Below are 217,222 nucleotides of genomic sequence, written 5' to 3' on the forward strand. Positions count from 1 at the left end.
GCGCCGTACAAGACACACTCCCACCGCTGCAACTACTCACACGGTACGAGAAGGGGTTTGGTTACACATGACGCGTACGTACATCAGAACCACCGAACACGGTATATTTCTGGTCACGCCACGGGGCGATTGGGCGCAGCTCGGGCCGGCAAGCTCGTCTTCGGTGCCGGGACGCAGACCCTCAGAACAAGCGGGGACGCTCGGATGTCTCGGTTAAAAGTGCGGAACACGAGGCGTCAGGGTTTTCAGATTACTCTGACGGCGGCGGGTTTTAATGTCACGCGGACGCCATGTAGCATCGGATGGAACATTTTAGCCATCACCCTCCGACATCCAACATGTCTTGTGTTGCGTGTAAATTGCGTTTAAATTATGTGTATCAGCGGTAAATATGCATTAAACTGGCATCAATATCCATATTTTACCAAAAATTGACAAACATCAAAATTGCTAGCATGCTACATTTACAAACCTTATGGTCATGGCTTTTATTTTTCTGGAAAAGCTTGAATTGACAGGTGAGCCTTAAATGTTTTCATTTATGTATACATTCACGCTAAGCCCTCTTGGCCCTCAAACACACACACACACACACACACACACACACGCACACACACACACGGACGACGCATTTAGCTAACAGCCTGCTTTCTGGCAGAGGGTTACACATGTAACATTCAGCAATTGCTGCACAAAACACTTGATTTCCTCTCCTGTCAGACCTCCCGCAGCATCCGGCGGTACCGAAATCACATTGCTACAATGCACTTAATTCTGTGTCCATGGTTTTATTCCAACATGAAATAAAGCAAACCTGTGTTCGGCTAATAATCTCCGGCATCGTCTTGACGAGTGACGCTGCGGTGCTTTTGCTTGTCGCTGCGCTCGGCATCCACCCCGAATGCGACAGCGTTTTTTTTTCCCAGCCATTGAAAACCCACAGGAGCCTTTTTCTTCCTCTACTACTTCTCTTTGATTAAACCGTCTTCACCGTTTCACCGTTTGCAGATATCGGGATAATCTTCTTTTTTTTTTTCACGCGCTCCGGTGGCCCACGTGCCAAACGCACTTGTGGCTTTTCAGCTCGAAGAAACGACGTCACCCCCCGCGTGATTTACTTGAAGACAATAACCGCCCCCTCTTGTTCATTTCTACGAAAGCCTCCGAGTTCTGCAGGAAACGAGCGCGAAGCGGCGTCTTCATCGGGCGGCTCATTTGAAAAGAGAGCTTGCGGCCGTCGTAAATGTGAATACATTAACTATTACAACAACATGCGGTGTGAAAACTTGTTTACGTCCTGCAGCCGGAGGCCGCTCGGTAAAACGGTGTGCGCTGGGTGACTGCGTGTAAAAACACCGACATCCTGTAAACATGTCGTACGTAGGAAGACGGCAGTCGTCGGAGGGACGGAGAATATGGGGTTTTCAAGGCCGGGATGGGGTGAAAATACCACAACAGGGCGCTACGACGCTAGGAGGTGTCTTGACTGTCTTGACGTCGGTTTGTGCGTTTGTGCTGGAGGTGCTCTGTTGGTGTTTGCCTGTTTGTGCACGAGGCCAGTCCGGACCAATAAGACTATAACAACAGATCATAAAAGGTGGTCACGCCGCCTGGTGGCTGATGAAATGACTAGAATAGCTAAGTGTAGCCTCCTGCGTTTTTGTTTTGTTTTGTTTTGTTTTCCCCCTCCCATCTCCAGGTCGAAGTATTTGACACGAGTGTTTGAATAGAGATTTTGCCGTCCGGAAACTGAGAGAGACACGCGGGAAGTGAATATTTAGCATCGATCTGCAGGGGTCGGTTTCACCGCACCGGGCCGAGATCGAATCGAAACGCCGAATCTATGCGCTGGAAAGACAGCGGAGCATCAGTGGTTTCCATAGCTACCAATTTAGCATTTAAAATCAGCACGGTTAAAGTCAAGTTGGGGGAAATAGTATTGCTAGGGTGAACGGGGCATCGCGCTTTCATCAACCCGCCGTTCGGAAGCGCTTTACGCCGGATTACATTCACCCGTTCACACTCCGAAAGATCTCGAGTTGAGGTGGCTTATCGGACAAATCTCCCTTCGCGGTTTTATCTCTGAAATGTAATCGTAATAAATCCGAGCGATTCATTTATTTAATCCCGAAAAAGCCCGCATTTAGTAAACTGTGTGTTTTCTGGAGGTGCCCCGCGTCTGATAACAGCCCTCCCGGTTTGTTTTGTGTAATTAATTAATTCAGGTTGTCGGTCAAAAAGCACCCCGGAGCACCGCTTAATTAAAATTCTAAATAAATAAATAAATAAATAAATAAATAAATCTAAAAAAAAAAAAAAAAAAAAAAAAAGCCCTACTCTTAACCATTTAAATTACCGAAAAGGAAACCTTGACATTTTCTACCGATGCTCACACTGTTCCACGTTTCTGTTGTCATGGAGAGTCTCGGAGGACACCGGATGGCGGCAAATGGTTGGCGCCGCTTCGCCGGCGTCCCCCTCCCTTGAGTCCTTCGTTCACATCCTCCTCCTCATCGACGCCCGCCATGTTTATGTCCACGTCTGAATCCAGATCGGCGCTTTTGAGGACGGGGCAATCCGCCATAAATTCAATTTCCTCTGCGCACGGAGGCTCGTCGTCCTCGAAGCAGCTGCGTGACGGCAAAGAAAGACACAAAAAGTGAGGATCTGTCATGAACACGCCGGCTGGAAAATACGTGCGGAGCCGATTCGCTTCGGTGACACAAGAACGGAAGAGCAAGGAGGTTCTAGGTTTTTTGCCGGTGACGTGACGACTAACGTGTCCGGGAGTCCCTTAATAAGTAAAATGATGTGGACGTGACCCAGGACAACTCCCTGAGGGATTCCCATTTTAATGAAAAAAAAAAAAAAATGGTCACCAACTTCTTTTAATTTTCAATATTATATTATATTGTATCATATTATATTATATTATATTATATTATAAATCATAATACATATTTAAGGGTATCTTACCAAAAGAAGCAAAAAAAAAAATAGAAATAATTGAAGAGACACAGTGGTAAAACTGAAAAAAGGCAGACAGAGCAGCTGGAGTAAGATTGAATATATTATATTATATTATATTATATTATATTATATGATGTTATATTATATTACTTTATATCATGTTATATTATATTATATTATATTATATTATATTATATTATATTATAAATCATAATACATATTTAAGGGTATCTTACTAAAAGAAGCAAAAAAAAAATAGAAATAATTGAAGAGACACAGTGGTAAAACTAAAAAAAGGCAGACAGAGCAGCTGGAGTAAGATTGAATATATTATATTATATTATATTATATTATATTATATTATATTATATTATATTATATTACATTATGTTATATTATATTACTTTATATCATGTTATATTATATTATATTATATTATATTATATATAATATTCTTATTTTCTTTTTGACTACTCCCATTCGGGTCACCACGGTGAATCAAGCTCCTCCATTTAAGTCTATGTGTCTAATCCTGTAAACTATTTATTATAATTAATTAAATTAGATTTGTATTTGTTTAATTTATTTAAAAAGACCGAGACAACAAATCTGTTTACATTGTTAAGATTTTTTTTATGAATCTAAATAAATGTATAAATTATTCTCTTAAGTATTTCACAGAATCCACACTGATATACACTTTGCTGGATGCTCCGGCCCAAATAAATCAAAGGGTCTAAAACAAGAGTATAGAGGACTTTTCTGAAACGGGTCGATGGAAAACACCCGTCGGAACAAAAAACCCGAATATCTCACCCGCTTTTCTTCCCCCGACAATGAAACCCCAAAAAAAACATTTGAGTCGCTGCGGCGGGACGCGGGTCGATCATCCCGAGAGCGAAAACGCCCGAAAAAATTAACACCTCGCGTCTTTTCTCCCACATTTCATGTCATCGTTGACCTTGGGGCTGCTTCCGCCAAGACTTACCGACAAAAAGTGTGTGTGCGCGCACGCAAAGAGAGAGCATGTAGAGACACCCTGGGACTCTGTTGGGGCTGAGCAGATGTGACATGCATGCTGATCTTCATCTTACTATGGCAGAGCGAGCGACGGAGGGAGGCGAGGGGGGGCAGAGTGGAACCAGAGAGGGATGGAGGGAGATTGGAGTGATAGGGGAAGGTAGGGGGAAGCAGAACGAGGAGGCAGAAGGGAAAGTGAGTCTAGCATACTGATGACAGCGACTCATTTTCCTTTTGCGCTTGTGCGTCGCCTGTGTGCTGTGAATTGCAATGAAACGGGACAGTCGATACCCGGCCGCCGCTCCGGCGACGGCCCGCTTTGTAATTGCTTCACGCCGCCCGCTGTATATTTGTATACTCGCTGATTTATCGGCCCCCGATTGACGTTTCGTTTCTGTGAGATGTGCCGTATAGGCTCGGATCACCGGGCCGAGTGGGCGGAGAAGAAAAAAATCCGACCCCCCGAAACCCCCCTCGCGAGGTGGAAGTATAAAGTGAGCCTCTGCCTCGCAGCCGACGGATGCCGGGTTCGATTCCTCGGCGTTCTCCCTGAGATTTACTCGCGGTCCGAAGACATAAAGGAGGTTCCCAGATGTGCGAATGAGAGGGAGAAGGGTTGCGGGTCACAATGTGCAAGTAAATGAGAGAGTGAATGGATGTTAAATGATCTGTGAACGGGAAGAGACGCTTTATACGGAGTTTATACGTGAAAGGGTGAATGTTTTTTGGCTGTACGTTGTAGGTCTCGATATGACATGTGAGAGGATGAAAGTGCGTGTGGATGAGAGGGTGAATGATTGTAGGTTTATGAATGACTTGTGAGTAAAAGGGCGAATGTTTGTTTGTCTGTGAATGAAAGAGTGAATGGATGTCAGACTTATATATGACGCTTATATAGAGTTTATATATGACGTGCAAGTGAAAGGATGAATGTTTTTTGTCTCTGTATGATGTGTAAATGAGGGTCTCTAAATGATGTGTGAATGACAGAGTGAATGGATGATGCTCATATAAAGTTTATATATGATGTTTAAGTGAGAGGGTGAATGGATGCATCTCTATATATCACATGTGAGTGAGAGGGTGAACGGTGACGGGTCACTAAATGCAAGTGAAGGAGAAGGTGAACCGTATGACTCGTAAATGAGGCTGAATAATTGTAGGTTTATAAATGGAGTGTGAATGACGGGGTGAAGGTTTTTCGTCTCTATATAACGTGTGAATGATGTCAGAGACATAGATGACACTTATAAATAGTATAGATATGATATGAGTGAGAGGGTTGTAAGTTTGTATATGATTTGTGAGCGAGAGGGTGAACGCTGGTACGTTTACGGGACTGTCTCGGAAAATAAGAATATTGTGATAAAGTTCTTTATCTTCTGTAATGCAATAAGAAACAAAACAAAAATTAATTTTTTCATGATATTCTAATATTTTGAGATTTTTGAGTTTTTTTAAGATGTAAGCTATAATCAGCAATATTAAAATAATAAAAGGCTTGCAATATTTTAGTTGATTTGTAATGAATCCAGAATGTATGATGTTTTTGTAATGCAATTAATTTTTTTTTTTTTTCATGATATTCTAATATTTTGAGCCAGGATTTTTGAGTTTTCTTAAGATGTAAGCCATAATCAGATATATTAGAATATTAAAACATTAAAAGGCTTGCAATATTTCAGTTTATTTGTAATGAATCCAGAATGTGGGATGTTTTTGTTTTTCTAATGGCATTACAGAAAATGCAGAACTTTATCACAATATTCTAATTTTCTGAGACATTCCTGTGTATTTGTGGCGTCGCCATGGATCCAGGATGAGCCCCCACCTCTCGCCCGACGACAGCTTCAAGGCTCCTGAGTGCAGGATCAGGGGTTTAGATAACGAACGGTAAAATGAATGAGTGAATATTTCCCGCTGTAATTTGAATCAGGGTCCCGAAGCAAAGTGCTCCAGTAAACAAGCGAGGGGAGGCTCGTAAAGAAGCGCCGTTATTGCTCCGACATGTTTGGCATTCACTCGGTCACCCGGCCTCGCTCCGAATGTCACCTCCAATCAGCAGCGCTAGAAATCTCATCCTTCAGCCACTTATATCCTTAGAAAATGTCACACGAGGCTCGGTTTTACCGCCGAGCACATCTTTGTGTAGAATTCTGCATCCGTCTGATGGCTAAAGCCCTTTTTAGGTATTTTTCCCCAAATAAGAAAATACTTGCTGTCTATCATCTTGCTGTATTAACAATATTACCACAGATCTCTGCATAGTTTGTGTGTCAAACCGTCACCAAAAACCAAACTTGCTGAGTCTCTGATGTGAACAAGTATGCAGCAAAGGTAAACACACAAAATCAAATAAAGCACTCAGAAATAAGTCGGTTGCTCTCTAATGAAAGCAAACAAATAGCGGCGAAGAGACAAACGTACGAGCCCAGGGGTCGGTAACCCGCCGCTCCCTGCGGCTCTTGAAAATAATGAACGTGTATTTCATTAAAATGTATTTTATTTGAGTTTGTTCATTTTTTATGTGCCATTTTAGATTTGAGGATTATGGCGATCTTGTTACGATCTAAATAAAAGGTGTTAAAATGTTTTTGTCGCTGTGTCATCCTTTCAGTAAAAGAATGACAGAGGACGACAGACATTTTTAGTTTTACTGCCGTGGAAAATTGAAGTTCGGCTTTTTTTTTTTCATAAATACAAGAAGTTCTCAAAAAGACATTGAGAACTTTGCGTAAAAATAACCTTCCCCCCATTTTTCTTTTTTTTTTTTGTTTCAGAGTTAAAACTGTTTTGTTGCTTGCAGAAAATTGATATTTTGTCTCCGCAGTTGTTCATTGATTTGAAAAAATTCAACACATATTTTGTTTCTACGCAGCATAAAGGCAAAAAAAAAAAAATGTTTATATGCCATGTTAATTCACTTTCAATTTCAAGAAACAAGAAACACAAACAAAGAAATACAATTATTCTCCTTTTTCATTTCCCTTCAGGGTCTCCACAACATTTTAACCTCCTCTCTCACACCAACTAACTTCATATCCTCTCTCATTACATCCGTAAATCTTTGGTTTTCCTCTGGACCTCCGATTCCAGCAGCCGTCGACCGATATTGCATTTTTGCGATAGTGCATTCACTGACCTTCTCTCCAAAACGTCTAACATGTGATGGACTCATTCCCGATCCTATCCAACCTCAGAGGCTCGACATCTTCACGCGCGTGACCTCCAGCTCTGCCTCCCGTCTTTTCGTCAATGTCACGGTTTCGAGGCTTTACAGCGTCGCTTGTCTCACCCCCGTCTTCTTTTCATTCTGGCCGATAGTCTTCTATGGCACTGATGCTTTTCTCCACCCATTCCAACCCGCTTGAACCCTTATCTTTCCCTCAACGACATAAAAGTCTATGAAGTATTAAATGTACGAGTTAAACAGCAGCCTGCCACCGAGGATATTAAAATGTAACACATTTCAGTGACGTATAAAGGAATTGAACGGGTTAGCTTGATCGGGAGCGTCTGCGTCGTCCCCACGACACGTTGGACCGGCCCAATTAAGGCAACAAACACTCGCTTTTCGCCCGTTGGCGGCAAGGAACTTTACAAAGAGCCGAATGCTCCATCACTGGATGCTTACTTACTTAATCCTCTTCGTTCCAGGTGGAACTTAAGGCCTGGACTATCTGCCTCCATCTGGTCCTGTCCTGTGCAGCATGCTGCTCTTCGCCCCGTGAATTCTGTACAAGTCCTCATTGGAGATCTTTTCGGGCAAAAATTAATGCGGCGAGTCCCCCATGTGTTGCTACCTTGTCGTGGTTTGGGTGGGCTTGCGTGCCTCCGTGACTCTGATGACTCAAACCCCCAGCAGGTTCAACCAAGGTTTTAGAGGAGAGGCCGGACGAAAAGCAGCACCCGGCCCTCCAGGTTGGGGGTTTGGTGCAGGGCTAACAACCCCACCCCATAAAAAACAAAACCTGCTACAGAAACTACGACAACTGCTCCAAACGCAGGGCTACAGCAGACTCTAGCAACCCGGCAGAATGACCACCTCCGATGAAAACCCTCTACAGCCCTCTTGAAGATGCATTGAGATGTTTTCTCACAGGGTTTGCAGATGTCAAAGGCCGAAACAAACAAAACGTCTCCTTTTCCTTTCTCTCTCACCACATCCTCTTCCACACTTCCCATCCCTCCAGACCTCCAACCTTCTCCCCAGATCTTCCCCATCCTCCTTCTTCTTGTCATCCAAACCACCTCCAATGGTTTAAAACGTCCATCTCTTGTGAGACGATGGGCTACGCTGGGAAACGGCGTGACTCGCACGCTGTATGGTGGTGGGATCCATGAAACAACGAATAAATACAGAAATAAAAGCTAAACAAATGAACAAATCACTGGATAAATGAATAGATGAATAAACGTGTGCATGTATTACTTAGTCGAATAAAATGTATTATATAGTTGAAGGAATAAGTAAATAAATGAATGAATGAAAAAATATATGAATAAATAAATAACATAATTAACTAAGAAATAAAATAAGAAAATAACAAGAAAAAAATGGAGCGAATAAATCAATAAATAGATATTTGAATGCATACATATAGACGTTCTTAATAAAGAAATAGCTAAAAAAATAATTTAAAAAGAAAAAGTAATTGAATCAATAACTAATTAATTTAACGACATTATTCATTGAAATAAGTAGAAATAAATAAAAGAGCAAGTACATAATGAATTAATGAATACAGTAATTATAATAAAAAAGAAGACCCTCCACATCTTCATCTCCTCCAGACAAACGTAACATCTCCCTCGCTATCTCCGCACGCTTCGCCCCAAATGTATGCAAATAAAATTCACGTCGGAAAACCAGCAATCGACACGCGGCTCCGATAAAGCGACAAGGTTGACGTTGTTGTTTTTTCGTGTTTTTTTTTTTTTCCAAGCGGCCATTTTTCTTTTCCCTCCGCGAAGGAAAAAATCGTAATCAGCCGTCTTTCAAATCCAGATCAATCGCTTTTATTTCTCCCGATTTCTCCCTTTTGCTCTCGCTCACGCGGCGGCGGCGGTGAATCCTCTTAACTGAATTAAATGAAATGAAATGCAATTGGATTGTTTACCGAGAGCAAATGTGTAGCGGGATTATATCTGACAGTCAAAGCGCTGTGGGCGAGACTCGCTACCGAGCCACATAATAGCATGAGAAATATCTGCCAGCGCACACACCCCGTCATGACTCACACCTCCATTAGTAAAATGTGTGTGTCATAAAAATGAAGCCGTAGCGTGGCGGATGAATAGGAAAGAACACCGGCACGGACAGGTACTGTCAGACGGTGTACGAAGCCATGACATGAATCCATTTTTTCCCGCGCTTCCCTTTTGTGCCGCGGGAGTGATCCGCTGGCGCTCGCTCAAACACCCCGGGGCTCGTCGGAGCGGCCCCGACATCAATGCAAATCTGACATAAAAAGGCCTGCTGTTTTGTTTCGTTTTGTTTTTTTTTTTTCCTATTAACTTGTAAATCATTGCAGCGCGGTTCAGTTTGAAAAAAAAAAAAAAAAACAACATTTGTTCATTTTGTTCGGCCCAAGCTAACAAGCTAATAAATGTTTCGAAACGTCCATCTCTTGTGCGACGATTGGGCTACGCTGGGAAACCGTGTGACTCACACGCTGTATGGTGGTGGGATCCATGAAACAACGAATAAATACAGAAATAAAAGCTAAACAAATTAATGGATAAATGAATAAACATGTGCATGTGTTACTTAGCAAAAAATATATAAATATATTTTAATCAATAAGTAAATAAATGAATGAATGAATAAATATATAAACAAGTAAATAACATTATTAACTAAGAATAAAAATAAGAAAATACCTAGAAAAAAATGAGCGAATAAATCAATATATAGATATTTAAATGCATACATATGGACGTTCTTAATAAAGAAATAGCTAAAAAATGAATTTAAAAAGAAAAAGGAATTTAATCGATTACTAATTCATTAATCACATCATTCATTGAAATAAAATAAAAATACATAAAAGAACAAGTACATGATGAATGAATGAATACAATAATTATAATGATAATTATAATTAATAAATATTTAACAAATAATTTAGAATTTGATTAATTAAAAATATATACATGTTTCAGTCAATGAACGGATGAATGGATGGAAAATAATAATAATAACTGTAATTGTTATTATTTTATTATTATTATTATTATTATTATATTAAATATGTCCCTTTATAGAACAGAGACGGGAGCATCATTGTGGCTCATTTTTCATTTTCTAAAATGTTTTGATGTTTAGCTCACTCTGTAAATAAACAGAGATGGATGAAGCACCAATTCCTCTCATTTAAATCAATCTATTATGCCGTAAAGGATGTTGCACGACGCCGACTTCGGAATTACATCCAACAGGGTTGCACGAGGCATCCTCACTGGTTTCAAGGTATATTAAAAGCATTAAAAGTTTTAGCATTCAACTTTAGCCTTGTTTTGGTAGCTAAACCGCCGGGCCCTTTGCACCCCCCCCCGGCTCCCCTCTGCATGCCCCTGTAATCCACGGGAGTTGGCTGCATGCTAAACAGCCGCGTTCGAGTCACCTGAGAACAACTCTGTCTGAGCCGGAGTTGAGTCCCGACAAGCCAACCTGGAAGTATATCCAAAGCCGGATTTTCACCCTGGGTTAAATACGCCGGTGCTCCTGGAGGGCAATTCAAATTCCCGGGGACTGCAGGCGGACTGCTTGTGGAACAAGAACGCTTGAAGTAATAAAGATGTCATCCCCGGCTTGCGGAAGCCACGAAGGATTCACAGGGTTGGAAGTCTGAGACAGACGGCTGAGGAGCTGCGTTTCAGCGAAGGAAGATATATTTTCAGGTGGATTATTAGCTTTTAGAATCTGGATTAGTGAAGCGGCGGTTAGCGATTCCACCCCACGACCAGAAAGTCCCCGCTTGGGTTCCTTTCTATGCGGAGTCTCCATGTTCTCCACACGTCTATGTGGGGTTCCTCAGGGTTCTCCGGGTTCCTCCCGCAGTCCAAACACATGAAGACGTGTGAATGAGAGAGTGAACAGTCGTATGTTTCCGTACATGCCAGGATGGCAGCGACCCTGAGCGCAGAGTGAAGATATAGATAATGAATGGATGAATGAAAAATTGATCGGTCGCTTGTTATCTTGTAAAACAAAAGGCGTCGCTTTGCGTTACGGAGGCTCCTCGACCACGGCGGTCGGGTCAGGGCGTTACGAAGCTACGGACACGGTGTTCAAACGGCGGCAACAGCGGCTTTGGGGTACGGTTTGGGATTTAGCCGAGCCCGAGTCAATTATCTGAAGAAAGAAGCGCCGCATGGAAAAGGTAGCCCGGCGACCACTCGGGGAATAATGGAAAATGTCAGTAAAAGACAACAAACAGCTTTAATTAATCCGGCTTGATGTTCACAGAATGTTGATGCGGCGAAATGCGATTTATTTATCTACTTATGTGTGGATCCCGGAGAGGAGGGGGAGGGGGCAATAAGCAAACTTTACAGGATTTTATGTGCAAGCAATTAAAATGATCCCAGAAATCAGTGCGAGACGTTGCTTTCTCCAGGGTCCAGAGGCTCCACATCATTACTTGCTCTTAGCAGTTTAATCAAAAGTATCGAGTGAATGCATACGGCGAGGCTGTTTGAGGCTACAAACTTTTGGATAAATGAGCAATTTCCAGCCGGAGTCGGGCAAAATGAAAACTCACGCCCGTCCTGAGGGGGGAAATATACGATTAAAAAAACCGCGGGGTTTCCTAAATCCGGCGCATGGACCGTAGATACATTTTGTGACGGTCACACTCACCAAAAGGGTTTGCAGATCTCGCGTCGGATCACTCACAGCTGGACGGCACCCCGGATGACAAGGCGAATTGCGGAGTGAATGTTTTCTCTATATAATGGATGATTCATGCCTCTATGTAAAGAGCAAATTGTTGTATGTCACCATATGATGTGCAAATGAGAGGGTGAATGGTTTAATGCATATAAGCGTAGTTTTAATGAGAGAGCGAATGAAAGAGTGAAGGGTTGTTGGTTTTTATATAACATGAAAATTAGAACGTCTATAGTTGAATGTAACTATATGACGTGTAAATGAATGGTTGAGTCTATGTTTATTATCAGTGAGAGGGTGAATGATTTATGCCACTATATGATGTGTGAATGAGAGGGTGAACGGTTTAATGCATACAATCGCAGTTTTAATGAGACAGCGAATGAAAGAGTGACGGGTTGTTTGTTTTTATATAACATGAAAATGAGAACGTCTATTGTTGAATGTCAGACTGAACGGTCAGATGCCACTTTCTGACATGTCAATGAGAGGGTGAATGGTGGTTCGTCTCTCTGTGGTGTGTGAATGAAAGGTTGGATGGTTGTTCATCTTTATATCCCATGAATGACAGGGTGAACAGTCGTGTGTCTCAATTTGACATGTGAATGAGAGGGTGAATGGTTGTGCGCCTCGATACGCGGCCTCAGGGTGAACCCCGAGACCGTGAACGAATGATTGAACCGTCAAAAGAGTCCCCCCGGATCGGGTACCTTCAAACCCAGCAGTGGTTTCACAAATTCATCCGCCCCAAAATGTACCCTTTATTCATACAAATCCAAGACTTACAGAGAAGCTAAATTTAGCTTTGTGTTTTGAGAACACTCCCGATCCGCGTCCACGTGAGACCGGCACCACCTGAGAGGAGCCGTCTGGGCGGCTGGGACTGATCCCCGAGCCGCGATACATCTTTTATCTGAAGCGGCTGTCGGCGGGAAAATTGATAAATGGGATGGAGTTTGGGTTTTTTCTTTCTCCCCCAATTTTCTGTGAGGGCACATCCACGCCCCGGGGCGACCCTGAGGTGACTCCACACCTGCTGCTGCTGCTGCTGCTCGCCTCGGTCACCAGATCTTTACGTTGCAGCGTGCACGCTGACAAATACGACCAGGCCTTCTGTGTGGAGTTTCTATGTTCTCCCCACATCTGAGTGGGGTTCCTCAGGGATCTACAGGTTCCTCCCGCAGTCTAAACACAAGCAGGAGGTTCACTGGAGATCCTACATTGTCCAGATGAGCTTGAATGGTTCTCCTTTTCCTTTTTCTAGTCCACCTTTCCTTTCCTTCTAGCTGATATTCTTCCATCACACATCACCTCAACCCTTTTCTCCAACTGTTCCAACCTGCTTGAACCTGTTCCTCCACCTCTTCTCCTCCCTCTCAATTGTTCTGGACTGTTGACCCTAAGTACTTCAAATACGTCACCTTCTTGATCTCCACTCCCTGTAGCCTCACCAATTCCACTTGGGTTCCTCTCATGCACACATGTATTCTATCTTGCCGCTTGCCTTCTATATCTCCAGAATGAGAAGATGAATTGTTTCATGTCTCAGTACGTGGATCTCCTACTGACTGGTCCGGGATGAAACCCGTTTTGGCGAACATGAACCTCATGGAACATCTTTGCAGCCCAGCCTTTCCCTTGCATGTCACATCACACAGCAGCACCTTCGTCCCCCTCAGAGGACGAGGATGAGGGTTTCTTACGTGTGGGACTTGTGGTCCAGGCTGTTGTGATCCAGGTTGATGCTGCTGATGAGCTTCTGGCTAGAAAAGGCCCTCGCATCTTTGGTGACGGACAGAAGGCTTTGACAGAATTTCACACCCATCTCCTGCAGCTCCCTGGTTCCTGTCTGCAAGCCCTGTACACACACACACACACACACACACACGCACACACACACAGTGTTTTTAAATACTGCATCTGCTGCCCGAGAGGACATTCAACCCCCTCCAGCTGCTCAAGATGAACTGCCCAGCACCTAGCATGGCAGCTATAAGCGCTATATGAGCAGAGACCGTTTACCAATTCCGTTGAGATCGTGATGTTTGCTAATTAATGATCCATTTATCCTCAGCAAAAGAGTTAGTTCATGTTCTCAAACCCCAAACTGGCTTACTATAAGCAAATTTAGCTTCCATCTTTACATACATATACATATATATATTGGTTAATGCTGCAGTCACAGCTAAATGTCTGCAACTTGCGTAGGCTAATTATACAAAAATGTCCTCTAGCTGCTCTGAAGGCCACGATAACGACAAGAGCTTTCCTTCTGCCCTCTCCGTCACGCTCTCGCTCACGTTATAGATCCCCTGGTTGCAGCCGTTGTAAGTGCTCTCCATGGTGTAGCTTCTCAGGACACCCATCTCCCTCCAGACCACCACCCGGGCGGTGGCGGAGCGTGACTTCTCCACCTGCCAAAAAAAAAAAAAGAAATAAGCAAGCACATCGGGAGGACGAACTAAGATGCCTCGAGAGTTGTTCTTGTTTCCGCTGCCGTGCCGTGTCAAGAAACCCCACGTGGTGTTGTTCAGATGCAGCCGCCGAAACGGCATCCATCCAAGCTTTTATTTGGGCTTTTATTCGGTTAAGAAAAGGCAACTTGTTTCCGAGGCCAAGCTGCGTCCTGCAAGTTGCTCCTCAACTGCGCAGGTACGATAGCAGTGTAGCAGTTTAGCACACTGTGCTAAAACTACAAACCCTGTGGCAAGCGATAGAAATAAGACATGAGAATACCATCCATCCATCCATCCATCTTCCCTCGCTCATCTGGAGTCGGGTCGCAGGGGCAGCAGCCAGAGCAGTGAGGCTGAGACTTCCCTCTCCCACGCAACATGGTCCAGCTCCTCTGGGGGAACCCAAAGGCGAGCCAAGAAACATGGTCTATCCAACGTGTCCTGGGTCTTCCCCATGATGGACATGCCCAGAATACCTACTGGGAGGCATCCAGGGGGCGTCCTGACCAGATGCCAGAAACACTCCATCTGACTTCCTCCTCCGAGCTCCTCCCAGATGTCCGAACTTCTCACCCTCGTGACTCAGCTCCCTCTTCACCCGACAGACCGGTACAGAGTTGGCATCACTGTAGACGCTGCGCCGATCCACCGGTCAATCTCCCGCGCCATCCTCCCCTCATTTGTGAACAAGACCAAGAGATACTTGAACTCCTCCGCTTGGGGCAGGAACTCTTCCTTGACCCGGAGTGAGCATTCTAACCATTTCTGGTTGAGCCCTATGGTCTTTTATTTGGAGGTGATGATCCTCATGATCGGTTGACAGCTCCGCCCTCTCTTCACCCTCGTGCCGAGGACACGACCACAAGGCCGAACAAAGAACTGTAGCCTAAGGTGCGTAGGTGGCAAATGCATATGGACACCTTTATGCCAAACCGTTTTCTATAAATACCTTTATGAATAGATTTACAAAAAAGGAAAAGCAGTCCTGAGGATACGAACACCTCGATTCATACCTCACGGTTACGTCATCCATTTCTTCACGTGTAAAAGCTCAGAGCTATCAGGCTATCAGATGCTCCAACGTTTAACTTCAGCTTCTTGACGTATTCCCGCTCTCGCCGGGCCTGAACACGGACCAGCGGCGCCGTTAGCAACAGCAACAAGTGGCCATGATGAGGTTAAATTAGATACCTGGCCTTTCCAGGTGAAGCCCGCTGACCAAAGCAGAACACCCGTTCCAACCCACCATTAAGATGCAATCACGGTATCAAGAGGTAGCTCACACGCCCCCCCCTGCCCAAGAAGGTAGACGGAGCATACTTTGGGAAAGGATGGATGAATAAAGGGTAAAAGTCGGCTCGTTATCTTCCTCCAACCATCATTCCGATTGGGGGAGCAACAGCTGTCTGAGCTGTGGCTTCACTTATTCCCAACCCCTGTCTCCTGGCTTTGCATCAAGTGTCAATGTGCAAAGAACTCCTGCAAGAGGCCCACTTAAAGCATGCAATTAAAGTGAGGGCGGGCATTTTCATCAGCAAAGACCTTCTTACCAAATAATTACAGCTGTTGAAGGAAAAGGCGGGCGCAAGGCGATCCAGAGTCTTGGCCAGAGTCTAAAGAAACAAAAAAAAAAAATGGAAATGTAGAGCATACAAGTTCTCCCGCTTGTCTCTCGGCCTCTGCTACAGCAAATGATGTGTGTGATTTCTTTGCAATTTTGATGTGTGCGTGTTTACTCTGTATCCCGGGTCCTCTTTCAATCCCACAGTGTCAACAGCTGAGCCAGACTGCCAGAGTGTCTCCTTCACACTGCAGCCGTAGAGAAACACATTCTTCTTTCGCGAGTGTCCGTGGTAGTCGCAGAAAACCTGAGGGACGAGCGCAAAGGGGGGGGGGGGGGGGGGGGGGGGGGGGGTGAGGGGGGTCACGTTACATATCCTCAATGCCCAAAGCCTCAAAAATCAGCTTTCCACTTTTGACAGCATCTTTATCTGTGACATATTTTAAGAAACATCTCAAATGTTACATTTGTCAAAAGCTCAACAGCAAGACCGAAGTATCACCGTTGAGGATACTCTTGCCATGTTGCGCAGAAGTCGGACGTGAACATCCAAGCTGTGTTTAGCACGGTTCTGCGGGTGCATATCAAAAACCAAAGGAGTCCTCCTGCAGTTTCATCAGGACATATCCTTTTGGTCGCTCCCTTCTGGGGGTCACCTGGCTCCATCTCACTCCCTGTCCTCTTCCCCTTCATCCGTTCACCTTCCTCCTTCCTCTAAACATCCTCCTCTCTACATGTCCAAGCCATGGACATGCTGTCCCTCTGATAGCCTCCTGATCCTAGCCGTCCTCCTCGCTCCCAAAGAGAACGTCCTACATTTTCATATCTGCATCCAGTCCAGGGTGAAACTCTGGAATGAAGTTTAAATTTTGCACCGGCGCGTTCAAATAAACCAGTCACGGCGTCAGTGCTGATCTCCTACAGTTTGCAGCTGATGCTAAGCAATCCTTCTGCATTGACCTGCTCCAAACCCTTTGTTTCCCGAGGAAAACAGACATCATTTTTTTTAGCCGCCGGCGCCTCCTTCGCTTTCAGCCGTTCACTCCTGAGCTCAGAAATGCAAATCCCCGCGGTGCGAAAAGGTTAACAAATCCAATTCAAACGGGTACATGCTTTTCTCCGTGTGTCGGCTGAACCGACAGTTGGCAGGCAATTGTGCGCATTAGCCTGAGAAACAACCCCGGCGCTCTCAATTCTAACAATTAAATAAGCTAATTAAAGTCGATTTATGATAGGTCTTTATCAATTAGGCCTCATTTCATCATCTTCTCTGTCTCACAGACACTCGGGAACATTCCTGCCAACAATGCTCGGGCACGTGCTCGCGCCGGCCGCGTCAACGCTCCACCTGGTTCGTGAAGAAAAAAAAAGAAAACAAAATGAAGTAATCAGGTATTCATTTGTTGTTGATTACGGTTCTTATCGATTTAAAAATACACCATTGTTCGTCGCTGCAGCTGGGGCCCATTCACTCCACCACTTAAAAACGAATCAGTAAGAACAGCGCCGCGGTGACGAGACCCAAGGTGAGCGAGGCGGCGAGATTCGCCGCTTTGTCACGGAGTTTAGACGGAGCTGAAAATGTAATTGCGCTGGAAATTGACACCATTGAAATGATTTGTGTGATGTTTGACAAGATGCTTTGAGGTCCCTGCATGAGCAACCACCTTTTGAAAAACGCTCGTTTTCTCAATGTTTTTTTCGGTGGCCGTCTCAAGAGGGTTCCACTCACCAGCGGCGCCCTTCCGATGCTGGTGAGGTAGTAGAGAAAGCCCTTGGCGTGGTAGATAGTCGGGCAGAGGACGGGGTCTGGTTTGCACCACTGGCGGTTCAAATCCTCGCCATTCAGATCGCAGCGATTCCTGACGGGAGACACACAGAGAACATTCACAACCTGTCCAAAGTTCCCAGCACGGCTTTCTCCGGTCGCTAAGGTGGAGCGGTTGCAAGCCCACGTGTCCTCTGGAAAGACGCCGAACCCCCCCCCCCGGTTTCTCTGGACGGTCTGGTTAGCGCCTTCCCTTGAGTGCTCGTGTGAACGGGTGATCCGGGACCGTTTGCCATTCTATGCGTTTGATTCCATGTATGACGACCACGTATGTGATGCTAACATTTGGCATCTTCCCTTCGCAGATAGTCGTCAGGCTACGATGCCGTCTCCCATAAATTAGCTAAGACGGTCGCGTTCCACTGTTCTGACATACACCGTTTGCGACATTAAAACAAATTTACCAAGAAGACGGCTTTGTTTATATCCACCGGTTGTGCGCCATATTGGATCGTGCTACTTAGCTTTCTTTCGTCCGCCCGGATGCGAGTTCCCACTTGAAAAATCAGGTTGGGTTGGAATGGAATTCTGACGTGAGGAACCCCGGGGTGACAGCTGTCATTGGCCTGGACCGGCCGCCAGTCGAACGCAAGGTCACATATGAAGACATACGACCACTGACACATCTTATAATGGCTGAACAACTGGCGCAAACAGGCAAACCGGTAAGAAACTCCTCACAGAATTACCTTCTTGCTGTGAGTCAGAAGCGTTAACCATTGCTTGAAACGTCCTTTGGAAAAGACTATTGAAAAATCCACAAACCGAGTTGTCATTCTTGCGTGTTTAATGTACTCCACCTGCTTACAGTAGCTCTTTTTCATAATGAATTCTTGTCTTTCTTCACACCAGAGAACAATATTGAGCATTTTACCCCTGAAAAACACATTTTTCAGTGGATTAGTACCCTATTTATTTGGGGAAATGTCAGACTCAGAGTTGAGCGGGGTCATATTTCAAGAGAGGCACTGTAGGGGGATTAGAGTGACCTTCCTCTGGTTTGCTAGACTCCTCTTATCTTGGCAGACTTTTGCAAGTTCAATTGTTTTGATACAACTTGTAGTATTGGGCTAACTGGCGTTCTGCTGGCAGAGGGTCGGGGAAAGATCCCGTTTGAGTCACGTCGTGAGCACACACAAACACGCACACACACAAACCGCAACCCAGTGCTCGCTTGCTCACAGCCAGTGGCACCTCAAAGTTCTCAAGATAAATCGCAGTGCAGATAAACACACGTATCGCGGCGACGGTGTCACGTCGAGGTATGCATCATCTCAGAAATACGAGTTATCTTCAAAGTCCAGGATTTGGCGACAAAGCGAGTGGGCGAGCCGGGGATTGCAGCTCATTTACAGCTTCATCAATCAGCTGCCCTGTGGTAGGATCAACGGGGCGAAGAACCCACGACGGAGTTTTACCAGTAACTCAGATCCAGATGATCGGGCCGAACGGAGCTGAGTTGTGTGTGAATGAGAAGTGATGTCATTCACTCATTCAATCATTCATTCATGATCTATACTGATGATCCTACAGTCAGGGTTGCAAGCTGGGCCGCATACAGGCATACAACTTCAGCCCCCTACTTTCAAGAGCATACCTCCACCTATCTAGACATTCCTCCGCCTGCTCCCCGCTCTCGCTACAGATCACAATGTCATCTGCAAACATCAGAGTCCATAAAGATTCCCATCTGACCTCCTCCGTCGGCCTGTCCGTCACCATCGCAAACCAGAAATTGCTCTGAGTAGATCCCTGATGTACTCCCACCTCCACTTGACTTCCCGTCATGCATGTCCTGCACCACTCCAACATACTCCTCCGCCTGCCGGGATCGAGGCAAGCCGAGAAAACACAACATGAGGATTTCTCAATCGTCGTTTTAGTTTAGGTAGTTGTATTTCCATCTTGGCAATGGTTCGCAGTTTCCGAGTCACTACCGAGATTGTTAACCTTTGCCGCGAGACTGTTTGTGACGCAAACTTCACCTGTAGCTACTCTTTTCATGGATAATTAGTCCGGTGAGGAAACGTCTGCCAGACGCGGCGTGTTCCTCTATTGATTTATCCCGACATCGAGTTGAAAGACGTTTGTGTTGCCGCGCAGCGCTTGCAGCCTCTGCCTTCACATGTTGTCTTCCTGCTACCTTTTTGCAAAAACCCTGCCCGTCTGCCTCCAACTGAGTCCTTCACAGTGTGCTGGGACCCCCCTCCTACAGAAAAATAAAATAAAATCTCTGAGACTTAAAACTCATGGAAAACAGTTCCTACATTTCCAGGACTGACCGCGCCGTTGTAAATGACCGCATCAGTACCGAGGGCCAAGGGGGGCCAATCTGCCGGATGGTAAATAAAAAAAAAAAAAAACTTTTCTTCTCCTTTTTTTTTTTTTTATATAAATTCAGCCTTCGTGCAGCACAATGCCGGTATTATTTGGTAATTTGAGTGTGAACAGATGGCATTTAAAAATGAACCACTTGAGTGTGTGAGTGGTTGTTTGTGTTGCACTGTGACATTTAAATCTTGAATTTCTTGCTTGCGCAGAGAATATAAATCCTTATAGAAACATGAGGCATAACAAAAGCTTTGGAGGAGCCGAATCCATTCACTTTTCCAAATATGCTGTATATATCTATATATACAGATATATCTATATATATCCACCTTCTTAAAATAATTGCCTCGGTCATTATCGACAAATTGTTTTCTTTGTGCCTAAACCAACTCAACATATCGCTCTTTTTTGGGTGTTTTTTTTTTGCAAATAACTTGATAAAATGACTTCTAAGAAGGCAATTATTTTAAGAAACCGACGACGTAGATATACATGTGGTAAGACAGCCTCTGCTTACACTGTGGTTTCACACCTTGCACCCTCTAGACCTCCTGGCAGCTCCAAACTCAGCATCCTTCCACCCAGATCTCCATGATCCCTCCTCTGTCACGTCCAAAGCATCTCCAGAACATCTAACATGTGCCGTTCCTCTCATTCCCGATCCTCTACTTCCTCCTCACTCGCAAAGAGGAACCTCCGACATCTTGATTTCTGCCACCTCCAGCTCTTACCTCCAGTCTTCTCCGTAGTGTCTCTAAACCAGAAAACGTGTCTGCACTAACCTCATCTTCTCCATCTGGTCCTAGTAGTGAAGGTCACTTCTTGACCGTTAGATAAAGGGGTAGTCTTGTATTTTGAATCTCCGATGGATGCATTTATCAGCACTGGGTTGGACAACCGCTTCCTTAAACATCTCACGTCCCTCCGAGGACCTGAAATGCGCGGTAAATACCCGGGAGAGGGTATTTGAGGTAAGAACCCGCGTGGACACCTCGACGCAACTGTTTCAAAGTCATTTCAGATCCAGACCAAAGGAGTCGGTGGAGAAAGGGAAGATGGAGGAGGCCCGACAGCAGCACGGGTAAATCCCTGCAGTGTCCAACTTAATTCCTGTGAAATGTCAGCACCGTGTTGAAAGACTTGCATCACACACACACGCACACACGCACACACACAGGTGTGGAAACTGTGACACAACTTCCAGAGAGTGGAGGAACGCCGTATTGGGGCCGCATGTGATGTGGACACAGGATTTTCCAGATAGGCTCCTCACATATTTACATATCTTGGCTCGCGTATCGGGAAGTGGAGATGGATTTGACACGTCAACATTTGGGGGTCACATGTTTGGGAAGTTTTGGATTCATGGATTCACCTGTTTTCTTAGAATTGAGGCGAAGCGGGTCAGACTGGTGGCGGTCCGATATGCAGGATACAATTATCGGCTCAGTAGTCGAGTGTATGTTTGCAGCGATGTTTGAATGAGAGGTCGCATGGCTTCGAGTCCGTGGAGGTTCTCAATCATCCGGTTCATGGTAGATTATTGTCGAAATCTTCTTGTCATGGCAACTGGACTTGATTTTCTTTATTTGAAGATGTTTGGCGCGTCATCCCAGAGGCTTGGTCAGCTCTAATGGCCAGTGGGGAGTTTCCAAATACACCCGCCAGGGTTGGGGACTGGTTTACGTTACAGTGGCTTGTTATGCAAATGGAAGAGTTGGTTGGCGGAAACTAGGTAGCGATGTCCGTATTCTGGCCGGAGAAAACAGATGGTTCGTGAGAGGAGTCAAAGAGGCCATCTTTGTCAAAATGGAAAAAAACCTCTCTGAACAGAGGAGTGGGCTTTAGACACAAGCTTTTGACAACATCAAACGCCACTGCGGGATCAATAGCAAAATGGATAAGCGCCCTCCGAACCAACACCAGAACCAGCTGGTAACTTCCACGTGAGCCACAGTCCATGATATCCAACAGATTTCACACTCTGAGATGTTTGGCTTCACCTTTTCACACTCTTATCCAGGTCATCCCCAAAAGTTCTCTTATTGTCCCCGCCGAACGACAACCCCATTAGCATAACAACCCCCTTCCGCCAAGTTTCTGTCAATCAACTCTGCCATTTGAGTAAGAAGCCATTTCAACCTGGACGCACCCACAACCCCGGCAGATACATTTGGAAACTCCCCACAGGCCATTAGGACTGAAAAGCCTCTAGGATGAGGTTGCCATGACAATGTATATATCTGGCTGTGACCCTGGTTTGACCGGCAACCAGTTGAGGGTGAACCTCCCCTGTTGCCTCTTGTCTCCAGCCCCATCGGCTCGGTTCCGAAATATTTCGGGCAAAGCTCGGCAATCCACGCGACACAAGCCGACGTCATCGGAACATCGCCGATGTCCGAATCTCTGTCGGTGCTTTCGCGAATACCGCGGCTGACTTCTCGCGCATCAGCGACATGCATCAGATGGGAAATGCCGATGTTCACCCCACTCACGTGCCGTTGATGACTCCATCTGGGTTGAGCATCGGGATGATCTTGAAGATGAATGCCTCCCTCAGGCTCTGGGCCAGCGGGTCGGCGCTGCACAGGAACTCCAGGGTGCCCTTCATTACCCAGCTGGCGTTGGACTCACCGGGGTGGACGCGGCACGTCAGAACAATATATGGGCGATTACCTGAAACGAGTCAATACGGAACCTCAGCTTGCCGCGCCCGTCCGACTCCTCCCCTGTCATTCTTCATCGCTCGCGAATCCCGCCACCGTATGGATTCCGAGAGCCCTCTGACATCCGAGATGCTGCTCAATTGCCAAGACGCGGGCTTTAATTGAAGCCTTGCCCATGTGTGTCGCGAACACTCATCACAACAGTCCCCGAGCAGTTGTACCCAAAATGATTATCCGCGCAACGGCCGTGATTGAGATTTCTATATCAGCGATCACAATGATGCGGTACGGGCGGGCTGACGACAGACAGCGCCGTCATTAGTCGGGCCGGTTTGAACCCGATGAACTCCTCCGCTTCACGGATGGTTGAGGACAGTTAGCGGATGACAGCAAGTATTGGCTGTCACATGAGGGCCATTTGCAATTATTAAGATATAGTTGCGCTCATTGTTGGTTATTCACATTCATGACATCGGGCATTTTGGAGCTGTTTGTGAATGCGATCGGTTGATTTTGCGCTGACTGTCCTTGACGTCGATTTTTTTAAAAAGTGTACCTTCAAAGGTAAGACGGGAGAAGGCATAGCAAGGTGTATAAATCAAGGGGCGATTCAAAGGGCTGGATCTCTGGATCAGGAAACAAATCATACAGCTCATGTTTCTTCTTACTCGTGCTGAATGTGAGTTTGCAGCGGTTTGACCATACAATGATAAAATATCACATATATCATATTTACTGTCGGGGAGGCAATCGGCCAATATGGATTTCAAGTCTGCTATATACTTGTACTGATATAGCGTTTATCAGCAGAGGAGCATGAACCTCTGCATCATGGAAAAAAAATCACCCATTAACCCAGACTTGTATTCTTGTTGTTCACTCATTCATTCATTCATTCATTTATTCTTTATCTATATTGCTTATCCTGCGCTAAAGGCTACAAGCGGGTTCAGAGCCAACAGGCGAGACACCGGGTTCACCCTGCACCCGTCAGTCAGGTTACCGATTGGCTGTATGAGCGTCACGGCTGAAACTTTGTTTGTTTAGCACCAACAAAACGCTCTTCGTAAACATCTACAGACCTCGGGGTCAGGAGAATGACGCGTGAATGAGAGGGTGAATGGCTGTAGGCTCCATAGATCATATAGAGATGTAGAACCAGTCACTCTCTACTAAGACTACTACAAACTGCTACTACTACCAATAATAATAATAATAATAATAATACTAATGATAATATTAGGGAAGCATTGTGGCGCAGTCGGCCTCACGGCACGAAGGACCCTGGTTCGATTCCGACAAGTTCTCCCCATGTTTCGTCCCACGGTTCAAAAACACGCAGCAGGGTTCATTTGAAATAAATGGAAAAAAAAAAATTGCCCCGAATGAGTGAGTGAATGGTTGTCTGTCTGTATATGTGGCTCTGCGATTGACTGGCGTCAGGCCGTCCAGCAAATCCAGATTATGCTTGATAATTAACAGCTTTCAGAGATGAGCGCCGATTGTTCCCAAAGCCTTTTTTAATTAGAGGCGAGAGGAGCGTGGCTGCTCCGTCTAATCCGGCCTGACTGAAGGGAAGCCGCTATCTCCCGGGAACAAAGCCGGGGATGAAGAGAAGGGCTCAAATTCACGCATCATCGCAAAGTATTTCAAACACCGGAGGTGCATGATTTCCCTATTTTCCTCCTTTTTCTTTTTTTTTTTTTTTTTCTTTTTCTCTCACGGCAGTTCGAGGAGACGAGGACATCGAATCTGCTTTTGCGATTTTAACACGCTCCCCGCCGGAATCCGAGGAGTTACAAGCTCTTCATCTTTGGAGACGTCACGGTTTTGCCTCCAAACCAGGTGACACCACTGCCGGTAATTCGGCCCGATAAGCGCGCTCGTTTGCATAGACGAGAGGGAAGCGGTAACCGATTGGCTGTAAGAGCTTCACGCCCGCTAACAAGCACGAAATGCTCCCCACAAACATCTACGGCCCTCGGGATCAGGAGAACAAGCCCACCTCTGAGTTCAGACTTAAAAAGCACCGGCGGACGATCGTTCGAGTTCAACGTTTAAACGGGAATCCCGATGATGAAATGACTCCTTCGTTTCTCAGTTTTCAATTGGGGTTTTTTGTTTGTTTTGTTCTGCTTCACCGAGGTCACGCGACAGGTATGGGTTGACATAGTGGTTTCGGGGAGTTTTGCTGGACTTTGGTGGGAAAACATCCGGTGGTTGGCATCTTATTGAAATTAGTAAAAAAAAAAAAAAAAAAGGAAAAAGAAATAACTCGAAAACCACTTTGATTGAGATTCAACATTAAACTAAAAGATTTTTTTTTTCATATGAAATTATTACAGCAGATATTGCCTTATTTTTTGCACCATGTAGGACGTATCTAAATCACCAACAGACAAAATAAAGCCATACAACACGCATGACGACATCGTGTTAGGTTTAAAATTCATAATATCCATTCATCCTTTCATGGTCAACACGACTTATCCTGCCGTCAGGGTCGCTGGAGGGGCGGAGCCAATCCTGTCATTGGGTGAAAGCCCAGGTACACCCTGGATCGACCAATCACAGCGTCACATTTAGAGACGTACGGCAATTCACCCGATCACTCGCACATCCGGAAAACGTGCGGTCTCCAATAAACCTCCTACATGTGCTGGGCCTCTGGGAGGAACCCGGGGAGAACATGGAGACCCCGCACAGAAAAAGCCCCCCCTGTGGGCGCTAACTGCTGCGCCGCCTGTCATAATATTCCATAGCAATAAATTTAGCATCCGCTAACGTGGTCTATGACTTCTAAAATGGGAAAATAACTTATTCGGAACCCCTACTAGGCTGACTGTGTTCCAGCATTTGCAATCAAAAGACAGAATAAAATGACATAATTGCTTTGTGCTATTGCCCGGTTTGTAATAAAAACTACATTATGCTAATATGGACATGCCATGATGAACCTCAGATAGGCTCCTCCTAAACAAATTATTTCTTCATATTTCCGAATGCGAGGGATCACTGAGTTTCAATTAAGCACTGAAAAATAAACAAAGAATGGGATATCGGTCTCTGTCAGGGGAGGAGGGGCTACAGTGTGTCTCTTTCAGTCTGCTAGGACACACACACACACACACACACACACACACACACACACACACACACACACACAAACACACAGGTAAGTGCATATACATGTTACGTGGATGCATGATGCACTTCCTGCAGAGTTTTGGCCTCAAAGGCTGCTGGTGCTGCTTCGCCCTCTCTCTGTGGAGGTTCTCAGTCATCCAGGTCAAGGTGAATTCTTGATGACATCTTCTTGTCGTGGCAACTGGACTTGAAACGTCTTCAAGTCCAGTTGCCAGGACGAAGATTTCGACAGAATTCACCCTCTGTCCAACAAGACTGCGGACATTTGTATTGCCGAGATGAATGAATTTCCGTATATTGCGTGTAAATGAGAGGGTGAAAAGTTGTTTGACTCTTCGCTCGGCCCTGAGAAGAACCCGGTCCAAGATGATCTTCACCCCAAGCCTGTATCTTATCTCCAACATCCACAACGGCGATCCGTCCGCTTTCTTTTTTTACGTGTCATAAAGTCCAACTTGGAGCTGTAAAAATCAGAGATCGAAAAATGTGAACTTTCTCCGCCGGTTGTTCTGTCTTGGATATTTTCATTTGCTTCCCAAGTTTCCCTTCAAACTACCCGTGTCGGCTCCGCAGAAATTACCATTTCTGTGCCGCCTCATAAGCTTCTTGCATCTCCCTTCTAATTCTTCATTAACCAACAGTGGCTTTGCAATGTCGTGATTCATATCAGGGAAGCCATCATTAAATCTGATTGGAAACAAAATTGGACGCTGCCCTCAGGAGCCCCGGTGTCTACCTGACGTCCATGAGACGTCCCCGTCCTGATTATGGACAAATAATGATTTATCCTGACAACAAGTCTTTGAATAAGAATGTTTTAATCCGGCGATGCGCTCCCCCCCCCCGACCTTCTTAAAGGTTGTGCGACACTCCCTTCGAAGAAAGCGATGTCCACGTCCTGGCGGTTTGAGAGAGATGGAGGAGAAGGCCATATTTCACAAGCGGAGGCCGCCACGGAAACACCCTTTCAGCCACGCTCGCTTTGGTTGGTGGATAAATCTCAAGACGGATTAACGCCTTCTCGCCATGGGCGGGTTCAGCTGATTCTCAAAGGGGAGATGAACCCCCTCTGAGCCGGAGCGCCGGCCGGGTCCAAGTCCATCCCCTGCATGATGGGCGGGTGACAGGGTCGAGCGGCGAGCGGCCCGTGGTGAACCCAACCTTTCGCTCGATGACAGTCGGCATAAGCAGGATAGATAGACCAGTATAGATAATAAAAGAATGTTTGTAACGTATTTTTTGGACTATCGAGCGCTCATGACTATGAGCCGCACCCACTACATTTGAAAAGAAATAAAAAGTTATATAGGTCTATGAGCTGCAAGGGTAACTTGCATTTGTAACATAAGCTATTTACACAGAAAGATTTTTTCAAAATCGCTTAATTAAATAAGTACCGTAAATGCTTTTTTTCCGAGCGGCGCTCGTAACAAGTCTGGTTGAAAAAAATTAAAAATACAGTACGGTTCCCACCGGGAAAAAGCACTGATGACTATCTTCATCTTCCGCTCGCTCACTAAAACCACTAAAGTCGGAATTAAACAGCCTCAGAATTCCTTCGTCACACACTCGCTCTCTTTCGTTATCGCTGTCTACGTCGCTTGTGTAAATCACACGCTTATGTTCTGCGCCTTCTGTGTGTAATTTCATTGGTCCGATGTGACGACGCTAACTATTTTGGCGACAGGAAGCTTGTTAGCCTGAAAAAAAAATCCATAAATTCACCCACTTCGTTGTTTAAGCTGCATTGTTCAAAGCACGGGAAAATTACTAGTCCGGAAATGACGGTACACACATGAATTTGCTCGAGTAATTCACCTGATTTCTCCATTTCTTTTATTTTTTTCTTGCAAATCAGATTTTTCTTACTGTTTTGTTCTCACGGGTCTGTGGGCGCAGTCTCATTGTTGTTTTTCTAGTATTTTTATGATATTATAAAAGCACTGATATACACTGCTCAAAAAAATAAAGGGAACACTTAAAAAACACATCCTAGATCTAAATGAATGAAATATTCTTATGAAATACTTTGCTCTTTACACAGTTGAATGTGCTGACAACAAAATCACACAAAAATGATCAATGGAAATCAAATGTATCAACCCATGAAGGTCTGGATTAGGAATCACACTCAAAATTAAAGTGTAAAAACAAACTCCAGGCTGATCCAACTTTGATGTAATGTCCTTAAAACAAGTCAAAATGAATCTGTGTTGCTTCCTGAGTGGACACTATGATTTCACCGAAGTGTGATTGACTTGGAGTTACATTGTGTTGTTCAAGTGTTCCCTTTATTTTTTGGAGCAGTATATTATCGTTGGGGTTATTATCAAGATTGCCGGGGCCGTGGAGTCACTTTGACCAAAACACCGTTGTAAATACGCAAACTGGCACTCACGCAGCTGGTGCATATCCTTCCAGCCCCGGCTGGCGGGGCAGGCCGTAATGGTCACAAGCGGCGTGCTATTTCCGGCCAAAGAAGCGGAAAGAATCTGCTGCCGGAAAAACACCTTGGTGTGGTCCACCGACGCGTTCAGCACGTTCAGATGAGCCTGTGAGAAAGACATTCAATAGCGCGGTGAAGTTCAACGCAGTGAGGAAATTGTCCTCGACCTACATGCGAGGCGCCGCGATATGAGCTCGCCTGCAATCTTGTTCTGATATTTCTAAGGAATTTGTCAAATCTGAGTGTGTGAGACGCGGATTAAGTGCCTGCAGATAATATCGGCAGACAGGTGATTGCGGCCATACCTTCAGAGCGGAGAATGTGTACGGGTAATGGTAGGCCAAATAGCACACGTCCTCATTGTGCTTGAAGGTAACGGTGAAAGTCAGGGTATAGAAGGTTGTTTTCGATCTCCCGCCGGCAGGATAGAAGTGGTTTCTTGGGAGGAAGAGAGAGAAGAAAGTACATATCTTACAGATAAAGTGTTAAACTCCTGTGCTTCTGTGCGCAAGACAGGAAAGTAAGCCTGTTTTCGCTCTCCGCCATTAGTGGACCGTGTCAGTACCCGTCCATTGAACTCATGATTTAGCCTCTCGGACATGCGATATTTCACTCCTGACTGATTAGACCCGTTCTGGTTGACTGTTTTATGTGTCTATTGCTGTTGCTTTAGGCCTTTGGTTTCACCCAGTTGGGTGTTCCTTGCGGTTCAGCTTTGGTTTCCCCTGCTGTGTGATTAGCTTGCCTCCACTAATGTGTTTCATCAGCCGGGTTCTTCACGTTGAAGTGCAATCAGTTCCCTCGACCCTACCCTCCCCTTTACCTGCCACTCGACGCATAATAAGCTGCGTTTGCATTTCGGCTCGGTCTACTTCCGTGTCTCGGTCTGTTCCTTCCCGCGCTAGTGATTCCTCACTACCAGAAGATGTAGCTTTAGCCGTGAACTCACTCGACCACAACGCTGACCTTCTCCTCTCTGCAAAGTCCCTTGATTGTAATCAACGCACAAAAGCCGCCGTGAGGAAATGTAAGAAACGCTCTCGCTATCTCAGAGCTTGAGAGCGCGAAGAACCCCCTGGTCTTTTGCGAACGATACGACCAAGCAGGGAGCGGAGCAACAAAAAAAAAACGCCCGGAGCCAAGGAGAATAAATGTGTTTCATTTTGAGTTAGTTGTTAGTGCTTCCCCACATAAACACATGGCTGCTCACACGTTGTTAGGATGAGGTCAGTCTAATTCAGGGGTTTGATGGATGAAGCATCGAGAATATGAATTTTCCAATGGCTTCCCTTCATCCATCCATTCAGTCTTGGGTATCGTCAAAGATCGCACATCCACTGAGCCCATGTCCCATTTAGTGCATACTCTATCAAAGTATTTGGCGTGGCATTCATACCTGTAATAACAAATTTCGGATCCGGTCCTGACCCAGTGCGGCCGTCCGTCTAGAGCTTCCCGGACTGAATACAGCACTGGCTGCATTCCTGAATTATATACAGACATTTGAACACTTGGTCATATATCTTTGCTAGGAGGGGGAATATCACAAAAGCAAACAATATGAAATATACTGCCATACTTGAGGATACAAAACTGGAGTGCTGACACTTGATGGTTGTTTTCCGTCCTTTTGTCGCTAATCTTGCCATCTCCCTGAAAAACCCCTTCTGTTAGCATGCATCGTTGTATATTCGGGGTGGAACCCTGTCAGACAAATTCTCCTTTTATGGTTAAAAGGTTGTGCTGATGGAATAGTTCTTGTTGTTAATCCGGTCATTTCGTTGTGAGACAACTGCACGTATGCTGGAAAGTGTATCCGGAAGTGCTGCGATAAATGTTTTCCTGTTTTGACCATGCATACAAGTCCAGGCTCGGTGTCGCCGTTAGCGGTAATCACAGATAATTGTGCCTCCCAGCCCTTGCGGCCTCCCTGTCTCTATCACACTCTCGCTTCGTATCTCCCTGTCCTTCGGTCGAGGCAGAAGGCCGCCCGTATTTAACCTCGTCCAAAGTTTCTGCACCGTTAAAAGGCGTGTTTTTCTTGCCAAATGCTTGCTCCTGGGGAATGCTAGCTGTCCGTAGATCATTTGAAAGACCGCGGCCCAGATCTGCTCTACATTGGAAGCGTCGTCAGAAAACGGTGTCGCGATTCCGCGCCATGTAAGGAAAATCTCCGACGTGCCGATAGACACATCAACGGGTTGGAAAAGCGGGGCGTTCTATACCTGACTGGTTGAGAGGCTGTTTCAGCATTTGTTGTTCCATCGATAGCGGCTAAAGAGCACAGGAAATGAGATGCTTACAGATAACTCGGCAAGAAAAAGAGCGCAGGGGTGTAATATTACTTTGCACCAATATCGTTTTGCATTTATTCCAATCTGCACCCGTGTAGGACTCGCACACTTGTCTGCAAGGGGAAGTGGCTCGCCGAGCTACCATCGCAACTTTCCGGTCTTCGGGGACCCTTTCCCCCGCAGCTAGCATTAGCAAACTGTACCACAGTGCTGACAGACTCTATACCGACATCAAGAAAAAGGAATCACAAAATCTGGGGCAGGCGCTTTCGTCCCGCGGAGGTGGGGAAGGGTCGGGAGTTTCCCGATGATTGTTGTCCTTTTCGCTGGCGTGCAGAGGAAAATATCAGTCGTCAAGGAACTGGAAACAAGCTTGTTAAGTCTTTATTCAAAAGATGCTATTTAGAAATTAGGGGGCCCTGCATTACTTCAGGTGCTCTGCTGTTATTTTGTCTGGGCCCGGGATTGCCCCCTCTGACAACTGCAAACTTTAAATCTCGGTAACCACAGTCTCTTTCCACATCGTATTTACTCGTGGGAGAAAGAAAAGTACGGCGATTTGCCGGCGTTCTTGTTGAATCAATCCCCAAAGGCTAAAAATAGAGAGCTCTGCCAATTCTCCGCCAGTCAGCATGTTGCAATTTTTTTTTTTTTTTTTTTTTCCGAAGACAAGCCATTTCCTCTACAATGGGGTGACGGCTATTTGTGAAGCCTTTCTTCTTATGTTCAATCATCACTGAGATGAAAAAGATTTCTGGTTTTAAGGACTATTCTCCAGCACAAAGGGCGTTGTGTGAATCCCTGTGAGTTTTGTGTTCACGCGGAACTGTGTGTTTGGCAAAGGCTGGAGAGGGTCGGATTACGGCGGATTGTTCATTGACCTCTGTCTTGCAGCACGGTTGCCTTCTGTTCAAGACCTCTGATGGGGCGGACCTCGAGTTTTCACTTCCGCGCTTACTGACGTGATGCGGTGTGAGTCCAAACTTTGTGCATTTTGTGCGTTCCTAAAGATCCCTTCAGCGTCACAATGCTCACGTTTCCGTGTTAAAGGGCTATGACGGGGTCGGCAACCCTTAGCACCCAAAGAGCCATTTGGACCCGGTTTCCTTGGAAAAGAAAACGCTGGGAGCCGCAATTACTTTTTGACGTCTAAAATAAAGGCACCACTGTATATATTGCTTTTTATTACCTTTACACTTTGTATAAACAAGTGTGAAGTGTGTTGCTTCTGAAATTCACAAAGTATTACGGAGAAAATTAAACTCATTTTGAGCTTTTGGCTTTCAGAGCGTGTAGCGGAGCCTTGACCTGAATTTCAAAAATAAATCGGGAAAAAATCGCCGCGTCAGTAAACAATGAAAAATAAATATTTGCAAAATATCTTCATAAATATTTATTTTACCTGGTTTACAGGAACTTCTGAACTTCTGCGCACAGCATCTGCAAATCGGGACTTTACTGGCTGGCGGGTATAAAGGCTTCCGCGAGTGTGACGTTATTTTGAGCGGCGAAAAAAAATAAACATAATTTTATATAATATTTCAAGATCACAATAATCTTCTAAGTTAGAACTTAAAGTTAAAAAAAAGAATTAACACAAATGAAATACGCTTCAATTAAATATTTATCATTTATTTTCCCAAGCCACTCGGAGCCGCAGTGTAAAGATGAAAGAGCCGCGGGTTGCCGACCCCTGGGCTAAGGAGGACGGAAAAAGGTGTTGTGTTCACTTTCGCCGCAGATCTTCTAACTGTCGGCTTGAGACAAAAGGGAAGTGGTGTAGGACGGACAGGTTTCGTTGGCGGTGAGCAGTAGCTGTTTAAATGGATGCATCACACATAGCTGAACATGGAGTATTCCGACAATGCTCAGCAATGTGCAAGTACTTTATTAGTTTCAATAGAGTATAGTTATCAGAGGATCTCCATGGGAAAACTGGTGTTGAAGAAAAAAAAATTGATAAATGTCGAATAATTCAACCACTATCTACATCTGTACCACTTATCCTGCACTCAGGGTTGCCGTGGTGGAAGAGCCGTCGGTCAGTTGTACATTTGGCAAACTCTGAGGCTAGCTATCGGTAATAACAACAATGTTTCCTCCAAAGGACAGTGTGAATAGTTATATGTCTCCACATGTGATTGGTCGGTTTGAGCCCCACCTGTCATCCAATCACAGCTGGTATAGGCCCCGGCCTCCCTGCGACCCTTAGTTCAGGACAAGCGGTATAGATAATGAACAAGTGAATATTTACAGCGTGAAATGTTTCACCCCGTCTCACTTGTCTACATTGGTGTTGTTTTCACCGAGTGTTTATCGCTTAATCAAACAAACAGCTTTTACGAGAGAATTGAGATGAAGTCTTGTAAACCTAGAGCCGGTTGGCTTTGTGCTTTAAATGCTGAAGAAAACCTATTGAATGCCAAAGTGTTCTGTATAAAACGGGGATAAAAGAGTTGCAAGGCAGCGACATGAACCGACTCCTCACCGTAGTTGAACTGACTGTTGCTCTTCTCACAGTTTATGATGTTGAAACGGTAGGGGACGTCGGCCACCACGCCGCTGATCTCGAAGTAAAACCACTGGAAGTGCTGGGAACAGTTGACGTCAGCGTTCAGTATGAGGTCATATTCGTACCTAAGGAACAGAAAAGAGGATTTAACAACAAAAACAGGTCGGATAAGTTTGTGGAAGAAGCTCTCAGAAACTACACAGGACTGCATACCTGCGCACACGAAGAACCTTCCTCAGGTTACCGGATTCGAACTTGGAGAAAAACCTCAGGGAGTCCGGACAGTCAGGGGGACACTGGAGACTGAACCACAAGAGACGGCTGCGGTTTAAAATAGTTGCTTTCGTCCCTTCGGGTTTCCCTGAGGAACCGAAGTTCGGTGGTTCATGTTGGGTATCGTTTGTCAAAGCATACATCAGACCCTCCTTTCCATAGGGAGGGAGATAATGGCTTCTTTCTCACTGTAGGACCCTTTTGAAGATCCTAAGAGGGTATTTTGGTGCAGCAGAGGAACCAGAGACCATGGAACCCCTGGTTTCTGGAACAATTGTAGCTCCTGCCCCGGAGCAGGATCTGTTTTAGCTTCCACAGGAACTCACATGACGTAGACTATTGGTGGAACTCATAAGCTGTGCCAATTTCCAGGTAAATCTTGCAGACTGCGGAGCGCCATGTTTAAAAGCGATCGTGGTCACTGGTCGGATGTTTTCTGCAGTAACAAAGAGGTCCAAGCTCTTCTGGCCTGCTACGTCTTAGATGGGTTTCCAGGGCTCACAGAGGAACATCAATACTTTGGACCAAAATAAGTCTAAAGTTAGCTAACGGCTAACAGGGTTCTTCACACGGTGAAGCAGTGCAGAGAGGAGATAGAGACACTCCAACCATCTGATAGCCCATGGTTAGTATTCCATGAAGCTGTGGCAGCCTCCACCGTCATTCTGTCCATGTCGTCATCTTCTTCTTTTTCAGTGGTTTGTTTTGGAGTGTGGAGCTTAGGGTGGACATGGCACTGACCCCCTACTGCCTTTGGGAATGCAAAACGAGGCTACTTCCTGGAACGGATTTTAAGCTCGACAGTTCTCTGGAACTGCTCTGTCCAAAAGCGGCGAGTGACACCCATCTAACCATCGGAGTACAGGAACTCCGCCCCGCTGAACCCTATGCAAAGTACTGTGGCTTTGCAAGCGTATTCCACTGCGTGCTAAAACTAGCAAACAGGCTTATTCATTGCAGGCCTCTGGGAATCACATCATAAGTCTTAAATAGCTTGACTTTATCCACAGCGCCATTATTTGTCACCAGAGCAGAAATTGCATTCTTATGATTATCGAATCACAATTTCTTTTCATTTTAGTTCCGTTTTGTGTCGCCAGACTTTCGAAATATCACATTTTGTGTCAGATGGAGATGGATGCTGGTGTTAGCAGCGACTCTGACTGTGACATGCTTTGGCCGCAGAATTCCTGGCTACGAGCCCAGACAAGCCGTATCGTCTGAGAAACTTTGTAAAGGGGTGAATTTTCCAACGATGTTGTCCATATAGAGGCCCGGACAACACTTCAAAATCACACCTAAGAAACCAAACTTGTTTTTTTGCAGATGGCTGTAAGCACAATTTCAGCTCTTACTCCACAATTGGTGCACATTGATGCGTCATGAGTTGCTTAGAGTGTAAACGGTAGTCTTGGTCTTCTCCATCCCCTTGAGTTCAAACTTGAGGAACAGATAGTGATTTAAATCTGCAATCCATCTTCGATGCATCACTTGAAACATGTCTGTGTTTCCCTTCGCCGCTCACCTGCTGTCCTCCAGGTCGAAGACCACCTGGTTGATGATGTCATCCGCGTCCACAAAACGTCGGATATCTTCTAGCACTTTCTGCCTGGTGGAAAAAAAAAAAAGCAAATACTATTATCTTCATTAATTAATTCCCTGGCTCAGGGGGCCTTTTCTGTGTGGAGTCTCAATGTTCTCCCTGTGGTTCTCTGGTTTCCAGCCACAGTCCAAACACATGCCGAAGGTTCACCGCAGACCCCAGATTGGTTGTATGTCTCCATATTCAGCCCTGTGATTGACTGGCTACCGGTCCCGGGTGAACCCGTCATCTCGCCCACCGACAGCTGTGATGAGCTCCAGACTCTCTGCAACCCCGAGTGCAGGCTCAGCGGGCTAGATAATGAAAGCATGGATGAAGGGATTTGTCAATTCATCGAGTTTCTCCTCGACACGTGACACAGCGTACAGTGGACCTGCAGGGGCCACTCAGTTGCAAGAGGCCACAGCGAGACGATATGTAAGAATAAGAAATCACCGCTCGCGCCAATGACCCCATGCGGTCGTGGGCAATAGACGCCCAAAGAGGCCTCTCCGTGTGGCATCGGCATATTCTAAACCTTCTTGTCACGGTGCACAAACATGCAGTCGGTAAAATGAAGACTAAATGTTGCATGGCAGTGAGTTAGCTGTTAGTTTCTCACCCCACAGCTGCTAAAATAAATACATAAAAATAATGGATCTACGCCGGCAGCCATTTCTCGTCCCCCCCGCGATGCGATGTATGCGGGGGTCGGATTTTCGGGACTATTAAAACGATCACGTCAGCATCAATCCTGCCGGTTCGACGAGAGCGTGTTTCCTTCTCCACTGACTGTAAAGAAACATTTAATAAAACCAAATCAGTCCCAGACCGGGCAGAGTTCACGGGGACGGGGACATTTGTATTTAAAGTAAGGCCGGGTTTGAAAGGTTCCTTGCATTACCCTCGGTCGTATTCAACATTTAAAGCAATTTACCGACAGAGCCGCCCCCAAACAAAATGGCCATTAGTTGGTTTGAGGGATTGCACTTTCAGAAATTGTTCTATCTCCATATGACCAGTGGCGTAAATAGATTAAGTTGAGGTGGAAATGACATCTTCACCATTCCGTAAATGTCAACATCTGTGGGGAAATTTCGAGCGGCGCCGTCTCGCTCGACAGACCTCCTCGGTCTCAAACAGAGGCTCGGGACGGCACGTGTGGATTAGCATATGTTTTAAATATTTTAAGAAGCGTGGAGTTTATAAAATGGGGGCAGAGGGTGATTTAGGTCCAGTGGAGAAACGAATGGGACCTCGCTTCCCAAGGAGAATTGCTATTATTATTATACATCTCCAAGACCAAGGAGGTGGTTGTGGACTTCTGGAAGGTTTAGTTTGGGTTGTTTATTTTTCACCCTTACACTTCCATCCTGTTGTCCATTCTTATCCCTGATGTTGTTGCTGTCTCTCTTGCTGTCCCTGTTGCTGTCTATTTATTCGTGGATGTCTTTGCGATTTTCTATCTTCCAACTGTCCCTCTATTAATATTTATGTTCATATTTATTTTTGACACCATAACCATTACGCTGCCGTGACAAAGAATTTCCCCCATGGGGATCAATAAATTTTATCTTATCTTATTTTGTCATTATTATTATTATTATTATTATTATTATGAATAATACATTATTATTATTATTATTATTAATAATAATAATAATAATAGTAATAATAATAATCATATATAATATTATAGTAGTATAGTATAGTAATAGTAATAATATATGATATTACATATAATAATATTATATATAATAATATATATTATGATTATGTATGATAATATTATATATTATTATATATAATAATAATAATAATAATGATAATGATGATGATGTTGATTATTATTATTATTATTATTAGTAGTAGTAGTAGTAGTAGTAGTAGTACGATTATCGGTTCCTATCGGATGTTTAGAATTGTCATGACAGTGGTTTGGGCTTCTGCTTTGCACCAAGAAGGTCCCTGGTTGGATTCCAGCGGGGATGTCTTCTGTTTGGAGTTTTCTTCATGTTCTCCTAATGTCTGCACGGGTTCCTCCAGGTTCTCCGGGTTCCTCCCACAGTCCAAACACATGCAGGAGGTTCATCAGCGGCCCCGAGTTGTCCAGATGTCTAAATAAGAGCCTGAATGGTTGTGTCTCTATTGGTAGCCATGTGAGAGCTGGAATGAATGAATGAATGAATGAATGAATGAATGAATGAATGAATGAATGAATGAATGAATGAATATTCCCCACCTACAGAATCAAAAAATGCCACAGATATCAAGGCATTTATGTGCAGGTTCCCGGAATCGAATCCAAATGTTCCAGCCCGCCTACTTGTACTGTCTTTCTAAATGTCCTTCTTATTATTGGAATACATTTAGTCTCCATGGTAGCATGATGTGATGTGCAAATCGGCGCATTGACAAATATGATGAAAGAATGCACTATTTAGTTTCTCCAAAACCAAATAGTTTGATTGAATTCCTGCCTGAGAGCGGTCTGTCTGCGCGCCGCGCTGCCCTCCTCGCCGAAAAGCACGGACTTTAAATTGAATTTGGCTTCTTGTAGCAAAATAATACCGGGCGACACAAAGAAGGTGTTTAATAATTTAATTTCATCTGGGCTTTGTGAATGATGTGATTCAGGCGCCGGCCGCGGGGAACCAACGCCACATTAACATTTGAAAAATACCGGAATCACACGCGAGAGATTCCTCGGCAGAGACCCACAGCCTGCGGCTATTAGGACACAGAAACTGGCGGCGGGCAGATTGTATGTACAATACAGGAACACGGCTTCTGACATGACGCCGTGTGCATGCGTGTGTGTGTGTGTGTGTGTGTGTGTAAGCTGTAAATGCACATTGTTATTTGTGAGCCATTGTGGAAATACAATAAACAAGGACTGCAGGGAAACCCAAACAATTCAGTAGGTTAATTGGAGACCTGAAGATTCCCGGAGCCGTGAATGAGCGAGTGAATGGTCGGGCGTCTCCGTGTGACCCGTGAATGACCGGGTGAATGGTTGAATGTCTCTGATTAATTTTCCCCCAAGCCGGGCTGAACCCCATCTCTCCAAGATAGGGGTCCGACTGAATGAATGAATAAATGTATGAATGACACCCTATGTTTCCATTTGTATGCGTTGCATATCATTAATAACGTGATTAGCTTATCAAACCCGCTTTAATCAAATTCAGCCGTCCCTTATATCGCAGTCTACAGATCACGGTTTGAAATGTTAATATATAAACATTGTTGCATAAGCAGCCTCAATTTAACCCTAGAGTAAGTAACGCCATCACTAACGTTGGGTATATTTTACCCGATACGATATCCTGGATAAAATACAGTTTTCATCAATTTATAGATGGGCTGATGGGAGGAGGGAAACAAACATACAATTAATAACATCAGTGAGCAGCCTGAAGTTACACAAGGACTCAGACAATGGCGACACAATGAAAATCACATGACCAGAATTGTGTGGGTGAAAATCACCCGACGTTAGTGTTCTAGGGTTAAGGAATAAAGATTTGTTTTTACCATTTAGGTCATTTCTGGCTGAATGTAGAGAACACAATGAATCGGGTAATTCAACCGATCTGACGGGACTGGAAAGAGATACATCTTTTAAGGAAACATTTATCATGCATCAAATCACTGTTGGTTTTCCAACCTGCTGCATTTCTGGAGATAACTAAGATGTTTTCTCCACCCGTTTCGCCTCTACCGGCCTTAAAGTCTGCTAGGACTCGGTTTTCATCTCCCGCGGGTTCACGGCAAAATGAACCTCGTCCAAGTCTCCTCGTTCTCGACCGCGGATTTCTATCAGCTCGGTTCCAAAGGGAGGGGATGAATCGGCCTTGGCTTTCACAAACACGAGAGACTCAGAAGACTTCGACTTGAAATGGCCGTGTGAGGACCAAACATCGGGACCGGTAGCTTTTTGGTGCGTTTTGCTTTGATTGCGGTCTCTTCAGCTGTCTGTTCCCTGCATTTCACCTTTAAGCTAGTTTTGCATTCAAGTCCAGGATAAAAGCCCAGATTTTAGAAAGCATATAACATTCCCTTAATTGCACACACACACACACACACACACACAACCTTGACACCACTTCCTGCGCAAACACAAGAGCGCCAATTATACTTTGAAAGGCCTCCTAGGAGGGTTCGTTTCGTGCACCTTCAAAACTGGCTCGATTGTGCAGCAGCCGGCAACGAGACCACGGGAAAACGGGAGGCGGGAACGCGCAAAGTGAACATCGGTGCTTCCCGTTGGTCGGAAGGCCGTCGATCGTTATTATCATACAAAACGGCGTTCAAGAGAGGATGAACCGAATCAGAAAGCAGATACCCCTGATGGATCTTTGTGTTTTTTCGGGACCCGGACTCCCCCGTCGAAAAGCCGCCGCAAAACTTCGACGCCCGTCCTCGGGAAAGGGTTAAAGATGTATTGGGGGTGTCGAGAAATTATTCACCTGTTTCATGCGGAGTCTGTCAGATCTTATTACCATGAGGAAGCCGTACGCACACAACAAGACATCACAAGAGAAGACGGGATGAGTCACACGGATTGAGGGGAATAAATAAAGGAAGAAATGAAGTCAGCGAGACCAATTTGAGCAAGACAGGGCTTCAGAATAAGGCTATCATGGCTGTCACATCTGCTCGAGAAGGGGGAGGATGGCATTCAAAAAGAACAGATGGGGAAATAATGGAAAGAGGCAGGAAGAGATTGTGAGAGACACCGCGGGAGTGTGGGAACATAGTAATGAGTGAGATTGTTATTTCAAGGGGAAAAAAAAAAAAAGAAAAAGGATGACGGCAGGAAGAGGAGTAAAGCGAAAGAAGGGACGCCCAGGCAGAGATCAAATGTGAGAATGGCGGTTGTTTCCACCCTCCGTGGATTTCTTGACCCGACGGCGCTGTTGCATCGCTGCAGTCAATAATCACAGCAAATGACTATTTCTCAGCTAATGATGCACCTCTGCAGGGAACACACACACACACACCGACTACCAGAATAATGATAATTACAACATCTACTATTGTTGATGTTCATCTCGTACAAGACCCCGCATTTCGAAAAAGGCGTATTGGAGTCAATGGTTGGTTGCGGATATGAGTTTCGAATGTTAGATCGAATGTTCTCGTGTTTTCATACCACCTACGATCGACCCGCGCCTTCATTTTGTGAGTTCCACAACCACAGCTGGGCTCAGCTTAGATGTGCACATCTAACAATACTGTACATTGTCTCATATTCCCTGCACTATAAGTCAGGTCACCACTGTGCGGACTGCGGACGGCAAAGTATATGACGTTTTGTGAGTGGGTAAAAATCCTGCAGGTTGAGTGATTTCCCAACCTCAGGAAGAAAACCTGAGGAAACACCTACAAACGCGCAGCCATACGTCAGCAGGACGTGTGCCGCCTCCAACCCCCGTTTCATCCCAGCCGTCCAAACACCTTCTCCCACATCGCTCTTGCTGTAAATGAGCCGAAATGGACGACCGCGTGCAGATGGTGCACGTCCAAACCACATCAGTCTCGGACCCAATACGATACATTATACCGTTAATGTGCGTCACACACTTGAGCTCCACCAATTACTATAATATATGATGGGATCTTCTTCTTCTTCTCCTTTGGGCTGCTCCGCTTCAGTGGCCTCCACAGCCAATCACCTGCCTCCATCTACTGGTCTTCCTCAGGACCTCCAACCTCAGTATTCTTCACCATCCCTTCCCTATAAGAAGTTCTAACGCATCGAATCTGAAGATGCTCCAGTTCCGCTGATTTCTACCTTCTTCCGTAGTTCCTCCTTCTCCACGCTCATGTTTAATTCACCCGTTTGCATAGTCGGCGTGTGTTAGCAGACTCCACAGACAAACGCGACAATAGGTGTCAGTTTAATAACAAGAAAAACATCTCTCCCCTCCCGAACGTTCTGCTTTGCCGGAGAAGTTTCCCCGCAGTCGGTCGGATAATCACAAAGTGTGGATCTCCTACCTCTGTATGTGGGGCTCGCGTGGCGCCATGGGTTCGTGACCCGGCGGTGGTAGGTGACCCCAGAAATCCGGAAAGGCCAGGATGTTGAAGCCGGGAACGGATTGGACTCTGGCGGCCGCCGCGCGATACAGCTTGGGCTCGTGGTTGGGTATGCAGGCGCCGTGTTTCTCCAGCAGCCTATCTATCATGGCGTCGCGGCGGGAGGTTTCCTGTCCCTCCTTATCTTCCTCCCGTTCATCTATCTTCTGACCCGGCCCGGCTTCTACCCTACGAGCAGGAGACAAGGCCAGACAACTGAGTGTACTGTCCGCTGTGAACGGAGATATTATATTTTCTTATCAACCTCATGGCACGTCTGACTTTTCCAAAGAAGTTCATCCGCTTTGCAACATCGAGAATAATGGTACAGACCGAAAACATTGTCTTACGTGGCAGTTCCTATGGTGAAGAGCAGCACATGGTGGTCCCATGAAGGAGGAGGGGTGGACTGCTGGAAGGCCAGTCCCTCCCCTCCATCTTCACCTTCATAAACCGAATCGTGTTAACGTATCATTCATTCGTTATCGACGCTAATAGTCAGGGTCACGGGGGGGCGGAGCCTATCGTATATAGACATACAACCATTCACCCTCTCATTTATACGTCTGGACAATTCAGGCTCTCCAATGAACCTTCTTGCAGAGAGGCCAAACATGTATGCTTTGAAGGCTAAATGCAATGCTATCAGGGGAAGTGGAACCTTGACTCCCAAGTGCATCAATTTGGGACTTTCCCGAGATATGAGCCGCCGCTCAGTGGATTTCTGTGCTTTGTGATCTGAGTTAGAAACGAGTAGGAGGAGCGTTTGATACCCATTGGCCACCACTGTCTGTGGAGTGGCGTGTAAAAAGAGCGGGAAATGCCGCCCACGACTAGCTAACTAGAAAAACCTAAGCAAGGTGTGCTTTTTGTGGACGGGAGAAGTTGTTGTCGATGAGATTCGGTGACGGAGAGCATCGTCTGGAAGACGGCTGGAGACATTTGCGTGGACTTCCATTGCGGTGGACGGCGGGAACGTCAATGGATGAGGCGTCGCAAGAATGATTCAAAATCAGTCCGGGACATTTTGACGGTTTCAAAAAGAGGAGCGGCTTCACTCCGTCCATAAATGCAGTTTAGACAAATGTAGCTAAGTGTGCATTAGCCAGTGTAGCCAGTAAGCTAGGTTAAAGATAGAGCACCAATAAAAAACTCCCCCTACCTCCAAAAGCACTTTATAAAAAAACTAATGTTTTATAAAACTATAATAATACTTGATAAAAGAGAATGTAAAGAAATGAAGTGGTTTTATTAAATGCATTTTTCATATTAAAAAATACCTAACGATACCGGGGAGCTGCAGCAGATGGAGAGCATTTGAATCGATTTAATTTTGATATGCGAGCAAACGGAGCTACGAGCTCAGTCGCAGAACTGAATCAAGTCAAGGTTCCAAGGTACATTATTACATCGTCAGTATAAAAACCGGGGGTCAGAGTAACGGGGTGCTCAACTTGTCAGCCTTACTTTAATTTTTCGATATTTGAAATACTGAATATGGTTGATGATATGATAAAGATTCAAATATCCAAGTATCTCCAACGTTGTTTAAGGAATAGTTTTTACCGACGTCACGTTACCTCGCCGTCCTGAAGTCAGCGTTGGTGCTGAGCACGCCGCCGTGGCCGTGGAAATCTCGAGGTTCCAAATGGACGCCGGCTGACAGACAAAACACAGAATGGGAAGTTCAAATACCCGAACGCACAAACCGCCGTGGTGCCAAATGACTCCCGGAGTCCACGTGCGATCAGATTAATAAGGGAAGGCGATGAAAAATCCATTACGTGGAATCAGCGTACGAAGCGCAGTCAAATTGAAAACAGTCCATAAGCCTGGGAACATTATTACCAGACTCAGGTGATAAGCCGCCGACTGCCGGGTTTTGCTCCAATAAACACGGCCGTAAATATATTTTAAAGCAAAAGCACATGCAACAAGTGAACTATATAACATTCAACATTGCCGTTGCTAGGATATTACCGTGGGCAATAAAGGTTGCCGGAGTCGTAAGCCAGATTTTATTACACAGGAAGGCGTATTGTTTTGTTTCTCGTTCCGGCGTCTGGACTTTTGCGCATAATACGTCACAAACATCTAAATAAGGTTATTTTTATTTTTATTTGTTTTCCAGGTCTGACTCAGATCAATCTTAGTCCCGCGGAAATGAAGACGGCGTCGTTGCATGGCGACGATAATAGCATTGTCTTGAACAGGAGGACCAAAAGGTGTTGGAGACGGACGTGAGATGTGGAGGTTCTCTGTGGGAAGGAAGGAGTCCATCAGATGGACAACACGTTCTCGATGTTCTGGAGATAAAGTCAGACTGAGATGCTTTGGATGTGGACAGAGGAGGGACGGTGAAGATCTGGGTAGAAGGATGCTGAGGTTGGAGCTGCCAACGTGAGGAGGTTTATGGATGGAGGGAAGGAGGACAGTAAGTTGGAGAAGGTTGGATAGAGGGAGATGATTGGCTGCGGTGACCGCCGACGTGGGCGACCCAAAGGAGAAGACAACTATTTATTCGGTCACACCACCAGCGTCTGACGTTCTACACTCTAAAATGTCTTCTTACCTGGTTTGTTCTGATCCGGCGTGAGTTTCTTTGCCGTTGTCTCCGTCTCCGATCGCGAGGCGGACAAATCCAGGCTCAGCGCCCGGCCGCTCCCGAAGGAGCGCCGGGAGAGTCCGCTGAGCTCCGCGGCATCTTCGTCTGAAGAAGACGATGATGATGACGGGGAACTTTCCTCCGGCTCAGAGCTCAAGTCCAGCTCCTGGGAGAAACAGGAGCCGGTTTCAGGACACTTGTGACGACAAACAGCGCCTGAATGCAACGCGAACTCTAAAAGCAGGTCCGTGATGTCCTTCGTATCCCCATCGCGTCGCCGACTCCGATGCGTCACCTCGGCCGAACCGGGCCGTTGTTGTTTTCTTCAGGCGGTCCACTGTGAAGTCCCCTTCCAAATCTGATAACGCTCCCATTCCGAGCTAAACAAATATTTCCTTATCGCGAGGTCTTCCGCCACGGACATATTGCAAGGCTTTTATCTTGGAGTCTGGGAGTTTAAAAAGGAAAAATGTCAAGGAAAATCTGGCGACCGACGAAGACGTCTCGGGACCGTCGTATGACCGGTATCGTCGAAAATAATCAAGACCATCAATCATTTACCGGCGTGAAAATTTCATTCGACCCCTGATTCTGAGGGGTTCTCAAACTAATCCTTCTCAACGTTTACATCTCCTGCCTCAGAGGTCCACCCTCTTTGTGCCCCCACGGCGAAGAACCATAACCGTTTATGGTTTACCTCCAGGGGAGTATCCAAAAAAAATGCATTTGCGAGCATTTGTTGCTTACTAAAATCTCGCCAACCCCTGAACCTTTATTCTGGGCTTGAATTAAAATCACGTATTAGCATAGCTCTTCGGCTCCACCGGCTATTAGTCAGACATTAGCACATTCATCAGGAGTCACATCAGGCAGGATCCTGTGCCTTCTGACATGAAACATTATCACGGCCGGAGATGTTCATTCATTATCGCCCATCCGTCTCTGACCAAATCTATTTCTGTGTCTCTCCTGGTCCCGCCGCTGCCCCCACCTCCATCACAGCCTCTCTCTTATTCATATTCGCTATGCAAGGAAATTAAGACCGCTGAGGGAAAATACACTATTCTGGGAAAAGGGGAGGATACAGATAGATAGACGGGTCGGGAGGAGGGTGCGGAGATGGGTTGGTTGATTGATCGGTCGGTTGGTCAGTAGGTTAGTAGGTACATGCAGGTATGTCGGTAGGTTGATTGATTGATTGGTAGGTAGTATTGTTGGTTGGTATGTAGGTAGGTAGGTGGGTAGGTAGGTAAGTGGGTGATTGGGTGGATAAGTAAGTCTATTTGTTTATTTTTAGGTAGGTAGGTTGATTGGTTGGTTGGTAGGTAGTTTTGTTGGTTGGTATGTAGGTAGGTAGGAGTGTAGGTAGGGTGATTGGTTGCTCAGTTGGTTGGTAGGTAAGTAGGTGATTGGGTGCATGGGTAGGTTTGTTTGTTTGATTGGTTAGTTGGTTGGTTAGTAGGAAGGAGGGTAGGTTGGTTGGTCTCCTGGGTAGGTAGGTAGGTTGTGAGGTTGGTTGGTAGGTAGGTAAGTGGGTGATTGGGTGAATAAGTAGGTCTATTTGTTTATTTGTAGGTAGGTTGATAGGTTGGTTGGTCAATCAATTGGTCAGTGAGTCGGTCTGTAGGGAGGTAGGTACTTAGGTTGGTTGGTAGAAAGGAGGGTAGGTTGGTGGTTGGCTGAGTGGGTGGGTGGGTAGGCAGGTAGGTATGTAGGGTAGGTAGTGTAGGTGGATTGTCAGGCTGATTGGTTGGTAGATAAGTAGGTATGTAGGTAGGATGATTGGTTGGTTGGTTGGTAAGTAGGTAGGTGGGTGATTGGGTGGATAGGTAGGTTTATTTGTTTGTTTGTAGGCAGGTATGTTGATTGGTTGGTTGGTCGGTCGGTTGGTCGGTCGGTCCGTAGGGAGGTAGGTAGGTAGTTAGCTTGATTGGTTGATTGGTTGGTTGGTAGGTAGGTAGACTGACTGACTACATGCCGGTGTCCTTGAGCAAGAGGCTGAACCCTCAGTTGCTCCAGATGTTCTGCTCAGCACCTTGCAAGGCAGCTCTGCCACCATCGGTGCAGCAAAGCACTGTGAAACTGCAAGCAGGGAACGCTTTCAAAGAACTGATACCATGGACAGAGAACCTAAATTGGTGCGCTTACTTGGTGTCATGTAATTTAATCTTTTCCATTCACATCTTCTGAGGTATTCTGACAGTTAGGTACGCCAGGTGGAGGTTCTCTACAAGGAAGCAATTAGCACTGGAGGAGGTGTGGTGATGAATTGCGTGGCAGCAGTTTCAAAGTACTCAACAGCGGATCGCATTCACCCAGTCACACTCACACACACACACCGATGTGCGGCGCTAACCAGACCACAGGGAGACACTGGAGGTTCAGCGACGAGAAGACCAAAGTTATCTACATATTGGCTCTCATGTAGATCCTTCAGTCCATCCATCCATCTCTGGGTTGTGAGTACTCGTTTAAGACCAACAGGAAACATTCAGCATTTCCAACCGTCTCTGGAGGAGCGGCTGGTTCTGAATTCAGTTCCCTGTCTGTCTTCCGCGGTCAGCTTAGTGGGTGAATTCAAACGTTAAGGCATTTTGGAGGAAAGCGGTCCCTCCGCTGTCAAGTGTCAGACCACTTACAGCCATAGAGTGCAGAGGCTCTTTGCACCCGAATCGGTAACGGTTGCCGAATGGATGCAGCATTTTATGATCTTAGCGGAGTACGGCTCTCTTCGGCTAACATCGGTCGCTGGCATTTGCCGTACCTGAAAGTCATGTGACAGTTCAGGGCAGAGGCGGCTGTACTGAAGCAGCCGCTCTTTGGGCCGGTCTGGACTCGGACACAGGCGAAGTTTGTTCAAGTCCGTCTCCAGGTCATCGTCCTGCGAGGGACAAAACAAACCCGGGTCACACACGGATTCGACGCAAATCAAACATATTTCACAGATCTCGTCCGCTTCGGAGAGTTCGCTAAACCCGAAAACACGCAGGCGAGGAGATTCATCAGGAACGAGTGAGTGTACGGTCCATTCTTCCTGTAGAATGCTTGTATGCCTCGATATGGCGTGAGAGCGAGAGGGCGAATGGTGGTTGTGAGAGCACGAATCAACGTGACAAAGAAAAGTTGGATGTTTCGATGTGACGTTTGAATGAGTGGGCGAATGGTTGCATTTCTCTCTATGTGGCCCTGTGATCAACCAGACCTGGTTATGGATGATGACTAATACAAACACAAACTGGAAGCAACTGGTACTATGAATCATTTGTAACGGAAGATGAGGCTTTCTCTGAGGTCAAGGTGTTGTTCACAGTATTTGTTCGGATTCCTGTGAATGAGAATCTCCTCAAGGACGTTCCTTAACGCCTCTGTGTTGTGATGGCGTTGTCATCTCCGACTGCGGCTTCGGCCCGAAACGTGAACGGTCGGTATCGCGTTTGCAGTTGCCGCTGGCTGCGCCTCTGGACACTTGTAATGTGCGGGAGCGGCTCATCAGATAAGGGCGAAGCCGAGGCCCTTCCGCCGCGTCCTCAAATCCTCCCTATTGTAGCTCGTCCTTTGTGTATCCGCTCGGCTCGCTCCATTTCGCGCCGCCGATCCCCGTCCCCATTCTTGTATTTGTGAGAGCGGGACCTCAATCTCGGAGCCGGGTCTTTGTCTTTGGGGCCATTTTCATAATGTAGGTTCAACTGGAAGAATCATCACATATTGAATCGGGGGGAGTGATTATGCTAGTTTATCATTTTCAGGAGCGCATACAAACACCTATATGCGAGGGGAATAATCTGAGGAGGCGCGTCCATGAACAAACCAACGTCAGAGGAAAGGGTTTCTTATTTTTTGGCGACTTTCAGTCTAAAAGCTGTGCAGGAAGTGGCCTCCTCCTGGAGAAACCTTCAGTTCTGCGTTCCCTCAGGCAGTGAGGGACCAGGGTCGGGTCACCTTAAGCTCCACCTTCCAGCACAAACCGGTGAAAAAGAAGAAGACAAAGATGACATGGACGACATGGAGGTGGCGCTCATGGAATAGTAGCCATTGGATGGTTGGAGTGTTTTTATCTTCTCCCCGCACTGCTTACGCAGATGAAGAAACCCATTAGCCGTCAGCTAACTAGCTAACTCCACTTTTATTCTGGCCTAAATGTAAATGAAACTCCTCTGTGATGTGGCAGGCCAGCTACGTCACATGGTTCCCGTGGAAGCCCCTACCTCAGCGTAGGAACTAAAGTGGTTCCAGGACCTGAACTCCATGAACCCTGGTTCCTTTGCTGTCCCCTCGCTCCAATCTGCTAGTTCCTGAAAGGGTTCTCAGAACAGCTAACTACTGTAAGAAAGCAGCTACTGACGGTTGGATTCACGGCAAGGAGCTCTCGCCTTCTCTGGAGTCTTAATTCCCAGTCGGCTATTTCTCCAGAACACAAGGAGAGGTTGAAACCCGTGCTGTTCTCCGGCTAAATGTTCTTCCTGCCACCTTGGACCGGTTCTTCTCTTTCTCCAAGACCTCTTCTTCTTCTTTTTCTTCTCCTTTCAGCTTTTCCCTTCAGGGTCGCCACGGCAAATCAACCTTCTCCATCTGAACCCTACACCCAACTACCTTCATATCCTCTCTCACTACGTCCATAAAGCTGGTCTTCTTCTAGTCCTCCTGCCTTCCAGCATCCGTCTACCAATATATATTCACTATCCCTCCTCCGTACATGACTCAACCATCCCAGTCTGGCTTCTCTGACCTTCTCACCAAAACATCTAACATGAGACTCATTCCTGATCCTATCCACCCTGGTCACTCCCAAGGAGAACCTTAGCATCATCATCTCTGCGACCTCTAGCTCTGCCTCCTGTCTTTCTGTCATTGGAACTGTTTCCAGGCCACACAGCATCGCTGCTCTTGTACACCTTTCCTTTCACAGCCTCTGACTTTCAAAAGCATCGCAACCTCCGCCGCCTCTCCACAGCCGCCCGCGTCCGAGAATCCCAAACACTGGCTTTGCAGTCGAGCAGGGACATCCAGGCGGATGAGAGTCACCGCCGCGGTTGCTTGGCAACCCCAGCACACAGATATGCCAGAGCCGCAGCGAGGGCGACCTAGTGGATCTCAGGCTGGGCTAGTAGAGGAGAAGCTATTAGGACGGCGCCGTCTGCTCCTCTTCTCCCATTCCGGATCGTCATTTGGAATTGTCCTCATCGCCTCGCCTCTTGATCTGCATCCGCCTCTCCCCTCGCCATTCGCCCTTTCACTCTCACCGTGATCGTTCCTTTATTTTCTCCCTCGGGGTTTCCGGGTCCACCGGTTGAATAGAATGTGATGGATTTGAGAGGCTGCATTTGCAGACACCTCCCTAATGTTCTGTCAGCGTTCGAGGGGTAACAAGAGACCAACCCGACACCGCCAACCCCCCCTTTCCTCCTCCATAGTTAGTCTGGACTCTGTGATCCTTTTAAACACCGCTGATACACATCGCTGCAACTTTATATCCGTTTAACTGCCGTCTCTGTAAAATGTGCATTGGCGCTGCATTTTCCCAGCAAAATATTACACGTGCTACAACTCCTACTACTAATAATAATGATGATAAGAGTAATAATAGTGATAATAATAACAACAACAATCTACCAGCTAAGCCACTGCCACTCCATCAATGACAATAATAGTCATCTTACAATATATTGACCACAATAACAACAATAATGATTTACCAGCTGAGCCAGACACCCTATTTGTAACACAACTATAATAATAATTATTATCATTATTGTTATTATTATTATTATTATTATTATTCTGACAATGTCCATAACAATAATTAACCACAACCACTGCATCTATAATAATAATAATGATAATAATTATAACAACAACAATAATCTATCAGTCACAGCCACCCCATTATTATTATTATCAACAACAACAATAATAATGCTAATAATAATGCTAATAATAATGATAAAATAAGAGGTTTTGCAAATAGTAGTAGTGGTCACATTGATGATGCCTTGAGTCTTCATAAATATTTAATTTCTAAATAGCTTCTTTAAAAAAAACACACAGACACAAAGGCTCTTGTATGTTTCAGGTGACAGCATGTAATCTAAACATCACCGTATTGATTTTTCTTTTTCAAAATATGACCTGTGGCCCCGAACAGCTGTGTCTTGGCGGGCCCTGGCATCGCTTTCACCGGCCCTGCGCAGATGGACGCGTCTTAAATGACTCTGTTCAACAAACAGCTTTAGGACCATCTGGAAATTTGTTTCCCTGCCAACGGTTTCCGGATTATTCCAAAGAACATCAGCTTCGACCAACTTGAGTTAAACAGACAGTTTGGTTCACCTCCGCGGGAAAAATTGAGTTTTAAGTATTGTTGCGATTAAGCCCGCTTATAAGTCATATAAAAAGGAGGAAGCGAGCGGCGGCCGTGGATGACTTTCCAGCTGTAAATATTAGTATTTGACATTTCATCTAATCTCCTGAGGGGAGAGCAAGATGATAAACTAAAAGCATATTAATTGTATTCTCCCGTCCTTATTGGATCAGTCTGCCTGGATGCGTCGTTGTTTGTCGGGATCCTCAGCCTCGGGCCGCGGATACGACATGTGGAGCCGGGCAAACGCATAAACGACAATGTGGCGTCTCGACACACGGGCAGATGTTTGACCACCGCGTCCGACCGGACCTTCTGGCGGGGTTACAGCGAGATGGAGTAAAGCACGCAGCTGATACCTGGCATTATTCTGGATGCTTTTCGTATTTAGACGGAAGAAAAATCCCGTCTTGCAACAAAGGTGCAACATTTTGTGACCTTTCAATAGCGACTGGATATGCAGACAATTATGAATGCATATGAAAATATAGATGTATGTGTTTGTGGATCTATACAGATAAAACAATTTAGGGTCTCCAATGAACCCCTTGCATGTGACGCTATCACTTTTGTTTTATATTTAACCCCAAATTATGACATTATATATACATTATACCACACACACGGACTATATCTTAAGTAACACTTAGAAGTTCTTTCTGAAGTTGGCAGTGCAGGAAAATACAATTTAAAGTCCACACAGAAAGGCCTCCTGTGGGAATCCAACCAGGGGAACTTCTCGCTATGAGGCGGAAGCGCTAACCGCTGTGAAAATACAGTTCAACCATGATCTGCTTATCCATTTTAGAACTTCCACGAAATGGCGTCATCCAACGGTGAGGTGCATTTAAAAAGCTTAAATAATATTCTGCAGTGTTTCTGCAAGTGAGAACACAAAAAGACTAAGTGACTTACGAGTCCCCAGAAACAGAGCACACCCAGATCACCCAGATGACTCTACCCTCTGAACGTACGTAGTCTTTGTCGTCTGCTTCTTCCCGATTTACGGATTCCTCCTCCTCCTCCTCCTCCTCGTCGCTCTCCTCGTCGCTCTCGGCTTCGTCAGACGTACAAAGGAGGAGATATCAGTGTGAGTGTGTGAATGTCTGTGAGGTGGGCGAGATACAGGTGCTGCTTTCAGACCCGCCATGGAAGAGATGTTGGTATTCATTCATTCATTCATTCATTCTTTCCTTACACCGTTACCGCGGTGTCACAGCGGGACTGAAGCCGAACCAAGCTGTCATTGGACGAGAGGAGGGGTTCATTTTAGACCAGGGGTGGGCAAACTACGTGCTGCGGGCCACATCTGGCCCGTTGGTCTTTTTAATCCGGCCCGCCAAAGATTGGTACAGAATTTACGTGAGAATTTATGTGAGAGCAGAAACAGGAGATTATTTCATTTTTGGAGCTACTTGAGACTTTTCCTGAGCTGAATGACACTGATTGGCTTTGTGATTTAGCCTTTACTGTGGACAAACTGACACACATGAATGAGCTGGACGTGAAGCTACGAGGGAAAAAACGGTTTGTGCATGAAATGCAGAGCCTTCGAAACCAAGCTGGTTTTATTTTCAAAGCAAATGTCAGACGAGTCTTATGTGTACTGTTAAGAAATGCGTTTTGTTTTTGTTTTTTTGTATATGAATCGTATCTTGTGCTGACCCGGCCCGTCTGTCAAATTCTAAAAGTCAATGCGGCGCCAGAGCCAAAAAGTTTGCCCAATCCCTGATCCAGACCATCATCGGGCCGCACACATGTGCAACCATTCACCCTCTCATTCCCATGCCATGTATAGACAAACTTCACCCTCTCATTCATGGATCATGGAGATGAACAACTATTCACCCTGTCATTCACATGCCATAAAAAGCCATGCAACCATTCACTCCTTTACATGTCATGTGGAGACAAACAACCATTCACCCTCTCATTTACACATCATAAATAGACATTCACCCTCTCATTCACAAGTCATAAAGACAAACAACCATTCAGTCACACATTCATATTAAATATAACTTAAGTTAAGTACTAAGTAAAGGTCTCCAATGAACCTCCTGCATGTTTAAAGCTATTTTCTTAGAAGGTGTGTGTGTGTGTGTGTGTGTGCATGCTACCTGCTGGTAGATCCCTGTCGGAGACAGCGCAGGGTCTCCTGGGCAGCGGGAAGCAGTACGCCGAGTGCTCCGACCTCAGCGGCAGGACGGTCGGAGGAGCACATCTCCTCATGAGCTGGACAGAAGCCTCCACCAGCAGCTCCAGGCACTTGGCCTTCAAGCAGGCCTTTGGAAATACAGAGAAACGCGGGTTATTGTTACGAATCCGGCGCGATACTCCGAACCCCGAAGCCCAATTACACTTGTTTGACACCAAAAAGAGCAACTTTGGCTTCGTTTTCGAGACATTTGTTGTCTCCGTGAGCGGTAAAACACGACCACGCGGTTTCCGTTAGGACTTTAAAAATGTTTTAATTAATAAAAAGCTGCAGATCCTGGTTGGTAATGCGTCTGGCAGCGTGGCCTCGTGGGCAGATGGGCCGGCTCCTCACTCCGTGTCTCATCTCTGTTTGAGGAACAGCGAAAACCCCCCCCAAAACCCCGTTATCTGCATGCACAATCTCACTAATAGGGCGGCGCACAAATATTTGAGTCTCTACTCCACCCGTGATTTGAGAAGCCTTCCCTTCTCGTCTTGAGTGGCTGCACCAAATGTCAACTCAGCCAGGAAGCACGAACGCAGATGCTACCAATGCAAATATTTGATGGAGATATTAACGCTTGAAGAGGCGGCCTGGAATGAATCCTACTCAACGCCGGTAACAAGACCACGAGCGCGTGAGTTCGGAATTGACCGAGACCCCGCCAACTACCACATTCGACCCGTAATTGCTTTATAGAGTTTTAGAAAGTAGGAGTAAGACTGAATACTGAATGTGGCAAAATAATTTTTTTTATTCCATATTTAACAGATGAATAACTGCAATCTAATATTGTTGATGGATAACACCATTCACCCTCTCATCCACGTCATATACATAAAACCATTCAATCTGTCAGTCATATATAATGACAACCATTCACACATTTTACTTATATCGCATAATGTTCAAGGTGCATACACACACACACACACAGGTATATATCTATGGATATATACGGTCACATTTATCTGTAAACGTATAAGATAAAAAACGACCGGATCCCTCCTGGTTCGAGCTGCTGAAAAGATTTAATTAATATCATCTCGTGTTTCTCTTCAGGAATTAATTACAGCGCATAATTAAAATATGATGAGGCTTTTTTTTTTTTTTTTATTATTTATTATCGCCATTTCCCGGTTAAAATCCCTGAGGAGCACCGTGTAACAAGCACCGAACTCGGTATTTTGTGAAATTGCCCGGAAAGCCGAAGTCACGGCCGTGCCGTCGTCTCTGAGTTTTAACAATTTTATCAATTTTTTTTAAATTCCAAAATTGCTTTGGGTTATAATAGAAAAAAAATAAGAGAAGAAGAAAGAGGAGACCGGAAAAAAGAACGGGCTAACATATTTACCTGCGTGGTGCGATAGAGGAGCGCGAGGCCTCCGTGGGACTGGAGAGCTCGTCTGCCCGCGGATCTGCGAGCGATCCGATGGAGGCACCGCAGCAGCGCCAGGCGGATCTCCATCGCGCCGTGCTGGGCGTCCTCGCCGTGCCAGTCCTCGTAAAGACGCAAGAGGCCGGACACGTAACCCTTGGATACCACTGAGTGCACATTAGCTTCTGCGGGAGACACAAAATCCACTTAGCGTGTTTCACGGTGGCCACGAAAACACCAGAGATGGATGTTTTCCGCGTTAGCTCGGTGACGAAAGCAAATGTTGAACGTCCGCAACCTTTGAGATGCAATTGAAGTCCAGCGAGGAAGAGGGAACAACCCAGACAAATGTTCATTTTGGAAACCAAACACAGAAACGCTGTCAGCCGAGGCCGCGCCGCTCTAACCGTTGCTTCAGGGAACCTCAAACCCTGGTTGGATTCCCACAGGAGGCTTTTCTGTGCGGAGTCTCCATGTTCTCCTCGTGTCTGCGTGGGGTTCCTCAGGGTTCTCCGGGTTCCTCCCACAGTCCGAACATATGCATCATTGGAGACCCTGAGTTGTCCAGATGCGGTGTTTGTCTCTATATGTGAATGAAGCAGGTATTCAATCTGAATCCTCTTCTCCTTTCGGTTCGTCCTTGTAGGGGTCGTCGCAATCTCGCTCCAACTTTAGCGTCCTTCTACCCAGATCTCGATCCCTCCTCTGCCCACATTTAAACTCAGACTGACCTTATCTCCAATCCAATCCAGTTTATTTACTTATCTACTTCAAGGTGTGGCCAGCAGATTTACTCTCAAGCTTAAAAAACAACTTGAAAAAACGCCAGAGCAATAAAAAAAAAACGGGACATTCGCATATTTCCCCTGCACCGCGCGCTTTAACGTGACGTCCCTTAAAGTTAAATAAATGGCAGTGAAAGCAGCATCCTGAATGATTCTGTATTGACTTTTTATTTTATTATCGTTGTCCATTTCTTTGTCCCCCTGGGCCGAAACCCCCAGCTCACCTCCAGGCCTGCGGTTTGAGGATAAAAAAAAAGGCCAATCGGGAGCAATTTGGGCTTTTCTTCTTCTGGTCCTTCGGGTTGCTCCATCCATCCTTCTCCTCTCACACCAACTAACTTCTTGTCCTCTTTCTTCCATCCATAAACTTCTTCCCTGGTCTTCCTCTCGACCTCCTGCTTGAAAGCTCCATCCTCTGGCTTGGACAATTTAGGGTCAATTTATGGAGACTCCACCCAGAAACGCCCCCCTTTCGATTTCCGCCGTCACGTTTCTGATGTTTGTTCCCAGACGAACAGGTTGTTTTCCGTGTTTCCAAACACGCCGATTCGATTGATTCGTTCAAAAAAAAAAAAAAAACACAGATGTCCTCTCAGACGTAGTAAAATATAATTTATTCGGTGCTAATTAACCAGATGTAGGTTTAAATTCATCAGGTTTTTTTCATCGGGGAATTACATCGTAGTTGGATTAAATTCATAATTTCAAACGCTTTTAAAACAGCTTAATAAACGTCGACGGGTTGATAACAAACAGACGAATCGTTCTGAGAGGTCTCTTTGAACTGAGCTTTCAGAACAATCAATTCCCCCAACACACACACACACACACACACACACACGATTCGCCCTCCCCTTTCAAAAACATATTGAAAGCCTACAAATTTGACTTGATATTGTTGTAATAGCCGTCTGTATTTTCACTCCAATCACTGCATTATAGATCAAAGTAAAACACTGAGAGCAGGTTGATTCTGATGTTCTGCTTTATGAAAAACGCCGCCCCTCCACCCTCCGCCCCCGAAACCCCCCGGCCCCTTGATGCTCCGTGCAAATAGGCACTTTGACATGAAACGGTGCACAATATTGCATAAATCATGAAAAAGCTCCGGGCCCCTCCAAATCTCTCGCTGCCTCCGAAGTAATGAGTCTCTAAATAAACTGTCACCGCGTGAGACGTGTCCATGAGGTGTGCAAATAAAATGTTTTTTTTTTTTAAAAAACACGCAAGAAAGATGATCTGTTCGACTGTACGGCACTTCGCAGGCGGATTTTAGGTGCTTTGCAACCCCGCGAGAGTTATGAACACGTGAGGAGGAAACGGAGAAGCCCTTTGCCGCTGTTGCTGCCGGGCATCCGATGGCACAGGAGAGGGTTTACTGTCAGTGAAAAAACATGGAAATTCCTGAGAGGACCTACGCCAGGGGTGTCAAACTCAAATACACAGTGGGCAAAAAATTCAAAACTGGGACAAAGTCGCGAGCCAACATTGGTATTTATTGAGAAAAATCTTCCTCCAATGAACCCAAACAAGTTTTGCTTAAAAACAAAATATGGAACAAGCACTGCTTTATACTATACAATATATAACTTAATATTGCACACATGCAAAATACTGTTTGCTGCCTAAGTAACAGGGTGACAGTATTAGCATAAGGTCGCTATGACTACTGTACACAGAGGAGTTTATGGGTCCTGTTGTGATTTTCGTGCGAAAACACCAGCAGAAAATTCTGGGATTTGTAGAATTAGCGGTACACTGTAGACTATACCGGCGGGCCAGATCTAATATTTATTTGGTATGGCTTTGCGCCAAATATAATTACAGTATGGGCCAAATTTGGCCCGCGGGCCAGAGTTTGACATCTATGACCTATGCTGTCTATACCTGTGATTGAGAGGGTGCGTGGTTGCAGGTCTATTCCCTGGAAACTGTGAACCGTCCAGGTTTGGGAATGAAAGGGTGAATTGTTGCATGTCTCTATATGACATTTGAATTATCAAGTGACTCTATATGATATGTGAGCGAATGAGTGAATGGTTGTATGTCTCTCATCATTGCAGACCCTAAATTAGGGGTGTCATTCTCATTTTACTCAAATGGGCCACATGGAAGGAAATCTATTCTCAGGTGGGTCCGACAGGTAAAATCATGACAATTTAACTACTGTTAATGTACCCGCTGCTCAATCCAGCCCTGAAACCTGGCATCTTTTAGCTTAGCAGGCCGGATGAAACTCCCTTCATGATCCGGCCCGCAGGGTTGAGTTTGACAGGCCTGTCCGAAATTGTCCCGATGCGGGAATGGGAGGGTGAATGGTCCTATTATGTCCCTATATGAGTCAGTGAGTCTCTGCAAATTCTTATTTAATTTTTTATTACATTTTATTTTAATTTCTTCTTATTTTTTTTATTACATTTTATTTTAATTTCTTAATTCATTCTTTTAATACATTTTATTTTAATTTCCTATTTATTTTTTATGCAGAGGCCAACTAGGTGAACAAAATGAAAAATTGAAATTTAAATATTTCAATTTTGATCATATAAATGTAGTGACCCACATTATTTTGTATATAATCCTCCATACAAAATTAAACCAAAGGAAAGGATCAGTTTCTAAAGTCAGTATTGATTAAAAATACTTGTCAAAATATTCAAAGAAAATAGGATAAAACGGTTGTATGTCTCTTATCGTTGTCCTGACGTGAATCTGCGTGAGTAACTGACTCTGAATGGTTGCGAGTCCCTCTAGACGGCCCTGTGATAAACTGGCGACCGGTAATGAGAGACATAGATAATGAACGAATAAATGAGTATATTTCTTGCCTTCTCGGTCACTTGAATAAATAAAGCGGTCTGAGGTGAGATGGAAGGAAGGGAGATGGTTTCTGAACCGCGTGAATTATTTACATCAAGCTCATCAATCAAGCGACTGATTCCTTCTTTTAAAATCCCCGTCTGATTCTTCCGCCGCACCGGAAGTTGCCCTGCGCGAGGTGGGATGAGCCACAAGGTGCGCTCTTCTTCGGAGGAGCGGAGGACCAAACAGGAAGTAGCGAGAATATTCTAACGCGATGCAACCACAGTGACCCGCACGTTAACAAACGCAGCACTGAGAGCAAGCAGCGAGGCGGGAGGAGATTATTAATGAGTCCGACACTGTAGGAAGATCAGGATCCAACAAGCTGCATCCAGGACGTCTGACGGACGGACAATCAGAGCGGAGGAACGACCGTCGAACGGAGATCAACCGAAGTACAACACCAGCCCCTGCAGGAGAGACGCCTCAACTGCACGGCGGGAGGTGAGATCCGTCGGCGGCGTTCTGCAACAACAAGGACTTTTTTTTTTTTTTTTTTTTTTTTTTTTTCGCAATCCACGCTGGAAGAGGCGCAACACATTAGCTCTGTCAGTTGTTTGGCTCACCTAGCCGTCTGCTTCATATGCAAAGTAATGCGGGGCATTCAATTTCCTTTATGGCCGTCCCCGTCACGCCTCACCTCGGCAAAGTACACCGACGCCGCGCGAACAAAACCGTTGCCCTACCCTCCCACGGCGGAATCGCTGGCATACGGTGACCTGTTCAGAGCCTGTGACAGAAACACTGCTGCCTCAGCTTTTTTGTCCACAAGCAAAGTCTTCTTCTCCTTTGTGCCGCTCCCTTCAGAGATCTCCTCTCACACCGACTTCCTGTCTTCTATCCCTCCATCCATACATCTCCACTCTGGTCAAGACCTCCAACCTCAGCATCCTTCTCCCCAGAGCTTCACTCTGAACCACCCCGCTGTGAGTTTCCCCTCCTGAACATCTCCTTGCTGATGCTCTCCGTCCTCCTCGCTCCCAAAGAGGACCTCCACATCCTCATCTCTACTGCCTCCAGCTCTGCTTATGCCTTTTCCTAAGTGCTAGATATCTATTCCAATATCTACCAAGTCATTCGAAGTTGGTATCGGTGCAGTTTTCCGCGCTTCCAGTGTATTTACCCTTCATTCGCAGGGAATGTTCAAATCAAATCAAATCAAATTTATATTTCATTGTATTTCTTATTCTTCCTCCTTCCTACTATTTCTATTACTGTTATGTTTTTGCTTGAAACTCTGGCACAACAAGTTCCTTCGGGATAAATAAGGTTGTTCTCATCTCATCTCATCTCATCTCATTTTGAATCATACATCTTACTGCGAAGTACTCCTTTGGGTGAACAGGTTTGAGATGGCCCACACACCCTGCCAGATGGATAAATACAATGTCTTTTCACGTCCCCGTCCCATCTGAACATGTTCTGGCTAGAGAGAGATAGAAGGTCTGTGGTTTGGAGGCGATCAGCGAGCTGGCATGGTATTGGGTAAAATAATAATAATGAAATTCGTTCTCTGCAATTAACCCATCATGGATGAACTATGAGCAGTAGGCTGCTGTTCACCAGCGCCAGGGAGGAGTTTGGGGTTCAGTGTCTTGCTCAACAACATTTCGACCCAGTAAGAGGAGCCTAGATTGCTCTGCCGCCTGCGCCATGCGAACACACAAAAAAAAAAAAAAACACGTGAACGCGTAAACGGGCGACTTGTCCACGAACAACCCGGCAGTTTGGGGAACTTACTTGTGCGAAGCAGAGCAGCAAAGGCATTGATGGAAGCCCTGCAAAACAGAGAGGAGAAGACGCTGAGGAGTTGGTTCAAAACTCCACCATCAGTTGTTTGGGCATATATGGCTCTTCCGGTGACGGCGTGTGGCTCCCGGACAATTTTGAGTTGAAAAAGAAAAAAATCAGTTTGGAGGGGATTTTAAAATACTTGTGATATTTCTTCATAATACTGTGTAATTGTAAAGTAAACAGAAATTAGTCTTGAAGATAAATTTCACGGTCGGCTCGGGAACCATTGGCTTCTGAGCACGTCCAGGTCATTAAAAGGTGAAGAAATTAATTTCATCACATGGCCAACTAGTTTATCCGCGTCAACCCTCGTAACGGAAAAGATGGCGAAAAGAAAAAAAGACGATGATTACCGTGCATTCCAGGCGGAGGAATTTGGATCTGCGGTATGACTGATATGCTATGATAAAATTGCATCGACGAAACGGTCAAATAAAAAGCGACGCTTCGAAAAAAATCCGTGCAGCACCAGAGGTCGCGTTAAAATCGAGACATATTTCATTTATTTTACGTTAAAAATACTAAATGGCTCTCGATGAAATATGTTTAGAAATATTTAGCTTTTATGGCTCTCCCGGTCAAAAAGGCTCCCGACCCCTGCCTTAGAGCAATCGTAGAACACCAACATCGCAAAAGAGAGAACTTGATGACAATAAAAAGAAAAACACCTGTGTGCAATGCGATGAATCCCCATGACCTTGACCAATGATGAAGCACTTTGTCGTAAGTTTACCGTTTCCTCACTTGCGTTCGACAAGTCAAGGCCTTCGGTGAGGCTTTCCTGTCCATCTTGTCGGCATTTATGCGCGTTTTAGTTCCCCGTCAATGGACTCCGTCGCATATATCTGGCGAAATCGATGCGTTTGCACCCAACGGAAGGAGTATAGATGTTAACTGCGGTGACAGTCCAGAGCGGCCGGAGAGGTTCGGCCTGACTGGCTGTCTTTACTGCTTTGAAAGTGCGGACAGCAGCCAACTTGCATATCAAGCAGCTGTGGTATCATAGTTATAATTGGGTAAATCAGTGTGACAGACAAGTCTAACTGCCTCGCACTTTAGGGAAACGACATATCTCCTGCCCGGTCGCTCCCGTTACATCACGGGAATTCACAGCTGCAAATTCTAACAATTTAGCAGCAGCTGTCGATGAAATGAGGAATTCCAAAATCTCCTTTTCCATGTTGGAACAATTAACAACTTTTATGTTTTGTGACGTGTTTGCGTGGCGGGAAACGCACCCCCCCCTCTCGGGAGAGCTATGAATGTGTGACGTCGGAGCATCTGATCCTACTGGCCAGTATGCTCGGCACCGAGTCACGCAGCGCGTCCAGTGTTCCCGGTATGCTCTTCCTGGGATGGCGAATTATGCTGGTCATTCGAGCCAAATACCAGGCGGAGACAAAACAAGGAGGATGATATACAATCGCCGCTCTTTGGTTTGCGTGTGATGACGAGACAACATAAACTCTACCTCGATATAATCACGGTTCCGATGGCTACATTTTAAGCGCCCGGAAGCGTTGAAGGCCAACGGGACTCCAATAAACCCCAGAGCGCCTCGTGCGTAAAACTCCACGGCGACATCGTTCAAAAGTTTATTCCCATCCCAGGTGATTTTGCATCAATAATCCTTCGCGTCGTGATACAGGAGCTAAAAACCGCATCATTAGAACCATCGTAAAAGCAGGGATAAAACCGCGGTCTGAATTTTGGGATACGGGTCAGTTCCATTGCACATTGACTTCTTGTCGTGGCAACTGGGCTTGAATTTCTTCACTTGAAGACGTTTCAGCCCACATCTTCTTCTTCACTGGGGAGTTTCTGAATATAACTGGCAGGGTTTTGCAAATATAACAGTTATACTCAGGAACTCCCCACACACCATCAGAAGTGAAGAAGCCTCTGGGATGTGGGCTGAGACGTCTTTAAGTGAAGAAATTCAAGCCCAGTTGCCACGACAAGATGATTTCAACAAGAATTCACTGTCACCTGGATGACCCAGAACCTCCAGACATTGCAAATTGACGTTCTGCAGGATTCTGTCGTACTTTTCCCCGAACTGGTTCTACTATCCAGAGTGAGGCTGTGAGAAATACAAATGTGGACGGCAGCATCGGGAAAATGGTCTTTCTTCCTACGTACTTGATAGTATGCGTATGCTTGGTGGAGTACCGAGGGATGAGGTGGTAGATGACATCCAGCCCCTGGTTCACCCCAATCAGGTTGGCTGCAGAAGCTGTAAAGGGGGAGAGAGAGAGGAACACACAACCTGCAGTCGCAGAGAGGAAGGTACAACTTGGATCAGAAGTCCGAAGGTCATCCATGTAACCTGGAACCGGAGGAATTGGAAAGTCCTTTCTAACAGGTGGCGGAGAAGGTCGTTTGTCAGAGGAGCTCTTGAAGGAGTTGAACTCTCGCTCTTTTTGTCACCTGTGAGTTTATTTTCCGCCGACCACGTCGGTGAACAATGAGTTGTCCGGCTGGCTCTCGTAATGAAAATTGTGATGGCAAAAGTTAAATTGTTGTGTTTTTCTCTCGAAGACGTCCCTCCTCTCGTTCCAGACCCCGGGAAGTTTCCGGTATATTCTGTAACCGGTGGGGTTGTTGCTGGGCATTGGGTCCAAGTTGAGACGGTTCATCGTTGTTAACGAGTTGTTTTTCAGAAACCGGGTTGAACGGGGTTGTCGTGTCAATGTGTGCTTCGTTCGGGGAACGATGGTACGAAATCCAGGGACTCGCTTGACTTGGGACGTGAACAGGTAGCTGTGATGCTAACACGAATACAAAAGAAACCAATCAGATACGGCGTAAGTCGTCACGGCCTGGTTTGGGTTGTCGGTGTTTTGCAGGGTGTAGATGGTTCTGGTCCGGATGTGTTGATCTACATTGGGACAGATCTCAGCAGAGGTTATGCTGAGATCCCTGTTACCTAAAACGAAACGACTCGCTCATTAGCATCAGGAATCATCTAAACCACCAAACCCCAGCAGTCGTACACCAGAAACTCCCAAAGAAGCCTCTCAGATGAGAGGAGCAACGTCTTCAAGAGAAAAAAAACGTTCAACCGGGACCCGGATGACTGAGAACCTTCACCGACCCGATGCCAAACGTTTATTGACATCCGGAAACAACTAGCGGAAAGTGAACGAATGAGCGGCGAGCGCCGAACGAGATCCAATTTGTTTGGTTATCACTACGTTGATATGTTTGATGTCTGGAGATGAAACACTTTGAGTCATTTGAGTCCCTCAGAAAAGCGTTCAAAACCGAATCCAATACATTTTCCAGCGTTAAGATGCAGAGGGTGTGCAGAACTTCCATTTTCCAGATGTCCCCTAACACCACACGCATTCGCTGGATGCTTTTTTTTTATTTCGTTTTTTATCATTCTCCTGCGCACCCAAAGGTGACGTGACACCGACAAAGACGTCGGCGCGGTATCGCACCTCGACGTTCTGTTACCGGGGTTGGAAATGCGACCGGCCTCTGAGGCGTGAAGTCGGCGGAAATGGAGAATAAGAATTGAACAGAGTCAGAAAGTGTGTTGATCCTCGGAGAGAGCTCCTCCTGCCGGCACTTTGAGAAGCAAATGAGACGTCTGATTTAAGCTCAGGCTTGTATGTGGGGACTGATGAAAAAGAGGGTTTTTGCAAGGGTAATCTTTAAAACTTTTTTTTTTTTTTTTTTTGTCAGAGAGCTAAGTGGAAAAAGAAGTTTTCAAAATTTCTTTTTCCTTATTACCTGATTTAGCAAAGACCTGGATGACCAGCAGGCAGGCGGCTGCTCTCCTGGCACGTTTGATGTTGCGTTTGAGCAAAGCGAGAGTCAGCAGCACGGCTCCGGCCTCCTCCGCCTTCAGCCCTATACGATCATCTAGAGAAAACAGGCAACGATTAAACACACACTCACACACACATACACTACTTGACTACATACTCTTCTGCAGAAAACACAAATGATTCAGGGACATAAATGCGGCATGGCATCTGATATGTTAGCATGTAAATGCTAAGGCAAAGGAGCTTACATTGGCGCCACATGACCAAACACCAACACCGAGTGGTTATGTGAAGCTTTTCTACTTGATTTATCCTTGAGAAGCAACAAGCTAAGCTAATGTAAGCAGGTCTAAGAATAAGAATAAGAATAAGAATAAGAATAAGAATAAGAATAAGAATAAGAATAAGAATAAGAATAAGAATAAGAATAAGACTATGAATAAGAACAAGAATAAGAATAAGAAAAAGAATAAGAGTAAGATTAAGAGTAAGATTATGAATAAGAATAAGAATAAGAATAAGAATAAGAATAAGAATAAGAATAAGAATAAGAATAAGAATGAGAATAAGAATAAGAAAAAGAATAAGATTAAGAATTAGAATAGGAACTTTATCTCGAAGGAAATTGTGCCAGAGTTTCAAGTAAAACATAACAATAATAAGTAATAGTAGGAAATTGTATAAACAGTATAAAAAAGGGGGGAGAATAAGAAATACAAATAAAAATATAAAGTGTCAAAGTAACAAGTCAGGCTATAAAGTGTCTTAAGGTCTTAAGTACAAAGATTTGGTCTGAAGGTAAAGATCCCAGGATACATCGATACCAGACGTGGAGATTCGTGTCTCCGGACCTGGATAACGGAAATTCTTCTTGATTTATCCCTGCGGGGTCGTCGAATGTCAGAACGTATATTGTTTTGGGGTTTCTCGTCAAGGATTCCGTATCTCTTTCAAACAACACGGATCTGTGCTGCTCTCAGGCGAGTGCGATTTGCATTTTACCTCGGCGTCCAACTTTGGCCAGCAAGTGCAGCAGTGGCAGCAGGACATTGTAGTTGGGGGTTTGGCTGCTGCCTGCGTGGACCAGCGCCCTCAGGAGCGCTTCACTCCCACCTCTGCTGATCATGTAGTGGACGCGACGATCCGATCCTGTGAATTGTTGCGTTTAGTTGGGGAGTTTCCTTAATGCGGGGGTGTCAAACTCGTTTCTCATAGCGGGCCACATAAAGCATAGGTAGATGTCAAGTGGGCCGGGCCATTAAAATAATAGCATACTCAACTATAAATAACCAAAATATCATGTCTTTCCTCTGTTTTGGTGTCAAGAAGTACAAGGACATTAGGAAAATCTTGGAACGTTTACGAAACATTTCACGAAAGACCTCATATTTCCTTAGGCTAACGTGTAATTTACTTTTATCATTCACACGTATGCATTGCAACTGATCCCACTGATCGTACAAAGGCACAAAACTTTAACAGGTAATTGGTATTGAAAAATATAGTAATTCACTTTAAGATAAAATAAGACTTAGAAAGAAAGGCATTTTTAAACCATCTCTACATGTGCATATAAAATCTGAATTGAATCCCTGCCTACACCCTACAAACTAAAAAGAGTGCCATTAAATGTGTAAGGAAGAAAGTATTCACCTGCCCTGTAAATGTGTAAACTTCATACATGAAACATGCATACACATGCAATACATACTGAAAATGTATGGAGTTGCATGAACAGTAGAATTCCACCATACTATTTTTTTTTTTTAGTGAAGCTGATGACCTAACAGAAAATTGTACATTTTCACTCGCAATTAGCAAGGTGGCTTTTACCGCTGCTTCACTGATTTCTTGGCTATTGGTGAAAGTGGGCAGCTGTTTCCTCAAACCCGCCAGCAATTTCTTCATCTTCTCTGTTATCCTTGCAAGCTGTCATATTTTTCGCTGTGATGAGTCTCATAGTGGCGCCGAGTATTATATTCCTTAAATACTGAAACTTGCAAACATGCCAAGCACAAAGGTTTCCCATGCGTCTCCGTAAATAGATAAGACGTAGTCCATTTTTCTTTGAAAATTCTACACTCTTTAACTACTTTTGTCTGTTTTGATAATGACATTTAGCTAATGAGGGAGTGGCGGGAAGGTAGAGAACAGGGTAGAAACGACGTCATAACAAGCAGCAGACGGCGCATTGATAACATCTGCTGATTGGTCTGTCTCAGTGATGCGGCTTGTCTTCTATTCTGACCAAAATAGTGCGCCTCTCGGCGGAAAATTCTTGAATTGTATTTAATTAAAACATTAACATTACATTACATTACAGTCATTTAGCAGACGCTTTTATCCAAAGCGACTTACAAAAATCCTTGTCTTTTATGCATTTTTTTCACTTTCAAATTATCCTGCTGGCCCGATCGAACCTCTTTGTGGGCCGGTTTCGGCCCGCGGGCCGTATGTTTGACACCCCTGCCTAAAGGGAAGAGAAATGAAAAGCAACTTGCTGAGCCTTTGTAGGCAAGTCTAAAGGTACAGATGCTAGGATACGTCGATGCAAGATATTGAGATACATGTTTCCAGACGTGGATTTTAAAATGATACTTGTGTTTCAAGAAATGAGCGACAAGTTGAAACTAAGAGGACACTTTTTTGAACGGTTTCCATTTATATAGCGCTTTCATTGAGATGTCAAAGTGCCTGACACTGGATCGCATTCATCCATTCGCATTCGAGCTGCCATGCCAGGTGCTAAGCATACCATCTGGAACAACTCAGTGTCTTGCCCAGACGCACTTTGGCCTGCAAACAGGAGGAGCCGGGGTTTGAACCGCCAACCTTCACACTGGATTTACGCCTGCTCATCGGACACACTACTGATAGGCGTCCATTATTAAACCCCGCCGGAGATGGCGTGTTCCACTCACGCAGTACGCATCACTACCAGGGTGCTTGTTTTGCTCTTACCGGCCGAGAGGAGTTCGTCCAGAATGCTGAGGTTGTTCAGGGTAGTCTCCACGTCATCCGTGTTCTGTGGAGACAGAATGCAAGTGTTTAATTCATTCAAGACATTTATATATGGAAATAAAGTATCTATGCACAAGAGGAGGCCCCAGGGAAAGACCATGGACACCCTGGAGGGAGTGTGTCCCTCTCAGAAGCTCAGAAGACCTCATTCATCAACTTATTCACCTACTTATTCACTCGAAACGCCCATGCTCGTGCATATTTAGCCTTGTTTGCATTCAGATACACCCCCACGGACCGTATATGGAATCGGAAGGCGTGAATTGACTTTTTTCATCTCCGACATCATGGCAAAAAGGGCGAAGAAGAACGATTTCTCCAACAAGGAGACTGATTTTCTCACAGGGGAAGTTGAAACGAACCCCAGAATACTGTTTGGACGATTTAATACGACGAGCAAAAGAAAGAACTGAGTGTGGGAGAAGGAGACGCCGGAGATGATTCTGCTGGATCAGAAGAGCGAGCTGTGTCAGAAATAAAAAAAAAAAACGAAATGGTATGAATTAAATGTCTGCCAACAGCGAGTCACGGCCCACAGACACAAATTATCTGCGACCGGAGGAGGAAGAGCAACGACTCAGCTTTCACCCGTGGATAACGAACGAGCGGCGCGTTCCTCCGGGCCACCGGGCAACAACGTTGTGGCTCGCAGATTGTTTGCGCGTCGATCGAATCCAAACCTTTCCTGCTCACAAAGCTGCATCGATTGCGTGATGGTGCTTTTATCGTGGTTGCCATCTATGCTTGGGAATCCGGCCACGGCGTGAAATCCTCATTTGACATCAGCTTGTTGCTGACTGCTGCCTGATGTAAGCTGTGGCCGGAGAAATGATTGCATCCGACACTAATTCCGTTTGCTGTCGGACGCATATGTTTTAATCTCCCGCTGAAATGTTCAGGTGGCCAAAAAAATCCCAGGGTGGACGGGAGCCGGAGGAACGTCGGGACGGCTCGGGTGCGATTTGGCTCAAACATGGGTTGAAAAAATCGGCGTAAATCAGTCGATACATTTTCCTCTCGCTCCAAATACCCCAGTGGCGCAACATAAGCCGTGTCTGTGGAGGTTCTCAGTCATCCAGATCATGGTCAATTCTTGTCAGCATCTTCTTGCAGTGGCAACTAAACTCACTGAAGGAGCCTCTGGGATGAAACATCTTCAAGTGAAGAAATTCAAGAGCAGTTGCCACAACAAGAAGATTTCGACGACAATATAAGCCGTGCTACGAGCATTTCTTCCATAATCTGCTACACCAATTATTCAAATTGTCTAATAAATTAGTCATTGAGAATCTTATTTGTTAGAGGGAGCAAGAAACCTGTGTGAGGTTTAAGATCACCGACCACCGTGACTCTGAGTGTGTCTGTTGTTCTACCGTTAGGTTTTGTGCAAATGTTTACGCACAAGTACGTTTATGAATCCTCCACTTTGCATGGAAATGTTTGTACGCAATCTACACACACTTTTTTGCAAAATAAGGCCCCTGGACCAGGTGGCCGGGGAGAGGGAAGCGCATGCGTTCTTGTTTAACGTTACATCTACAAAGAAATCAGGATGCCGACGCGGTGAGCGCAATGTCGGGACAGCTCCGGTCGACTTGTTCGGAAAACAAAAGTTTCGTTTCGTCCGACCCCGCCGTTTGAAGAGGCCTGACGGACAGCCGGCGAAGAGGGTTCGCCTGATTAAATTCTGCAGTTTCGACAGAAAGCCGTCTGAGTATCTAAACATGTCCTTCATTCAAGATGCGTTGTATAAAGAGAGCTCATCCAGGGGCCAACTATCTGCCCGATATAAATAGCTTGATGGGTTGCATGCTGACAGCCTGTTTAGGTGGCCAACAATCTGCCTGTTTGAAGAGAGACAAACAGTGCGAAGTTGTGTTTAGTTTCTGTAATGAGAGACACCTCCGATTATAGATATAACTATGTAAAACTTACCTATTAGCCAACTGTAGCATTTTGCCACTTACTTGTACAGCTGAATAAAATGCAGAGCAGTTTGGCTTGGATACATGAATTCAGCGACTTGGCGCTCGGCTTAATGCAAAGTCAAATCATCTTCTGGAGGACGAAGTCACCATATAAAATTTTCCCAAGGATAATCCTTCTATACATTCATTCACTCATTATCTTTATCACGGCTGGAGCCGAGAGGCGGTGTCCACCCTGGATCCATAACAGGGCCACATATACCAGCATTCACCAACCATCCACATGCCCAGGGACCTTCTTGCTGTGGGGTGCGAGCGCTAACCACTGCACTGCTGGGGCCCACCAATGGAAATTTCGTTGAATGTCAAAGATATAGACCTTTTTGAGGCCACCATTGGAAAAAAAAAAAAAAATCTCTTTCCTAATGTACATTGCTTCCATCGAGACCCATTTCAAAATCGGGCATTCATTCCTGCTCACTAGCATTTTGCATCTCTTTGCCAAAGGTACTGTAAATTATGCAATTTGTAAGTCATCCCAGAAAGCACCAAAAATGATCCACGGGACACAATCTGAAACTTTGCTGGTGCTCTCACGCAGCTGCCGGACTTCTTCTGTTTTCCCCGGCCAGCTGCCCATTGTAGAAAATAAAAGGCTTCTCGTTTTTTTTTTTTTTTTGTTTTTTTTTTGCAGGTGTCACGTATCAATTTCTTTTCCCAGCAACGCACTCCTAAAGTACTCCCTCATCAGAAGCATGTTATCCCTTCAGCACGTTCTCAGCTGACCGCGGGGGCCTCCCTGCAATGTGACATGCCACTGTCCGTCTTCTTCACCCACCCAAGCCGACCCGTTCGGGACCCTTCGACGCAAACGTCCGGCGGTTTTCACTGCAAACGCACTCGGAACTCATGCCCCAAAGTCAGATCACTTAGTTTACTCCTTTGGGTTGATGGCGCCGTCCACCCAAGCTGTTCAGTATTATCTCACCAATGACTGAGGGTGCTTGTGTGAATCCACGGCAGAGGAAGGGGTTGCACGACTGGTCCTCTGTTGAAATGGTTATAAACTGCTGAAAAAGCCTGTAAAAATCTCAAAGAACGTGCACGTCTTTCAGAGCATCTGTGCCCTTTCTGCGCCGTTTGTTTTAGCTCTGATTCATTCATCATCTTAATCATAATTTCTAGCGTTCCACATGTGGCCTGAATATGCACATGTATAATGTGTATGTCTATGCTGATGATACTGTGATGTACTGCACAGTGTCAGAGGAACCTTCAGCATTTAAATCTGGTGTTAAATACTCAGGGGTTACATCCTGCCTTTCTTTTTGGTCCAAAAAGAGTTTGGTTGCTGCTATTTTGGAGATGCTTTGAACGTGCTCGCCTCGTCTCGACAGTGTGTTCGGTCTACGTCCACACGTAGACCGAAGCGTAGCTGAATATATCTGAATAAAGGGATTGTCGGTCATCTTTTCGCCTGCCATCTGACCTTCGTCAGGGAGAGGAGCTTCGGATCTCCCTTCCCTAGATGTTCCCTTGAGAGTCCGAACTCAACAAGGGGGAAATCCCGATCCCTTCCCTTCATGTCTGCATGTAGATCTGTAGATCTACGTCTGTAGATGTTCGCCAGGGAATCGAGATCAATAAATCTAGGTATCCAATTATTCTGTATTTCCATAGTATAAACTGTGTCTTTGCTGTGCCAAATGAATGTGCTACTGTCTGAAATATGCAGTAAAAACAACACCGAGGCCAAACGAGGTCTTGGTTGTAAGAGGGAGAGACCGTCGGGTGGTTTTCCCTCCGGGAGATGACAACCGCGACAGCTGGAGGCGCCGCCGGCACCCGCAGAGGCCGCGGAGATCTGGTTCTGACAACGGCTCAAGTGTCACGATTTACAAGTCGCGGACGGTTATAAAGCATCCGGCAGTTTTCGCAAAACAAAAGAGGCTCCCGGCGCCGAGCCATCGGACATTTAAAAAAGAAAAGGTTTTGAACTCAGTGTTTATCCGTCCAGAAGGTGTCCTTTCTGGTTCCACGATGCAGCCGCTGCGTTTGTCCCAGCAACATGAGAAGATCTTTAAACAGGTCCTTTAAGGACAAAGCAGGGACGCATCCAAAAGAGGTTTATTATCAAACAAAATAAAGACATTTAATGTTTTATATTAGATTTATATATGATCGCATTAGTACAATTATGGTTTCATGGAGGTTCTGGACACAAATGGTTCTCCTCCTGGATAAAGAGTTTTACATCCCAATCTGTTATTCGCAATACATTACATTAAAAAGCAATTCAAATGATAATAATAGTTTTTTAGTTACTGTATGATGCTGGGTAAATGGTGTCGGGGACACTGTGTTTTCCTGCATGCACACCTCATTTAACATCATCACACCAGTATTTTTATTGTGTTTTTACCGTCCTACTACTTCTTAGAAGTTGATGAAATTACTCTCTTAAAGTAAAGTAAAAAATATTTATTATTTATAAACCGCCAGGTTTCGGGGAAGATAACGCTGCTGACAGAATAAGACCCTTCATCTTTTTGGGAGATGTAACCGAATCTGTCAAAGAAAAACTCTCTGAGCTCCCCTTCAGCTTCATGTCGATGACAGACTTTGGAATATGTGTGGCGTTAAAGCCCCGGCTGAACCACAACCCAAACCAGGAGAACTCCATCTATGTGGATCAGGTTTGATGTGCACTGGATACATGTTTGATACAGCAGTAATCCAAAGTGGGCCTGCAAACCAAAGCGCGACTGTGTGTCCGCACAGATTCCCAGTCAGCCAGGTCATGGCATATCTGGAGGTCATTTCTGAGGAACCGAAGAAGCCGTCTGGCAGGAGGACAAAACGCCGCTTATTACGAGCTGGATAAAAAGTCCCCCTCCCCTCCGACCCCGAGCAAACCTGGTCGGATTTTAATCATAAATGATCATCTGAAGTCTGTGATTCCTTTCTTTAGACGAGCAAATAGAGGTTTAATGGGATGCGTCAAAATTTGCTGAAAAATTCTTGATATCTAGTTCTGCAAGCTCCTATGTTTGATATATATATATGTGTGTGTGTGTGTGTGTGTGTGTGTGTGTGTGTGTGTGTATACACATACACAATACACATACATACACGTACACATACATATACATATGTGCATATACAAAAATAGATATGTTACTGTGTTTTTGTGTGAAGTGTACACAGAATGTATATACACTGTATATATGTGTGTGTATATATATATCTTATTTTTTATATATGTGCTTTTTAACTGTGCGAAATAACCATACATACACACATATAGAGAGCTTATCTATCTATCTATCTATCTATCTATCTACACACAGATATATGTATATACATATATATATATATATATATATATATATATGCTGCAACATATATGTAAGAACATACAGTGAGGAGAATAAGTATTTGATACACTGCTGATTTTTCAGCAGATTTTTCCCACTTGCAAAGCATGTAGAGGTCTACAATTTTTATCATAGGTGCTGTTCAACTGTCAGTGACGGAATCTAAAATGAAAATACAGAAAAACATATTATGATTTTTAAGTGATTCATTTGCTTTTTTGCCAGTATTTGATACATCAGAAAAACAGAATTAATATTTGGTACATGTATTTCTCGACCATGTCTGCACAAACTGCAGCAGGAATTTTGGCTCTCCTCCATGCAGATCTTCTCCAGATCCTTCATGTTTTCCGGGCAGTCGCTGGGCAATATGGACTTTCAGCTCCATCCAAAGATTTTCTATCGGGTTCAGGTCTGGAGACTGGCTAGGCCACTCCAGGACCTTGAGATGCTTCTGACGGAGCCACTCCTGAGTTGCCCAGGCTGGGTGTTTTGGGTCGTTATGCCGGAAGACCGGCAAGGATCTTCAAGGATTTTACTGCGGGAAGGAGATTGTTGGCCAAGATCTTGCGCTACATGGCCTCATCCATCCTCCCCTCGATGCGCCGCGGTCTCGGAAAAGCATCTCCAAACAACGATGTTTCCACCTTGGGATGGGTTTCTTGGGGTCGTGCTCATCCTGCTTCTTCCTCCAAACACGCCGAGTGGAGTTTGGACAAAAAAGCTCTATTTTTGTCTCATCAGACCAGGTGACCTTCTTCCATTCCTCCTCTGGATCATCCAGACGGTCATCGGCAAGCTTCAGACGAGCCCGAACATGTGCTGGCTTGAGCGGGGGGGGACCTCACGTGCACTGCGGGATTTTAATCCATGACGGCGGAGTGTGTTACTTTTCTTTATGTCTGCGGTCCCAGCGCTCTTCAGGTCATTGACCAGGTCCATCTGTGTAGATTTTGGGTCGATCCCTCATCTTCCTTATGATCATTGATGCCCCGCGAGGTGAGATCTTCTTGAACATTTTGTAAAAATTGCGTAATCCAGCCTTGTGCAGGATTACAATTTTATCTGTAATGTCTTTACACAGCTCTCTGGTCTTGGCCATTGCGGAGAGGTTGGAGTTTGTTTGATCGAGTGTGTGGACACGTGTCCTTCATACGGGTCACCAGTTCAAACCGGTGCAGTTTAAACTGGTAATGAGCGAAGAGGAGGAGGTCTGTGAGAGCCACGATTATAACTGGTTGGTCAGCGATCAAATACTGATGCTGTGCAATAGAATGTAAATGAAATACTAAAAAAAATCATGCGATGTGTTTTTCTGTATTTTTGTTTTAGATTCTGTCACTCACAGTTGAAGAGCACCTATGATGAAAAATCTACATGCTTTGCAAGTGTGAAAAGCTGAAAAATTAGCAGTGTATCAAATACTTATTCTCCCCCACTTACTTACAGGACAGTCTCAGAAAATTAGAATATTGTGTTAAAGTTCTTTATCTTCTGTAAAGCAATTACAAAAACAATACTGTCATACATTCTGAATTCATTACAAATCAACTGAAATATTGCAAGTCTTGTATTATTTTAATATTGCTAATTATGGCTTACATCTTAAGAAAACTCAAATATCCTATCTAAAATATTAGAATATCAATGAAAAAGAAATTTTTGTTTTTTTAATTGCATCACAGAAGATATAGAACTTTATCACAATATTCTAATTTTCTGAGACAGTCCTGTATGCACTTATGTACTGTTTATTTCCTCCCTTATATGATATATTATATTGTTATATATAAGATAAAATGAGATAGGATATTCCTTTATTAATCCAGCAATGGGATTAATCCAGCAATCGTATCCGTATCCTTGCGGTGTGTTTCTGCAGCGGTCGGGTGAAATGCCAGGATTCCATCAACTATAAGCTACGTTTCAATTATCTCCGCCACTCTGCAGAACAACGCTCAACCGCTGGTTCGTGAGCCGTTCTGCTCATTCGCCGGTTCCAAACACTTGATGCCAGTCAAAGCGTTATTTATCTGAAAAAGGCAGTGTCTCATCTTTGAAAACAGCAGGTCAGTAGTTAGTTTATTTAGTGAAGCGTGTTTTTTCTCGGGGGTCGGTTTGGGCCCTTTGAAGGCCCAATCTCAAGCTGATTTGCTTAGTCTGGTGTGAAATCAATAATGAAGTTTGAGGTGTTGTGTATAATTGCGTGCGTGTGTTTGTATGTATGTGTGTGTAGATAAATTCATGCTGAGTGTTTTAACTTGTGCTGCTCCGGATTGAACCCTTGAGCAGAAAGAAAGTAACTGAACTGAAATGAACTGGATTTTACTCAACTGAACTAAACTGGATTGAACATAATTGAACTGACCTGACCTGATTTGAATTGAATTGAATTGAATTGAATTGAATTGACAACTGATTCAAATCCAATTGAATTGAACCGTATTATTAAGAAGCTCCGCTGCCATTCTGTGCGTGACCAGTCGACGGTTTTTGGTCTTGATCAATCTTCCCCTGCTCCTCACATCACATCATGGTTAATATTCTGGCTGCTTTCCCAGCAAAAGCACTCAGACTGTGTTTTTACAAAGCACCTTCTCGTGTCTTCACCGCTCTGCTACCCTCGTGTCCTCAGAGTTACTTTGATTCCCTCCGTCTCCCTGCATGTCATGTCGGATTTAAGGTACGCCTGGAGGTGTGAATTGGTTCGCTGCTTCTAAAACGCCTGTCTGATCCGACCTGTACGTAGCGCTGGAAATCATCTAATACCCCAACGTGTCCCTCGACCCTTTGGCCTCTCTTTGCTTCTCACGTATGCCGACTCTTGTTTCTCGTTTCCGACTCTCGGACTGCCACGGCAGCATCTTCGGGTGGCGCCGGCCGTCAGACGGGGTTTGCATCAACCCGTACAAGACAGAGAGCGTTTGTTGATCCGTGCAGCAACAAACAGTTTGGGAGATTCTCTCATTGAATCCCGAGTTGCGGTGCGATTTTTCCCCGTCACATCCCGTGGACACTCTCTAAATAATGTAACAATTAAATGAGTGCATGATTAGAAACCTGCGCTTTGTCTGTTTGGAACAGCGAACTCCTTCATAATGATTTATTTCTCCTGGTTGCTTTGCAGGGTTCTAGAGACTTGTGAAGCGTTCTGCAGAAATGAGCGTCCTCTTTCTTCCTTCCTTTTATTCTTATTTTCCTTCAGCTTTGGCTACGCAAGCCAGTTTGAGACGAGCAAATTAAATCTTCAAGTTTCCAGCTTGTGCTTTGAAGGAACCGAACGCAATTTTGCAACGAGCACCCGGAATGATTGCCAGGAAAAATTACCAGCAATAAGGTGTATTTCTAGACAAACATGTAAATATAACAAGCATTTGTTTGTCACTTTATTTTGAAGAACTGCCCCCCCCCCCCCCCACCCCCGCCACCTGCCCCGGCACAAGCACCTCCAGCACCACAGTCAGTGATCTTTCTCAAATGTCCAAGAGCAAACAGCTATCTTTATAAGTATTACGACGCTGGAGACATAATAAACCGAGCAGACTTCAACGCGAGTGCCTGCAGGTGCCGTGACGGGAGCAGCTGTATCTCCGAGCTTCTCCAGAACCTCCCGATATTTTGTCGGCTGCTTGCGATCGATCGGTTTTACTGGTATCGCGTCCATCTGAACGTTCCCGGCAGCCGAATCCCCCGAGTGGCACCAACAAACGACAGCGTTTAAACTGGACTTAAATCAACATAATGCCTTTAAAAAGCTAATGATGACGTCATACACACGTGTTCCCTGGATCCTTGGCAGAACGCCGCAGTCAAGTTGTCCCAGGCGCTGCCAGATTTCACTCCACAATATCAATACCGGGGATGCTTTCCAGCGGCTGCATGCTCTCCAATTCTAGCGGAAATAGCGTACGTGCTGCATGCTAAAACGTCGGCCATGCTAAAAAGTCACGCACACCGTCCGTACGGCTTGTTAGCGAAGAATTTCGGATGCACCGAGCAACTTGTCCGGAATCGGATATCCCTCCTTGTCGTTGGGGCGGGGGTTGATCTGTTGTACCGAATGCTGATTTCAAGCGCGTCGCGTTTGTCATCCGCTATGTCAACGCAGGAGAAGTTTGAAACGGATAAACATGCCGATGTTGCAATTGGGAAAAGTGCAAGGCTTTTCCCAAGGTTTTTCCCGTCAACTGGCAGACGAGCGCTCCGAACCGTCCGGCCCACAACCGTTCACGCCACCGCAGCAGCGCTTTACTTTTCCTCCGGCTATCACTGGCATTTATTGCATTTAAATGCTTGACTTACAGGTATAATTTATATACCTCCTTCAGAAGCGTGCCAACGTTTCATTGCTTCTCACCACTAACTCTAATTACGACCTGTCGTCGTAGGAATAAGTCACTCCACGCAGACTCGGACTCGCAACCACATGCCCTCTGATTTTGCATGATAATCAAAACAAACTCCAGACTTGAGGAGAGTGTTTGCGGCGCTCCCTTCGAGAGCAAGCCCAGGTCCACCGGCGGCGGTGGATACCTGTCGTATCTAAGCGTCCGCCATCTCATCTCCTCGTGCTTTTGCACGTGCTGTTCTCTGAACGGTCCAGTTTGTGCAGAATCACAACCCTTTGATTTAATAGAGGATAACCACTAAAAGAAAATATGCTAATATTTACTGATATAGATAAATACATGAATAAATGTATCATTAATTGCATAAATAATGGCATTAATTACCAGCTAAAAAAAGTTCTAAAAATATTTTCCTTTTTTTAATACATTTTTTTTGCAACCAGGACCTGTCGGGGATCTTCCTTAAAAAAATGATTTTTTTTGTGATGGGGAATATTTTTATGTATATTTATCGTTATAGCTACAAATAGCTTATCTTGTTAAAAAAAGACACAAAAACATGAATGCTGTGGGTCCCTACCTGCAGAGTAGAGAAGAGGACCTCCAAGCCGCTGGAGGAGGTCGGGGAGGCTGTCATGCTGGGTCTATTCCGCCCTGCGCCGGTCGTCGGTTGGAATCGGCAAAACACACAAGCAGACGGGAGACAGACGAATGGTTAGACGACTTGAACGGCGATTCGAATAAAGGAAGGAGAGGAGAGCCCCCGTGGATAGAGATCAGAGGATGCAGACGGCAGGGGGGGGGCGTGGGGTGAGGTGTGTCCTCCACGCATAAAAATAAAGCATCCATCTGTCTTTCGCTCACTGCAAGCACACACACACACACACACACACACACTCTCGCACTCGGTGTGCGAGGAGAGCCGACAGAGAGACTCCCCTGGACTTATCTTCCCCGGGAAACACCGGGACCCGGGGAGGGGTTGGTCTGCGTTAGCGCGTCTCCTGCAGACTCAGCTTCGTCCTGGAGAGGAAAAATTTCCTTCCCTGGGACGTGGTGGTGGTGCAGGGGTGGACAAAATCCATTGAAATAGAGCATTGTTGTGTCCGAGTGTGTGTGTGTGTGTGTGTGTGTCTGTGTGGTGTGTGTGTCCATGTGCCTTTGCATGTGTAACCCTATCCTCTCGGGATAAAGCGCTCCAGAAAACATTTGTGCCGGGGTGTTGAGAACGCTGTCACTATAAAAAGGTTTTGACAAGACCGGCCGGGCAGCTGCAGTGCAAACTATACAGCGGAGGCTTCAGCAGAAAGAAGGAACGATTTCTTTTTTTAGTGTAAATTAACCTTTTCCTCCGTCACACACACCTCAAGTAATCTATTACAAAGGAATTCTGGGGAAAGGTCAAGCCCTTTGTCAAACTCCACCCGCCTGCCCGATGATTTGGTCCAAATCTAGACGTTACACATGACGAGCGGGGCCAAATGAGGGCGGCGATCAGAGCCTCGAAAAAGGAGTTGTGGAATTGTAAAACCGAAGTGAGACCGCGACGCTGTGCGCTTTTGTGCGTTTACATCTATGTTGTTTATGTCACCAGCATTTCAGCAAGTCGCTCCGCTTCCATCCTTTTAGCACCTCGTGCACACAGTGGACGGGGAGGAAATAAAAACTATGAGGTGCTGAATGCTATCTACAGACACTTTTGGAAATATCCACAGCCAAGATTCCCATTTTTATTAAGTATACTTTCAAATTCTTCATATTGTTAGCTAAGAAGATCAGACTAGCAATGACTGTGACAAGGCGTACAACATACACCCAAAATTTGGAGCATGAAAGTATTAATAGCACTAATGGTTCCCATTCCTTTCCACAACATCAAGAACACATTAACGAAGACGCAAATATTCTGAAAACATCTTGAGGTTTGATTCTTGAATTGCATTATGGGCACATGATGAAAGAATGATCTCTTTTTTAACGTCGAATAAATCGTACCGCAATTAGTAAGAACTCCAATGGACCGGTCGTTGCCCGGTGATGACCGTCTCACAAATAACGGAGAGGGTAGCAGCCTTGCTGGAGTTATGTCACTTATACAAATGCCGTGCCCTGTACATCGAACAAACCATACTTTCCTTACTAGCTGTAAGTTGCTAATGCTAGCATGGCTAATAGCCAGCATCTAACATCAGGCCGCTCCACCATACAGGCCACGCTGGTTGATCTGATGTTCAGCCGCTTCACTGCTACTTCGGTGTTCCAGATTTCCCGCTCAAATGGCACTTCCTTATGCACTTTTGCCTCGAGTCCAAACTGTTAGCTCTTGTAACGACGAAGTGGTGAGGAGATGCGTTTGGTCGGAGGATGCTGCCGGCTTCGAAACTGAGTAATACCTGTCGTGTCCGACGTCCATCTTAGCATCCTCGGGTGTCTGTGTGTAGCAGGACACTTGGGAATAGCGTGATCTGAGCGGTTCAACTGGGACCAGCAGCACACGAGTGATCTGTGCAAGACGCCGTAGACGTTCTTGACAGACCGATCACAGCCTGAGACGCCGTTTGCTCCGCAGCCCGTCGAGCGCTGCAGAGGTAAAACATCCAGTTTCTCCACTGACCTGCTGAGAGCTCCAAAAGATTCCCTTCGACACCGACCGGTATCTCCTGTCCCGACGGATAAGCTGTCAAGAACCGTTGCCCATAGTGGCCGTGGTGTATTATTTTGGTTTCCCAGGGTTTCCTGCAGTTACATGTTGAACGCAAATGTGCATGATACGTGTAATTGTTGTTTTTTTTTTTCAATGATTGGATCTTTTCCATATTGAACTTCGGCTTTATTTTAGCTCGACCTGTGAATGCCGGAGAAGGGTGGCCCGTGCGTGTCAGTGCACGTATGACTAATAGAGACAGCCGAGGGTGTTTTTGAAGGACGCGCTGATAGAGAATACCCTTCCTTAATCCAAACTTTCAGCCGGTGAGCTCACGGCCAGCTTTACAGTCCTCGGTGAACTTTAAGAAATGAATTCACAAAGTCACACACCCATGGAACATCCCATTGGGGAATAGAATGTTAAACCGTGGGTGATATCATCACCACACTTATGTCCCAGACAGGATTCCCAATGCTCCTCTAACACACTTACACACACACACACACACACACACATGGATGCACCCACTCCTCTTGACAATAATGTTAGGAAACCCAGTGTGTTGCTTCAGCTGTCTTGTTATCGACATCATTTATGGCAGGTAACAACAGGCGACCCATGCTGAAATGCACCTTTGGACTTTCCATCTATAACTCATCTAAAAGGACAACTTTTTAATTCTTCTCCCTTCAGCCGCAGGGAATCTCAAAATATTAAACCATTAAATAAATAAATAAATAAATAGATAGATAGATAAATAAATAAATAAATAAAATAAAAAAATGTAAAAAAAATTAAAAAAAATCACACCAACTTACTGTAAATCGTAATCATTTATCTGTATATATGTTCATAACTGTGCAATATTTCATTTCATAACAGCTGCATGTGCAGTATTTTTTCATACTCTTGTGCACTCCTTATCTTTCGCCTGGTACTTAAGACCTTAAGACACGTTATAGCCTTGACTTGTTACTTAGACACGTTATAGTTTTATTTGTATTTCTTATCCCCCCCCCTTTTTTTTTTCTTTTAGTGTTTATACAATTTTCTACTATTATTTATTACTATTATGTTTTACTTGAAACTCTGGCACAACAATTTCCTTCAGGATAAATAAAGTTGTTCTTATTCTTATGCTTATTCTTAGAAATGAGATGAATTCAGCATCTCCACCTTGACATGATGTGAGATGTACTTCTGATATACTTTCTTAATATCATACGATTTAAAAAAGCGGCTATTCCTCTAAAGTCAGTCACTCATCTGCTTGTCTCCTCTCTGGTCTTTCCGCCTACGTACAAGCCTCCGTGCATCTAACAGAAAGAGGAGGAGGGAAAGGTGAGGTGGCATGAAGTGGAGCTGAACGTCTGAGTGAGGAAGCACAAGTATTCTTTGTGGCGGAGGAAACTACACGATGTTGTGTATAATTTAGGTATACTGCGCGTGTGTGAGTGTGTGTGTGTGTGTGTGTGTGTGTGTGTGTGTGTGTGTGTATATCTTAGCCAATGACAGGTGGGACAGACACCAGCCCTCTTTTGGGGATAAGGAGATAATGAATGAATGAATGAATGAATGAATGAATGAATGAATGAATGAATGAATGAATGAATGAATACATATGGATATACATATATGGGGGCGGTTATGGCTTAGTTGGTGGAGCAGGCGCCCTTCCAGTCATAAAATTGAAGGTTCGAATCCCCCCCCCCCAAGTTCCTCCCAATGGTCTTGTTAACACCTTGCATAGTAGCTCTACCGCCATCAGCGTGTGACTTTGTGAATGTGAGCCACTGTAAAGCATTGGAAGCCACAAAGAGACCATATTGTTGCATAGTTGATGTAAACCTTCAACCTTGGTACCTCTGGAGTGAATAGGCTACCTTGAAGATGACTCTTGGAATAATGTTCTCGCTGAAGACGCTGAAGGTCCAGCATTATTGGCAGAAAAAGAAGTAGAAATATACGCGTGCACAAATAGCCAGCTCATGGCGCATCGAAACAATCGGACACGGTGGCAATACTTGTGTTACGCCTGCATGACGTTGCCTCAGCAACAGAGGTATGCATGATCAGCAGCGCCACGGAAGGAACCATTGGGGTTAAACCACTTTACATTCCAGGGGAGCCAAGGAATGCTTCAGATCAAAAATCACTGTCGCACCTATTAGCCCTTTTGCTATTTCTGTGACTGCGAATCACTCGTTCACTCGCCTCAATCATAAACAGTTCCCTCCCAAATATAGGGGTTCGCCTCTACATCTCGCAACCATGCCGCTTTCAGGAGCTTGGACATGAATTTATAAATCTCTGATTGGCAGAAACAAATAGAATGGCATCTTAAATAATGCGTGTTCATCCATCCATCCATTGATGGGGTGCAACAGTTCTATTCTTGGCTTTCGAGGGGTGTTAAGGCCACTGGCCACCACCAGCACCACTTCCAAGGCAAAGACGTGCTACTCTAGAGTTGAAAGCTATCGTCAGCTACTTGTTTCAGTGACCTCGGCCTTATGGGTCGCCACCGGAGCCTTTGCCCGGGAATGAAAAGACAAACATAAAAGACTGATACGCTGGCTGCTTGGCTTTTACAGCTAAGCTCCTTTAAACATGGAGTATCCGTACAGAAATAACAGTATGCTTTCGCCTCATCGATCTACCTGTGAGACTGTCTGAATCCCATGTGTGAGTAAGACTCCAGAGTCCTTCTCCAGAGGCCCCTGAGCTCCTCTGATGTGGGGTTTTTCTCCAACCACACCCAAGGCCACTACCCTACAGTATTTGTCTACGGTTTCAGCCAAAGTTTAGCCAATCGTACCTCAAACACCTCCTTCTTCTTCTTGCCAAATCTTCTCGTCGTGTCAACTGGGCTTGAATTTCTTCTCTTGAAAATGTTCCAAGTGAAGAAATTCAAGAATTTTCGACAAGAATTCACCATGACCTGGGTGACTGAGAACCTCCGCAGACACCTCCTTATAACGTAAAACAGTCTCTTCAACGGCAGATGTCCATCGGCAGGTTCTCAGGGTGATGCCACCCCAAGCACAAATGACCTTCTGACTTCAGCTCCAGGACACCACTTCTAAAATGGAGACCTTGACCATTGGATCGAACTCCAAATACCCAAACTCCACTGGAACACAGGAGAAAATGCAGATGGACACCAAGCGGACATTTCCATACGGTACATTTACATCGGTCTCTGAGAGGCCCTTCGACTGCTGGATCCAGCCACCAGATGGTGATCAGTTATCAACTCGGCTCCTCTCTTCATGCGAGCCTCTTAAATAAGCTTTGTTGGACCTGCTCCCAATACCAACGCCAAATTAGATTCAGGTTTCCTTGCCGTTGAAGACGCTGAGCAGGCCAGAGTGAGCAACTTGGGGTTCATCGTCCTGCACAAGGACATTTTGGCACGGGGGGCGGTTGAACCACCAACCTTCCGATTGGAGGGATGTGCCCATTTGTGATTGAACAATGTTGTGTGTTTTCAAATATTAGTCAAAGTTGATCGTTTCCGGTTCGGATATGTAAGTACGGCAGGAAACGGTACTCTGCGAAAGAAAGTGCAACTAACGTTAGAGCTGGATTATCTTCTCCATGAACCGATACCCGTCGGTTGACAACAAGCAGAGTAAAATGTCATTTTTATGGTCCGGACTACCATTGCGAAGGACAGAAGCTTGCAAAACGATAAACTAGAGTGTGAAACTGCGTCCCAGTCCTATCGTGCATCTAATTCTGGCTTTTAGTACCCACAGTCGCAGTCACCTGGTTCCCTTCACCCCGCTTGAGCCTAATCATGTTTGGACACTGTTTTTATTGGTTGCCACTTTGCTCCTCTCCGCTATCCCTCTGATCTGACATCCAATCACGCGGGGGAGCAGAAGACAGAATGCACACTCGCATTCAGTACATAGCAGCCGCAAGGCGGTCCGGCCCGCCGCTACCGCTTTCTAAGACAGAGCGAAGTGTGTCTGGGTGGAGGATTTGCAAGTCTTCAAAACTCTCCAGTATAGTGACGGAGAAAGGAAACACTCCTGTACCAGAGTGATGGCCTACCTGTGCAGGACGCCGGGCAGCTCCTCTCCAGCTCCTTCAGCGTTCCATTCCAGGTGAAATGAGCAGAGCCAAACATAATGACCACCGTGCGTTCCCTGTGTCGATCACTGCCTCTCGGCTCCCGCTGCAAAACGGAGAATGGCTTGTCGTCGTCTCGGCAGGCCCGGACGGGGTGTGCAGATTGAGCAAGGGCACAAGTACTGCTCACCAGCACCTGCCCGGGTTTTTAAAATGCCCTTGCGCCTTCTGCCCATTGGTTCAATAGTCAAATGTCAAACATCACTAATAAGTGTGTATGTGTGTGTGTGTGTGTGTGTGTGTGCATGGGGGGGGGGGGGGGCATAGCACGTTTGTGGTATAGGGTGAGCCGGGAGCTTCATGTGCATCTAAATCATCACTGTCAATAGCGCAAGGAGCTGAACTGTTTCCGACTGAAGCAGCTTTGAAAGACAAGCTCCCTTTAAGTGTGTGTGTGTGTGCGTGTGTGAGTGTGTGTGTGTGTGTACACGCACAGAATGGCAGGGAGAGGTCAGCAGAGAGTGGAGGGAATGCATCTGTGGTGTTCATTTGTCTTTGAAGGGATTCCAGCGGTCTAATGTTGCACCTCACTCGTTGCTCCTCAAGTGCTACAGAAATAGTCTGAAATTCGGAATAGGTATAAACGGCCTGACGCGCGGGCGTGAAGTCACATAAAAATCCCACATAGATTCCCGGCTTTGAACGCATCAGTTGTAAAATCAAGCTGAGGCCAATGCGAGGTTGTCATTTTGTGGGTGTTTAGTTGAAATAATGTTTTTTTAAGGCATTGTTGCGCCATTTAAAACACATTTGATAAATGGGGACTCTCTCTCATCCGGCCTGTTTGTTGCAGTTAGTGCACAGAGATGTTTGAATTGTGTCATTTTCCCAATCCCCTTGTTTTTGCATCATCGTGTGGACTTTGTGTGTGATCGTAAACACATCTGGATCTGTTTGTCTCGAGGACCAGAACCTCCCAAGCTTTCTGTTTTTTAAATATGGACACCAGAATTTCCACTTTGAGTGTTGCTGTGTTATATTTCCTGCTTGATGGCGGTTATTTAGCATTGCACCTCTTTTTTGTTCCGTTATAGGCTGATATTTGGAGAAGTGTCCGGATCTCTTTAATTGTCCAACCCTAACCCTTGAAATCGATGAACGAATGAATCCGACCAATCAGCATCGCAGATATTGGGACACCTTTCTTGCAGAATGTCTGGAGTTTGTTGATTTTCTCTTTCCCCCGGTTCAGTCAAGTCAGGGTGTTTGCTCTCAGTTTCGTTTGTTGAAGTAGATTCATTCATTCATTCATTCGCTTGCTATGCCACTTATTCTACATACAGGGTAGCTTTGTCATTGGGCGAGAGGCGGGGTTCACTCATTCACCCATCACATACAGTTATGCAACAGTTCACCCTCTCATTCAAACATAATTTCGAGACCAACAACGATTCAGTTGTTGGTCACTAAAACAAATCAATTTGGCACTGCAATGAAAGCAGCTAGCCGGCTAGTTAGCGACTCCCAGCGTCAGGTCTGCTTCGTCCGTGCTCTGCCGGCAGGCACAGGTCATTCACTCATCACACATAAACATGCAACCGTCCACTGACTCATTCATTCATACATCATATAGAGATACACAACGGTTCACTCATACGTCATATAGAGGCAGAACGGTTCACTCATTCATTCACATGTTGTATGGAGACAAACAACCAGTCGCTCAGTCATTCACACACGTCTCGTGGAAACATAAAACCATTCATTCACACATCCTCTAGAGACCTACTACCATTCGGTCCCTCGATTTCAGACGCCTCTGCTTGTGTTTTTGCTTTCCGTGCGTTCCAACGTCAGACGCTCGCTCCTCTTCCCGGGAGAGACCAGACACAGCGAATGAGGTCAGAAAGATTAAAACAAGAGTCCATAAAATTTGAAATAGCCACGGATTCATTATCGCTATTTCTTGTTGGGGAGATTGTGAGAAGGTGTATTCGGGGAAACGACAAATATCGAAAAAGTTAATTGCTGCCGGTCTGAATACCACAGTTTATTAATAATAAATAAAGTGAGTAAGGGAGTGTGATCTTTCCGGTTAGCGGTTCTGTTGTATCTTGCGGTGTGTGTGTCCAACGTCCTACCGAATCATCTTTGGCACAGGGTACCCGCTATTCCTCTTGAGTTCACGCAAACGCCATTTTATCCGATGCCGGGGTGTTTTCGCTCAGGACTCGGTTTTCACCGCAGGCTATTTCAAGCGGTATCAACTTTATACTGCTGGCAGGGGACGGCGCAAAAGACGGGGGGCAAGGAGATCCCTGAGATCTGATGAGCGAACGGGATATTTAATCATTTCTGCACCCCATACTGTTGAAAATAACAGCTCTTAAAAGGCGGGGCGAGAGGAGTCGAGGCGAACGCCAGTCTTCACAAAATAAATAAAAGCTGGAAGGATAACTGATCCCGCCATCTTGGAGCTGAAGATCTGATCCCCTCTCTGGGTCTCCTGGGCCCCGATGCCAGGTGGGATGAACACGGTCAATCCTTTTAATCCCCCTCTGATGATCTCGAGACTTATTTTCAGATTTACCCCCGGTTAATCTTAATTTAAGCTTGAAACGTGAGCCGTGCGTCTGTGCAACCTGAGCCGGGACCAAAGCGTTTAGATGCACTGATGATGTTCTGCTAAGACACAAATATGTCTTCCACGCCTTTCCATCATGCAGGGCAACCAGATTACTTTCTTCTCGAAGATGTCAAACAACCTGAATTTATTTTAAATATCGACGTCAACGGGGCAGCAATTAAATGAGTGAGTGTTTGATGGTGTTGCTGGGCTGTCCAAATGTTAATTCCAAAAATTCTTGCTCCTTTGACCGGGCGGATGTATCTATTTGATGCTCCAGAGATGGTGTTCCTGTTTACGCCAGCTCATATTTACTTCCCGCGGAGAGAAATCAATTACAGTTTTAATATTTGGAAACGCACCAGACTTTTTATGTGTGTAATTTTGTCAGGGACAATCAAGGGAGTAGGCTGCAGCTGGCCACGGAGCAGCCGCCACATCAAATGTCCAATTATCTTTGAGGCTCAGAGAATGAGGAATAACACACACACACACTCATGCACACACACCTTCAATGCTTCGTTTAAATCCACTGAGGTGGTGTAGCCTAACCTAACTGATTAACTTATTAACCAAAGTTACCTGACTCATGGTGTTTCATTGAATTTGTAAACTAGCTGTGTGTGTGTGTGTGTGTGTGTGTGTGTGTGTGTGTGTGTGTGTAGTGGGATGGTTTTACCTCCCCACACAGCCCCCCACAGCAGCTCTGCAATGACATTGTATGTAGATGGAGACCATATACACTGCTCAAAAAAATAAAGGGAACACTTAAAAAACACATCCTAGATCTAAATGAATGAAATATTCTTATGAAATACTTTGCTCTTTACAAAGTTGAATGTGCTGACAACAAAATCACACAAAAAATGATCAATGAAAATCAATTGTATCAACCCATGAAGGTCTGGATTAGGAATCACACTCAAAATTAAAGTGTAAAAACAAACTCCAGGCTGATCCAACTTTGATGTAATGTCCTTAAAACAAGTCAAAATGAATCTGTGTTGCTTCCTGAGTGGACACTATGATTTCACAGAAGTGTGATTGACTTGGAGTTACATTGTGTTGTTCAAGTGTTCCCTTTATTATTTTGAGCAGTACATATATATATATACATATATATAAATGGGTAATACTATTTTGTTTTGTATAACTTTTAGAAAATTCCGTGGAAGACGTGCCTGTATTTAGTAAGGTAACGAGGCAGCCTCCCTTTTCCTGAAAGCATGGAGGTACTTCACGGCGCAAAATATGTCAAATGGCCACATACATAAATTGGTATATAAATGAGTGAAAACAGGGAGGTGGATCAGCGTTTGTTGGTTTCTGGCTTTGTGTGGGTCATTAAGCGGGAGCAGGTTGAGGAGATGAAATTGCCCCCGTGCTTTGAATTCTAACCACCCCTTAAAAGCAATAAACACTTATCACAGGGTTTACGCAAGTTCATCTCTTTATGTGCTTCTCTGTGCTGAATAAAAACCTATCAGGTAGAAATTCTCCACTGAGTGGCTCAAGACTATAAAATCAGCTTGATGCTCAAAATGTGCAAACTATTTTGAATTTCCCGAGTCCGCCGCCTTAACTGGCAAAACATTGTGAGGGTGAGGCCGAAAACCTCTGAAAACGGGGGTCCGTCCCTGGGCTGAAAGCTAGGCCTGTCCCGACATTGGCCGTAGAGCAGCTCCTTTGACGTGTCCGGCTATCCATCACGGCAGAATGTGTAACCCGAGCTGCCATTGACAGCCTCTGCGCTTGTCATGTCGTACGTAGCTGAAATAGCATTTTCCGAAAGACCTGAAACCCAAGCCGCCGGATGGGCATGCAGCCCGTCTCCAACACAGACACCGGCTAACTATCGGCGGTTCTCTGGGGAACGTTATGGAACGGACAATGACTCAGAGAAGCCCATCCAGGGACTGGCATGGAGTTGTATGCCAAAATATACCGATATTTGGCTTTTCGGAAACATTCTCGCCACTCCCTGATGAACCTTAAGTAACTGACTCGAGGACCTGGCGGGGTGTACCGGGACTCTACCCGGAAGAACCTATCTTGCGAATATCGGGAATGAATTATTCGCACAGCGTTCCAAGTCATTCATCCCCATTGTTACACAACGGGGTTTCTGGAGTTGCCCGACTGTATGTTTGTATCCCCTGGAGTCCTGAGCACATTGTTCCATCCACTGACTCCCGCATTATTCCACAGCTGCCCTCGGCCTTCAGCGGCTCACCTGGTTCTCGCCAGCTGTCAGCGGCGACAGCGCCAGTCTTTGGGCTCCTGCCATCGCTCTGATTTCAGCCTCCGCAAATCCTCTCCCTTCACGCTTTGCCTGTGACCCGAAAATCGATCGCAGCACATTGCGAAAGGCCGCCACAGTCCCTTGGATCCTTCCGGGGCAGAGAGGAACAAGGAAAGAGGAGGGTTGTTGGAGGACCTATGTGTAAGTGCCCGTTGCAGAAGGGGTTTTGGCGTAGTATAAAACATACAAGTTCAGTCGGTGGACCTCAAGTTCACAGCCTGGATAGTAGAAGAGACAAAAATTTGGTGTTTGTTCAAAAACTGCGTGCCAACGCTGGATCTCCCATTTACCCGACAACTGGCGAAAACAAACAGAGGGGGCAAGTGAATATACTGCTCAGAAACAACGTTCCGGCCAGGTGAGACCAGTGCAATCAGCTGCACAGCCAGGATCCTTTGGATGCCTCTGAGTGCCGGCGTGAGTTTTAATCATTTCGGCGTCAGTCAGCCGACTGTAACGGTACCATAGAACTTGCAGATGTTCAAGCAGGCCGGCAAACCGATGTGTCCCAGAAATGATTGGACTCCCTCTCAGAGCCCCGCCTTACAAGATCGAGATGGTTCCCTACACGGCTCGTTCCCTAGTGACTCCTCCACTGCGCCGACTCCAGTCGGACTTTGCCGTAAGGCCACAAATTTTCTACGGGTTCCCTGCGGTTGTAGTCCTCACTGGGATGTGGCGATGTCTGGTGTGGTGTGTCCATCTAACAACTGAAATTGTCACAGGCTATTGCACTGAATAGTTTTATTGTCACCATATAGTAATAAGGAAACAAACTGATACAGTGTCAGTTAAATGAAAGTACAAAACCAAGCAAGTCAACCAAAGGGCGTGTATGGAAACGCCCTCGGTAGCCTAAGTTCAGTGCTTGTGTCTGACACACCCGCCATCTTCGTCCTCGTCCGTGCTCTGCCGGCAGACTGTGAAGGGCCGGGTCCTCATTTGTGAGCTTCGGTATCATTCTCACACCTTCCGTCCAGAAGTCTTCTCTGACCCACATGGGAGTTCCGCGGTGATGGTCTCAACTGTCGCCTTGCTGTGATAGGTCACAAAGTCCACGTGCTGATGTGTGATGTTCACACACACACAAACACAAAGTGCATGTGCGGATGAAACTGCTTTGCCCAATCTGGGTTATGTGGGTGACAGATGCTAGATCCAATGGAATGACTGAGTGCAAGGGGTGGCGAGGGGGTTGACAAGAAGGCCAGCAGGTCAGGAGTTGGGAGCGGCTCTGGTGACAAAGCTTTTCTTTGCTGTTGTAGAAGGAAGCTCCCATCCATCAGTGGCTCCACAGGACATTAGGATCAGCCAGGGAACCATGTATGCATATGGCAAGAACTATGAGAGGATAGGAAGGCCTCTTCCGTAGCATCTCACTCGTGCACTTAAAATACACTGCAGCTGCTGGTTTGTAGCCCCTTCTGCTGGAGGAGATGATGGATAAGCAATAACTCCTTTGATTTGGGGAATTTTGGGCATTGTTTTCTAAATGCTCCTGCATCGTCACCTCAGGTGCAGCTCTGAAAATCCAGGGGGTAACTCAAAGACTGGAACTAGAAAAGGACGGATCTGTGGGTGTCGCTGGGTCTTCCGGGCGTCACGACGGGACGGAAGTCTTTATTGAAATTGTAGTTTGGATGTTTCATTTTAGCTTATGACAGAACGCATGCATGTGAGTAAGCGAGATCTTCAAGGATCTCGTATCCATATATTAATTGTCTAGAGTGCAAAACAAAAATTGAAGTGACGAATTTCGTGGCGCATCCGAGCAAAGTCTGAAAACTGATACAAGCTTTTTTTCTCTCCCTTGCAAAGAGCTAGCTTGGACATGCAAATTTTTGAAAATAGGTAAAGGAAAAGCAGCGAATCCAAAGCAGTGATTGGTCTTTTAACGTTCGGGAATTATCAAACTATCTGAAGAAGTTGTCCCAGATAGCAAAGCGGCTTTGCTGCTTGTGGACCATCACGGTGGCGACCCCCTTGACGTCCTTCAAGCGGTCGGCGTCAAAGTCCACCAGCAGCTTCCTGGTGCCCGAGCGTAAGGGCACGAAGGAGTGCCTGATGGTGGCGGTCCGACCAGGGGGGATCTCCTCCCTGAGGGAAGACGGGGAAAAGAAGATGGTGGTCAGACATAAACGGAACATAAACCACAAGAGTCAAAACGCTGAGATGCGCGGATCTTGAATCTGAAGTTTGTCTCATATTTTTACGAATCTCAAGTTTCCTCTGTAACCGCATAGCCTTAATACAGCAAGCGAGACACTCACTTTATACTGAGGACAGTCACGGGCAGCAGGCCGGCTCCCTCCAGGGTGAAAACCCCCCGTCTGAGCGGCACCGGCAGAGGGTTGAAGACGGTGATCTGGGCCGTAATTTGGTTGCTCAAATAGGCGCCCCCTGATACCTGCAGAGAGGAGATCCGCTACTGAGGGTGGACGGGAGCTTCCCAGCATCAACCGATCAGGAGCTCAGAGGACGCAAGGAGTGAGAGGGTGAACACCTGAATTATGGATGGTTGAGTCTCTGACAGGTGGACCCTGAGAGCAGGGCCAGTGGGATGAATGAATGAATGAATGAATGGATGGATGGATGGATGGATGAATGAATGAATGAATTGATGAATTGATGGATGGATGGATGGATGGATGGATGGATGGATGGATGGATGGATGGATGGATCTAACAGGAGAGTGGAGAGTCAGGCCCTGGGGACAGGGAATCCCTGTGACTGATTTTACCGTCATTGATTTTTTAAATCAAACAAAAGATTTTGGTTGAGCTGAGCTCAACGCAAGAGAGGATCTGCAACAAGGTGTGTGTGTGTGTGTGTGTTTGTGTTTTTGTGTGCGTATGGGCCCACCTTGACGACAAGCTCGGGCATGTTCATCGGTATGTTGGTTATATTCATGAGCGGCTGGTTCTCTCCCATCACCTCCAAGAAGGCTTTCATTCTGATCAGGTGGTGGTCAGAGACGCACTTGGAGTACTCCTCGTAGTGAAGGCGCATGATTTCCTTGTGGACTGAACACACACACACACACATTCGCACGTGCTACATTATGAATGCACTGAAGTGACATCAAGTGACAGCAGAGATGGAGATGTCTAAGAGGTTTAGGATCAGGGCTGAGTTCACCAGAGATGTCCTGGAGATTAAGCTATACTGAGATGGTTTGGACACGGGCAGAAGAGAGATGGTGAACATCTGGTCTAGAAAGATGCCAGGCAGGAGGTCTGGAGCGAAACCAAAGAGGAGGTTTGTGGATGGAAAGAGGAAAGGGTTAGACGGAGGCAGATGATTGGCTGTGGGGACCCCTGAAGAGAAGAGCCCAAAGGAAATGAAGAAGAAGCAAAAGAAGAAGAGGAAGACCCGTCTTGTACACCTCCCGTACCTCTACGAGCCGGCATTTTGATATTGACGGTGTGTCTCTTGAATTCCGTCTGGTGGAGAGAATTGTACATTACAGCAAGACCCATGATGGTCAGCTGCCCCTGCAGATCTCTGGTTCCACTGTTTGCCACCTGGGGACGGAATCAAATCGTCCAAAAGTGAACATGATGTTTCCTCTGCAGCCTCGGGTGAACATCTACATCCAGAAGGGCCGGATACCTCGATGATCACGTCGAAGTCTGTCCCGAACACGGCCTTGGAGTGCTTTATCTTCACCGACAGCTGTGTTTGTTCTCGTTCTTGTTCTCGTTCCCGTTCTCGATCTGGTTCAGGGGCCGATGGATCCCTGTTCTTCCGCATTGCCTTCTTGTACACCTCCCTCTCCTCCCTGGAACCTGGGCAGGAAAAGATCCCTCAAGCCGACGGCCGAAAGTCGTCCGTTTTACCGAAAACTAGGCTAGAACAGATTCCGACTCCCGCGCGTTCACCCCTCAAACCTTCACACACCTTCAGGATACTTGTAGGTCAGAGTGACGTCTTCTCTACCGTCGCCGTAGCAGCTCTTGGTGCTGATACACTTCCCTACTCTGGATTGATCAACGCTGACCTGCCGCCGCAAAGGAAGCTGTTACTGCCGGGATTACCGGGAAAGACAAGCGGACCGGTCGACACTCACCTTCTCCCGTTTACCATCCTTGCAGATACGCCAGTACTGCACATCAGCATTCACCTCGGCAAATACAAACGAGGCGTCGTACTTAATATCCAGGTTTCCCTCTTTGACGGCCTTGACCGGACACGGGCCGCAGCGTAGCCCACCTGAGGACACAGAGCGGCTGCTTCATTTTGAAAGCCAGCTGTCATTGGATGAGAGAGGAGGGTCACCCTGGACCAATCACAGGGCCACATGTGCAGACGTGCAACCATTCACCCTCTCATTCACACATAACTTAGAGACATACAACCATCCCCCATTTACAGGACGTAAAAACCAGTGCCTGCTAGCTGCTCCTATCAGTAAGTCACTGTAGCTCTCTAAATATGTCACGAATACATGTCTGCAATTCATTCGTTCACTCATTCATTCATTCTTTATACCAGTTATCCTGCACAAGTGTCACGGTGGGGGCTGTAGCCTATCCCAGCACTGATTCGGCACTAGCAGTTATTTACCCTGGGTCAGTTACAGGTTACATAGAAAGACATACAACCATTCACTCTTTCATTCATATGTCACATGGAGACGGTTCACTCACTCACTCACTCGCTCACAGGTCATATGGACAACCATCCATCCTCCCATTCACACATCAGGACAATGTAGGGTCTCCAGTGAATCTCATGTGTTTGAACTGTGGTAGGAGCCCGGAGAACCCTGAGGAACCCCACACAGACATGGGGAGAACGTGGACATTCCACACACCCCTGTGAGAATCCAACCAGGGGCCTTCCGGTGGTGAGACGGAAGCGCAGAAGCGCAATGTCACGGCCACAGAATCAGCAAACTCGCGGGTTTCAGTTTTCTAAAGACATCAGACGACAGAGCTCACATGTTCCGGGCTTCCACTTGTTTAGAATGGAAACCTTCTCACATGTTGCGAGCAGACACATGAGAGCTGAGGAGGATACCTCCATCGGTGCTTGGTTCTTGAGGGGTCGGGTCCAAAACCTGCCAGCCATCGTTCCCACTGGGGAGATCGATCCTCTTCATCCAAGACTCAATCCAACAGTGGAAGTTCCTGATGTTCAAACAAGCACAGATGGTTACATTCGAGAAGATACATTTCCCCCATCTGAATTTTGTTCACGGTAAGGTTTTTCCTACCAAATACTGTCTGAATGTTGTCCGGCTGCGTCGATGAATTCTTCGATGATGAGGTTTCCATCACTGTCGTGGGCCGACTGAAAGTTGGTGATGAGACGTGTTGCGATGCCCAGGCAGCGCATCACTGTGGAAAGGACATGCAGGATGGGACCCTCGCTTCTTCTGACTTTGCAGTTTAAATCATAAATATATATAAATATACAGGGGGGGAGTTCCCGGTGGAGCTGGGAGAGCATCAGGGATCTGCTCTGAGCCTCTGAGGGGTGTGGAGATGAAGAAGGTGGAGGACCTTGAGCGCAGAGGGTCAAGAGTCCAGAGCAACGGAGGGCAGAGAAGAGGTGGTGACACATGTGAAAGCGGGTTGGAATCGACGGAGAAAAGTGTCTGGTTTGATAAAAGACTATGAAAGGAAAGGTGGAGAAGGCGGAGGTGAGAGCGGGGATGGTGTTTGCTTTGGACACACCGGGGAGAAGACAGTTGGAAGAGTTGGAGGCAGCAGGGGTGAAGATGTGAAAGTTCCTCCAGGGAAGTGAGGAGGCTCAGGAATGAGTTAAGAAGAGTTAGATGTTCTGGAGATAAATGTCAGACTGAGATGGTTTGGAGGAGGGATGGTGTAGATCTGGGCAGAAGGATGCTGAGGTTTGGACTACCGGGCAGGAGGTCTGGATTAAGACCAGAGATGGGGTTTTTCGGATGGAGGGAAGGGGGAAAGGAAGTTAATGGTATTCGAGAAGACGGTGGACAAGAAGACATACGATCCTCTCACCTGTCACGCCGATAGCGGCGAACACCCAGCACTGGCCGTATTTGACCGGCCTGGCCTTGGACCTGCTCCACTGCCGGAGGATCTCCACGCTGCCGCACCATTTGCTCGGTGGAGTCCCACTGTCGACCTCCTTATCCCAGCATCCGGTTATCACACCCCGGTCCCCATTAGAGTTCACCTGATCGAGGCAGACGTTTAAACCAAAGTTAATACAGCGATCCCTCGCTAGAACGCGGTTTACTTTTCACGGTTTCGCTACTTCACGGATTTGCATCGTGCATCGTGTTCTGCATTCTGATTGCTTAAAAAGTCACTCCGCTTCTTCTCTACCTGTGCGTCAATAACGTTGCAGTTTAATATGTAAACGTACGTAAAACAGCTTGCCAAATTTACATCACGTACGTGCAAATTCTCTTGCAATTTCGAGTTTCTCTAAAACCCGTAATGTTGACAAAACGCTCCGGACCGACAAAAGCACCTGTGGCAGGGCCCAAAAGGCAGCGGAAGATGCTATCCATCGCAGATAAAGTTAAACTTCTGGACATGCTAAGGGAAGGTAAAAGCTATGCGGCTGTAGGTCGGCATTACGGAATTAATGAATCTTCCGTTCGTTCCATAAAGAAGGAAGATAAAAACATAAGGACGACAGCAGCAAGAAGTTTTAATAAGGATGTGTAATGATTGTAAAAAAAGTTAAGGTTTCTACTTCACAGATTTTGCCTATCGCGGCTTCTTTTTGGAACTTAACCCCCGCGAAAAACAAGGATATACTGTACTGCGACGTAAGAGCGAAAAAAAACTGCTCGGGCCGACAAGGAAGTGAAACGATCACCATCGCCGAGACGATCCTGCTGATGTAGACTGGGTCGCCTCTTTGCGCAAGGTCCCTCTGCGGGTCACTCAGGGCCTCGTTGGAATTGTCCAAGATTTCGAAGCAGATGTCCATCACGTCGTCCTCAAACTGGGGGAGTCATTCGGACAAGGGTTAACAACGAAGAAGTTAAAGACCAGCCAGCCAGCCTCTCTTCCTCTTCGCCCTCCCGGCCAGCTGTGAAGAGTTCGAGCCCTTGTTTGCGCGGTTTGCTAACATTCTGACACCTCCCGTCCACAAGCCGTGAGCAGATTTTCAGACTCGGCCGACAATCCCCGCTGTCGCGCCGCTGTGCAACTTCGCACACACACAAAGACATACCTGTCCAAAATTCCATTGTCGGGCCCCCATGACGTTCCAGGAGCCATTGAAGATGATGCCATCTTCATTCAGAATATACTCCCTCAGCTGATTCTCATTGGGGAAGTACGCAGTATCGTCTGCAATTACATGCACACACAACAACAAAAATAAGCAGCCGAATCAGCAGAGGAGAGTCGCGGTCCACAACCATCTCAGAGCCACTTTCATCATGTTGCGATTAGCTTCTTTTATGTTGTGATTAGCCTGAGGTTTAAGTATTTTTCTCTTAAATGCAGCGCTTCTTACAGTCACTCCCACTCCTGCTCCTGCTCTTGAACAGTGACATCTGTTCGCGGGCCATTTTAGCCAGGGTTAGCTTGCCGACTCACTCGCAGAAAATCCCTTTGACAGGATGTCAGACTTTCCCTGATGTCGCGTGAGTCTCCTATGCTAGCAACATCGAGGTTCGACCATCTATCACAAGTTGCTTTTAAACTTCCAGCTAGCGTGGAGCTAATATCAGAAAGATGCATCCTGGTTGACGGTCCGGCCTACATTCCCTGCAAACGGCAAACGGTAAGGATGCTTCCTCTCACCCTTGCACCACGGATTGAAAAGCAGGTGGAAGTCGTGCTTGTCGCTCTTCTGCAGAACCCGCCCATCAGGTGACATAAACAGGACAGTCAGCTTGTAATGGCCGATGATGGCGTCCGCCGGACTCTGCACAGTCAGCAGCGTCTGTCTATAGCCTCCCTGTCGGGTGAGGGACCACCTATGTCGCTCCCCGCCGTCCTTATGGGGCTTGATGATTATCTCTTCCTTTTTGCCTGACGAGACGAGAAACATCATCTATTTCTGATATCTATTTGGTCATCGTGTTACTCGGTATGCTTTTCTACTCACCCAGCTGCAGGGCGAGAGCCAGACCGTGCGAAGAAGACTCAGAGCATTGCAAGCCTATGGAGAACGGCTGACCACGACGAACTATCAGGCGCCTCTGGTCGATCTCAATGGTGCGGTGAGCCTGGTTGTTCTCGGGGCTCCTCAGATCTACATCAGTGATGTACCCTGGGATGGAGATGAGGGCCGTGAAGCTTGCCGTCCACACCTCGCGCTCGCACGGAAGTCAGCGTTTGCGTTCATTTATCGTCAAGGTAAGCGGAAGTCCATCGTGGACCTGGTTCAGATGACTGTTTGGCATCTCCGCAAATGTCCGATTGAGTTTTTTCAACACGTCGCGGTCTTGATGCGCTCCACATCGGGCCGAAAAGGCCACGTCGAGTCATTCGTGTCTGGATGTGTATCCAGAAGCCGTGAGAAATTAAGAAGTTGTACGGGAAATAGATTTCAAGATGGGCTTCACACCTCACAATTGGAATTTCAGCCGGGGCTAGCTCAGCACGCTAATTGGATTGATGAGCGTTAGCCTGCTATAAAATCTGCTATAGTTAAAAGTCTTCAGTTCTGGGTTCACCTCATATGGAGCAACAGCAGTTTCGATAAAAAAGGGAATCTGATAAACGCAAGCATACAAGGGCTCCCTCAGAGGCCATGATATGATGTAAAAACACAACCAAGTTCACCGTTGAGTCAAAAACGAGTCACATAACAAAAACGATGAGGACCAGATGACCTTGAGCCCAGCACTTTGACCAGTTTACTCCAGATCACCTGGATAAGTGTTGAAATAGAGTTTTATTTCTCATCATTTTAAACTAATTAAGGTTTTGGGTTAAAAATTAGCTTTGAATCAAAAAAAGAAACGGAATCGCTTTTGCTGAAATCCTACCCATTCAAGCTATTTTTTCAAAAATTAAGAAATTTTAGAAAAATACTGCCGTGACATCTGAAATTTAAATTCAAATTAGATAGATAGATAGATAGATAGATAGATAGATAGATAGATAGATAGATAGATAGATAGATAGATAGATAGATAGATAGATAGATAGATAGATAGATAGATAGATAGATAGATAGATAGATAGATAGATAGGACTCACCACCTTGCTCCATTGCACTCTTCTTTTGCTCCCTCGTTCAGTTCCTCCTGAAGAATTGCTCGTCGGTCTCCTCACCCGTCTTTTTCGCACCGCATTTTCAGGAAGACGTCGTCCTTATGAAGCCCCGGGCCGACCCTCTGACCCTCCCACCTCGGCCACTCGCCAGAAACACTTACTCACACCCAGCGTGACCTTTAACACCACTTCCCAAAAAGCGTCCGTCATCCATCAAGACGTGCCTACGTGTCTCCCGTAGTTTTATGTGCGACGTGCAGCCTCATCCAGTCCGGGCCCCCCTGGTCTTTGTCCCCCCCCCCCCGTGTCCATCTTCATGTTAATGATGTTTACATGTCCACGGCTGTCTGAAGGCGACAGTCCATATCTGCATGGCATTCTCCTTATCAGCTTCTTTGGAAAAGATGATGTTTAGCTAAGGGTTGTGTCATCAGCATAGACAGATTAGCAGGAGTGGGAGTGGGCCTGTGGTGTTAGAAGGAAAAATACCAAAGGGGATGTTGGAGTATTTGTGTAAATATAAAGAATTCATTGCATTAACATTGCATTAATTTGGGCTTTGTAAAAAACAAAGTAGTATCTCATCTTCTCGATTTAACGGGAAAGATCTGCAAATTTTTTCTTCATGTATAATGACATATATATATATATATATATATATATACTGCTCAAAAAAATAAAGGGAACACTTAAAAAACACATCCTAGATCTAAATGAATGAAATATTCTTATGAAATACTTTGCTCTTTACACAGTTGAATGTGCTGACAACAAAATCACACAAAAATGATCAATGGAAATCAATTGTATCAACCCATGGAGGTCTGATTAGGAATCACACTCAAAATTAAAGTGTAAAAACAAACTCCAGGCTGATCCAACTTTGATGTAATGTCCTTAAAACAAGTCAAAATGAATCTGTGTTGCTTCCTGAGTGGACACTATGATTTCACACAAGTGGGATTGACTTGGAGTTACATTGTGTTGTTCAAGTGTTCCCTTTATTTTTTTGAGCAGCATATATGTATATATATATATATATATATATATATATATGTTTTGGGTTTTTTTTTTATTTATTTTTTTCAATTTAGCACTGTGACACAGGAGTTGTACCGAACATCACAAGCTCAAAGGTGAAACATCACATCCGGGAGGGCGGTCGCACGGCCGTCCTTCCCGTCACCGCCCGCAAGCCGTGGAATGCTGCGATGGTCAGGTTTCACGGAAGGGCTGTGAACGCCCTTAACCTTGACGAATGATGCAAACATATCAACCAAGTGAGACCAGACCTGCCTCTCTCTTTGTCCCTAACTTCCTCACACACTTATTTTGTAGAGGGCTAGAAGGTCGCTGCACAGCGGATGGAACATGGAGACGTTAGACATCTCGACGGAACAGTCGGGTTTGGGTTAAAAAGGTAGGAAATGACCGAAATGACCAAAAGGGTAAAAACCAGAGGGAGGCTGAGACGACTGCAGGCCTCTGGGGAAACATCAGGTCGGGGCAGATGATTGAAGAAGTGAGGAGCTGGAAATGGACAGGAAGAAATGTTGAGAGCAGGGGTGTCAAACTCATTTTGGTCAGGGGGCCACATACGGCCTAATTTGATGTCAAGGGGGCCGGACCAGTAAAATCATTACCTAGAAGTAACACTTTGAGTCCTTTTTTTTTTCTTTTTTTTTTACTGAAAAGGAGGTAAACGGGTACATCATAAAAATCTTTATATGTAATGAACTGTTCCTCCAAAAAGTACATGACGAATTAATATTAAAGATGAATATTAAAAAAGGAATTGATGAAATTACACCCTAAAAATATTGTTGAGTTAAAAGAGAAAATCTTGTCACTGTAGTAAAATTTCCCACTATAATTTATTAGAAAATATATTGGTAGCATCCATAAGATGATGTATAATGTTTACAAGGCTAATGGTAGGTATTCTGGTTAGTAAATCAATCGTTTTAATTTTTCCCGTTTTTTTTTTTTGTTATCGTTTTTCTCGTTTTTATAGAAATAAGACAAGAAAAGATTGTTTCATCAATGTTGCTGGATGTTTTTTTTCATCAAAAAATCATTTTGTTTTCGAATTTTGAAGCAAAAAATACTTTGCAAAGTTACTTTTTCATATTTTCCTTGCCCATATTTTTTAAACCCACTGTATAAAATCCCCAGATGCATATGAGAAAAAAACCCGCGGGCCACATTAACACAAAGATTCAATTTAAGGCGGGGGGGCCACAAAATATTGTTCCGAGGGCCGCTTGTCCAGATTTGGGCTTTTACATGAACGCTACGAGAACAAGGTTAGCGCTGGTTCCCTGGTTGGATTCCCACCAGTGGGAATTTCTGTGCAGAGTCTCCATGCGTCTGCATGGGGTTCCTCAAGGCTCTCCAGGTTCCTCCCACAGTCCATAAACTCCACATTGTCCGTTGTCCATCCACATGTGAATGAGCGGGTGAAGGGTCGTATGTCTCCACATGACGTGAATGAATGAATGGATTTAAAACGACTCAAAAAAATGAAAATGATTAACATGTTACAAATACACTAAAACTACAGTATGTGAAAATAATACGAACAATATAATATTTAACGCCCTACTCGTCCAGTGTTAGCTCTTAACGGATCCGGCTTCGTTTTTCTTTTAGTATGCACTTCATTTTTGTTATAAACAGTTTAAAATCGGGAATTGATTTCATCTCAGTTGTTGGCCCTTGATAGAGAAAGCAGACAGTCCGGACAAAGACGTCATGGTATTTTAGCGTTCCCACTGGCATCGCCCCAGGTTACTGTTTATGTCGTATATTTGAATGTGACTAGAAAGAGGCTGTGTAGAAATTCTAATCTGATGAATGTGGGCTAATGTTTCAGTTTACTCCGTAGTCATATAATTTCCATGTAAATGAAACAATTTGATTACATTAAACTAATTCAAAGTAGCGGTAAGTAAAATAAATGTACTTTTTTTCTAAAAAAGGGAGCTCACTTTGGTTAACAACAGTTGGAATAAAACAAAATATAGGGCTTTTGCATTAGAAAAATATTTTGCATTCCTAATAGAGTCAAAGTTGACTTCATAATAATTTTTCTACAATCCAATGGTGAAATTTTCGAGTTCATGGATATTTTACAAAAATTGATTTTGCAACAGTGCTGGCGAAACACACGATCAGGAGTTGTTTATTATGAAAAGAGAAAGTAAACCTCACAACTCTGTGTCTATCTCTCTTAGTTTCTTTCTTCACTTGTTCTGTCTCAACTGACGTGAAGCTCCGGCCAAGTTCCTTTTGCTTGGGATTGTGTTACTTTGACCGTGTTTAGAGGCAAATAAAAATGTTAAAGCATAAAGGAATGTGGTTGTATATTTAATTGTTAAACTTGGCCATGTTTTCAAAATACTCTGCATGCACAAGATTTTGTGTTTTGACATTCAAAGCCTAAATTGTTTCTAAATACAGATCATACTATGCTTGCATCATTGAGTTATGCCCTTATGTAACCAGCAGACGGCAGGATTCACCCTGCTCTGGGCTGGAATCCTACCATGGTGATGCTTATTTTGTCTCAGTTTACCTCGATGGCATTTATTAAATAAAAAACTCACATTAGCCCCTATAAAGATGCTCCTTTTTTATATTTCTGTTTTGAATTTTACCATTTTTCACTATGTTTGCCCCCCTAGAGATGTATTGTTGTTACTGGTATTCAGAATCAGAACATATAAACATCAATATAAAAAAGGATAAAAGTATGTACAAGTAATATATACAGATGAATATATAGTTCCTGGTTATTGCACTATTCATTAGCATTGAATATGGATATGGGTTATTGTATGAAGAAATTATTGCACAAGAAAAGAAATATAAATAAATATATATGACAGTGGCATTGAGAAAGAGACAGGAAAATGAAGATGTTGAGGTTCTCTTTGGGAGTGAAGAGGATGGACGTCTATCAGAGGGACAACACATGTTGGATGTTTTGGAGAGAAGGTCATGAAGAGAGGAGGGATGGTGAATATTTGGGCAGAAGGATGCCAGCGTTGGCATTGAGCGATACCAAAGAAAAGATTTATGCATGTAGTGAAAGAGGACATGAAGTTAGTTGATGTGAGAGAAGAGGATAGAGAGTGAATCGAGAAGAAATGTTTTATATTTAAGCAGTAATTTTTAGAAGAAAGAAGAAGTAAAGAAGTAATATTTAACAGATATTTATACTTTTATATATAAGAAGAAATATTTCATTATGTCTCTCTCTCTATATATATGTGTGTATTTTTTAATTATTATTTTTCTATTATTAAATACGTTTAGTAGTAATATTAATATTGGTATCATTAAATACATTCAATATTATTGTTATTGTTATTATTGCTTTTATTATTATTAAATACATTTAATATTAATATAAATACTAATAGGATATGAAGGTAGTTGGTGTGAGAGAGGAGGATACAGAGAATAAGGTTACATCAGGAGTGGGCAATTATTTTGGCTGGCGGGACACATTTCTTTTTCAGTTTTTATTCGTGGTATCATGGAAATTGAACAAAATAAAAAATGAAGTCTAATTATTTACATTTTTGGCATTTTATTTCAACTTTAAAATCATTAAATGATCATATAAATGCCATTAAATGTTATATAAATGATCATATAAATGTAATATAAATATAAATGTATGTTATCATCCATACAAAATAAAGCAAAAATAAGGAGTTTCTAAATTCAATATGGATTGAAAATATTGTAGCGAGTCACGATTGACGGGGTTTATGTTGATGCTTGTTTTCTGTTTGATTTTGGGGTTGCTGGGAATTTTGTGGGTATGGTTTGGGATGCAAGAAATTCTGGGATTTTTACCTGGAATTGTGTATTGTGTATTTCAGGCTTGTGCCGCGTAACTGTGGCCAACAACAGCTGTTACTTATTAAACTGACATTTTACTGTCAATCATGTGCTTTTCCTGATTAAAACGCTATAATCATGCATGAAAATATTCAAAGAAAATAGTTTGGCTGGCCAGATAAAAACAAAAACGGGCCTGATATAGCCCGCGGGGCACAAAATGGAAGGGGCGAGCCGAAAGGATAATAAAAATAATAATAATAAAAGTGGAGATTTTAATAATTGATAAGCGGAACTATGTCTCTGTTGTCCGTGTTTCCGGGGGGACTATTTCCGGGGGAACTACTTCCCAGCCGGAAATCACATGTTCCGCTCCCTCCGCGCCAGATGCCACTAGCATCATGCCGGTCGATACCAAGCGAATACGCGGTCCGGATGTTTCCCAAAGCCCGTCGCTTTTTTCTCACAAGCCGGCGAGTGTGCTGCCCTTGCAGGGAGGCAGAGGTGACGGGCGGCTTCGGGACCAGGTGGACGTCCGGCCCGTCTTCGTCCGCTGCGGCCTGGTGAGCCAGGCCAAAGGGTCCGCTTACATCGAGGCCGGGAACACCAAGATGATGTGCTGCGTTTATGGTCCCAGAGAAACCGATCGAAAAGATGAAACCGACATGAAATGTGGAAGGTGTGCTGATCTTTTCTTTTTAATAATTGAAATTAAACGATATAGGCACTGGTATATACACTGATTAAGAGTCACATCAGCAGGCGTCAATAACCATGCTCTACCTGATTGTTCACTGCATTTTACATCCTGTTTATTTAACTGTCCGCATGCAAGCTGCCAGTTTGTGCAGTTCAACTTTCAAGATGTCAATCTGCATTTTCTCAACCTCGACATTGTGCAAACAGAAGTGTTCAAATTTTAATTTGCACTGTTTCTTTCAACTTGCACATCCCGCTAATACTGTTTACATTTCTCTGCACTGTTTGCAACGGTTTGCAACGGTATGCCAATTAGTTATTAATCGCTATCTATCTGGTTTCACTATGGGCGGTAAATAAGAATATAATTGTACCAGGAAACACGCTTCCACACACACACACGCACACATAAATATACACAGGAGATTGAAGAGCCTTCTTGTGTTGCATAAGTAGTATGTATAAGAGTAAGAATAAGAACAACTTTATGCATCCTGAAGGAAATTGTTGTGCCAGAGTTTCAAGTAAAACATAACAATAATAGACAATAGTAGGAAGGAGGGAGAATAAGAAATACAAATAAAATATATAGTGTCAAAGTTAATCATCCAGGTCATGCTAATTGTTTATTTGTTGTTGAAATCTTGTTGTCAGCAAGTGGAGAAATTCAAGTCCAGATGGCACGACCAGAATAAACCCTATCCTTCACTTATTAATTAATCATAATGTGTTTAAAATAAACTAGGGGTGTATGTGACACAAAGCCAAAGTGCTGCTACCCCATTTTAATATTGACCAAAACATCTAACCCGTTCTTGCTGCATCCAGGTTGACCACCGACATGCGTTTCGCTCCGTTCTCCTGCCCAGAGAGGGGCTCGTGGATCCAAGGCAATCTGGAAAAGGACTTCTCCCTAATGTTGCACGAGAGTCTGCATCCAGCGCTGTGCCTCCACAAGTATCCACGCTCTCAAATAGAGGTCAACGTGATGGTTCTTGAGAACAGCGGCTCAGTCCTGGCCCACGCCGTCACCTGCGCCTCCCTCGCTCTGGCGGACGCCGGCATCGAAATGTACGACCTGGTGCTCGGCTGCACCGTCTGCCAGACCGGCGCTTCCTACGTGGTGGATCCAACGTACACCGAGGAGAACGGCGGCGGCAAAAGTCACGGCTTGGTGACCGTCGCGTTTCTCCCCAGCCTCAACCAAATTTCCGGGCTGCAGTCGGAAGGAGAAATGGCCGAGGAGACGATGACAGCCGGGGTGCGGACCTGCATCGAGGGCTGCTATAAAATCTATCCAGTCATTCAGCAAGCTCTGATCAAGGCGGTGCGCAGAGTCGCCCCCCCTCCCTCAGAGAGCTGAAATACTTTTTAAAAAAAAACTCTTTTTGAATTTGTTTATTTTAACAACATGACACATTGTACTTTCTTTTCTATTAAAAAAGGTATTTCTGTAGGCTGGTTTCATGGTGTATTCTTTTACATCTATAACCTTGATATATGTCAGTGAGTGGGAAAAAGGATGAAAGGAAAAGAAAGCTGATACTGTTTATCTACCCACTGGCACATATTCATTTTAGAGTAAGCACAGAGGCCACCGGCTGCATTTGGAGAATCCTCAATTCTCTTGCAGTGAATCCATCTCCTCAACGGTGATATTCCTGGTTTTTAGAAACCGTGCTGCATATGTGCATGACAGATTTAATTTGTCTTTGCCTGTGTTGAAAATGACATCTACAGTCTGTTTACAAGTATTAAAGGAATGAAAATTACATACCTGAAAACCGAACCTCCCAGCTCCACCCTTGTTCCACATGTTGCATTTATTATCATTGCTAGATGACTTACGTTGCTCGAAGCAATCACCTTGCAAGCTCGATGTAGTCGTTTGTTCGCTCCCTTTCTTTTTGCATCTTTAGGCTGAAAACACCAGTTTTGGTTCCATCAGAGCTCCATGTCAACCTGTTTTATCAGAAGGTTAGAGGTCATGCAGCCATGAGATGCTTAGGAAGCAATGCATTTTGTGCATTACTAATTCACAGGAAATACTCGGTCTGGTAAGATGAAGGCCAGTGAGTCCCATGATGGGTCACTTTCTATTATTTGTGTTTCAGTTTCCCACACACGGGATCATAAAATACATCTGAACACTTGCTGAACACACTCACTGGTACTAGCTCATATTTTCATGTGATTATTTTGGAATGAGAATGAACTTTGAATTTATTTATTTATTTATTCATTTGCCCTATCACTGTCAACTCAGATTGAAAATGTGTCCAAACAAGTTGAAGGTTCCCGCTCTTTCTATTCTCTCTGCCCTCAGGCTCTTCTGTTATGGTGAGGAATCCAGAAAGGCAGGTGAGGGCTTTTTTAGCTCTCCACGCTTGGGTATGATAATTTCTTATCCAAAGCTGCTTGAACTTTTTTTGTCGCCCGTCTATTTGCTCCAGTCATTCAAAATCCCAAATACATTCCCCCTCAGGATGCATGGTAGTTGCTTAAAGGCATGTAGGGCTGCAGAGCAATTGCAATGCGACAAAAACTATAAACTCGGTAGGTCTGTGCGTGTTGCATCAGCTTATGCAACCTCCCTGCGCCACTTCGAGGCGGTGACCTGTCGTGGAAAACTGCTTTCCCGGGAGACTGGATGATGTTTTATGACTCAAAAGTTATTTGTAATTAATGGTCCAACATGAATGAGACAGTACTCTAGCGTGATAGTCGTGCGTTTGATGAATGTAATAATGTTCGTGTTCATGTGTCACCAGCTTGCGCACCTGTGAATAGACGTTGAAAGATAAAATAATCAGTTTGAGTGAGAAATGTAAGCATTCCTCTGTGCAGAGCAAACATCACAATGCACAGCAGTGACTTTCAAGTTGCATCAGCCAGCCGGTGCAATTTGTGTCAACGATGTGGCGGGTTTGGCTAAGATTGACAGTAGAGATATCCAATAGGATCATATTCTTGTTGACGCATCGGTACGTCTCAACCAATTAGCAACGACAGTGGGCGTGTCCAGAGCTCTCCACTGTCTTTCTGGTTGTGCGGCGTGGGTTAAGCTGGGTGTTTTGGACCGGTGACCAGTTCGCTCTTAAGAGATTAGCCTCCTCTGTGAGTATTTGTGTTTTGGCTGTCGGATATCTTATTTTTTAGAACATAGAAATATGTTTTCATTTAGCTTTTTACCTTTCTCTCTCTCATCGTCGGATATATTGTTAGCCGACTCTGCTAACGTTTAGCTAGCTAACGTCAGTGGAAACAAGCTAGCGCCTCTATTCAGCAAACTGTCAGCTGACGATGCTAAAAACCGGTTTGAGGCTCTACTTTTATCGCTTTGTTTATTTATTGGCGCAAAAATGTGGCACAGACGACACTAATCTGTGAAATGGGAGGGTTAAATCACATGACAGATGTGTTTTGATTCAATAAAAATAGTCCTAATTTGATGAAAACCGGTTAAAATAGCAAGGTTTTTGGTGATGTTGGGTGTCAAATCGTAGAGCTGCTGCTTTTCACTGCAGACTGGGGTGGTGGTTTCATCAGCTTCCAGCTCCTCTGGTCCTTAGTGAGGAGAGAGGAAACTAAGGGCCAACAAGACCATTCCCTTTGCATGATCTAAATTTTCTCAAAGGCATTATCTTCTGCAAGGACACATTCTTCTCACCGGGTGAAATTTCCATCCCATCACCTCCACTGGTTTTCCTCTCTGTGGTTACCAACAATGACTTGTCGTCGTCAGGACAGGGACGGCTGTTTACCTTTTCTTTTGGGCCCCGGAGATCTGAAGGTCCCATCGGGGTGATTCGGTTTCCTTCGCTCGCTGGTGAATGAATGAGTAACATCGATGGGGAATTCAGCATCCAGTGTCTTTTAATTATAGTCGGACGGTACACTGTTTATTGGTTGTTATGGTGTCTCGGCATCTACGAGTCCAAAAATAATGTGAAACTAGTTGTTTCACTTTCATGGATAGAAAATATTAGGAGAAAACCAGTTGGTGCAGCTGAATATGTTAAGGTGTGGAATGTTGCATCAGATAGAAAACACCAAGCAGCCGCGCTGATCATCCTCCTGTCCGCCTGCTGCGGTCAAACTCCTCCCCCTGTCAGGCCGTGGCAGGTGGAGAAGGTCCATGCTTAGAGGTGCCCAACACTCCGGGTCATCAGATGCACCGGTCTGAAGTTTGAATTAAATGGATGTCACACCCACTCTTGCTCAGTGCAGTTCATCTTCAAAAAGTTGTAATGTGAGCAGCAGAATTTGTTTGGAGAAACAAGCAATGCTGTTACTGAACGTTTATGGTGATCGGCTGGTATTCAAAGGGTCCATGTGCAGAGACTGTCCTATTCCAGTGTTTTAGGAAGTAGTCCGTTGTCAAAAGTGTAATCGTGTAAAGATCCACTTTGTTGTGATTTTTCAACAATCCGACAGCGACGTATATATATATACACAGTATATACTTTAACATTGAACATGTTACAAAACTGTTTACATTTTGCAACAATCTCATATTATCCGATCTCATAACCTTTATTCCGTGATATCACAATTTCTTCTTTGTGTTCTATACATTCCTGAAAATAGAATACATCACTTTAGAAAAATTGAAAGTTGCAATACTGCAGAAATAATACCACATCTATTTGAGGAAATGAAAATCACTGATGTGAAGTGGAGTTGCCAGAATCTTAACAGCCTTTGGTTCGTCCCGTTCTCCACTGTCACATCTGGAGAGTCAGAGCCTCCCGGAGCTCCACCCAGATAGACACGTCCTAACCATATTCTACTCCTCCTCCTTTTATGTGTCTTTTTTTGGGGCGGGGTGGTTATATAGTTATATGGTTACACAGAAGAACATAGTGTCAAGACTTTGTTTTCAGAATGCATGACACAAGTGAAATATTGATACGTTCGGCAGGGTCCTGTGTTTGAATCACTGTTCTGAAGCATCCTGCTCACATCTTTCAACTGCTAATCCTCTACTTACTATGTCTGACCAGTAGCATTTCCAACAATCCAATCCTACCTGCGTCTGCTTCTAAATACAGAAGAGCCTGACCACATTCTCCATCAGATCTACCAAGCAGCCAGCGGAGCAGTTGGGAGGAGTTTTGTTTAGTTGTTTACAAGTCCTTTGGCATTTGAGTTTGCTTTACGGAAGATCCTGCAGCCTACAAAACCTCAACTGGTTGTCAAGATTTCTCAAGGGCCTGAGGCTAAATTGCATGAGAGTATCTCTGTTGATGACTTGTTAAAACCCCCCCTAGAGACTGGCTGCCCTGCATTGGTTGTTTTTAATAAAAAAAAATAAAAAAAGTAAATAACAGACTTCAAATTCAAACGATGTGTTTTTGAGAATCCATTAAGGATCCAGTTATCTATACCGGCTCGCCACCGGCTGATTCTCTCCAGCATGGAGGAAAAGCAGAGGTTTGCTTCACAGGACACGTCTTCAATGTTCTCCATTCCAGAACTATTTCAGGATGGACACCTCCCTGACAGCCGCAGAAATCCGCAAGAAATTCATCGACTTCTTCCGTCGCAATGAGCACAACTACGTCCACTCCTCGTCCACCATCCCCCTGGACGACCCCACGCTGCTCTTCGCCAATGCCGGCATGAACCAGGTAAAGATTTGTTTGTTTTCAGCCAATGGAGAGACCGTGGTGCTGCCGCGAGACAAGGAAACATAATCTGTGTTAGGCCAACGCACAAAATAACCGTCTTCTCCTTACAGTTCAAGCCGATCTTCCTCAACACCATCGATCCATCCCACCCCATGGCCAGACTGCATCGTGCCGCCAACACCCAAAAGTGCATCCGCGCAGGCGGCAAGCACAACGACCTGGACGATGTCGGAAAAGATGTCTACCACCACACCTTCTTCGAGATGCTCGGGTCCTGGTCCTTCGGGGATTACTTTAAGGTATCATGTGGTCGCAGTGTGAGCGTAATCCTGTTCCCCGGTGTGTGTGTGTTTGTGTACCTACGGACCCGTCACGTATACCAGAACTTTCCGGGCGATGGTGGAAAATGTCCAGCAATTAGAAAATACAGTGGACTTCCGAGTCCATCAACTTACAATGTTGTCCGAGATCCGAGCCGTGGATTTTTGGCTTTGTGATCGGAGCCCAGATCTGCGTCAGGAGCAGCAGGATGAGTGTTTGATGTCCACGTGGCCACCGCCACCGCCAGAGTGGATCATCAGGATATAATTATCCACTCGCACTAATTAGTTCATTGCAGTCGTGCTTGTGAGGATTAGTTTAGGCCCAACGAATATAACAATTACTTTGGCCACAAAAACACACAACTTTGCATGTATGCCTTAAGTTCCAATAGATGTGGCGGCAAGTTACACGAAGCTTGACCAAGCTGGAGATCGAAAGGGATGGAAAAATATCTTTGAATTTATTTAAAATCACTAAAAACAGCAGTCTCAAGTGAATTAGCCTTGCACCTTTCCCTAGATGTTTGTTGTGAAGAGCTCTCTTTCTCACGCTTCTCCCTTTTTCGTGGTGCTGCAGCAACTCGCCTGTAAGATGGCCCTGGAGCTGCTAGTCGAGGAGTTCGGCATTCCTATTGACCGCCTCTACGTCACCTACTTTGGTGGAAATGCTGATGCGGGCCTGGAGGCAGATCTGGAGTGCAAGCAAATCTGGATGGACCTTGGGTGAGCCCGGCTACAACATTTGATTGACGCGTCAATGCTTTTGCCATTTCCAACTTTTCCATGAAAACTGCTAAAAATGCTCTTAATCATCTCCAAATAACATTTAATACCATATTTGCACTTCAATGCTGCGTCCGTTTGAGGCTTGCACAGCCTCTCACCCCCATAACCCTGCTTTACAGTATTGGAGGTTTTCTTGGACGGCCTGAAGAATTTTGAACTTTAGATTATAACCCGAATGTCCTCACGTCAATTTTTAAAGGAAGGCGTCTCGTTCACGAATTGAACAGATGTGAAGTCGTGCACCTGCAGGCAGCATGAAGGGGTTGACTTTACCCCGAAATTGAAGCGGTGATGGTGCAAAGTTGTCTGGTTAGCAGACTTACTACCCTGCTTTGGGCGAGAGCAGTGTGTTTGCCTTTGCCAGTGTAACAAGCCAGTTAGAAAATCCAGTGTTTTATCAGATACGATTGATTTGGCCGTTCTCTCTCAGGGTGGCGGAGGCCCGAATCCTGCCCGGCAGTATGAAGGATAACTTTTGGGAGATGGGGGACACCGGCCCCTGCGGCCCCTGCAGCGAGATTCACTTTGACCGGATCGGGGGGAGAGATGCTTCTCACCTGGTCAACATGGACGATCCCAACGTGCTGGAGATCTGGAACCTGGTGTTCATTCAGTTCAACAGGTAAGAAACCCGTCACAGCTCGGTGCATGACCGAAGCACCGGGGTGCCTGACGGAAACAAAATCGGCGATATCCCCGTTCTTCGCTCCCCAGAGAGTCCGAGACCATCCTGAAGCCGCTGCCCAAGAAGAGCATCGACACCGGGATGGGTCTTGAGCGCCTGGTGTCTGTGCTGCAAAATAAGATGTCCAACTACGACACCGACCTCTTCATCCCGTACTTTGAAGCCATTCAGAAGGTAGTTTCTTGCTCCACACCAGTGAACACACTCATACACACACACAAGGACATCAAGCGACTGCATTTTTTCTATATCTAGCTTTGTTTCAAATACATCATGTGTTTGTCTCAGGGCACCGGAGCCCGACCGTACTCGGGGAAAGTCGGGGCGGAGGATGCCGATGGAATCGACATGGCTTACCGTGTCCTCGCCGACCACGCTCGCACCATCACCATCGCCCTTTCAGACGGAGGCCGGCCTGACAACACGGGGAGAGGGTGAGCAGCCTAGAGGAATGAGGAAGTAGGAGGAAACAAACAGAAAAGCATCTCATGCATACTGGTTGGAAGTCAAAGTCCCTGCAGCAGAACTGTGTGAGCGTATCCGTTAGCAGTTTTCCGAAGCCCGAGACGTTTTGCTTCGTGATTAGAGACCAGGTCTGCGTTAGGAGGGAGGGGGATGAGGGTTTGGCACCCGTGTGGCCACCACTGTCCGTGAAGCAGAACAGTGGAACGCGCTGCCCGCAGCTAGGTAGCCCAGAGAAAGTCAGTGAAAAAACACGTGCGAGGTGAGCGTGTTATGGACTCGTCCGTGAAGAGATGGAGAAGTTGTTGTTGGTGAGATTCGGTGACGGAGAGTATTGTCTGTGAGAAGGTGGGGGCTTGGTGTGGGGACGCCAGCGGACGAGATGTCTGAAGAGTTGTTCAAAGAGCCGGTTGGGGACAGTTTGATGGTTTTATAAGGAGGAGCGTCTTCACCCCGTCCATAAATGAAGTATAGACATAAAGTGTGTATGTTACATTTAGTAGCATTAAGTGTGTATACAGTAAGTTAAGGATAGAGCACCCATGGAAAAACTCCACTGCCACCTCAGGTATCTTCGGCCCATCTTCAAGGTAAATACGCTGAATAAAACCATTGTACTTCTTTACGTTCTCTTAAATTATGTATATTATTTTTCATATATTATTTGTTTTTTATAAAGCGCTTTTTATTTAAAAAAAAAAAACATAACAAAACCGGGGGTCCGGAACAGTTTACAGTGATAGTGAGTGAAAATAGCAATTGATATCAGAGCAACCACAGTTAAGGGCCCGATCAATGAACCAGTTAAACTCAATGTTCCACTGCACTGGCAAATCCTCTCTATATTACTTCTAACTGCAAGGTAGCAGTTAGAAATGTGGATCATCAGTATATAATTATCTACTAGCGCTAATTGTATATTAACATTGGTTATTTATAACATACATTTTTATTATTTAAAAACAATAACCGGGGGCCTCGAACCAATTAATCGCATTTCATTTCAATTCTCAAACTTGAAATGAAATTTAACTTGATATACGAACAAACTGAGCCACGGTCTCGTTCACAGGGCCTATTAAACTCCTAAGTCAGTGTTCCACTGTGCTGTATATTCTAGTTGTTTGACAGTTTTTGTGTCCTGTGTGACGTAGCTATGTGCTGCGGAGGATCCTGCGCCGCGCCGTCCGTTACTCCCATGAGAAGCTGGGCGCGCAGAGGGGGTTCTTCGCCTCCCTGGTCGACGTGGTCGTCGAGTCCCTGGTGAGATTTGTTGGCACGTCATCCCGCGAAAGACCTCTATGGTGGCCCGCCGTCCCTCGTGCAATTGTTTGGTTCCCATACCACTATAGAGAATGTTTTGGTGTGACAGTTCCCCACAGGTTATTATTTATTAAATCTCCAAAGCACGTGGATGTATCTCTTATGTATATATACGCCACTTCTGACCTCCTTGTATCCAGTATTTGTTACGAGGAGCAAACTTTTTCATGCACGTTTTTATTTTACGGATTAAAGAGGAAGCAGATTGGAAAAGATGGACCATTTGTCTTTGCGTTAACCATGAAGACGTTCTCCTGCTTCCTGCCTTCTCTGCTTATCATCCCTCAATCCTGACTTTCAGCTTCTCCCTCTCCTCTTTTATTCAGTTTGATTAATCTCTTCTGGTCATTGTCTAGGGCGACGCCTTCCCCGAGCTGAGGAAAGACCCAGATATGGTGAAGGACATCGTCAACGAAGAGGAGGCGCAGTTCCTCAAGACCCTCAGCAGAGGGCGGCGTATCCTGGACAGGAAGATCATGAGCATGGGCACCTGCACCACCATACCAGGTGAGACCGTTGGGACGAGGAGCTTCTGGCTCTGGCGTTCATCTTGTGCACGAGTCAAAGTGCATGTTATGTGGCGACACTAGATGGTGACAAAGGAGGAACAACACAAAGGCAGTAAACAACAAAACGACAAAAGCTGCTGCTGTTAAAAAGAAGTGGACGCTTATTGGTTCCTTAGATACCATTGTTTTGCTAGAGAGGCAAGTTTGTGTTGGTTGCCGTGGAAACATTTCTCATATTTGCATGTGAATTACTTAACTCCATCGTTTGGTTTCCTTTTTCTCCTAAACTGGGTCTGCTGGTGCTCCGAAGGTTGTTGTTTTTTTTAACTTAAAAAAATAAAAAGCAGAGTTTAGTTTCCTCTTTTATTCAATACCTGGTTATTATTATTATTCACAACATTGCTTTCATATTGCAGTATTTTGATCTGAATGAAGGCTTAGCGTCCATTTGTGAAAGTTAATATTCAAGCACCAGTTTGGAATTAAGTTATAGAGTCTTTATATCCACTCTGACTGTTTAATAAAATCAGACTTCTACCTCAACCGCCTGAAATAGTTGCTGTCATACTTTGACGTTGCATTTTTCCCTCCGTCCGTGCTCTCAGGCGACACGGCTTGGCTGCTGTACGACACATACGGCTTCCCCCTGGACCTGACCTCCCTGATCGCTGAGGAGAAAGGCATGAATGTAGACATGGCCGCCTTTGAGGAGGAGAAGAAGGCGGCGCAGGTGAGGGAACAGAAAGGGAATTGTTGTTTCCTACCACCCTGGTATTACTTGTCGATATTTAGAACGTGTTGTTTGCTGTTCAATTCTATTGTGTTACTTTATATTACCAGAAACTCAGAGTGCAGAAGAGGTCTCCTTAAATGTTGTAAAATAACTGGTTTAGGGTGAATTAATCTATGGATAAATACAAATACTCTCAAGCAAGTTGTCATATTAATCATGATTATGTAAAATAATGACGGTTAAGTATTTGATCATTGAGTTGGAGTCAGACCAAGACCGCCATCCATTGACTGCAGTGTTTTTGTGCAAACCTGCTCCAGCATCAGTGCTTTAACCCGATCTTTGTGCGCATGTTCAGTTAAAGTCCCAGGGCAAAGGTGCAGGAGACGAGGACCACATCATGCTGGACATTTACGCCATCGACGAGCTGAGGAACAAGCAGGTCCCCGCCACGGATGATTCCCCCAAATACAAATATACCTCGGATGAAAAGGGCAACTACGGTACGGATCCCCCCTGAAACACATGAGGGTTTTTTTTTTTTGTTTTTTTTTTTGTGTCCTGATGTTTAACCCTCCGTCCCTCAGAGTTCCAGCAAGCCTCTGCAACCGTCCTAGCCCTGCGCCGCGACCGCGCCTTCTGCGAGGAGGTGACCACGGGCCAGGAGTGCGGCGTGCTGCTGGACCAGACATCCTTCTACGCTGAGCAGGGAGGGCAGACGTTCGATGAGGGCTACATGCTCCGAGAGGACGACACCATGGAGGACGTAAGTGTGCGGGAGGAGGATCTCGGCGAGATCCCTTCATGTCAGAGGGGCTGAGGGTGAGATGAGGGCCAAGCTGCGGGCTCAGATGCCCCGTTGGTGTTTGTTTTTCCTTAAAAATACAAAGTGCACTGGGAGAATTAAACCTCCAGCTCTCTATACTCAAATTAAAGGAAATAAACACTTGAAATAATTGAAATTCATATTGAAGATGTAAAAAGCCACCGGGGTGCTCTTGAACTTGTTAAGGGGGATTTAATCTCAACTGAGAAATCGAACCCTTGGCTTCCCCGCAAAAGCCAAGGTGATTCAGCGCGACGGTAGGACTTTAACTCACAGCTCATGCAATTTTCTCTCCTCGTGCTTTTTAATTCTTTTCCAATTACATTCGGAGATCGTTCGTCTCGAGCAGCGGGCCTCAGCGGGCTTCCACGAAATTGTCTCCAAAGCCCCATCACATGAGCTCCAGAATACTTCTCTCAGTCTACAATCAGAACACTCAAGATAATACAAACATTAACACACTGATGGTGATGCTTGTAAATACGCGGGGCGGGCGGTGAAAATGATCAGTTCATAATGCGTGCACAGGGAGAAGGGGATTTCAAGGGAAGTAGTTTTAACAGAGACCTGAAGTGAGAGGTGTGCGCTAGCACGAACCCCAAGCCCACAAGTTGTTTTTTTTTGTTTTTTTTAAGTGCATGTGGTGTTGAAGTGGCTGCCCGTGCCCTTTTTTTCGGGACAAAGAAGTAATCTGCTGAATCGTTGCTAATGCTGTTGCAAGCTTGCAAGTTAAGTATTATGCAGGTGTGTGAGGGAACTGGACAGAGGCTGGAGACAAAGGTCACAGTCAGATTTATCCTGGTAGAACCCGAGTCAATGGATTATGTGGGGTATCTAATGCGGCCATGGAATCTGACAAGAAAACGAAGATGTGAAAAACACTTTCCCCCTCGAGGATCAACAAAGTAATTTTCATAAGGATGTTCAATTAGATGCTTTGCTGATCTCTTGCTGCCGTTTAACACGACTGGGTAGGTAATAGTCCCTTTAACCAGAGGGGGCCAAGTTAGACGATGGAGGTGTCCTGGTGTCCTGTCAGCACAGGACAGGGAAACGTCTTAACCGGGAGGAGTGAAAATAGGGTGCCGAACGGTGATGTGCAAGTTGTGAATAAACCATTCGAAACTCGTGAGTCATTTCACTGAGTCATGAGTCATGATTCATAGTCTATATTAACTCAGTCATCCCCTCTGCACATGGAGGGGCTTGTGGAGTAGCCTTCCCCACTGGCGAAAAGAGCACCTTAGAGGAGAGCCCTCCCATTTCAGAGAAAAAACGAATCACTCGCCAAAGGATTCACTCTGTGAATGGTTCTTTCTACTCTCTTGGCAGCGGGAGAGCCCCTCCTTTAGCTGTGGCAAGAGTCCACTGCTGTGGTCCGGTCTCCAAATGTAAAAATTCACCATAAACATAATGTTTGTCCCAAAGAGATAACTTTTAAATATATAAATAAATAACGTTTTGTTGCTGGGATTGTATTTTTGCACCGTTGGCTGGTTAAATTTGCACAATTGCATTCCATACATTGTTGTTGAATTCAAAAGTCCTGCCGTTAGTGCCTGGTTAATTGCATTTTTGCACAGTCGCATTGTATTCACTTTTGATTTTGGAGATAAAAAAAAGACTCAGATGACTCAAAAACCCAATTCTCTTTGGTGAGTGACTCACAAAAACTCATATTTGGCTCCGTATCGGTCCTCAGCAGGGGGTTTGTGAAGTCAGAGATCAGATGGAGAAAAAAAGAGGTGTTGCTGGTGCCATTGCTTTGCTGGAGCATATTGATGTTGCTACTGATGGATGGAAGGGAATTTAGTATGAGGAACATCCCATAAAGTTACAGGAGAGCCCAGCCAGGGTGGTTGGCTATGGGAAGAAGCTCAGCAGCAGTCAGGGTGAGTGGTAGCTGTCCTCGTCCCACCGCAGATGCTTCTGACGCGGACTTCGCAGACGGTTACCTCCACAGTTCGGCCAATTTCCTTGCTATCACGTAAATGTTGGCCTCATTTCATACACCTTCACGGTAAACCTCGAGCTGTAAGGCCTAAGATACCGTGCCTGGTGTGAGTGTTGCGGTACACGGTTCAGTGTATCTGAGAGCCATTACTTGATGAGGTTCTGAAGCCGCAGCAGAGCTGGGGAAGCGTAGATGAATGCCAATGAAAAGGGAAATGATGAAGATAGAGTTAAATCAAGCTTTGACAGCGGCTGGCAGAGAGCCCGGATGTTCTCCTCCATTACCGTGATTCAGCCACATCTCTGAGGCGGTGGACTTCAGGCTGTAGGTGGCACTGCTGGAAACAATACTGAGTGCCATGTCCTTCGGCACGACCTCGGAGGAGATGCCCATAACCGCAACCCCTCCGCCTTATCCGACCAAACGCATTTCTCCCTCTGTCCCCTGCAGCGGATGGAGTTCACCGTGAAGAACACCCAGGTCCGAGGAGGTTACATTCTGCATGTGGGCACCGTCTATGGCTCGCTGAAGGTCGGGGACCGTGTCACTCTCCACGTAGACGAGGTGAGATCACGTAGGATAAGATGGACAGAAGAAAGGACTTGCTCAGCGGGGGACTTTGGGAAGATTCCTCCGGTTCGGAGCCCGATGTTCTAAACGGACGAATTCTTGCAGGCCCGCCGTCGACCCATCATGAGCAACCACACGGCCACTCACATCCTCAACTTTGCCCTGCGCGGCGTTCTGGGAGAGGCTGATCAGAGGGGCTCGCTGGTGGCCTCCGACCGCCTGCGCTTCGACTTCACCGCCAAGGGCGCCCTCAGCACGGGAGAGGTCCGCCGGACAGAGGAGATCGCCTGCGCCATGATACGAGACGCTAAGGTTGGCTGATCTCAATGTCTTCACAATAACCATCCCGCTAGCTAATTCGCTGGAGTCGCAGCTCCACAGGCACACTCACATCTTCTCTCCACACACACACACACATGCACAGCGCTATTTTCCACTCAGCTGAAAACTAGGAGGTGGCAAAACTACTGAATTAAGAGCCTTGAGCTCTGAAACACACACCGCCAGCAGAAACTGCTGGATGCTAAATGCTGGATCAAATGTAGAGCGGCGGTTACACAGCTATGCATGTCTCTATATGTGGCCTTGTGATGGGAGTGTTTCCATTTCCTTCCCGCTGAGTCAAAGTGCCCCCCTGTGCTTCGCCTCAGCCAATCTATGCCATGGAAGCCCCCCTGGCGGCAGCCAAGGCCATCCAGGGTCTGCGCGCCGTGTTTGACGAGACCTACCCCGACCCCGTCCGAGTCGTGTCGGTCGGCATCCCCGTTCAGGACCTGCTCAACGACCCCAGCAGCGCCGCCGGGTCCCTCACCTCCATCGAGTTCTGCGGAGGAACGTAAGTGTGGCGTCATCACAGAAGACGCTGCTCTGGAGCTTCTGAAATTTTAGAGCCTCCAGCCTCCAGCTGGACTCCTTCAGTGGAATTCTGGTGTTGAAGAACAGAACTGCTTGTATCCTACATGAAGATGCCGCTCTGGCTCTCCTCTGCTTTGGTACCCTGATACTTTCTTTCCCGCTGTTTCATCTGGTTCTTAGATCCCCTCATTCCCACTGCTGCCCTTTTCCTTTTTTTTTTCCCCCCCCGCCTTCCTCAGCTGTTCTCTCCCGCCCCGATGCTTCTCAACATCGTCTGTAAATTGCTGTTTTTGCTATCCGCAGCCATCTGCAGAACTCGGGTCACGCCGCGCCGTTTGTCATTGTCTCGGAGGAGGCCATCGCTAAGGGCATCCGCCGCATTGTCGCTGTGACTGGAGCCGAGGCCCAGAAGGTTAACACCCACACACACACCAACACACACATTTGCAGCCTCATCTCCCATCTTAACTTGTGTCTCCTTCTAAAATCACAAAGTTACCGTTTGCAGTTTGCGTTCAAATGGTCACGACGGTTTTCTGGCTGTTTGTGACGGACGGGATTTATTGAATGCAAACCGTAACAGACTGTGTGTGCAGCTGCACGCAGGATGAAACTTCAACATGCAGCCTTTTTCACTCTCACGGATGAATCCGTGCTTTAGAGCATATCGCTTTTTCACTTCCCCTCCCACCGATAGTCTTCCCCTGCTCTTGCGAATGTTACCGTCTCACTCATACCCATCTGTGTGATGCCTCTCAGGCCCAGAGGAAGGCGGACTCCGTGCTCCAGGCTCTGTCTGCCCTGGGAGACAAGGTGAAGCTGCAGACAGCCCCAAACAAAGACGTTCAGAAGGAGATCGCTGACATGACGGAGGTACGTAGATGTGTGTGTGCGCAACAGATGTGTGTGATGATACTTTCCGCGTAGAGCAGATCTGGATCACAGTCTTTAAAAGGATCTACAAAAACCCAACAGGCACCCACGTGGCAAGAAAAGGCTGCCTTTCACAGTAGACGCATCGGACACCCCGGCTCATAGTGGGCGACCTTCTGCCTCGACCAGGACAGAACGATAGAGATAGAAAGCAAGAGCGTGATAGAGACGGGGGGGTTACGAAGATCGGAAGGGACAGGAACAAATGATCCATTACTACTTATACCAGTAGTGCAAGTAGCTACATGCTAATGGCTGATATGATGCAATAATAGCTTTAATATTAATAGAAGAAATGATGATGATGGTGGAGGAGATGGAGGTTATTATCACACATAGATGAAGGGATGTCAGTGCATTCAGGAGAGGAGGTGTGGGAGGAATGAGAGAAGTGTTGGTACTTGCATGGACCTTCGCTGTCATTTGCAAATGTCATAACATCAAACAGAAGGTCCTGTTCTGCTGGACCTGCTCCGACTCCAGATCTTTGCTGTTTGCAACGGATACTTATCGGAGCACGGCAACCTGATGCCATTCAGCTGTCAGTCATCTCATCTTACCCTCTTCCTATTGTGTTTTCCTGCGAAAAAAAACAAGATTTTACCATAAATATGAGATCAGTGACCTTTTGGCGACATTACAAAGTTAAACCGAGGCATATTTCTGTCCTTAATGAAATAATATGACTCGGGAACAGAAGGGTTCTGATAAATGTCCCAGGAGTAATGTATACAAAGTCAATGCTGCATTCATTACAAAGGAGCTGTAGAATCTGCTGTGTCTCCTGTGCAGTCCATCGGCACTGCAGTCATTTCCCAGTGGCAGAAGGACGAAATGAGGGAAACCTTGAAGGGCCTGAAGAAGACCATGGACGACTTGGACCGCAGCTACAAGGCCGACATCCAGAAGAGGGTCCTGGAGAAGACCAAGGAGGTGATTGCAAGCTGCCCCAACCAGCCTCTGCTGGTGATGGAGATGGAAACCGGAGCTTCAGCAAAGGTGAGCAAAAATCGATGACGTTTGAAGAAGAGCAACCTACTTTTATCTACAGCGAATGCAGAGAGACTCTGAAGCTGATGAGTTTTGATCGTGCGACACATAAAGATCTTTCTCTTCCCTCTTTTTTTTCGCTTTCCTCCTGGTCTCCTGCAGGCTCTGAACGATTCTTTGAAGCTGCTGAAGTCCAGCTCTCCCCAGACCGCCACCATGCTCTTCACGGTGGACCCAGAGGCCGGCAAGATCACCTGCCTATGTCAAGTACCTCAGGTAAAGACCACCTTCATAAATGTTGGTGGTGATCTGCTGGAATACAATAACAAAATCCAACAGGAGAGTGCAGATGTTTGTCCTTCATCACGCTCATGTTCGGTTGTAGCCATGAAAACACACCCACTCGTCAGGGTGAAGTAGAAAGCCGGCTCTAATGAGAAGCTCTCTCTCCTTCCACAGGATGTGGCCAACCGTGGGTTGAAGGCCAGCGAGTGGGTCCAGGAATTGTGCCCCTTGCTGGACGGCAAAGGAGGTGGCAAGGACCTGTCGGCCCAGGCCACCGGCAGGAACACGCAGGCCCTGCAGGAGGCTCTGCAGGTGGCCAACAAGTTTGCACAGCTCAAACTGGGAGAAAACTGAGACCAACGCGATGGAGGAACGAGGAGGCAGTGAAGTGTGCAGGAAGTTCCTCAACCCTCTCCTGCCGCCGAGCTCACTACATTTTTCATTTTATGTTTCATCTTCGCCCCCACCATGTGACCACTAGAAGAGGCTGGATGGCTGATTTTTATGCCAGCGGAATGAATCTCTGGAAAACGAAATGACTTGAAAGTACATCATGTCGTCATCCAACACAGCAAGGTGACAGCGGACATCATCTGATGATCTGAGGAAGAAAGATGTATCTCTGTGCTGGTTGTTGTCTCAGTGCACGGAGAAAGGAAGAGGGATGCATGGAAAACTGGCAAGATTCATTTTTGCACTCAAGACAAAAGATTAATTTTTGACCTGAGGACATCTGTGGATCATGTTCTATCTCTGTCCTGTTTAGTCCACCTGAACCCTATAAGCTGTAGCTGCGTCGTAGCCTTGCTCTGAAGCCATCATGACATGTTAAACAAATGAACTGGACATGGTTAATTTGTACAACAGATGATTTTGCAGTCTCATTTCTCATGATTTCTTTGTTTGTCTTGTTGGGTTTGTCTTTTCTCATCCAAAATGTCCCACCTGAGATAAAACATCAGTCTGCAAAATAAATGGTTCCTTTAAAAAGTGTGTGTCCGCCTTGTTTGTTGTCAAACTTTCCAAGGTTTTTTCTGCAGGTCACTGAACTTCAGACTATATCCTCTACTCCCAAGTATGGTATTGATTTATTTCAGATCTGTTTGATTACCCCTGCAGATTAGACAGACACCTGGAGATATGGATCGCTGAGCAAGAGGTGATTTAAGGTCAAAAGTGGAGATTAAAAATAAACTTATCATGTCTGCGGGTACATACTTTTATATTTTAAAAAATAATTTCTGACTTTCTAAATTACTTCACACGTGCTCTTCATTTTGAAACGCTCTAACCGGAAGTAGTAGATCGACGCTAGCTAGTTAGCATGACAGCCGTAGCCGAGTGGCTTTAGGAGGACCGTCCCTCCCCGGAGGAGAGCGCCGTTCTCCATCGGTGAGTGCCGTCTCCTCCCCGTCCTGTCACCTGGTTCTACACTACTTCTTTATTTTGCCAGGGGGGGGGCTAAAAAGCGTTTCCGGCTCCATCACCCTCATCACCCTGTGCTAGCATTAGCCGTTTACTAGCTAACGTCCCGTTACGGGTCTACATTCCCGGTCTCGTGAGTGTCTGCGCCCGGAAGGAGCCGCCGGGTGAGGGGGGGCGAAGCTACTCGCTTGACATTCAGCTAACGTGACGACCGGCAGCCAGCACGGCTCGACCCCCCTCCCAACCTGGGAAAAACGACACCTATTCGGGGGTTTCACCCCGAAGCTCCCGACTAACAGCCGCCTCGGTAAGGTAGGGCGACCCCCCCCCCCTTTTTTTTTATAGCCGAAAGCTTCTCGCCTGTGGCTTGTCAGGGAGGGGATGCTAGGTGCCGGTTTAGCGTTGATTAGCATCGATGGTAAAGGACCACCGGCGAGGATGACGAGGGTGGGAGTCTTCATCACCGCTGGGGCGCCATCGGCTCCTCCCGAGTCTCGACACCCGGCCGGAGGTGCATTGTAGTGGCTGACAATGTCAGCCTCTGTATCGTCTTTCTCATGGCCGTCAGCTGTGTAACACAAAGTGGGCGGCGGTGGGGTGGAGGGGGAAGAGGAGGGTGGGGGACAATGCTTATTTGTTTAAGCCCCCTCAACCAACGGTCATTCAGAAAGTCCAGAAAGAAGGGGTGAACAAGTCGGGCATGTTTCCTGGAAAGCTTGTGGTGTGTGTTTGTGTGTGTGTGTGTGTGTGTGCGTCTGTGTGTGTGTGTGTGTGTGTGTGTGTGTGTGTGTGACCTTGTAACAAAAAAAAACAGTAATATCCCCCAGAAAAAGATCAGAAGCAGTGGACATGCAGCCCAGGACGGGAACACTCATGCAACAGGATGTGTTGAGTGAAGGTGAACATCTTCAGGAGTAGGTGAAGGGACATCTAGAGAGATGGAGGTATGCTCCAGGAGAGAAGGGTTGAAAGTGAGCTGCAGTAAGACAGGATGCATGTGTTCGGATGAGTGGAACTGTGAGGCTGCTGGGTGCGGAGGTGAAGAAACTGGAGGGTTTTAAGTACTGAGGGCAAACCGATCGGAGAGTGTTGAGAAGAGGTGGAGGAACATGTGCGGGCAGGTTGGAATAGGTGGAGAAAAGTGTCAGATGTGGTAAAGATCTTTCTGCAAGGGAAAATTAAAACACTTTTTCTGTGTTGAATTACAAAGATGGCACAGTGGCGCAGTGGTTAGTGCTTCTGTTCACAGCCAGAAGGTCCCCGATTGGATTCCCACGGTGGGCTATTCTGTGTGGAGTCTTGATCTTCCCCGTGTCTGCGTGGGGAACTGGCCACCCACAGCTAGGAGAGACTTCAGCATCCTTGCTACCCTGAATGACTCTAAATGCAGTACAAGGCATAGATGATGAATGAATGAATAAGAAGAATTTAAGCCTGTCAGCATTTAAGTTTTGGAAGGAATAGAGAGCTTTAGAGCTACAGTATGGCTTAGAGGAACTGGAACTTCTTGTGACCTTTTTGCTCTCAAACTATGACTATGAAAACTATACTATCGTTTGAACCCACGCAGACTTGTGTAAAAGACAACCAGCAAAATCCAAGGGCTTAAACGTAAGCAGGGAGAGCCAGGCGACGTCTTAGCGGTCCTCAGGGCAAAGTGTCATAACCTTCAGCTCAGCCTTATGGTTTTACAGTTCCAACTGTTTAAAAATAAACTGAAACGTCAGCAGACTGTCACATAAGGTAAAATTATCACCAACAACTCCCCCCTTCCAAGCATTATGTCATGGTTGTGCAAAGCGACAACGCAGAGCAAGAAGTTCAACTTGCCCCCGCAGCTCTATGTTTTACTTAGGAAGCAAGTTTTAAATGCCAGAAGCTAAAAGACCATGGTTTCATAGTGCAGTCGATCATTAAACACATTTTAGGTATCTGCATTTTAGTGTGGTGGTGATTCTCGGAGCGGCTCTTTGAACCAGGTATAGAAATGGAAAATATGTGCCGCAGTTGCCGGTTAAATGGCGTTATTATCATTAGTACCATCTGTGCGGCTTCAAGAAACCAAAAACTGGCTGAAGTTACTCCTCAGTGATGACAGATTAGTATCATTATTGGTTTATTTAGGTTCCCCGGCATCCTGTTTTGCACTGAATCGTTTGCCCAGGTCCACACAAGCACATACATAGCTTTATGGACCTTCAGTTTTCCTGGAGTCTAACTTAGCTTCACAACCCTGATTGTATATCTTGTTGATGGAACAAGCCAGAAGTCTTTTAAAGGTAAGCCATACCACTGACAGTCATTCAGCACTAGCTGATTTGCAACAGCAGGAACTCATGCTGCGGTGTCTCCAGTTCTGCGGAAAGTGCTCCCGTTGTGCCTCCGTCAGCATAGAATGAGCCCTTCTGATCCTGAAAAGGTAGCAGGTGGGTCTTATGGCAGGAAGGCATAAGTCACTTCTACATTGTCGGTGGTGCGATGCCTTCAGAATTAACATGCGTAGAGTAAGACTAAATAATTAAAATTATACATTGACTTGGAGGAAGATACAAACCCTACAGGAAACCTGAATCCAAATGATAATACAAAGGACAGTAACAGTCAACATTTTTCAGTTAATTTGTCTCTTTCAGCTCTATTTAGTATTTCTTTAGAAGTTATGAAATGAATGAGTGCCCTGCCTCACAACTATTTTTTTTTTCTGTCATATGATCATAACTGAATTGCACGTACTTTTGTCAGGTAGCTTTCGATCTGAGATCGTTTGAATGTATGACAACTGGAGAACAATCTCCCAGATTGAGACATTGTAATTATTCAATCCCATATCAGAAAAGATTTGGTCAATTAGTTAGTTGGGCGCCAGTGCCTCCTGAAACAAGCCCTTACTTCAAGAGTTGGTCCTGAGCCTCACACCACAATAAGCTAAATGTCCCTAAGCTCATTACCATCATGAGATCCAGTGACAGATTAAACTTCTTACCTGTTAAAGTTTAACCACATCATACAACTAGCAATTCAGCCTGTTACTCTTGTCGATCTGCTCACGAGGCCTGATCTAGTCACCTTCCGAATTGCATAGTCACGGTTTAACTGCAAGAAGGCGCAAACACGACTGAGACAAAAGCTGTTTAATGAAGCAAGTTTGTTCTATTACCATAATTTTGATATGAAACAGAATTACTAAAATGTGACGTAATTAGATCTGGAGGCAAAAATGATGCATTGCTGCTCTACAGTTGAGACATTGGGGTCGCTGGGTTTCATTAAGCCGAGGTGTGGTTGGACGCTTTTCTCCATTTAACTGACCTGTGATCAGCCTTCGGCTAATAATTAGGTCGGGGTCTTGCTATGTTTTGGACGAAACACCAACTGAACCAGAGAAGCGACTCTGTTTTACTCTTTGAGAGGCAGAAACACCAGCGACAAAGCTGTATTATTCTGCATCAAACCGACCAGGACAAAAACACAAGCATTTTTTGCCTCAATGACATGAAGGAGGGCATTTCAAATGTTGCATGCTGTGAAGAAGGGCATTCTCCATCCTCATCATAGAGACTTACTCTTAATGCCAAAAGCTGTACAGACACGTCAGCAGGTGTGCAACAGAAGCTCAATGCTAAAAGTAAGAAGATGCTCATTTCCAGGTATTTCTGAAGTCTGAGAGAAATTGCACTGCATTTATACCTAGGTGATCCTTCACGGGTAAATCAGATGCATACATTGGTCCGCTTCAAAGGGATGCAAAGTATACCTTCACTGCACGTCTCTAAGTGTAGTCAGGATTTCGTTAATCTGCCAGATAAGCCCCATTCCTGTCCTTTGTGTCATATAAGTTGTTTGGTTTTTTTTGGATAACTTCTAACATTTTTTTCACATGGCCTAACATTCTGTTTAACTGTTTTTCAATACAAAAAATACTGCGAGAGGGGAAGTTGAAATGCAGCTGGCAAAGTCTGTCATGTGTTTTTGAAGGACAGTCGAACTTATAGGACGTGTTTGAAACCAGTGGACGTTGATCTGTTAAACTGGATTACCGCCGTGTTGAACTCCGCTCTTTCTCACTACTTAGTACGAAGCAGTTTAACGCTTTCTTCGAAGTCTAGTCTTCTTTCTCCTCTTCTGTGACTAGCCTTGAAAAAACCTGTGTTACTCCTGGCTCACGCAATGAATTGCGTGTTTGTAAATAATGGTGAATCAAATCGAGAGAGACCAGGATAATGGGGTAGAACCCATTTTTCGACTATGGCCGTTGACTGTCTTGATGAAGCTGCTCCCATTTGTACGAGGTACAATAATATTTAAAAGATAGACCATCAATTCATAATAAATTGTTCCCCACTTGACAACTACAGGACAACTGAAAGGAAAATAATTCATTTCAAATTCAAGTTATGAATCATTTTAGATGTGCGCGCAGCAACGGGCAAACCTGCGATGATGTAAGGGCCGTGAGACATTACCTCACAACCATGCAACGAGCAAAGAGGTCACTAATAGGATTTGGACCTTTAAACCTCACATACAAACAGATACACACCCTTGGCCCTGCTCCATTCTGAGAATACAGGACAGTACGAGGAACGGGCCTGCAATGTAAATCCTTTCATCGGAGAGCTGTGCGGTTTCTCTTCGACCAACCCTTAAATAAAGGCGAGCCGGGATGCGGCGTGTTGCATAGGCAGTGTAGAGTGGGCTTCAGAGGGCTGCGTAGGTGCACATAGATAAAGGACCACAAAGGGGATCTGCAGCCGTGACGCCTGGGTGCACATCGCTTCCATGGTCAGTGTGGCAGCTTTTGTTGATTATGACGGATTTGTTATGCTGAAACAGCAGTTCTGTGGCACATCTGACCCTGTTACATGTTAACCGTGACACAAACAGGAGGCATAGCACAGGAATCCAACATTCACTGTTTTCGTGTCGAATGTAAATCACTTGTCTATGAAAGCCTGTTTACATCCGTCGGTTTACGTCAGGAACCTTAAATATGCAGGATTCTACATTTTTTCCATGTCTCAAAGATCTATTTATTGCAATGTGGAAGATCTGCAGTCAAGGCATAGTGTTAAATCCGTCTTCGAAAATATGATTTATTGTCTTGTGAAATCACAGCAAGACAAGGTCTTAGAGAACAGGGGGAGATGTTTTCTAATTCTAAATAAGAATGTTTTTACCTCTGGTAACTTTGCTTTGGATTTAACTGATAGAACACCATGTTGCTCTTGTTTTCAAGGAGGCTTAAAGATGAACTGATCTGATAATAGCATAACTTAGCAGGAGCTGCTGTTGATTCCCCGCTCAGCCTGGTTTGTCTTTCTCAGCTGTCATCAAAAAAAGGAAAAAGTCCCGTGGACTATCATTCAAGAAAGAACCTTTTTTTTCTGCATATGCTCAGCAGTGTGCAATCCTAGCCCAGGGTTTAAAATTTAACATTTAAACTTGCAGGAGATTTTATGTATGTTTTTCCAGACACTCTGCACCCCTCTGCTGTGTACATTCTGCTGGGACAGCAAATTTAGTGCTTAACGAGCAGAAGAAAATGCATGATGTGAATACAATTTAAGAACCGCCACAAGGTAAAGGGGCTCCAGTCAAGTGGAGTTTAATGACCTTGTTTTGGATATAATGTGAAGGCCCTGCAGCCTGAAACCTCATTCAGTGGCAGCGAAAAGCTGTGCAAGACACGACTGTGCAGGATGTATTGTGGAAGACAATTCATGGCCCGTTTCTTCTTCACACACGCACACACAAGGGCAGACACGCATAATCCCATCATTTTAACCTACTTACTGTAATTGTTGTATTCCCTCTCAGGCCAAACAGTGATATACTGTCTTGTGATTGTAATTCACACTTACTTCAACACTGAAGCTAAATGGAGTCTTCTTGTCTGCAGTCTATACGGAATGGGCTATAGGCTTCCTTCAACAGAAGAGTAATTAATCGCTCCCGGATAAATAAAACAAATGCGAGAGTCCATGCAGGAAGCAAGAGTAAGCAAATTGGGAATTGCATGTGGGGGTTTTTTTTTGTTGTTTTTTTTTTCCCCAATTCAGCATTTCGTCATGGGCAGAAAATGCATTTTTTGGGTTCTTCAGGGGACCTCCTTTTCAGCCTTGCATCACAATCAGCAATCCTTGTTCTCTCATACATAGCCGTACTTTTATTTCAGGAATGAATGCTGTGGTAGATGTAGTATGACTGTCTCTCTGCACGCTCCCGTCAAGTCCACGTAAACGCCACAGTTAAGCCTCAGGCTATAGTTATTGCAGATTTAGGGCTTTAAAATGACCTGCCGTGCAATTCCAGCAAGAAAGCCGTCGCCGTGATTCTCACCACTTCGCCTCTGAGCATGTTGTCACCGCAAAACTCACGTCATCGAGTTTAATGCTCCCCCCCCGAAACCTGGCATACGGAGCATAAGCTTCTTCCTCTGTTCCTCAAGTTTAGAAAAAGGTTATTTTTGTTCAGCGTGTCTCTCCGTTATGTGGAAGTACAGACAGTTTGAAGTTCAGCGGCCCGCTGTCGATCAAGTGCCACTTCATCTCTTCTATCTCAGTGGAACCTTCTTATCTCTGCGTTGCCTCTCTCGTTTGGAGTAAGGAGGAACACCTCGGGGAGAACGAGGGAGAGCAGAAAAGATCTCTCCTGTTCACTTTTCAAGAAATGTGTAAAGTTGAGGCCTCGTCAGTTTGTTCTCCATTAACACCGGAAAGCGGCATAAACAAACTACAGTCTGGAGGAATGGAGGAATTGTGTATCGCAATTGTTTCCCCCCAAACACATGCATAGATCAGTGGCAAGTATTTTTGATGTTGACCATTTTAAAAGCCGTGAAAAAGATTTTTATCTGTAGATGTACATTTTTATGTTTACTTTTTGTGCTTTGTTTGCTACCGGCTGCAGGTAAAAATACACTTTTCCCTGTTCATCGTGAGATGTAGAGCCATGTGAGAGACACGTAACCCTCGTCTTTTCTCATTAGAGCTTTTGGGAAACTCGACTTTGTAATCGTGCGTCTGAAATTAGAAATTAATCCGACACATTTCAAAAAAATCAATAACTAAAGCAGAGTGGTGAAGTAAAATTATCTCATCTTTCAATGCTGTTTTAATCAACATCAATTACAGCTAATGTGTTTTGTTGGCACGATAACCTCCACAGATTGTAGAATTCTACCAATTAACAGCCTCATTGCCTGTTTGTTCCCTGCTTTAAATTTCCACAAATTCACCTTCATTTAATTCATTTTTACTTCCTAAACTGTTTTTAAGGAGCAAACAGCCTCGTGCTGCTTCCAGGCAAGCTTTATGGCCGAAGGGACCTTTTATTTTAAAAGGTTTTAAAATATACTCTGCCAGGTTTTGGTGAAGTTCTGTGTCCTTTATGATTGTTTCTATGCCCGCAAGGCTATGATGTTGCAGACAGAAGGAATAAATAGACAAACTTGGCAAAAATAGCTTTCGCACACACTGTGGAGTTTGGATCTCTTGTGTTTGTTCTCGCAGCGTCCGTTGATCACAATGGAAGCTTCCCTCGCAAATGTAACCGTGCCGTGCTCGGTCCAGTGTATATGAGCCACGTCTTAAGAAGTTTGCATCGGCACCGAACTTCCAAAGCTGTGTCATGCCTGCCCGCCTCGGCTTTGGATGGATAGTATCTGCGGCAGTAGCAGCTGGCACCGGGCCCCGGGATGAAGGACTCCCCACCCCCCACCCACCCCTTTTGTGTTCTTTTCACCTCAGGCCATCGGACTGCGGACCGATGAAAAGAAAATAAAGGGAAGATGAAAGTGAAGGAAAAGGTTAGCCGCACACAGAGCAAGCAGAGACACAACAGGGAGGAGACGCCAGCAGTTGTTTTGTTCTTTCTGTGTGGCTGAAAGTGCAAAAGCTGCAGACACACTCTGTGTGTTTTGTACATCTCTGCAGTCCTGCGTCACGCTCTGTCGTAGAAAGCCTGAAAAACGCGATACAAGCTTTCAGTAAAGTCTTTTCTTCGCCAATGTCACAGTGTATACGAAACAAGACAAGTCGAACAACACTGGCCTTTAAATACTGTTGCTCCGCATGTCAAGTTAAAACTTGAGACAGTTGCAACACGGTCTCACCAGCCCACTCCTTCGCGATTTTGGCTACAGGTGAAAGACTCAGCAACTCTTCCCCTCAGGGGAATTCATATGTCTCATGGCTCTTGGAATCATCCATATCATAAACTTAGACATGTTACAAGTTGGGGCCCGACCTCCACCGTTCAGCACCATCAGCTAGACTGCAGACGCTTTTCAACTTTCCAAGTTATCGCCTATGGAGATTTGTGACATTCAATGTTTTCAATCCACAAGCAGTACTCTCTTATGTACCGCATGTCCTATTTGCTCAACAGTCATGGAATATCACCAAATGGGATTTCAACTTGTTCTTTTCTGAAAACCAGTTTCTCGAAAATGTATCCGAGCGGGTCATTGATAATGTCAAAGATTTGAACTGGTGAAGAAAAAACAATGACTGCTTTTGTAAAAGTATCCCGTAGCACAAACCCTGGATGCAGATTTAAGAGAGCAGATCAGCAAACGAGCACCGGGTGCGAATTTATGTGCGAGAGATGGAATTCGCAATGAGAGAGCCTCGGAGAGGGGATGAGGCGTAAGAGGCGAGATGTGGGTTTTGAAACGCAGTACGAATCCCGAGCTAAATGTAAAGTAGCATGACAGATAGCGCAGCGTTACCTTACTCTGAACCTGCGTATCACCCCGCACTTCATTCTCCGCCTGAAACGAGACATTATACTTGCTCCGTATTAAAGGCCCTCCTCTCTAAAAGCCAATATTCTTCAAATTGGCCAATTTCTTGAAACCTGACAAAGGGCTTCACCTTCTTTCATCTAAAAGTGAGCAGTGAACCCGTAAAGTCAAAGAAAACTTGATAACTTCTAAGAGGCTGCGGGCAGAGCAGCTGCGCCACCCCGAGACAGACCGACGATTATATTGATGACCAGCCGATGGAAATTTTGTGCAGAAAAAGGCTGAAAACAAATTTCGGATTGGCATCAACTTTGATTTGAAAGACATAAGCTACAACTACCCTGTCAGCCTGGTAAGCATACACATAAACACTTTAAACTCATGATGCATTTCCTTTAATCGAGGAAGTAAGGTAAATATTTGCATATAATAGTGGTTGTCTAGCATGTAGGAATATGCCAAAAAAATGCTGAGCGGTTTCATTCATCACGGGGCACATCTTTGCTTTCTTTTTTCAGCTGTGAGAACGGAATACTGCAAGTGCTCTTTTGAGTGCACCCATTTATTCCCGTTAATCAGATAAGCGTAGAGCAATTCAATTCAGATGCAGCCCGTGAATCTAGAACCGAAAGGAGCAGGGAAGGCCGTGTCCCTTTTACCGGGTAATACACTTACAGCGAGCAGAGCGCCTGGAGGACGGGGGGAAGCGTAGTACGGACGACGGGGTAGTCACGGAGCCTGGTGTCAGTGAGAAAATGAACGGGGGATTTGCGGATTTGAGGTTCCTCAAATGATTCTGCTTTATTATTTATCAGCAAGCCCGATGTTTGTGCAATTTCCCCAGTCACTTGACCAAACACATCTTAATTACTTTTGGCCTTCAACATTCCTCTCGTAAGACTGGGTTCCGACAGAATTTTAAGGATGGGAGATTTGGGTGACATTATTTCAGCGATTCCAAGATTTATTTCAGTTCTGTCGCTATTTTACTCTCACCCACATGACTAACATCAAAAAATCTGTTGTCGTCGAACAGAAGCGACCGACCAATGTTACGCACATTAAGGCTAATGCTACTTGGCCACTGAAATAATTCACTTGAATTGGAGATGAACATATATAGATAATTGTAAAGCGCTTTCCATCAAAGTGCAGTGCAAAGACGGAGAAATGAGAGTAGAACACAATGGAATGAAGAATCATTCATTCATTCGGCTATTGTCTACTCCGCCTATGCCGTAGTCAGGGGACGCGATGTGCTGCACGCGTATTATTAATTCTTTTGTGTGCGCGACAGTTTGTTACATGCGCCATAAAACAATGGAAAATGTGCTGAAGTTTACACATTTGAAGCCAGAAAGAACGCCTGCTTATATTTAAAGATGTTGACGCAGATAATAACATTTTCATTTCCATTGTTCGGCAATGTGTTCTTGTAAGAATTGATTTTGTCACAGGCACACGGCCGTAATGGCTTGTTACCCAGTCGTAGATAAAAAATGCATTCTTGGCAAAAGCATTTTAAGTTTTTTGCAGTACCGGGTGATGTATTGCACGAGTCAGGTGGTTGTTTTGCAGACATGGTTTTGTGTGTGATGGAGCTGAGTACTTGCACTGGAGCTGCGTTCGCCAGCTGGAAGCCATTTTCATAGCGGTGATGCTCAGTCTGTTTAGTTTCATATTCTGGTTCCTTGTCAAAAGAAACAGAAAAATCTCATCCATGACCTCTAAGCTGCACAGCAGGGGAGTGAATCTCCATCGCTCCAATCTGTCTCCGCCGCAGCGAGATCGCACGTTTACTTTGACCCTCGCTATTTTTTCTGGTCAAGTGACGACCAGAGCCATGAACCGCAAACTCGTCCGCGCAGTGTTGGACTCACAAACAGTTGTATGTCAGTCATTGGAATTCCACCAGCAGGAAGATTTCTGGTGTGTTTAATTAGTCACTGGGGAGTGATGGGATGTGATGGATGTAACCTCTCCCCTCTCTCAACATCTCTCTGTCCATCATCTGTTTCTTCCTGTCTCTCTCTCTCTCTCTCTCTCTCCCATGCTGCTTAGCTTAGTTTCAATGTTCTGCAGAATGCTGTACATGGAGCTGGCGTTGTAAACTTTTTTAGGCAAGAAAAGGAAAAGTTCTGCCAGGGGGTGATTTTCGGTTGTGATCTGAATACTGTTAAGGCCATAGCCATGTTTAAGTAAACACAAAAGCGAATGCTTTTTTTCACTTAAACAATGATGCAGTTAATATATGGATTTTTTTTTAGGGGGGGGGGGGGGGGGGGCAACGAGGTTCACACCGCTAAAACCTCCTCGTCACATCGGACGGATGAAATGACCAGGAAATTCTGAGTCCGTTCAACTCCGACACCGGAGATGACGACTTTGATAGTTTTAGTGTGCAGGAGGAAGCCCGAGATAGCGATCGGCTGGCCGGTGAGGCTTATATTGAGATTCTAGCAGGTTTTCAGAAGATGCAGTACTTCTTAGACTTATCTTTGTAACACCGCTGTCGTGAATGAAGCTGTCCTCTGATTTCAATGTTCACTCAAAAATAGACATGACAAAAGGAGGGTGTCAAACATGGCCCTTTTTTTTGTTAGATTTCACATTTCTGGCAGCAGGATTTTTTTTCCCAAAGTGAAGTACCGGCAAAGAATAACTCGCTAGCTGCCGAAGCTGATTACACAAACAATGCAGTAAGTAAAATGGCAACAAAAACCCAGCAAAGATGTGAACAGAATATCCTGCTGCATATTAGGATGGGAACTGTGACTACCTGGTGCGCAGCAAAGGAAATGCCAAGAAGGGCTGTCAGTCTGTACAGTTGAGCCGCAGCAGATGTAGATTGTCTCAGGAGTCTCTCTGCAGGCAAACACTAGTGACGTGAATCTGATTAGAGAGGCCGCGAGTCCTCTGAGGGTCAATAAGCAAAGGACTGACTTGTTCCTGATGAAAACCAGACACCACTGGAGTCTGATTTATCAGCAAGCATCTAACTGCGCAATCTGGGACAACCTCTCGATAAGCGTTTCACTTATTAAACTAAAAAAAAAAAAAACAATCACGGTATTTGCGATGAACGGTATTTTTCTATATAGACTAGCCGAACGATCAGGAAAGTAGTTGGTCACCTGACATGACACTCCCAGGTCTCTGGAGACATTGGCTGGTGTTCGGGGTCATAATGAAAAACGTAGAAACAGTAGGTCCCAGCCAAAGGAGAAAGAAGCCTGATTGATAAGTGTGTAAAACAATGTGAACAAAATAGAACCAAATATGATACAACAAATGATTGGCTCAAAAGTGATATGTTTCTTTTAATGGAATTGGGTTCAGAAAAGCAAATTGTAGGAATGTGAATAGTGCAAAGACTCACAAGGCCCATTTTGCCCATGTCAGTGTGAAGACCAGTTACAGTCGTTTTGTTTCATCAGAGTGGCTCTACAACCAAATACTGATGGCAGAATGAAAAGACAATCTCTTTGAGTAGGTTGCAGATACTGGGTTTCCATGACTACAGCCCGGTCCGAGAGCAGAGCCTTCTGATTGCGCTTCATACAAATTGAGACGCTCAAAATTGTTGATAGATAATCCCCATTTTCCACACCAAACTGACTGCTCTAGCTATATCCTGGTAAATGTTTTAATGTTCCACATCGGCGCCGGTCAGAGCAGCAGAAATAGTGTGTGTTTGCCGTCGCCGAGGATGTCATTGTCAGGACGAGAGAGGCCTTCGGTGTTTCCCTAACAGAATCTCCACTCCGACGTGATCTTATTCTAACGCCGGTTCCAATATCTCGGGTACCAGAGTTTCTTATCGACAGTGGACCCTTTGCAGAAACAGGAAGGGCAGCAAAAAACACTCTTCCAGCTGCACCTATATTGAAACTGTAATTTAAAAAAAAAAAAACTATAATTAAATGCAGATTGGATTGTGTTTCACTCCCATCCCTCCTGTAATTACTGAAATAACTGCATTTTATCGACTAGCGTGATTGTCAGTGGTGATGGGGGGGATACAGAGAGGGATCCTTATGGCGAGAAAAAAAAATTACAAATAAGACGGCAATAGAATATTTGGAAGGGAGAGAATGGAACAAAGGGTAAAATTATAGGCTAATTTGATTTACTATTACTAGAAATTACCTCTTCACTGAGGTGTAAAGGCCAACATTTTCCCAAGGCACATTATTTTGTTTTTGAGAGCAGACCTGAGTGAAATGCAGAATCTCCTGTCGACTGCTGCCCGGCCATTGTTCTAAAAACATTGAGAGGTGTAACACTGCAATTTCAGTCGTCTATTTCGAAACATGAAAGAAAGGAGTGGATCTGCCATCCACCCACGTACAGTGGAAGCAGGTGGGCTTTGGGCTCCCCGCAGCGATCGCCGCCGTCGTCCCGGCGGGCCGGAAATGATCAGCCCGACGAGGCACCTGTGATGTTTTCTGTTCATTTTTCCACAAGGACAGCAGCTGGATGCACATCATCTACCACCATATGATGCCGTCCAGGTCATATTGGTCTTTGGCTTCCTTTTTCAATTATCCTGCATCCATTTTGGTGACATTCATGTATTCGCTATGTTGACACATTTATATCGATGACCATGGAAGAAATGGTGTCCGTCCCAGAATGGAGTTCACCCCCAGGGATAACTCACAGTTCCCAAGCGTTGCTGGATTGATGGATCGTAGTTGGTGTAGAAGGAAAGAGCTCGGGTGTAACACACGGAGAGCATGCACGTGGGTCCGTTTTACACTTAAGCCTTGAATGGGTTTTGAGCTACTTGGCCGGTATTTTAGTTAGTGGATGAAACGGATGACGTGTTCATGAGACATTGAAAGGACACAACAGGCCAATGCTACATTTGTCTTTGGTTTGAAATGACCGAGGCCCGGCACAAAAGGGTGTCTCTCAGTACTTTATCTCTGGGGTCTCGGCCCCAAATCATTCATATCGACCAGCCATTAGCTGAAGGCCTCATGCACGAGACAAAAATAGAATAGAGACATTGTCTGCAGCTGTTCTTCAGCCATTATTGCGAGAATGAGATCAGCAACTGGAGACTGAGTGATCATTTTCTACCATAAGGAGACCAAGGGCTATTCATGAGAGGGCTAGAAGTAGAAAATGGACAAACCAAAGGTAAACAATCTGATGTCATTGAGTGATATTGAGATATTGAAGCGGCTGTGACTTGAATGTGAAACAAAGTCTGCACACAATAGTGAAAGAAAGCAGAAATCACCCTTGGCTACCGAAGAGAAACGTCTAGACAATCAATGTCTCCCGGTTGATGGAAAGAGCAGGCCGGTTACCAGGGTGCTCCCATTTTCACTAACATCAACACATCAACCAGAGGTGGTTAGAAATGTAGGAACCCAGGCAGTAAATCATTTAAGACACATTTATTTACCATCATTCAGGCTCTCGGGAACAAAATACGAAAAATGGAAAATGGAACGCAGACCACAGACAGCTGTATTACATTTTTTTGGAAAGTAATACATCATGTATAATGCAAATCATGATTTTACATGAAGCATTTTTTAAAAATGTACCCGAAGTCTAGCACCATGTTCAGACTAATTGTATGAGTCTCAATGACACACAGAGGGGATTTTAAACAAGACATTACACAAAGATATAAATAAAAACCAGACATTTCCCTTGAAGACACCCACCTGTAACTTATATCCTGGATGGATAAATAGTGAGATCAATGTCCAGATGGATAACAAACAGACAAAAAATGATCAAGGCTGGAGGCTCGCCGTGTTGCCGTAACAACCCTGCTTCAGTGACCGGCTTCCATGGCAATGCGGCTTCTGTAGGAAGGGGGAAAATTATCTCCTGTTGGTAAGACTATATTGAAATCTTTCATGCATTTTGTAAAGCAGAATCAACTGGCTCACATAGTGAGAAATTGTTTAAACTTTTGAAACCCTGACTGATTTTATCACATGACAAAACATTTTTTCCATGAGAAGTTTGCACAAGGGAAAATAGGTTTTGTTTTTTTCCTCGTCGCAGTTAATGCAAACGTGAGGGGTGAGGTTCGGTAGAAAGATGGGGATTACAAAAAAAAAAACAAATGAACAGGTGAAGATGTGGGAAGAGCGTCGAAGCCGGGCAAATAAAGGATGACAATGTGGTCATCTCGCCTAAAGGCAGGAAATAATTTCTTCCTGCGCTTTGTCTGTCTCCCTTTCTTTTCAGAATGGAAGCCAGCCGTCAGAAATTCCCTCCAAGCACACATCCTCACAGACCTGCACGGAATAACCAACTGGAATCATCGCAGGAACCAGCGATTTGTGCCTCAGAGGCGAAGTTAAACTGAACGACACAGTCAGACGGGGAGCCGAGAAGGTGTTGGGAGGGCATCGGACGCACTGCCCGGAACGGACCAGCTGGCATAAAGTGGGCACTGCACAAGTCTTTCCCACAGATTACACTTTATCAGATTAGAGCTAAACGGCAGCCACCCCAAGCTCACCAAGCCATCGGAATTTCCTCAGAGGCACTCAGATTGACACAGCTGTGGAACACAATTAAATCAATGCAACCGTCAGACATTGTGCAACTCAGCTTAACGCTATAAACACATTAACAGACGCAGACACACACACACACACAAACACACGCTGGACTGTGGGACAGATGCTGCCCCCACCCCGGTGCCCCATCAGCCTCCCAAAGCCAGCTGAAGAGAAGATGAGATTTGGGGTTGATTGGTTTTGTCTTTTTTTTTCCTGCACCGAGCTCTCTGCGCGTCACTCCATCTCCCTCCACCTTGACACAACGCCGTTCCTCGATGAGACGCAACTTTAAAAATCTATTTTAGGAACGCCAGCCGATCCACCTGTGACATTTTTTATCCTTTTTTTTTTTTTTCACTGTTTTACCAGTTGTTCAAGTTCTTATTTTACGGAAACAGGGATAACCGCGACTCCCTCCTCACAGGTCGATGTGGATGACATTTTTATTTTCGGTCAAGAGCGAGCTCCGGGGAGGGGAGCGCGACCAACCCACATGGCCGAATATTCGTCGAGCACAGATGAATCCGGAGTTTCGGTCAAGTAGGCAGACTCGTTGTGAGAAGAGAGAGAGAGGGAGGAGAAGGCGGTGTAGAGGACAAATCCCCGGCTCGAAGGAGCAAACAGTTTAAAAATAGGCCGAACAGAAGGGGGGACAAGTAAAGGACAGCTGATTTGGGAAAAGGGGAATATATACTTGTATGTTTTCTTTTTTGTCTAATATAACTAGAGATGTGACGGAAAATCCTTTAGGCCAGACCTTCTCCCTTTTTTTTCTGCTCCTCCCTCCCCCTCCTCTTTCCTCTCCCTCTCTCCGCCGCTCTTAACGGGTCTGCCAGCTTTATTTGGCCACATCCCTTCGGTGCACAGAGGAGGGAGAGGAACTCTGGAGCTGAGTGTGGAAAACTGGCCGCGATGGCAGAGACAACCAGGACCTGCTGCATCCTTCCACACCCCAAGCTGGATTCTACTGATGACGGACATCGCAGCTGAGGGGAAAGAGAGAGAGAGAGAGAGGGAGAGTCAGGGGAAGAGACGGCAGAAAGAAAAAGTTGTGAAGTGAGAAGCAGGAGGAATGGGCAAAGGATACAGTGGTGATCGAACCAGACACTGTGTTTGTTACGGCGCAAGATATGTCAACGAATGCATGGACTCCCGGAGCTGTCGGGCTGCAGCTGTGAGCACTTCAGCAGCAGCTCCGCCGTGCATGTGAAACGCACTCGACGCCGTGGGAGAGCAAGAGGGAGGAAGCGTAGGAGCGCCGCCGAGAGACAAATTGACTCTGACACGTTTTCCTCTCTGCTGGTGTTTACAGCGGTGCGCTCCTGTCATCCGAAGTGTCGGTCGGGGGCGGGGGGTCATCCCGGGCACGCTCACCGGGCCCTCGGAGGCTTCGCCTGGAGGTAGTGGCACGGGAGAAGGTGGGCTGGGGACAGTGGCAGGCCCAGGGGTGGGGGCATGGCCATGGGGGGGCCGCATCCCATCTTCCACCCTGAACCGGGACCGGCGGTGGGGCTGGGGGTCTTGGGGCGGGGGGCCGTTCAGGGGGGCCCCCAGACTCTCCGAGCTCAGGCCCTGGTCCGGCAGAGGTCCGACCGGACCGGCAGGAGGTGGAGGTAGTAGCGGAGCTGGAAGCGGAACCGAAAAAGGAGGGAGGGCGAGGTGCTCCCGGAGAGTCTGGGTCCTTCTCGGCTCCCTGATCCTCGTCTTTCTCACCTCGCTCTTTGTCTCCATCTCGCTCCGCGGCAACGTCGGCTTCAACTACCTGGAGCCGCCAGGCTGGGAGGAGTCACGGCGGGTCAAGCTCGTACCAAGTTACGTCGGCGCGCACCGGCTGTCGGCGACCGACTCGCAGCAACAGAAGACGTGCGCCTGCCCGCGCTGCGTCGGCGACCCTGGCATTTCCGACTGGTTCGACGAGAACTACGACCCCGACGTCTCACCCGTGTGGACCAAAGACAACATCCAGCTGCCCTCAGATGTCTACTACTGGTGGGTGGTAAGTATCGATTTCACCGCACACACTGAAAACATCCTCTTAAAGTGAATCAAGAAGTAATTTATCTAAGTTGGTCGAAAACAGAATTCCAGACTTTATTAGGACTGTTACTTCATAGGTTATATTAACCCTCATATTATGTTAAGGGTCAATTTGACCCATTGGGTCAATAGGTGAAATGGGTCAAATTGACCCTCGACATAATATGAGGGTTAATATGCAGTATATTTTCCGAAACCCCAACCCCAGTCGTTCCCAATGAGCTGCTGCAGTATCCAGCGCTCCCTGCCAGATGTTTGCTGTCTGAACAGAACCGTCTGTGACTTGTTGAGGGAACGTCTGCAGCTGAATCCATCCATTTCTTCAGATGGACAGATGGATGTTGTGCTGCTCACGGGAGATGCCCCTCCGCTCCTCCTACAGATGATGACCTCATATAGTCGCTGGCGACGAGCTGATTTCAACTTTGCATGTGAATAAAACATGCCAACAACCTAGTTATCCGGAGCAGCACTCTGCTCTGGGGTTCCTGGTTTTTCTTAAACAAATACATTTTTATAAGACGTAGGGATCCAGATTAATTATTTATGAACAACAATAAATTTTTATATCACGGAGGGAGCGGTGGGTTTCATCAATATAAGTTTAAGGACGCGGCTGGAGGCTGGTAAACCACGGACACAAATCCCTCTCCATCCTCCTCATCCTTACTTGTCATAGAGCCAAACAGTGCCTTCCTTCAAGTACTACATGTTCTTTATGTGTCCCCCCCCCCCCATCCTTGTGACATAAGGATGGGGGGACTTATGTAGGGAAGTAGAACAACATCCTCTGGAGGAGAGAGGGCGGCCCTGAAGCTTTTTGACGTTTTCTCCTGTGTCACATTCATTTTCATCATTTTTTTTGTGCCCATATTGTGGAGCATCTTCTTGCTATTCAGTGCAAACGTGGCATAAACGTTTTTTTTTTTCTTTCTGCGCACCGCTGGCTGTGTGCGGTGTCCTTGAGTGGCTGCTGTGGATCCCATTCCGTGGGGGCCGGGAGGGCCGGGGGGGCACGCCGCCTCGGTCCGGCTCCTGCATGGCGGAAAACTGCAAGCACGGGCCAACAGCTGCCAAGTTGTGAGGTCACACTGCAACATGGAGGTGGTGAACCAGGAGAGAAGAGAGAAGAAAGGGGTGGAAATAACAGGCAGGGGGATCAATTATAACAAGATATCGTGCAAAAATGGGGGCCTGTGAAGTGATGACTCAGGAAAAGTGCAGGATACAATAGATTTAAAAAAGGGGAATAAATCAAGGGTAGATGTCTGTTTCATAAAAGCCCCTGCAGACCTCTGAGAGCACGTTTTCTCTTAATATGCATGTAATATTCATGAAGCAGAAATTAGAGACGTATTCATAAGAATGATTTGATCTATCCGTGCTGTGTTCATGCCTCATTTAATGGCTGATGGCTGTTAGCCAGGTCTGGCCCGCACATGTAATCACAATTATTTTGGTTGGTGCTATAATCGTAATATAATTCGCATTATTTCCACGGACCAATAACTTTCATGTCATCATTTTACCTTTTCACTCTCATTCATTTTAGACTGGCGTAACCTGTAGTGTAGCATTGGATTTTAATCTATTTTGACGGATGTTGAATATTGCAACTTTCAATGTTTTTGATTCTGATATGGATAATGCAGTACCACAGACAACCCCGACTTACAGGACACAAACTTGAAAATGAAATAGAATTAAAAAAAAAAAAAAAAAGCAATAATTTATATTTTATTCATCCCTCGTCGGTAAATTCATTCACACCCATCATGGATGAACCGTGAGCAGCAGGCTGCCATCGACCAGCGTGGTCAGGGGTTCATTGTCTTGCTCAACAAGACTTCGACACACACGGAGGAGCCGGGCATCGAATCAGGAATGTTCGGTTCAAAAGACCATTCCTCTACTTCCTGGGGACACGCCGCCCGCAAACAAACAACAACAACAATTAAAAAAATATATAAAATTTCAGGCAAATTTATCCACACAAATTTACCTTTGTGCACAATGAATATCAAATTACTGCGGTATTCGTGTGCATTAGTTTCACATATTCATAGCAACAATGCTTAGAAGCAAGCAGAGGTGGGTGGAAAGATGGAAGAAATAAGCAGGATAAAAACACTAAGAGGGACGAAGAAAAAAAATTCAGAGGTGCAACAGTGTGTGAAGTAAAAGAAAGACTTTAGCGCTCTCTGATCAGCGCTGATGAGCTGCACGGCGGACAGGCATTCCAGAGAGACAGTGAGACGAAGAAGGGCGAGAAGAGGAGGAGACACAAAGAGGGAGCGGGGGGGAAAGGAGACCGAATGAATTAGGCATGAGAGTATGGAGGCGGCTGGAGGTGATGTGAAATGTAACCGCAAGAGGAGGAGATCTGTGCCAGGAGAAGTGAACAGATGAGTGTGGAGGAAAGGTTGCAGTGTGGGACGGATGGAGGAGGAGGAGAGGAAGGAGGGCTCGCAGAAGTTTGGCTGTTTGGACCTGGTGCAGGGGTTCTGTTTTCCATGTGGTTTGGCTGGTACCCACACCGGATGAAGTTTAGTTGAAGAACTTTTTGCCATCAACCACACAGATACGGGTGTTTTTCACTTTACAAGAACAATGAAACCTAATAATTACATTTATCTGCTCTGGATTTTCTCATCACAACCTCAGAATCACAGTTGCATAACAGTGAAGTCAGGTAGGAGTCCTGGAGAAGTCAAGTTACAGGAGCGCTGGTTATCAGGGCTGTTTTGAATTGATAAAACCTTTAAAATACATTTTGTCGTCAGGGAGATTTCTTCTCGCTTTTCCCCAGTGTTGAATCCAAAAAATTGTGTCGAGTGCATTGGAGGTCAGAGGTTGGGGCAAACACCAGCGTCTTCTGAGTCTGTGTGAGTCAAACTGAAAAGTGCCAATTCAGAGGAGACACTATGAAAACAATATTCACAGTCTAACTCGGGGCATTATCTACTCTTTTATCTCGCCGCCTTATGGATGATGATTATGCCGATGGTTACATCTGTGCTGATTACATATTTATGTTTTGCATTGCATTTAGCCTTGTGATTTCTAACTCGCTGGCACCGAAGAGCCCCGCTGCTTTTCTCTCCCCTCCGAGCAGAACCAAAGGTTAACGGCAGAGTGTGTAAAAGACCTCTGCTTGGAAAAATAAAAATTGAAAAAAGAAAATATCTGTTTGGCTTGATGGAAACAGGAGGTCACATTCCATCTCCCATTCTTCATCCCTCCTCTGCCGTCATCGCTTTGCGCGGCTTTTAGGCGTTTGCACAGGGGACAGGCCACCTCCGCAACCCCACGCACATCTTAATGCATCCCTGCTGTCTGAACGCACGTTTTAGCCTCGACACCCGGGCAACTGTTCATTTGCATACGCCCGCTGGCGAGTACATGCGGACGTTTACATGGAGGGACAGGAACGAACTATATTTAAGTCTGTTGTCGGATCGGGTTTGTGTGCGGAGACGTAACCTGCGCTTTGTCTTCGTCCCTCCTTGTAGATGCTGCAGCCCCAGTTCAAACCCCACAGCATCCAGCAGGTGCTGCTGAGGTTGTTCCAGGTAAAACTTTTTATTTTTTATTTCTCATTTCTTTTCCCATACTTTCACGTAAACCTTAACGAAAGGGAATGGAATTAATTAGATTTCAGGTCGAACAGGGACTTGGCTCTTCCTTGTAAATCCATCTGTAGCCTTGTTATTGTTTTTCCATTAGTTTGCTGTCCCATTAGTCTGTTTGTTTAAACACCTCAGTGTGACCCCTGAGGGCAGAAAGGGCTTTTGTGTTTTTCACGATGCCTCTTAACGGGAGAATTCAGTCCAAAATTGCAAGCAGGTGCATTTTCACCCTCATCTCTGAGCTGCAGGATGGGCCATTTTCAAGTTGTCTTTGGTTTGCTTGAACCGATCGTCTCTAACAGGTGATTCCAGGAAGGTCGCCTTACGGCTCGTGGGATCCGGGACGATGTCTGCGCTGTGCCGTGGTGGGGAATTCTGGAAACCTCAGAGGGGCCGGCTATGGGGAAACCATTGACAGTCACAACTACATAATGAGGTAAAATGAAAATATCATGTCATAAATAGGTGGGGGAAAAGGGGGAGATGGAGGTAGAAATCAAGAAACCCAAGTGGGATACCAGATTGCACACCAACTTGCTGCACAGTATGTGTGTCAGGGCAGCTACATCATGGAACTGTGTGTGTGTGTGTGTATATGTGTATGTGTGTGTGTGTGAGAGAGAGAGCGAATCTACAATGTATTGAAAGACAGCAGATGTGTTTCTAAATCTATATTTAATCTCTGTGTTTAATGCAAGCCGTCTCCCACTTTTTGATTGGTCGGCAGCAGTGTCACCTGGTCAACGGGAGGTCAGCAGAGTGGGTTTAAGTGTACCGAGATGCAGGAAAAACGGAATAGAATAGAAACACGTAAATCCTTTTTGTTCCATATGATTCCCTCGGTCGCCTCCTGCAGCGGTGATGGATCGCAGTGCCCGACTGTTGTCAGCTGCCACGAGCACACGGCCGCGGTCAGTGCACGTCGTGCTGCTGCTGCTGCGAAAGCACAAGCAGAAATGACTTTTTTTTTTTTTTTTTTTTGTGCGACCCTCTGCTGAAGGCATTAGCTTCCATTAGCGTGGCACTTTTCAGCGGACCCCGTGTGAGCTGCTTCCAGCCTGGTCCTCCGTGGTCATGATGGTTTCTCAAATCTGCAAAGATTACACCTCCTCTGAAGCAAACACCAGCATATGTCCCGCTGCATTCAATGGGCCCCTGTTTACGTACACAACTCACACTCCTCACCGCGGTGAGGGACGTGTGAATACAGTCGGTTGAATCGAGGCCGGGGTTTCAGAGTGAAGATCCCACTGGACCGTATTCACTCCCATCACACCATCAGACCTGTGGAATCCAGGGGGACTGACAAACCCGAGCACAGAAAGCCTTCTTGTGTTTTCCAAAAGACAAGTAAAAGACAAAAGAAAATGACGGGAGCGCTCTGCAACACCAATAAAACTCATAACATTTCCCCCCGGCTTTCAATTTGTAGTCTGCAACTGTGAATATTGTTAGGTGTAAGCCCAGCATAAGGGTGTTCAATGGACCTCCTGTTTCTGGGCTGGGAGGAAACCCACGCATACAAAAACAATATTTGTCATCCAGTGATTAATACAGCTGTGCGTACTCTGCTATTAATTGTGTGTATGTGTGTGTGTCTTTCACCCATCCCTGGTCACTGGGGGTTTGTCATTGTTTTATATTTGTCCTGTTGAACCACAGGCTGATCCAACGCTGGGCAATAGAAGCTGCAGCTTTTAGCAGAAATCCCTCATGCAGCGTGTCCGTCTGATTTCTGACGGGGCTCCCCGCCGCCGTTCTGATGCAGCCCTTATAGATCCGCTGCACATCATTGACCATCCATTAACTAACAGCCACACAGCTGTTCAGTTGTTATTTTAAAATGTAATTAAAATCTGTTGCAGCTTGACATTTGTTTATTAGATGAAGGTAAATCCGTCTAACCTGTGCTATTTTCAAATAAAGCTGAACACGTCCGGGGGTGTGCACAGCTCATACTGCTGGCAAAGATCGATACAGCGACCAGACACCACGTCTCTTCCCCACCGTCTTATTTTTACCGAAAATCCATTTACAGGCTCAAATTGTAGCCACTAAATAAGGATAATGACCGTTTTCACGGGGCCTACAGAATTTAGATATCCAAATAAGAATGCACTTGTCTGAGGAGCACACAGTTGACAGATGTTGGAGTTTCACAGCACTTTTTATTGTCTTAGCTCGTGTTTTTATTATGAAAGCATTGAGTGTGAACGAAACGCCAAGTGATAAAAGGACGAAGGCAGCAGCTGCCAGCCCGTGGATGAGTCCGGTATTTCCCGTAAACGAGGCAAATCACCTGAAAGATTGGACTTCCATCTGTTGAGTGGACAAAATGCAGATGGCTGCTGAGATTTTATCTGCTCACCCGCCGTCCTCAGCAGATGATAATGTTAGCTTCGTGCTCGCTCTTAATGCAGTAACTACGTTTGCCAAGGGATGCAGGATTAACATGCGCAAATAAAACTAGCGTCTGTCCTCTCTCTGCCTAAAACATGAGATTGGAATAGATTGCGCTTTTAATCGTCCCACGATGGGGACATTTCGATTGGTCCTAAAGTTATAATTATAAGTTACAAACAGTAGCATACAAAGTACTGGAAAATATAGAAAATGAACAATATAAAAATGTAGAAATACAAACTAGCAGCAGGCTGCAGCTGCTCCCAGCAGCAACACCAGTGAGCATGGCTGAGTAGATGCATGTATGTATGAATGAATGAATGGATGAATGAGGTCTATTGGGAGCAGAGCTGGGTGTTAAACAGTTGAACAGCAGCTGGAAGAAAGGAAGGACCTGGGAAACTCTCCTTCACACACAGCGGTAAAGGAGTGTGTCGGCTCAGTGCTGCAGGGATGTTCTGCAAGGGGTGGGAGATGTTGTCTATCAGAGATTATCCATTACAATACAGCAGCGCTCTAAAAGATGACAGCAGTTCAAACTGCAAAGTACACGTGACTACACGTTTCCTTTCTGTTCCCCGGCCAGGATCAACCTGGCCCCCACCGTGGGCTACGAGGAAGACGCCGGCAGCCACACCACTCACCACTTCATGTACCCGGAGAGCGCCAAGAACCTGGCTGCCAACGTCAGCTTCGTCCTGGTCCCCTTCAAGACGCTGGACCTGGTGTGGATCACCAGCGCCCTGTCCACTGGCCAGATTCGATTGTAAGCGCAGCCCGGCTGCAGCGGTGTACGCGTGTGTGTGTGCGTGCCATCAGTCATGTCAGTTTTGCCGGAGCGGCGGCTCGATAACCGTATCTAATCGGCCTCTGTCTCTCCCAGTACGTATGCCCCTGTGAAGCAGTTCCTCAGAGTGGATAAAGACAAGGTATGTAGTTTCAACAAGGATCCCGACCACTGCACATTAGCTTCTCTCCTCCACGTTTTTACAAAAACAAATGTTTAGGAAAAACCCCACACACAAGTATTCACACACACAAACACACATATGCTACAAGCTTAATCCTTATAGCTGCACAACTGCAGCAATATTTATGTACGGAAGCCTTTTTCTGTTAGAGTCATTTACCTTATGTGGCAAAACTGTCTGTTATATTATCATGTGTGAGAACCATATTCTGTTTTGTGAGCTTTACAAGCTGTAACCTTATCCTGTTATACTTCTGCTATGCAACCTGTACCCACGTTTTACAAAAACAAATGTTTAGTAAAATACCACACACAAGTACACGCACACACACACACACACACACACACATACGCGACAAGCTTAATCCTTATAGCTGCACAACTGCAGCAATATTTATGTATGGGAGCCTTTTTCATATGGTGATTCTGTGCAATTTATGTAAACAACAAACAATGCATGGGTCACAGGCTACACACACACACACACACACACACACACACACATGCCTACACTATCTGCAATTATATTATCACAGCTCTCTTTGTTGATGAGGGATTACAGTTAGATTATAAAATATCCTATTCTGTAAAGAAAAAATATATATGTATTCCACCAGCTCTTTAATCCATGAAAATAGATAAACAAATCCCTACCGGATGAACACGTGGAATATCTTTGCCAGATCAGATTTTTTGGATTGTATTTTTGGACCCACCCCAGATTGATAGGGTTTTCTGTGCTGAGCCGGCAACGGCCCGCGGCCACGTTTGCTGGCGCCGCACATCACCTGGAGGCAGAGGGGGAATTTGTAATTACCACTCATTAGCTTAACTGTGATTCTAATCTCTCATCGCAATCGATACCTCGGGGGGGAACATTAAAATTTAACTTTCATCCTGTCAAACGTCTTGGATATGCAGTTCTTGAATTTGCTGCCTTTTTTTATGCTGGAATGCAAAAAAATTGAGAATAAGAACTTCTGTTTTTTTTTTTTTTTTCCTTTCCTCTGTTCACCGCTCAGGTCCAGATCTTCAATCCAGCTTTCTTTAAATACATCCACGATCGCTGGACCAGGCATCACGGCCGGTACCCCTCCACCGGCATGCTGGTGCTCTTCTTTGCCCTGCACGTCTGTGACGAGGTGATCCATCCCAATACTTTCTCATCACTTTCAGTCTTCACCTTCCTCGCGTCCTTGCGTTTCTATAACGACGCCCTGTCTCTCCAGGTGAACGTCTTTGGGTTCGGCGCCGACAGCCGCGGAAACTGGCACCACTACTGGGAGCAGAACCGCTATTCCGGGGAGTTCAGGAAGACGGGGGTCCACGATGCCGACTACGAGGCGCAGATCATTCAGCGGCTGGCAAAGGCCGGGAAGATCACCATCTTCCCCGGGAAATGATGGGCACCTCGACCCCCTCGGAGGGTCTGTTGATGCTTCTTTGAGGGTGTCATTTATTTCTGCTTTCACTTGCACCGATGTGGGTTCTTACTAACCAAGGGAAAGGATCAATCTTCTCTAACTAGTCCCAAAAGACATCTCTCCGGTCACATCCCCCTAATGTCTAACCGTGGCCCACTAGTTAGGAGATTACTCTTAAGAACCAGGATTATGGAGCGTCGAGGTCCAAATATAATCCCACTTTGATGCCATTGACCTGGAAATGAGAACTGAGCCATTAATTATACAATTTGTGAAAATGGATTGAGATTTCACGTCCAGGACTTGAAGATAAAAGTGAGTGTGATTGAGGAGGGAAGGACGGGAAAGGGGGGACGGGGTCTCGCGTCACCATCCACCCACAGCGGAGACGTAATCCTCATCCATTAACCTAAAAACTGCATGTCTGGTGTGGGAAGTGCCCCAGAAAGGCCCGTCAGCCGCGGGGCTTCTAATAATAACGGCGCGGGTATCTTCTACCGGAGCACGTTTATCGGAGACAAGCCGGCTCGGACTCAGAGGACGAGAGTCGTGAGAAGCCCGCGCTCCATTGGTGAACCTGACCGCGGACGTCCCAGTTTGACAGGAACCTCGTCTTTTCCAGCCTGTGGACAAGCGTCTCTTCCGTGAAACCGCGGAAGACCCGTGGAACCGTCGTTCCTTTCGGGGGATTGGTGGATTCGCTGCAAGTTTATACGAAACACTGTCTGCCCCGAGTCTGCACCCACATCAAGACTCTTTGCCTGTGGTCCCCCCCCCCCAATCTACACACTCGAATTTGCTGGGTGTGTGTGTGCAGCCATCCCTCCTGATATCAAACACACCGCAGTTTTGCTGTTGTCGCCGCTCGCACTGCTTAAAAAAAAAAAAAAAGAAAGGATAAACTTGGGATTCGACGTGTGAGACTCTTAATGAGGCCGAAAACTCCCATTTCCCGGGATTTGGCGTTCGGATGAGGCCGCGTCAGTTCGTAGATCACAGTTTAATCCCTCAGAGGTCTGTCAAGGCCAACGTGCGCTGTACTGGCATGATGTGCAAATCACTTTGGTTTTGTTTTCTTTTTCTATGGACGAATATATGGATTCACCACCGCGGTCTGGAAAGGACTGAGACACAGTTCCTCCCGCATCTCGCCGACCAGCCCGGCTCCCGTATCCCAGCGGAAACGGGCTTAGAGCAAAATAAGAAAAAAGAAAAACACGCGCCCTCTGGATCTGGGAAATATTTAACCCGTCAGCAGCTCGGCTTCATTAACCGCCAGCCTCGGTCCCTGCTCAGCCAATTAAAACTTCAGTTGTATCTGGAGGCGCCTTACACCTCACCTCTCCACTGCTAACCGCACTTGTGCCGCACATCCTGCACAATCTGATCTGTTTTTTTTTGTTGTTTTTTTTTTTTCCCCTACACTTTTTAGATTTGTCTTTACACCTTTGGTTGGTTTTGTACTCCCAGCTCAGCTTCCGGCTCCGACTGTTCATAATTTTACACCCATCGCTCTGTAGCACATCGGCGGGAAAGCTGTCAGAAATGTGCCGAGGGTGAAACGAAAAGGCAGACGCCATTTTCAGATTGATGATTTCTACGTGGCGTGTCTGAAGCTGGAGACGGAGGTCGAGACTGAACAGAGCTTGACTGCAGTTCGCACGGTTTATCACTGGAGGGTATGTGCATTATCTCACGTGACCTTTATAAATACACTGTAAGAGCCAGTTACGCAGGCTTTAAATAACCACTAAATTTGGTCTCCGTAGCTTTTTTCAGGGGAATCAAATGAGCTCTAATGCGTTAAATAGTTACCCGAGTCTCGGCTTTAGCGTTGCAATCGTCCCTTTGGCATCGCGCCGCTCAGAGTTTTCCTTTCCATCAAGCCAGGCAATAGATGCCTGGGGATGAGAGAGCGGCGTATCAAGGTATCTAAATTGAGGCTGGGACTGTAAACGCTTCTAAAGACAGCATGACAGAGACGTGTCCGACACGAACCAGCGGCCAACGCGCTCAGGGTTCCTATGCAGATCTGGGAAGGAAGAAAGTGTAACAGTGAACTACTTGTTTTATTTCCTGCCCTTTGCAGTTCTTGCAGGGCCCTCGGTCTGACCTTTGTGCTGCGGTTTGACTTTTTCCTCTATTTACGGACGTCTCATTGTCTCACATAACACCAGTATAATCAGTGCAACAAAAGTGTGAAGAAAAAATTGATTTTTTTTTCTTATGCTACTCAAATATTATATCCCTTTATTTGATCAAGTTGATGGAATTGTTAATCCGTCACCCGCAGCCAACCAGCTGTCAGATATTTCTGCCCGGGACTGTAAACGGCGCGGCCGATAATAGCGATAACCTTCTCCCCGCCGAGCCCTGACCTCCTAGAGGCCGGAGCGAGGCCATTATTGGAGGCGATTCTGTGAATTGGCCACAGAGAAGGAAAACATTTACGAGATCACGCAGCGAACCTATGCGTTGTTTTAACCACTAGAAAGGGAGGATATTAAAGAAAAAGAAACGTCTTTCCGGCTGTTTTGCAAACCAAGATCGGCGGCGGCTGCAGGTGTTACGTCGATATGGCACCACAGTTGCGTGTGTGTATTAACGGATTAGCAGCGCGACCAAGGGACAGTAACATCGGGAGGCAGGTGAGGGGAGCGCCGGACGCCGCTATCAGATGTGTTTGTGCGTCATTGTGTTATCTTTGGATGATTCTGTGGGACTCACCTTACCGGCAAGCTGCCTCTGCTATTAAATGTGTCTCTTTCTTTTTTTTTCAGCCCAGGTTGCTAGTTTTACAGGAGCTGCGCTCATTTAACGAATCAGTGTGGTTTAATCTGGACGTACTGAGCTCACACACACACACACACACACACTCACGAACATACACATATACACACACACGTTGTCACATTTTCGTGCCTTGTCCTGCTGGACATTTGTCACCTAAAAACCTGCTCCCATCATTATCTTGCATCTTTAGGCAACACAGACGGACACACACCTCCTATACTTCTACTGGCTGAGAGTTGTGCCTTGTGAGTCGCATACACACAACACACACGCACGCACACACACACACCTTCCATGAAAACACTGTCTGCCTTCAGCTCGATGTCCGGACGCCCAGCGCGTCTCACTCCGTGCCGCTTCGCACACTGGCGTTTTGTTTTCTGCGGGGTGGAGGAGGTGTAAACCGATGACTGCTATTAAAGGAATCTCTGCTCCCTCTCTTGTTCATCCCCGGGCATGTCGCGAGGTGCGACTCGCTTCGTGCACCCGCGTCGCACGACAGGAATATGGCAGGGCTGAGGGTTGAGTGCTCTCACCCCCCCACAACCACTTCCGTCTTCCCGGTTCGTTCCTGTGTGTATCACTTCTCTTATTTTGCCTGCCAAGCGAAGGCGGTGATTTTACGGCGGAGAATAGGAGGAGGAAGCCACTCAGCCCAGATCTGACAGCTCCCTGTTGCATTCAGCACCTAAAGTAGGCCCATCCTCCTGTGTCTGACCCAGTACTCTTCATTTTCCTCCCCCCGGTGTAGATCCTTAAAATAACCAGAGACGCAAAGGAACAACCGAGCCACTCCGCCATCCATCCGTTTTCTCCGCAGTCAGGCGGCCGTTGGCGGGCGAATCTCCTCAGGTCAAATCAAAATGTGGTCAGGTCCTCCTAATAACTTTTCACTAAACCAATCAGGATGATCAAGCATCATTGGGTTCAGTAATAAAGTATAAAAGAGGAGGAGAAGGCGGCATTCGAGATCCATTTAGCATATTAGACACAGCTTGAAGCTTACATTTTCAGAAATTGGAAATAGATGAAGTTAAATGTTCAGCGTGTTTCTTTGCTCAATGATGAAGTGGGAAAAGTTTGCATGTTTGCAAATGGCTTCAGAAAGCAGCTGTTTTGGGGATTTGAGTCATTTTTTGGTGAAGGGAGGGTAAGAATATTAATTCCAAATAGAAGTAATTTAATTAGGTTTCTTGGAGGTGCTTCATTGTTAACCTCCCCCCCCCCCCAAAAAAAGTATTACTCTGAAAGAAGGCACATTTTATTGATAATTTCTTGATTAAATAGTGTATTTTATGTTTTATATTGAAATCTAACAGTGTTCTAACACCAGTGTTATAACAACCGATTTATCCGGTGTCCAGAAAGCGGCTGACCACTTGCTACGTGTACCTCCTGTTTTGACCACTAGGGTACGCGATTCCCCGGTAGCGAATGCAAGCCCAACATCTATTTCGACGTTTTCGGGAAGGACAAAAAAAAAAACATTTATTATTTTATTATTTTTTAATGTTCTATATTGTGTTATATTTCTGTCGGACCTGATAAGTTTAAAAAAAAAAGTCGCGTGTAATGGGGGATCTAAACCGGAAGTGACGTGTGATAGCGTTTGGGTTTGTTTGTTTGTTTTCCGCTACGATAACCGCGTTCCCGGAAGTGAGCGCCACGCGGGGCGATCACATCGCAGCGTTATTTTTTGTTTCCATGGAAACCAATAATCTATTTCTGGCCTTTATTGCGACTTTTTTCCACAGTCTGTTGACCATCTTGGTGGAAGGCAGTACCCGTGTCTGTACTGCAGTACTTGTGTCTGTACTGCAGCTACACGTCTGTACAATATGTGTTCAAACTCTTTGTATCCTGTGCTGTTGTAAAATAAGTTATAAAAAAAAATAAAATTGACATGAAGCAAAAAGCTGGATGGTTTAATAGGGTCATTGGGGTAAAATTATTTAGTGAAATCAATCAACATTCCTTATTTGTAATTAAGGCTTAATAATGTTGTGCTGGTGAATCCAAACGCTGCCTGTCAGGCTGCTGACGTCAAAATGTGAGGGTGATGATTTTGAAAAGGTCCTGCATCTTTGAAGTGATTCACCCAAACAAACTTTCATCCTGATGAAATCCTCAAAAATGGACAGACAGACTGTTTTTTTTACTATTAATAAAATGTTCCCTGTGTTGATTGACAAACCCATATGTGGGACGACAAGGGACTTTTCCCTTTCCAAGGTTATTTGTGGATAATTTATGGCAGTAGATGGAAAAAAAAGCTGTATGAAGATGTAAACACGGGATTTCTCAGACATGTGAATGAGAGCAATTGGCTATATGTCTTTATATGATGTGAATGTTGACATTTTTTCTTTTTGTTGGTAACTAATCTTGAATGATTACTTTCTCCAACTTTCATTATAAAGTCCACAAACTCAGTGTATGGCAGCCGCTCCCTGCTTGTAAACCGTGACAGCAACGGGATGAGACAAGAAGAAAATGTAGATGAACTCTGGAAGGACGGCCCTCTCGGTGCACTTTAAAAGCATTCGAAAGAGGAGACAAAAGCATGACAAAAGCTGAGAGAAAAAAAAAAGCAATTGCTTTTAGCAGAATCCTGGACAGACAATACTAATACAATCAATATGTATCAAGCAATGGCGTTTCACCTCAGATTAATAGAGCCCAGCCTGCCAGCTGGTCCAGGCAGCGAGCCAGAGATGCAGTTATTACATATCGTGCACCTCGCCTCCTACATCTCTGTCAAGTCCTAACCAAAATACACAGGGCAATAATACAAGCCAATTTGTATTCTTTTGCAAATTCTTCATATTCTTGTGGAAAAGATTTAGACACCCCCCCCCCCCCACACACACACACAAACAACCCCTTTTTACCTTATCTGATGCCATAGGCTGCCGTGGTTACTTTACTGTTTTTATATTTTTATATTTCAGTAAGCACATCATTCATTGCCACACAGTTGACAGCTTTCTTTATTTGTTTCTTTTGGTTGTGCCCTTTCTTACACCAATATGTGACAGTTCTTTAATTCAAAGTATGACTGTGCAATGACAATAAAGACATTTTAACTTTTTTTTATATACTTTTTAATCTTGTGTAAAGTAAGGGTATGGCTGGACCGGTGCACAGACAATGATCCTACTATGACTCCTTCCTACTATTATCTATTATTGTTATGTTTTTGCTTGAAACTCGGGCGCAACAATTTCCTTCGGGATAAATAAAGTTGTTCTTATCTTATCTTATCGTATGATGGACAGATGATCAGATGATGGTGGAAATCCTGGGCTTCAATGCAGGTCCACCTTGCACAGTCTGTCATTTTCTAAGTCATTTCCATCCGTCCGTCTGCCGCTTGTCCCGCACTCAGGGTCACTTGACCTATCTCAGCTATCATTGGGCGAGAGGCGGGGTAAACCTTGGACTGGTCGCCAGTCAATTGCAGGGCCACATATATAGAAAATTTCCAATTAACCTGCTGCATGTTTTTGGACTGGGAGGAAACCCACACAGACACGGGCGAGAGTATGCAAACACATGGAAGGGTAAGAAGAAGTTAACCGCTCAAAGATTGTGGATAACAATAACTATGATAGACTGATCCTCTCCATCCTCATCACTCCGATAGAGAACTTCAAAATCTTTATATCTACCTCTCCAGCTCTGCTTCCTGTCTTCTCTTCAATGCTGCTGTCTCCAAACCATAAGCATCGCTGGTCTCTGTCTTGTCCACCATTTGCCTTCGTTTTGGCTGACATGCTTCTATCACACATCACCCCAATCTTTTCCTTCACCCGTTCCAACCTGCTTGACCCGTCTCTTCACCTCTTCGCCACACTCTCGATTGTTCTGGACTGTTGAAATTTAGTACTTAAAATCCTCCTCACCCTGTAGCTTCAACATTCTACTTGGGTTCCTCTCATGCACACACACACATATTCTGTCTGGCTGCAGTCTGTATGATCTGTTGATCTGGTTTTGTAATCGTTGTTGATAATATAAGATAAAAAAATAATTCATGCCTTGCACAGTAAAGAAATGCATTCAGTATTTGACCATAATTGATTGAGGACCCCAGAACAACCCCCCGGAAACAGATTCTACCCTCTGCTCTTTGCACTACATGCTCCTTTGCACCACCTGTTTTTTTTTTTCATTTTTATTGTTTTGTTTTTTTTTTTACTTTGACTTTATTTTTATTATTACTCAATTTTGTCCTTCCGCAGTTCCTTGTGTCAATGAAACCGTGCGGACATCGCCAGCTTCACCGCACTTGGTCTTTGTCGCCATCTGCTGGTCGCTTTGTCTCACTACAACAAGACTCGCATTTCAGTCAGGCACCGCCTTGGCCACCTCTATATGACGTCATCGTGCAGTCGAAGGACCCCCAGAAACGGCGGCTCGTCGTCGCCTCCACCGCCGAGAAAACAAAACAGCCCCGTGTAAATGAATCAGTATCAGGCAGAAATCAGAATCATCTCACTTAGAGCGCCGGTAAATATCGCATTTTATCGATCCGCCGTTGATCTGCTGTTTAACGGCCGCTGTATGGCCGATGCACGCGCGCGCGGTCTTTGCTCAACGGAAGCGAAAAGAGCGGTGGCGTCAGAAAGAGGCGCTTTGTATGAATGAGCGCCCCGGTGCCGCCGCTAATGTTAAATTTTCAACGGTTTTGTTTTAATATATGACTATCGGTAACTTCTGAAAGTACTTCAGAAACTTTATGGTCCCCTGACTTGCGTCTGAGAAGCGCCTCACATCCCAGAGGGGGACTCCGAACGGGCATGTTTAGCTTGCTTTGCTAAGCTAACGGCGTTTCACTTTACACGCATACCCTGCCGTTACTTCTGAGTTGAGGTGTTAATATAGTTTCACATTGACTTGTTTTATACTTCACAAAAATTAGCCCGACCGGGCTGGTTAGTGCGGCCTGAATCTTGCCTCTTACCCCGTGCATCTCCCCTAGCAGTTCATGTCCCAACTAAAATACCTGCAAACTATTTGCTAATGAGAACGTACTTCCGGTGTTTGCATGAACGTTTACCTCCATGTAGGTCTGCGTTAGAGCAAATGCACTCTCTAACGTGTGCACCCCTCTTCTGTCTATGCAGGTGTAACTTTGGGGCCACAGTGCTCTGTGTTCAGCCCTTGGAGAGCCCTAGCGGGGAAGCCCCAGAGAGGGAACCATGTTTCTCTACAACATCACCTTGCAGCGTGCCACGGGCATCACCCACGCCATCCATGGGAACTTCTCAGGTGAGCTGGTCTGAGTGCCAGGTCTCAAAGTCCCCCTCTGCGGGAGGCCAAACCCCAGCATATCTGCAGGAGTTTGTTTTCAATCGTGCTAATAGTGAGATATTAACTGAAGGTGCTTTCCAGCCTGCGTCCACACCTGTTAATTTTTCTTTAATCCCGTTATAAGTTTTGTATCTTTCCTCCCAGAGTTATGTTTGTGAGTGAAGTCCAGTCAGCAGATCCAAGGGGTTGCTCACCTAATTAAAGTGACACATTGCACTTTGTGTCGGGGAAAATAGGATTTATAGTGCAGAGCATCTTTATTCATGTAAATGTGGTGTGTACATCAGAATATTGTTACAGTTTATGGGCTTAGGAGTATTTACATCACTAACCAATTTTTGAGTGTGTAGAGAAGCTGAGTACAATGAGACTGTATGAAAATATTCAGTGCTGACTTTCATATAAATCATGTAACATGTTTCTCCTCTTCTATCATAGCTGATACCTCAGGTATAATTATAAAATAAATTAACACTATCCATTTTCATGCTTGTATCTGTGAAGGAACCAAGATGCAGGAGATTGTTGTGTCCAGAGGGAAAATCTTGGAGCTTCTGCGACCAGACGCCAACACAGGAAAGGTGCACACGCTTCTCACAGTGGAAGTGTTTGGCATCGTAAGATCCCTGATGGCCTTCAGACTCACGGGAGGAACTAAGGGTACGTGACCACATGTATGCAGCAACACACATGTGTTAAACTCAATGTACCTTTACCAAAAATTAAAATGCTTGCTTTTTTTACGCTGTGTATTTGCATTTCTCTCTTCAGATTACATTGTGGTGGGAAGCGACAGCGGCCGTATAGTCATCTTGGAATATCATCCGTCGAAAAATGTTTTTGAGAAGATCCACCAGGAGACATTTGGGAAGAGCGGCTGTCGGCGCATCGTCCCCGGGCAATTCCTGGCAGTTGACCCAAAGGGCAGGGCTGTCATGATCGGTGTGTAGAGTTCACAAGCAAGAATAATTTCAGTATTAATATTGTGCCACAGTAATATTATACCACACTATTACATGAGAACGTGGTTTTCCTGATGTCATGTTTTCACATGAGGTGAAGTACTGTCCCCTCACTGAAAATAGCCATGGTTATTGAGGTGATAGGAACAAGAAGGAGGTGAACGGAGAATGATCATATAACTGGCAGCACACTGCCTGTACAGTCCACATTCTCAAAGCTGGAAATATATTGCTTATTTTCTGAAGGAACTCCCTGTTTATCAAACTAGATATCTGACTTTATGGAATTAAACCCTTAACTTGTGTTCTTCCCTGGTCTAGGAGCCATAGAGAAACAGAAGTTGGTTTATATTCTGAACAGAGACGCAGCTGCAAGGTTGACCATCTCTTCACCCCTGGAAGCCCACAAAGCAAACACACTGGTCTATCATGTCGTGGGGGTCGACGTTGGCTTTGAAAACCCCATGTTTGCCTGTCTCGAAATGGACTACGAGGTACGGACATGGGGAAGATGTAGTTGAATAATTCTTTTTCAGGAATAGTTTTTCATGTTCATTGTCAAAAACATGGGTAAGATTTCATGTCCCATCTGAGTGCAAAGTTATTCTTTTTTTTCTGTATTTTGGATTAATATCCGTCGGTGTGTGTCCTCTTCCAGGAAGCCGACAATGACCCGACCGGTGAAGCCGCGGCCAACACACAACAGACGCTCACCTTCTATGAGCTGGATCTCGGCTTGAACCACGTGGTCCGCAAGTACAGCGAGGCCCTGGAGGAGCACGGGAATTTCCTCATCACCGGTATGTTGCTAATGCTTACCAAAAAAAAAAAAACGTTAAAAGCTCTCAGCGTTCTAGTCACTTAAGATGTATATTATGGTTAAGTGTTAAATCGGTCCAAGGTTACACTACTGTGGTGCTGCTGATGTGATGATTTTCTTCATGTCTCTTCTCTGATAATATGGTGAAGAACAATTCCGTATCTGATCACAGCCCATTTGTACATTTGTATCTCAGGAATAGCAATACAAATTGAAGGACTGCTGAGAAGTGAAAATCAGATATCCGTTGAGATGTTATGATTTTTAGGAGCGATACATTTGATTGAATCTTTTTGCTGTTGCAGTTCCTGGTGGTTCAGATGGACCCAGCGGAGTCCTCATCTGCTCGGAGAACTACATCACCTACAAGAATTGCGGAGAGCAGCCAGACATTCGCTGCCCAATCCCGAGACGCAGGGTAAGTACGGAATTGCAAAGTACCTCAGAAGCTGCCAAAAGGGTGAAGTATGTTTATCACGCTGGAAATTATTTTCCATTTGAGCAGTAAAAAATGAATTGAACGCGATTCGTCATGCGTACAGTGTTTCTAGTCGAGGCTACTTTGCACCCCCTGTCTCTGGTTAGGCCTCTGGTTAAGCTAAATTAGTGCAATAACGTTAAAATATAAACATATAAAAACAAAATAGAGGAAGGCAGAAGTAAAATAGCACGACAGTGTGCGAGAGGCAATGTTCACAGGCTCATCAGTTTCAGTTAAAAATTTCGTTACCGAGAACCAAGGCTGTTCTCTTCCACAGTTACTACTTGTTGCGCCCACCGTTCCAATTTCAGCGTTTTGTTTGTTTACCACTCAAAGGTTTTTGCAGACACGTATACCGTTAGGCTCTTTTGCCGCTGCTTATAAAATCATGAATAGTAAACTAAAATCTAAGGGGCTTAAAGTTTATCCTTGTGGGTTTCCCATTCATCAAGTCTGAACGGATGACTGGTTTTAATTAAATATGAACCATTGTTTCACCAGATATATTGTATTTTTTGAGCCTGTAATGGCTTTTTACCTCCGTTAATAGGTGACTCACTGACTTTATAAACCTAACAACCCTCAACAACGAGGCTGTGACCGCAATCCTCCCCCTCCCCGTCTACTTCTCAGAATGACCTGGACGACCCAGAGCGTGGCATGATCTTCGTCTGCTCAGCCACACACAAGACAAAGTCGATGTTCTTCTTCCTCGCCCAGACCGAACAGGGAGACATCTTCAAGGTCACGCTGGAAACGGATGAGGAAATGGTGAGCAGAAGATGGAGTGGTTGGTTTGCCTGTTGGTCAGGAGCACAAGTAGCTCCCAGCATGGCTGCGCAAAGAACATTCAGATTCCAAATGTTTAGTAACAATCACTGCAAATGTGAAGTTTATTCGTCTAAAGTGGAATGTGGCTGACGTATGTGGAGTGGACCAGAATGCTCTCTCCTCTGCTCATGCCGATCTTCTGTGCCTTCTGAATAAGTCTGAGGTGCTTTTTCAGGTCACAGAAATACGGTTGAAGTACTTTGACACGATCCCGGTGGCAACAGCCATGTGTGTCCTGAAGACCGGCTTCTTGTTCGTGGCCTCGGAGTTTGGAAATCAGTGAGTATTGTGTTTGCAACGGTTCCATCTCCCGAGCATGCAGTCCCATTTTAATCATCACATCTTCTTCTTTTTGAAAGCTACCTTTATCAGATCGCCCACCTGGGTGACGACGACGACGAGCCGGAGTTCTCCTCTGCGATGCCACTGGAAGAGGGCGACACCTTCTTCTTCCAGCCCCGCCCCCTCAAGAACCTGGTGCTGGTAGACGAACAAGAAAACCTCTCACCCATCATGTCCTGTCAGGTAAGGGTGTGTGTTTGTGTGGACAGTGTGTACAGCCCTCCCACTGTTAGATCACTTACATGATCTTCTCAAAATTGTAGAAATGACCACTTCACTTATTGTTTCTGTTCACACCAGTTTCGAGGCCTCCTAGAAAAATGTGCATACGGGACTTCTATGTCTTTACATAACATAATAAAAAACATCTCAATATACACAGCAATTCTGTGTGACAAGTTTGCATGTTTTGGAAATTGTGAGGAATTCAAAACTGCTTCAGACATTCAGAATGTATGGAGGGGCAGCAACAGTTTTGTTAAAAGCCAACCGCGCGTGTGTGTGTGTGTGTGTGTGTGTGTGTGTGTGTGTGTGTGTGTGTGTGTGTGTGTGTGTGTGTGTGTGTTGTAGCTATATAGCTCTTTCTGATTTGTTGATGTGATCATCTGCTTTCCTTTTTTTTGTTATAGATTGCTGATTTAGCCAACGAGGACACACCCCAGCTCTATGTGTCCTGCGGGCGCGGACCTAAATCTACATTAAGGGTGCTCAGACACGGGCTGGAGGTGAGCAAGCTGATGGTCCTGGAGATGATACACTCATCCGCGTCCCCTGAATGGGAGCTAGATCATTATTCGCATCATTGTGACTTGATCATCTGTATTTGGACTTTCATACAAAGCTCTGCTGTTATTCAGAATTTTAACCCCTCAATTCATCCTACAGCCGTTAAATATTCTTATTGAACTCACTCACAACATCGATAGTCAGGTTCTCCTCATCCACGATTCCTGGGTAGATCATTTAGTTATGGATGTTCTCACCATACAAAATGAACTGCAGTAAAACACCATGATAGAAATAAAGATTGACTAATTACATGTTGAAAACTAGATGACGGATAATTCATAAATTTGCAATGTGAATATCATCCGTGCCCAAATGATTTCAGTTGTTGAATGTTGTATTTTATTTCAGAAAATATGCATGACAGAGGAGGACAGCATGGACAACTGAAAAAGTTGAACTGTCTAATAACATTTTTTCAGTTTAAAATACTGTGAGATAAAGACATCTCCGGACATGCAGTAGTTTGTTTCAAGCTGGACCGAACGGGCCAAACGCAGAACCTCGGTGAACCAATTATGCTGTCTCTACACGAGCTTCATGGGCAGGGACCAACTTCATGTAGTTCCCTGCTTTGTGGAAGAGGCCCACAGAATGCCGTTAAGGACATCCGTAGCGTAGCTCCACATCCACGGACAGATCTGGGTGCAGGCTTTGAATTGAGAGCAGAATCTAATACTTGGTAAATATTAAATCCTATTCTCCCCACCCATCAGGTATCAGAGATGGCTGTGTCTGAGCTGCCCGGTAACCCCAATGCTGTGTGGACCGTGCGCAGACACGTGGAAGGTAATGATGATCTACTAGCATGATTTAGCCGATAAATATGATCTTTTTTGTTTGATGCTAACTTAGCATGGAAGTGAATGTCAAAGTGTTTTCATTTTAAACCAGTTAATACTACCAGCAGTAGGCAAGGGAAGTTAAGTATAGCGAATACTGTAAAATGTAAAGGTTCTAGATTGACTCATGGTCAAACTGCTAATCAGATAGTCAGATTTGAGCTGGGGCGAAGCTTTTCCAGAAAAGAACAATGTTATTGTTCACTCGGTAGAGGTTGGCACGTGGAGAGTTTTACGTTTTCTGCCCCTGTCGGCCAAACCGGTTCGTAATAGGCAGTAGTCGGCACCAGGAAGTCAAGCCTTTAAACGCAATCGGCTGTCCTCTTTAATTTTGTTGTTTCCCCTCAGAACACGCTGCTTTTCTAAGCAATCAGTTGCTCATTTTGTTTCCCCACCACAGCTTGAAGTGTGTGTCGAACAAGATAGATTAAGTTAATAGGAGTCAGTTGTTTTCAAAGTGGGTTTAATGTTTTAAAAAAAAGAAAGGGGGGGGGAAGCAGTGATGTGTTGCAAAAGCGGTGGTTTCCTAATGAAGTGAGGTGTAAGTGGAGACTGCTCTGGTGGTTAATGTAACATGAACCAGGCAAATTAAAGTCGTCTCAACTTCTAATCTTATTAATCCGCTCCACTCAGAGCTCCAAAATAAAAATAACATTAGTAACACAAGAGGAAGTCTGTGATTCTCCTTCTAATCTATTGACGTTATCTGTGTTTTGTCTCGAACTACTAAATCTGGGTTTTCCCCGCGACCATAAGTAGCTCATGCAGTCACAGAATCTCATTTAAAAATAATAAATTGCATTGCTCGAATTACAGGAACTGATTTAACGTTTGAAAGTGACTCTCACACAATAGCTAACAGGATCTGTTTGAGGGAACCTCTGTATAAGTTCTTAGTCATCCTCAGACACTCAGTATTGTCTCTCTAACCTTGCAACTTTATCTCCCCCTCATTCAGACGAGTTTGATGCATACATCATCGTGTCTTTCGTCAACGCCACCCTGGTCCTGTCCATCGGAGAAACCGTGGAGGAAGTGACAGATTCTGGATTTCTGGGCACCACACCCACGCTATCCTGCTCACTGCTGGGTGAAGATGCCTTAGTTCAGGTGTGTGAAATACACCATATATTTACTCTCAAACATGGCGTTGAGCACAAATTTCGCAAAATATTTTTCAGTTCTTGCTTTTACCTTTTTATACCCTTTCTTATTAAAAAAAAATCTCTGTTGAAATGAGCTATAGAGGCCATGCACCTGGGGGAAACCCCTGTCATTTTTCCAAATATATCTAAGGTCACCTTGTGACCGCAATGGTTAAAGTAGTCTTATAAATGCATGTGCACACAAGATGCATCTAAATGATGATTTTATTTATCTATTTATTATTTTTAATTGTATTTATTTTTTCATTAGCTTAAACCAAGTAGCATTAAAATACAAACTCACTTGCTATTAACAGGGAACATTAGCTCTCTGTGTTTACAATATAAATGCACATCTTTCCTTCGTTCATTAAGTCTTCTGCTGTGATGAGATCGTGTCAAACCCCGACACCATCATCAGCAATCATCCGTCTTACAACATTAGATTATAAACACTGTCACGGATGGAAGTGAAAGAATATAACTTTAGTAGTTTTCTAGAAAACCACAGTGTCGTCACCGTCAAGGCTGTCAACCTTTCTTCAGCGAAGCGAGGTTGCTGTTTTTTCCTCCTCTGATGGTCTTCATGAACCCCACGATTGGGACACGGGAGGAAGGGTCGGGGGCAGTCATCCTCTCTGAAATGACGTCTTGACCTTGATAGTCTTGGACAGCTGGCCACCGTGGATAAAACCCCATGCATGACATTCCCGGGAAGGTGTTCTGAATGAGAGCAGTGTTCCCCTGGGATGGCATACTACTCCACGGTGTCCCCTCCATGTGAACTTCTTAAACTTGAGAAACAATTAACAGTGTGGATAGAGTTCCCTTCCGTGTACAAAATACCAACAGGATGCCTGTTGACCGTTGAGCGTGGTGTCAAATGATCCTGCCAGTCCCTCCAGTAGAAATCAGTTTGTTCCGGACCTTCCCAGATATGTCATGATTCTGCAAATAAGATTTTGACGCCTAGCCTTCTCTACGTGATTTGGGATGTAGAGGCCAAAGAGTCCATCAAGCTTCTGTTACATTTTCCTCAAGAACCAAATGAGTCGGAAACGAACCTCCATGATTGGGTGGTCCGGCTAGATTTCTTCCCTATAGCCAATCACTCACCATGAATAACCCCAGCAGAACCTCGTAGCATCCCTCCCACAATATGGTTTATGTAGATCCTCTTTAAACCCTGGAACACATGCTTGGTGACATCCAGGGAGGATTAAAACCTCACTTTGTTTTTCACAGAGAGGAATATTTGAGTGATGTCATGCAAGAAACCATGGATTTTTCATTTGGTTTGGCAAAAACAATACAAAGCAGAAATAACAAACATTATGTGCGTCTTTAATCTGACCTCCTCTAGCCGTCTGTTCTCGAGAACTCCTAAGTCTGCTTCTACACCATTTTTTTTTTTTTTTTTTTTTTTTTTTGGACTTCTCCTGAAAAAGGTGTATCCAGACGGGATTCGCCACATCAGAGCAGACAAGCGTGTGAACGAGTGGAAGACGCCTGGTAAAAAGACGATCGTCCGCTGTGCGGTGAACCAACGACAGGTCGTCATCGCCCTCACTGGTGGAGAGCTGGTTTACTTTGAGATGGACCCGGTAAGAACTGATGTTCATCAACAGAGTATTAACAATGTGTGTCACTGAAGTATTTCCCACTCGACAAGGCAGGTGTGTCCTTTTGACAGAAACAAATCATAAAAATCAGTGGTTTTATGCATCTGCTAGTCTGACGTTGACAGATCGATGTGTGCTATAAAAAGTCATTTACCGAAAAGTGGAGTACAATATGGGCGATAATGCTTTCCCCTTCTCTTCAGTCGGGTCAACTGAACGAGTACACGGAGCGCAAGGAGATGTCAGCTGATGTCGTTTGTATGAGTTTGGCCAACGTTCCCCCCGGCGAGCAGCGTTCTCGGTTCCTGGCGGTGGGACTGGTCGACAACACCGTCCGCATCATCTCCCTGGATCCATCGGTACAGATATGCATAACACTACGCTCTTGCATGATGTTTATTTTCAGAAATTGCTGAAGTATAATATCGGCAATCATCTTCACCCAGATTTTATCCGATACAGGACTGTCTCAGAAAATAAGAATATTGTGATAAAGTTCTTCTGTAATGCAATTAAAAAAACAAAAATTACTTTTTCGTGATATTCTAATATTTTGAGATAGGATTTTTGAGTTTTCTTAAGATGTAAGCCATAATCAGCAATATTAGAATAATAAAAGGCTTGCAATATTTCAGTTGATTTGTAATGAACCCAGAATGTATGACAGTTTTGTTTTTGTAATTGCATTACAGAAGATAAAGAACTTTATCACAATATTCTAATTTTCTGAGACAGTCCTATATAAGTTCTCCCTAAATGCAAATTTGGAAGTTATTGATTGATACCAGCAATGAAGCCTTTGGGTCAATTTGGACACTACAGGAGAAAGAGTGAGGAAAGATTGAAAAACAAAAGTGTTACATGAGTGTCTAAGATTATCAGGTAGGGTTCTGCAGAAGACATGAAATTGTGATTTATATGTTCTGATCTAGCTAGAAACAAAAAAAATCAGTGTGTCCTAGCCATTTGGACTTCGACAAAAGTTTTCTTCCTGGGTGTTATTTGCTTTTTTTGTTTTTAGGATTGTCTGCAGCCTTTGAGCATGCAGGCCCTGCCGGCCCAGCCCGAGAGCCTGTGTATTGTGGAGATGGGAGGCGTGGAGAAACAGGACGAGCTCGGAGAGAAGGGAAGCATCGGCTTCCTCTACCTCAACATCGGGCTCCAGGTGTTGATTCTGATTGACCTGCCTGACTTGAGTTTCCTGAAGAATAACATGCTTTTAAATATTTGCTGCCATCGCAATACTGACTATTACACTTTTAGGTATAAAATAGTGTTTTGTCCGTGTTGGTTGTCTTCTCAAGTTGCAACTGAAAATTGCGTTTCTGAAACAAATGGGGCGAATTAACAGCTTTTCGATCGCTTGGAGCATCAGCATCTAAATTTTAGCACCGGTTTGATGGGTTGCCATGGGATACGTCCTTCTGACTTCTCAGCAGTGCTTGTTTCACCGCAAGTCGCTGGTGATCATGAGGTCTCCCTCAAGGCGTCACGCTAGTCACCAAACACATCAGCCGCTGACTGAGGTTGTAAAATCTGGCGTGACGTTCATTGACTGACGCACGAGCTGCCATTTGAAACGCCAGAGTAGAGTTGGAAAAATAAGACGCAAGAAGCCCAGTTTGCTATTAAAGCTAAATCTGCTGAAGAAAAGGTGATTCGATTAGAAATATTTGTGATGGCGAATGGTACGGTTTCCCTGTCCTGTGGATTCTGGGTCATGTAACGAAAATGTGTGCGCGCGTTTTTACTTTATGTCTTTCCCAGAATGGAGTTCTGCTGAGGACTGTGCTGGATCCAGTAACCGGTGATCTGTCAGATACCAGAACTCGCTACTTGGGGTCACGACCCGTCAAACTCTTCCGAGTTAGGATGCAAGGACAGGAAGCTGTAAGTTGCTTTTAAACAGATAATTGTATTTTGGTACACTTTCATTTTGACCCCGCTCAGGCCAAGTTTCAACAGCCATAATTTATTTATTGTAAATGACTTCAGGATGAGTAAGCCAATTGTAATAACGTTGGTACCTTGCAGTCTGATGTGTCATCTTACTGACAGGTGTTGGCAATGTCCAGTCGCTCTTGGCTCAGTTACTCCTATCAGTCACGCTTCCATCTGACCCCACTGTCGTATGAGACGCTGGAGTATGCCTCTGGCTTTGCCTCCGAGCAATGCCCGGAAGGCATAGTGGCGATCTCCACCAACACACTGAGGTATGGTTTCACCCGAGAAACTCCCACGCTTCATCACAGCCAGCACAAGAATGTCTGGAATTGTGTGTTATATATAATTTTGACAATCCCAAGAAGTTTTTGCATAACTGTGCAGCCATGTGACAGGTGTCTGACTCGTCTGATAGAAAGTTGATGCCGGTGCTAAGTTGTACGCTGTGGCCCGACGGCTTTTGACTCTTCAAAAATAAAAACCTTATGTGACACCGTGATTGTCGAAATGTAACACATTTCTTCTTCTGTAAGAGGTGCAGTGATTCAAACCAGCGGTTCCTCCGAAGGGAACATTTGTAATCCATTGCACGTCTTGTCATCGCTTGCAGGATTTTGGCTTTGGAGAAATTGGGGGCCGTCTTCAACCAGGTGGCCTTTCCCCTGCAGTACACCCCCAGGAAATTTGTAATACACCCGGAGACAAACAACCTTGTTTTGATCGAGACCGACCACAATGCTTACACCGAAGCAACCAAGGCCCAGAGGAAGCAACAGATGGCTGAGGTATGGACAGCAGAGTCATCACAAGGACATTCTTGCAGAGGGAGTCACCTTTACGTCTGACTGTATCAGCAAAGGAAACCTCTTGATACATAGAAGTTATTATTCCCTGATAAAAATTGATCAATTAGGTCTGTGGTGGCTGCGGTGAAGTAGCTGTTGTTGACTGTTGTCTTCTAAAGTGATGTGGATTGCAAATCATTGTGCTTAAAAGGCTGAAAAAGGCTTCCGTGCACAGACTTTTCCTATTTATTTGTGCTATTTCACATGTTTCTTTTGTCCTCGAAGTAAAGCAGGGTCTTCATTTGGCAAAAATAGAGTTCTCATGTAGCCTGGCCTTTCTTGACCGAATCCTCAAGGCCAGCCAAAACAGCGAGATGACCAGACCTGGTTCACAGTCCTTTATTAACTGATGTCAGACTCAGTTTGGAAAGTGGGGTAAAAAAAAATATTACAAATTACAGATGTGGAAAAAATTGACAGGACCATAACCACTTTCACAGCACGTGACACCAAAGCTGGTCTGAATCACCAAATGTGTAATGAGGAGCGCGGACTCAGAAGCAGGCCATCAGAAGCTCAGCATATCTGGCTTTCTTCACTGCATGGATCGCAATTAAGATCCCCCCTTTGGCCTGGACCTGGACTTTGTGTCAGAGTTTCAAACCCGCTGCTCCAGGTGGACCAGATGAGTCTCGCAGAAAATGAAAAGCTACATAAAGTGCTCCTCTGACATTTTGATATGTCCATGCAGGAGATGGTGGAGGCGGCCGGTGAGGACGAGAGAGAACTCGCTGCCGAGATGGCGGCCGCTTTTCTCAACGAGAATCTCCCGGAAGCCATTTTCGGCGCGCCAAAGGCCGGAGCTGGACAGTGGGCCTCATTGGTGCGGCTGGTGAACCCTATCCAGGGCTCAACACTGGACCAAGTGCAGCTGGAGCAGAATGAAGCCGCATTCAGGTTAGCGTTTCTGCTTGACAGAGTCAGCAAAGAGACACTATCCCCAGACAATTTAATGTGACAAGTACATTTTCATCTTAAGGAAGACTGAAATGTTGAGTTTTTTTACCGTTTGGCTTCAATCTGCAAACACTACAAAAAAAAAACAAACTCAAGCTAATATTTTTTCATTATCCCAAGGTGAACTAAAGATTTTCACCTGGAGATGTGCGTCGTTTTATGCATGCCCTCAGCGTTGCACTTTATGGAAATGAAACAGCTTGTGAAATCTTGACCCGCTCCTTCTCGTGTGTAATATTCTCCAGTGTCGCCGTGTGCCGTTTCTCCAACCTGGGAGACGATTGGTTCGTGCTGGTGGGTGTGGCCCGAGATATGATCCTCAACCCCAGATCGGTGGGGGGCGGCTTCATCTATACCTACCGGCTCACCGGTGGCGGGGAGAAGCTGGAATTTGTGCATAAGGTGAGCGGTAGAGATGGAGGAGCTAAACTAGGAAACACGTCTCAGTAATCAAACACAAGTCAATGACATGGAGATATTTCCAAAAACTAAACACAAATGCAAAGTCAAGCTTAAAGGGTACAGAAATTGGCATTGCATGTTTTCTGCTATTTACAGCTTACTTGAGTCCTTTTAGAAGTCATGAAATTGTAATTGTGTGTGGAACTGGACATGTGATTATGCAATACAGTCAACAGTGTTAAGGTTAATCCTTTATGAGGTAAATGATGTACAAACAAAAACGTGAAAACACACGAAATATTTGATTCCCCATCCCCCTTATAATTCAACAATGCTATGTCCAGAACTGTTTTCTACTCACAAGCAGACACGAGGTGGCATGGTAGTGGTGTAGTGACATTATCGCTGACAGCTTTGCCTCCATATTCCGCCTCATGACCACTTTACCGGTGGGAAAACGGCGACATAGCAATCTGTGTTACTGGGTTGTTGTTTGAGGTGATAGTTGTTGGATCAGACTGGATCTTCCAAGTGCGGTTAGCCAGACAGTCATAAATAACATTTTAAATGCCACCACATATAAACATAGGTGACTCCCTCCCCCCGGCGCCAAGCACCGCTCTCCGGGCAATTCCCCTCAGAGCGTGTCACGATGAATCAGCCCAAATGTGTTTTACCTGACACACATTCACAGGGAAATGTGAGTCATAAGTGTTGCACAGCACAGTCGTCACAGGCACTTTACATCAGAGAAGCTCCCCAAAGCCCCTGACCGCATCCAATCAGGCTGTTCAAGCACATTACTTCCTGCCACACTAGTCCATTACTTGAGGAGAGCAGGGCTGCGGAAATCAACCAAAAACTAAATTTACTTAAAAATCAAAAATTGAATATTTGCTAGTCCTCTCAACTGACTGGTTTAATGTCTTGTGAATTAATTAGGTCTTGCCATAGAATTCTGTGTATCATGCCTCAGCCAAAAGGAATACAGCAGGTTATGGTATAAAATACGCAGGCACACTAGAGTCCGAATGGACACCTGGGCTCTCATGCCATTTCATGTGCTCTTTGGTAGGTAATAAAAAAAAAAAGCAAAGATAATTGATAATTGTAGCTTGCATAGCTGGACCCATGCCTCCCAGCCCACAGCGTGCCAAAACCCGGAACACTTGCCTTATAACTGCGTCAAAGGCAAATGTCTTGTTTTAATAGCCCCAAGCCTGGAGATCAGGTGTAAACACAGCATATTCGTACCCAAACGTCACAAAACAGCTGTCTGTTTAAAGAGGTGTGTGTTTGTGTGCACGCTCGCTTGCATTTGCATGTGAGCGTGCATGTGTGTCGGGGGGAGGGGGGGGGCAAGCTCTCCGATTCATTGGCAAACCTTTGCACTAAATCAGTCACTGACCCTTATTCACTTGCACAAGCTGGCATCACATGGTGCCGCCTCCGTGCCCGCCCAGCAATTTTATTTTATTTTTTTTCCCCCTTGAAATGCGTAAAGAAATATTTCTGCAAGCTTTAACTGGCCGAAAGCCGGAGGGGGCCCCTCAGCCGCTCCCGTCCTGCCACACAGTGTGTTTAGTCCAGGCCGCACTGATGCCACGTCAAGTCAAATCATTCTCCAGAACATAATTGCTCGATGCCTGTTTTCATTACATTACGGGAGAAATGCTTGAACATGTGCTCCGATTTGTTCTTCAATCTTTTCATAACCGCTTTCTTTTCTCGCAGAACCAAATTCCAACATATCCCAAATATAAACATGTTAATATCCGCGCAGTAGAGCATTCTTACACATGTTGTTGATATTTAGATTTTGGTTTCCCGCTCATTATTTACTTAAGTATAACATAACCCATCTTCCCGACCCATCTCGGTAATGTTATTAACTGTAATGAGTTTCTTTCAAATCCAGAGCAGCAACAATGCGAATAACTACAACTGATTTGTTCATTGGCAGACCCCGGTGGAGGACGTCCCGTTGGCCATTGCTCCGTTCCAGGGACGAGCCCTGGTTGGAGTGGGGAAGCTGCTGCGGATCTACGATATGGGCAAAAAGAAACTGCTGCGCAAGTGCGAAAACAAGGTGGGCCCACGATAATAACACACACACACACACCATTGTGCACTTGGAAGTCAGTGTGAAATGTAGTCACTGATGTGATAAGTCACACACACACACACATACACACACCAGTCAGTCTGCTTTGACACCCCTTTTCCATAAAAAAGATGCCACAATGAAAACAGCATTAATAAGTGGACACATTAATTTCTGACATTCTAGTATGTAGAAGTGTTTTAATTATTAATAATAGAAAAAGTCAAGCAGTTTTTAAGGGATTTACCTGATGTTGCTTCCAACATGTTATTTATTTTAATATTCTGTTATCATTCATTTATTTGGGAAATTTTGATGTTTTTTTTTTATTAAACGGGTTACAAAAGAATGTTCATTAGGTATTGGTCACTTTAGCACAGCGGCAGCGTCACATTGGTGTTACAAAACATGTTTTATAATGCAGCTCCCACCGAGCTTTTTTTTTTCCGCTTACTTCTTAAAAAAATGTGTCCTTTCTCTGTAGCATATTCCCAATCTGGTGACAGGCATCCATACCATTGGCCAGCGTGTGATTATCTCCGATGTGCAAGAGAGCCTGTTCTGGGTCCGATACCGACGCAATGAGAACCAGCTCATCATTTTCGCCGATGACACTTGTCCTCGCTGGGTGACGACGGCCTGCTTGCTGGACTACGACACCATGGCCTCGGCCGACAAGTTCGGAAACATAAGTATTGTGAGTGCGAGGCAACGGGCAGGAGTTTTGTTTCAAATTCAAGCCGTCATTCCCCGCAGAAGATTTTCTCGCATCCACTTTTTAGATTAAATGAATCTTACTTTGCAACCCATCCCAGGTGCGTCTTCCCCCCAACACCAGCGACGATGTGGACGAGGACCCCACAGGGAACAAGGCTTTATGGGACCGAGGCCTCCTCAATGGAGCATCACAGAAGGTACAGTATGGAACTTATTAAGCCCTTCAATGAAAAAGTATAAGCTCTTGGTTTTTCAACAAAATGAAAAGTATTGCACACTACAGATGATGACGTTGATTAAGCAATACTTTGACAATATGGTTGGCGGTAGTGGACCCTTGTTGTTTGGATATCAGTGCATTGGGGGGTGTCCTGGTTGGAGGTGAGTGTGGGACGGGGCTCGGGGCTCTTGAGTGAATACAGCTGAACCTAGGCTTATGAATGTAGTTCATTCCTTCTTGTTCGTGAACCGAATCATTTTTTCCTGTTGAAATCAACCTAAATACCGTTGATCCATTCCCCAGCCCCAATAAAACATGCTGCACTCGTTTGTAACTTTTCTACCAGTTTATTTGGTGCTAAAATGGGAAGGAAATTAAAGATAGTCTTAATTATTGCTGTTTTTCTGGTGTTCTTTTTCTTCATGGCAGCACTCGTACTCTGCATTTCCTTCGCTGAATCAGCCAAAGTAAAGTCTGCTGGCATATGAGACTCGCTAATGCTATCTCCAGCTTCATTATCCAAACTAACCCTTTTTGGGTTTGTAATGAGGGCTTGCTGACTAAAAAGAAGAAGGCACAAAAATGCATTATAACTGTAGATCACAATGGTGTAAACAATGCGGGGTAGCACACGACTGCCACGACGCTACAGCATCACAACGCGGAAACCCCATGAGTTTATCTGTTTGCGTGTTCGTGCACCGAGGCTTGTTTGCAGCTTGAATCAATACTTCATCAAAAACTGTTCGTAAGGTGATTTGCTTGTAATTAGGGGCATCCGTAGGCCGAGGTTCTACTGAAGGGGGAGGCAGATCATTTCCTCTATTAGGGTTTAGGTTAGCTGGAAAGTAAGGGTCTTATTTTATTTGTTAATTCATGTTGAAATAATTACCTGCAGCCATGAGTTTATGGTAACTAATAGAGTCCATGCCTGGTATTCTGAGGTTCTTGAGCTTGGCCTTAGAAATAGTGGCGATGAGGTCCTGGCATCTGTCAAGGGTGTCTCTTGGGAGCACCCTGACCCAGGTGTAACAGCAAGATGTGCCACTGGCGTAGTCTACCACTTGGAGCAAAACACTTGAATCTGTTTTATGTAACACGCTTTAAGCTGTTTGAGTGTGTCTTTTCCGAAGCGTCGCGCCACCAGGCCCGTCCTGATGACGTCCCCGCGACTCTCGACCTCCAGCTGTAACCGCAGCTCAACGCGGACAAGCTGCATAGCTGCTCCAGCCCACATGTTTAAACTGCTAAGTGGCGAGAGTGTGTGGGAACATTACTCACTCCATACTTAAGTCCTGGCTAAAAACTGTTCAAGCAACAGATGGACAGGGAAAATCCCACTCTCTCACACACCTCAGGTTTGACAAGAAGTCCTCCCCAGCTGTTTTTGTGTCTGTGTTGGTCAGCTGTTTCCACCCTCGCTCCGGTTGATCGGGGTTTTACTATCAAGTCAGGGGAAACGTGGGTGTGTTCCCCTGGGTTGCCCAACCTGTGTGTCACCGCATCTGGCGGGATGGACTTACTTCTGCTTACGTTGCAATGTTAAATTCTTTCTTCTATTGAATTAGCTGCATTCCTGTTTGTCATTGGATTAATGTATCTCTGCGGATCAAGACATACAGTTAAAAAAAAGAAAGGGCCGGTTGTTTTAACAACTATCACGCGGTGTGGCGGCAGAATTATCTGGCCGCTTCCTTTTTTCTAAAAACTATTTTACTTTTAACTGCTTTTTGCTAAAAGTGGAAGATTTTACATGGGAAAAAGTAAAAGATATATCAGGAGTATCAGCTGTCATTTCTGTGGGTTTTTTTTTTTTTCTAGTTTGACATTTTACTTTTACTGTTCAATTAATCCAATTTTGCACCAGAGAAAGAGAACTCTTGTCATATTTCTTTATTTATCCTCCCAGTGGGGAAATTCAAGCTTTGCTTTTACATTTACATTTATATGGTAAATAAGGAACTTCCCTTCTAGAGCAGTGCCAGCGAGCCTGCAGGGCTACAACGACTAGCCGTTGACCAATGTAGAATTGGACAAAGTCACGTCAAACAGTGTCTCACTGTAGCCCATTGGCGGTCAACACCGCCGAGAAACGTTCATTTGATGCTGATTGCACCTGCTTAGTATTTAGTCGTTATGTTTAACAAACTTTCACAGACACTGTAGTGGCTGTGCACGGAATGCACTTTCTTTAGGGAAAGAAAAGCTTATTGTTTTTTTTTTTCTTTTTACATGTCAGAATCTAGCGGGTTATTGAATAGTCAGTAGTTGAAGCCCAACATGCAGACATCCTGGACCCCTTCCTTTCACAGTGGTGTGAAATGAAGAATATTGAAGGAACAAAAAAAAAAATGAAATTTTAATGAACTGACGGGGTCATGAAAGCCTTTTTTTCTGTGACCTGATCAGACACAATGGATTTAGTGTCCTGGATCCTCGCCTTTCCCCCTGCAGGCTCAGCTCGTGGTGGTTGTTGGCGAGTAGCTGCCCGGGCATTCTCTGGGTCTCGTGCCTGCCAGGCCCAAAGCTGTGACCGCCAGCCGCGTAGCCTTCCCTGCCCTGCCATTAATGGCGCCAACGCGTCAAAGACTCAAAACATGGATGTATTGTTTGCAAGGCAGCGCGGACCACTCATTCCCTTTTTTTCACCTCTGACACCAGATTTCTCGCGTCCCCGTCCTTGTCTTCAACACAAGTCATTCTGCAGTGCATCCACACCGCACAAACGGACAGCTGTGTATGAAATCATAAACTAATGCCGCCGCTTATCCCTTCTCGTCTTGCCTCCAGGCCGAGGTCATCGTGAACTACCACGTGGGCGAGACTGTGCTGTCGCTCCAGAAAACCACTCTGATCCCCGGAGGCTCGGAGTCCTTAGTCTACACCACGCTGTCCGGAGGCATTGGCATCCTGGTCCCGTTTACTTCACACGAGGTAAAATAACGGCCTTTATCCCGTGCATCAGCATCTTTGTGGATGTCAGGAGATTATATTTTTTTTCCCCTTCGAGGCTAGAACTTCTCATTTGTAATTTTGCTTTGTTGAACACAAGACAGAAGGTCCGCACAGAAGTAATCGGTGTGGAAAATGAAAGTCACAAAGGTTTTCTTCCATGTGTTCTGATGGTCGAGTCCTCTTATTTGAAGATTTCCTGCTTTCTTTTCCCCTCATTCTCATATTTCAGTGCACTCTCCACCTTTCCTGACCTTTGTGCTTTGTGTTTTTTTTTGTTTTTTTTTTTTCTTTTTTTTTAATTCCCTCTGCAGGATCATGATTTCTTCCAGCATCTCGAGATGCACATGCGCTCTGAGTTCCCTCCGTTGTGCGGCAGAGACCACCTCAGCTTCAGGTCATACTACTTTCCCGTCAAGGTTGGTTCACGTCCCGCTTTTGTGAAGGTTTTTTTTTTTTCCTTTTGTTTTCATAACTGACACACTGAGCGACCTGCCGTGCCTCTCCCGCCCCGTCCTGCAGAATGTGATCGATGGCGATCTGTGCGAGCAGTTCAACAGCATGGACCCCCACAAGCAGAAGAGCGTGGCAGAGGAGCTGGACCGAACGCCGCCCGAGGTCTCCAAAAAACTAGAGGACATTCGCACTCGCTACGCCTTCTAGAAACGTCTGCGTCTCTAAGCCCGCACAGCAGCCCAGAGAAGGCTGCTACTAATTATTGACAGACTGCTGCGCCACTGTAACCACCCCCCCCCGAATACACACCTCGGGACACGTACCAACGTAGAACATGGGCCGATACATACCCTTTTTAAAGATGGAAGTCACCAACTTTTATTTCTCAGTTCAGTTGCTCAACCAAATCGCTACATTTGGTGTCCGATTGTTTTCCCATGCAGCTTTTTAAGGGTCTTTAGCGAATCACAGCTCCTTGGTCAACAAAACCAAGCAGGACCAAGAACTCGGCCTCTCAGGGAATTTGTGGCTCAAAATTATTTCAGAAAGTCCGGAGCAGTCTGAACCCCCCTGAACATAGACACAAACACACACACACACACACACACATGCTGGCGTTATGTGGTCTTCCCGTACTTTCAGCAAATTTAACTTTAAATATTTACGAGCAACATCCGCCTTACCAGTGGTCGGGGTCTGCGGCACAATCCAGCCCTTCGCTGCCGGTGCAGGCTTATGGCGGCAACATGAGATGCCACTCCTCCTCCTCCTGCTGAGAAGTCAGTACATTTTTAAAACTACCTTGTCAAAGAGAGAAATTTAAGATTGTTTTTTTTTCCTGAATCGACCGTTCAAAAGTGAGCTTTTTTTTTTTTCATGGTCCTTGAGCAGAAGATACGTTCAAGCCAGGAGCGTGTATTGGCTTCTGACCTGTTACTTCTTACAATTTCCCTGTGTGCCGTCTGTAACCCGGGCCGAAACCATGCGTTTTTCTGTAGTGTTATATTTTTCATGTTTTCAGTAGAATTGTTCCCCGATACAGGGAATAGTTTAAGCGGAGGCCGCCTTCGCGCTGGCCCCCGGAGCCCATCCGAACCTCCGAACGCTAACGGGAATGCGACTCGGGGCCGGCCTGAGGCTTGGCCGTCAGGTCCAAGGTCAAGAAATGTCCCCGCTTGGCGACATTAAATGACAGATGAACTGAGAGTAAACGAGCGGGTGGAAGGACGGCGGCGGACTGGCTGGCGTTTTCCTCGGCCCTGTAAATTCCCAACCTCAGCCGCAAGCACTGATATAGCATTCCACAGTAGTCAAAGAATTTATGGGTTTGTGGGACAGGAGCAGTGGTCTTTTTTTTTTGTTTTGTTTTGTTTTTTTGTAAGTAAAGTTTGTTTTTTGTTTGTTTTTTTTAAACTCACAACGTGTTTGTGTCTCATTTCCTGCCCCCGTTTGGATAATCATTACTCGGACCCGCCGCTCATAATGCATTTGTGCCAGTCATCAAGGGACTGGAGGGCCGGGGTATTATGAGGGAGGTTATTGTGCCACGAATTGCCGGAAAACACTAGTCGATCTAAAATGTGTTAAATCGGCCGAGTGCGGGTCGGACAGCCGAGATAACAGATAAAGAGCTTTGATCCGAAATGCAGTGTTTAAAAATATCAGGTTGATTTTCCTTGAACACATTGCTGGTGAGAGATGTCCGGTTGGGTTCCTTGGAGGGACGTCTTTCAGATCCGTGTGACTTTCAGATTAGAAACTCACCATTCTAGATGTTTCCTCCCGACATGCCCCGGCCGCTGGGAGACGGAGCTCCTCGTTGTATAATCAAGTTAGACTTAATTTTATTTTGGATTTTACTCGAGAGGGATTTACACTGTGGCACTGCTCTTCATGTCTGCTCTCCCTTTTTTACAACTTCCCGCAAGACAGCGGTCTAGCAGACAGTTAACGTCCTGCCTCAGATGTTTCTCCGGCTCGTCTCCCACAATGAGGAAGGTTGTTTGTGAAACTAATGACTTCTAATAGTTTTCACCTGAACTCACTTGGAGTTTCCTCCATAGTCCCTGTAAACACCCTCTTCCTGCACACCAAACCCCCTTATTCTATCAACTATATTTATGATTTGGCCTGCGTCGCCATGCACTGTAGGTGAGCCACTATCCCATAATATGTGCTCTTATCAGTTCAATGGCACTGCTTGTGAATATTGTAATTGTAAGAACTAAGACTTAAAATTATTTTTTTTTAATTTGCTGGATAAGTTTGCTGAGACTTACAGTTGTGGTGTTTCCATAACAACCCTTATTTTCTTGGCTCCAGGTTACATCATCACCACCGTTTTATGGTGTTAAGATGGTGATATATCTTAATGTGATTTATTTATTTTCATGATTATGCCCAAATGTCATTAGGAATAGGCTGCAGGGAAACGCTTGATGCTTCCAGGGCGTCATGTCTCCTGTTCGTCTGAGGACACGCCGCCATCCTGAGGTGATCTGACGGGGCTGGGTCTCTGGTGAGCAGGGATTAGATGATTCACTTGGTCTGGAGGACCAAGGAACTTGAGAAACTCAGTAGTCTCATCGTTTGTGGATGGTGTGCGCCAGACATCTGTCCTGGGAGCGCCCACGTAACATCGAGGTCAGCGGCTTTTATTTCTATATTCTCTATTCAAAACACCAGTCATAGAAAGAAGTGGAAAAAGGCAACAGCAGCGCAACAAAATGATTTGTGGCACCGTCAGAAGGTGCATTTGCATGCAAGACACAACCCCCTCCTGATGGTACAGTCCATATTATATACTCTTCCATAAAACCACTTTGCGTCAACACTTCTGTACTTAATTCTACTTTAAAGGAGGACATTTGACTAGAACTGTTAAAACCACTCGTATTCACGTGTCATATAGAGACACAACATTCACCCTCTCCTGTGTCCAGACACTTAAGTCTCCGATGAATTTCCTGCATGTCTTGGAACCTGGCGGAACCCCACGTAGATATGGGGACAACATGGAAACCCCACACAAAGGCCTCCCTGTAGGAATCCAAAAAAGGGACCTTCCGAGGCAGAGGCATTTTTTAATGTTGTAAACCCTGTAGTTAATTGCTAAACAGTCCCCACTTGAATCTTTCACACCTTGAGGTGCACCGATGGCTGCCGTGCAAGACACTGACCAGACCATCGGGAGCACCTGTGGGTTGAGTGTCTTGCTCAGGGATACTTCTACGTGCAGACGGGTGATCGAATCGCCAACCCTCTGATTTTAAGAGACGCCTGCTTTACCAGCCGATCCACCAGCCGACTGACAGCTGCATCTCCGGCTTGTGTGACGGCGGGAGATCGTCTCGGCCAAGTTTCTGCCATCTGGTCCGGTGGACCTGGCTCGGGCCCGGCCTCTCCGGGAAGAGAGAGGGAGGCTAAATTTGGAACAATAGCATGGTAAAGTTTTATCGACAAAACCACATGGGCAGTCTTTATTTTTTCGTCTTCCATTCTTAAATATGTAAGGGACAACAAATCGGTGCCCTGTGGAGAATCGGATCTAGAGGACATGTGCTCCTCATTTAGAGCCGGAGTATTCTGAGCACATGAAAGAAACTAGGCTTCCTGCTCTATGAAAATACTCATCCTAATGGAAATCAGTGGTTTCACATGCTCCGCCAATTAATTTCAAAATGACTTTATTTTGGAAGGCATGATGGTCCTTAAGCAGGATGCGACCTTGTGACACGAGGATGTAAGTGGATAATAAATAGCTGCTTTTTTGTGTGTGTAACAAGGACGTGCATCTCGGAGCTGCTGGGACGAGCCCGGTAACCACGGCAGCAGCTTTGTTTTGCTCTTTGTCGACGCGAAATACAGAGCCGGTCGCCATTGTCGGCAGATCATTGATTCCGTGTCATGAGATGAGATGAGAACAACTTTATTAATCCCGAAGGAAATTGTTGAAAATGAAAATGTCATGGAAATGCATCTTCATCGGCTGTCCTCGGACGCTTCAAAGCCCCGGCGTGAGTTTGTTTCTGCAGCAAATGTTTTGTTTTGAAAAACGAGAGCCGCGAAGGGGGTTCCTCGGACGGTGCGTTTTGTCCAAAATTGGGAGATGACAAACTTGCGATGAAACGGAAGTCCTGAAGCCGCCAGAAATAATCGAGCTTCAGTGGAAGCAGAGGTTGCATCCCGATATCACATGCTGAGGCGCTTTGTGACCAATTTCAGCAGCGTAGTAGCTAAAAGCAACTTTGCCCGATGTATTTTTAACCCTGGGAACAGTGAATAACCCCGAGCTGGCTGATCTGAGACATCGGCGGTGCTTGTTCTGCTGCAGCAGATGAGATAAACTCCTTGGACTGGAGCCATTCCCTGATTTCTGGTTGAGTAGTAGAGTCGATTCTTTCAGAGGCCAAAACCAATGAGGTCTTGTGAAGTGGAATTATGTGCCGGTTCTTCTGTTTGTTCTTCTTACAACCCTGGCAGCAGCTGCTGAAACCGGCCTGTAAACAACACACACACTCACACACACACATTCTTACGTACCTCTGACTGACGATAAATTAGGAATTTTTTCATAAAGGGTTATTGTTGCAGATTAAATGCGATAGTCACCAAAATGCTTTTAAAGAGCCAAGTGGAGACCCTCTGTCTCTTTAAGAATAGATTTAAAACCTTATTTTTGAAGAGGCTAATAGTTAGCGTTAGGCTAGCTGCTAGTTGTGCTGCCATAGCCCGTAATGCACCTCTGTCTTCCCTCACTCTCTTCCTGTCCTGTTCTGCACTCCTATCCCTCCATCAGTGCATGATAGTAACCTTATATCTTCTCCCAGGAGGTTCCCTGGCGACATGGCTTGTATCATACAAGCTATTAGCATGTACTACTGGTATTAGCAGTAATGGATCATTAGTGCCTCCCAGCCTCCAGCTCCCCTCTGTCTCTATTACACTCTGGTCGAGGCAGAAGGCCACCAACATTAAGTTGGGATCTGTGGAGTCTCTGTGTTCATGCGAGGGGTCCCTACGGGTTCTCTGCGTTCCTCCCACAATCCAAAAACATGCAGGAGGTTCCTTGAGACCCTAAATTGTCCAGACGTGTGAATGAGCAGGCGAATGGTTGTTTGCCTCTCTATGTGGCCCCGTGATCAACATCGGACCCGGTGGCTCGGCCGCCTGGAAACAAATCCAGCTCACTGCCTCCTGGAGCGTTTGTTCGTGTCCATCATCACTGGTAATCTAGTGCCACATACTCAGGAGTGAATAGACCCCTCTGCTCTGGGAGGAGACGCGCTTTGTGGACTCATTCCTAATGTAAAAAACCTCAGACGACAACTTTTGCTATATGACACTCCTATTATCCAACATCTGGGGAGGAAACACTCACCGCCCGGGGAAACGCTTGGATCACACAGGCGCTCCAGGACCAATCATTGAGTCCGAGGACTGCGTCAGAAAACGCTTTTCCAGAGAACAGGAGAGTAAACCTACATGGGACCTTTGTTTGGTCCACCAAGTCCACCAATCCCTCGCGGCTGTGAGGTGAGAGGAGACCCTCTTGAAGACCATCCATGTAAGGAGCTTCAAAGTCCTGGCTAACATGAGGTTAGCGTTATGGATCCTTGTATGAAACATACAAAACACGCTCAGCTGCCCATGTGGCTCAGCTTATGGACAAACAAGCAGCGATCTCACCAGATGCACTAACTGCTACCCATTGCTGTGCATTAAGAAATAATCTAATTCCAATCCTAAACTCAGATGTGTTGGCTTAGATGTCCTCCATGGAGGAGGCGAGGAGTGTATACATACGTACTCCTCGGCCCCGCAGAGGCTGGTTTCCATCCCCTGCTTCGGACCCTCTCACGCAAGCGAGATCTTTTATGGGGTGATGAAGGCATCACTTGAAGTCCATCTCAAACATCAACAGTTACACACTGATGCAAAGGAAAAGCTGCGGATTAAGACGTGTGAATGAATGAAATTCTGTATGATGTGCGGATGAGAGGGCGAATGGGTCACATAGATAGAAAAACAAAAAGTTCAGTTTTTCGCAATACAAAGAATTTGTGTCTTTCCAAGTATCCATGGAAACACATCATTTACGCCGATGTTTCAAGAAAAACTGTTTCACAGCCACCGTGCGACTTTGACAGCAACGGGAAAATAGAAAATACAGCAGCAGAATTTAAATAGCCAGTACGTAAAGGGGTAAATGTCCAAGGACCCCCATGGCTATATTAAGTAAAAGTTATTTAATATCTCATACGGGGCAGCATCGGCTGCGGCTGTAGTGCACTCAGGGTTCAGGGTTGGATTACAGAAGACCCCTTTCCCTGATGTGGAGAGTAATGACACCCCGGGGGCACAGCCTATGGCTCCACCGTTTCCCTGACATTTAAGTCTGCAGATAAATCAGCAGTAATCCAAGGAAGGGATTCTGGATGAGAGATATCCGTGCAAAGCCTCACTTGTGTGAGCTTATCGTTGAGTGATTCATCCCAAAAACGTGGCGGTCAGACGTTTTATCAATTTGGTACGCGGGTTTCACTCCCGCCGATGTCAATAGAGATGGCGGCGCAGGTCGACGGGAGCCGCGGGCCAACGCCGTCTACACGTCACGCGAGATCAGCCAACCGCGCTTCGTGCAGATACTCATCTCGGGTGATTTCCATCCCCAGGAATAGCGCAGATAGCAATGCCACGTGTGTTGTCGCTCTTGAAACACCGAGCTCGGCGGCGAGGACCGGGGAAAGCGCCGCACAAAAAAGGCGGGCCAGTCCGATGAGGAAGCCTCAGCTTGGTGTTCAACGAGAAAACGCCAGATGGTGTGATCCCCTCTGGGACTCTGCTATAAAAGTGTGTGTGGTTACAGAGTTCCCTGCAGGCCTTTGTACAGGGATCTCGATATTGCGGGAAAGGCCACAGCTACAGCTTTGTCGTGCGTCAGATGTGTGTGGACGCCTCCTGAGACCTACCTGTCTCTATTCGCCGAATGTCAGTGAAAGTCGCCTATCATCCAGAGGAGTAAAAAGAAACTTATACCGACCGATCTACCTTGTTCACAACTTTGCAACTCACAGATTCACCCGTCACCTGAGGGGATTACAATTGGTGGTCCGTTTAGAGATTGATGAAATTAGCAAAGCTATTCCTTCTGTGTGGACGTGCTGATATCTGCGGCTGTAGCTTGACATAAACAGCCTGAATCCTGTCTTATTCTAGGGCCGCTAGTGTGTTTGCTAACATTTACAAAAACATCCCTTGGTATTTCACCATGCCTCCTTTAGAAAGATAGATCACGCCTGCATCCCTCTCTCAGCCAGGCCAGGTGAGAATTCACGCCAGGGATGACGGGTTTAAAATTCTGACCGCTTTGGTGAAGTCAAAGATGATGAAGTCGTGATTTATGTTTCCCAGATTCATGACAAGTCTTGATGTGGCTTTTACAGCCATAGTATTTACTCAGGGATTTTGTTTTGTTTTGTCATAATTGTAGCCAAGATGATCTACGTTTGCAGATGATACACTGTTTTTCCCTTCAAATTCTAGATTGAAATTGGTTTGAATTATTTGTTTGACAAAGGATGGAAAGGAAAGAACCATGGGGAACATATGTATATATTCTTCTATGCATGTATGTGTGTGTGTGTGTGTGTGTGTGTGTGTGTGTGTGTGTTGCGCCATCTTTTGGACAGCAAACACCCATAAAAAAAAATGAAGGAGCCTGGTGGCTGCAAGAGGTAAAACGTCAACACAGACCGAAAGGTCTCACAGGACCCACTAAAAATCCAGGAGATTGATGGATGAAAACAGGAGCCGTGCCGTCGTCCCCGGCAGCCGTGGTAACGTGAAACCCCAAGTCCTTCCCTCCTTCTTCATCTCGCCGTTGCTCTCTCACTTGGCGCATATGGCTGAGCACTTTGGCGGACGGTGTGAAATGTGAAAATAAACTGATTTTAAAATGCACCTTTCCGGTCTGCTGAGAGTGTGAAACTGCTTCAACCCCGACACAGATGGAAAAGAGCCCCAGAAGGAGGGACTCACCGGCTGCAGGAGGAGGTACGTATGGAACATGCAGGCGGTTCCTGGGAGACCCTCGATTGAACACACCAGAAAACGTTTTTGTCATATTAATTCATTGCCAAAGAGGAATTTTGCTTCCTCTTAGTCCTTTTCATTCATTCATCCATTCATTTATTCATTCCTTTTCGTGACTCTATGTCGGCCGTCATTGGGCGAGAGGCAGGCTCACCCTGGACCGGTCCATCGCAGAGATACATAGAGACATAAAACCATTCACGCTTTCATTCACAAGTCATATAGAGGCATAAAAACATTCACTCACTTGTTCCTGGACTATTTACTTTCAGCTGAACCTCCGACTGGGAGACTCCACACAGAAAGGCCTCCTGTTGGAATCCAAGCAGGGACCTTCTGGCTGTGAGGATGAAGCTCTGACCTCTACGCTGCTCAAGTGGTAAACAAGAACTGCTTCTTTATGAACAAGACTCCAAAGTCAGCTTCATTGTCGATTTCTCCACATCTACTGGACTTACAGATGAATGGAGAAGATGTTTCTCACATTATCACGGTGACGTGAAATCTACGAAATAATAATAATAATAATTAGCAGTTATTAGCTAATTATTAGCTAATGAGAGTGCAAATTAGCAGTAAAGTGCACTGTTACATTAAACAGTAAACATTAAACTATGAGGTATGAAGTATAAAGTGTGCACAGATGCAGATTGATATTTGACAGCATGAAGAGTAGCAGCAGAGGGTTTTCTTTGTGTACAGTTCATGTTTGGGCAAAGCCTTTCTAAGATAAAATGTCATCCTGCTAACCTAAGTTAACCCTGATGGCATTGTAGAAACAGATTGGGGAACTTACAACTGTCCACAGATTTGATAACCGCGACACAGATGGTGCAGCATTTCCTGCTCAGAGTCATGATGGTTCGGCCGATAAAGTCACTTGTGACTCACTGGAATGAACTCACCCGCAGCAACATCCCTTTCCCGCCTTGTCCAAACAAACGTCTGCCGCTGGGATGGGATTTCCCGGCCTCTGCCCTTCTCCAGCAGATTGCTTTGGAATTTCTGATGTTTGCAGGAGAAACACCTGCTGCGTCCAGAATGAACATGCTGTCTCTGGCCTCTCCTTGATTTTATTTGTTCATTTGCGGAGTTGAACCTTTTTGGTGGCCTGTCAGACCGTTCTTCTGGTGATGCCGACATTGTTCTCAGCTAGCTAACTGCTACTGACCAACCTTCTACCTTTGCACTGGGTTCTGACCTCAAAACCCCTGTTATTCTTTTTAAGGAGGCTTGTCCCGGGAGTACCAAGCCTCAGCTTCACCCCCCGATCCCACTAGGCTTTACCTGTCATCTCAAGTTGGTTTGGCGGGACAACAAGGAACTGGTAAACCTCCAAGGAAACGTCCCTGACCCGTCGCACCCCCTGATTTTCCCTGCTACTGTCCTCTAGAAGAAGCCCTGGTGTCATTCTTCCCATCTCTATAACAAATCACAGCTTCAGGTCACAGCAGATCCATGGAGCAGGAGTCCTGGATTTCAGAGATGACTTGCGGACGTTCCAGCTTCAACCTTTATCTCTGTGGCTCAGTTGCTGGAGTGAGCATCCTTCCGGTCCGAGGGTTGGTTGGTCAATCCCCAGCTCTTCCCGCCTAAGTCTTCTTGCCCCCCGGTTGCTCCAGATGGTCTGGTTGGCCCCCTTGCGTGGTGAATGGGTGAACGCTGACCCGTGACAGGAATGGGTCCACTCAATGTGCAGTTCACCTCCAAGAACTGCAACCACAACCTTGTCCCGAATAACTGCTCTGTCTCTTGCTGTCATTGTACGTTTCAGAAAGTCCCTTTCAGGGAACGATCAGCGTGTCATTCTATGGTGTGCAGAGAAGAACGATGTGCACTTGGTGTCTCTGGAGGTCATCAGCCGTCCAATCATCTTGTCATGGTCACTGGACTTGAATTTAGATCTGAAGAAGTCTTTGGGATGAGGGGTGAAACATCTTCAAGTAAAGAAAGTCAAGTCCAGTTGCCACAACAAGATTTTGTCAATAATTCACCCTGACCTGGATGACTGAGAACCTCCACAGACACATCCCCGCTGTAGCACACATGCCGGGTCAGTAGTTGGCTGAGTGATGAAGTACAACTCCACCCACATGTCGAGACACTTTCTGTCTTGGTGCAAATACAAACGTGGGAACTACAGCGGGTGTAAACATCAACAATGGTGAGTAATGGAGAATTTGTGCAACCCTGGACTACAAGGTGGATTAATTCCACGAGAATGTAGACTGGGAGTCACGCCAGTCCAAGTACTTTGGAGTGCTCTGGGGTGCCCACTCTGCAGCCCGTTTCCATACCGTTCTGCTTTCAGGCGCCGCAAACGCCGGTCTCGTTAACACGGTCGCTCAGAACGTAACAGAAGCTTTGCGAAAACGTTGCGTAAACATGGCCTCAGACCAAAGACTCGGGTTGCGGCTGTGTGTATGTTGAAATGCGATGCTTGAAATTGATCATTTTTGTGTTAAATGTGACAAGGTCAAAGTGAATCAGGTACCACATGTCTGTTTTTCTTCTCAAAGATTTATCACACAGCACTCTGAACAGCCTGAGACAGACCGCTTTCAGTTTTTTACCTCGCACATTTGTCCGACAGCACTGCTTCACTCCTGGCTCCGAACAGGAGCATTACGGACTCTCTGGAATGAAAATCTGCCTTTGCTGGATCATATACATTAAATCAGCCATGAAACAAGCATATGGGTAATCATTTCTTGTCTAATGGCATGTTTTTTTTTCCAAATTCCCTGGAACAGAATCACAAATCAGAATCAAGTGGGGTAAATTCCGTCGGGTTTTCCGTTGTCTTCAAATACTCGATAACGCACGCAGGACAAAAACGCTACACGGAATGGAAGAGCATTTCCCGAAAACCTTGACTGGCATCCCCTCTTTAACGGGATAGGAGCGAAGCCTGTGAGGCGTTTGGCCTGCAGAATGATCGGAAGCTCAGAAGTTTAATCGTTTGCCCGTTTTGTGTCAATTTCTCAGCCATGCAGCCAAAACAAACAACAGCCTTTCTGTCAACAAGCGGAATGTGTTATCTTTTTCAAATATGTGCTTCTGCAATCAAAGGTGGACCAGTCCTGCCAGAACAAGCCCAGAGGGAGATGAAGCGCGAGCAGTGCCGTGATAATCGCCAGAGACCGGTCTGTGTTCGGCATTAAAAGAGAGGAGTTTCAACACCACGTCCGCTGAACCAGCAGGAGGTCGTGTCAGCAAAGTCAAGAAGTGGTGGGTCATTTTTTGCTTATCTTGACTTTGTAAGTGGAGTCAATCTCACCCTGGAGGAGATTTTATCTGGTCCTCCCTCAGGCTACATGCAAGTACAAACCATCTCAGCTTATACAAACCTTATCTTGATCTAAGTTCATAACCTGGATGACTGATAACCTTCACCGATGCATCCGAGACCCAGAACTAGTATGCAGAGTTCAACGACGAAGAAGCCTTCACAAGTTCTTCCATCTTCTTAGTATCAGTGAAAATCCGTACTTTGCCAGCCTGAAGAGGTTCTTGAGTGTAGTGGACGTAGCTGAGGGGAAGACCAACAACCTGATTGTTGCACCACTTGAAGGGGGAAATGTGGGGGGTGCCCCCCTCTCTCCTGGAGTTCAAAAGTTTGGCAGACTCCTTATCTAACATCTCCACACTTGATATTTGATATCACCTGGCTGCTTCTCCAGCCTCTGATCTAACACCACCATGAACCCAAAGTCACCATCTGTGATGAGCCATGGATACATTCAGGGTACGTGAAGCACATGGTGTCCAGATCTGGGACAGGTGATTGTGGAGTTATTTTGGAGAGGCTCACAGGCCAACTAAGGTGGATGTCTTCCAGACAACTGTTTTATAACAGTATTATAACCCAAAAAGCCAATTTTGGTCCTTCATTCGAGGCACGACATTAGTCTCCTAGGGGACGGGTGCAAATCATCAGGGTCACTCCTGATGCTTTGCACCCTGACACTCGGCCGGAGATGGTCCATTTAGTTTTGGGTCCTCTGAGGATTTACTTCCTAAGAAGATGCAGGTTGTATGTCCTTCACTTGACCTTTCGGATGACCCTTTTCAGAGCAGGGGAAACTGTTGTTGTTCTCAGCACATTGAAGACATCAGTCATGAAGATATGAAGTATAATATTTAGATAAATGTGAAGATGAGAGAGAAGCATTTGCGGGGTATGATCCGCTCTTAGTTTCGGGAATGTTTCCCCAGACAAGACCAAGCTGGCAACGTGAGATGCTTGGAGAAAGTGACTGTCAGGGCTGTGATATTGAACAACAAAAAGCGTAAAAGCAAAACCAAACAAAGATAAGGATTTCTACTTTTTTTTCCCAGGCAGGCCCGTAAACCATCGTCTTTTTAATGGTGGGATTTCAGAATCGCATCTTCGAGAAGACGAGCGTTTCGAATTTTGCACCTGGTTTGTCCGTGACCCTTTGCCTTGTACTGGTGTCAGCATACAGAGCTCGCACTTCCCTCCCCTCCCTCGTACCTTTTCCTGACAGAAGATTCCTCAGCGACCAGTAACACCAAGAACATTGAGGCCTTCTAGTATAATACACCCATTTATTATCTATGCTGCTTATCCAGGCCTCAGGGTCGTGGGGGGCCGGAACCCTATCTAACCACTGCACTACCCTGGTTCCTCTTTGGGTGTCAGAATTAGGCACAGCGTTTGAGCGTTTTGACCTAAAGCGCCCTTCATATTGCTAACCTTGAGCACAAATCCAATGTTGTATTTGTCAGCATGTGGAGCAGCACCTCCCTGATTACAGGGAAGGTTCACCGGCTTTTACAAGTGTGTCATGTCACGTGCGGCGTAGATGCTACATAAACTGTGGCGGCAATGCGTTAACAGCCGGCCCATAAACACATACTTGTAAATGGCCATCTGTAGATTAACATAATAAAAAAGTACAGTTAAATTTTTATTTTTCAACCTGAGGCAGTGAGTCGGGTTCGTAATGTACGTAGAGAAGGATTACAATCTAGGGATTAAAATACTACATGTGAGCGTATTCATCTATTATGTACATTAACGGCAAGTAATGGGGCAGATGGGACTCATGTTTAACCCTTTGCTTTGTTTGAAAATGAACTTTTTGCATGTGTTTAGTTACCAAATGAAGCTGGAGAACCTAAAAAGTAGCCCAGAGTCAGAGCACTTTTTTGTCCACCGTATCACCACGGCAGCTGACGTACAACTATACGATATGAATTTTAATTTTTAAAACTACGATATCAAGGAGTTAATGGTTTAAGTTTGGGTTTGTCCTGAAAGCAATCTGTGAAGTATTAGAAAAACTCCTTTTTATGACCGGTGCAGTTTAATAACAGCACAAAGCCTTGAATAAGGACCAATGCACAGTTGGCACAGGAGACGAATTAAAGAAATATTCATATGAAAGATTTTTCATCCTTAAACCATCCCTCCCGGCAGTTATTTATGCGGCACCGCAAAAATCACGGCGAAACCAAACACCGATGACAGTTGACCCTCCACGGTAATCTCCACTTCTGTCCAATGTGAGATCTGTATCCGAGCCAGAAAACGGTGTTTGTGCGTCGGCCGGCGTTGCTAATGCATCGATGTCGACACGAACTCCAAAGTGGACTAGAGACACTTCCCTTCCACGTGTCGATGGTCCAAACCAGACCCGCTCCGTCCTTCACATCTGCTTCGACTGAGCTTCGTCGGATCGTTTCGGTATGAGTAACGTGTGCTTCACGTGCTTCTGATTTTCTTTACTTGCTCGTTCCTCATTCCCCCGCCGTCTTTTCTCCTTCCCGGCTCACCTGCTCCGAATCAGCACACATGTCCGCCATCAAGCAGCCACCTCAGAGAAAGCTAACACGGTCAAACCGGTTCCTAGAAATGAATATCAACCCTTCCATTCTGGCAGTTGATGACTCGATTAGGACAGCAGGAGGGAGAGGAAAAGAAAAAACAAGACCTCGGTGTTGGTTGAGATACCAGCTGAGGTCCTTGAGGCACCTTCGTGAGCATGCTTCACCACATCACAGAAGCTATCTGGGAGCGAAACACAGTCCCATCAGATTGGGGCGATAGTATCGTTTTAAAGATTATCCATGGAGTGTAAAAGCTCGAGAGAAAAAGAAAAAGTCTCTTTCAACACCAGTGGAAGGAATCCTCCCGGAGCGGCTTCCGAGAAGGATGAAGAAAAAGGCCGAGGGCTTTGAGCTTCGGTCGGTTATGTGGAGACCAAACTCTGGGACTGTCGTAGAAGGACCCACAGGATCCTGTGGTGGAAGGTTCGTGATCGAGAGGTCTTTTGGAATGATGTTCTCGCAAATCATGTGACCTAAAGTCCGAGGGCCACAACGCAACACCGGAGGTTCAGGCTGTGGTCTATATTTTCCATCTGGGTCAATCTGCACAGTTTATAATTCAAAACAAAGATCTTGGGTCTTCTGTCCCAGGCCTTCCTACAGGTCTCTGTTTGGAATGAGCAGATTTGGCTTCTTTCGCCTGCCCCTTTAAGGAGCCCTGCTCCGAATGCCATCTTCAACCTGATTGGTCAACTTTGTTCAAATTGGCACCTGCAGATCGAAGCACTTCCTCTTCCTAAAAAATTCTACCAAAAAAAATGACCTCATGTTACTTGTCGGTCTTAGGACATACGCAGCTCTCAACTGCGACTGAAGTCGTTTGAGCCCGGATTTGATCCGGAGGATGACAGCGAAGGGCACAACCACCAACGTCCACGTGTTCGGTAAGTTGTTTTAATCTCAGCAGCCGTTCACATTTTCACGCTCATCCGAGTCTGAACTGCACAACTTTGCCGTTTATTCACTTCAAGCTGGAGAAGTCCTCCTCCGTGGGGAAAAAAACCCCAAAATTGTAATTCGATACCTGAATACTCGATAATGCAGCGTACTCTGCCACAAAGACAAAGGATTAAAAAAAAGTTTGGGCTAAAGCTATGACAGAATCCTTTGAAACCTAAAGTTGCAAATATCCAATGAGCGCAAACTCACCGTGGAGCCTGCAGCGCGTCGATCTACCGGCCCGCGGTATCTCAGCAGCCCGTGGCCCGAGAGTGGGTCACATTTCTGTAAATGCAGATGTTGTTCTGAATTCCCTTTTCACAGGTTTTTGTCTGAACCTCCATGTGTTCAAATGAGCACTTTGTGAAGAATATTGAGTTAAATGACAGTGGTTGAATTCATTGAGGTTGTTAGTCCCCTCAGTGTTATTCCTGTGAACCGCAGAAGATCTGATTTTAGAATATCGTGTTTGGAAGGAACTGCAGCGTGATTCTCGAGTATGTTCTCCTTTTTAATTTTTTTTTCCCAGCAGCGATTGAAGCATAAAACTTGAATGAAATCCGACAACTTGTCCAACAGACCTAAACAGGAGAGCGGATCTCTCTGGGAATTAGGTAGTTTAGAGCGGCAAGGTTATGAGGGTTGGTGTTCCCCCAAAAGAAACCCCCCTTTAAGTGGATTTATTGCTGCGGTCTGAAATAGCGATGCAACAAAACCATCAGTATAATCCTATACGTTATACACAAACAGATGATCGTAAAGGATGGTATTTCACTAAACAGTGACCTAATATGAATCATATAATGAACAAATCCTTCACAAGGCGCTCATGGACAGCGTGTGGTTTGCTGATTGGCTTAACAAGACGGTACAACTAGTATCAGGGAATACAAATTAACATGATGTCAGTGTTCAACTTTGGCATTAAACATAAATAAACTCATAGAAATAAACCGAGGAAACCAGGAGGAAACTGTTGGACCACAGTTAAATACACTGAAAAAAAATGGGCTTTCTAACATGACCTTCTACCCTGAGAAAGTAACTGTTAGCTTCCTTCAGCGACAGCTCTTGCCCCTGCCGGTGTTTGAACGGGGAATGTAATCCAGCGCAAAGCACCTTATAAGCGTTTTACCGCGACGTTACAATTTCGGTAAAACCCTTACAAACAGCCGATTCAAAGACATCGTCTAGTGAAGAAGTAAAAGTGTTACGGTGGTTACGTTTGTTTTGCTTGAATACAATCCAGCTGCTGTCGATATTTTCCTCCAATATTTTGGTTGAATCCGTGGCCGCAGCGGCATTATCTCCTGCGTGCAAAAGAAACACACAGCACAACTGCTGCTTTCAACACTTTGAACGCTCGCTCATCGGCCGTTTGGTCCCGGTTGTTGCCGTGATGCGGACGCATTGGTGGCGGAGGTGGACAAAGATACGTGGGCCATAAAAAGGGAATCGAAAGGCATTGGCTCTTCATGTATTTCGAATTTCATGCTAAAAAAAAAAGCATGTTATTATGTGAAGCCAACAGCAGAGCCAGGGTTGGCTCTGTGAGGAGAGCAGCCATCAGGCGTCCTCAAGGTGGCCAGATGGAGCCGGATGAGTCCTTCGCCTCTTGTAATCGGCACTTAAGGGGAAGTACGTGTCCACTTGCTAAGTATCGATGACACAAAACAACTTCTGGATGGTCCAATGAGAAGAGCGGCCTCTTCAGGTCAGCACTTTGCGGTCCACCTACACCTTGAGGACAACGGGCCGGTCCTTTGAGGACAGCGACGTCTGGATAGAGAAGACCGGTGGTTCTAGCAATGAGTCCGAGAAGCCATTTTTGTCAAGATCAACAGAAAATTACCTGGAGGTCCATCAGCACCATACAACTCAAATTACTTATTTTCATTTTGAACCCCCTTCCAACTTGGACCACCTCCCGGCCCCAGCTGTTATCTACTGAAAGTATATATATATTGTGTTCAAGGAGAAGATCTCAGTCCAGTTGGCGCCATAAGATCCGTCCCATGTGCTGGTTGATGGAGAACCTTCTCACACTCAATATCGTCAACGTTGAGGGTCGATTTGAGTGCACTGGCTTGGAGGACGAAGGAGGCAGTGGTCCAGAATCCTGCTTTGTGACGTCAGAGAGGAGGTGAAGCCAAGTGTCTGTCCCCCTCCCCCCCAATTCTTCCCCGTCTGCTCCCGGATCCTTATGTCCAACCGACTCGTCTGCACTTTTTTGTCTAAATATATTGAAAGGTCATTTATAAATATATATATAAAAAATAAAAAAAAAATTAAAAAAAACAACCACGCATATGAATTTTTTTTGTAAATCCACATAAAAGAGCAGATTTTTTTTTTCTTTTTTTTTTTGAGTGAACATACACAGATCCAGTCATGAATGCACAGCTTTGAACATCTGGAACCCAGAATCCAAACTCCAGCCCTGGAATTCTCCTCCGTCCCCGGCCAAGACACCCAGCTCACATACCTGCTGTCCATTATACGTCTTGGGGGAATATAGACCCGTTTCACTAGAGCGTCGACTCTTCGTTTTCAGCCTTTGCGGATCTCTCCGTTTATCGGTGAATGCAGGTTTCCCCATATCTTTGGCAGATATGTCATTATTTTTTTTTCCCTTCAAGACTACAAATGGAAATCAACAACCCCATTTTATATTGGGAGCCTAAAACACCAGATTTTGAGGTTATTCTCGGTGTTTTCCCTCTGCAGACGCTTCTTTGCTCACTCTGCGCGACGCAAATGCTTTCCAACCCGCTCATGTTGTTGTGTTTTTTTTGGCGTCAGCCTTGGATCGATGAGGTTTGTCAGCTCTTGTGTGTTTTGGATTTGTTCCCTGGTTTGTGTGGCTCCTCTATTTTCCCACCCACCATCTCACACACACACACACACACTCATGCTGACTGCAGCCGCGTCATTTGCTCTGAAACAGATCCTCTGTGGGTTGCCTTCCTCTTGAAACATTTTCTTGTCCAAATTGTGTTGAATGCAACTGCACAATCAAACAAACTTTCAACTAAGTTACTCGTAAAATGAAAAAAAAAAAAAAAAAAAAAAAAAAAGCCTTGTGCGCTCTCCTGATGCTGTTCCGCAATATTTGGGATAAATCCAGTATCTACTCCCAGATGGAAGTGTTATGAACTCCAGCTTTTTCTTCCATAGTAAACGCTCCCCACTTTTATAGCTCTTCCATCACTTTGAAGCTCCACAGCACTTTACACAGGATTACGTTCGCTCTCACACACACCGATGGCTGCAGAGCTGCTAACCAGACCATCAGGAGCAGATGGGAATTCAGCGTCTCACTCTAGGACACTTCTGTTTGCGGGCAGGAGGCGCCGGGGAATCGAACCGTCATCCTCCCGTGCCGTGGCCGCCCCTCCCTTCGGTAGTAATCTTCCGTCAGCAGCCATTATTCATGCAAACCTTTTCTGACATTGTTTTATAAATTCAGGGAGCAGCCACGCGGCATTTCATAACTCCTATTGCAAGCCCTGCGATGAAAAATGGAAACATCCCGGGATCCGAGCATGAGGGAGATGCTATCATGTGACATTCTCTCTTTTTTCCTTCTTGTGTGCAAGCGCACACACACACACACACACCATTGTTGCGGCACTCGGAGCAAATACGGGTGCGCGTAACTTCTCTTGCTTTAAACAAATACACAACCAACATGGATCTTATGACATGAGATAAAACTGTCACAAGGTCAAAGTAATGGAACGTGGTTGAAACAAGACCCAATATCTAATCTATTTATTCCCTCAAGGAAATTATTCATTTTCTTCAAAGTTGCGGTGGCAGCTGGTTTATGGGATGGGGATATCTCTGGAGTTCATCACCGGGGATACACGCCACTACCCTTAATCTGATTGTGTGTGTGTCTGTGTGTGACTGAGTGAGAGTGGTTTACATTCATGCAGAGGACAACTGTCTTGTACACCTTCCCTTTCATTCTGGCTGATAGTCTTCTATCTCATAGAACCTCTGACACTTTTCTCCATCCATTTCAACCTGCTTGAATCTGTCTCTTCGCCTTTTTTTCCATACCCTCCGCTGCTCTGGACTGTTGACCCCAAGTATCTGAAGTATCTTGATCTCCACTCCCTGTAGCTTCACCGTTCCACCTGGGTTCCTCTTATTTATACACATATATTCTGTCTTGTTGCGACTAACGTTCCTTCCTCTCCTTTCCAGAGCATACCTCCACTTCTATAGATTTTCCTCCACCTGTTCTCTGCTCTCACTACAGATCAAAAAGTCATCTGCAAACATCATGGTCCATGGAGATTCTGTCTAATCTCATCTGTCAGCCTGTCAATCACCACTGCAAAGAAGAAGAAGAAGTAGCTCAGAGCTGATCCTTGATGAAGTCCCACCTCCACTTTTAACTTTTCTTTTACCCCTACAGCTCACCTCACCACTGTCTCACAGCTAGCATACATGTCCTGCACCAGTTTAACATACCTCTCTGCCACTCCAGACTCCCTCATACAATACCAGAGCTCCTCTCTTGGCACCCTGTCATATACTTTTTCTAGGTCTACAAAAACACAATCCAGCTCCCTCTGGCTTTCTTTGTACTTCTCTATTAGCATTCGCAACGCAAATATTGCATCTGTAGTACTCTTCCTAGGCATGAAGCCATACTACTGTTCATAAATGCTAACTTCTGCTCTCAGTCTAGTTTCCACAACTCTTTCCCATATTGTATGACTTATCCACTTTATCCCTGTATAGTTGCGGTAATTCTACACATCCCCCTCATTCTTAAAAAGGGGCACCGTCACACTTCGTCTCCATTCTTCAGGCATCTTCTCACTCTCTAAAACCGTGTTGAATAATCTAGCCAGAAACTCTACTACTGCCTCACCTAGTACTCCATACCTCCACAGGTATATCATTAGGACCAGCTGCCTTTCCACTCTTCATCCTCTTCAATGCCTTCCTCACCTCATTTTTACTAATTTGTGCTACTTTGTGGTCTACAATAGTAACGTCTTCTACCCTTGCCTCTCTTTCACTTTCCCCCTCAATCAGCTCTTCAAATTACTCTTTCCCATCACTCTTCTAGCATCTGTCAATACATTTCCCTCTCTATCCTTAATCACCCAGACCTGCTGTACATCCTTTCCATCTCTCTCTGTTTCGCCAACTTGTATAGATCATTCTCTTCCTCCAAACTGTCCAACCGAACATATAAGTCATTGTATGCCCTTTATTTTGCCATTTGTTACCTCTATCTTTACCTTATGCTGTATCTCCCTGTACTCCTGTCTGTTCTCTTCAGTCCCGTCAGTGTCCCACTCCTTTTTTGCTCACCGCTTTCTCTGTACACTCTGTGTACTACATTACGTTACAGTCATTTGGCAGACACTTTTATCCAAAGCGACTTACAAAAAGTGCACTTCAGTCACCGAAGATCCGAAGTACCAGTAGTCAGAAGTCAGAAGTGCCCACTCTACCAAATAGCCATCTCAGAATCATATACATACATACATACATACAATAATTTCATGTTTTTTTTTTTTTTTTTTTCGGGGTTGGGGGCTAAGTGCGATTTGCGGGGTAGTGCTTGGTGAAGAGGTATCTTTTCATCTCATGGCAAAAGATGGGCAGCGACCCCGCTGTTCTGACATTTTTTGGGGGTTCATTCCACCACTGAGGAGCCGAGACTGGTTTGATCGGCAGCCGGGGGCTCTGAGTGATGGGGTGGACGGGTGCCCAGAGGTGGCAGATCGGAGGGGACGGGTAGGGACATGTGGCTTGATCATATCCTGGAGATAAAACTGCACTGTCACCTACAACTACTTTGCAGTCACTGATCTTTTTCAGGTTATCTTGTCTATACAAGGTGTTGTCTACCTGCGTTCTCCGACCTCCGCTTTTACAAGTTACCCTTTGTTCCTGTCTTTTCTGGAAAAAAGTGCTCAGTGTTGCAAAGTCTACCACCGTCTGTCCCTCTGCATTCCTATCCTGGATACCAAATCTGCCCATCACTTCTTCATCCCCTCTATTGCCTGCAGCAGCATGCCCATTAAAGTCTGCACCAATTACCACTCTCTCGTCTCTGGGGATATTCTGCATCACTTCATCCAACTCATTCCAGAACGTCTCCTTCTCCTCAAACTCACATCCCACCAGCGGGGCATAGGCACGATCAACATTGAGCATCACACCTTCAATTTCCAGTTTCAGACTCTTAAGTCTGACATTCTTTTCACCTCCAGAACGTTCCTAACAACTCCTACTTCAAGATAACTCCTACTCTATGTCTCTTCCTGTTAGTACCATGATAGTACGACTTAAATCCTGCTCCTAAGTTCCTTACTACCTTTCCACCTGGTCTCCTGGACACACAGTTTATCCACCTTCCTTCTCTGCATCATGTCGACCAACTCTCTACCTTTTCCTGTCATAGTCCCGATATTCAAAGTCCCAACTCTCAGTCCCAGACTCTTGACTTTCCAGTTCTCTCTCTGCTTCCGAACACGCCTTCCCCCTCTACTTCTTCGACCCACAGTAGCTCCATGTCCACTGGTACCCTGTAGGTCATCGGTACAAATGGTGGTCGTTGTTAACCCGGGCCTCGACCGATCCAGTATGAGATTATCAGGTTTGATTTGCATGTTTGGTTTTGGCAAAACTTTTACGCCGGATGCTCCTCCTGATGCAACCCTCTGCATATATCTGGGCTTAGGACCGGCTCAGGGAGACGCTGGCCTGTGGCTCAGGCAAACACTGGCTCGTGCCGTCCTGAGGCCGCATTGGATGAAGACTTCAGAATAGATAGTGCAAAATATCTGAACTGAGGCATAATCTTATCTGTCTGATCAATAATTCTATTTGAAGAATTATCCACAACAAATAAATACAGCTCAGTGGGAGGACAGTGCAAAAGGGCACTTTGAATTTTGTGTTGGGCTCAGACAAAAACAGTGTTTCCCAAACTCTGGATTTATAAAGTGAGAGAAAATGGTGACATGTTGATGATGGAATTGATCTCCGTAATATAAAGGGGGATTTGCTGGACAGAGAAGAGAGTGAACTTCCCGTCCACGTCTTTGAGGTGGATCTCAGTTCTGTCGGTGGATCCAGAAACTAACCTTTAACAGATTTTATGGCATCACGTTAGTTCCCAGTTTAGTTTTCACCACGTGTGATGGCAGCTGCGTCATTGTGTGTGTGTGTGTGTGTGTGTGGTTTGGGGACCGTAAACAGCACCTAAGTCTCCTGCCCGAAAAGAACAAACCAAAATTGAATCAATTAGATTTAATTTATGACCGGGTTGCTTGCCGCTGACAGTCTAGCCTTGCAGACTGAAATTCCACTGCCTGCTGAATGAAAGTGGCGGCCAAATTGGTTGGCCCTCCGTCCTCAGCGTAGGTCCAGCGCTGTTATGAAGACAAACTAGTCTGGTGTTCATGTTTGAAAAAAAAAACACTTGAAGGTCTGTTGTCAAGCCGGCCGAGGTCTGCAGAAGCAGTCAACTCCGTTGACAAATTGCATTTTGCAAGTGTTTTGCAGCCTGGACAGATCCATCTTCAGTTTTTTTGGAGCTGCTTAATGCCTTGAGTATGTACCCGTGCTCCCGGGCAAACAAATTAGGTGATATGCGACGTGTTTGCGGGCGCTCGGGTTTCCTAAAGGTATGTTTCCAGCACAGTGATTGACTAATGATATTTCTCTTTAACTTCATTATGGTGGAAGTGAGTTACCCTGAAGAGCAAGAAAAATCAGATTTTTTAAGACAGGATATTTTAGTGCTTTTTAATCAAGAGCTGGTTGACGGCAAATACATCTCAAGATTTTTTTTTTTTTTATTTCTCTTGATCGAAGGAATAATAGCTTGCTCGCCGGTCACAGTATTTTATCCCGACCGCCTCGGGCCACAAGTTTTACTCGTAAACTCTGTTTACAAGTTTGACGGTGATTTTTGATATCCTGTTTCTGTCGTGTTCCAGCGCTGGCGGCTTGTCTTCTGAGAAATCCAAGTGAAAACAGAAAGTCATTCGTCTGTGTGCTTTGAGGCATTCTCTGCCACGCCAGATTCTCGGGACAAAGACGCCAAAAAAATCGATTTAGCGAGGTAAATAGTGCTCAAGGAAGATAGGAAACGGTACATCCCAAAAGGTGGATATCAATGGACTTTCCCTGCTAATGGGACTAAAGGAAGTCCTGCTTACATCTTGACCTTTTCCTTCTTGTCATCGCAACATAGTGAGTTGCGACCCCTCCCTTGAAAGGACCGTGACTGAACCGAGACCCTTAAATCACTGCAGTTATTTCTATTTGGTACAATTTCCTCCACATCTGAGTTATTTGTTGTAGTTTTCTTCGTGTGCTGCTCTGTTAAACTTCTTCATCTTTAGAGTCAAGTCTGATGTTATTTATATGGCGCCAATCACAAAACAGTTGTCTGACCCTTTCCATGTGAAGTACATTGAGGCCACATGGTTTAAGTTGTTCCACAGAAACCAGACATTCACCTGGGAGCAAGCACTTGGTGAAAACGACGAGGAAACACGAGCTTTTACCGGGCGGGAGCCTCGGATGGAGCCAAGCTCAATGTGGGCGGCCTTCTGCCTCGACCACGAGAATAAGAAAGAGTGTGATGGAGACAGACTACTAATACCAGTAGTTCTAGCAGTTGCATGCTAATAGTTGAAATGATTCAATAATAGCGTTAATATTCATAAAAATGGTGGATGACTGGGCTGACGCCAAAGTAGATCGGCCCCTGGGAACCAAGACAACCGAGGGACTTGGGAAAGGATATGAGGCTGCTATCATGCAGTGATGAAGGAGAGAATGGCGTCATGGGATATCTCTCAGCAGTGTAAGTCTCTGGCTGCAAAACTATATCTGAGAATGGCTTTGGTTATCCATTAGCACGTTTGCTTTCTCTGATTGTGTTCCAATGGCTTTACTTGCTAAAGGTCACTGTCTTTGATTAGCATTGTCACAGGCGATACGATCAGCGGCGCGGGATCGCCGAATGTTGTGTGCGCCAACGTGGGCGCGCTGCTCTCATTTGAACTATCATCGCGTTCATAAAACAAATGACACGCCTGCCCTTTCTAATGAAAACAGAGAAAACTTTCCTCACCGTCCCATGAGGAGGATGACGCTCCTGCTTGATTTAATGAACCAGAACCTGTTCAGTGGTTTAAAAACAAATATGGCAGGAAAATGTCCATATTGGCATACAAGTGGGGGCCAACTCATGGTCTCTGTGTATCATCCCCGACTAGTTCTGGAAAGTAGAATCCAGTTGACCGCTCCAAAGACACTTTCATCAAGACGCCAAACCTTATTTGACAGGAAAAAACAAGACGTGTACCGTGTGCAGTACCGAGCTGAAGAACTGAGTTATTCTTTAGCATCATAAGATTTAGCTCTTCGGACCTTCAACTAAACAAGTATTGATGTGTAAAAGTTCAGACCTTCTGTACAACATTATCTTGTTGGATCTACTTAAAGGGAAAGAATTCTGTCCAATATTCTGAACGGTGCGGTTCGTGTTTGAGAAATGCGTCTATGTACAAGTAACTCTGCAAGAGCAGACGATGGGAACACACACACACACACACACAAACACACAAGAAACCGTCAGTCAGTTGAGGCCGGAGTGTGGGGGAAAAAAAAAAACGGTTTTAATAACTGGCAGTTCCAGAGCTTTCTGCTCCGAGGTCCATCAGCTGTCACTTAGCAGCCGAGCAGATCGGATGCCTGCCTGTGCGCTACAGCACATCCTACTGGAAGCGGGTGGTAACCATGGAGCCTCGTTTCTTTTTTTTCCTGCTGGTTTTAGATCAGGGTCTGCCAGCGGACAGGTAGGGCTGCCCTCCCTTGCAGGTAAACTACATGTCACCATGTCACCGCTGTTCCTATCATCTCCATCCTTTTCACTCCCCAAGAGGAACTTCCATATCTTCATCTCTACTTCCTTCAGCTCTGCCCTCCTGTCTTCTCCTCAGTGTCTCCAAGCCGGACGGCATGGCTGCTCTCACCTCCGTCTTCTCCACCTCCGCTCATTCTGGCTGATTTTTCTTCAGCCATCCAACCTGTTTGCACAAATTTCTCCATCTCTCCTCCACACCCTTTGTTGCTCTGGACTGTTGAAAACTGGCACTGAAATGCCTCCACCTTCTTATCTCCTGCATTCTCACCTTTCCACCTGGGTTACACACATGTATTCTGTCTTGCTGCTGCTGACCTTCATTCCTCTCCTCTCCTGTTCATACCTCCACCTTTCTAGAGTGGATCACAATGTCATTTGCAAACCTCATAGTCCGTGGGTATTCCTGTCCAACCTCATCTCCGTCCATCACCACTGCAAACAACAAGGGACCCAGAGCAGATCCCTGATGCACTCCCACCTCCAACCTTGAAGACTTCTGATCCAGCTCACTCCTGTCTCACTGCAGCTCAGTGGCTTCGCATGTATGAGGTCCTGGTTTCAATCTCCAGCATCTCCACTGTAAGTGGCTTATGAATAAAAGCGTATACCAAATGACTGCAATGTCATACATGTCCTGCATCTTCTCTAGCACTCTTTGCTGCTACTCCAGATTTCATAATACGGCGAAAAAAGAAAATAAAAAGATGGCAGATGAATGGTATGCTATCTAGTCCATTGGGGAAAAATCAAAATATATGGAAGTGAGATATGAAGGAGAGAGTAGGCTAGGAAAATACAGGTTGGTTTATGAGACCAGATGGGAGGAGTGATCGTAAAAATCGCCATAGAGGATAAACTGTTGCATGTTTCTCATTAAGTGAGATGACATCTCAAGTGACTGCTAGTTTACACTGCTGGGTTTCCTGATCTGGCTTTATGAAGAGCAGCTGTTGGGCAACTGTGAGACATCTTCTTCACCGCCTGTGGAAATGAGCACATCAGCCTAATGTAGTCGTGGGCAGTCAGGAAATTATATTTTATTCTGGAGATATATAGAAACGGCGCCTCTCTAACTGTAGCATGCTGTTTGATTTGATTTTCTGGCCATGGAAATAGAAATAGAAAGTTCCTATTGTGTTGAAACATGTATTTCGATATCTCTAACATATGCATGTTTTCAAAAGACCAAGTTATTTGAACTTCTGCTGTTTAAATACAATATGGCGCGGTTGAGCGGCGGTTGGATTCTCCTCGTGTCTGCGTGATTTTCCTCCAAAAGTTCAAACACGTGCAGGAGGTTCACTGGAGACCCTTAATTGTCCAGATGTATGAATGGTTGCATGAGGCACTGTGATTGACAGGCACCGGTCTAGCATACACCTGAATGGATGGATGGATGAGTGAATGAATTTATAAGGCCTGTTTTTTTTTTTGTTTAATTTTTTTTTAGCATTTTTATTTTTGGATGAGTTTCCAGTGCATGTTGGAAAAACAAAGGGTCTCTGTTCTGAAGACAAAACCACCAATAATTTCTTTTGTATTCAGACCAAAGTTGTTGCACAACACAACTGACATCTCATATGACTATCAGAATCAGAACAAACTTTATTTATCCCCGAGGGGCTATATTTGTATATATATATATATATATATATATATGTGTGTGTGTATATATATATATATATATATATGTGTGTGTATATATATATGTATATATATGTATATATACATGTATATATATATATATGTGTGTATATATATGTATATATATATGTGTGTGTGTATATATATATATGTGTGTGTATATATATATGTATATATATGTGTGTATATATATATATATATGTATATATATGTGTGTGTATATGTGTATATATATATGTGTGTGTGTGTATATATATATATATATATATATATATATATATATATATATATATATATATATATATATGTGTGTGTGTGTGTGTATATATGTATATATTAGCTCCCTGTTTTAAGCAAAAACAGCAGGAAGCAACCGAATCCCAGCCATTCATACTCGTTTCAAAATGTTTCAGTGGCCTTGCAGTTGCTACCACCTCTTGCTTCTGTTCTCCGCATTCGTCAAGCCTGGCTTCATTTCTCGATACCAGAAACATCATTTGAGGATATGGTATAGGGGAGAACACCTTGGAACGTAACATTGTCAGGAACAATCAAGAGAACGAAGAACCGTAGTAGGAGAACTCCAAGTTCCAGGTCCCTGGACTTGTTGGGAAGCCTGAAGGAGATATCATGTGAACAGCACAGTGAGTATCAGAGCCTTTCTTAAAAGGCATATCTAAAGATGCTCCAGGCTGCTAAGTTTCTCTGTACATGCTTCTAAATGTAATTTTATTTCCCAATTACCTCTCAAAAACTGATTTGCACGCCTCATTTAAGTTCCAAACCGATAAGGAAAACAAGGCCCGCTCAGTGATCAAGACGTGGTTAGACCTCACCCTGCCTGACCGAGCTCCTCCCGGAGGTCGCCGTCTCTCTGTTTGTCTTCTCATTCTAAAAAACACAACTGGCCAGCTTCCTTCCATCTTGCATCCAGGTGGACAAGGTGAGGACCACGCTGGGGGGAAAACAAAAAACAGGAATCCAGAGCAGAGAGAGTCCGGTCCTTTACAAACGTGTTTCGCTTGCGCATACTTCGCGTGCCTAAAAACCACCACAATCTTCTGACTCAGTCGCTGTAAAAATTGCTTTGACGTTTTGAGTCATTCGTTCATTTTGACACGTCATCCTTTCCCGTGTAAACAGAACAAAAAACCAGATGATAAATAATTCCCAGTCTGCACATAAAACCGGTCCGTGTTTTGAGCGTGCGTCCATGGGGCGGCTGTGCCTCGGCTGCCGCAGCGGGAACCCGTCCAAATCGGAAATTCGGCGGTTTGATTCCGGCTCCTCCCGTCTGAATGCAGAAGTGTCCTCAGGCAGACAATTAGCACCTTGCAATGGCAGCTCCATTGCTGTTTGAAAGCATGATACGACTCGAGACTATTTAACTATTCCTTCTCTCCATTCTGAAACATCTGGACCCCTCCCAAGTTGGGCTACTTGTTGTGGCAACGGGACTTGAATTTCTTCTCTTGAAGATGTTTCACCCCTCATCCCAGAGCCTTCCTCAGTTCTGGTGACCTGTGGGGAGTTTCCGACATTTCTTTCATATTGGGAAACAACCCACGGGTCAAGTCCGGTCGCCACGGTGAGAGGATTTCTACGAGAATTCACCATGACCTGGATGACTGAGAGCCTCCACGGATAACTTCCCGTTCTTCTACTTGACTTCAGTTGGGCCTCAAACTCTTCAACAAACTGACAGACATGTTCCTCTGCGCTATTCTGAACTATATAACACAGATCAGTTTATAATCTTTAATGGCCGCTTGTGGTCATGGTTAACCCTGCTCCAATGTGTACTGTACGTAGTATCGTCCTTATCAGCCTGTGTGAACTCGGTAGGAACATTGCTGGATTGAGTTTACCGACTATGTTGTACATGAAGCAAACCTTGCAAGCATTGGCCGTGATACGTGAGGAATGATTGAATAATTATTACCCTACAAGCACCGAGCAGACAGCACAGGTGAGGGGTGAGACTTGGAAAGACGTGAACCAAGTCCAAGGCACACATACTGGCGAGATGCTAAACAAATTTGACCCAGGAGGTGCACAGATGGCCATGATAGGGTGTAACAGGCAGAAAGAGGGGAAAGAGAAGGAGGCGTTCGGAAAAATTTAAAGTCCGGTGTGGGGGGGGGCGTCCCCCATCACTTTCAGTGCAGGAGTGTGGCCTAATAAAGACAAGTGGATAAAAAAATTTGGGGCAGTCAAACCTTGAGTGGCAGATCAGGGTCAGTCTGGATAGGAAAGAAAAAACCTCTCAGATTCACCCTCCAGCTTCCAGATCTGATTTTGTCAGGTGGGGGCTTAGGGAAAGAGGCTATATATCAGCAGCTAGTACTGGACTGCTGTGGAAAAAGGGTAGAAAAAGGGTGTCTGCTAGCTTTCGGGGGTTGGATTGTGTATTTTCAGCCCAATCTATATGGAATCTGCTGACAGATGTTGGGGTGAGGGGCCAGAAGAGAGCTGTCTGAAAATTTGGGGGAAGCATTGGAAAGAGTCTCCTGTTGGTTCTTGCCCAGGAGGGAGGACACCAGGAGGAGCCTGGACAAGAGAGGCAGCCGCTTGGCCATCATCACTGATGAACTGAGGAGTGATCTGGATCACATTGAAGGAATGCTTATTTCTCTGCTTACCTTCCCTTGGCCGGGGATTCGTGCTTCTTCGCATGGCTGCAGCTCATTGTCGGCGTAATACTCCGATATTCCATACGTGGCCGAGTCTGGGGCGGTTTCGCAGAACTCTGAGGCTGAAGCTCTGAATGGAAGTTGCTTGCCCTTGCTTGAAACTGTCGAAATAAAAATTCTAGTCCAATGACTCATTCATGATCTCGCGCTTTTCCCGCACCCAGGATTCATATAGTGATGGGTGAAAAATCGTGATGGGTTGGAGGTGGACGTCTCTCAGTTGGTCAAATGGAAGGTTGATTCCCGGTCTAAGAGATATTGAGGTTCATTCTGTTGTAAGTAGTTCTGCTAAGTTTTTAGCGAGCATGTGTTTCCTTTGTACCTTGTTAAATTGTTGGACCATTCTGTGGAAAGTCTTGTTGCTTATTATGGACAGCTTGTGAGCAGTGCTGGTAATGTCCCGGTCCACACAATGCGTAATTATCAGATCCTACCGACAAGCCAAGAGTTTCGAGTGCCAGGAAGATGCTGAACATTGCATTATCTTCTCGCCCATCAGTTTCAGAGTCACTCTGACTGCAGGGTACTCTGGGAAGAAGCTCACATGTCCTGTTTTCCAGCAGCTTCTGTGAAGTATCCCAGCGGGTAGTAGCTTTTCTGGAGAGTTCTGGCTCTGCCCAAAGTTTTAGTTTTCACTCCGGGGATGCCAAGGAATATAAAATAACTACAAAAACCAGCGATTTTTATTTTTCTATTTCTTTATTTTTATTGTTACCTTTGAATAAGCTGTAAAGCTGCAGATCATTAAACAACACCTAAGTTGGTCAAGAGGAACATTTAGGAGACCGTAAATGCAGCGTCGCTGTTTATACCGAGCGGAGAATACCCAGATACATTGTCTGGGGCTTGAAAGGCAATCTCTACTGACGTCAGCGGGAGACTGACCTTGACTCTTCAAAACTCAGCAGGCCTCCAAAAATGTTAAATAAAAGGATACGCTCTGTATGTTGATGTGGAATTCCTTCAGTTTTTCACAGGAAGTTTGTTTTACTTATCAGGAATGCAATTTAGATTTGATATCCTTTTTTTGGCCAACGCTAGAAAATAGTCCTGAACTTATCATCATGATTATAAAATCATCTGGTAACAAGAATTGTCTTTCCATTAATGCCAATAATAGAGCTTTTGGTGTAATGTCATTGAAATTACAATAATTACCCGCCTTGCTGGGATTTATGGACTTATTTGGAGTCTGTAACGCAATCTTCAAATCCACCAAGTTACTCTCAGTTGTCATTTATACTTCATTTTTTTCTTTTCGAATGTGACCTGAATCCATCTGTGAATGAGTGGTTGAGATGTTTGACAAAACAATTCAATGGATTCAATTAAGAGAGTTACGAATGAGAGACGTTGTCAACGGACAGAAATCAAATCTGATAAGTTTGTCATGACTGCAGATACATTTAGAGCTAGTTCACCATCCATCCATCCATCCATTGCCTGCTTCTAATCTGGGTTGGTATCACTGGAGCAGCATACAAAGCAAAGAGATCCAGACTTCCTTCTCCTCGGGCACTTGGTCCAGCTCCTCCTCTAGAATCTCTCTGGATGTCTCAGCCACCTCATCTGGTTCCTTTACTCCGAGCCCCTAACTCTACCTCTCACAGGCCAGAAACCCTAGAAACCCATTTTCCAGGGTACTTATTTCCGGGATCCTCCTCTTTTGGTTGATTCCCACAGCTTGTGATCAGGGGCAAGAATTGGCACGAGGATCGACCGGTACATCAAGAGCTTTGCCTTTTGCATCAGCTCATTGTTCTCCATGACAGAGCAATGCAGAGCCTGCACCTCTTGCTCCTTTCTGGCCTCACTTGTACTCCAAGATACTTGAACCCCTCCACTTCAGGTAGGATCTCAACCCCCACCTGGAGATGGCACTGTGCCTTTTTCCAGCTGAGGACCTCGGCCTCAGATTTTCATCCCAGTAACTTCACATTGTACTGTGAGGCAATTTTTAAAATGTTTTTGTAAAGCTCAGATCACTGTCAAGGTAACACCCAAATTTCCCATGCTGAGCTGGATGTTAGTTTCATACTGAGCAGCTCTGATGTGTGGCCTCTTTAATACTCCAAAATAAGATCTTATTTCCAGGCAAACCATGACTCGGGACAACCGGATTGTGACTTTGGGGATAAATAATGTAACCTAATGGGAGCATACAGTGGTAGCATACAGCACCCTTATGGTATGTCTCATATGGCTGGGTGAAGGATTCTCCTATTGACCCTCCTTTACACAAAAGGATTAAGTCACACAAGGACACGAGTGGCGTGGAATGTTGCACCCAGGTAGAGCAGGACCTGAGAAAACCGTCCCCAGGATGTAGCCATTAATAAGTGATAGAACAACTATCAATCAGTCATTTAATAATCGCCACGTAGCTTCACCTTTGTCACTGAACTTTCCCCAAAGTGTTCCAAAACCAATTTCTCGAAAATTTAGGAAATAAAGGACCGACAAATGGTCTACATGTGCAAGTGCGATCAAAGGGTTGACATGGAGGCAGGTCATCTTAGCACATTCTGACTGCAGGCCATAGGAAACTTCCATATGAAACTCCTCTCAACTTCTCTACAAACGTGTCCCGTTTGTAGCGAAGTTGAGAGGCAACATCTCTTCCAGCTCTGAGAGATCAAGCTGGGATTGTTTGCAGATGACGGATGTGAGTTCCATATGGAACTAAGTGTCAACATGTATTCATGTCACTTCAGTGGAAACTATCAGGCAAATTGATACTTGGACAGCGAAATCTGCTGTAATAGGCTTAGAGTGCAGTCTCTGTTTGGAATTGATTTTACACTTTGATGAAGTCATGATCTACAGGGCCTTTCTGCACAGGGGGTCTCATGGGTGCATTGGGCACGTGACTGGTACAACTTGGACTGGTCGCACATGGAGATGTGCAAGCCTCCACTCAGGACATTCGCAACTTGTGGACAATGAAAAGTTTGTGGAGGGAAGGAAGGAAGGAAGGCGGAGAAACAGGAATGAACCCAAGAAGGCACAAAAAAAAAACACACAAAGATTCCACCTGAAATGACCCCAGTCTCTCAAATTGAATTTTAGCTGCAATAATAAATCTTGGGCTGCTCCCTTCCGGGGTTGCCACAGCCAATCACCTGCCTCCATCTAACCCTCTCTTCTGCATTCCCTCATCTCACACCAACTGATGTTGTGTCCTCGTTCCCCGCATCCATAAATCTCCCCCCCGGTCTTCCCCTTCCACCTCCTGCCTGGCAGCTCCTACCCAGATCTTCACCATCCCTTCTCTGTCCATATCTGAACCATCTCAGTCTGTCTGCATCTCCAGAACATCTAACTTGTGATCTGCCCCTAATGGACTCCATGAGGACCTCCAATATCTTCATTTCGTCTGCCTCCAGCTTTGCCTCCTGCCTTCTCCTCGGCGTGTCCAAGCCAGCAACATGGCTGCTCTTCACCTCTGTCTTCTCCACCTTCCATTTCACTCTTTCTAATTGTAGACATAAACAATTTAGATAGACTAAAACAAAGAATTCATCAAACAACAAAAGCTGGGCACCTTCTGTTTCTCTCAAACAGAATTTTACAAAAGAAAATGAGACCTCATCTTGAGCTGCTTTGCATTCTTCAAATAGTCAAATGGTTTGGATGAAAGATGGCGGTCTAAACAAATTTATCCTGGCATCTCAAACACGCCCTGTCTCCGCTTTGAAGCAGCCGTGCATTTTAAGTTGCCACTAATTCGATTTCGCTCTTGGGTAAATTGTGTCACGGTGCTTTTCGCAACTTATGTTACCGACTCACCTTTTTAGCCTCGCCGAATAACTAAACTAATTCCGTGCGCAAACCCAATCCCGAAGGCGCCTTTGATTTGAACAGCGAGTCGTTCAAACAAGCAATTACGTGGCGGTCGGACCGGAGAGGACGGGATTGGGCAGCAGGCCTGCGGTCAGGAGCAGGCCGTCTTTGGAAAGGGAATATAAAGATATGATGATTCCTGTTGATTGATGAATGTACAAATTAATTCATTCTCTATATCGCTTATCCTGTGATCGAGGTTTGCAAGGGAAATGGAGCCAAACCCAGCTCTCATTGGGCGAGAGACGGGACTCGACATGGACGAGTCACCAGTTGATTGCAGGGCCACATATGGAGACGAACAACCATTGACCCTTTCATCCACATGTCATATTGAAGCATACAACTATTGACCCTTTCATCCACATGTCATATTGAAGCATACAACTATTGACCCTCTCATTCACACATGTGTTTATTTCGAAACCACATTTGAATTTATCTTTCTGTTTCAGATTTCTCTTTCCCGTTGCCCAACTACAATCCATGTTTGAGTAACATATTCTTTGATGACTACTTGCGAAAGACCAACAGGTGAATTTTTTGAATTCATTTCCCATGTGTTCCCTGGCAGTGGAAAGGGGCCGGCCATTGGCTGCTTTTCCCAAAAATGTACATTTCAGCAAGTCAAAACAAAATATTTCCATACAATTGGATATTCAGTATCTGGCTGCACTTTGAGTTCTAGTCTTGGATAAAACACAAAGTAGGAATGATCTCCTGACCAGACTGGCGTTGAACTCAGCCACACACGGCTCGGGTTGCTGCAAGTATTTACGGTAGTTGTGATGATGTATCAGTGCAGTATTCTTCTCGGGAGGCCCTTGGGACGGGGTCAAGTGCCCATTATAGGCACGTAAAACACATGTGCACCGGACGGGGATACTCTTATTACCCCACCCACACGCATTCTGGGTTGAGATCCACAAGCAGTGCGGAATCCATAATTCTCGACATCAACTTTAGGCGGAGCCCGCTCTCTGAGACCCCAGTTTGCGTTTCGGGTTGGCCAAAGACGGTCCTCCTGATAATTGCATTCTGTTTCCCTTTGCAAAAAGCGTGCATGGCCGTCTCCGCGTCCGAAGCGGGTAAACTCTGAAAGATGGACTGCATTTCAGGTCTTCAGCATTCCAGGAGCATTTTATAGGCCGTCTTCCAGGATGATGGAGAATATGTCCCACATGCCAGAGTCTTGAAGGTTCGCGTTCACGCCGACATCCGACCGCCACCTCTGGATGCCGAGCAAACATCCTTCAGTTTGTTCCTCCACGACAACAGTTTCAATGCCTCTCCGGAAGCTAGTTGCTCTTGGCTCGGTCTCAACGTCCTCCTTGACCTGGCGCCCTCGACCCCATCAACTGATAAACAGGCTGTAAAACAATTTCAGACGTCCGCTCCGGTTAACCCTGGGGTAAGTTTGATTTTTGTTAAATGTTCACTAAATTGATAGACAAAATGTGCATACAAGGTATTTTCCTGTTTAACCCTGTAAAATGAAGCACTGTAGACAATCTACATGGGGGTAATTTGAAACACTCAGGTGTTGTGATCGGTATGACATCTGGATGATTCATCGTAAACATGTATAGTTTAAGACTCTTTAAATGAATCCTGTCTGTTTCACTTTGACCCCTGCGAGAACAATCGTTTCAGGCTTGACCCAATCCAGAGATGCAATGCGCTGATTTTATCGCCCCCGGGGGGGAAAGGTTGAATAAGCTTTTAACTACCTCGCAAATGCACGATACCTGTCGCTCTCCCTTACCCATTCTCGCCCAATTCTCGCTGTAAACCTTGGGAGCTTTGTCATGCACGTCCAAAATTGGTCCTTGTGATTTTGGAAGCAGCTGTGCCGAGATCGCATCGGTAAAACGTCGTCTCATTTTGTAAGTAAATTAGTTTCGGCCGAGCGGCAGCTTTCCCCCGCTTCTATAACTTGGTCTGCGTTCCCGGGTGGCTCGGCGAGGGGCAAACCCTAAGGGTATTGGAGTCCCTTGCAGAAGTGATATAAAATGTAAAGAGTCTTGACTGGTATCCCTTACGGCCAGTGCAAGAAAGGGGAGTGATTAAAATTGTTAATGGCTTAGTTGCCATGTGTTGCGTTCCCTTCAAGCGTCTGCCTATTACCTTGTGATTAGGAGGTTTGTTTTGAGCATTAGCTCTGTAATGAAGGTTAAAGGGCTTGCTTTAAGAGGTCTTTGTGGAGTACACGGAAACGATTCTTCAGGCCTTTGAAATAGAACAGGCTCCAACTTGGGGTGGGCCCATCAATTATGACGCAGATGAAACCTCTCCAGACGTCGCCACAAGACCAACAGTGACACCTGACCCGGCCCACTCATGTGGCCGTCCTGAAAGTGTCAAACCAAAATATTTTACCCCTCCATCAGTACTCCACACTTTTACCCCTGCAAGAAGACACCAGCCTCGCTTGCAGTTTTAAAAAAACATCTGTCCTTGTGATTTTTCGTTAGTATGAAACACGGATCCAGCGCTTTTGTCACAAGGCACATTTAGTGTGAAATAGCAAAATGCTATGCTCGATGCCCCTTTGACCCCCAGAATCGGCTTCCCGGCATAGAGTGACAGGAATGTCAAAGAGGTGCGTTTGTTGCTCGAGTATCTTCGTTATAACATAAACACAGTCTTTACGGGATCACTTGGTAAAAGCTGTACGGTCTGTTTTTACTGCCATGCGGTCAGAAGAAACCTTGAGTTGGAGTTAACAACGGCGTATACCCATTTTATTTTAAAGATAGATCGGGTCCTCCAACGCTATATACTGTCTCTTCTCAGGTCTCCATAGCTGAGTGCTGGTCATGTGATCCGCCCCACTCCACGGTATCTATAGCGGGAGGACCTTATTTGGCTCTGATGACATCTGAGGCCACTGCCATGGATCCCCACTACTTCATCATGTTGACCTCGTCCGTGCACTCCATCATACAGGGACCTATTAAAATCACTTGACATCTTCTGACTCTCCCACGTGGCTCGTCGGGACCCATTGTGTGCCAATGTTAATTCGACGTGTGTCGGAACTGAAATCTTGAAAACCGAGATGGTCTTTCTGGACGAAAGGTGAAAGTTCGATTGACACCGTAAGATGTTTCAGCAAGTACCATGACGGCAGAGGGTGTCGTTTTTCGGACGGATTATAAAACCCATAGTGTTGCTGTGGCGATGGACCGGCCGATTGATGAAGTTAGACGGGAGTCTCCATGGACTAGAGTGTTTGCAGATGACATTGTAATCTGTAGTAAGAGCGGGAAGCAGGTGGAGGAACATCTAGAGGTGGAGGTATGCTCTGGAAAGGAGAGGAATGTAGGTCAGCTGAGGCAAGACAGAATGGTTGCGTGTGAATGAGAAGGACCAAGGTGGAACGCTGAGGCCAAAGGGAGTGGAAAAGGTGGAGGATTTTAAGTACTGTGGCTCAACAGTCCGGACCAACGGAGAGTGTGGCGAGGTTATGAAGAAACAGATGTGAGCAGGTTGGAGGAGGATGGACCGAGAGGAGGTTTATGGACGTAAGGAAAGAGGACAGGAAGTTAGCTGGTGTGAGAGAGAGGAGGGCTACCACCTGCGCCTAGCCGCCTCTTTATCGATTCCACCATTAAATAGTCTCCAAATCCAACGCAAGAGATGATGTTTGAAATGTTGCACGTTTTACTTTCCACTCCGTCCTTCTCATCTCGTCTCATCTTTTCAGTCCTGGAGGCGTTGACTGTGTCAAAAATAAAATAATTTCATTGTTTCATGAAAAGCTCATTTTCCATGCAATGTCCGTTCGTCCGTCGTCGATGGCGGGAGCCGTCGCAGACCGATTACCCCTCGACAGACGACGACAGAAGACACATGATGGGTCCCAAATGATCAAAAATCAACTCGCTAGTTACACAACACCCTCAAGGATTGTACATGCACCATGTTAGTATCCATGCCTGAGAGGTGCTGGTATTTGGATTCACACAGCCTGAGTTTGGGCAAACTGATGGTTTTTGTGCAGATACCGCAGAACCTTCTCAGCATGCAGGGACTAATCAGAGTTGTTTACTTGGGTCCATTGAAGCCATCGCCTGCAAAACCAAAATTCGCCTCCAAGTGCAGTGCGTAAGAACCGAGGGGTCTGAGGGCATTCTCTCCAAACCCACTGTAAAAGTTGATCTGAATGAACAGACAAATGGTGTCCTCACACAAGGGGATCCATGAAAGGCTATCAAAACATCACAGCATGTGTAAATTGGACCAGCAGGAAAAAAAAAGCTGTTCAACCAGTGCTGTTTCTTGGGCATACCAGGAAACTTTTGCCAACCTTTTTGCGCTTTTCTGTACCCAGCTTATAATTTTTTAATAGAAATGAAGCTGATCCAAAGATAATCTTCTTTTTAGCTGAAGCTCAGGCCGGAGCCTCCTGGGCCTGGTTTGGGTCCTTGACCATTCCCGGTGAGTTGTAGGATGCAGAGGGCTCTGCGGGTAGGACGAGTGTTGACCCGTCTTGGGGTGGATCTCAGCACATGTAGGTGAAGGGTCAAAGGTCAAAGGTTCCCGCCTCTGATCAGTGAAAGTCTCTCTGGTTTATCAAAGAGGGCCACTCGGCCTCCTCTCTCAAACCACCTGTCGGCCGTCTGTGGCCAGAATGCGGACGTCGCTGTCTTCGAAGCAGTGGCCCTTGTCCTTCAGATGTAGGTAGACTGTGGAATTCTGACCTGATGCCTTCAGGTGTAGGTGGGCCGCAGAATCCTGACCTGACCAGGTGGCTCTCCGGCGTCGGGACGATCCGTTTGTGCAGAGGTTGTTTCGTCTCATCGATGTCGAGGTCAACACACATTGCTTGTCAGAGCACATTCTGGGTGTCTGGGTGGACTGTTCTTAAGGTGCGCTCATCTTTGCCGTAAGCTGTTGCTGGCTGTGACACGTATCGGGATTGGGCCCTTGTGGAAAACACTTCAGAGGTTTTTATTCTGAAATACCAGCAATTAACGCTATTGTTGTGTTTTTTCCGCCCTTGTCGTGATCCGTGTGCCTTCTTCTGGCGGCAGGTAGTTCAGTCAAAAGGTACGTATTCAGGTAATGAAGTCACATTGGCTCCAGGGTCAAAAGTGCCTTTTTTTTCTGACATTCAGCATCCACCGGGACAAAAGGGTGAAGCAACCCTGGCCTGCAGTTGCAAGCCATGTCTGCTGCATAATTAAGATGGGCTTGGGATACATGCGGAAAGGTATCGGCAATTTTCCTGGAATATGACAGTGATGGCAAAGGCTGTGGGTATGACAAGTTTTTACTGATACTTCATTTTTTTCTGAAGCGTCATCTATTAGGTTAACATTATAATCTTTGCTCCATCCGGTCCTTGTGTAACCATGAACAATGGAATGAAAGACCAGGACACAAAAACAAATCCTGTAAAACCGCAGTCTCCATCTGTTGGCCACTAAGCATTTCTACAAGACCTGAGTCACCGCTGCTGGCAACTCGCATGGGATTCATACGGTTCCACTAGCATGCACCGACATTCTGTTTTGCTATTTTTATTACTGCACCAAGTCTTTCACTGCATCGATTAAAAAGTGAACTCCGATGAAATCTGTTCACCTGGACTTCAGAAGGCAGTCGTACCTTCTTAGTTTGGACTATTTTGAAGCTTGAACATGCCAGAATTTCACATGACTACACGGAAATGCAGAAGCCGCCCCCTGCCGCGTCATACCGGCCCCCCCGGCGTTCCTCCCTGAGTCTGGCTGCCAGTCTGGAGTGGCATATTACGGTTGGCTGCTTTTACATGATTGGACAGATTATTGACGGGAAAGGGAGAAAGAATTGGAAATTGGAAAGGGGGTCTGCATTAGTCAGGGAGGTGGTCCTGGCCCGGTCCTCCTTTACCCCCTTCTATCCCGCCATTTTTCTTTCCTTTCCTCCCGAGCTCTCGCCGCATGCTCAGAGCTATGACCCAAACATAGTGTCATTTTTTTTGCAGTTGAGGATCCGGGTCGTATCTTTCCGGACAATTGAGACATCGCTGTTTATTGTGACCGAGTGAAGACGGGGCGACGGGTTTCCGGGCCGGAGGGGCCAATGTATTGTTTACCATCGGCCGGGTAACGCCTCGTATTTGTCTTCCTGTGGAGTAAACCCGTAAACGCGGTCAAAGTGGGTGGAAAGGAACCGACAGACGTGTGAAATGAGGTCTGAGCCCGGAGGACGCTCCGCGGGAGGCCGACCAGCAGCTGAGCCTTTGGCCCCAAAGGCACCGAAGCCCTGCTGATACAACACTCTCTCCCAACCAGCCGCTCTGGTGCTGCAGCGCCGGGGGGGGCAGATGTGTCGGGGACGTCAATTCAATTAATACATTCTTGCAACTTCCACCCTCCCAAAAAAAAAAAATTTGCAGAGTTGAGACCAGAGCGTGGACGGTGTCTGCAGGGCTTCTCCGTCCTCTCAGCTCTCAGATTTTCCACACCTTGAAGACGCCTCAGCTCATCCCAGAGGCTTTCTTCTGCTCCCCTGCAGCATGGAGAGTGTCTGCAAGGGGTACAAGAAGGGATGTTAGAAGGATTGAGGGAGGGAGAGAGAGAGAAAGGGGGGAGGAGAGAGAGAGAGAGAGAGAAAGAGAGAGAGAGGGAGAGAGACAGGGGGTGAGCGCTCTGCAACGGTCCACTCCATTTATTTTGAAAGCAGACTGTTTGTGTGCGGGACTTTAACTTGACGTCAACTACGGCAAGGACAACCTATTGCGCACTTGGCGGCACACACGCACACACACACACACACACTTACACGTACACGCACACACACACGCACACATGCACACATGCACACACTCACACACGTGCACACACGCATACATGCACGAATACACACGCACAGTCAGACGGACGGACGGATCGCACACACAAGCCGCGTGGATGGACGCAGCCGGTGATGGACTTTCCGTGATAATGGTGATGCGCTACTTGTGAAGGGATTGTTTACCTCCCCGCCCCCCCCACCCACCCCTCTCACCTGATTTGCCGACTTGATACCTTTTTTTTTTTTTTTTTTTGTTTGCGGATCCGACTTTTACGCATCCCCGGGAGCGGCGGCTGAGCGGAACCCCGAGGTGCGTCCCCTTTGGATTCCTCTGCGTCTTCATTGATTTTCTTTGGATCGATTTCGTAATTGATCTGCTCTGGGTTGCACTTGTACACTTCTGTGTGTGTGTGTGAGAGAGAGAGGGAGAGAGAGAGAGAGTGTGTGTGTGAGTGTGTGTATGTGTGAGAGAGAGAGAGTGTGTGTGCTGTCTTTGATTAGTCTCTTGACCGTCCTGCGTCAGGTGCGCAGGGCGGGAAGGGAAGGCAGCCCCCTCCCAAACCCTCAAGTTTTGGTCTTCCTTTGGATTATTTGCATGAAACAAAATAAATTCTGCAGGGGTTGATGGACACCATATCAGTTAAGCGTAACCGCCGGTTGGACGCGCCGTGCAGGAACGCAAGCGCGCCGCGGGATGAATGGAAATATAACTCAGACTTCCCTATAAGGTGAATATTTCCGCTCCTATTCGAGCCCCGGACATGTCACTTATATTTTGCTGTGCGTCTGCGAGTCGCCTGACCCGCCGGTCTGTGCAGAGGAGCCTCTCCCGCTCTGCAAACATCTTGCCAGTATTCCCATTTGACAAGCAGCTGGTACAGGCTTCAAGCTATCCAGGCCATGTGTGTGTGAGAGAGGACATGTGCACTCACTCCTATGTCATCTCCGGCTAAAGGTTAGAATAGCTTTGGGGTTGGGGTTAGGCAGAGATGTAGGATGAGGCTGGGACATGTATGCCCGCCGGATAAGGTTACATTGAACAGATCCGGAAGGAATGCTGGACGTTGAGAATACTTATAAGCACCAAAATTAAAAAAAAATGGATATTAAAGGGAATGGAAACAGGTCAAAAGTTGAGTTTCTTGTAATGTGCTGTTATAATCCTAGATGCATTTGTGCGGGAGTTTCTACTGGTTGCTTGAAAAAGGGGTTATATAATGTAGTGACTATGGCTAATGGTAGCTTTTGTGTACATTGGGGTGAAAAACGGTTCTGTGCACGAGCCAATGCGCTGTAAAAGTTTGTTTGTGTCCACGGAGCGTCCCCGTCGCAAATTACCCCCGGGGCCAGCATCTTACTGCTGCTCGTAAACACCTTTTTATGGAAATATTTTGCTCATCCGCACATCCGATGGGTTCATCGGTGGAGAAAAAAAAAAAACGGCGAGGATGGGATCGGCCCGCTACGATGGACGGGGGTCAAGTCACGGTCCCGTCTGAGAAAATCGGTATCGGAAATACATCTCCCGATATCTCATATTTAATCCTGCCGTGTTTTTCAGATGCTGCACATTCTCTAATGAGAATTCGATTGACGGCTGAGGAAAAACACATGTTGCAGTAAGAATAAACAGATTCTTGGTTCTCACACTCAGCGCAAACAAATAATGGCCTCGGTATCGATCACCCGGTCTGATCCCAACGTGCCGGATCGAGAGGTTGTATCCGAGCCGGCTGACCGGCCTCGTACTTACTCCCCCCTTTCCTTCCGGTGGTTTTAACCACCACGGCCGAACCAAGCGGTGATTCTCCACCTTCTCAGCAGGCAGCTACACTAACAACTTCTCACTTCGCTCCCGGTTGCCGTGTAAGTATACTTGATCGTATTATCGACAGTTCCGACGCTGATGTTTGTGGAGATGATGCCTTTTTTTTTTTTTTTTCATATTCACATCCCACACAGCCACGCTCTGATTTATTTTAGTATTTTTTTCCGTTTCGGTTGTTGGTAGCCTTCGTTTTGAGGAGATGAGCCAAGTATGAGTGTTTCTCCAGTGAAAAAAAGGTGAGCGTATTTTTGTTCGCGTCTACGTGCTGATGTTTGACGAGCCGTCTGACATGCATTTTGATATGGTTACATCATACGTATGAAACAAATTGCGCAATTCAGTGCTTTAATAACAAGATTAGCATTTGGCTGCCAGTCACCGCGATGCCTCCGGCAGGCGAATGTCTTCGGCACGGGACGAATGTGTGAAGTCGGGATTCACCGACGACCTCTAATGCCATTAAAACTTGCAATATGGCCAAGGGTAATTACACTGTCATGATTTTTATTCAATCAATTAAAAAAAAAAGGAAATATTTAATGGATGAACTTCAGATCCACTGCAAAGTCACTGTTGAACAATCTAATTTCACAGTCCATCACATAGTTGTTGTTTTTTTTCAACGTTTTTGAAGGTTCGTGATCCTTTCTAGATCTGTTCCAAAAGCCAACAGGCTTTTTTCTGGCAAACGATTTTCACATATTCCTACTTTGTTGCTTGTTAATGCCTGTCTTGTTCATTAGCCATTTAACTAGCTTTTGAAGCCAAGAAACATATAATTTTTGCTGAAACAGCCTTTTTTCGCAGCCATCTAGCGGTTGGGTTTCGGAAACAGTCGGCATCACTTCACCCCGGGTCCGGCGCGGTTCGCTCAGCATGTCAGACAGTTTTTATTTGTATCACTCAAGACGAGGAGGTGGATTTTTCAAGAATATATGTATAGTTTTTAACCCGAACCAGACAAATCCTCCATCTGGAGATGATCGGGGACCAGTTTCTGGGCCACTTCTTTGCACCAGTTTGACTCTCATCCAGCATCATGTGGTGTTCCACATGGTTCAACAATTGCTGGAACGGCTACCATTTATAATGTAGATGCACCAGTTGCAAAGTGTTTTTAAAAAAATGCTACTTCTATACTTCGCAGCTGAACTGTCCGGCTGTAAATGTTGCTCCAACCCACCAGGGTGTTAAATATTAGCTCAAGGTACATGTGTAGTCCAGCTTGTCGGATGTTATGCGAGTCGGTTGTCTGCGTTTGGGGAGAAAATTGTTATTTATATATTGATTTGTTGTCGGTACCACATATCTTGCACTAAAGGTTGCGGGGGGTGCTGGAGATTACGCTAGCTGCCATTGGTTCGCCCTGGATGGGCCATAAGTCAATACCGGGACCACATTTAGAGACATGCAACCTTTCATGCGTCCTGAGAAATTTCGTGTTTTTGGGGGGGGAAACCGGAAAACCCACAGGTGCACTGTGAGAGCGTAGAGACTCAACACAGGAAGGGATCCAACCAGGACCTTCTCGGTGTGAGGCGCGAGCGCTAACCGCTGCGCCCAACCTGCAAATATATTTGTCGTTTTAGATTTTTGGACTCATTGGGAAGCATTTAACCCTTTGAGCCTCACAGAGACACCAGGACTAGCAGTTCCACGCTCATTCATCTCCAGCAGGATGAAGGTTTGTAGCTTCTTCTCAAGTCTTCCTGACATGGTGATGAGGTGGTACACTATGCTAGTCAAATCAGTCAAACATGATCTCCATTGATCTTCTCTCCAAATGTAAATTTCGGGAATGCAAAAAGACATTTTAGGCAACAAACTAGAACGGCCTCTCTGGTTTGTTTCCTGATATACCTCCCCGGTATACCAGGTAATATTCGTCCGGTTCTGCTCCCAGGCTGATGTGATTTTGGCCCGTCACAGATGTCCTCGTATCAGAGCTATAGGTGGGTGATTGATTGGTCGCAATCAATGCACAAGAGGCGTTCAAGAGTTTAAGTAAGACGGGGCGAGGGGTCCTTTTCAAGTGGCTTCACCGCACATGGGTGCTTATTTTTCCTTCGGAGAATCACCTGATCGGTCATAACATTTCTGGAATATCTGCTCGGCCCCGTGATCGGAGTTGGTCCGTAGCGGAAGCGCCTCGCTTGCTTTCACCTGATCTGAAAGCACAAACAAAGGTTTTTGAAAAGGTATTAATTGATGAGGACATTGGTACGTGAATTTAACCCCCTTCCTTCACACCCGCCCGACTATCAACACACACACGCACACACACACTCACAGTCTGCTACACCGCACCAAGCTGGGAACACTGCAGGTATAGCATAGCACGCCTTCGAATGAATTTGAATCAAACTTATTTCATCGATCTTCAGCCTTCAGATACGTCCCGCCGTGCAGCTCTCATATAAAACCGTGCCTGGCGGCCATATGTGAGGATGCAGGCTTTAAGACAGACCCGGAAGAAAAAAAAGTATTGGATTAAGATGTTGAGTTTAATATCGCAGACACATTGAAATGTTGAGGACTGACATGTTATACGTATTTATATATTGAAGGTAAACATCTGCAATGTGAATCAAATTTTGTGTTCTGCCACTGCAGAATCAAGAAAAGATCCTCATGTTTTTTAAACTTACATCACGTTCCCCCGGCAGACAAGCAATGAGGCAGTCGAGGGCTCTGAATTATTTGTAGCCACGAATAGGTGACTGGCCGAATGTCTATATTTGACCAGTGACCGGTCCGGGGGTGACGATGGCCACTTGCCAACGGGTTCGGCTGCAGCTCTGCGTGCTGGCTAAGCCGTGCAAATAAGGAATGAATGAATGAATGAATGAATGAATGAATGAACTTTCCATCTTGGGACACGTGCATATGGAAAATTACGCAACGAGCCGACGCGCTTTCTCATTCTTTCACTTTCACTTTTTCCGAGTCTCTTTTTTTCCCCACCCCACCTGTGTCTTTATCGACACACAAACTACCGACTTTGTTTTGAATGTAAAGTGTAAATAAACGCTGGACATGGTGGTGGGTTTTGATGTGGGAAGAAAATCAACCCGCCATGCTGATAATTTGCAAATAAATCGGGGAAAAAACATTCTGTGTGTACAAAACGCCTTTGACGGTCTGAGAAAAAC

At 45.5% G+C, this 217,222-nt stretch overlaps 6 protein-coding genes and 1 non-coding gene across 11 annotated transcripts; 5 read left to right on the forward strand and 2 right to left on the reverse strand.

Moving 5' to 3' along the window:
* Positions 1–451: 451 nt before the first annotated feature.
* On the reverse strand, positions 452–82,283 carry agbl1 (AGBL carboxypeptidase 1). The gene is made up of 27 exons (XM_086163244.1): positions 82,210–82,283; positions 76,081–76,154; positions 65,787–65,850; positions 63,828–63,974; positions 62,788–62,919; positions 61,189–61,282; positions 58,993–59,030; positions 53,582–53,790; positions 52,148–52,313; positions 51,002–51,084; positions 46,434–46,550; positions 43,637–43,835; positions 42,645–42,723; positions 40,987–41,253; positions 34,924–35,007; positions 33,339–33,428; positions 33,102–33,250; positions 29,716–29,803; positions 28,625–28,757; positions 28,272–28,425; positions 22,556–22,736; positions 17,634–17,763; positions 16,077–16,208; positions 15,891–15,953; positions 14,185–14,298; positions 13,588–13,742; positions 452–2,630 (listed from the first exon to the last, which is right to left on the reverse strand). The coding sequence occupies exons 2-27, from the start codon at positions 76,135–76,137 to the stop codon at positions 2,414–2,416; spliced, it is 3,342 nt and encodes a 1,113-aa protein (XP_086019370.1). The 5' UTR covers positions 76,138–76,154; positions 82,210–82,283; the 3' UTR covers positions 452–2,413.
* A 6,454-nt stretch (positions 82,284–88,737) lies between these two features.
* tgm2l (transglutaminase 2, like) lies at positions 88,738–96,408 on the reverse strand. Of its 2 annotated transcripts, none has more exons than XM_086163246.1 (15): positions 96,321–96,408; positions 95,218–95,382; positions 94,911–95,141; positions 94,333–94,451; positions 93,973–94,101; positions 93,141–93,318; positions 92,375–92,498; positions 92,179–92,288; positions 91,226–91,368; positions 91,057–91,156; positions 90,769–90,944; positions 90,551–90,680; positions 90,019–90,179; positions 89,426–89,562; positions 88,738–89,252 (listed from the first exon to the last, which is right to left on the reverse strand). In XM_086163246.1, exons 1-15 carry the CDS (start codon positions 96,328–96,330, stop codon positions 89,069–89,071), a joined length of 2,097 nt encoding a protein of 698 aa, XP_086019372.1. In that variant the 5' UTR covers positions 96,331–96,408; the 3' UTR covers positions 88,738–89,068. The 2 variants fall into 2 exon arrangements, with proteins under 2 accessions (XP_086019372.1, XP_086019371.1); XM_086163245.1 differs by having other exon boundaries at positions 96,318–96,408.
* Positions 96,409–101,534: 5,126 nt separating this feature from the next.
* Positions 101,535–103,430, forward strand: exosc6 (exosome component 6). The gene is made up of 2 exons (XM_086163557.1): positions 101,535–101,865; positions 102,714–103,430. The coding sequence occupies exons 1-2, from the start codon at positions 101,588–101,590 to the stop codon at positions 103,246–103,248; spliced, it is 813 nt and encodes a 270-aa protein (XP_086019683.1). The 5' UTR covers positions 101,535–101,587; the 3' UTR covers positions 103,249–103,430.
* A 1,492-nt stretch (positions 103,431–104,922) lies between these two features.
* aars1 (alanyl-tRNA synthetase 1) lies at positions 104,923–119,742 on the forward strand. Its single transcript, XM_086163505.1, has 20 exons — positions 104,923–105,002; positions 107,363–107,518; positions 107,629–107,817; positions 108,419–108,564; positions 109,058–109,249; positions 109,342–109,486; positions 109,601–109,746; positions 110,929–111,037; positions 111,454–111,604; positions 112,212–112,336; positions 112,698–112,842; positions 112,927–113,105; positions 115,570–115,683; positions 115,795–116,001; positions 116,340–116,524; positions 116,848–116,956; positions 117,304–117,417; positions 118,270–118,476; positions 118,630–118,743; positions 118,927–119,742. Exons 2-20 carry the CDS (start codon positions 107,375–107,377, stop codon positions 119,104–119,106), a joined length of 2,901 nt encoding a protein of 966 aa, XP_086019631.1. The 5' UTR covers positions 104,923–105,002; positions 107,363–107,374; the 3' UTR covers positions 119,107–119,742.
* Positions 119,743–120,108: 366 nt separating this feature from the next.
* st3gal2 (ST3 beta-galactoside alpha-2,3-sialyltransferase 2) lies at positions 120,109–150,636 on the forward strand. 4 transcript variants are annotated; one of them, XM_086163321.1, is made up of 8 exons: positions 120,109–120,144; positions 135,146–137,461; positions 141,015–141,074; positions 141,434–141,567; positions 144,121–144,300; positions 144,418–144,463; positions 145,527–145,646; positions 145,734–150,636. In XM_086163321.1, the coding sequence occupies exons 3-8, from the start codon at positions 141,015–141,017 to the stop codon at positions 145,905–145,907; spliced, it is 714 nt and encodes a 237-aa protein (XP_086019447.1). In that variant the 5' UTR covers positions 120,109–120,144; positions 135,146–137,461; the 3' UTR covers positions 145,908–150,636. The 4 variants fall into 4 exon arrangements, with proteins under 4 accessions (XP_086019447.1, XP_086019450.1, XP_086019449.1 ...); XM_086163324.1 differs by lacking the exon at positions 120,109–120,144 and adding an exon at positions 120,310–120,489; XM_086163323.1 differs by lacking the exon at positions 120,109–120,144 and adding an exon at positions 120,310–120,484.
* Positions 150,637–153,109: 2,473 nt separating this feature from the next.
* On the forward strand, positions 153,110–173,882 carry sf3b3 (splicing factor 3b, subunit 3). The gene is made up of 27 exons (XM_086163292.1): positions 153,110–153,233; positions 153,851–153,995; positions 154,542–154,697; positions 154,809–154,979; positions 155,321–155,493; positions 155,658–155,799; positions 156,125–156,237; positions 156,934–157,071; positions 157,307–157,410; positions 157,491–157,656; positions 158,103–158,198; positions 158,976–159,048; positions 160,060–160,211; positions 161,695–161,850; positions 162,072–162,227; positions 162,890–163,033; positions 163,636–163,758; positions 163,927–164,081; positions 164,423–164,597; positions 165,349–165,554; positions 165,860–166,016; positions 167,980–168,105; positions 168,605–168,817; positions 168,936–169,034; positions 171,848–171,991; positions 172,324–172,428; positions 172,532–173,882. Exons 2-27 carry the CDS (start codon positions 153,926–153,928, stop codon positions 172,670–172,672), a joined length of 3,654 nt encoding a protein of 1,217 aa, XP_086019418.1. The 5' UTR covers positions 153,110–153,233; positions 153,851–153,925; the 3' UTR covers positions 172,673–173,882.
* On the forward strand, positions 155,915–155,994 carry LOC147225226 (small nucleolar RNA SNORD111). The gene has a single exon (XR_015107426.1). It is a non-coding gene; the product is annotated as a small nucleolar RNA SNORD111 (small nucleolar RNA).
* Positions 173,883–217,222: the final 43,340 nt, after the last annotated feature.

This window comes from Fistularia commersonii, chromosome 17 (assembly GCF_037954325.1).
Source record: "Fistularia commersonii isolate RoL2024-O1a breed Wild chromosome 17, RoL_Fcom_v1.0, whole genome shotgun sequence".
Taxonomy (NCBI): Eukaryota; Metazoa; Chordata; class Actinopteri; order Syngnathiformes; family Fistulariidae; genus Fistularia; species Fistularia commersonii.

Coding starts and splice junctions, on each gene's coding strand:
- agbl1 (XM_086163244.1), bottom strand. CDS start 76,137: ATGACAGCCTCCCCGACCTCCTCCAGCGGCTTGGAGGTCCTCTTCTCT. Junction 63,975..65,786: donor GGACGAACTCCTCTCGGCCG/GTAAGAGCAAAA, acceptor AACAATTCACAG/GATCGGATCGTCGCGTCCAC. Junction 22,737..28,271: donor GAAGGATATGCACCAGCTGC/GTGAGTGCCAGT, acceptor GACTCGTTTCAG/GTAATCGCCCATATATTGTT.
- tgm2l (XM_086163245.1), bottom strand. Junction 94,452..94,910: donor TTTCAATCCGTGGTGCAAGG/GTGAGAGGAAGC, acceptor ATGTAATTGCAG/ACGATACTGCGTACTTCCCC. Junction 90,945..91,056: donor GACCTACAAGTATCCTGAAG/GTGTGTGAAGGT, acceptor TTTCCTGCCCAG/GTTCCAGGGAGGAGAGGGAG.
- exosc6 (XM_086163557.1), top strand. CDS start 101,588: ATGCCGGTCGATACCAAGCGAATACGCGGTCCGGATGTTTCCCAAAGC. Junction 101,866..102,713: donor ACCGACATGAAATGTGGAAG/GTGTGCTGATCT, acceptor TGCTGCATCCAG/GTTGACCACCGACATGCGTT.
- aars1 (XM_086163505.1), top strand. CDS start 107,375: ATGGACACCTCCCTGACAGCCGCAGAAATCCGCAAGAAATTCATCGAC. Junction 112,337..112,697: donor AGGAGAAGAAGGCGGCGCAG/GTGAGGGAACAG, acceptor GCGCATGTTCAG/TTAAAGTCCCAGGGCAAAGG. Junction 117,418..118,269: donor AGATCGCTGACATGACGGAG/GTACGTAGATGT, acceptor TCTCCTGTGCAG/TCCATCGGCACTGCAGTCAT.
- st3gal2 (XM_086163321.1), top strand. CDS start 141,015: ATGCTGCAGCCCCAGTTCAAACCCCACAGCATCCAGCAGGTGCTGCTG. Junction 141,075..141,433: donor TGCTGCTGAGGTTGTTCCAG/GTAAAACTTTTT, acceptor CGTCTCTAACAG/GTGATTCCAGGAAGGTCGCC. Junction 145,647..145,733: donor CCCTGCACGTCTGTGACGAG/GTGATCCATCCC, acceptor CTGTCTCTCCAG/GTGAACGTCTTTGGGTTCGG.
- sf3b3 (XM_086163292.1), top strand. CDS start 153,926: ATGTTTCTCTACAACATCACCTTGCAGCGTGCCACGGGCATCACCCAC. Junction 160,212..161,694: donor GTGAAGATGCCTTAGTTCAG/GTGTGTGAAATA, acceptor CTCCTGAAAAAG/GTGTATCCAGACGGGATTCG. Junction 162,228..162,889: donor TCATCTCCCTGGATCCATCG/GTACAGATATGC, acceptor TTTTGTTTTTAG/GATTGTCTGCAGCCTTTGAG.